Raw genomic sequence first — 249,322 nt, forward strand, 5'->3', positions numbered from 1 at the left:
AGTGGCAAAGCCTGGACGCGGGGGGTCTGAACCGCCCCTCCTCTCATCTCGGATTTCCACAGTTCTTCAGGCACCTTCCTCTGGGTCCCTGATTGCCCCATTCTGGCGCTCCTGACCTCGTTGCTGTGTTCACTGCGGGCAGCCCTAACGCTGGCCCGGTGGCCCTCCTGGTCCGAGTCCTCCTTCCCACCCATCCGACCCTCAGCGTGCTCAAGCCACGGTGCTTTCTGTTTCCCTTCCTTGAATATCCCCAGCTCCTTCCTGCCTCCCACTCTCTGCATCTGCCCAGGCTGGCTGGCTCCGTGTCACATGACCTCCTTGACACCCTAGTAACTGCAGTCTCTGTCACATAATGCCCCTTTATTTCCTTCGAAGCACCATCTAACATGATTATATTCATTTACTTGCTTCCTAGTTCATCAGCCACCCTCCACTAGAATTGTCAGTGTAGTGAGAACAAAACCATGTTTGTCACATTCCCTGCAACATCCTGAGGCTGACTCCCTGCCTGGTGCAAATGGCAGACACCCACTTATCACAGGAACCCCAAGTCGCACCCCCCGTGATGACACAGCTGCTTCACAGTTGGACTGAAATAAGATTGGCCCCGTTCTTCTAAAACTGGAGAAGGTTAGGACGTCACCACCTGGTGACCATCCAGGATTTGGTTTGTCTGGGACTTTCCCAGCCTGGACGGTGGTCGGGGTGCACAGTTTCTGTATCAGCCGGGAGGGACTGTGCTCCACACAGATGCCTGCCTTCCTGAATGGGCTATGGGGGGAGTCGGGGTCAATTTCTAGAGTTGCCAGGAAACTAAAAGCATTACTACCACTCACATTTAATTGGCAAAAACAAGTCCTGGGCCACTCCTAACCTCAAAGGAGCAGGAAACTTCCTTCTTACCATGTTCCAGGAAGAAGAAATGGACAATCTGTGACCAGGCCAAAAGACTGCCCTCCATCTTTCTTTTTTTGTAAATTTTTTTTTCAGACAGTACAAACTTTCTGGGGGGTGGGAGGAATTTGATTATTATTGCAAGGGACAATTCTGCATTCTATGTTCTGAGTTTTGGGCCTCATGTGTAGGTTTCTGCAGGATTTCAACTTGTGGAATAACTTAGGGTATCTATATCATCCCCTCCCCTTCAGGGCAGAGTCAGGGTCTTATTCACTGCAGTATCCCCTACACACAGGACAGAGTGTGGTATCAGTGAAGGTCAAGAAATGGTAGTTAAGGATCTAATTCTCAAGTTCTCTTCCTTGCCCTGCACCAGGCTCAGACGTGATCATCCTCTCTGAACCATGGCTGTTACAGAACAGGGCTCCCTGAGAGAAATGGAAATCTTCAAATGACAGAAACAGCATGACAGTGCTCAGCTATCAGAAGAAAAGTAAGGTGCAATGGTCATACAACCATCGAAGCCAAAGGAGCAGCCAGCAAGGCTGAATAAACCTCTGGGTTTGGCTGGCAGTGTGCCCACATGGTTCCTTGGTCTGTATGAGGGGAGTTTTCCCAGAAGTGAAGGTCAAGTGCAAGTCCCTGAAACTTGCCCCACCCACCCACCTCAGGCAACACAGTAAGTAAAAAAACAATATCACATAGCAGGAGAAATGCAGAGATTAGTGCTCCCATGAAGATCTAAAACATATGGAATTGGAGATAGGCCCCATCATATCCCTAATTAATGCATCAGTCTGACCTTAAAACAATACAGAAAATGGTAGTGGATTGCTGCAAACTCAAGCCAGGAGTAGCCCCAATGACAGCTTCCGTGCTAGTGTCCTTGCATGGAGCAGCATGACCTCAGGTACCCAGGGGCTGGCGTGCAATCTGACCATCTGTATCAGGAACCACTGACATTCACAGGGAAAGACAGCCACTCACATTTATGGCCTTGCCCTAGGCCAGTGGTCATAACATAGTCCAAAGAGTCCTGGCCATCTGAACCCTTGACAGAACGTTTGCGTTAGTTCACTGTATCAATGACATCCTACTAATCTGGCTGGCTGAACAAGAAGTAACAAGTAAATGAAGACCTAGATGAGACATAGGTGCTCCAGAAGATGGAAGATAACTCCTGTGAAGATGTGGGGGCTTGCCACCTCAGTGAAGTCTAGTGGTCTGGGGCACACCAGGACATCCCTTCCAAAGGAAAAATGATTGCATCTTGCATACCCCACTCCAGGGAAGGAAGCACAATGCCAGAACCCACTCTTTGGGTGCTGGAGACAGTATATTCCACATCTAAGAACTCTGCTGTGACCCATATATCTCTGGGCGACGTAAAAGATTCCAGCTTTGAGTATGGCTCACAGAAAAAGGCTGTCTCATAGGTTGCAGGACCCAAGGATCCTATAATATTAGAGGCATAGGTGGTGGGTAAAGATGCTGTGTAAAGTTTATGGCAAGCCCTCTCAGGAAATCCATAATGTACACCCCTAGGGTTCTAGAGTAAGGCCAGGCCACCTATAGTGGAGAATTATATACAAATTCAAAAAGCAATTCCACTAGGTTACTGGCCCTTCATAGAGATGACTAGGGGATGGCGAGTGACCGTAAGGCCAGAGCTGTTCCCAATGAACTGGGTTCTATCAGGCTTGCTAGGTTGTAAATTCAGGTGGGCCCAACAGATCATATGTGATCCATTGTAGCTCTTCCATCATCTACCACAGTCCCACCGGCATCTCTCCCTCATTCACACCTATGACCTGCTAGGAGGCCCCTCATGACCAGTTGACAAAGAGAGAAAGCTAGGCTTAGTCCAAGATGAGCTGACCTCTTCTCTGATGCATTGCCTAGACAAGGAGCAGCCAGACAGAGATTTTGAGGATGAAAACCCCAAGCTGAAGGTGGGAGGAGGCTTGTCCTTGATGATGTCCAGTGCTGGATGCCTACTGAGGTAAGAAAAATAAAGCCCCAGGGTAATGTGCATCCAGAGTGAGTCCAACATGACTGTTGCCTGGGATCCCCAGTTCTCCACTGGGGTCCCAAGTTCTCAACTCTGTGGGCCTGTTCGCAGGGCTGGCTGCCTGTGTGTCCTCAGAATATGGCAGCTGGCTTCCCTCCAAGTGAGTCATCTGACGGAGAGAGGGAGACAGAGGAGAGAAAAGGCACAATCTTTTTATAACTTAATCTCTGAAATGACATCCAGTCACTTCTGTCATATGCTCTTGGTCACACAGACCAACTCTGGTCCATGTGGGAGGAGATAACCCACAGGTGTGAGTAGCAGAAGGCAGGGATCACGGTGGGGGGGGGGGGGCATAACAGAAGCTTCCCCCTACCCTCTTCCGCATTTCCATTTCTCCTACCCTCCTCCTATTAGCATGTAAACATGCCCAAATATCTCTCATCTCAAAGAAAGGCCCTTCCTAATCCCCACATCCCACTTGTTACTTCCCCCTCCCACTGCCCAACTTCCCCAAAGAGCTGTCCACCTTCACCCTTATTACCTCCCTGCACCCTCCTCAACACACACCAATGTGACACCTGATGCTGATCTGGCACAGATGTGCTATAGCTGGGGCCACCCATGGTTCCTGGTCCCTACCAAACTTAACCTCTTGGCCGCTTGTCACCTGCTGATCCTATCTACCATCTTGACCCCCTGCTGGAAAGCAGCCTCTGAGATGGTCCTGATTGATCCCCTCCCCTCAAGAGTGCGCTGAACGCAGCCACTTGCATCTAACAAACAGAAAATGGCAAAAGTGATGAGCCATCACTTCTGGGACGTGACTTCTGTCTCATATGGCCTCTCTCCCCCTATCATTCACTTGCTCTGAGCTAAGCCAGCTGCCATGTTGTGAGATGTCCTAAAGAGAGGCCCACCTGGCAGGGAAACAAGGAGGCCTCCACCCAAGGGCCAGTGTGAAATTGGGTCCTCATTCAACAGCCTGGGAGGAACTGAATCCTGCCTCATGAGGGAGGTGGATCCTTCCCAAGCCAAGCCTTCAGGTAAGATTGCAGCCATGCCAGCACCTTGATGGCAGCACTGTGAGAAACCTCAAGGCAGAGGCACCCAGCTGTCACAGCCAGATCCTGAACCCGTAGTCACGTCAATAATACATAATCATTGTTTTAAGCTGCTGGATTCCAGGATAATTCATTATGCAGCAATAGATAACTAATTCAATCCCACCCACCATCCCTTCTCTAGCTTCTCCTTAGCAGCTCCCAGTATCCCATTCCCCTGCCCAGCATCCTTTATTGGTACCTCCTATCTACTAGGGTTTCCCAGGTATGAGACCCAGGGCTTCTCTTCTCATGGCACTCACTGTCCAACCACTCTCAAGACAATCTACAACTGCAGCCCATACTCTCTCAAGCCCCAGACCTAAACACTGAATGACCTCCTAAATATCTCCACTCAGGGCCCAGGTTCAACCCAGCCAGAAACAAACTTCTCTTCTTTCCCCCCAAACTTGTCTTCCTCCTACACTCCCCATCTTAGAGGGGGTGCCATCTGGTCCTGGACGCCTCCGTCTTGCTCAATACCCAACACCCATGGACTCTATCTCCTAAATGTCTCTTGGATATTCCCAGTCCTCATCATCCCTCCTGCACCTACACTGGGTTCCATCCAGAGATACTTGTTTGTGGCGGAGAGGGCTGCCATCCAACCCTGCCCTGCCCACCAGGGGACCTACCCTAGCCCAAGGGAAGAACAGCAGCAACAGCCTTCAACTCAACCGGCCACCAGCCAAGAGCAGCCTGAGGGATTCCCCCGTCCTGGGCATCACAAACTGTTGAACCAAAACTACGGGATTTCTTAGAGATCCCCGCTGTGCCACGCTCTCTGCATCTTTAGAAATGGCGTTCTTTCTGTTTGGAACGCCTCTGCATCTTTGCTTTCCTCGGTGAAAATAGCTCTACTAGAACATCAATCGTGGCCTTCGACAACTATGGAGCCGTTTGGGTTCTTGGAGGATTCAGCCTGAGAGCTCTCGGAGACCTCAGAAGGCAGGGCTCTGAACTCAAGTGGCCTCATCTGGAGGACGGCCACGGGGCGACCCAAGTCCTCGCAGCCCCAGCCCCCCCCCCGTTCGCGGGTCCCGACCGCCCGGAGCAGGGCGGCGCGCCAGGCGGAGTGGGCGGGGCGCCCCGGGGCGGGGGCGGGGCCTCCTCCTCTGCCCCGCCCCCGCGCTCGCAGACCAGGCCGACGTCACGACGCCGGGTTCCTCCGGACGCTTCCCGGGCTCGGGCGGGTCACGTGAGCCGCTTTTCGCGCGAAAACTGGTTGTTGCTGGAGCGGCGGCGGGAAGCGTGGCGTTGGGATGGCGGTGAGCGCTCGGGTGGGCCCCGGGGGGCCTGGGGGCGGCGGGTGGCCCCCGCGAGGGCTGGGGGCGCGGGCGGTGCGGGCGCGCGGGGAGCTGGGGCGGGGGGCTGCGCGCTCTCGGCCCCGGGCCCCTCCCCGCCCCGCCCCGGTGGGGCCTCCGGATGAGCTGGGGCCCCTGGGTTCTGCCTCGGAGCCGAGCCGTCTCCCCCCTGCACCTCTCTGGCGGGGTCTGCAGAGCCGGCGGGCTCCACGCCGCTCGAATCCGCCCGGGGACGCGCCTGTCCCGCCCCGGGCCGGGAGCTCCGAATCCCCGACCCCGAGCTTTGGGGCCGGTCCGCTCTGCTTGGGGGGCGCGCTCCCTGCCGGGCGCGGCGTGTGCACAGGACAGACAAGGTCCCCGTCTTCGTGCACGTGTTGTAGTATATTCTGTCCTTTCGTCGTCTTTATTGTCTGTCCCTTAGCCCAGTAAATTCCAGATCTCTTATGTTTGGGTCATTCTTGTATTGACTTCTGCCGCAGTGTCTGGCGTATTAAGGGGTAGGAAGGCAGGCTGACAGGAGAGGAATGCAGGGGCAACAGAGAAACAGGTACGTAAACAAATGAGGTGTCCTTAGTGACTGGGCATGGAGGAGGCATGGGGAAACGTCAGTGCCTGGAGAACCTGAGGAAGTGATGTTTGAGAAGCTATTGGCTCAGGGACCTCACAGTTAAGCCTTCCAGGCAGAGAGAACATCAAATGCAAAGTCTTGAGGCTGGAGGGGGTTTGGAGTGTCAGGGGACAGGGTTACAGGTGGAAAGGACAGCCTTATAGGATACTAAGTCAACCTTCACCTTCTCTGTCCTGCAGGAATCATCTGAATCCTTCATTGTGGCATCCAGCCCAGCCCAGCGGCGGAGAAGTGATCCTCTTACTTCCAGCCCAGGGCGAAGCTCCCGTCGCATGGATGCCCTGACCTCTAGCCCTGGCCGTGATCTTCCCCCCTTTGAGGATGAGTCTGAGGGGCTTCTGGGTACAGAGGGACCCCTGGATGAAGAGGAAGAAGATGGAGAGGAGCTTATTGGAGATGGCATGGAGAGGTATTTTCATTCAAGGCTAGACACTCAGCAGATAGTTCTCTGGAGAGCCCATTGTGTGGCTGGCGGCCTTGCTTTGGGTACAGGGAAGTAGGTGAATCAGAGTACCCTTGCCTATGAGTGCACCTTGATGCGGGGTCTGCGGGAGACAGGTTCATGGAATCACAACACAGGTGTGTGTAACTTGCTGTGTCACAGACTGGGTAAGCCTCAGCTCCAAGCTGAGCACCTTAGGGAATGCAAGGAGTTCTTCACGTGGTGGACCGCATCAGGGATGCCATGGGTGACTTGGAAGAACAGGAAGCAGGCGGCTGAGTGATTTTCTGTAACATCAGAGAAACTGTGCGGGTGCCTGATGAATCAAAGTTTTAATGCAGTTCAGCAATAAATCATGCCTGATCTGTATCAGGCCTGGAGTTAGATATTGTCACACTTCCTAATAAAAATATAAACGAGTATTGAAGGTTACAAGGCTTAATGGTAAGGTAGTGGAATATGCCTGCAAGGGAGCAGGGTTGGGTATCTCCTGGCGCTACCATGTATTCACAACCAGGATTGGTAGATATACTAATAGTAGGATTGTTTGAATACCCAGGAGCTTATGAAGACTCTCCATTGGGCCACCTTTTACTCTGACCAGGGGTTCTAGTACTGTACAGGCCACCCCATGATCCATGGGGAGTGCCCTCTGGGAGCCAGCAGAAGGACTTGCCGGGGCTCTCTGGACTTTTTGGATCTTTGCTTTAAGAACCAGTACCCCAGATGATGAGAGTGGATGTGCCATATGTGCCACACCATGGGAAGAATCGGCTCTGAAGTTGTTACGTACGTTTTGGATTTACTTCGGCATGTATCTGGCTTGTATGTTAACTCTGTGGTTAATCTTCTGAGGAACTGCTAGACTGTTTCCCGAAAGCTCTCCACCATTTTACATTCCAACAAGTTGGGGTATGAGGGTTCTAGTCTCTAGTTCTTGCCAACACCTGTTATTTTCTGGTTTTCAGTTTTAGCCAGTGGGTGTGTGGCGATGTCTTACTGGGGTTTTGATTTGCGTTTCTTTTGTGGTTAATGATGTGGAACGTCTTTTTTTTTTTTTTTTTTTTTAAGGCTTTATTTATTTATTTATTTATTCATTCATGAGAGACACACTGATAGAGGGAGAGAGGCGGAGACACAGGCAGAGGGAGAAGCAGACTCCATGCAGGGAGCCCGACATGGGACTCAATCCCAGGTCCCCAGGATCACGCCCTGGGCCGAAGGCAGCGCTAAACCACTGAACCACCTGGGCTGCCCTGGAACATCTTTTTTATGTGCTTATTGGCCATTTATATATCTTTGGAGACATATCTGTTCAGATCCTTTGCTCATTTTATGATTGGATTGCTTGATTTTTTTTATTCCTGAATTACAATAGGTTTTAAAATTTATTCTGTTTGGGTCCTTTATCAGAACATGATTTGCAAATATTTTCTTTCCAGTCTGCCTTTCTTTTTTTTTTTTTAATAGCGTATTTTGAGGCACAAAAGTTTTTTATTTTGATAAAGCCCAATTTATTGGTTTTTTTTTTACAGACCAACTAGAATTTCACTGAGGACAGAGGACATTTTGTGTGACTTAGAATTCTCAAAAAGTGTGACAAATATCTTTTAACTGAGAACTTTTAAGAATTCAGAAATGAATCAGCTCATACATTTACCTGGTTCTGGGATCTGTTTCTGGTATCAGCAATATGGGATTACTTATTCTGAGTTCATTCCAAAAAAGAAGCATCAGTCGTCCCCCCCCCCCTCCCCTTAACCATTTACTCTGAAAAAAAAAAGAGAATTTTCCAGACAATTGTCTCAGGGAGGTAGGATGGTATCAGGGAACAGCCTGCAGCTTGTGGTTGGACTGTATTTTGACACCCAGCTTTGCTGAGTGGCTCTTGGCAAAAGCCCTATCATCTCCATAATCCTGTTCCCTCATCTTACAGATGGAGTAATGATGTCTACTTCCCAGAATTGCAGGGAGGAAAGCTGTCCTTGCTCTCAGTGGGTTTCTTGTGCAGACAGCATTCCCCTTGAAATACCTGACAGGTCACATCGTGGACAACAAGTCCTCTTAGGTCTCAGAGTAGCTGAGAGGGTTGAGGCAGTGGGCGGGTGTTTCAGAGAGGCTGGTTTGGCTGATGTCAGTAGACCTTCCCAGTACTTCAAGGGGTTTGAGGCGACCTTGTCTGGGAGGGGAAAGTACATGGAGAATTTCTGCCCCGTTGGGAAACTGGGGTTGGCTGCCTGAAGGTTTTGTGGTTCTTCAAATTCCTATTTCGTATTGGATGATCAAAGCTGTCTGGACATACCTTCCCCTTGCTTTTTATCATGGCAAAACACACATAATACAAAAAATACAGAATTTACCATCTTACCCATCTGTAAGTGTCCAGTTCAGGGGCACTAAGTATACTCACATTGTTGTGCAAACATCTCCAGGACTTTTTCATCTCCCCAAACTGAATCCTAAGAGTATTTGTCCTTTTGTAATTGGCTTATTTCACTGAGCCCATTGTCGTCAAGATTCCCCTGCCTTGTAGCACGGTCAGCCTTCTTTCCTTTTGAAGACTGAGTGATATTCCATTGCAAGCACTGACCACAATTTGTCTCTGTTGGAGATCCTCTTGGAGCCTTTTGTATTTCTGGCCTGGGGACTCCCAGCCTGCCTAATCTGGGACTCTTCTGGAGTAGCACCAGCTCCTGGGCAGGCTTTTGGGTTTGTTTGTTTGTTTTTTATACCAACAGGGTATGTTTTGGTGTTCCCTCAGGGACTATCGTGCCATCCCAGAACTGGATGTCTACGAGGCCGAGGGACTGGCCCTGGATGATGAGGACGTGGAGGAACTGACAGCCAGTCAGAGAGAGGCAGCAGAACGGGCAATGCGGCAGCGTGACCGAGAGGCTGGCCGGGGCCTGGGCCGCATGCGCCGTGGGCTTCTGTATGGTAGGCTCAAATGTCTGCACCTCCAAGGGTTCAAGCTGGTCCTAGCTTCCAGAGTCTCGGGAGGCCAGGAAAGGGAGTTCTGGGGAAGGCAGGAAAATTTCACATGAGGGTATCCCTTTGGCCCCCAGACAGTGATGAGGAGGACGAGGAGCGCCCTTCCCGGAAACGCCGCCAGGTAGAGCGGGCCACAGAGGATGGCGAGGAGGATGAAGACATGATTGAGAGTATCGAGAACTTAGAGGACCTCAAGGGCCACTCAGTGCGTGAGTGGGTGAGCATGGCAGGCCCACGCCTGGAGATCCACCACCGCTTTAAGAACTTTCTGCGCACCCATGTGGATGGCCACGGCCACAACGTCTTCAAGGAGCGCATCAGCGACATGTGTAAAGGTACGGCTTTCACGTGTCCTGTCTACCTCTCCACTTACCTCAGTTCACCTTGCAGAATTCTTCTCCAGGGGTCATTCCCTTGGGCCTTTAACAGCACGTTTCATAGGGATGTGAACTGCAGGGAATACCGAGCCACCTGCCCGTCGCTAGACAGGAGCCAGCACCTGACACCCGAGGTGTCCATCATCAGGCAAATACAAAAAGCATTGTATGCTCTCAGATGCTCTGCTGGCTGTCCAGGAACGTCTGGACCACAGAAGTGGTGTTTGACATGCTTAAGATAAGACATGTTTGATGTAAAAGTCTGGATTACTACTTGAGTCAGAAAGTAGTACATTTCTGTGGAATGGGAATTACATTTAAGAGGAGGCATGTAGATCTTGGTCCCCTGCTGTCCACTCCACTCCCTTTTTGTCTTGTATTTGACATAGTTTATTCACAGGTTTCCTTCCTGGCCCTTTTAGGCATTTTGAGTTTGCAGTCCTCCTGTAAAAGGCATCCCGCATGTATTATTTCCCTTAATGTGATTTCATATGCTGTGTGATGTCCGCATTTTACAGATTGGGAAGTTGAGGCTCAGGATGTATCACTCATCTGAGTCGTGTAGCTAAAGCAGGGCACGCTCAAATTAGGGCTGGGGTTTCTGGCGCCAAGCCTAGGATTTGGGTGGGCAGGCCCTCCCCCTTGTGCAATAATAAGGGAAAGAAATTGCCTGCCGTGTCCCTGGCTGAGCTCTGCTTGGTCTCTCTTCCTACCACCAGAGAACCGCGAGAGCCTTGTAGTGAACTATGAAGACCTGGCAGCCCGGGAGCATGTCCTGGCCTACTTCCTGCCAGAGGCACCAGCAGAGCTGCTGCAGATCTTTGATGAGGCTGCCCTGGAGGTTGTGCTGGCCATGTACCCAAAATACGACCGCATCGCCAGCCACATCCATGTGCGCATCTCCCACCTGCCTCTGGTAGAGGAGCTGCGCTCCCTGAGGTAAGCCAAGGGCAGGGTGAGCCTGAGGGTCTGGGTTCCCACCACCCTGTGGCTCAGCTTCGTTAGAGGGAGCGGCAACAGGGCCACAGGCCTGGGTGGGCTGGCTATGGCCAAGGAGAGTTCTCACTCCTGGCACTCTGGCTTGTACTGGTTGTAATGATGTGGATCTGATGGCTCCAGACCCCAAATTTTCCGGATCCACTTCACTTATAGCCCCAATCTCTGAATGGCATGGATCAATCATATGGCCCTCCAGGCCACTGATATGCCCTCTCGTGTCTGCAGGCAGCTGCACCTGAACCAGCTAATCCGCACCAGCGGGGTGGTGACCAGCTGCACAGGCGTCCTGCCCCAGCTCAGCATGGTCAAGTACAACTGCAACAAGTGTAGCTTCGTGCTGGGGCCCTTCTGTCAGTCCCAGAACCAGGAGGTGAAGCCAGGCTCCTGTCCTGAGTGTCAGTCAGCTGGCCCCTTTGAAGTCAACATGGAGGAGGTGAGAGGCTGCACCCGTTGTTGGCTGCCCTTCCTGTCTACACAGGGCCTGCCCCACCTCTAAGCAGTTAGATTAGCAGGGCAGCTGTGGGAAAACAGCATAGACTTGTGTATTCGCCACACCCTGAGGCAAATCAGATCTATTTGGCTGGCCTGTTTAGTTTGGCCTGTGGGGCATTTTTCAAGAACTTATGCCAATATTTTAAAACTAGATCATTTTGTTTAAAATGTCAAAATTGATGTGTTGTTTTTTTTTTTTTTTTAAGTTGGGGGTGCAGATCTGACAAAACTGGGCTCACTTGTCAGGCTGCCCCCATAGTAAGGCACCTGTTTCCCCATCCCTTACTCAGGGGCTTTCCCTTGACATTTCTGGTACCAACCTCTCTGGGCCTCTCACTGGGGGCCTCTAGCTTATAACTAGCTTAGACATCGCGGTGCCATATTCAGGAGGCCCTGCTGAAAGCTGCTGGGACATTTGTCTTTGTATTCGAATGACTGCATCTCTACAGTTGGGGTCATCCCTGTACTGGTGGGGGACGCCCAGACTCCCTTTATGGCCTTGCTGCGATTATCTGCTGCTGACCTCTCAGCACTCTGCGCCTGAGAAGTGCTCTGGCTGAGACCACTTTATCAGAAAACCCCTGAGGGTTTATGATTGTGGCAGCCCAGAGCCAATAGCAGACCTGATGTAAAGTCGAGGTGCACCTTGCTTGGGTCGGGTGAACTGCAAGGCCACATGTCAGCCGAGCCCACACCTTTGCCCAGAGTCCCCTGCCTGCTTAGCTCATCCTCCTTAAGAGTCTACTTTCCTAGAAGCTTCTTGAGAAGTCTAAACAGGAACAGGGTTTCAGGCCCTGCTTCTACATGAGTAATAATTACTTCTGAGGTTTCTGGAGTATTTTGCAAGGTGCCAGTAGGGGATGATGTATAATTCAGTTTTCATTATACATTTTGAGGCATGTGGTATTACCGACCTCAAGGTCACACAGCTAGGAGGAGGCCCAAAGGTTAGAACTCTGGCATTTTAACCCAGAGTGTCTGCTTTTAATGGCTGTGTTATGTGGCCTCTTTTCTAGACATGAAATGAAATAATGGACATTAAATTGCACAGCAAAATGTTGACATGTGACATTTGGCAGCAGAGCCCACACTTAGTGGAGCTCACTGTTTGTTGGGCATTGATTTCAGTGCTTTTGACATAGGACATGGTTTAATCCTTACCCTGAGGGTTTACTTTGAGCGTTACCATCCCCATTCCGCAGAGAAGGCCTAGAGAGGGAACATGGTTGCCTAAGATCACACAGCTCAAGACACGGAGCTAGGATTTGAACCTAGGCAGCCTGGCTGTGGTGTCTGTATGCAGCAGGGCTTGGCTCCACAGCATATAGCAGGTGCTTGACTGGCAGGAGGCATCCACGGGGTAGTGGCAGCAGTGGAGACTGTCCACTGATGCATTGGTCCCAATAGGCTTGTTCCCTATCTTCTCTAGAATGGCTCTCCATTTTCTAGTCAGTTGATGGAAATAAGAATCCTGTCTGTTCTCCTTCCTCATGGGGCCATGGCCAGGATCAGGTGACATAAGTCAGTGCTTGAAGGAGTCCAAAGTTGACCGTCTGCTTTTCCCACATAGACCATCTACCAGAACTACCAGCGCATCCGAATTCAGGAAAGTCCTGGCAAAGTGGCGGCTGGCCGTTTGCCTCGCTCCAAGGATGCTATCCTCCTCGCTGATCTGGTGGACAGCTGCAAGCCAGGAGATGAGATAGTAAGTGGCCCAGAAGCAGGCCCAGAGGGAGCCGAGTTGCTAAGGAAATCAGCATCGGCATCTATGGTGCAGAGAGGGTTGCTGGCAGTGGGAAGAAGAGTCTTTCCCTCCTTGTAAAGGACTGGCCGGTGGAATGTTTTGGATTAATCTTCTGGTTTACTCTTTTTGCTGTCTGGTATAGAGGAGTTGAAGAGGAGAATCAGACAATGGAGGCAGTGGGGAGGAGGACCTCACCCCTGAGTCTAACCCCGGGCTGGGCCTCTGGATTGTTTCTCCTCTCCCAGGAGCTGACTGGCATCTACCACAACAACTATGATGGCTCCCTCAACACGGCCAACGGCTTCCCTGTCTTTGCCACTGTCATCTTAGCCAACCACGTAGCCAAGAAGGACAATAAGGTCGCTGTGGGGGAACTGACAGACGAAGACGTGAAGATGATAACCAGTCTCTCCAAGGACCAGCAAATTGGGGAGAAGGCAGGTGGAAGTCTGGGTGGGATTGTTGTGCTCCCAGAGGAGCACCCAGAACCATGGTTCTGATTCCCAGGTCCTGGGGTCTACCCTTCTTCATTCTTTCCCTTCCCAGTGTTGGCTTGGTAAACTTGCCTTGATGGAGAGGGGGCGGTGCACTCTGAGGAGGAGCTTGAGTGCTGGTGTCCAGACTGGCTTCTCGGTGGGACAGGGCTGTGGTGAGGAGTCAGTGGATCGAGTCAAGCCCAGGCTCAAAGCTGAAACAGGTGGACAGTAGGAATAACTCCTCTTACAAAGAAATCAGACTCCTACCAACTCTTGTTTCTCTAGGAAGAACACCATCCCCAAGTTGGTTTTAGGTTTATGAGGTCTTTTTGTTTTAATTGTAGACATTTTTGCTGAAGGTGGGGGAGCTAGGGATTTATGAGCCAGACCCTCAATTCAGGTGAATCAGTGAATCAGCGCAGGTTCCATTTGGCTGGTTTAGCAAACGGGATCCTTCCCTAGAGGGCAGGACCATATGTGACGCACTCACCTCCATCATGTCCACCTCGGCCACCAAGATTTGGGGCTCCACCAGGATAGGTAGGGGTTTTCCCAACCTTGGAGAATGAGAGCTTCATTCTGCCAGCAAGCTCAGACCTTGAATGCTTGTAGGGCCGTGTTCTAGGATCTTGGGAAGTCAGACACAATTCTTCCCTTCCTGGAGCTCATAGTTAATCAGGGTCCCCGATGATAAGAAAGAAACAGGACCTTTTCACAGAATCAGAAACCGAGGAAGACAGCCACAACCCACGATTCTTTGTTTCCTGCTTTTTGCAGAGGAAAATTAGTACTAATACAATGGTCCTGTTTTCAGATTCTTCGCAAGTATTTGAGGCAGTTTCCGCACCTGGCTTGCATCAGCTGTGAGCACGCACTGAAGGAGCAGTGTGCTTCTAGAACACTTTGCCACTGCCCTCTTCCCTCTGCTTCAGTTCTCAGCCACTGCTCTCCCACTCTCTTGGGGAGACAGGAACAGCAGCAGATAGAGCATAGAAGACAGGACGTGCTGGACTTGAACAAGGCTTGGGACAGGGCAGTCCCTGTGTATGCCTTGTGCCCCAGACTTCCAGAACTGCTCCTCGGTGCCCTAACATAGAAGGCTCTGGCCACACTGCTGGACCTCGATAGCTGTTACCCTGTCTGCCTTTTTGTCTGCATAGCTGATCTTGCCAGGCAGACACGTCCTAGCATGGTACTGGCTGCTCAAGTTCAGTTAAACCTATACACTTACACAGTGACCTCCACAGGGTTGCAGAGGGTGACTTCTAAACAGGTCCTTGAGAAGGATCTAGAGGGGCCCCTCCTATAGATGATGACATCTCTGCGGGACACCTTTCTGAACACTGTCAGGGAGGGAGGGCTGCATGATCACCAGGGAGGGTTGGTCTGTACTGACCCCTTTGTCCACTGTTAGCATGGATATTTTTACCAAGAACTTGGACAAAGAAACCATACTTGGCAGTTTTGGGGACAAACTGAAAGGATGACAGGCAAGATCCAAAAATGATGGGGTTCATTTGAATTATTTAAGCCAGAGGTTTGCAAATCAGTGGCCTATGGGCCACTTGCATCCTGCTGACGGGTTTGGTTGGTAGGTGGTTCTCTATTTCCCTTTCTTTTTTTATTGCATTTAGTTTTGAATTAGTTATCATCCTTTAGGAATTAAGAGATTGCACCTAAAAATCTGGAAGCCTCAGTTTGTGACCATCCAAGCACCCGTCAGTGCTAGGTCTTTGTTTTTCTCCAGCAACTACTCTTGGGAGAGCCAAGGGGCAGCTGTCCTTTCAGATGGGGACAGCTCCCTGCTATCTGTCCCAGCCACCCACTGCTCCACCCTCTAACCTGATGAACTCAGCTTACTTGCCTATGGGGCATTTGATTTTGTGGTGCCTGATCACAGAAATAGTCAAGGGGTAGATGCCATGCCTGAAACTTAGATTTTTAAAAATTTTTATTTATTTGTTTTTTTAAAGATCTTATTTATTCATGAGAGAGGCAGAGATATAGGCAGAGGGAGAAGCAGGCTCCCTGTGGGGATCCTGACACAGGACTCGAACCCAGGACCCCAGGATCATGACCTGAGCCAAAGGCAGACACTCAACCACTGAGCTGCCCAGTGGTTGTCAGGCACCCCTGACAGATTTTAAACAACTAATGGGAGAATGAGTCTGGAGCCAGACTCCTTAGGTTTGGACTTTGGCGTAATCCTTGGTGTGATCAGATGAGCATCTGGCCTCTATACGGTGAGATGGGTAAGATGGGTGAGATGTGGTGGGTAGCACCCAGTAGAGTTGTTTGAAGGTTACATAGAGGTGCACATGTGAATGCTGTGCTATTGCATGCTCAGTACAAAAGTGAAATTGTTCCTACAAAAACTGGATGGGTGTGCCCCCCCCAGACAGTGTATGTGGACTGGAGGAGGATAAAAATAGCCCTTGGGCACTTTCTTGTGCTCACAGTAGCTGTGTAGGTGGGAACTTGGCCTCACTCTATGCTGGGCTGTTCTGAGCAGGGGGATGGGGCGGTGTGTATTGAGAATTAAGAGCATGAGCTTCAGATTCAGAGGAATCTGGGGTCAGGTCCCGCCTCTCTTATTTAGGAACAGTTTGACCAGAGCCTTGGTTTGTTTCCTCCTTAGTGATATGGAGGAACTAGGATCATTATGAGGGTTAAGTGGACTACTTCATGGGAAGCAGGTCATTCCTTGGCAGGTCTGGGTTTGATTTTACCTTTTTTGTTTTTATTATTTTTTTAAGATTTTATTTGTGACAGAGAGTTATACCTGAGTTGGGCGGGGAAGGAGAGGGAGAAACAGCCTCTCCACTGAGCAGGGAGCCCAACTTGGGGCCGTTCCCAGGACCCCAGGGACACGACCTGAGACCTGAGCCAAAGGCAGACACTTAACCAACTGAGCCACCCAGGCGCCCCTCATTTTACCTTTATTACCAGCAGTACGTTTGCCAGTTACTTTCTCAGACCAGCTGGGTCAGTAACAGGGCAGCATAGGCTTTAGCATGGTTGCTCCCTTGTCCTCCAGTCTACAGGGAGGCCCATCTGGATACAGCGGGTGCTTTGCAGAAGGGGAGCGGAGTCTGGGCAGCTGGTGTGTAACAGTCAGGGAAGAAGCCTGCTACTCTCAGTCCTGGAGGAAGACATTACCTCATCTTTGCAGGGGTGCCTGCTACAGGAACGGCCCTGAGAAAAGTTGGGTAAAGAGAGGTCAGGGACGGCAGCCTTGCCACACCCACAAGATGTACAGGAGGATGAGACATCCATGGCAGATTGGCTCTCCTGACATTCCCAGCACAGGTGAGGGTGCAGTTGCAGTGGAAGAGCCATACATACTGAACACTAAGCATCGTCTTGACACCATGTAGGTAATTTCTAGAGAGTAACAACAGTAATGATCCTATAACGGAGGTGTCACGGGTGCCGGTTTTATTGATGAATAAACTGAGGCACAGGGTCAAGTAAGCTGCCACCCGCCATAGCCACTAATGGCAGAGGCAGGATCCCCATCCAGGCAGTGTGGTATAGAGGGTATACACTATACTAGAGTGTATATGAGTATACACCCGCTGTATCCAGACAGGCCTATCCCTCAGTTACTATGCAGCTACTTCAAGACACAGTAGCTGACCATGGATGTCTTGTTGGTTCTGTCTACCAAATCTAACCACAGCGCCACGACAACACTTTAAACACAGGTTCCACAATGCCAAGTATTTGATTGGTGTCTACATCTCTGAGATAATCCTGCTTTTTAATTATTTTTTAGAAGTCTCTTGGTGTCGATATCCAAGGAAGGCTCGCATGTTGGGACTGGTGGATCTGTCTCTTAAGTCTCAGTCGTAGGTCCCCTCTCCATTTCCTCAGTTTTGTGGAAGAATCTGAGTCGTCTGTCCTGTTGAGATTTCTACAGTCTAGGTGTTGCTGATTTTGTCTTTGTCGAACATATTCCTGGGCTGTGTATATTCTGTGAATTGTGCCTTCAATGCACATGCTTACTCAGTCTCCCAAGTTTTCTTTTTGGGTGAGGTCTGTGGCAAGACTGCCCCAGAGGTCTACGTTCCCACCAGGGCGTCTTGTCTTTCTGATGTTAGCAGCCACTAAGGATCCTTGGTTTGCAAAATGAGAGTCTTCTAACTCCACATCTTTCTTCATTTATGTTCTGGAATACTTCTACATAGAGAAATTTGTCTTTACTAACTATTGGACTGTGCCTAGGTAGAGGTCCTCTGGGAAAAAGCAGGGTAGTGCTTTCCCTCCATTTACCGGTTTTCAAAATAATGAATGGTTCCCCTCCTGAGGTGACCATTGAGCATCATTACAGATGAACGGACTTGAATGTCATTGAGGCTTTGGTGTTGCAGTGGCCATCTGGGTGATGTCCAGCGTGTCCCTCTAGTTGCCAAGTGTGAAGCCCGTTGTCCCTGAGTTCTATTGGCATGACTCCAGGTCTCTCTGATAGCTTCCTTCTTTCTTTTATAAGAACACAGGTATCTCTTACATATTTCCTGCCCTAGACCTGGGTTTGGCCATTTCTCCAAATAGGCCTGTGGGAAGTATAATATTCCTTCAGTGGAAAATGATGTTTAGAGAGGTCAGCCTCTACATGTACCAGGCCTGAAACCCTGTTCACCAGCTAATGTTGTCCTATGTCTCCTTGGGCTCGGTTTTGTAGGGCATATTAGGACCACGGAAAGAACGAGCAAAAGTGTCCATGTGGAAACTGACCTCCACCCCTAACTTACTACCTAAAATAACAGCCGGAGGCATTTCTGCCCCAACACCAGTGGTATCGGCAGATCCTCTTTCCAGAAGGACCTGCTGGTTACACTGCCCTCTGGCAGCAGTGGAGAGTAGCTGTCCGCAGGATAAACCGCTGAACCCTAACTCCAGCTCTAAGAATGGAGTTTCTCCCACCTTCACACTTCCAATAGCCCCGAGGGATTGATTCTTCCACCTGGCAGGAAGAAAGGATGTGTATGCACTGCTTCTGCAGAGCCCCTCCGTGCAGATGACAGAAAGGTGGAGAACAGTAAAAGCGTGTAGGTAGAGATGGAAGCTGCTTCCTACCAGCAAGACATTTCTTTGATGTCTCTGGTTTTATCTTTAAAAATCATGCAGATTTTGAGATTGTCTTTTCCTCTTCTCTGTCTCACACCCAAATAGGTGTTTTTGTGACTTAGCAGTTGAAATGGTGACTTCCTGGCGGGCCCATCTTCTGAATGCTCCATATTTATCATATTTGGCTACCAGAGCATACCCAGGAGCCAGGCACTTGTATAAACCTCTCACTTAGAACCTACCCCGCCCTCTGAATTTGAGCTGTGATACCTGTCTTCCATCAGCCCACCCTCTTCCCACACACTGCACTGTTTCGTGGACCTGGGTCTTGTCTCCCTTCTGCAACCTTTGGGTAGTCCTTTCTGAATAGGACCAGAAAAAGGGTGGGACCAAAGTTCTTTTAAGCTCTATAAAGTTCTGTGATTCTCAGGACAAGCCAGCTAATTGCATGACCCAAGGTCAGAAAGTAGGGCTCAGTGCTGGGGCCTGGCAGAATTGTGACAGCTGTGGTGTGGGCTCTGGGGCTGGAGACACCCTTGTTCCCTGAGATTGGAGTGGGTAGGGGATCTATTGCGTGTGTGGGGTAGGCCCAGACTCAGAGCAGAGGCTCCTATTCTCATTGGCTCTTCTTCCCGTTCAGATCTTTGCCAGCATTGCTCCTTCCATCTATGGGCATGAAGACATCAAGAGAGGCCTGGCACTGGCACTGTTTGGAGGGGAGCCCAAAAACCCAGGTGAGCGGCATTGGGTACTACCCACCCCCACCCTTACCTCTGCATTGCAGGTACCAGACAAGGCAGGACTTGGCATTTAAAGGCTGGGTGCCTGGGGAGAAAGTAAGTGTTAGCAGATGGCCAGACCATGTGTGGCTCAGTCATTGTAGGGAGAGCGTAGCCTGTGGCTGTGGCATCTTGGGCGTTTTGTTTGTTTGTTTGTTTGTTTGTTTGTTTGTTTTAAGATTTTTTTCTTTACTTATTCATGAGAGAGAGAGAGAGAGGCAGAGACACAGGCAGAGGGAGAAGCAGGCTCCATGCAGGGAGCCTGACAGGGGACTCGGTCCTGGGTCCCCAGGATCAGGCCCCGGGCTGAAGGTGGCGCTAAACCGCCGAGCCACCCGGACTGCCCTATCTTGGGCGGTTTTAACTATAAAAGTAATACATAAATATGGAGAGGTGATTATGATTGCATCCTCTTCTTAAATTGTTAGAAGTCACAGAAAGATGAAAGTCCACGCTGAGCACTGTTTCTAATCCAGTCCCTTCTTGGTGGGTCACTCTGATCAGTGTAATGTGTGTGTGCACTGTTGGGCCTTTGCATGGCCACTTGTAGACTTACACGTGTACTTACACAGTAGCACACTTCCCATGTCATGTGTATGTTTCTGTTAATAAATGCAGTGTTTCCTGTATCTGTGTAAGTGACTAGATAAAATACCTAGCTTTCAATTTACTGTTCATTACCATGTTTTGAGCATCTTTTTGTATTGGTGTGTACTGAGCAGGTTTATTCCCATAAGCGACTGTATCAAGGTTTCTGTAGCATAGCATATGTGGCTCTCGGTGGAGAATATTATTTGCACTGCTCCCGGATTCTTAACCTTTGCTAAGAGTGTCTTTTTTTTTTTTTTTTTTTTTAAAGATCTTATTTATTTATTCATGAGAGACACAGAGAGAGAGGCAGAAACACAGGCAGAGGGAGAAGCAGGCTCCCGGAAAGGAGCCTGATGTGGGACTCGATGCAGGGGCTCCGGGATCACGCCCTGGGCAGAAGGCAGGCATTAAACCACTGAGCCACGCAGGGATCCCTGCTAAGAGTGTCTTTATACAAGTGGCCTTATGCCCCCATCTCTCTGGGTTCAGTTCTCCAGAAATAGGATCACTAGTCCTAGAGTCTTGCATCCCTTTCTAGAGGATATGGTTTGCCATCAGCATATGTAGGCTGAGAAACTAGGGATAACCCAGCTCTATGTTCTGCACTCTTCCCTTCCCTTCCATCCTCCCCTCCATCCTGTCTCCTCCAGGGGGTAAGCACAAGGTACGAGGCGACATCAACGTGCTCTTATGTGGAGATCCTGGCACAGCCAAGTCTCAGTTCCTCAAATACATCGAGAAAGTGTCTAGCCGTGCCATCTTCACCACTGGGCAGGGGGCTTCGGCTGTGGGCCTCACGGCATATGTCCAGCGGCACCCCGTCAGCAGGGAATGGACCTTAGAGGCAGGCGCCCTGGTTCTGGCTGACCGAGGAGTGTGTCTTATCGATGAATTTGACAAGGTAGGTCCTTGGACCATGTGGTGATAGGATTTGGGGTGTAGTTAACAGGATAGCAGTTGGAGCAAATGTCATGCATTGAACCTCATGCAGATGAATGACCAGGACAGAACCAGCATCCACGAGGCCATGGAGCAGCAGAGCATCTCCATCTCCAAGGCTGGCATCGTCACCTCCCTGCAGGCTCGCTGCACCATCATCGCTGCAGCTAACCCTATAGGTATGCCAGGCATGGGGTGGGGGTCTGCCATGGAGTCAAGGGAGTCTGCCAGAGGGAGGCAAGACCCAGAGAGGCCTTGCCTTGGGCAGTTGGAGCCTGCAGCACTTCTCGGCTAGTCCCACGGTCTGAGGAAGGAGCTGAGCACCCGAAAACCCTCCTTTGTCCCCTGGGTCTTGTTGCGGGTTCGTGGAAGCAGGACTTTCAGTCTTTTTTGAGCTGTGTTCTCAGAACCAGTTTTGGGCATTTTCCTCAGAAGACGAGGCAAGAATCTAGCGCGTTGTCTAAGTTGGGTGGAGTTGATTATTGATCCCAGCCAACATGTGGCAGGGAGCCCAGGCACCTTGCCCATCTTATTCTAGGTTTTTCCTGCTAGGAGTTGGTTAGACTCTCGGTGTAAAGGCTATTTCAGGCAAGTGCACGGGGGAAAGTCCTTTTCTGAGTCGTCGAGAATGCCTGGTAGATGCAGCGTCTTGTTTTCTTCCAAAGTTGTTTTTTTCTTTTATTACTGAAGCATCTTGGGGTTGGCAAGAACTTTCTGCTCAGAAGAGCAGATCTGAGGGAGCTTGACCCTGATGGAGGGGTGCCTTTATGTTTCAGGTGGCCGCTATGACCCCTCGCTCACCTTCTCAGATAACGTGGACCTCACGGAACCTATCATTTCCCGCTTCGATGTCCTGTGTGTGGTGAGGGACACGGTGGACCCAGTCCAGGTACACAACCCCATGTCCCAGTCCCATGCAGTAGGTTCTGGGGACCTTGAGTGAGACTCAAGGCCTGTGTTCTGTAAGGTGAGGAGACGGGCACCATTCAGACTGTGGTGTTTGTCCGAGAGTCAGCCGTGGTTTCCTTTTCCTCCCCTGGGCTGTGCCAGCCACCCAGCCAGCATAGTCCACTGTCTCACAGCAGAGCCCAGGGGCCCTCCCACTGGCACCCTCCTGCCCCTCACTGCTTCCCTGCTGCAACCCAAGTCCCGGCTTCTCTCGCCCTGACCCAAAGTACTGCCATTTCTTATGGTCGGCCTCTTGGCTGCCACTCCCACCCCATATAAGGTCTTCTTCAGTTGGAGGCCGGCCCATCTTCTGAAAACATAAGGTGGACTATGCCTCTTCTTAACCCACTGGCAGCTTTCGCTGTAACTAGCAGAGCATCCACTGGCCCCGTGAGGCCCCGGGGCCTGTCTCCACTCCTTGCTCCCTTCACTTCATCCACCCCTGCCACACACACCCTTTCCCTCCCTTGCAGCTGCCAGGCCTTGGCTTGTCAGTGTGCTCTTCTCTCTTCCTGGAAGGCTCTTCTAGATTGCTGAATGGCTGAGGCGTTCTGGCAGCCTCAGCTGGAGGAGTTTCTTCATCCCCTCGATCCTGTGCATGTTTCTCTCTGTGGTTATTTTGAAAGCTGTCTCTGTCCCCTCTCCCCTCACCAAGAGGCAAACTCCATGAGGGTTTTGTCACGTGTACCAGTTACCCCCGGCACCCACAGCTACCTGGCACATAATAGGCATTGGATGATGCTATTGTGAGAATGTCATTCTCCGGCACATGCAGCTTTCTCTTCTTCCAACGAGCTGACTTACTCCAAGCCAGGTCATGAGACTCTACTCACCCTGCAACTTGCCCTCTCTGGTCTTAGGATGAGATGCTCGCCCGTTTTGTGGTTGGAAGCCACATCAGACACCACCCCAGCAACAAGGAGGAGGGGCTGGGTAGCAGTGGCACCCAGGAACCTGCCATGCCCAACACATATGGTGTGGAACCCCTGCCGCAGGAAGTCCTGAAGAAGTACATCATCTATGCCAAGGAGAAGGTCCACCCAAAGCTCAACCAGATGGACCAGGACAAGGTGGCCAAGATGTATAGTGACTTGAGGAAAGAGTCCATGGTAAGGGCCTAGGGTGCAGCCTCGGAGGGGGTGGAGTAGGGTGCAGAGAGGGAGGCACCGTGGAAGTTTCTTTAGCTGTGCAGTCAGTTAATCTAAGAAGACCTAGAGCTAGAATGCCTTTAAAAAATGAGATGTAGAGGGACACCTGGGTGGCTCAGAATTTGAGCGTCTGTCTTTGGCTCAGGTCATGATCCCGGGGTCTGGAATGGAGTCCCACATCAGGCTTCCCATAGGGACCCTGCTTCTCCCTCTGCCTGTGTCTCTGCCCTGTCTCTCTCTCTCTCTCTCTCTCTCTCTCTCTAAAAAATAAATAAAATCTTAAAAAAAAAAATTAGATGTAGCTGTCTCCTAACCATTTTGTTCCAGATGGAACATAAACGTGCATGCATTGGTCTATTGGGTTTGAAGCCAAGGTGTCTTAAGTGTTGGCCACTAGTTAAGTTCTGTGCTGATTTTGTGAATTTCACCAAAACGTGTTGTCTGAACACATATCAGTTCTTTCATGGGGGAGCAAAATATAAAGGCACGTTGCATGCAGCTAGAATGCAGGATTGTGTGGGGTTTTTTTGTTTTAAGATTTGCTTATTTGAGAGTGAGAGAGAGCTTGAGTGAGCCAGGAGGAGAGGGAGAGAGAAAATCTCAAAGCAGACTCTACCCAGCATGGAGCCTAACATGAGGCTTAATCTCACAACCCTGAGATTATGACCTGAGTTGAAACCAAGAGTTGTTGACTCAACTGACTGTGCCACCCAGGTATCCCTGGGTTGCAGAATTCTTGTAGATTGGTAGGTCTCACCCACCTAACCAAGACAGCAGCTTCATTGAGTCCTTGGAGAGAATTTGACCTAGTTTTTATACAAACAGCTTCTTTGTTTCCCACTTCTGTTGCAGGGGTATGTGCAGTACTTACCATGTGACAAAACTTAGTACAGCTGGCTACAAACCTTACAGACTCTGGGGTGCACACAGTGAGCTGGGGGAGAGAAGGTGCAGGCGGGGTAGTGGCAGGCCCCGAGCGTGTGGCCTTTGTCAGAGCCACTAGCCGTGCCACTTCGCCATTTTTCTCACCTCTGTCTCCTGCCTGAGCAGACCTGACGCTGTCCTTCTTCCAGGCGACAGGCAGCATCCCCATCACAGTGCGGCACATTGAGTCCATGATCCGCATGGCAGAGGCCCACGCGCGCATTCACCTGCGCGACTATGTGATAGAGGATGACGTCAGCATGGCCATCCGCGTGATGCTGGAGAGCTTCATCGACACGCAGAAGTTCAGCGTCATGCGCAGCATGAGGAAGGTGGGTGGGAGTGTGGCGGCCGTGGCGGGCCTCCCAAGGCTCTGGATCCGGGCCTTGCCGTCCTCCTGGCTGCAGCCACAGCTCACTGACCTGGCTGCTCTGGCCAGTCATGATGGGAGTGTGGTGGAGGCAGGGACTGGTCATCCCGTAGTAGCCTGGAGGGTCCTGGTGAGGAAGGTATCTATCATGTGACTTCCGCTGTTCCCTGCAGACCTTTGCCCGCTACCTTTCGTTCCGGCGTGATAACAATGAGCTGCTGCTCTTCATCCTGAAGCAGTTAGTGGCAGAACAGGTGACATACCAGCGCAACCGCTTTGGGGCCCAGCAGGACACTATTGAAGTGCCTGAGAAGGACTTGGTGGACAAGGTATGGACACAGGTGCTTCCTGGAGAGCTGTCTGTCCTCTTTGGGGGCAAGAAGTCCTTGCTGCATCATTAAGTGGGCAGACCTCGGATGGGAGCCCTTTATTAAGTGTCCTGGTGTGCTGAGCCCTGTTCTGTGCTGTTAACACCCTTGATAGTGGTCGGTCCTATTACTACCATCCGTGTTACAGAGGAGACAGGCACAGGGCAGCTGAGTAAGTAGCTTGTCCATGTTCACAGGCAGTTGGCAGAGCTGAGGTTTCATGCCCTGTGTCTGTCTCCATACCCCGACTCCGTCACCTCTGTGCTGGTTGACACCCCCCCACTCCCACCCCCCCACCCCCCGCTGCCCTGAGTGGACCTCAGACATTGGACAAGAATCAAGGGCCCTGCTGCAGACAGGCTGAAACCCATTCTCATGGTTCACTTGACGTTTTCTCTCTTCAGGCTCGTCAGATCAACATCCACAACCTGTCTGCTTTTTACGACAGTGAGCTCTTCAGGATGAACAGGTTCAGCCATGACCTGAAACGGAAAATGATCCTTCAGCAGTTCTGAGGCTCAGGACCGTCCACTGTAGCTTGTGGACATCATAGGCAGGAGGGCGGACCCGGGGCTGACTCCACACTCTACAGGCACACGGAACCCAACCAGTGAGGGACACTGAGGGCGGGTGCAGGTCTCCACAGCTGAACCACCCAGCTGCACCCCTGGTCTCCTGGGCTCAGGCTGGGCTGGGAACGAGGGTGCTTGTTTCTTTGGCTCCAGCTTCTGCTCCTCACGCCGTCTGGGGTGGGCAGTTTGCCTCTTTAACCCGCTGGGCAGCCCTCCGCCTGCGGGAGGTTTGTCTCCACCTTGGATCAGAGTCCATTTGAGGTGACCGAGCACAGGAGGGTGTTATGAGAACTTGTTTTCCTCTTGGTGTGAGTCCCCAGTGCTGGATGCTTCTGCCACTTTGGCCAAAGAGCAAGTTCAAGGTATTTGTAATGTTTTTCTGAACTCTATCCTGCGGGTTTCTCTGGGCTTCTGTGAGAAGAGAAACTGTGGACAGAAGAGCGCACAACATGTGGCATAGCACCTCCCCGCCCCTGCTGCTTCCCTCGGGGTCAGTGTGGTAGCGAGCTGGGAATGAGAATTATCCCTGGTAACAATGGTGCCCAGCCAGGGACTGGCCATCACCATTGCTGTGTTCCTTGGTTTACTCCTGCGAGGTATTCCCCATCCTCTCGTTGTATATTCAGTTTTTGTTTCTGTAGTTTTTATTTTTAATAGAATGAAATAAAATCTAAATAGTGCTGGCTGTTGGTCTGAATTGTGTCTTAATGTCATCAGGCAGGCTTTCCTGCACTTCCCTTGAAGGCTTTCCCATCTTCCAACTTCGGTGTCTGTAGGAGGGAGATGTGGCTGTAAGTGCTGTCTTTTGTGGGGCTGTGCAAAAACCAAAACCATGTGCTCTCCCTAGGGAATTTAGTTGGTGATTGCTGCCTCTGTGACTTCTGTGGAATCCCTGAGAACCAGAGAACAGACTTGTACACTGCAGGGACTGGAGGTAATTTGGCTCTGCCACCAAATGGAGCAGTCTTGTTCGTCTCAACAGCATTGCCATCTGGTCTCTACCTGGAAATGCCCGGCTCTGATCAACTGCCTTCAGAATGGGTGGATACCTACCATTCCTAGTGTTTCTTATCTGAGATTTAGCAGAAATGTCTTGGAGCTTCTCATGCAAATTTTCCTTTCTGGAAATGTCCAAGATGAGTCCTTCCTGTGAAAGCCCTGAAGATGTTTGATGAACCTAGTATGTTTGATTTCCTCGTTTGGTTCCTTCCACAAATCCTTGAGAGTCGGTAAGAGGAAGGCCCCCAGGAATGTGGGAAGACCTTCGGGGAAGCAGTGAAGTACTGAGGAACTGATGGAGAAGAGAGATGAGGGGATGGCCTTTGTAAAGGTGAGATCTTTAGGAAGAATGGGAAGGAGCCAGCCCCAAGGAAAGAGCAGTTGGTGTGGCTGAAGCTTGAGGAGTATGCAGGGGAAGAGCTGGGGTAGGAGCCAGGCCTTGCAGGGCCTGCAGGTTGAAAGGAAAGCGTTTTCTTTACACACAGAGCTCTTCTAACGCCATAGGTGTGGATTCTCCACACGAGTCAATTCACTTAACAGTCACACCCTGGATTTTTTTTTTTTAAGACTATTTATTTGAAAGAGAGAGAGCATGAGCAGGGAGACGGACAGAGGGAGAGGGAGAAGCAGATTTCCTGCCAAGCAGAGAGCCCAAAGCAGGGCTGGATCCCAGGACCTTGAGATCATGACCTCCGCTGAAGGCAGACGCTTCGCCGACTGAGCCACCCAGGTGTCCCTGGGTGTTCTACAATTTGGGCAGCTCTAATAATACCTGGAGTCAGTGTGCAGACCCCACAGAGTAGGGGCACAGTCCCACAGACTACACCCACTTCAGGTGCTGCTTGCAAGTCGTAAGTCCCTGGGTCTCCCATACTTATATCCAACTTGCCTACAAGTCAGAGATACCTATGATCCGCCCCCTCCCCAGGTTTGATAATTATCTGTAACAGCTCACAGAACACAGGGCAGCAGTTGACTTATGACAAGCTTATTACAAAGGGCTTACTGAAGGATACAAATGATTGGTCAGATAGATACAGAGAGTGAGGTCCCATAGAGTACCGAGGGCAGGAGCATCTGTCCCTGTTCCACCCTCCTGGCACAGGCATGTGTTCTCGTTCACCAACCCAGCTTCAGTTAAGGGGTTTTGTGGAGGCTTCATTACATGGCCATTAGTGATTAGCTCAACCTCTAGCCCCTCTCCCCTCTGCAGAGGTCAGGGGCTGGGGCTGAAAATTCCAGCCCTCTAATGATGGGGTTGATTCCTGTGGCAACCAGGCTCCATCCTTAGGAGCTTTCCAAAAGTCACCTCCTTAAACTCTGGTGTGGTTGAAAGGGCTTGTCAGGAATAAGTAAAGACATTTTTATCTTTATTACTTGGACCTTAGGGAGCCAAGACAAAACCCAGATATTCGAACAAAAGATGCTCCTATCCTCTTATCATTTAGAAAATTACAAAGATGTCAGGAGCTCTGACCCAGAGCTGGGGATGAAGACAAAATATATACACTATACATTATATTACATTACAGTTTGTTTGGTTCTTTACAAACCAAGATTAGAGATCTAATTTTTTTTTATTGAGATAAAATTGACATATAACGTTCTGTTAGTTTCAGATGGATGACAGAATGATTTGCTATTTGTACATCTTGCAAAGTGATCACAGTAAGTGTAAACATCCATCGTTGCACATAGCTACAAATTTTTGTTTCTTGTGATGAGAATTAAAAAAATTTTTTTTAAATTTATCTATTCATGAGAGAGAGAGAGAGGCGGAGACACAGGCAGAGGGAGAAGCAGGCTCCATGCAGGGAGCCTGACGTGGGACTCGATCCCGGGTCTCCAGGATCACACCCTGGGCTGAAGGTGGCGCTAAACCGCTGAGCCACCCGGGCTGCCTGTGATGAGAAATTTTAAGGTCTTTTTTACTCTCTTAGCAACATTTAAATCTACAATACAGCACTCTTAACTATAGTCAGCATGCTGTGTACTGTATATTTTTATGCTAACAAAACAATATCGCACAGGCTTAACAAGGCTTGAACCTGACTGAGGTAGCCAGCCCGTGAGGGGTGGGAGGCAAGAGAGGAACACAGTTCGGAGTATTTTACAGGGAGCTCCTGCTGGTCACTCAACTCCTGCAGGGAGAAAGGAGGAAGAGATGAGTGAAAGGCTCTGGTCTTTCACGTCTGCAAATGGCAGTGGTCTGAACTAGAGGGTCGGGGAAGGTGGACACAGTTTAGATGGACTTTGCAGTTTCAACAAGATTCAGTGATGGATAAGAAGTGGGAGAAAAGAAGAAACTAGATGATGATGACCAGATTTCTAGCTTGAGAAACAGGTCGAGGTGTAGTAGGGAGAACCAGGAGCTTCACTGGGCACATGTTGGCTAGAAATGCCTTGTAGACATGAAATAGTGTGAAATTTGCAGGCCAGGATCCCTGGGTGGTGCAGCAGTTTGGCGCCTGCCTTTGGCCCAGGGCGCGATCCTGGAGACCCGGGATCGAATCCCACGTCGGGCTCCCGGTGCATGGAGCCTGCTTCTCCCTCTGCCTGTGTCTCTGCCTCATTCTCTCTCTCTCTCTGTGACTATCACAAATAAATAAAAATTTAAGAAAAAAATTTGCAGGCCGATTTGAGCCTGGACTGCTGATAGAGTTTTGGGCATGAGCTATAATCATCTGACAGCTGTCATGGTGGGGCTGAGTGTAATCACCCAGCAGAACACAGTGAGAAATGAGCATTGAAGGAGACTTGAAGGCCCATTATCTAAACCAGCAAAGGACATTTAGGAGTGGGCAGATGGCAGGAGGAAAATGAGGGGAGGGATGCTTATGGAAGCCAGAAGAAAGCAATTCAGGTAGGTTGAGGTCAGTTGGGGCCAACATAGCTCTAAGGTAAAATGACAAGCCTGTCCACTGTACCAAGTTTCATTGCATCTAAGATGCCATCTATTATAAAAATCACCATTATTTTATGTGCTGCTAAGACAAAAATGCTAACATTTAGAATGATTAGATGCCATCAACCATAACATGCCCCAGCTTAGAGGTGCTGGGGAATTATTTCAAATATGCATCTTAAGTGGAAATGGGGTGTTGGTGGAAACATGGTGGCTGGTGGTGACCTTGACAAGCGGTTTCAATGCACTGTTCATAGAATAAGGAGGAGGGAAGCAGTAAGGAAATAGAGGTTGCATATCTAGAGAAATCTTGACAATTTTGGCTCTGAAGGGAGAGCAGGGAAATCGGCAGCTGGCAAGGTGTGTAGGATCAAAGGAAGTCTTTTCCTTTTATGTTTATGAATTTTAGAATTGAGCAAAGTTTGTATTCATGCCATAAGAGTTTACTAATGGATTAATCTGAAAGATAACCGAGTGAAAAAAGATATCAGGGACCCCTGGGTGGCTCAGCGGTTGAGCATCTGCCTTTGACTCAGGGCAGATCCCAAGGTCTGGGGATCGAGTCCCACATTGGGCTCCCTGTGAGGAGCCTGCTTCTCCCTCTGCCTATGTCTGCCTCTCTCTCTGTGTCGCTCATGAGTAAATAAATAAAATCTTAAAAAAAAAGAAAAAAGATACCAAAGGATGTGATCCAAAATACATAAAACTTAAAAGTATACTGATACTATGTACTATTTTGTGTGTGCATATGTCAAAGATAATAAAAAGCAGGGTTCCTCGGTGTCAAGTCAGGTAAACGTCCAACTCCTGTTTTTAGCTCAGGTCATGTTCTCAGGATCGTGAGATCAAGACCCACATCAGGCTCTGCACTCAGCACGGAATCTGTTTGACATTCTGTCCCTCTGCCTCTCCTCCCTTCCCTGCTCGCTCACTCTCTCTTGAAAAAAAAAAAACAAAAACAAAGTGTCTCCTTATGTTCTTGTGGGGTTTTTTACATAACAGGATTATTGAGATAGAAGCCATATACTGTATGATTTAAAATGTACAATCCAATGGTGTTAACATAGAGTTGTTCAACTATTATCACAGTGAATTTTAGAATATTTTCATCACCTTCCAAAAACCCATACCCGTTAACAGTCAACTCCCCCCATCGTTCAACCTCCTCTCCCAGCCCTAGGCAAACACAAATCCATTTTCTATCTCAACGATATGACTATTCTGGACGTCTCCCATCAGTGGGGACTTAACAATATGTGGTATTGATGGGCTGCTTCCACTGACATAATATTTTTAAGTTCCATTCCTGCGTAGCATGTCTGAGCATATCATTCCTTTTTGTGGCTGAATAATATTCCATCAGATGGATATGCCACATTTTATTTACCTACTCATTGGTTGATGAACATTTGGGTTGTCTCCACCTTTTCACTATTATGAGTAATGCAACCATGAACAACAAGTCATGCAACAAGTTTTTGTATAGGCATATGTTTTCTGTTCTCTGGGATCCGTGCCTCAGACTGGACTTGCTGGGTGGTTGGCAACTTTAGGTTTTGATCTTGTGAGGAGCCACCAGTCCATTTCCCAAACAGCTACATTTCTACATTTTGCATTCCTGTCACTAGGATGTGAGGGTTCTGATTTCTCCACATCCTGCCTAATACAAGCCTTCCTTCTTTGATTTGAGTCATCTCAGTGCAGGTAAAGTGCTTTCTCATGATTCAGATTTGCATTTTGCTGAGGCTAATGAGGTTAAGTATCTTTATGTGCTTATTGGCCATTGGTATATCTTCTTAGAGAAATTCCTATTCAGATTTTTGCCCATTTTTAATTGGGCAAAAAAAAGATCTCTAATAAAGAGATAATAATAAATTTAATTATCCTCAGATTTATGACTTCCAATTTTTTTCCCATTCTGGGGTTTTCTCTTCCTTGATGCTGTCCTTTGAAGCACAGTTTTTAATTTTCTTGATTTCCAATTTTTATATTTTTTGTTACTTGTGCTTTTGGTGTCATCTCAGAAACCATTGCCTAATCCAAGGTCATAAAAATATACCTCTCTGTTTTCTTCTAATAGTTTTATAGTTTTTGCTCCTACATTTAGGTCTTTGATCCATTTGGAGTTAATTTTTGTATGTAGTGTGAGGTAGGGGTCCAATTTCATTCTTTTGCATGTGGATACCTCTATGTCCCAGCATGATTTTCTGGAGACTGTGTCTCCTCCATTGAATTGCTTTGGCACTCTTGCCAAAAATCAATTGACCATAATGTGAGGGTTTATTTCTGAACTCTCAATTTTATCCAAGGATATGATTATCCTTGTGCTAGTGCCAACTTTGTTTTCCTTTCTCAAGGTTGTTTCAGTTATTCTGGACCCACTGAATTTCCACAAAAACTTTAGAATCATCTCATCAGTTTCTACAAGGAAGCCAGCTGGGATTTTGATGGGGATTGGGTTGAATATGTAGATTAGTTTGGGGATTGTCATTTTAACAGTTGTAGTCTTCTTAACCATGAAAATGGAATGTCTTTCTATTTATTTAGGTCTTCTTTAATGTCTTTCAATAATGTTTGTATTTTCAGAGTAAGACTTGTGCTTATTTTATTTATTCCTAAGTATTTTATTCTCCTTGATGCTATTATAAATGGAATTATTTTTCTTTATTTCATTGCAATTTGTACTAGCTTTCTATTGCTGTCATAACAAATTACTACAAACTCAGTGGCTTAAAATAACACAAATTTATTATCTCAGTTTGGGAGGTCAGAAGTCTGACATGGATCCCACTGAACTAAAATCATGGTGTCCATAGGGCTATACTCCTCCTAGAGGCTCTGGAGAAAAATCCATTCCCTTGTCTTTCCTTGCTTCTAGAGGCTGCCTGCATTCCTTGTCTCATGGCCCCTTCCTTTACTTTCAAAGACAGTAATTACATCACTCTGAGCTAGGCTTCCATCATCACATCTCCTTCTCTGACTTTGACTTCCTTCCTTCCTTCCTTCCTTCCTTCCTTCCTTCCTTCCTTCCTTCCTTCCTTCCTTCCTTCCTCCCTCCCTCCCTCCCTCCCTCCCTCCCTTCCTCCCTCCCTTCCTCCCTCTCTTCCTCCCTTCCTTCCTTCCTTTTTATCTATTTAAGCAGTGTCTGCACCCAACATGGTACTCAAACTCATGACCCCAAGATCAAGAGCTGCATATTCTACTGAGCCAGCCAGGTACACCTCTTTATTCCCTCTTTCAATTATAAGGAACCTGTGATTACATTGGGCCCACCTATATAATCCAGGATACTTTCCCATCTCAAGATTCTTGACTTAGTCACATCTGAGAGTTGCTTTTTCCATGTGAGGTAATGTATTCACAGGTTCTGGTGATTGGGACAGGGGACATCTTTGGGGGGCCATTATTCTGCACAAGTATATAGAAATATATTTGATTTTTGTATATTGATCCTATATCCTGCAAACTTGCTGAATGCATTTATTAGTTCTAATAGTTTTTTAGTGGATGAATAGGAGTTTTCCATACACAAGACTGTGTCATTTACAAATGGAGATGGTTTACTTCTTCCTTTCTAATCTGGGTGGCTTCTGTTTGATTTTCTTGCCTGTCTGGCCAGAACTTCTAGTAAAATACTGAATAGAAATAGCAAGAGTTGGACATCTTTATCTTGTACCTTAGCAGAAAAGCTTTCAGTCTTTCACCACTGAGTGTGATGTTGGCTGGAGGTTTTCATAGGTGTCCTTTATCGGGTTGGGAAATGTCCCTTCTATTCCTAGTTTCTTAAATATTTTTATCAGGTAGGGATATAGAATTATGTCAAATACTTTTTCTGAATCTATTCAGATGATCGTGTGGGTTTGGGTCCTTATTCTATTGATATGGTATATTGTATTAGTTGGTTTTCAGATGATTTTCAGATTTCAAATTACCCTACATTCCTGTGATACATCTCAATTGGTCACAGTGTAAACTTCTTAAAAGTTGCTAGATTTGGGGCAGCCCTGGTGGCTCAGTGGTTTAGCGCCGCCTTCAGCCTAGGACGTGATCCTGGAGACCTGGGATCGAGTCCCATGTCAGGCTCCCTGCATGAAGCCTGTTTCTCCCTCTGCCTGTGTCTCTGCCTCTCTCTCTCTCTCTCTCTCTCTCTGTCTCTCATGAATGAATAAATAAATAAAATTTATTTAAAAAATAAATAAATAAAAATAAAAGTTGCTAGATTTGGTGTCCTAGTACTTTTTTTTTTCAAGATTTTATTTATTTATTCGTGAGAGACACAGAGAGAGAGAGGCCGAGACACAGGCAAAGGGAGAAGCAGGCTCCATGCAGGGAGCCCAATGTGGGACTCAATCCTGGGTCTCCAGGATCATGCCCTGGACTGAAGGCAGCACTAAACCACTGAGCCACTCTGGCTACTCTGGTGTCCTAGTACTTTGTTGGATATTTTTGCATCTGTAATCACAAGGGATATTGGTCTGCAGTTGTTTTTTGTTTTTTTGTTTTTTTCCTTATCATATCTGTGTCTGGTTTGGGTATCAGAGTAATACTGGCCTCATGTAATGATTGGAGAAGTGTTTCCTGCTCTTCTATTTTTTGGAAGAGTTTGTGAAAAATTGGTATTGATTCTCCTTTAAAGGTTTTGTATTCATTTTTATGTAGTTGTAAACTTCAATCACTTCATTTGTGCATTTTGTGATTGGTTAATATATTTCCTATTTTGCCATTACTTAGCTTTTTAAAATGTATTACATTTAGTTCTTCAATCTAACTGATATGATGATATGAAGTAGGGATCTAACTTCATCTTTTCAGATATAATTGACACAACACCATTTACTGAGTAAGTAGCTATTCCCCACTACTTTGAAAAACTTGATCATAAATTTCCATGTGTACTGAGGCCTGTTTTTGATCTCTTTTATTTCATTGATTTATGCATCTATTCTAGTTTAAATAACACACTACTTTAATTTCTGTATTTTATACTATGTTTCAATAAAAATTTCCTTGGCTCTTCTTGGATGTTTTCTGTTCTAGATGAATTTTAAAATCAGCTTGTCGGGATCCCTGGGTGGCGCAGCAGTTTGGCGCCTGCCTTTGGCCCAGGGCGCGATCCTGGAGACCCGGGATCGAATCCCACATCGGGCTCCTGGTGCATGGAGCCTGCTTCTCCCTCTGACTGTGTCTCTGCCTCTCTCTCTCTGTGTGTGTGACTATCATAAATAAATAAAAATTTTAAAAAAATAAAATAAAATCAGCTTGTCAAATTCTATAAAATAGTCTCTTAGGATTTTTTTGTTGGTATTGCATCAAATTTGATTAATCTGACAAATCTTTATAATATTGAATTTTTCTAAGGACTAGATACCCTTTTGCCTTTGTGTTAATATTATAAGAAGCTCCAGCATTTTCTCCATTTAGTTCTCATACATCTAGTTTGGTTTATTCTTGGCTTGTTGTGAATGGGATCTTTTTTACTACTGTTTTTTCTAACTGGTTATTGATGATACATAGAAAAGTTATTGATTTCTATATGTATCTTGTGTCTAGAAATCTTACTGAACTCTTTTTAAAAGTTACTTATTTACTTATTTGAGAGAGAAAGAGAGAGAGAGAGGGGTGGTGTGCAGGGGGAGGGGCAGAGGGAGAGAATCGCTATGCAGACTCCCTGCCAAGTGCAGAGCCTGACATAGAGTTTATCCCATGATCTATGAGATCATGACCTGAGCTAAAATTAAGAATTGGATGCTCAAATGACTGAGTCACCTAGGCACCCCTTGCTGAACTCTTATTAAATGTTTTCAATTAGCGTATATGTTTATTGTCTTGCATTTTCTAGGAACACTTGCAAATAATTATTTTTACCGGATTTTCCCAATATTTTTGATCCATTTCCTTTATCATGCCTTATTGCATTGTCTCTTACAGAATACTCTATATTTGTGTTGGTAATGATTATCCTTCCCTTATTCCTCACTTAAATGAGAAAGCCTCTCATGTTTCTTCATTAAGTTTGCTGTAGATTTTCGGGAGATAATCTGTTTTGAATTGAAGAAGTTTCCTTCTTTTAAAAGGAACAACAACAACAAAAACCTTAAAAAGTTCTTATTTGTTCCTTTTAAAAGGAGTAGGTTTTAAGTCTTATCACATGCCCCTTTTCAGGGCATCTCTTGAGATTTTTTTTTTTTTTTCTTGACACTCTTAATGCAGAGAAATACATTAGTGACTTTTGCTGATACTCAACCAATCTTATGACCCTGGGTTAAGCCTATTTAATCACAGTGTATTTTTAGTACGTTGCTGGAATCGACTTGCTCATATATTCCTCATGAAAGTTGTATCTGTGTTTAGGAAGATTGGCTTAAGGTTTTTTATTTGTATTATTCATAGTTGGTTTTGGCATCGGGGTCACACAAGCCTCATAAAGTGAATTGGGATACTTTCTAACTTTGCTTTCGAAAGGTTTATATATTGAAGGCTTGACAGAATGAATACACTCATTCCAAAAGAGGCTTATGTCTTTTTAAAGAGTAGATTTTTACTCTCTTTTAGTTTTCTCCACTGTTGTTTGTTTAGCTTTTCTACTATTTGAATCAATTTCAGTAATTTGTGTATTCCTTAAAGTATTCAATTACATTTTTATTTTTATGGATATATGTGAAGTTTTGCTTAAAAGTTTTAAATCTTATTTCTAGTTTTGCTCCCTTTTTCATTCCTAATGGCATTTACTTATGCCTTCTCTTTTTTATCTGACACTAAATTTTGACTGTTTTATCTTTTCAAATAATAGGCTTTTAGCAATCAGTTCTACTAGGTTTTTGTTGTTTTAACAATAGAAATTTATTGATTTGTGTGTATATGTATATTTGTGTAGTTTAAAGCTTCTTAAATTGAATGCTTAGTTGATTTACATTTAATGTTTTTTTCCCCTAATAAATGCATTTACAGCTATAAAAGCTCTGTGAATTGTTGACTATAACCTATGGATTTTGATATTCAATGTTCTCACATTGTCATTAATTTCTAAATAGATTAAAATTTATATTGTGATTTACTTTTTTTTTTTTTTTAAGAATTTTATTTATTTATTTATGATAGTCACACAGAGAGAGAGAGAGGCAGAGGCACAGGCAGAAGGAGAAGCAGGCTCCATGCACCGGGAGCCCGACGTGGGATTCGATCCCAGGTCTCCAGGATTGCGCCCTGGGCCAAAGGCAGGCGCCAAACCGCTGCGCCACCCAGGGATCCCATGTGATTTACTCTTTAAGATTATTTAGACAGGTATGCATTTTGGGCTGTAGTTTCCTCCATCAATTAAATCTCTTTTGCTTTTTATCTTCCCAGCAATTCCTCCTCATTGTAGACAACCAATTGATCCCATCTTGTTTTCTGGTGCTGTTTTGTATTTACATATATATATCCTGTTATTTCTAGGAATCAAGAGCAGGAGGGGAAAGCAGGGACATGTGTGCAGTGTACCAGCAGCATGATTTCATATCCCTCAATTTCTTTTCTCTTTTTAAAGTGAGAGGTACCAGATCATATTTGTATCTAATGAAAATGATCCAGAGAAAGAAAGCCTGACACTGTCAGAAAAGGGAGACCCTAAAATGAAGTCCTTGAAAAGGAGATAAATAATGCAATGGTGAGCCCAAGTGGAGGAGACTGGCTTGTGATAAAGAGGGGATGTTTCCTTCTTTTTAACAGAAGAAAGAAGGAGATAGATGACAGATCTAGATACATCCTAGTTTTCTCTTTTTTCCAAGTCAGATACTCTCAGTTTTAACTGTTGTTTTTAATGACATCTTTCTGGATTTCTCCTCTGTTACTTGGTCCTTCCTAAAAAGAAAAAGGTTGTCATAAAAATATAATGTTAATGAAATTCACACAGTTCAGAATAATAGGACCGTTAACTTCCTTGTTCTGGATACTGTACTCATTTTAGGTCCGAAATTGCTTTACACTTTGTAGCTGTTACCTATTTGTGGGCATTTTGTATGAACTGTTTTAAATTAGGTCTCCTTTAATTTGTACGTGCATAGAGACTAGCACCCAAAAACACAGTCAATGTGATTCAATTCAGTCATTCTCCAAGTCCTGTTGGTTGTCTGTGGAGGGTTTTCTTGAATCTTCTTCTCTGCCAGTCCTGGGTCAGACTTCTGCCATCTGCCACTGAGACTACTGCAGCATTCTCTCCAGTGGCCATTTTGCTCTTCCTCCCTGCTGCCCTCAGAATTCTCCAAAATACATGCATGTCATGATTTCTACAGAAGAAATGAAAGTCCAAACTTCTCATCATGATGTTTAAGATCTTTTACTGTCAGGTCCTCACCTACTTTTGTAGGACCCGTGATGTCCATTGACTCAGCCTATGGAGGTAGCTTAAACGGACTACAGGCTAAATAAAATGATGTAGTTCTGTTAATTAAATAAGATGATCTTTACCTAAAGTTTCTAATATGGTACTGCTTTTTATTATGTTCTTAGGACTAGTCACTTTCTCCTTGTGTTTCACTTCCTCATTTATAATGTAAGGGCTTACTACTTTGTACAGATTAACCAAGAATTCATTAAGATATTTAGTTCATAAGTCAACTATCTTTCTAACTTTGTCTCCTGCCCCATGCTAAACATGAAAGTCATTATATTCCTAAATATGAAATGCCATGTATTACCATACTATGCTACATTTTGCTCATGTTCTTTCTTTTGCCTGGGACCCATCTCCACCCTAACTCCTATTTCTCCTATGTATTTAGTCCTGGAGGAGTCCTCTGGGATCATCTACAATACCTAGTGATATACCCTGGATAGAGGGGTGAGAATATATTTTGAAAAAGCAAGTTCAATATAATAATTTATCTTAAAGCAATGTTTTCTGAATATACTACGTATAAAGTAAAACACGGAATTATTGCTGTTGCAGATGTTTACATTTCAGCAATTTCAAGAGGGTCTGAGCTTTTCTCTGTTCCTTAAAGGGGCTGAGCTCCACTCTCACTCAGGAATTACCAATGCACTTTTCTCTCCCTGGAAGAGTCTCTTCCTAAGCCAGCTTCCTACGGGATACCCATTTATCCATTCAGGTGCCAGCTTAAATGTTTCTGCAGGAAGGTACATGTAAAAAAGTTTCCCTTCTATACTCTGTCATATTTCCTTATACCTCTTAACAGACTTTACAACGGTTTGACCATGCAGTCACATGGCTGTCGTGTTGGTGTCTTCTCAGCTAGGCTAAGCTCTGAGGATAGGAGTTGTACTGTTCCGTTCACCCCCATGGTGCCTGGCACAGGAAGGACCTTTCGTTGCCAAAGGGGATCAAACACTTAACAAAAGTCAACGAACACTGCTCTATGATCCTGGAAATGCCATGTGAAACGGATGAGGCAAGGGAGGTGCAAAGGAGAGCTTGCCCAGGTCCCGTGCCCTTGAGAAGCCTTTCAGGATCCCGGAGTCCCCGTTCAGCCTCTTGACGTAGGGTTAGGGACAGTCTTCGCGTCAACGGCATCGGGGCCAGTCCTGTCCGCTCTGATCGGTGTCATTCCATGCAAGCGCACACCCGCTGCCCTATGGGCGCGCAGGAAATGTTTCCGGTGCAGGGGACGAGCAGGCGGCGCGGGTGTGCCCTCCGCCGTCGCCGCACATCGGGCAGGTGGCCGCGGCTCCCGAAGGCGCGAGGAGGGCGCGAGGAGGGCGCGAGGAGGGCGCGAGGAGGGCGCGAGGAGGGCGCGAGGAAGGCGCGAGGAAGGCGCGAGGCTGCGGCCTCCAGGCGCTGGCGGCGGCGGCTCCGCCCCTCTAGGCCTCCGCGGCGCTGATTGGCCGGCCGGGCGCCGGGGGCGGGGTGGAGGGGCGGCCGCCCGCGCGCCCGCCTCGTCTCCGCGGGGGCGCGCCCGCGGCACGCGGCCGGGCGGGGCCGGGGGTGAGTGACGGCCGCGCGGGCCAATGGGGCGGGCGCGCGCCGCCGCCGCCGCCCGCGCGGCCCCTGACGCCGGCCGAGGCGCCGCGCCGCTGCGGCTGCGGGCGGCGACGGCTGCACCATGGGCCGGTTGCTGCGGGCCGCCGGGCTGCCGCCGCCGCTGCTGCCGCTGCTGCTGCTGGCCGGGGGTGAGTGCGCGCCGCGCGGGCGGGCGGGCGGGCGTGCGGGCGGCGGCGGGCCCGGGGCAGGCGGGGGCGGGGGCGGCGGCGGCGGTGCTGGACAGCTCCCGGGCCGCCAACAAAGGGGCCGGCGCGCGGGGCGCGGGCGGGGGCGCGGGGCGCGGGGCGCGGTGGGCTGCTGCCCGGCCGTCCGCGGCGCCGCGCTCCCAGGGCGGGGGCGGGGGCGGGGGCCGGGGGCGGGGGCCGGGGGCCGGGGGCCGGCGCGGGGCCCGCGGGGCCGCACACACACGTACGCACGCAGGGGAGTGTGGCGGCGGGCGCGCCTGCACGCGCTCCCGGGCGCCGTCTCCAGGGGCCTCCGGGGAGGGCGGACCGCGCCGCCCGCTCCGCCACAGCCGCACCGGGGTGGGGCCGCCGCCCAGGTCTCCGGGGCCCCCGCGGCGAGGGCGGGCGTCCTGCGGCTCCGCGGGGGCAAGCGCCGGGGAGCCGCACTCGCCACCGCCGCGGCTGCGACAATGAGGGGCGTGTGTGCGCGCCCGAGCTGCCGCCGGACAGGAGCGGGGGTGTGGCATGGGAGTGCGGTCTGCGCTGTGCCGGCAACTTTACTAGGAGGTGTGACGGCGCCGGGTGTCTGCTGTGGCAGTGACGGTGCCGGATGGCTCCTGCGCAGCTGCCACGCACGCATGGGTGTGAGGACACCCGGAGACGTGCACAAGGGCAGGCGTGCTGAAGGCAGGCTGGGTGTGAGCGGCAGGTGTGCAACGCTGTGTCAGTGACAGAGGCGCGGGACCCAGGTGTGTGCATGGCGGGGGAGCGTGAGGCATGTGACAGCCTGAGACAGCCACCAGCAGCGAGTCGGGGTGGGGAGAAGCGCTGTGCGGAGGGTGGGTCAGATAAGGTCATGACCGAACAGCCTCGGGCCGGCACAGTGGAGGGGGCAGTCCCCAGGAGTGCCGTATGGGGGTGACAGCCGGTTGGTGTTGGTGGGCAGACACGCTGGGATGCGAGTGTGTGCGTGGTCACTTACCAGGTCGCCCTGAGTGACTCCGCTTCTGATGGACACACAGGAGATCACGTCGGTGCGCGCGTATGTGGGAGTGGACCAGGGACCCTGGCTACTTAGTCACTTCCGTGCAGTGAACCCACAAAGACGCAGGCACATGTGTGCATCCGTGTGAGTGAAGGAGAGACCTGTGAAGGTCTCTGCGTGAGGGGGGAGAGCAGTTTTTCCTCGGTGGTGGCAATGAGATGGGCCATTGCTGTGGGCCCGTAGTGACGGAATCCTAGGGAAAATGTCTGGGAGGGGAAGAGGCCCTTGCTCCTGAGGTGCCCCGGGAAGGGTCAGCTCCGCGAGGGTACTTTTTCTCCATCATCAGTCCAGGGAGGGGTAAGGACCTAAGTGCTGTGCACAGAAATGTGTCCATTGGTGTTTGTCTCAGGCACGCACACACACCTATGTCTATGTTTGCATACCTTAAATCCTCTCTGGAAGAGGTGAGAGTCAACAAATAAATTAAATATTGATTAGTCTGCTATTTATTTGTGCAACAGCCACACCAGAACTGGCAAGAAAACTGTGTCATGACCCATGCCCAGCTGTGGCTAGCCACGGATGACTGTCGGCAGCTTTACGCCTTCTGTGCTCCCTCCCACCTCCTCCCTCTTGTACACACTTCATGGTGTGCATTATTACCTCCCCCTTGGCGACTTGTCTGTGTCCAGCAGTATGTCTCTTTCCTATACACCTTTCTGTAGAAACCCTTCAAGAACCCCATCGGCATTGCTTCGCAGACACAGCAGACATGCACTCATGAGTGTGTGTGTATGTGTGTGTGTGTGTGTGGGGTAGGATGATCGTGCTAGACAATTTCTGTTGTAGCTGACACTTAAGGGTGTGGGGGCTGTGTGGCAGATGCTGCTGGGCAGCTCCCGTATTGGTGTCTGGCAAGGGCTTAGGGAGATCTGTACTTCAGAGCTGCTGATGAGGGGAAGGGTGGGGGTGTAACTGATGGTGGAATCAGAAAAGGATGTTTGGATCAGGAGCAGATTGCAGGGGAGATAAAACATGCAGAGGATTACTAAGGCCTTGTTTTTTGTTTTGTTTTGTTTTTTCACCCCCTAAGATATAAGCCTACTTCCCTTGCCTCTTTTTCTGATTTTAGGTCAGATTTTCAATTCTTTGAGACTGGTCCCCGAATCCTTTTCATGTGCCTTCTTTCTCTCTCCCTTTCCCTGTTGGGAGTGACAAAGTATCAGAAAATTATAAGTGCTAGAGAAAAATAAAAGAATATCGGGGAGCCTGGGTGACGCCCAGTCGGTTAAGCTTCCACCTCTTGGTTTCAGCTCAGGTTGTGATTCTGGGTAATGAGATCGAGCCCCACATCGGGCTCCGTGCTCAGCATGGAGTCTGCTTGAGATTCTCCCTTTCCTGCTGCCCCCAGATTCCTGCCCCTTGTGTGCATGCACGCTCTCTGTCTTTTTTTTTTTTTAATTTTTTAAAAATTTTTATTTATTTATGATAGTCAGAGAGAGAGAGGCAGAGACATAGGCAGAGGGAAAGGGAGAAGCAGGCTCCATGCACCGGGAGCCCGACATGGGACTCGATCCCGGGTCTCCAGGATCGGGTCCTGGGCCAAAGGCAGGCGCCAAACCACTGCGCCACCCAGCTGTCTGTCTTAAAAAAAAATCTTTAGGCAGCCCCGCTGGCTCAGCGGTTTAGCGCCACCTTCAGCCCAGGGCGTGATCCTGGAGACCCGGGATCAAGTCCCACGTCAGGCTCCCTACATGGAGCCTGCTTCTCCCTCTGCCTGTGTCTCTGCCTCTCTCTCTCTCTCTCTCTCTCTCTCTAATAAAATAAAATCTTTAAAAAGAAAAAAGAAAATCAGTCACAAAGAATGTAATTCTGAAATTTTAAATCAGATGGAGTCTCAATTAAGGCAGATTAATTATCAAGTGCAAAAGCAATTAGACACAGAATGCTTAGGGCTTAGCTACTATTTTGGTGGGCAAGTTTGAAAATAAGCAACCTCTTGCAATTACCTAAATAATTACCCATTGCCAAGACTTTTGAAAATATCAAGGTCTATATAAAGAAAAAATAATCATCACAGGGAAAAAGAACTTCAAGAAAATGGAACTATTTACTGGAGAAGGAATGAAAATCCTGATTCCTTTTTTCACACAAGCTTTTCGGCAGGATTATCACAATCTCTGTTCATTCCTTTTGGACTGTTGGGAAAGGAAGAGGTGGGGAGGGGGTGGAAGGAGACTGTAGCTTCTGTCTGACAGGCAGAGGAGAGAGGTTCAGAGAATAGAGGAACTCACCTTATCATGGAAGTGGTAGGAAGGAGTCCTGGCTAATTGAACAAACCACAGTCCTCTGCACAGAAAGCTTCACGACTAAACAGTATTTGACTTCCAGAGGTGGGAAATGAACAGGATTGCTGGTCAGACTTTCCTTGAGAGGGGCCGATGCAGTATTCTCAGGGTCCAAGCTGCTGTGGAGAGCTGGCCCATGGCCTAGAAGGGAGTGATTTCGCTCCCCCCATGTCCCAGTTCAGCTCTGAGAGAGGCAACTCTCAGGTTTTGAAGAGGCAATGCAAGTTGGAGCCTCCTGAGACTAAAATCCCAAGAATTTCTAAAGTAAACCAGTTTGCACCTTTCTAAAGACGCTGACATAATGTCCTCCCCAACATACCTGCTGGAGACTGGTGTATGTAAATAAAGATTTTCACCCAGTGGCCCTTTCAAAGATTGGCTTCTCAGGTGCCGTGGAGATCTGTAAAATTTTTATTTAATTATTACAAACATTTCTCATCAGTTGGCTTTTTTTCTTCGTGGACTGCATGAGTTTTTTTTCAGGTAAGTTGATTGCATTTGGCTCCCCCAATCTTGGGGGTACCACTCTACAAAACAGGGCTGTTATATCCAGGGGTATCATATATAAAACTTAGACTACACCTGTCCAAACAATGGTCGTTTTTGAGGGGAGAAATCTACCCACTAATTACAGGGCTTCTGTTCACTAGCTATTTGACCTTACCGTCCCAAACCCTCTCTTATTTCACCTGCAGGAAAGAAGAGGGTTATTTATTCATTTATTCAAACACCTACTGAGTTCCTGTCATATTTCAGAGACTGTTGAGGCACTGGACTGACCAGGTTGACTCAGACACGGGACACGGTGAGAGGGAAGGAGACTGTAAGATGGCCTGTTACAGTTTGAAAGAAAAGTGTGGTAATTTGTTTGGGAGGCTGTAGCACTGGGAGTGGTGCCTGGCCGAGACTAGGAGTGGCTGGGTAGTGCTTCTCAGAGGTAGAGGTTGGGAGCAGGAGCAGGAGCTGTGCAGATGGGCACAGGTGGCCCTAGGCATTACCTCTTTCTGGTTAAAGGCTTTTTTTTTTTTTTTTTGAAGATTTTTTTATTTATTTATGACAGACAGAGAGAGAGGGGCAGAGACAGAGGCAGAGGGAGAAGCAGGCTCCATGCAGGGAGCCTGACATGGGACTCGATCCCAGGTCTCCAGGATCACACCCTGGGCTGAAGGCAGCGCTAAACCTCTGAGCCACTGGGGCTGCCCTGGTTAAAGGCTTTTTGAGGCTTGGGTACCGTCCTGTGTTTTCACCCATCAGTTCTGCTTTTGTTTGTTTGTTTTTTGAAGTCACATAAAATAACTCTGGTCTTTGTTACTCACAGTGACCTTTTATCTTAATATATTTGAGGATACCATTCTTTTATCCTGGCCAAGAACTTTCCAGTTCTCTGTTCTTTTTGTCGGGTAATAATACTTACATGTATGAAATACAGTCTGCTCATTGTAGCACTGTTCTCATGGAGCTTACCTCATTTGAGGCTCCTGTCTCCCTGAATGCTGTGGAATTTTTGCTTTACAGATGAGGAAACCAGGGCCCCTGGTGGAAAAGTAGCTTACCCAGAGTGGCTCACCTAGGGAAGCCAGAACACAAACCTGCTTCCCTGGCCCAGGCTCTCTCTACGAGGACATCCTTCCATGTTGACTTCAAGACCTGTTTATCCTCTTCTACACACCTTTTAACTGTGTTAGGCCCCTTCACTCGGAAGGCTTTCCTTACAATTACGTGTTATATTCATGGATCTGTGTTGTCCAACCATGCATAGCATACGCTGTCTCCACTGCACCCTGGGTGCCAGGCTTAGGGCTTACTGCTACTTCAGAAGGTGGTTATGAAGATTCAGATTCAGACAACACTTGCAAAGCATTTAGCACACAGCACCAATAGTGTTACCTCTCATTTTTTATTATAAACATCACGAAAAATTTCCATGAACTATTCAGGCCAGGGCATGGTGCATGACAGGGGCAGTGCAGGACATAACTCTTTACTGCATCATTGAACTTTAGTCTTGGAAAAGAAAAATTTAGAGGTCATTTCAACCACCTTCCTTATTTTTTTGATGAGAAGATAGACACAGAGATTTTAAGTGACTTTCCAGAAGACATATATAGCAAGTTAGTAATATCTGTGTGATTAAACTAATAATTAAGTTGTGAAATTGGCAAATAAGGCTGTCTTCCTATTCTTAGTGAATGGGATTGAGAGAAGGGGGGAAAATATTCCCTTTAATTTATTGGGTTTTGTTCATTTGTTATATAAATTAGGAAAGAGGGATCCATGATTCTAAATAAATATGTTCTAACCAATGTTGGATGAGCCTGACCTGCAGTCTCACATAGTCTTTAAAGACTATTCAGGAGATCATATTGCTGAAATACAAATCACATTCTTAATGCAGATCTGGAAGATGTTCGGCTTAGGGCAGAAGCCTGGGGAACAGTGTGTACACAAGGTCCTTCAAAGCAGGGGCTTGGTCTTCACTGCATTTGTGCCCTGTGCACTCAGTACAGTTGTAGCAAAGATGGGTGCTGATAGCCGTTTCTAAATAAAAAGATGCCTAGTGGGTGCTGAGTCAGATGAACCTCACTCTCTCCTGCCTGCCTCCCTTGGTCTCCCCTTTGACCCTGCTGCAGGGAGGGCTAAACAGTTTGGCCTTTGTGGAGTGAGAACAGCGTCTCAGAATCCCCTGGCAGCCACTGGATGTCAGGACTGTTCCCCCTCTACCCCTACCCTGCCAAGTCTCCACTGGTACCTCTGGGCTCTTTGCTCTGGGGTCATGTCTTAACCTTGTGCCAGTCTAGCCTTTTCCAGCCTCTCCTAACCATCTGGCTTTCGTGTCTGTACAGGATCATTCCTGGGCACATGGGCAGCTGGATCTGATGAGCCTGGCCCAGAGGGCCTCACCTCCACCTCCTTGCTGGACCTCCTGCCACCCACAGGCCTGGAACCGCTGGACTCAGAGGAACCCAGTGAGGCCATGGGACTGGGAGCTGGCCTGGGAGCCCCTGGCTCAGGTTTTCCCAGTGAAGAGAGCGAAGAGTCCCGCATTCTGCAACCACCACAGTATTTCTGGGAAGAGGAGGAGGAGCTGAATGACTCCAGTCTGGACCTGGGACCCACTGCAGGTAGTTGTTCTACATAAGAGTATGTGCTCATTGCAGCTGGGAGTGAGGCCATGTAGGCAGAATGCCAGAGGACCATTTCCTTACTCAAATCACATCTCTTGTCTCTCCCCACCAGCTTTAACCATGCTGCTTCCCGCTTGTGCACCAGAGCTGAATGTAGGACCCTGAATGTCTTACTTGTCCAGGAGGCTCTTTTCTCTTTAACATTCGCTGCTATTTAGGGAGCCTATGTTCTGTGGTCATATAACTCCATATAATGAGAGAGCCTGGGAGTGAAACATTCTTCCAGCGTAAGCTGCAAAAACTACTGCTCATAGGGGTTAAAAGCATGCCTCAGTTCATACACCTGCTTATATGCTCAGCCATGATCCACGCCGAAGCTTCCCAGGGTCTGGGGTTGTTTGTTTTTCCTGCTATGCTATATCTTCTCTGTTGAAGGTTCCTGGTTCCCGTGCCCCTGCTGAGGTCTCTCTGACCCCCAATCAAGGCACTGCTCTTCTCTGGGTCATGTCCCAGGGTTGGTTTCTGGGTTTACAAAGCATCACTGATAGACCTGTGGGGGCCACAGTGAGCCTGAGACCTGAATAGGACCAAACCAGAATGTGTGCAGTTAGGGGCTGGATGCAGATGTGGCACAGGACATTGGCCATGCTCTGGCTTCAGCAGCTATGCATGTGCCCAGTTATAAACGTTAGACTGCCACTTTATGAATGTGCTAGCCCATGCACAGGGCAGCAGGGTGTTATAGAATGTAGTTCTAATTTTTCCTCTTAGGGTGTATTATTTTTATAATTAGAGAACATAAATCCAAAATAAATATTACATGGAAGTTGTGGAAAATATGAAAAATGCAAAGAAGGAAAATTCACCCATAATCTCACAACTAAGAGAAACTATTAATAGTTTGGGATACATCCTTATAGTCGCTTTTATATATTTATTTATTTATTTATTTATTTATTTATTTATTTATTTTAAAGATTTTATTTATTTATTCATGAGAGACACAGAGAGGGAGAGAGGCAGAGACACAGGCAGAGGGAGAAGCAGACTCCATGCAGGGAGCCTGATGTGGGACATGATCCCGGGACTCCGGGATCACTCCCTGGGCCAAAGGCAGACACTCAACTGCTGAGCGACCCAGGCTGCCCTTGTTTCCAGTTTTAATGCTGCTAAAACTAATTATTATCTATTTTTGCACTTCTCTGATTTTTTCCCTGTGATAAATTTCTAGAATAAAATTGCTAGGTGTAAAGATGTATCAGTCGGCATCCTACCCGGAGAAAGAGGACACGGCTGAACTAAGATAAGCCAGGCAAGTTTATTTATAGAATAAGGAACTTACAAAGGTATAGGTAGGGGGTAGGCCAACCAGAGAGGAATCCAGGGCCTGTGGCAGCAGAGCACTCAATGCTCCTACACCCAAAGGGTCAGAGGGGAGGGGTGGATGAAAGGAACTAGGAGGGACAGAGAATGGTGGAGAGCAAGTGGTTCTGACAAGGGCAGTGACCCAGCAGGGGAGAAACCAGGGGAGGAAATACCTGACCCTTTCTCCTCCCATCTTCTGCCAGGGTCCCTGCATTCTCTCTTTCCCTGCCTCTGTTGAGTCTGGTCAGGAAGCAGGGACATGACCTGTTGCTGCAACTCTTGGAGTCCATCCCCCAGGGCACAGAAAGGGGTAGGGAAAGGTAGAAAAGGGATCTGGAGGGGTTGGAGCATGTCTGGTGCAAAGAATGAGAATCTTCCCACAGGCTTTTGTTAAATATTTCCAGATCAGCCTCCAGAAAGCTCTTTGTGGTTTGCATACCCACCAGAGGTGGAATGAATGCCACTTTTTTGGATCCTTCCCACCAGCATTTTGTCATTTAGAAATCTTAGTCAACTTGATAAGCAAATTATTATTATTATTTTTTAAAGATTTTATTTATTTATTCATAGACACAGAGAGGCAGAGACACAGACAGGGAGAAGCAGGCTCCTTGCAGGGAGCCCGATGTGGGACTCGATCCCGGGTCTCCAGGATCACACCCCAGGCTGCAGGCTGCGCCAAACCGCTATGCCACCAGGGCTGCCCTGATAAGCAAATTATAGTGGCCTTTGATTGCTAGTGAACATTAACGTGTGTGTGTGTGTGTGTGTGTGTGTGTGTGTGTGTATTTTCTGACCATTTATCGTCCTTTCCAATTTGAGGCATAGTATAATGAAGAACAGACTTTGGAGTCAGGCCGATTCCAAAGTTTTAGCACTAACACTTAACATCTATGTGATTTTTGGCAAGGAGCAACCTTTGCCTCGGTTTTCCCGAAGTAGTATCTTAGGATTTTGCAGTTAAATGCAGTAATTCATTTAATGCACTCAGCACAGCACTTGGTACACTGTAAGTGTTCTGTATTACCTGTTACTGCTTTTGCATGTTTTTCTGTTGAGGCTTTTATTTTTTCTTACCATATAAAAAAGATACTAACCTTTTCTCTGATGTATATAGAAAACATTTTTCTAGGTTAGTAATTACTTTTTTTTAAAAAGATTTTATTTATTCATGAGAGACAGAGAGAGAGAGGCAGAGACACAGGCAGAGGGAGAGGCTCCATGCAGGAAGCCCGATGTGGGACTCAATCCTGGGATTCCAGGATCACGCCCTGGGCCAAAGGCAGGCCCTAAACCGCTGAGCCACCCAGGTGTCCCAATTACTTTTTTTATTATAGTGATTTTTGACATACCATAAATTTCTTAGAAACTTGGGACAGTCTTTCTTTTGAAATGTTTGAAATGTTTTTATGTGTTTTTCTTTGCTTTATGTTTAGAAAATCCTTTCCTGAGATATATGCACCTTTTTTTTCCACCTTAAATTTGTACATTTAACTCTATTTTAGCAGTAATTTATTTTGGTATGTGGTATAAGATAGTGATTTAGTTCATTTCCCCCATAAAGCTAGCCTTGTTACTGCAGCAGCATACATGCTGGTGAATCTATTCCCTTGTTATGGAAAAGAAGCACTAGACAATTAGATGTACTTGGGTCTTTCTTTGGGCTCTTCTTCTTGTTTTGACCCTGGACATTCTAGTCTGAGACAAGCAATCATTCTGAGGGCCTCGGCCAAGAAAGCCACTAAGATGAGCCTAGGACCTTCCTCAGGATCACAGTGGGATGACCCTGAGGCTTTGAGGAACTCACATTTGCTCTGCCTCTCCCTTCCCTTCCGCTTCTTTCCCTCTCACTTCATCTCTTTTCTTCTTCCATTAGCCTCTCTTGGTCTCTTAGTAGTGAAGACAGCTGCCATTCATTGAATACGTGTTCTGTCCCAGGCATTTTGTATCCATTCTTCTCATGCCAGCTGTCCAGTATGGTCTGTCTGCTCATCTCTTCTATACACCCTGAATGACTGTGAGATGGGGACTCAGGTGCCCTGCACAGAGAATGGGCAAGTGCCCCAGAAGAAGTGGAGAAAGGGGAGCTGCTTTTGCCAGGCTCCCTAAGTGCTCACCTTCCCACTGGGCCCATACCTTTCTTTCCTCAGGACAGTCTCTTCTCCATACCCCCCAAGGCAGTTTGTGAGAACACAGTACCCATAGAATAAAAGTGAAGTATCTTAGCACTACAGAAGATGCTCTTGATGCTTTGGCCAGGCCTTTCCCTTGGCCTCATCTCCTTCCCTTCTCCCACATGCATCATTTCATTAGCCTATTATCATCCCACTTGGCAGATGTGGAACTGATTCACAGGGAAGTTAAGTGCTTTAACAAGGTCACACTTAGTCTGTGATAGAGGTGGCTGGAGAATCTGTGTCTTCTTCCTGACAGTGGCTCAGGCCTGTTCCCTAGCCTCTGGTGCCACTCCTCCTGTCCTGTCTGCTTGGAGCACTCTTCTCCAACCCAACTGCCTGGTGGACTTGACGTCATCCTGCAACACCTAGCTCGGAAGACACAGCCTCCAAGAGGCCTTTTATCTCTACCAAGCGAGCAGGACTGCACGTGGTTGTGCTTGGGGTGCCCTGTCCAAGGGTGCCTTGCCAAGCAGGGGAGCTGATACTGATGTCCAGCCTGCACGCTACTCATCAGGTCAGGGGCTGGATGGGAGGAGTGACTTTTTGCAAGTCATCTGCTCAGAGGGGCATCTCTGTGAGCTAGCAGTGGCCCTGAAATGAAGCTAGCCATTCCTGCTTCTGCATCCTCACAGTACCTTGATAATATGGTGGTAGGCCATAACAGAGCCAGAAAGTATCCCAGGTGTGAGGCTGATTTGTATGGGGAGGCAGCCCAGAGAGGACAGTGTGTGCTAATCCCCTCTGCCCTCTTCTATTCCTGACCATAGAAGTCAGAGGCTCCCATCTAGGAGTTCTTTGGAAGGAAGGAAGGCATTGCCTCTTGGAGTTTGCTCCTTAGATTAGAGGAGACCCAAGGAAACTTCAAAGGGCCTGCCTGGATGAGGAGACTATCTACAGGTCAGAGTGACCATGCTAAGTGCTGTCTTAACCCAGCCCTTGGGGACCTGGATATATCCATGCAGCAGGAGCAATGACTACAGTAAGCCATGCTGTGAACAAGCCCAATCTCAGATCTATTACTCTACTAGTAATTATGATATCAACCTATGTTAGGTGTTACGGCATATTATCTCATTTAACCTCAACACTAACAAGTATATATTGTTACTCCCATTTGACCAGTGAACAAACTGAGGTTCCAGGAGATTGCATAACAGGCCAGCTGCTAAGTATAACCAAGAATCAAACCCAAGTTTTCAGACTCCATAGCTTTGACTCTTTTTATTAGGTTGCCTCTCAGCTCAACGATTTTAGTAGAGACTAACAGTTATGTCTTATATTTTACATAGTAATTATCACCATTTTTCCCATAGAATTTTCTCTTTGATTAGCTCATTTGGGGTCCACAGGCAGGAATTGTCACTGCCTCACAAATGGTGAAACCCAGGCCCAGAGAAGGTAATTGCATTGCCCAAGGCTGCAGAGCTTGTGTGTGGTGGAGCTGAATGTGGAATCAGTAGCTCGTGAGCACCTGGGCATGGCAGCCTGCTGTGGGAGCATATGGATGGTGTGTGTTAAAGAGGAAACCTGTGTGTTTCGTTGTCACTAATACCTTGCTATACATCTCATTGCTAGTTTGTTGAACCTAGAAGAGCCCAAACTAGAGCCTTCCTTCTCTCATAGCAACGATCCTGTGGTCCTATGGCTAACACAGCCACTGGCATTTCTGCTTGGCCAGTGACTAGCAGTGTGACCTTGAGTGGGTTCCTTGTCTAATCTTGGCTTTAGTTTCTCATCTGTAAGTGAGGAATGATAAATTGAAGCCTTCTCCAGCTTTAAAATATTATGGTTTCCTAACATTTCAGGTGAAAAGAGTGGTCTCAGCAAAGTAGGGAGAAAGAAATGTGATGTAGATCGCCCCTCCACCAGCTAGCATCAAGCCAACTCTAGACCTGATCAACTAATTCAGGCAGGATTGTTAAGGATTAAGAACAGTTTTCCGGGTTACCCACTTATCCCAAGGCTGTCTCTCCTGTCAACCTCCACCCTTTTCATTCTCCAGTATCCTTAATAAAATTCTCTGCATGCAATTTTAATTTTCCTAGTGAACAAGCTAATTAGTGTTCTACAAGAAAAGCGATAACTCTTCGGGGTTGACAAGTTCTAGAAACCGAACTCAAACAGACTCACAGGCCTGTGTGAAAAAGGGGTGTTTATTGGCTCAATAACTGCAGAACCCAGGCAGGTGTTATCTAGGTGTTGAAACGAAATGTCAGAACCTGCCTTGCTCCATTGTGGCTTGCCTTCACTGGCTAGTTTCATTTTCAGACATGTTGTCCCTGTGTGGTGGCTCAGTGGGCCCCCAGTCATTCCAGTGTTCTCTCCTTTCACTTAGCAGCCCCAGCAGAGGGAGAACTCTGCTTCCTCACACTTCTGGAAAAGTCTCAGAGTGGAGGCTCATTAGTCTGCCCTGGGTCATGAACCCATCTCTGACCCAATCCTGAGGCCAGAGGGATGGGGTTCTCTGGCCCAGACTGGCTTTTGAGTACTCCTGGAAACCAGGGGTAGGGCCCAACACTCCTGGACCAAGGGGAGGGGAGTGAGTACATACCAAGTGATGGTTGGACATAAAGGAACATTCATGAGTGCTATAAGTCATTTTCACATATTTTTCTTTAACCTTACAGCAACCTAATGAAATCCATAAAAGCAGGTATCCTCGGTATCACTGTTTTATACCTAAGGAAATTTGCCCAGAGAGGTTTAAAAGTGACACTAAACTACACAGGTCAAATAAATAAATAAATAAACTACACAGGTCATAAGTAGCAGAGCTAAATCTCAAATTTGAGATTTCCACTTTAAGACCTGCTACCACTCCATATGAAATAATTCATTAGACCATTTTATTTTTATTTATTTATTTATTTATTTATTTGTTTGTTTGTGATAGTCAGAGAGAGAGAGAGAGGCAGAGACACAGGCAGAGGGAGAAGCAGGCTCCATATACCGGGAGCCCGATGTGGGACTCGATCCCGGGTCTCCAGGATCGCGCCCTGGGCCAAAGGCAGGCGCCAAACCGCTGCGCCACCCAGGGATCCCCTTCATTAGACCATTTTAATTACTATTGGCTGTGATGAATTTTGCAGAAACAAGATCATCAAAGTTGCTATCTGCTGGGACTTGGAAATGGTTTCTATACATTGGGATTGTATCTGCTGTTGAATGACTTGACCTTCTGGTTCTCTGTACACATATCAGGCATGTTAGCTAAGAAGGTGGCTAGCTGACAGGAACACTTGCACCTAGATGCCAACAAGAAAAAAATCCCTGTATTTTTGTTTTACTCTAGTAGTAAATATCATTCTGTGAAAATTAGATAATACAGAAAAGAAGCAAATAAAAACCACTCCTAATGCCATCACCCAGAATTGGCGAATGTTAACATTTTGGCATATATCTTTCTGGAAATTTTTCCCATATGGGAATACATAAAATATGCTTTTATAAAAAATGGCAGGTCTTGTTGTTTCACTTACCAGCATCTTTTCAAGCCAGTCAACAGAGCTCTCTGCCCTCGGTTTTAAGTGGGAACAGCATCCTAAGATGGCCAGGCCACCACTGCTGAAGCACTGGATGCCTTCCAGTCTTTTGTTATGTGAACTGTGCCATGATGGGAATCCTTGAAACTGAATCATTATGAGCATCCTAATTGTTTCTTTAGGGTACATTTCTAGGAGTGGAATGACAGGTTCAGAATGTTTGTTTTTAAACCTTTTCATTCTTATTATCTTCCCACCCGCAATGCGGCCTGATTTCCATTGCCATCAGTAGCAGATTGAGTGCCTGTTTCCTGCACTCACCCAATAGTTGGTATTATTTTAAATATATACATATATTGGCAAGTTGGCAGCCCCAAAACTTTATCATCTTGTTTAATTTACATTGCTTTGATGACTACTGAGGTTGATCATTAAAAAGTCATTTTAATTATACTAAAAGCTTCTTCCCTTGAACCTCCATTTTATGAGTCTATTGTATATTTTGTGAGTGTTTTTATATTAACACTTGGTTGAATAACTGGCTTGAGTATTGCACTCAGGGGGCAAATTTTCAGTGATTTGACAGTAACCAAAAGGGACATTTAAAATGATCTTTCAAGGCCACAGGCTTGGTGCCCGTCTTAATTTCATGTCTTAAGCAGGTGAGTCAGTTCATTAATATTTCAGCTGATGCCAAGAATCATCCATGAGATTATGGCTATCCTGGAAGGTAGCAATGAAGTTCTAGTGTGACCTTGATGAGCTGAGGAAAGAGACTGACAAAACCAATGAAACATAGGAGAGAAAAAATGCAACACGATCTATTTAGGGAACAAAAGACAACCCCCAAAGTGTGCTTAAAAGAAAAAGGAAAAGCCTAAAGAATCCAAGTTGTCCAGGAGTCTGGACCTTCATCGAAGTGGCCTCCTGCTGCCTCCGCGCTGCCAGATTAGGTCCAACGGGCAGAGTGCAGTGTGAGCGCTGTGTTAAATTCAGACTGAGCTGCATGAGTCAGGAAGCCTTACCTGACAGCTCACATCAGCTAGCTTCTAGCTCGTGAATCTTGTTCACTTTTCAGCAGTTCACTCAGCAGTATTTGTTGTGTACCTACTCTGCTATTTCTGTAACCATTCTTAAAACTGTGGCAGGTCCAGAGTTTGCACAAGAGAAGAATGATGAGGGGAAGTGTTGAGAATGAGGGATAATCCCAGTTGTTGAGCCCCAGGCAAAGGAGGCTAAATTGGAGCAACTGAGAAAATACGTAGGTTTTTATCCAGAGGGAGCTGTTTCCCAGAAGTTCCTCACTTTGCAGATAAAACAGAAATGGGCTTAAGTTGTAAAGGAACCACGGCAAAGGGGGTTTAAGGAATTTGGGGAGGGAAAAAAAGCCTTGAACATAGAAATGCCTAAGGAGGCATATTCTTGAAGACGGTGGCAGCCCATCTCACATGACTTAGCCATCACCTGCTCCAGATGACCCACCAGGTCCCTTTTCGTGCTAGAACCCCTGGGTCCTCGGAGGCCCATTGCAGGAGCACCTGCCTGCAGATACACCCACAGTGAACTGGGTTGTGTGGAGTATAAGACAGCAGTGTGACTTGAAGATATGGGCTCAGGGATAAGAGAGCATGCCTTCCGGGCGAGGGGATTTGAATGCATTATGTCATTTCACCCAAGCCTCGGCATCCCAGAGGGGTGGTGGGCACGTCTAGAGGCGAGTCAGCCAGCATTCTGGCCCCTGGCTGCAGAACTCTGAAGCTGAACCGTGAGCCCTTACCTGTCGACTGTCTGGTGGTTCAGCCCTAGCTTTCAAGAGATGGGCTCTGCCTGCAGGTCAGATGGAGCAGGAGAGATGATGCCACTGCTATCAGTTTGCTCCTCCTTGGCGTCTGAAGCCAAGTCTGGGCGTTGGTCTAACTGAGCAGGTGTGTCTTGAGAGACTGGCTTTAACTTCCCACAAGCCTGGGTTTTACAACTTTACAGCTGTGATAAGTGTAGTTCCACAATTTAGAGCAAGTGTCCTCCCCTCTGTGAGCTTTTTATTCCTCATCTGTAAAAAGGAAGGCTTTGTCTTTGGAGTCCTGATTTCCCTCGGGCTAGAGGGATGATGTAGTTACCAGTTAAAGCCACCAGGGGGTACTGAGACTTCACAGAGCTGGCACCCTGTGTTCAGGGAGGGAGGCTAAGGAGGCAGGGGGCCAGTGGTTGGCCAAGGTCCCAGGCACGCCTCTGCTGTCTCACCAACAGCCAGTGGACTGAGCTGTCTCCTGTGTGCACTTGCAGCATAGCCACTCCCTGAACTTCCAGGCTTTGAGGCCAAGCTGGAGCCCACTCTGGAGGGTCTGAGCTGTTGGGGACCTTTCATGTCTCCTCAGTGCCCCAGGTGTCGCTACCCTTCTGGGGACAGGGGGCAGGCTTTAACTGCCTTTCCTGCTATCTTGAATGTGTCTCCTGGGTATCTCTGCTTGTTCACAGTTGTGTCCAGGTGTGGGGTGTGTGGGGAGTGCTCTGCAGGTATGCCTTCATCCCAGACAGGTTCTGGGGTTGGTGGGACCCTCCTGTTCTGACTCCAAATGCTGAAGCAGATGGGATAGGAAGCAAAGCCTAGGGCACTAAGCAGCACAGGCTCTGCCTATGTGGAGTCACAGCTCTCAGTGACAGCAGTGGGCAGGGCTCAGGACATCCTGCTGTCACTGCACTGGGGCAGCCACCTGCCTTGCATGGCCCATTGTGCCTCACCCGCTGTGGCGCCATCCTCTCCTGCGTCTCTGTTGTTTTCCTGCTCCATCCCCCTGCTTCTCTTTTCCTCCTCCATTATAGTTCACTCTCTTATCCCCTCTCCAAAATGACTTCTCCCACTTCTCCCAGGCCAGTGTTGCAAATCTCCAGAAGCTTGGTCTTCTTTCCTTGGACACCTGAGTGGGAAAAGTACGTTCTTACCTGTCCACCAAGTTATTCACTTCTATGTTTCTTCCTCCTGGAGCCTTCAGAAGTTCCTAGTCCAGGGTGGCCTGCCCTGTCCCTTGCCACGTTTCACTTCTCTTCCGGTGGCTCTAGCATGTTCATTAGCCAGTAGATAAGTGGTTCTCTCTCTCTCTCTTTCTGTAATTCCTTCTTTCAAAAATAATTTCAAATTTACAGAAGATTTGCAAGAATAATTCCCATACACCCTTCACTCAGATTACCCCTGTGTTAACATTTTACCAAATATGTGTATGGACTTATAGATGTACAATTCTTTCTAAACCGTTTGATGGGTTAGACTGCAGATGCAGTGCCCCTTTATTACCTCTACATACTTCAGTGTATACTGAAGAACAGAGACAGTCTCTTACGGAATCATGTACAGTGACCATCAGGAAATTAACATGCAGGCAGCCCGGGTGGCTCAGTGGTTTAGTGCCGTCTTCAGCCCAGGGCCTGATCCTGGAGACCTGGGATTGGGTCCCATGTCAGGCTCCCTGCATGGAGCCTGCTTCTCCTTCTGCCTGTGTCTCTGCCTCTCTCTCTCTCTCTTTGTGTCTCTCATAAATAAATTTTTAAAATATATTTTAGGAAATCAACATGGTTACGATTATGGCAAACTACTCAAACTTGCCACTCTTTTCTGCACTGGGCCAGGCAGATACTGTCTTAGCTGCCGGGAACATAGGAATGAAGAAGATCACCTTGGTTGGCAATCAGAGTCAGTAGTCCTGGAAATCCTGTATTATTCTCATTTAGGACAGTAGAGGAGTTGTTGTTTTTAACGCCACTCATGTGTAAGGCACGTTTGTTGAAACTATCTCCAAAGCACAGGGTATGAGTGCTTAGACCCTTAGAACTCATACATACAGGCATCCATTTGTCATTTGGAAAACTGAAGCCCAGAGAAATCCAGGGACTGACCATCACTTAGACTAGTAAATTGGTGGCTAAGTCTTCTGGCTACAGAGCCCATCACCCACAGCATGACCCCTTTATTGTCCAGCTTAGTTGAGAGTATTCTGTGGGAAGCCAGGCTGTCTCTGGAGGGATAGAGGGATCAACTTTTGGAAAGTCAGCATCTAATTGAGTAGAGGGATTATTATTATTATTTTTTTTTTTTTTTTTTTTGAGTAGAGGGATTATTTATTTAGCTTGCCCTCTTAGGAACTCCCCTACCTCAGTGGGATTCTGCTGAAGTGCACCACCACCCACCACATTTCTGTCACATTCCACATTCTGTACTGAATGTATTGGCTAATTCAAGTACTTCTTTTTTTTTTTTTTTTTTTTATTTCAAGTACTTCTTGAGGGTTTCCAGTGCGCTTTGCCTCTAGACTTGACCATTTCTGCTAAAGGTATAGCTACCGCACAGCCAGCCAGAGTGCCCTCTTCTGCCTGTCAGTCAGCACACAGGTTATCAAGTCTACCTTGGGGTCATTTCTTGAACCTGTTCTCTCGTCATTCCCAATGTCATCACCTGTGTTCATCTCTCCTGGAACATTGCAGCAAGCCCCTAGCTCTTTTCTCTGCTTTCATTCATCCCCTCTCTCATCAAATTCTTGCACATTGCCATTAGGGCAATCTTCTAACCATAAAATCTCATGATTCTGAGGGATTGTATATGTTCATTGCCCTGGCATCCATGTGGCATGCTATTTTTTTTTAAAGATTTTATTTACTTATTCATGAGGGATACACACACACACAGAGAGAGAGAGAGAGAGAGGCAGAAACACAGGGAGAGGGAAAAGCAGGCTCCATGCAGGGAGCCTGATGTGGTACTCAATCCTGGGTCACACCCTGGGCTGAAGGCAGCACTAAACTGCTGAGTCACCTGGGCTGCCCGTGTGACATGCTGTTATACCATCTTTCTGCCAAGTGGCCATTTCAATTATGTTTTTATGCATTGCATTTATTTATATATATATATTGAAGTAAAATATTTTTATTATTTTATATACTTGTTTTATGGGTGTAATTTCCTCAAGTCTCTCTGGAGGTGTTCAGAACAGATTTTTCTAAGTTCTCCTTGTTTACTAAATTAACTTCTCTCAGAGGTGAGTTGCTTTGCTTTCTCCCTTTCATGTTTCTCTATGAGCCTGACTTTCATCTAATGTCCTGTGAGTCCTGATCATTCTTTCATTTTTATAAAGATGATACTAGATTGCTCAGTATTAGAGGCTGGTGTAGGTCTCCTCAGTATTCTGTGGTCTCTGCTCCATGAGCACACCTCTCTCCTAAACACCATGACTGTCTGCTTTGTGTGGTGAATAGGTAAGCTTCCCTGTGGAGTATGTACAGGGGATGAGGAGTGGAAGATGTTAAGTTACCAGTTTCTTCTACTCAAAAAGACTATGCTTAACAAAAGTATTCTAATTATTTGTCTAAATAGTATAGTGTGCTTTCAATTATCACTAAGATCAATCAGCTTCTAAAAATTACACTTTTTCTCATAATAAGTCAATTTTTCCTTTGGTAATAATTCTCAGAGTTGTATGGATCCATTTGAATGCTTATTTCATAGACCCACTGCACAGCTTCCCTCAAGGGATTTATTTTCATGACTTCCTCTCAGGTTTCTTAATTCCCGTGTCTTCTTTGGATTTCTTGGGGGAACTTCCTTAATTACCTTTCTCAGAATCAGTGGATTGAAAGACCTTTCTTTGCATATATGAAAACGTCTGTTTTATAATCATACTTGAATGATAGTTTAGTTGGGTATAAAATACCAGGTTCAAAATACACTTCCCTTAAAATTTTGAATGCATTTTCAGTTTCCTTTCTACAGTCTAGTGTTATGAATTAGAAACTTGGTGATAGGGATCCCTGGTGGCGCAGCGGTTTGGCGCCTGCCTTTGGCCCAGGGCGTGATCCTGGAGACCCGGGATCGAATCCCACATCGGGCTCCCGGTGCATGGAGCCTGCTTCTCCCTCTGCCTGTGTCTCTGCCTCTCTCTCTCTCTCTCTGTAACTATCATAAATAAATAAAAATTTAAAAAAAAATTAAAAAAAAAAAAAAGAAACTTGGTGATAATTTGATAATCTCTTTATTGTAACTTTATAGGTTAACCTGTTCTTTTTCTGAGAGCTTTTAGGATCTCCTCTTGCTCCTTAGAATTCTGAAATGTGGGGATTCCTGGGTGGCTCAGCGGTTTAGCACCTGCCTTTGGCCCAGGGTGTGATTCTGGGGTCCCGGGATTGAGTCCTGCATCAGGTTTCCTACATGGAGCCTGCTTCTCCCTCTGCCTGTGTCTCTGCCTCTCTCTCTCTCTCTCTGTCTCTCATGAATAAATAAATCTAAAATAATAATAATAAAAACAAATTCTGAAATGTCATGAGAATGAAGCTAGATGTAAGCCTTTTATCATTCATCTCAAGTATATGCCCTTTCAATGTGAAGATTCCTGCTGCCAGGTGTGGGAAATTTTCTTCTTTGGCTCTTTATCCTTTCCATTTTAAGGGTTCTTATCTTTTTATAAATCATATTAGATATTAGACCTCTTGCACTGGTCATCTGTTTCTTTTAACTTTTCTCTCTTGTCCTTTTACTTTTGCTCTAAAGATTTTTCCTTGACTTTTTTCTTCCAGATGTTCTATTGAATTTTTATATTTTGACAATTTCATTTCAGTTTCTACAGACTTTTTCTTTTTTAGAGATTATTTGATTCTCTTATTAGCCTGTTTTTATTTTAGGGATGCAGTATCTTTGGGTCTCTCTGAGATACTAACTGGAATTTAAAGATTATCTTCCATTTTCTTTTCTTTTTTTATTTTTAAATTTTATTTATTTATTCATGAGAGACACAGAGAGAGGGGCAGAGATACAGGCAGAGAGAGAACCAGGCTCCCCATAGGGAGCCTGATGTGAGACTTGATCCCAAGAACCATGATCATGATCTGAGCCAAAGCCAGATGTTCAACCACTGAGCCACCCAGGTGCCCCTGTCTTCCATTTTCTGAATTTTCTATGTTTTGTGTCCTTTTGCTCCCGTAGTTATTCTCTCTCCTTGATTCTGTTAGAAAGGAAGCCCCTTTTCCACTGCCTTTCCTGGTGTTTGTCTTGGCTGAGGGATTATTTGTTCCTGTGATGTCATCTACTTTCTACATTCCCAAAATATATCTAAACCTTTAAAACTTTGACAGTTGAAAAGCCATTCTACCATTTGATGGAAATTTTGGAGGAGGAGGCCCAGTTCACTACCTTGAACCACCTCTCTCATGTCTGAAGAGTGCTTTAAAACAGTCTTTGATACTTGTTTTGCAACAAGAGGGCAACCAATAAAATTTCTTGCTAGAAATAGCTTCTGGTGTTTTGAATCAATCTCTAAGAGAACTGGCCCATGACTTTGCTATGTCATTACTCTGAAGAGGCCTAGGCTTCAGTGAAAAGCCAGAACAAGTCCTGCTGTCCAGGAGGTCTCCTAAGTTCCACGCTTCAAGATATGGTTCCTAGGAATGGCAGGGAGGGTAAAATTCCTCCTGTCACTACCAACAGTGACCGTGTCAGTTCTGGGCTCAGCCAGTAGTCTCTCTTGAGCTCTCCTGACATCTTTTTTATTTCCCATCCAGGGGCTAAAGGTCATGATCTCTGTGTCTCTTCTGTTCCTGTGATCAGAGTGTTCTCAGATCTCATTTGATGGTTTTACCAAGAGGCCTCCCATTACAACCCATTGGAAAAGAGATAAAAGGAACCTTTTTTAATGGGTTGTCTGGGATCTTCTTGGAGAAATCCCCAGAGGAGGAAACATAAATGCATTATAAGAACTATAGAGATGTTAACTTCTTGTCATGGACTGTCAACAAGGGCTGTCTCTGAGGGGTGCGATCATACAAACTTTCTTTCTACTTTTATACATTCTTGTGTTCATAGAATTTTAGTGGCAGATTTGTGTCATAATCATCATGAAGGAAATAAGGACTAGCCTGGCCCTCATCTCCCCCACAGTCTGCCTCCCAGACTCCCACCACCCAGCCTTATTTCTCATTCCTTTCGAGTAGGCTTGGTAGTCTGACTCCCCACCATCTCCCTGTGGGTCTCACAGTTCCTTTATATCATCTGCTCAGAGAATACTGAACAAATCAATGATGGACGATGAAACTAGTGAATGAGGTTTCTGTCTCTGTTCTTAGACTATGTCTTTCCAGACTTGACTGAGAAGGCGGGTCCAATAGAAGATACCAGCCAGGGTCAAGAGGTGCCAAGTCTGCCCTCCCCTTTGCCCAAGATGAACCTGGTGGAGCCACCCTGGCATTTGGCTCCTGGAGAGGAGGAAGAGGAGGAGGAGGAAGAGGAGGAGGAGGAGGAGGAGGAGGAAAGGGAGAAGGGGGAGGTAGAGAAGGAAGAAGAAGAGGACGAAGAGGAGCTGCTGCCTGTGAGCAGATCCCAAGAAGCAGCCCAAATTCAGGTCCACAGCTTTTCTCCCACCAGAAGCAGTGAGATGTCAGGGGCTGCCAAATACAGGCATGAAGAATCTGGGGACCAGGCCTCTTTGGATGTGGAGGTGGGGAGCAGCATGGAGCCCAGCCTGTCACCACCCGCAGTCACCCCAAGTACAGTGACCCCAGGGGGTCAGGACTTTGTCAGCCAGGAGGCAGGGGGCACAGTGCTGCCAGTGGCAGGGCATGGGGTAGACTTTGAGGCTCCTCAGGAGGCAAGTGAGGAGGCCACTGTGGGAGCAGTGGGGTTGGCTGGCAAGCAAGGGGAAGTGCCGTCCTTGGCATCATTCCCTCAGACAGAAGCTCCCAGCGGGGCTGAGACACCAGATGAAGACCCCCTTTACCCTGGAGCCTCAGCCTCTTTCCCCCTGGCCCCCCGAGACGTGGAACTGACACCTTCCTCTGCTACCTTGGGACAAGAAGACCATAGCCATCAGCCCCAGGAAGGACAGGCTGCGGAAGCCCAGTCCAGAATACCCTGGGATTCTACTCAGGTAAAGTGAGGGCACATGAAGACCATGTGACTGTCTCTCTCTAAGGACCCTGGTGGTCCCCTGGCTGCACAGTGGGGATGGGAGGGGCTGCCAGGCTGAGATGGGTGTCCCCAGTATAGCATGTAGAGCCCCAGCAAAACTTTTGCGGCGCACACCTCATAGCCCTGCATGGGCTCTTGTTAGAGCTCCGTTCCCCTGGCCTGCATGGCCTCATTCAGTGCTGCTGCTGCCACCTGTGGCCTTCCAACTGCCTGACCTGTGCCCCTGCCCCCATCTCCATACCTGCTCCCCTAGTGCAGTCGCCACCTACTCTCCTGCTCACCCCTGCCCAGCATATGCCCAGGCCAGTGTGCTCACACGTGAGAAAGGACAGAGGGAAGGGAGTCCCAAATTGCCAGCCTGTGTATCTGGCCTGCAGTTCTGTTTTCGTTCAGCCTACAGAACAAGAAACCCCTGCAGGGTTGCCACTGAAGGCCAATAGCTGGGGCAAGCCCTGTCAGGCCTCTCCTGCCTGTCCTTGAAGACATCCTCTGTGCAGTCCCTGGAGACATCTGGGGCTGGAGCCTGGGCATGCCACCTTGCAGAGGCTGTCAACTCTCACCTAGCTGTCACTAACCTGCACCTGGCCTTCACCATCCAGCTGCTCAAAGGGTTTCCGTCCGTACTTTCTCTGGATGCCTTTCCTTATGCCTTTGTAATTGTCACACTTCTTTTTGTTTTACTGCGCAGGTGATCTGCAAAGACTGGAGCAACCTGGCTGGGAAGAACTACATCATTCTGAACATGACGGAGAATATAGACTGTGTGAGTGCAGAGCTAGGCGGGGACCATAGGGCAGGGTGGGGACGGGCCCGCCGGCAGAGTGCAGGCAGAGGGAGCACCTGGGGATGGGGAGGGCTTAGTCTAACCCAGGGGCTGAACCGGCACCCACCCCTGTCTAAAAGAGGAGTGTCTTCATATGCTTAAATTCCTAAGGGCCCTTTTGTTCTTGCCGTGCTCTGTGTTTAATTTGAAGGATTGGTTTCATTCACACGTGCAATGTCTTATCTCCTGGGGGTTATTGAAACAGTCTTTTAAAAGTCACTTTCCTTATTTGTTAGTTTAGGTCTTGCTTTTCTTACACGCATTTGCTCCTCAGATGTCTGGTGGGTTCATTGTGAGCTATTTAAGGAGGGCCATCAAAAAGCTGGTTGAAGCTTTCAGCTTGTAGTGGAGTTTATTACCTGTGGCTTCTCAGGAGGGTGGACTGGCTGGGCCATTTGACAATTTTTAATGTCAACACTTTTAGATCCTTCCTCTTGGGTGACTAGATTCTTTGAAAAAGGAACGTCTGTCCTCCTGAGAGCATAAAGGGCTGGTTGCCAGTGTTGTGGGAGCCAGGGTGGGGAGATGGCTGGGCGCCCTGGTGTTAGAACACGTGTGCATGGATACATTCACTTATTCTCTCTCTGAGCACGAGCCTCTGCCACAGGTGCACCCAGTGTCCTCCAGGTCAGAGGGCCTTTCTTTTACCCTCTTTGCAGAATCAAGTTCCAATCTTCTGCCAGGGGGCAGGGACATTCGTCAGCTCTGCAGTGCTGGGGAGAGGAATTAGGGATCCAGCTGCTTCTTAAACAGAGTTTCAAACAGTTTTCCTATTTTTAGATCCATTTTCATCCTCCCTTCCAAAGGTAACCAGTGCTGCTTATTCAAGAGCATTTTAGTTGGGAGTTTGACAGCATAAGTGTGATTGCTTCTCAGCTTGTCCCATTTTGGCTTAGGATTCGGCTCTTCAGGACTTGCTAGATTAGGAAATCCTAACTCATCCATATGCCTCCAGTGCCCAGACTTCATTGCTCTTGTCTCCTCTTTCTGTTTTTGTCTTTGTGGTTTTAGACCTCAAAAAAATGCTTTAATCTCGTTTAGTGGGTTTGGGGAAAAGTAAAAATATATGCACGTATTTAATTCAAAAGTGACCCATAAGGTTGTCTTCTTTTATCCCATTATAAATAATAAACAAGTGGGTTTTTAAAAACATGATTGGTATGTTTTAATCTGTTGCAGTGATTATTTATTTTTACTGGTGCTTATATGCCAGTGAGAGCCTCTTTGCATTGGCTTCTAGGTCTTTTTGACCAGCCTGTTAGTGTTTGATAGTTTCCTTGCTTTCTGGTATAATAAGATGTTCTGGGCTCATCTTGTACTTTCCCTCCCCTAGACATGAAATCAACATTTCTCCAAGCCCTCATTGCTTTTATTGGGAAATGGTACTTAGAGACCACAGTGTGGGTCCTTGAGACCCTTAAATTTTGTGTGTGTATTTGAACATTAAAGTCCTATGTGTCTCCTCTTTCCAAATAAGACATACATTTATAAAAATGCTTTCATTCTGCCTCCCCTTTTTTTGTCGTTAGTTTTCTTCATTTATTATTTGATCTCTGCCTAATTAGTCATTTTTTTATGCTGGATTTTTTTTTATCATGGTAAAAAAATCTAATGTAAAATTAATCATCTTAAGGTACTATAGTGGTGTTAAGTATGTTAACGTGTTGTTAACTTTTCATCTTGTAAAACTAAACTCTGTCCACATTAACCACTCTCCCAGACCCCAACAACCACCATTCTACTTTGTGTCTCTAGGAATTTGGCTCTAAGTATGCCTTACAAGTGGAATCAAGCATTTGTTCTTCTGTGACTGCTTTATTTCACTTAGCAGAATGTTCTCAAGGCCCATCCATGCTGTAGTGTGTGTAAGAATTTCCTCCTTTTTAAAGTCTGAATAATATTCAGATGTATCTGTATCAGCCCTTATTTAAAGAATGCCTTTAATTTTGTCATGTTCTTTTGTAGCTTTTTGTTTTGATAGAATTTCAGAAGACTGGCACAAAGAAATCCTATGTATCTTTCAGCCAAACTCACCAGCTCTTAGCGTTTTTCCAAATCATTCAAGAGCAAGTTGAAGGCATTGTTTCCTTCTGTTCCTCCCTCTCGAAACATTGGTGTATATGTCTTGTCTTCAGAAGAAGAAGAGTCCTTTAGTTCACTAAGGTACAGTGATCAAAATCAGAATGTTCACACTGATGGACACAAAAGTATAATTTATAGACCTTCTTCAGATTTCATCAGGGGTCTAGGATCTAGCCCAGAACCAGGCAGAGCATTCAGTTTTCATATTTCTTTGGTTTTAAATCTGAAACAATTCCTTAGCTTGTCTTTGTGTTTAATGACCTTGACATTGTTGAAAAGTAATAGGAGTAATAATGTGCATCAAAATGATGGAGCTTTACAGAGAACACATCTTCAGAGAATGATAGGGAGAGAAGTGCTGACAGTCTCATAGAGAAAGTCGTGTGAGATAAAGCTTCAATTCTGGGAATCTAATCTGTAAGATTTAGAAAGAGCAGTGCAGATTTACAGCTTCTTCTCTTTTACCTGAGATATCATAGGTAATGCACACAGAGGAAACTAGAAAGCAGCCTGGGAAGAAAATCCAGGAGAGGAAGCAGAAAGATAAAGTAGTAAAGCAGAGGTATTGCCCTTGAGTTCTGTATGGCAAAAGGAAATTCTCAGTAGCGTCTCTCAGCACAGAGGACTGGATCGCAGACCTGAAGGCAGAAACAGCTGGGGTGAAATTGAACCTTTGTCTGAGGCCCCTGAGTTGCTGAGTGCACATTATGTCTTGTACTTCCCAGCCCTACCCTGGAATTGGCCCTTTCTTCATGGAGCCCTGGTTCCTTCTAATGAGGAAAAGGTATTTAGAAACAAGATCTGGGCTCCTGGTGTACTCATGGCTACTGGGGTGTCATTGTTCCTTGGCCCTTTTGGAAGAGAGCTAAGAGAGATAGGTCTGTATTTTTTCTCTGCAGAATATAATTTATTATATTATATTATATTATATTATATTATATTATATTATATTAGTGCACATACACATACATATATGTGCTCGTATATGTTTATATACGCACCCACACATATTTATAACGATGACTTTAGTAGTTAGCATTCCAGTTTTCCAGTTCCAATCTAGGACCACTGGCTCTTCCCAGCCTTCTCCTGTTGCACAGTTTTCACCAACAGAAACCCAACTCCCAACAGGTTTAGTGTATTTACTCATTTGTTCAGTTCTAGAATACTTGACAAGTGGTTGCAGTTTTTAACCACACCACTGCAACCATAAACCTACTAATAAGCAAAACTCAAGATCTTCTTTCAGCTTCTTTTATCTTTAGATGACTCTGAGGTTACCTGAGTTAATTCCTTTCTCTTTTGGTGTAGTTACACATTTGAGATAGGTTTCTGTTTGTCTTCAGTTTTAGATTCCCACCCCCATCCTTGTTGATATATTTGTATTTGTGAGCATGTAAAACATTAATATGGTTCTAAACATCTAAATGACACAAAAATGTTTGCTTACATACAGAAACACCCCCTCCCCGATCACCTCTCGCCTTTCATTCCCACCCACTCCCTCCAAGTAACCAATCTCATTAGTTTCTGGTTATCTTCCCTGTGTTTCTCTTCATAGAAACAAGCAGATAGATGTATAATTTCTTCCATTCTTTCTTGCAGGAAAATGTAGCATACTATTTATATTTTTATTAGTTTTCTAGGGTTGTCATAACAAAGTACCACACTGGATGGCTTAAAAACATACATTTATTCCCTCACTTTTTTAAAGGCTGAAAGTCCAAGATCAAGGTGTCAGCAGGATTGATTTCTCCCGAAGCCTGTCTCCTTGGTTTGCAGATGGCCATCTTACCCCTGTGTCTTCACATGGTTGTCCCTCTGTGTGTGTCTGTGTCCTTAATCTCCTCCTCTTATAAGGACACCATCAGATTGTATTGGATGGGGCCACCCTAACAACCTCATTTTAAATTAATCACCTCGTGAAAGACCTATCTCCAAATATAGTCAACATTCTGAGGTGCTGGGGGTTAGGGCTTCAACATAAACTATTGGGCCGGGGGCAGGCGGGGGGGGGGGGGCGCACATTTAGTCCATAACATTATTCCTCTGTATTTAGCTTTTCTTGCTTGACGATATCTGCTGGAAATCACTTTATGTTAATTTATGGAGATTATTCTCAATCATTTTATTTTTACAACTGAAGAATACCCCATTATGTATATGTATTGTAGGTTATTCATTAAATTTCCTTTGTGTGGGCATTTGGGTGGTTTCCGATATTCTGTGGTTACTTACAAGGCTGCATCAAATAACCTTGTTTGTATGTATTTTTGTGCTGTTGCGATGTATCTTCAGAGTAAGTTTCTAGAAGTGGGATTGCATATACAGTTTGTTAGATATTACCAACTTTCCATTTCTAGCTGATTCTCATTTGAAGCTTATTGGGCCTTATTTTTCTGCCTACAAAGTGTCTTGGCAATTTTATGCTTTTTCTCCTCCCCATGGACACAGGCACATGATAGAGCCCCTTTATAGCTCCTCCAGGTGAGCAGGAATGTTTTCAAGTACCTGTTTCACTGAAAGGGCTGCTCTTTGGAGGCTTCAGTTCCATTCTGGTACTCTGCTCTAGTTCTTCATCTCACGTGGGCCAAGAACACATAAGCATTTAAAGCCAAGTCTCCAGCTCCCAGGTTCCATCTGTGGACCCTGGGCCCTTAGGAATTGCTGCAGCTTTGGCACCTGCTCACTCTTCTGGCTTCGAGTTCCCTCTGCTTCTGCCTATGTTTTTTCCCAGTATTTCTCTGTACCAAGGTGGCAGAGCAGGACTTTCATCAGCTCTGTCTGCTGTATTGGCACAAGTCAAAATGATAGGCAGGGTGTTCCTTCCTGTTTGCCATAAGGACCACACCAGACACTTGGAGAAGTTGCATGTAACTTCAGGGCATTGGAAATGGGTGCTTGGATTTCCCCCTACTGTGGGGGAAACAGTGTGATGTATGGGAAGGACCAGCAGGGAAGATAACTTAAACTCATGAGTGCATTGCACTTAAGAAAAGCTCTAATGGGGCAGACTAGGTGGGTCAGTGGTTTAGCTCCTGCCTTCAGCCCAGGACGTGATCCTGGAGTTCGGGTCAAGTCCCACATTGGGCTCCCTGCATGGAGCCTGCTTCTCCCTCTGCCTGTGTCTCTGCCTTTCTCTCTCTCTCTCTAATGAATAAATAATCTTAAAAAAAAAGAAAGTTTAAAAAAAAAAGAAGAGCTTTAATGACTTACAATATACATGCAGAAAAGCACACAGATCATAAGTGCGTAGCTTGATGGATCATCCCAAAGGGACCACAGCCATGTAATCAGCCCCCACATGAAGACATGGAACATGATCAACACCACCAGAAGCCCTTCTCATTCTCCCTTCTAGACACTGCTCCCTCCAGGGAAACCATTTTCTTGATTTGTAACCACATACGTTGATTTTTGCATGCTTTTGAACTTTTTATGAAGATTCATTAGGTAGTATTTTGTGTCTGGCTGTTTGCACTAAACATTCTGTTTTTGAGATTTATCTAGATGGCTTCATGTAGTGAAGTTTGTTCATCTGTATAGTATTCCATTACTGTATCCATTCTGATGCTGCTGGGCCTTTGGGTAGTTCCCAGCTTCAGGCTGTAGGGCATATGCTGCTGTGGATGTTCTTGCACCCATATTTTGGTGAGCATATGAATACAGTTCTCCTGGGTGGCATTGCAGGGACATGGTCTCTGCATATATTCACCTTGAATGGATGCTGTCTGACAACTTTCCAACGTGTTTGTACCAAGTTATACTGCCTCCAGCAGTGTGTGTCAGGTCTGGTTCCTCCATGTCTCTGTCAACCACTGAGCCACCCAGGTGCCCCTGGTTAGTTTTTTCAAGTCCATTTAGGAAATCTTCGCCTACTCTGAGTTCATGAAGATAGCTTTCTTATTTTTTAAGAAAATTATCTATTTTAGAGAGAGAGGGAGAGCACATGCATGGGGGCGGGGCCGTGGGAGAGACAGAGGGAAAGGAAGAGAAACTCAAGCAGACTCTGTGGTGAGCATGGAGCCCAACGCAGGGCTCAGTCTCATGACCCTGAGATCACAGTCTGCACCGAAACCAAGAGTTGGACGCTCAACCAAGTGTGTCACCTAGGCACCCCTGAAGATAGCATTTTGTGCTTACTTCTCAAAGCTGTAATCTGGAATCCATCTAGAATTAATTGTAATATGAAGTATGAGTCAAGGTACATTTTTTTTCTTTTACACTGGGATAGCCAGTTGTCCTGGCACCTGTGACTGAGTAAGTACTTTTAATCCTCACATTAAAATGGCGTTAGGACCAAAGCCCATGTTTTCAGATGAGGAAACTGAAGCTCAGAGAGGTGCAGTGTTTTGTTAAAGGTCGCAGAGCTGATGAGTGGCAGAACCAGGATTTGAGGAGTACCTGGGTGGCTCAGTGGTTAAGCTTCTGCCTTTGGCTCAGGGCATGATCCTAGGATCCTAAGATCCAGTCCTGCATCAAGCTCCCTGCAGGGAGTCTACTTCTCCCTCTGTGTATGTCTCTGCCTCTCTCTTTCTCTGGGTCTCTCATGAATTAAAACAAAACAAAACAAAACAAAAAAACTTAAAAAAGAACCAGGATTTTTTTTGTATATTTTTTAAATTGGAGTTCGATTTGCCAACATATAGCATAACACCCAGTGCTCATCCCATCAAGTGCCCTCCTCAGTGCCCGTCACCCAGTCACCCCATCCCCCCGCCCACCTCCCTTTCCACCACCCCTTGTTCGTTTCCCAGAGTTAGGAGTCTCTCATGTTCTATCTCCCTCTCTGATATATCCCACTCATTTCTCTCCTTTCACCTTGATTCCCTTTCACTATTCTCCAAATGAATGAGACCATATAATGTTTGTCCTTCTCCTTCCGACTAACTTCACTCAGCATAATACCCTCCAGTTCCATCCATATTGAAGCAAACGGTATGTATTCGTTGCTTCTAATGGCTGAGGAATATTCCATTGTATACATAAACCACAGCTTCTTTATCCATTCATCTTTCGATGGACACCGAGGCTCCTTCCACAGTTTGGCTATTGTGGCCATTGCTGCTATGAACACTGGGGTGCAGGTGTCCCGGCGTTTCACTGCATCTGTATCTTTGGTAAATCCCCAACAGTGCAATTGCTGGGTCATAGGGCAGGTCTATTTTTAACTCTCTGAGGAACCTCCACACAGTTTTCCAGAGTGGCTGCACCAGTTCACATTCCCACCAATGGTGCAAGAGGGTTCCCCTTTCTCCACGTCCTCTCAACATTTGCTGTTTCCTGCCTTGTTAATTTTCCCCATTCTCACTGGTGTGAGGTGGTATCTCATTGTGGTTTTGATTTGTATTTCCCTGATGGCCAGTGATGCAGAGCATTTTCTCATGTGCTTGTTGGCCACATGTATGTCTTCTTTGATGAAATTTCTGAAGAATCAGGATTTGAACCCAGATTTATTTGATTCCAAATTCAGAGTTTTCTCCCCAGGCCACTGACACTCAGTTCCCATCTGCAAAATAAATAGCATGAAATATATAGTCATCAGGCACTGCCAGAATAGACATTGTGCATCTGTGGGCTTATGCCAGGCAGACATCTTGACCCAGGAAATGTGGGGTATGCACATGTAGGGGATCCCAGGCCCGTGGCATGGGGGAGGATTTGCCTGTGGGTAGGATTGTGTTTCTTTTGTAAGCAGGGAGGCTGCTGGGTGCAGTGCGTGCTGCTCAGGCAGATGCAGGTGTGTCCCCTTTCCCTGCATACACATACACACACATGCACATGAAGACAGTAAGAACTATTTTGGAAAAAGGGCTTTCCTAGCTTTCTAGGTACCAATTTTCTCCCAAATTCGGAACCAAGTAGGCTTTCTGTTCGGCGAGTGAGTGCCAAGGCTTGAGCTTGCACCTGGCACTTGCCAAGGTAACAAGGAACTTCGGTCCCTGTGGTAGCCTTTAGATTGGCATGATGATCAGGAAGGCTCACTAGCTTGGGCTCTAATGGAAAGGAATTAGGAATGTTAGAACCCCACGTGGTCTGATGAGGTGCCTGGGCCTTACAGGCAGCCCTGGCTCAAAGCTCAAAGCTCTAAGGCAGTGTACTCAGAAGAGTGCTAAACAGCTGGGGCAGGTATCTTGCTCAAAGCTTTGGAGGCCAGGAGCAGAGGTCAGTGATTCCCTGAGGACAAGAGAGAGAAGGCTGCTGAAGCAGAGCCTGGGGGTGGGGAGCAGCAACAGGGCCAGTGAGGGTCTTTTCCCTGACGGGGCGAGATTGGTGGCCTGCCTGGGTTTCTGCCACTCACTGAGTTCTGGGCCGGTACCTGCCTCTTGTTTCATTTTTAAAAATTACATGATTATATATACACAAGGTGAGGAAAATCTAAAGAGTATGAGAGTGTCTGATGAGAACAAAATCTGCTTATATCCCTCCTTCTGCTCCTGGCCCTGCTTCCAGGGATTACCATTTTAACCATATCTGTTTTCATTCTTCTACTCTCTACTGCCACCATAAAAGTACTCAGACATCTTTCTTGACTCCCCAACTTTGGGCTGTATCTCTGCAATGACAAGAGATGAGCATGTCACTGTTTCCCACCTCCCCTCCTGGGTTTGGTGGCTGTATGGCAGTGTGCATATTGTACCCCTGACACCCTAGTCTATTCATCCCTTGCACTACACACTTGAATACTCCAGCCTGGCCAGCATACTTCCATTCACATGAGACACCCACTTCCCAGACTTGTTGCATATGAGCATCTCTGTCTCCAGGCTCAGCTGTGAGTACCCCTGGGCACACACCATGCTTTCCACATGTGAGCAGCCCAGGCAGTAAGGAGCAACTGGATGCCTGTGGGGAACCAGTAGGTGTGTGCCTTGCTGTTCCACAGTTCTGCCCAAAGGCCAAGCTCACAGTGTCTCAATGGTCCCCAGGGCTACAAGAACACCCCCTCTAGAAGAGCCAGCTGGCCTTTCCCGGTGTTTGGCCACTGGGAGGTTGGAGGTTGGAGTGGGTGGTGTTGGGACAACCTGGAGGCAGGGGGTTAGTAGAGCCCTCTCCCTTACCAGGCATGGGGGCTCTCTTTTTGTCCTTGTAGGAGGTGTTCCGGCAGCACCGAGGGCTGCAGCTTCTGGCCCTGGTGGAGGAGGTGCTGCCCCGCCACGGCAGTGGCCGCCACGGGGACTGGCACATCTCCCTGAGCAAGCCCAGTGAGAAGGAGCAGCACCTTCTAATGACCTTGGTGGGCGAGCAGGGTGAGCGGGGGCAGCATGCAGAAGGAAGGGCCCAGGGAGGCAGCATGAAGCTGGCACTGTTTCCTGAGGGCCACGGGAGGTCTGCAGAACCACAGGAAAGCATGCAGATGGGGCTCTGAACTTGGACCTCTAGGACAGCAGGATGAGGTAGTGGCTGGACCTCTAGTATAGGGCTCAACTGCAGTTGAACTGGAGTTCTGGAGAAGGGGTGGAGGGTGTGAGCGTCAGGATTAGGAGGAGAAGAGGTGTGGTTTCAGCACTGAGGGAGACGATGGGCACCGCATGCTGAGTTGTGGGCTGCAGAGGGGGCATGTTCAAAATGCAGCAGTATGGGGCTGTGGGAGTGACTGCCTGCTGTCCCACCTGCCACGTGGTGGGCATCCACTCAGTCCTTTTGAACGAGTTAGCCAGCAGAAAGCAAGCATAGGAGAGAGTGGAAACGCACACACCTTGAGGCCTTCCTGTGGTTGGGAGTGGGGAAGCAAGCTCCCAGAAGCTCAGGCCAGAGGCTGTCCCAGGGAGCTGGGGTCGCCCCAGGGCCAAGGGTGCACTGAAGATGATGTCTCCCCCCAGGGGTGATGCCCACTCAAGATGTCCTTTCCATGCTGGGTGACATCCGAAGGAATCTGGTGGAGGTAAGAGGGCAGGGACCTGCTCCCCTCTCATTCCTTAGAGCTCTGGGAGCAGAGGGTAGGAGATAGCCTGTGTGGTAGTGCCAGGAGCAGAAGACGGACTCTTGTTCTGGGCAGCTCCTCCTTTCAGTTCTCCTAAGACAGTTCCCATGGGAGAGACAGAGTGTGTAGGAACATGTACACACAACCGCAGTGTTTGCAAGATGGCTGGAGTGAGAGGGCGCAGAGGGGGTGGTGATCAGGACAGGACTCAGAGGGGAGGGGACCCCGAGGAGGATCTGGACTGGTGAGTGGGAGTCTTGTGGGTTGGTAGTGGGAGCAACCCCGTGTCTGGCCCAGGAACTGATCAGAGACCTGGTGGGGTGGGACAGCGTGATGCAGTTCCAGAAACCACAGGAGAAAGCATGACAGGCTTGGGCGTGCTTCAGAAGCCATCAGCTAGGCACTGTCTGAAGGGACAGGGCTCAGGCTCAGGAGACGGTCATGCCATCCTGAGAGGCAGCCCTGACCCAGGGCAGTTGGCCAGCTGCATGGCTGGGCCCTGAGATACGCACTGAGGAGCAGGCTGGCCACCCCTGTGGAGGGCTAAGTAGAGTCGGGGCCTGTGGGAGGGGCAGGCCCCCCTTGGTCCTCCTCCTTGGTCCTCTTGCTCCTTGTTCTACTGTATCTGAAAGGGAGGACTCGGGTTCCTCACCATCTTTCTTCAGGACAGCCACCGTGCCAGCTCCTCACTGTGAAACCCACCACCTGGCATCAGTCCTCCCCCTTCTCCAAGGCTCTGCAGTATTTCACAGCTGGGAGACATGAGCTGTGCATGACTGTGCGCCCCACCTCCTTATCTATCATGCGTAAGGCGGAAAGGTGGTTGGGCTGGCGGTTTGGGGTTTCTTGATAAGCACACTGAATGCTTACAGAGTGCCAGACTATGCTGGGTTCTCTCACCCAGCTCTCAGCGTCAGCCCAGGCCTCGTGAGGATTAAACAAGGTACCCCAAAGCGTACCATTGGTGCCCTATTTGAGAGGAGAGCTGAAGCCCAGAGAAGGGGGGTGGACTTGTCCGAGAATACACAGCCAGGAAGCGACAGAGCCAGGCTTTGGACCATGCCTGAATGATTGAAGAGCCCAGGCCTTTAAACACGATGCTGTCCTTGCTACCTGGTTACCAAGGGCCTTTCCAGTTGTAAAATTCTGGGGTCATGAACATGGCAGGGGGAGACAGGGTGGACAGGTAGAAACTTGGGCTGGCCTTGATCTTTTGCTCCCCCACAGAAACTCTTGGCTCTCCCCACCCCTGGGTGTTCTAGCTTTACTGGACACTATTCAGACTGACTTGGTCTGGCAAATTTAGCAATTTCATTGGTGGTTGAACCAAGCAAAGATCTTTGATAACTTAAAAAGTCAGCAGACTTTTTTAAAATACTGGAAATAGGATGTTCAAAGACCCCCTGGAAGAGATGCATACTGGGCCTTAGATAGGGGAGCCCAAGGCAGAAAGGGAGGCTCCCAGGTCTCTGTACTGGGAGCTAGTAGACGCGACCCTCACCCTAGCACCTGTCATCTGACAAGGGTGACCCCTCCCCTTCCCTGCTCTCTGCTCGAGATGCTGATTTGTGGAGAGAATGCCTGCCTCACCTCAGGTGGGCATAGCAGCCTCTAGGCCTGAGAAGGTGGCCTACCCACGACAGCTTGCAGTGTGGCAGGGGTACTGGCAGCCAAATGCTGCTGGTGACCACCTGCTTTTAGTGGGAAAAGGGTCCTCCCTAGCTTCCTAGCTGAGAGTCTGGTGGTGGCCAAGGATGTGGACTGTCCCCAGCATCCCAGTCTACACTATCTATAGCCCATAATGGTCAGAATGATGCCAGAATACCTCCATGTCCAAGGTGGAAGCTTGTTTCAGTAGTGGAGCGAGACTTCTGCCCCAGCAGAGACAGGGTCAGGGCAGAACCATAGCCAGGATGGGAGGGGAGGTCGGGAATGGAGACATGGGATTGAGACTTGGGGCTGCCCTCTGGTGAACAGATAGAAACAGGGATAGTGCCCCAGGCCAGCACAGGTCCAGGCCTCTGAGGCAGTGTAGTCAGGAGTATGCCAGCCTCCTGTCCTGAGCCCAGGACCTCAGCTGAGGAAACTGGCCTGTCCCACCCCCAGATTGGCATCCAGAACTACTCCACTACAAGCAGCTGCCAGGCACGGGCCAGCCAAGTGCGCAGCGACTACGGGACGCTCTTTGTGGTGCTGGTGGTCATCGGTGCCATCTGTGTCATCATCATCGTGCTGGGCCTGCTTTATAACTGCTGGCAGCGCCGGCTGCCCAAGCTCAAACACGTGGTGAGCATAGGGTCACATCCCACCAGAGGGTTTGGGTAGGAGGTGGTGCCCGTGGAGGAGAGGGTACCCAGCAAGTCCAGTCATCTGAGACTCCGTGTCTTCACGTGCAGGTGAGGTGGCGGTAATTGTCCTGGGATGAGGTAGTCCAAGTACAACTGCTTATCCAGAGCCTGGCACCCAATTTGTCCCTCATGTCTGCAGGGCACCAGCCCTGACAGGTGCTAGAGCTACAGTGCAGAGGCTGTTGGAAGGATCAGATGATGTCAGGGGGGCCACCGGTTGTTCAGTGCAGAGGACCATGAGGAGTTTGGTTGTGAGAACAGAACAGAACAGAAGGGAGCTGGCATCTGTCAAGGGACCGCTGGAGGCCGGGGCGGGGGTGTCCCTGTGCAGGGTTTCACAGACCAGGGAAGGAGCCATGCGCGTGGCTCGCTGTTCGGGTGGGCGGGGGCCCGGCCGCGGTGCTCGGCCAGCCGCCCGCTTCCCCACCGCAGTCGCACGGCGAGGAGCTGCGCTTCGTGGAGAACGGCTGCCACGACAACCCCACGCTGGACGTGGCCAGCGACAGCCAGTCGGAGATGCAGGAGAAGCAGCCCAGCCTGAACGGCGGCGGGGCCGTCAACGGTCCGGGAGGCTGGAGCGCGCTCATGGGCGGCAAGCGGGACCCCGAGGACTCGGATGTGTTCGAGGAGGACACGCACCTGTGAGGTCGCCCGCTCGCCCGCAGCTCCGGGCCGCCGTCCCCCGCGGCCGGTGCCCTCGCCCCGCTGGGCTTGCGCCGGGAGGGGCCGGGCGGACCCGGAGCGCACTGCCGCGCCCCCGCTCCCGGCCTCGGCCCTCGGCGCGGGGCCTCCCGCTTCCCACCGGCTCGCGGAACAGTCTCGGCACAGCCCTCCCCATTCCCACCTGACGGCCCCAGGGGCCGCGCCCCGGGACCCCCATTAAAGCCGCCCGGAGACCACGCCGGGCCCAGCCCGTCAGCCTGCCCGCCTCGTTCTTGCTCCGGGGCGCGGGGGGCGCGGGGGGCGCGGGGGGTGCGGGGGGCGGGCGGCCCGGGTTGGTCCTCCCGGCGCCAGGTGCCGCTGCGGAGCGGGGCGGGGCGGGGCGGGGCGGGGCGGGGCCGCGTGTGTTTACATCCGGCCGGGGCGCGCCGCCGCCACCTCCTCCGCCGCCTCCTCCTCCGCCGCCGCCGCCGCCTGAGGTCGTTCGGCCCGGTCCGCGCCGCCGGCACCATGGACACCAGCGACCTCTTCGCCAGCTGCAGGAAGGGGGATGTGGGCCGAGTGCGGTGAGGACCCCGCGGCCCGGGGGTGCGGGGTGGGAGGGGCGCCGCTGGCCCCCCGCGTGCAGCGGACCGGCTCGGACGGGCGCGCGCCTCCGGAGCCCGACCAGTCGCGGACGGCCCCCCAGGAGCGCCTGGGCGCCCGAGCGGGGATTCCGACCGGGGTGCGCCGGGACGCAGCGCCCGCGCGGGTTTGCTCCTGGGGTCCGCGCGGGCTTCTGAGGGAGAGCGCTGCCCCGGAGCCCCGGAGCCCCGGACGAGTGAGCGGAGACGAGGGTCGCCCTCTGAGCTTACAGAACCGGGAGGTCAGACCCCGGGGGGCCAAGGACTCCAGACTCGGCCCGTTCCACGGATGCGCTCAGGGCCCGGCACGCTGGGAACACGTAGGACCCAGAATCAACCTCTGATCCCCGGGGATTCGGAAACTCCTAAATGCGGTTAAGGCAAATCTGGCGCTGAAGTCGCCGTAAAACAGGGAGTGAGGGAGGGCCCATTTGGGTGTGGGGCACCTCACTTCGTGGGCCCTTCCCTCCCTGCTCCCTGGCTCTGACCCACCACTTGCTCCCTTGGGCTGGCCCCAGGCTTCCCAACTCCCACAGCATCCCTGGCCCCTCCCCAGCATCAGATGTCACCAGGGACTTAGCTGATAACCCCCAAAGCTGAGTGCAACTGAAGAGCACTCCCAGTCCAACTTGGACATCTCACCCAGGCTTCCTGCCCTCAGTGATGGCTTCATCACCATCCGTGATGATCCCCCTCACCTGCCACATCCCATCAGCTACCATGTCTCCTGACTTCTGCCTTTTGAATCTTCTCACTGCTCTTCATGCATCCACACCAGCAGGACACCTGCAGAAGCCTTCTCCTTGGTCTCCCTATGTCCAGTCTCCCCTATCCAGTCTGCTGGCACAAGCAGCCAGGGGGCTGTGGGAGAAGCCCTAAACCCCCTCCTCTCTCACGGATGCCTTCAGGCCAGCTCTGGGCTCCTGCTTCTGAGGTTCTCCATTTCCCTTAGGAGTTCTCCCCTCAGCACCGTGTCTACCTGTGTTGGTCCCTTTGGTTGAATGCCTTTCCTGCTCTGGCCTGCCTGCCACCTGCCCTCACATAGGGGAGAGACCTCTCTCAGCCAAGATCGATGTTTTCTCTCTTTCTCCGTTCTGTGGGTCTCCTCTCACAGACCGCGAACCTGTCCTGACTCAGACACTGCTCTCCTCCCTGCCTAGGTACCTGCTGGAGCAACGGGACGTGGAGGTGAATGTGCGGGACAAGTGGGACAGCACCCCCTTGTGAGTGCCGGGTGGGTGGGTGGTCATGGCAGGTGTGTGTGGGGGGGTGGGGCCTTCAGGCCTCATAACAGCCTCCCATACTCCTCCTTTCCCCCCCCTCAGGTACTACGCCTGCCTCTGTGGGCATGAAGAGCTAGTACTTTATCTTCTGGCCAATGGTGAGAGAAGGAGCCGGGGCTCTGTATGCGTGTGTGCATGCATGCGTGCGTGTGTGTGTGTGTGGGGGGTTGCATTTGCAGACACTCTCAAGTCCTGTCCTTTCTTCACCGCTATACACACCCAGTCAGCAAGTACTGTGGGTTCTACTTTTGGAACCTGTTTTCTTATGTCCACTTCCCCATCTCCACAGCCACCACCCAGCCCAACTATAGCTCTCTGCCCAGCCCCAAAGCCAGCCTCCTCTGGTCTCCTGTCTGCCCCTTTTGCCCTACCTACAGTCCATGCTCCATATTGCAGCCTGATGGGTCTCACGAGTCTGATAGGCTTAAAGTTCCCCAAGACCTGCCATTTGCATTTAGCATAAAACTACACTGCCTTGCCAGTCTTTGTGCTTCTAAGTGAACTGCTCTTTCCCCTCTGGCCTCACCTCTGTTGGCTCCCCCATGTGCTCACGCTTCCAGCCACACTGGCCTCTCTGGTGCTCTCGCATTCCAAGTTTGCTTCTACCACAGGGTCTTTGCACTCACTGTTCTTCCTATTTACATTGCTGTTTCTCAGATCTTTGCATGGCTGACTTCCTCATTCCATTCAGGTCTCTGTGTGTTGTCACTGACACAGTGACCTTCTTTGGCCTCCCTGTGTGGCAGCCACAACCACTTTGCCTTGCTTTCTTTTTCTTCATAGCACCTGACATCATTTGTTAACATGTTCATTGTCCACCGCCACACTGGAGGATCGGTTAGTCAGGACTGGGATGTGTGTTTATGGCTGTGTCCGGGGCCTAGAGCAGAGTGGTCTCTGAGCCTGCTCTGTTTGTAGTCTGTGGTACCAAGACATGCCCATGTGCCCAGGCCCTGGCAGAGAAGATGCTGGTGTCAGAGTGGGCCCAGGATAATTTGGCAGGGGCTCCGAAGTCCAGGGCTGGGCCCTACACGTGGGAAGGTTGCAGGGGGAGAGATTAGGATTTCCCCCCAGACCCTGTCCCTGCCGCAGTGTACATGTTCCCGAGCCTGCTGACTGGCGAGCCCTGCTGCCCCCAGGAGCCCGCTGTGAAGCCAACACCTTTGATGGGGAGCGCTGCCTCTACGGGGCACTGAGCGACCCCATCCGCCGGGCCCTGCGCGATTACAAGCAGGTGACAGCCTCCTGCAGGAGGCGGGACTACTACGATGACTTCCTGCAGCGGTGAGATGGGGTGCAGGGCTGGGTGTGCATGGGGTAGGGCTGAGGACCCTCCTGCAGGGTTGGGGGAAGGGCCTGCTGAACACCTGCTCCGCTTGCTCCTCCCCAGGCTCCTGGAGCAGGGCATCCATAGTGACGTGGTCTTTGTGGTGCACGGGAAGCCCTTCCGGGCACATCGCTGTGTGCTGGGTGCACGCAGTGCCTACTTTGCCAACATGCTGGACACCAAATGGAAGGGCAAGAATGTCGTGGTCCTTAGGCATCCACTGGTGTGTCCCTCCCAGGGGCAGGTGGAGGGACAGCAGGGAGCTTATGCTGGGTGGCCGCCTCTGACCTTCCCTCCTGGTCTCCCTGCCTGCAGATCAACCCCGTGGCCTTTGGGGCCCTGCTGCAGTACCTGTACACAGGTGAATCTCTGAGCCTGCGGGACACTGGCAGGGAGGGGGTTTCTGTCCAGCAGAAACGGGGGCCTTGGGCCTCCCTTGTACCTCCTGGAACTTGTGCCCTGCAGCGTGGGGCTGTTCTAGCTGCCTCCTGGGTGGGCTGGGAAACAGCAAGCTGGAGGGTCTACTCAGGAGGAGCTTGTCCCACCTACACACCAAGTCCCCTTCCATCTGTCCTGGGGCCTGTGGAAGTCAGGCAGTGGCTCTTGAGGGGGCAAACCAAGGCAGGAAGGAGATCTGGGAGCCTTGGTGCTGGGGACCACAGAGAGCTCCTCTCGGGCCCTGAGCTTCCTGTGTCTCCCCTAGGCCGCCTGGACGTCGGCGTGGAGCATGTTAGTGACTGTGAGCGCCTGGCCAAGCAGTGCCAACTGTGGGACCTGCTCAGCGACCTGGAGACCAAGTGTGAGAAAGTGTCTGAGTTCGGTGAGTCCAGGCTTGGGGTCAGGGTGTCGGGCAGGAACCAGCAGCCCCCGGGCCCTGCAGCTGTATTGTCCCCTCCACAGTGGCTTCCAAGCCAGGCACGTGTGTGAAGGTGCTGACCATCGAGCCCCCGCCGGCAGATCCCCGGCTTCGGGAGGACATGGCCCTGCTGGCCGACTGCGCCCTGCCCCCGGAGCTCCGTGTAAGCACAAGGAGGGTGGGGCCCCATGTGGACGTGGCCATGGTAGACAAGCCCCGCGCCTGGCTCCATCCTTGGGCTGGAGCCAGTCCCTTTCTCTGAGCCCACTTTACTTGGGTCGTTGTCACACTTCAATTTGCAAATGGGGCTGCAGGCCATCCCTCCAGATCGAGCTAGACTAGACCTGTGGCTAGGACTGGCTGCTCTCCTGTGTCCCACCTGCTCCAATGGTGTCTCTTCCTTCATCTCCCAGGGTGATCTCGGGGAGCTGCCCTTCCCTTGCCCCGACGGCTTCAACAGCTGTCCTGATGTCTGCTTCCGGGTGGAAGGTTGCAGCTTTCTCTGCCACAAGGTGCCGTCCCTTACCGCCCCCCCATCCCCGCCCCCTTGCCTTATGTCCCCGGCCAGCTCTGGGGACAGGCACTGGCCCCCACCCTTCCTTAGCCCAGCCTCCCCCAGGCCTTCTTCTGCGGCCGCAGCGACTACTTCCGGGCTCTGCTGGACGACCACTTCCGAGAGAACGAGGAGCTGGAGGCCTCAGGCGGCCTCCTGGCCATCACTCTCCATGGCATCTCACCTGACATCTTCACCCACGTGCTCTACTACATCTATAGTGACCACACAGAGGTGCGGAGCTCGAGCAGGCTGTGTGCGCTGGGCTAGGGGGTGTGACCATCGGGACAGGTGTGCAGCCGGGTCGCTCCGGGGCTTCAAGGGAGTGCCTGTGTCCTGCTCTGCTCTGTGGGGCTGGTCTGCTCTGTTCTGAGGTTGGAGAGGAAGCATGGGACGCGTTTGGGTTTTTCTTTCAGGCAGAGGGGACCTTGGTTGGTTCCAGAACAGGAATGAGTGGCAAGAGCCACATCATGAGCACATGACACTTGGGATTTAATATGAGCTACCTGGGGTCCCCAGGTCCTCGGTTGGAGGGTGGGTAGGGAGAGTAACCCTGAATTACCACAACAGTGGGGAGCGCCGCGCCTCCTGCCTCTGGATTGCTGTCCATTTCCAGGGTTCTGGATTTCTGTCTCCTGTGCTTTTGCTTCCCTGGGTCTTCAACTGGCCCAGAGCATCCTCAGAGCATGGGTGACATGGGCAGCAGTAACTGCTGCCGAAGGTGTGCTGTGTGTGTGTGTGTGTGTGTGTGTGTGTAAAAGGCCCCATGATAAAGAGACCCCCCCCAAATACGATCACATAAAGGAGAGAGATGTTTGCTCTCCTTCACGTCTGAAGTGAGTGCGCCAGGACAGGTGACCTGCGGGGACCCAGGTTATCCCCTCCATCTTGTCACCCTGACATGGCCTGGGGGCAGTCAGCAAGCCTTCTCTGAGGACTAGGTGTCAACATCGTGCAGAAATGAGTGGGTATGGCTGTGTCCCACTCTGTATTCATTACGAAACACAGAGTGGGCTGGACCTGGTCCACAGCACCTGAGGAGGTGTCCTGTGCATCTGGATATTGGATATTGGGGTGCAGGCTGACTCACAGCTTAGGAGGAAGAATAAAATGAAACACACTGTTTCCTTTGTCATAGGCCAGGTGGAGGCCACACCCACCGTTCTCCTGTGGCCCAGGAGAGAACTCACTTAGTGGCCGTACTTGCCAAGCAGGCAGGTGGGGCTGTGTGGCCTCTGTCAGGAGTGGGGCCTGGGGGACAAGCTGGGCTGTGATGTCAGCCTGTGTTCACCTCACATGGTCCCCATTTGTAAGCCTAGCAGCCTCTCTACGTGGGCACCCTTCCCGGCCTCCATTCCTCCTGCAGCATAGCTCAGCTCTGGCCCCTGCCACCCGGGGTCCATGTCCCCCTGCTCCCTGCCACACTCCTGCGGGAGCTTTGCCACTGAGGACAGTATGTAATGGCTGTAAGTGTGGACTTGGGCTCCTAACCTGGTTTGATGCTGGGTTAGCTGCTCACAAGCTGTGTGACCCTAGGCTGGTTCCTCAGTGGCTCTGTGCCTTAGTCTTCCCCTTCTAGAAAGTGGGGATGGTGATAGTTGTGGTCTTTTAAGGTCTTGTGCAGATGGATGTGTGTCACAGGTGGAGCCCAGCCTGAGTAAGCAGTGCGTGTGGCTTGGATGTGCTCGAAGAGGTCCTGCCTGCCCTGTCTCCAGCCTCTCCCTCTGCCCGTCCAAAGTCTGGATGGGAGCCGAGCCTGAACCTGTGGTCTCTCCGAGCACAGGGTCCAGGTGTAGGTGGAAGGGAGCCGGTAAAGAGTTACTCTGCTGCCTTGGGGCGGGGGGGGGGGGGGGGGGGGGTTCCTGCCTCAGTTTGGAAAAGCATCTTCTGTTTTCTGACAACAGAGGCAGGCATGGTTGTACTGCCCAGAGAGGAAACTGAGGCACACAGAAGTGAAGTGACTTGCCTGGGTCCCACAGCTAGGATTTCAGAGTGTGGGTCTGTGTGCTTCACAGCTCAGCTTCTCTCTCCTGGTTAAGGGCCTAAGGTGTGGGAACCCGTCTCTGCCAAGCTCTCTGGTCCCACGGATGCCTGCAGCAATCTGGCTGGGCTAGGGGGTGTGACCATCGGGACAGGTGAGGCCTGTCACCCTGAGGCCTGAGAGGGAGCTCCTGCCCTACCTGCAGCCTCCACCATCTCCCTAATAGCTCCCAGCCTTGCTGCTAGGGCCCCGAGTGGTCCCCGGTGACCTTGCAGCTCATCCTCCCCTAACCCCTTCGTTCACTGCAGCTGCCCCCCGAGGCGGCCTACGATGTGCTGAGCGTGGCCGACATGTACCTGTTGCCTGGCCTGAAGCGGCTCTGTGGCCGCAGCCTGGCCCAGCTGCTGGATGAGGACAACGTGGTGGGGGTGTGGCGCGTGGCCAAGCTGTTCCGTTTGGCGCGCCTCGAGGACCAGTGCACTGAGTACATGGCCAAGGTCATCGAGAAGGTGGGCCTGGGGCAGCCGTGGTGGGTGGGGCAGGCTGAGGGCAGCCGGCCGGCGTGCTCTGAGCTGGCCTGTCCACAGCTGGTGGAGCGGGAGGACTTCGTGGAGGCCGTGCGGGAGGAGGCGGCGGCCGTGGCTGCCCGGCAGGAGACGGACTCCATCCCGCTGGTGGACGACATCCGCTTCCATGTGGCCAGCACGGTGCAGACCTACAGTGCCATCGAGGAGGCGCAGCAGCGGCTACGAGCACTTGAGGACCTGCTGGTGTCTATTGGCCTGGACTGCTGACTGTCGGCGTGTGGCACGGGCGGGCAGCTGTGTGTGTGCTTGCACGCATGTTCCTTGCTCCCTGGAGGAGGGTGTCCTGGTGGGCTGAGGGGGCTCTGTGGGGTGCCCCTCCCCCAGCGTGCCTGGGGCCCCAGGAGAGGGTCAGGATGAGCCCCCTCCCAACACAAACCAGCCCCCCGAGGCCCTGGGGCTGAGCACCACTCAGGGACACCTGGGGTGGGGGTCTCTTAGGACCTCCCTTCCCCGAGCCCCTCCACACCCCCGTTCTCCTGGCCCTGGCTTGTTTGCTTCCAAGCCAAGCCCAGCAAGCAGGCTTCTCCCAGGCACAGAGCTGGCCCATGGGGAGCAGAAGAGTCTTTGTGTGGCAATAAAGCTTGAATTCACTGTGAGAGCCTGAGCCTGTGTCTGGGGCGGGGTGCAGGTGCAGGGGGCCAGGGAAGAGCTCTAGATTCAGAGCCCCTTATCCATCGGTGCCCAGCAGGGGCTCCTCGGGGGCTGGGTGTGGTGGGGGGTTCTGAGTAGGGGCCTTGAGACTCCCCAGCTGGGCCCAGCCTCTCCAGCCGTGGGACTCTCCCCCTTCCCCTCCAGCACGGCTTTCGCCATGTGAAGTCCGACACACCCACCTGCCCTCAGTGGTCCTGGGGGAGGTTCAGTGGGAGGCTGACCCAACCACCATAGAGGCCGTTCCTCCTCAGACTGGGCAAGGACTGGCTTCTGAGCCAGACATATTTCTAGCACTCATTTATGAGCACCCCCTGCACACCAGAGGCCGTTCATCTAGCGGTGGAGCCTCCCCACCAGCACCTGCGTTTTATGGCTGCGAAGACCCAGGCTGGGCTGTTGGCAGGGCCAGGGGGAGAGGCCCTGGTCAGCCCTGTGGCAGCAGCTTGCTCTGCAGCTCCAGGGGGAGGGCCAGGGAGGAGTGAGTGGGAGTGGAGGGTAGGAGGGGGCCCAGTGAGCCCAGCTGGCCCTAGCCTGGCTCCCTCCACTCCTCAGCCCACTGGCGGCTGGCCATGGAGAGTCTCGTGCCAGGAGCAGCTGAGGACTGACCTCTTGTCTTCTCTCAGCCCCCGGCCAGCCTCCTTCCTGGGGAGGCCTCCTGGCCTCTGCCACGGGGGCTATGACATTATCAGGAATGTTAGGTGGCCATCTCCGGATGCCCTATAGGCTGTCCCCCGACCTGAGGCCCAGGCAGCAAGCGTCTGAGGCCTGTCCCATTCTGCCCTAGGAACAGCACTGGGTGTCCTGCCGTCTGTGCCTTACATGTTCATCAGTTCTAGAGTTTCTGGGATCTCCTTTTCCCCTCTGCATGTCCTCCATGTTGGTCTGGCAAGTGGCTCCCATGGGGGAAGCAGTAAGGTGGGATGGGTGAACAAAGTAGCAGCAGGCAGGGAGGTGATTGGCATGGGGGTGGGGGAAGGGGACGTGGACGGCAGGGCCTGCTGGGTGGAGGGCAGGGTCTGGGCATGGGCCTGGGAGCCTGAAGAGCCTCGGAACGAGACCCAGGGAGGTCATCATGGCCAGAGCCCAAGCCACCCCGGGACCAGAGTTCCTACCCCAGCTCTGCCTTTTCCTCCCTGGTCACAGCTCCATGCCTTGGTTTACCCAGCTATAAATTGGGGTGACTCTGATAGTGCCTCCCTTTTGGCTTGGGGCATTAAAAGTGAGCTCCTGCTACTTGTGAAGGGCCCTGCACTGGCCTGGGTGGGGGCAGGGGGCGCAGTAAGCTGGTATTTGTGAAATGCTGGGCTCCACCCAAGGTGTGGAGGGAGGGGCAAGGAAGGTGAGGAAGGTGAGGAGGGCGAGGCAGGGGCTGACTTGCAACTTTGCAAGGTCACTGCTTGCCCTGGGCACCCAGACTTCCTGGGTGGGGCCAGGCTGGTGGCCTAAGAGCCACACACACTAACTCCACGGGAGGCAAGGTATATATAGTAAGAGGTTTAAACATTAAAAAAGGGTTTTTAAAAAAATTATGATGCTTTTTCTTTTTTTAAGATAGATACTGGGACAACAGTGAACTCTATAGAAACCCATCTCTCTCTCTCTCTTTTTTTTTTTACAGCTGTTATTTGAAATCGTGCTTGTTTTAGAATAGATTGTAAGTAAAAACCTAAGTGAGGCGGTTTAAGAGCGAGTCCTCTGGAAGTGGTACCTTAGCAGGTCACCGAGAGAGTGGCAGTGAGGTGCACCTGCTAGGGAGGCAGTGGATCTGGAGAGTCACCACCCCCAGGACCATGGTCCCCTCAGCCCCACGGCTGCAGGGGCATTCGCCAACTACACCACACCTTCCTCATTTTCTCAGCTACTTGTGGCCTAAGGTGGGGAAAGGCCTTCTGTCTGAAGGTGTTCAGGGCAGTGTTGCAAACAGGAAACAACAGGAAGGGCACCCGTGAGCCCAGTGGGGAAGGAAATGATGGTAAGCTTCCTGTGGTCGGGGGGCTGCTCGGGCAGCCTCAGTACATGCAGGGGGAAGCTGGGGGCTGTTCAGCCTGCCTTGAGGTGCCCCCCGCAAGCCCGGGCTTAGAAACACGGCATGCTTCCAGAGCAAGAGTTGAGGGTTTCATCTGATTTCTGTGTCGTTTTCATAGTGTGGCTGTATTGCATTTAGAATCAAAAAGGACATCTGTCCTCAAGTAACAACTTTAATTCATTCCTGCTGAATGGAAAAATAGGTCCATGAATTCTATTGAGAAACACATGCATTCTATCCCAGCTCAAGTTATTTGCACATTTTTCACAGACAAAATAAGCACCACATGGCTTTGTACTAAGAGGTAAGGAAGGGACGGCTTGTCAAGGCCCCAGGGAGAGAGGGAGCCATGGCGGTAGGGGCAGGGGCCGGGTCAGTTAGGTGCTGTGTACAGAGTTGTGCTGGAGCTGGGAGAAACATCAGGATCCCTGAGCCTGTCTTTATTTAAAAGGCTGCTATTTGGTTCATCATGCTTTTTTTTTTTTTTCCATTACTTTTAATTTAAATCACATAAAAGTATGGTCTTGTTCGTTAAGATTCCTGGTGCCCCATTTACATTGTGTCCAAGACAAGTGCCTTACTTGCTTCCCCCTGGTCCTGGTCCTGACCCAAACAGTCATTACACAAGGCAGGTCTGTAATAAAAATAGAAAATACTTTTTCACCCATCCTATAAAATCTTCCCCACTTGCAAAAAATAAAAATTAAAAGAGAGTGAAAGCTTTGCATATGTTCTTTCGTTCACCTAGAGAACCGCATACGCCTTAATGTCCCATTCATGGCAGTGGACCGAGGAGCCCCGCTGGGGACCAGGCTGCCATTGGGCACTGGCATCATACGGGCAGGTGTGCTCTTGCCAGGCCTAGGGGCAGCCTTAATCCCTGAGTGAACATTTTGAAGGCATAACGATTTCTGACTTGGGCAAAGTCTGAAGGGCAGGCCTCAGAAGAAAGGACTTCTGGGGCCCTCAGGCTTCTGGGAGCTTCTACCTTGGAGCCGGGAAGCCACCCTCAGGCAACAGCAGGCCCTACTGGTGGTTTAAGATCTGAGCATTGCATTGGCGCTCTGTCCCCGGGGCTGTGTCGCCCACCTTCCTTCTCTGGGAGGGAGTGGGGTCTCCTGCAGCACAGTCTCAGACACTGGGCTGGAGCTCACACTCTGCACTGGCTTTGAGCCAATCACTCCATCCCTCAGAGCCTGTTTCCTGAGCAGTCTGAACGAGCAATACTACCAACCACCCAAAAGCTCAAGTAGAAATTCCATGGGGGCGCCCACGAGGAAGCCTCCACTAGGAGAGGCAGCTCAACCAGGGTCAGTTTCAGAGTGAATTTTCATTCTTCCCTGGAGGATCTAAGAGGAACAGTGTGGGGCATACTCTGTAAGCTTTTCTGATCTGCAGCATTTTGGAGATATGCATGTGTTCCTCATGTTCCCTCTGGATCCCTTGGGCCTCGAGGGTCACCAGACCTTGTTGATGTTACCTCTTCAGTAGCCACCAATCAGGGCTCTGGCTCACCTCCAGCTCATTCTCACCCCCTGTTGGCATCTCCCAGGCAGATACTGACCCTGGCACTCCCATCCTTGAAAGGCTCCAGCACATGCACTTGGTCCTCAGATACCCTCCTACCCTGAGCCTGTCCTGTTTTGTGGGCACCTGGCCCGCCTCCCAGCCTCCCATGCATTTAGCTGTGGCCATGCCATCCGGTTCTAGATGTGATCTGACACACTAAGGGCAGTCTCTGGTTTATTCCTTGAAAGATAGGTGCCTGCCCCTTTCCTTTCTTCCCCTCCTGTAGGCTGGAAGGAGGGCACAGTGGCAGGAGCTGGAGCAGCCTTTTTTGGGCCATGTCCTTGAGACTTCCCCTACAGTGAGAGGAGAGGGAAGGAGGGAGGAGAAAGAGGCCAGGCTACCCCTTCCTGCTAGCTTCCATTTTGGTCATGGCTGTGTCCTCTACCTGAGGTCACAACCTGACAAGTGGGCCCCCTCCTGCAGGGGCAGCACTCTGTGTTGTACCGACAGCCCCTCCAGTCAAGGCTGTGGGCTCTTTGTGGCTGGTCCTGACACTACACCCACCCAGTGGACCCCTGCACTACACTACCTTCAGTTGAGTGCTGCTATTGATGCCAACCTGAGGTCCTTCCACCCTCAAGTCCTGCCCTGAGCCCTCTTGCCTTGCAGGATCTGTGCACCCCACTCCTGCTCATCTTTCCGCTCTCCCAGAGGGGTGCTTCTGGGCTGGTCACTATGCTTTCATCGCTCCTCCCTCTGCCCCACAACTGTTAGGCACTGGAGTGGCAGGTTTGTGTCCCTCTGCCCTCATTTTGGAGGGCAGTCCCAGGGACTGCATCCTGCCCAGTGTAGCAAGCCTTCCGTCCCTCAGCCCCTCCCTCCCTCATTGGACAAGTTTGGAGACCACGGGCCTAATGTAAGCACACACCCTCCTGCAGCTCAGTTCTGGTGGAGGGACAGAGCTACTGAACAGTCAAGCAGAAGTCAGATCATGTCAGATGGTAATAATGTGCCAGGGATATGGAAGGTGGGGAAGGAGCCAGGGTGCCTGTGCTGGTTCTTGACTGGGCGGTTAGGAAAGGCCTCTGAGGTGTCCAGCAGGGAGGCTGGCGAGTGGGGGCCAGTGGACACAGCAGGAGGAGGATGAAGGCAGGGAGGCCACTGGCTAGGCGGGTTGTGAGTGAGAAGGGCTACCTCTGACTCACTTAACACCCCCTCCAGGGGCTGTGTGGGCAGGGCTGCCAGGGCACCCCCTGAGGAGGGTGCTGTCGCCATCTGGTGGGAGGGAAGGCAACAGCAGTGGGGCCAGAGGGAAGCGTCATGTAGCCCTACCCTGGAGGCGGGGCTGACTGTGGGACACAGGAGGGGAAGAGGATGTGCAGAGCCCTGGCTCAGCAGCAGGAGAGCTGAGATGGGCAGAGGATGGAGCCGCCTGGGCTGGGCATTAGCCCGGGAGTCTAGGGCTGGGGGACTAGGGTGGCCAAGTCCGTGGGAACGGAGGAGGGAAAATAAGGTCCCCGGGGAACCATGGCTTGGATCAGATGACTGGCTCAGCACAGACAACAGTAAGGTCCCACAAGAGGGTCTGCTGTTCTCTGTACAGGGAGCGTTGTAGTCTCAGGCAGACAGACGACACCACCATGCAGAAAACATCTGTTTTATTCGGATTAGCTGTGGCATACATGGTTCCTTTGATAGTTCTGAACCCATCACGAGTCCCCGTAATGGTACATATGTAGGGATGCGGCTGAGCTGCAGAGACAATAACTGGCAAACTGCTTAGAAAATCATGGTGACCCCAAAGGGTTTATGTTAGTGATTGGTGAAAGAAAAGGTAGTGTGGGACCTTGCCCCGGGTGCAGAGCAGAGCTGGTGGGTTTTCCTGGCATCCTTTGGGGCTCTCACTGGGTGCCCGTGGCCATCCGCCCCCCTCCCTGAGAGGAGCTGTACTCCCCTTCCCACCGCAGGTGGCATCAAGGCCTAGGAAGACCATCGGGCGTGAACCTCATTTCCCTACGGACCAGCACGGCCTCCGAGTTCCAGGGGAAGGGGCTGCGTCTGCCTCCCCACAGGTCCGTTCCCCGGGCAGGGCTCGGGTCAGCCGCATCTCCTGGTGCCTGAAGGCCGGGCCACGACCTTGTCGTGGTGAAGCATAGCTTGGAAGCTCTGAGCGTCAGCATGGAGCATGAACTCAGCTGGAGGCTTGTACGGCTCCCCGGGACGGGCGGGCCCGCGGCCGCGCTGTGGCCCCTCGTGGGACTCCGGACACAGCTGGTGTCTGGCCCCCACACCTTCCTGCTCCCACTCAGCAGGTGGCACAGCAACGTCCCGCCCCTCCTGCATTAGGAGACAGTCCTGCCTCCAAATAGTTCTTTTTAACACAGCAATTTTTTGACCCTTAACCAGACCTGTAGATGGGACTGAATTCGTCTCTGTCAGAGCTTTCATAGAAATAAATTCATGCATCCGAATGATTCCTGGTCAAACCACGTGCCTGCTATTTAATTTGGGAAGTGGCCGAGCCGGCAGGTGCTTCTGGAGCGGTGGCAGGGGCAGGAGGCACGGCGATTGCAGGGTCCGGGCCAGCACAGCCCTGGGCGAGAATTCCAGATCTGGCTTCAGGGGCGTCTTGAGGTCTGGGGCCTTTCTGGGTGGCATTTCTGCTTTCCCTCGGCTGAGGAGCAGAAACATTCACACGGAGGCCCGTTTGAACAGGCAGGGGCTGACCTCCTCTCTCAGGGTGTTTTTTACATTTTTCTCCTCCAAGGAGGAGCCAGAGAAGTCAGATGGGGCCATGAGGGCCTCTCCCTGTGGGGCCGTGGGCCCCGACCCCCACTAGAGGGCCAGGAGAGCACAAATCTCGGCCCCCAGGCCGGCATGACTTTCCACTGGGGGCCAGGGTCCGACCACCGGAGAAGGACCAGCTCTGGGCTATACTGTGCTGTGGCGAGGGCCCCTGGAAGGAGAGCCAGAGGGCCTCCCGTCTCTGGGGACCCAGAGCAAGCCCCAGAACAACAGGGTGCGGTGAAGCCCCCACTCCCAGCCTCCAAGGTCACAGAGGGCCTGGCAAGGGAGCGGCCGCCTCACCGGAGCCTGGAGGCCCCCGACTGCACCCTGTGGGCTGAGCAGGTGCCCCCTAGCAGTTCCACCCCCACCCGGGGTCCTGTCTGCCCCCAAGGAGCCTCGTGAGGTAACAACAGTCCCGTGTGGAAGTGGAAGTCCTCCCACAGTGGGCTGTGAGCCCCATTTATTGCTGGTGCCAAGGGCGGGCAGGCTGGGGTTGGCACCTGACAATGGCAGGTCAGGCGCTGCCGGGCCCTCTGCTGGCAAAGGTTGGCCCCTGCCAGCCTCGCGGCCCATTCTGCTGTGGTCTCTGGGGCCTGCAGCCCTGGGCTGGGCCACTGGGCCGGGACTCTCCTCTTTTGCCACCAGAGGTAGCTGTGCCCCCAGCACAGAGGCTTCCAGGGTGGCCATGGGCCCAGGCAGGCCAGGACAAGGACGGGCCTGTCACCGCCCACTGTGGGGGCCCCGGGGCCCTGCTTACAGGGGCTGCACCCTAGCGCCTTGACACAGGGCCCTGCGGCTGGCCCGTCCCCGTCCTGGGCGGGGGCATCGGGCTGCAGTGCCTTCAAGCCTCCGTTGGTCCCACCCACCCACCCAAATAATCTCTGCTTTAGAATATACATTATATATTAGACACTTCACCTTCAACACAACTGCCCTCTCATAGTGTTGGGTAAAAGTAATCTCGCCAGGAAAGGCAGCCTCTGAACACGTAAAGCACTCGGTGGGCAGCGGCAGGCGGCCCGGCAGGTTGGAGGGGTTGCCTGCCTGTACTCCTTCTGGGCCAAGCCTCATCCTGTCCCGCAGTCCAGCTCCAGGCCAACGAGGAGCTGATGTGGGTCATGGGTGGCTCCTCGGGCCGAGGGGGTCCCAGGCAGTTCCTGGGCATCGGAGGGCACATGGGTGTGCCCAGGGGGGCTGCCACCTGCCACCTAGTCCCACGGCAAAAGGCCACGGAGCGGGGCCAGGCGGGGAGGTCCTGGAGTGGGGGCCGGAGCGGAGGGCATCAGGGAGGCTCCTCCAGTTATTGCAGTCGGGTGTCTGAGGCACACCAGGAATTGCTGGGAGCCTCGTGGGGGCCAGGAAAGGCAGGGCAGAGGCTTGCTCGGCTTGAAGGACGTCTGAGCACATTCCCTCCCTGGGACACTGCCTGGGACCCTGCTGTTTTTGCATAAAGTGTCCACCCCTTAACGTAGATCCAGGAGCAGACAGGATGTCTTCTTTTTTTTTTTTTTTTAAGTACATTGTGCTAGGGATTCCTCCAATTTGTGATGTCCTCCCCCCTCCCCCTGGCGAGCCACAGGTGAGAAGCCCACCTCTGCCTCCTCTGCCCACTTCCCCGACCGTGGGCCGGCCACGCAGCCGCTGTGCTCAGGGTGGGGACCCCGTTCCCGCCGCCGCCCCTATCCTTTGGGAGACCCACATGTTTATTTCGCGGAAAACGGAGTTGGTCACTTCAGGAAGCTCTTTGTGGAGGACGTGGTAGGCACCTTCATAAATCTGCAATCAGGAGAGACAGGGAGTCAGGGCCACGGGAGGTGACAGGTGCAGGTGGGGAGGCCCAGGCAGCACAGCCAGTGCTCCGGGCCTGCCACCTCCCCATCAGGCCTGAAGGCTCCCTTCTTTACGTTGTCGTTGCCTTTGGATCAGATGATGATTCAGATAAATTTAAATGTCCCAACATGTTCTAGCACTCCCTTTCTTAAATCAACTCACACCCTCCCTTGACTGTCTTTCTCTCTCCAGCGATGGCCACGTCTGTGCCGTTCTCTGTCTACACATCCCCGCCTTCCATCTGGTGCTAGCTTATTCCAACCTGACTTTCACTCCCCCAACCCTCAGCGAGTGTCCTTGGCACAGACTCCAATGACCCTCATGGCACAATAACTGGGAAACACCTTGCTTTCATATGATTTGACTTCTCAGCTTCATTCAAAAGTTGACCAGAGTTCACCTTCTAGAAACACTCTCCTCTTGTGGTTTGCACGGCTCTTTACCCTCCTCCTCTTCTCCGTGCCTCTCTAGCAGCCCCTTCTCAGTCTATGGGGGCGCCAATGACCTTTGTAGGCTGGTGTGGCCCACAGGCCTGGCTGTGGCCCTCCTCCCTCCCTGGAGTAACCTCGTTCGGTCTCGTGGTTTTAAAACCACCCACGTGCTGGTGACTCAGGAATTTATATCTCCAGCCAGACCTCTCTCTGAACTCTAGATGTGTATATCTGCCGGCCTATTTGCCATTTCCAGTGGGACTACTAATAGGCACCACCAAATTTCCTTATTTTTAATACTGTGGTAAAAAATATTAGCCTAAAAGTGGCCATCTTAATCATTTTTAAGTGCACAGTTCAGTAGTGTTAAGTATGTTCACATGGTTGTGCAATAGATCTCTAAAACTTTTTCATCTTGCAAAACTGAAACTCTGGCCCGGTTAAATCCCCTCTCGTCATTCCCTGCAGCCCTGGGCAACCACCATTCTACTTTCTATTTCTATGGTTTGGATATTTCATACAAGATAGAATCATACAGTACTTTTTCTTTTGCAATTGGCTTATATCATGGAGCATAATGTCCCCAGGGATGCATGTTGTGCATGAGTCAAAATTCCATTCACTTTTAAAGCTGAATACTCTTCGCATCGTTGGTCCAGACCACACTTGATTTATCCACTCATCCATTGATGGATACCTGGGCTGCTTCAACCTGTTGGCTGCTCTGAATAATTCCTCTATGAATGTTGACTGTGCGAGGATCTTTTAGAGATTCTTCTTTTCTTTTTTCTTTTCTTTTTTTTCTTTTCTTTTCTTCTTTTCTTTTCTTCTTTCTTTCTTTCTTTCTTTCTTTCTTTCTTTCTTTCTTCCTCTCTCCTTCCTTCCTTCCTTCCTTCCTCCCTTCTACCCCCCTTTTTTTGAGAGAGAGAGAGCGAGAGAACATGGGGGAGAGGCAGAAGGAAAAGGAAAGAGAATCTCAAGCAGGCTTCATGCTCAATGCAGAGCCTGATTCAGGGCTTAATCTCACGTCCCTGGGATCACGATCTGATCTGAAATCAAGAGTCAGATTCTTAACCGACTGAGCCACCCAGGCGCCCCGGTCTTTTTCCGAATTCTAAAGGGACTCAAAATGGAATTCTCAACGTTCCCCAGATCTCTCTCCCAGTATCACCCATCTCAGAGTAGCGGGTCTCGTCTCGTCACTGGTGAGGCCCAGCCCCGGGGCTCACCCTGGTCACTCTGTCACCGTCCCTCCCAGCCGCCTCTGCCCTCCACTTTTGTCTCCACATGGCAGCTGCCAGGGCGCCTGGAGAGCTGAAATCAGCACATGCCACTCTCCAGCTGCAGACGCTTCAGTGGCTCCTCAGGGAACCGAAACAAGTCCTGACTCTCCAGGGACACAGGCCACCAGTCCCTCGCTTGGCTCACACCTCCCCCTGTTGGCTACTTGCACACACTGCGATCTCACCAATCTGGGGTCTTTGTGCTCTTTCGCCCTCAGTCTGGAATGTTCTTCTGCGGTCTCCCCTGGGCACCCCATCTAAAGTAAGGGCTTCGCCCTCCCTCTGGTGACCCAGCCCACCCCTTCATCGGTGGTGAAGGAATAACCAGGGGGGTCTCCTGGTGCTGCCAGGGTTTTCATGCCCTCTGGCACGAACACGAGCCAGCTCTCCTTTCCCTTTTCTCCTTCTTTCTCTTCAGCCCCGAGTCCACACCTGGTGGCTGGTGTGAGTTAGGGTCTGTACTTTGTAACGGTGTGAGGGGAGCCTGTGACGGCTGGCCAGGGTGTGAGCATCTTTGTCAGCAAGGTGCAGGGTGGAGAGGACCAGGGGCTTGCTCGGGGGGGCCTGAGCTGGGATCCTGACAGCACAGCTCAGGAGGCGTGGGACTTGTGTGACTTGCCTGCTCTCATACCTGAGCAGGATCCGGCCGGGGTGCAGGGCCCCCACAGGTGGCTGCCTGGGCTGTGGTGGCCCAGTCAAAGACAGATCTGTTCGGGAATGCACCTTGGGGTTGCGTCCACCCAGCTGGCCACAGAGAGCCACCTTTGGGATGAGCTGTCGCTTGACGGGCGCACAGGAGATGCTCCTCCGGCCAGGGCTCTTCCCAGCTCCATCAAGCAAAGGAAATGGGCACGAAATGCAGGTCAACCCCACAACTCCACCTGCCACCTCGGAAGGCGCTCTGAGTCAGTACGTTGCAGTCTGTTGTATCCGACATGCCATACGGCTAGGCCACGGGCATTGTACCCTTTATGGGACATGCTCTGGAAGATTCCTGCGCAGATCCAATCCCACCAAGGCCTGTGCACCTGTGCGCTCAGTGTCCCGGGGTGGCTGCTGGGCTGGAGCTATTGCTGCTGGTGCAGAAGGCTGACAGGTAGGGAGGCGGGCAGAAAACGTGCCCTTGGCCCTCATGCCCAAGCTGACCTCTGCTGCTCAGTGCTCGGGGTGGGTACTCTCCCGGACCTGACAGCTTCTCAGCCTTCTCTCCTCCTTCCTCTCAAGCTCGTTCGTGAGATCAGTCAGCTAGTGGCTCGGGGGCTCCCTTAGAATGAGCAGATGCCTGAGATTCCTGCTGCTTAGTCCCCTGGCGGGGGTGGGGTGGGGTGCGGGAGGCCCAGGGGTGCCACTGCCCCGCCCACCTCGGCCTTGGGAAGCCCCAGTGGGGGTGGGCGGCTGCTTACCTTGAGTGTCTTGTCCTGGCTCTTGGCGGACTCCATGAGCAAGTAGGCCCCTTTGCTGTCACAAAGGCGGTCGGCGGAGCCCTGGAGCAGCAGGAAGGGCAAGGTCAGCTTGGGGAGGGCCCGCTCCACTCTAGTGACAGCGTTGAGCAGCTGGATGCCAAAGCACACCTTCAGGCCTGCCCGGCAGATGAGGGGGTCCGAATTATAGAGGTCCACCTGCAGGAGAAGAGAGAGAGATCCATCAATTCATGGCCGGGGGTAGGGGTTGGAGGCTCCAGGTCCAGAGGCTCAGACCTATTCCCTGGGAGTCTTTGGGGCCTGAACAGTTGACTCCATTCAGGTCAGCTGGGTCTGGGGTGTGGGTGCTGAGGGCTGGCAGTGTGGCCGGCCCTTCCAGAACCTGGACCTGCACTACTTCCGGTGTCTCTTCTTCCAGGCTCTGTGGCAGTCCATATCCATACGTGTGTCCATGGGCAGCTCCAAAGCATGAATTTGTAATTTAAAAGATGTAAGCAGCGTGTTGCTTGCTTTGATGATTTCACTCAGGAATAGCTCTGAAGATGTTCTGGTGTAATTTGTGTGGATTTTGTTTTCTCTAAGTCTGCCTTCCTTGACTTAGAGTCTGCCTGGCTGGAGTGGCTGAGGAGCCCACCTGAGTTCCTGGGGTAATGGCCCTGCTGGAAGGCCTGGGGCTGGTGTGAGGGGTCCTGAGGGCACATGGCAGGGCACTGCCCCATGAACCTCAGAAGTGGCAGGGCTCAGGCAGGTCTGGGCTGCAGTTTGCCTGCCGTCCTGGCAAGGGGCCTGTTGCCATCTCTGCACCCTCAGCTACGTCTGTCCCTTTGTCAGATGTGCCCAAGGGTGGGTCTTCCCTCCTAACCATCTGCCCACTGCACCAGAGCCCGACACTGTCCTTGTTCATTGCTCGTAAGTCCACCCAGATTAGTTTCTGGCTTGACTCTTCCTGCTGCTGGGGCTCACTGTGGCCTGAGATGGGGCATCTGCCCCACAGAATCTGGGTAACAAGCTTCTATAACTCTCGGAGCCCCATATGGGCAGGGGTGAGACCACAACGCCCCTTCACTCACTTTCCTCATCCTTGCCAATGAGTCTTTAGCTACTTGGAGAAGAAGTGCCCTGTGGTGTTAGGACTGGGTGAGGGAGCGTAAAAGCCATGGGGACAGGGCGTACAGGAACAGCTGCCTTGTGAGGCCACCAGAGCATCTGCTATGTTCTCACTCTGATTCTCCAAGTGCGGAGGCTACATCTCCCCTCCTGCTGGACTACCCCCTATAGGGCCTCAGCCAGAATCCTGGACCCATGCCAAGAGGGGATAGGCTGTCCTGGGTCACCCCTGCTGTCCCCGGATTCCTCCCATGCTGGGGATGGAGCACAGCAAACCAGACCATTTGCGAAAAGCCACACGAGAGAGATTAGCCACTTCCTGCAGCTGAGCTGGCACGACTCCTACAGGGCCAGGCCATCTGCTTGGGGGCTGAGATGAGACTGGCGAGGATAGTCCATGGGTAGCACGCGGCCACTGCAGGGGATGATCGGGGTCTGTAACCTGTCTGGGGAGGGGCCGACAGGGCTCACGAGAAAGCCCCGGGCTGAAAGTCTGTCGTAAACTGATGCTACCGGGAATGATGGCAAGTGCAGCCGAGCAGGGGCCTGGGTGTCACATGCAGGATCTCATTCGGCAAAATGAAATAAGGACAGCTAACATTTATTTCTGAGCTCTCCTGTATGTTTGCACTAAGTGCTCGGCCCATTTAACCTTCACAGCCGTCACAAGCACGCCGCATGAGGAGGAATGGCTCTCGCGGTCCCTACTGTGCAGACGAGGAACCTGTCATCCGTTCCCCACTTCTCGTTCTCCCCTAGAAAACCCTGGATATATTTAGTCTGGAACACTACCACCAGGACAAAGGACTACATTTCCCAGCCTCCTTTGCGGCCGAGCGGTCATGTGACCCAATCCTGGCCAATAGGAGGCGAGCAGCCGCGCCCCGCGCGCTCTCTGGCCAGGGCTTGGCCTCCGCGGTGGCCCGTTTCCCTCCTCCCGCCGGCAGGGGTGGGGAGAGAGGTGAGGCCGCACACACCAGGGGCGCCCCCGGAGACGGTGAGCAAGGAGGTGGGTGCGTGGGCCCTGAGAAGTCCGCTGCGCGCAGGCCCAGCCTGTCTCCTGCAAGCGTGTGGCCGCGACCTCGATGCCTGCTGGGCCGCCCGGCCCTCGCCCCGCTGGCCCGGGCCATGCCGGCCTGTGAGGGCCTGGCGGAGGCCGCTCCTGGGTTCAGTTGCTCGGACGGCCCCCGGGGCTTCCTGCCGCCCCTTCCTGCTCGCTTTTTCCACGTCTTGGTCACGTAGGCCCTGTTTACACAATGGCCTATTATGGGCCTGGAGAAGGGCCTAGCAGATGGGTCGGGGAAAGGGCAGGCCCTGGCGCGAGCCCTGGCCAGGGTGGAGGGTGGGGGCCAGGAGGGAAGAGAGGAGGGCCGCGCCATGCGGGAGCACTGGGGCTCGGAGGGCCCAACCCTCCCTCCCTGCAAGGAAGTGCTGGCCCAGTCGTGGCAGATTTTGTTTTTGAGAGATTGAGATCTAAATCTGCCCCAGGTCCCCCTTTCAGGGTAGCAGGGTGTCCAGGCCCCCCAGGAAGAGATAGGGCTCTCCCTGCGCGGCCAGGTCCAAGCCCAGAGCACTGGTCAGCGGAGCCAGCGCATTCAAAACTAGCACCGAAGAGTCAGTCCTGCGGAGGACTTCTTGTATGAGTCCATCTCCATGACATTCTTGAAATGACAAAACGAGGCAACAGATTAGTGGTCGTCAGGGCTCGGGAGGGTGAGGTGGGGGGACGTGGATGTGGCTACAAAGGGCTACAGGAGGGATATTGTGGTCACGGGATGTTCTGTTCTGGGGCTGACTGCCTCAATGTCAGTATCCTGGTTGTGCCCCATCCTGTGGCCTTGCAGGATGTCACCACCGGCGGGTGCCCAGGGCCAGAACATGGGCCCTGGGGATCCCTCTGTATTATTTTTCACCAGCACATATGAACCATGACTATCTCCAAATAAAAAGCTTCATTAAAAACACATACCAAAGAGCCAGTCTTTGGTACTACCTCTCACAGCCAGCTCCCCTCCATTTTCTGGACCACAGCTGGTCCTGCCAGCTGAGGACATTGCGGGGACCTATCAACCAGAGGCTGTGGATCTGAGTCCAAGTGACTGAATTCTTGCTCCAGATGACTGACTCCTGGGGGCACCTCCACTTACTGAGACGTGAAGTCTTTCATCTTGGGGTAGTCGAGCAAACAGTATAAAGAAGGTCAGAGGAGTGAGACCACCCAGCCCTGACACCTCTTAGCCAAGTGATCTGGACAAGGCTCCTTGCTCTTAGACTCAGTCTGCCAATCTGTGAATGGGGGGATAGTGGAGGTGCCTGGGGAGATTCAGTGAAATGATAAAGCCACAGTGCCTAGCCCAGGGTCTGGTCCACAGTGGTGATAATGACTGTGAAGTCTGACACTGGGAAGCAAGGGGAGGAAAGCCACTCTTTCTTGGAAGCAGAGTGAGGCCTGCCCAAGAGACCCCAACCTACATGACCATGGGTGAGGCCCTCCTCCTTCCTGGGCCTCAGTTCCCGTAGAAGGGACCTCCAAGATTCTACTTGGGTTATAGGTCTCCTAAGCGGTGAGTATTTTCCTGGTCTCCTGAGTGTGTTTAGTGATCCTCTCATACCTCCCTGTTTTTCGGGGCTCTGAGGGCTGTTGTCAATTGAAGTTGACAGCCAGGGATGTGCCAACTGGGACTTCTGACTTCTGCACGTGGTCTCTCTGTAGGAAGAAACTTTGCCCTAAAGCACAGTAAATATAGCTGCAATCCACAGCTGGGAGCTTTCTTAAGCTTTCGGTTGAGCAAAATCTAGGCCCTACCCCTACAGTCAAATCTCTTGACCTATTTTTAGAAAATCTGTTCTGTGATGGAAAGCAAAATTACATTTTTAATTAGAGTAATATGCTAAGCCCTTAACTCTGTAGGGCTATATTAAGTGCTTTGCTTGTAGTTGTTCACTGAACCTTCTCAGGAACCCTACATAGGGACTAGGATTATTATCTCTGTTCTATACGTGAGGAGCCTGAAGCTCAGAGGGGTAGTAACTCACCCAAAGTTACACAGCAAGTGTGGGACAGAGCCAGGGGAAGCACATGGGCAGTCGGGCTGCACATTAGCATTCCTAACTGCTCACCAGGCTATGCTACCTGTCTAGAGGGAGAGAAAGGAAAGGCAGGTCCTGTGGACTCAGATGGCCAGAAGCTGTGGAGCCGGCCCTCCCAGAAAAGAAAGGGGTGAGTCCCTGGTGAAGACCAGAAACACCTGGGCCTGACAGATAATGAGGTGACCTGGGGGGATCCCAGGGGTTGCCTTCCTTCACAGACTGCCAAAGGGGTTGGGGGCCACCCTCTGGGTACAGACACACATGCCCTCCCACCTGACCCTGTCCCCTACTTCTCAGAGAAATGTGGTCCAACAGGCCTCATGTTCTGCGATTTCCCCTCAGGTTCCTATAGATGTGTCTACAGCTGGGATTTTTTGATGCTCCTCCCATCAAATCCCTCCCTTTTCCTCTATGCTTTAGAGCCCAGCCATCCTGGGCTTCCCACCTCCCTCCTCCATTGTTTAGGTCTCTGTTAGTCCATCCATTTTCTTCCCAGGAAAAAGCAGATCACCTTGTCTAGTGTGCTGGAGAGAGAGCAGCAACTCTATCCAAGGGATGTCTGTGAAACCCTTGGGAAGCCTAAAGTGAACTGGCAGGTCTTTGCAGAGACAATCTGTTCATTTTCCACCCCTGCCCTGAAGGGCAAGGGGGGGACAATTTATAGTGCAGAGTTGGATCACGGAAGATCCTGTCCTACGTGCATTGGTTTCCATCTCCTGTCCCAAATGCTTTTCCAGCCTGATGCTCTTCGTCTGGTTGATGTCTACTCAGCTTCCAGGCCTCAGGTCAGACTTCACCCCTTCAGGGAGGGCTCCCAGGCTCCCAGACTCTCAGGCTAGCAGCTCTCCGCCAGCTGCACACATGCTGCCGTGTGTGGCCAGGTGTTTGCACGCCTTGCGCAGCACTCAGGTGGCGGCCTCCACCGGGAGGCCCGGAGGGAAAGGTCCCTCCCTCGCCTCATCTCACAAAGAACGGGCTGTTCACGAGAGAGGGGCCCCATCCCTCCACAGAAGGTCAGCTCTCTGGAGCTGCTTGCTCTTGCTTTCCCTGTGGCTCGTAGGGCTGTGTTCTCATGAATGCCAGGCTTATGGAATATCCTAAACACAAGTAAGAATCGACCACAGAAACTGGCGGGAATGCAGAACACACTGAACGCTGAAGACGGCCTTCTTGCCTGGGGCTCCCAGCGCAAGCTCCCCTGTCCATGTGTCCTCTCCTGTTGGGACTCAGCTGGCTTGCAGCACCCTCAGAACCCACCCCAGAGTGCCCCACTTCCTGCGGCAGTAGGGCCAAGTCCAACAAACTCCCGCAGGGGCCTGTGAGGCCACAAGCCATGGGCTCCAGCCACTGCCCCGTGGCCCTCCTCAACACGTCGTCATCCCCACCCCGCCGCCTCACTCCCTCTAGGCCTAGTGTATACCTGTCTCCTCGGCCTGGCCGCCTGCAGAGCTTCTCCTCTCTTTCCACGCTCAGCTCAGCTGCCCCTTCTTCCGGGAAGCCTTCCTCCCCTGGGACACCAGGAGCCACTGCAGCTCCTGTCTTTCCTTCACGTGCCCATCTTCTGTACCTATAGGCCAGGGCTGTCCCGGACATTCCCGGTTTCCAGAATCCCGCTTCCTATGTCCTTCCTCCCGTCTGCTGGAGAAGCCCTGTTCCCTCTTCAGGGCCAGTTCAAGTGTTTCCTCCCATTGACAGGTGCCTAGACACTGTTGGGGAAACGGGTGCTTCTGTCCCCAAGGCTCCTGTATCTTTAATGGAAGATGTAATAATGACAGCTCCCATCCCCGTGGTGTCTACACTGTACCAGGCTGCAGCCTGGCCCCGCAAGGGGTCTGGGGACCAGTGACACTGAGTGTGGTTCTCAAGGTCATGCTGTGGCACAAAGAAAGAGACAGTTGGAAAGACGGGCCGTGCTCTCCCCACTGGGCCCACTGCCTGCTTTTTTGTCCTCTACCAGAACCACCTTTCTGTCCCTGTGACTGGGACCCCGGAGGACAGGGTGGCTAGGCAGGTATTCCCAGCCTCTGGCTCAGGGCTTGGCCCGAAGCAGGGGCTCCATGCAAGTCTATTGATGTGCCACTTGCAGGATGGCACAAGGGAGACGGGTCTTGCCTAACTCGGCACAAAGTCTCCCCAACGTAGTTGGCTAGAGGCAAGCCCTGTGTACCAGGAGGCCCAAGGCTATGACTACCGGAACAGGAGCCCGACCTTGGTGGTTGAAATTCTGGAGCTAGACAAGAACCACCAGAAACAAGGACGCTGCGGTTCCATTCTGGATATAAAAAGGATGAATCAGGATTAGCCTATATATATGAGTTACCACTTAATCAAGAACATGTGAATTACTGAACATTACTTCCCAAGAATGACTTTTTCTATTAAAGCTCAAACTCCTGGATGTTCTGGTCTCTGCACACACCCCCACCCTTTTTAAAGATTTTATTTATTCATTTGACAAAGAGACAGAGCACAAGTAGGAACAGAGCAAGTGGGAGAAGCAGGCCCCCTGTTGAGCAAGGAACCCGACATGGGTCTTGATCCCAGGACCCTGAGATCATGAGCTGAGCCAAAGGCAGCCACTTAACCCACTGAGCCACCCAGGCGCCCCTGGTCTCTGCCTTTCTAAGCCATGAGCTCTGGCGGGTCATGACCCTAGGCGTGTGGGTGCAGGCGGTTTACACAAATCTCTGGGGCTTCATTCTGGAGGGCAGGGGGATCTTCACAACCAAAAGTGATGCAGACAGGCAGCCCTGCCCGCTCTTCTGGGGTGGAGCTCCCGGAATTGTGACGCCAAACCCAACTCCTGAGTGGTCACCTAAAGAAGGGGAAAAGCAGCCCCCACATTCTTTGCCCAGTCCCACTGGCCATAGCCACCTTCTCATAGGCCCCGGGGACTGAATAAATAGTAAGAGGAACAAGAAAGAATTACAGGAATCTTCCAAGGCCACCTCCATCATTGCTGCTCATGTTATCACAAGTCTTAACATCAAAAGTTGGCGGCAACTAAGGAAATCAGAATATGGACCAGACAGAGAACGAGGTAGGGAATTACTGTCACTTTTCCAGAGTGTGATAATGGCATGGGATTATGTGTGAACATGTTCCTTCCTCTTGGGCAACACACACTGAACTATGCAGGAGTTGAGGATTCTGGTGTTTGAAATTTCACTTTCAAAAGGTTTAGCCAAAAAAATGCATCTACTTCATGACATTGAATTGGGCAATGATTCCTTGAATATGACACCAGAAGTACAGGCTATATAAGCAGAAAGTGGGTAAATTGGATTACATCAGAACGAAAACCTCTTGTGCATCAAAGAACATGATCAACATAGTACAAAGCAAGCCACAGAGTGGGAGAAAATACTTTTAAATCATATACTGATCTAGAACATATAAAGAGCTCCTACAACCCAACAACAATAAGAAAATGCAGAAAGTCTGATTAAAACATTTTTTAAAAAGGGATAAAGAGACACTTCTCCAGGAAGATACATAAATAGCTGAAAAATACATGAAAAGATGCTCAGCATCATTTGTCATTAGGGAAATATAAATCCCTTTTGGGCATAAACCCAGAAGTATCAAAAGCAGGGTCTTGAAGAGATACTTGCACATGCATGTTCACAGCAGCATTATTCACAAGAGCCAAGAGGGGGAAGCCACCTAGGTGCCCATCAATGGATGAATGGGTTAACAAAGTGTGGTCTGCCCATACGATGGAATATCCTCCAGGCTTATAAAGGAAGTTCTGACACATGCCACCACATGGATGAGCCTTGAGGACATGGTGCTGAGTGAAATGAGCCAGTCACAAAAGGACAACTACTATATGATCACACTCATATGACGTCCCTAGAATCATCCAATTCACAGAGACAGAAAGTATGATGGTGGGTGCCAGTGGCTGCAGAGGGCCGGGAGCAGAGAGTTATTATTTACTCAGGACAGAGTTTCAGTTTGGGAAGATGAGAAAGTTCTGGAGATGGTGGTGGATATGGCTGAACCACATTGTGAGTGTACTTCATGCCCCTGAACTAAACGTTTAAAGATGGTTAAGACGCTAAATTTTATGTTCTGTGTATACAACCACAATCGATTTTAAAAGGTTTAAAATATAGTGAAAGGGAATATAATAAGGGAAGGGAGAAGAAATGTGTGGGAAATATCAGAAAGGGAGACAGAACATGAAGACTCCTGACTCTGGGAAACGAACTAGGGGTGGTGGAAGGGGAGGAGGGCGGGGGGTGGGGGTGAGTGGGTGACGGGCACTGAGGGGGACACTTGACGGGATGAGCACTGGGTGTTATTCTGTATGTTGGTAAATTGAACACCAATAAAAAATTAATTTATTAAAAAAAATAAACATCCCTTACCAACAAAAAAAAATAAAAGGTTTAAAATATATATCCATATTGATATTTTCATACTTCAGCACAGATTTTAAATGCCTGCAGAATATTTTCAATTGGTGAATCCCAGGGAAGAGTATATGGGAGTGCATTGCACCACCACGTTGACTTTTCTGTAGGTTTGAAATTTTCCATAAATAAAATTGGAGGAGAACGCTCCTTTCCCCACAATACCAGTTTCCAGGTTCTTTATTTGGTTTCCCTTTGCCAGTAGGAGCCAAACATCCCTTGGGGATGCTTGGGGCAGGAAGACCCCCGTGGGCAGAGTCCCCCGCTCGGGGCTGGTGTCTCGCTGGGCCACTTATGCCAAGCCTTGGCAAGTCAGCCGCATCCACTCCTCATATAAATGGAGGTCCAAATCTTAGCTCCCGCCCAGGTCTTTGAGAGACAGGTGGCACCCCCACGCGGACCCAGCCGAGCGTGTGGCTTCTCTCCTCCTGGACTATGTGTGGGTACTTGGGAGGGAAGCTGCAGGGTAGGGAGGGCACCCTGTGGTCTTGGGTCTGGCTGGCTCTACAGTCTCTCTGTAGAGTCACTGACTTTTCCGCTGCCATGAGAGCCACTGCCTTCAGGAACCTGCCTCTGGTGTGCTCAGAGCTGCCTCTCCCATCGGTGGCAGTGGCAGGAGTAGAGCAGGGAGCAGGAAACATGCGGTGGGGGGAGGGGCGCAGCAAGGGGCAGGTGGCGGACCCCTGGCGTGCAGGGCACAGGCCCCAAGCAAACCCATTCGCGTGCTGCCCGCTGGCCACTCCCATATGGAGACAGACATACCAAAAGACGTTCTAATGGCCCGTGGTTTTTTTTTTAAGGCGTCAGTAAATTATCAGCTGCTTCAAATAGGCATGTCATCTGCAGGGAATGTAAGCTAGAAATGATGGAGAGTCGCAAAATAAAATCAGCTAACCAAATCGGGCACACTGGAAAGCTAATAACCGGTTCTCAGAGGGGATTTCTGTGGGAGGCTGTGTCCTGAGGACAGAGTGGGAGGCTGGGGCCTATCTTTAGCTGTGGTTACAATTAGTCAAAAGCCTCAGTGATGGCCGAGCTTTCCAAGGCCTGGCAGGAGCCTTCCCAGGGCCTCGGGCAGATGTAGCCTCCCTGCAGCAGAGAGAGGGGGCAGGGTGGGAGACATGCAGGCAAGAGGGGCAAGGGAGTCCCACCCTCAACACTGGGCACCTCTGAAATGTTAGGCAAGGGTCTGGAGCGGCGCCCCCGCCTAGAGGAACAGAAGGAAGCGAGCTGGCCACTGCTCACAGCTCTCCGGGTGCCTGGATCTCACCATATGGCCGGCCGGCAGGAGCGCGAGCTAGCCGGGATGCGCCCAGGGGCCGGCCAGCGTATTTATAGAAAACAGAGACTTGGTTCAATAAGACCAATCGCCTCAGTTGTATATACAGCGGATGCCCCTCGTAGACGGTCTGACCGGAATCAGCCACATCTTCCTCGCCGTCTCCACCCTGTTCAGAGGCTGGATGGGGCTCAGAGAAAGCAGTGCATTCTGTTTTTGGAATCAGGCGGTTGTCAGTGGTTTGAGATCCTCAGCCATCTCCTCTCTTTACCTCTTGCCCCAGTGTCCTTGGCCGGAGAACTATTTAGAACATTCAAGGCTTCTCAGAGTGGGAGGGATTCATCACATTGTGAAAACCCCACTGTTGAGGGAGGAATGGTGAATATGTCAGCACTCCGATGTTCTGGCCAAGGATGCTAAATGTGTAGACACACATAAAAAATGCCCGAATGGCAACTTCTTTGTTCTCAGGATTTTAGTGCCAAGGGCACTTGACTCAGAGCAGAGAGATCTGGGCACAAATCCTTACTTGGTAGCTGTGTGTCCTTGGGTAAGTGACTCGCCCTCTCTGGGCCTGCGCTTCCAGAGATGCAAATACTGGTGGTAAGACCGACTGCGGGAGCTGGCGGAGCAGAAGCCTAGGGCGTGGGGCTCGGAAGAAGGGTCTGACCACCATGCACTGGCCGGTGTCGGCCAACGTAAGGCATTAGGGCCTGTATTCCTGGGTGCTCCGCACAGGCCGGGAGGACGTGCCTCTGTGGGCCGGCGGCGGTGAGGCGGTGCCGCTCAGCGGAGGGTCCTGCTAACAGGCCGGTGGGCGGTGAGAACACTTGCCACAGCAAGGCCCAAACACACATTGCACATGGGGCTTTTGACATTCCAACGACAGAGCCAGCCTGCTTCCCCAGAGACACACTTCAGATCTTCCAAGAGCCTGCAGCCCCTTCCACCTGGTCCTGCGTTCGGGAGCTTGTTAGGGAGGGGAACGTTTCTTTTCGTTTTGGGGCTTTCATAGCTGCAGGGTTCTGTGGGAAATATATTAGCTAAAGATGTGCCTTAGGACACCCTGATGTTAGATCCGGCGAGGTGCCTTTTCTGAACACATGTCCCCCCTGGGCGTCGCTATTTTTAAGGCTCAGCAGAGTGTTCAAAGGGAGTCTCCGAGCAGGGACAAGCACGGGGCTGGCTCTCTCCACGTGGCCGAATGGAAACAGGCTTCTTGGTTATTCCAACTGGAGTCCAGCCTTCAGGCAGCCCGCTGCCTCCTTCCTCCGAGTCTTCCCAGCGGGGAGATACAGTAGCATTTCTAAAGCATCACCCCATTTGTCTGACGCTCAGAAACCCGAGGAATGAGGGTGTGCAACCTCCAGGGGCGCGGGCTGGAGGGAACAGGCAGGGAAAGAGCCTGCTTGCCCCGCGCTCACACCACACTCCCAGGCTTCCCTAAGGCCTTCAGTGGAAGTTTCCATTATCTCAAAAATGAGATAAAAGCTCTGAAATTTGCTACTTTTGAACAAAGATGGTTTGGAATCACTGCATTATCTTCTTCCCTTCCTTTCTGCCTCAGTACCTTCAGGTGGTAAGATAAACAATTTGGATTTGCACCTGGATGTTTCATTGCAAAGATGTCAAAGGGAGCATCGTTCTCCCTCTCTCCCCCCCCCCTTTCTCCCTTATTGTTGTACTAGCGCAGCTGAGGCAAAGATAATTGGTTTTACTAGAGATTGCACATGCAAGCCAGACCCATTATTCGGGATGCCAGCAGGTGGAAGAGCCCCTGCCCCCGGGGTGGGGGTGGGGGTGGGTGGGGGGTGTCTCCCTCTCAAATCCTGTCTGCACACAGGCAATGGCCCCCAACCATGGCCATGGGTACCAGTCAGTGTAAAGCAGGAAAAAGAGCTTAGTGACTGTAGATGGTGCCGGAAGCAGGCAACCAGGCACGGGCTTCTCAATGAGACGGGTTCAGCTCTGGCCCCGATGAGTCGTGCACCTCAGAGAGCTTAAACCCCCTACTTAACCCTTGAGCCTCAGTCTTCTCATCTGTGAAACCGGGCTGTTGTGGCTCTCATCCACACACATTAGAGGGAACAGCACTGAGTTTGACTTTGGTGTTTCTGGGACCTAAAGGATGCCTTTTTACTGCATAGATGGGCCTTTTGAAATGACATTTGTCTTCTTTACCCAAATATTCTTTGATCCTGGTGGTCAAATGTGGCCCCAAGATGTGGCTTTGGGAAGCATCATGGGTTTTAAAAATGGATTAAAAATTTCAATTGAAATGTGGATGACTTGGGTTATGGGATATCCCTGGGGTCCCCCACAGGCCCCAGCACCCCCTGGGGTCTCTTGCCAGCATCATTCACAAAGAGGTGTCCCTCAGAGGCCTGGGAGTCAGACCTCTGATCAAGACCTCTCTTTCCCACACATTAAGGCCTATTCCCATTTAGTTGTTCACTCTCTGACTCAGAGGGCCAGGAGATCACATTTTATAATGAAGCTACAACCTGAGTGCTCAGGTCCCAAGGAAATCCAGGAAGGCCACTGGAATACCAGAGCACCCCACTCCATTTTCCAGGGTCCTTGGGGAGCCAATGATTCCACAGTTTCAAACTCCTAAGCAAGAGGGGAAACTGAGGCAGAAGAGTAGCAAAATGATTTGCTTAACCCTGAAGATAATTCCAGTATCTTCCAGATGCGCAGGGATGCCTCCTGTCCACTGGCCATAAGCCCACAGGGGTCCTTGCCCCCCCCCCCCCAGACAGAGCAGGCTGAGGAGCACACCCCCTAAGCTCTCAGGCTAGCCCCTGCAGCGCCTGGGCCAAGGCAAGTCCTCTCGACATGTGCAGTCTCAGACTGCTCATCTGCAACATGAGCAGCCGGTGGCTCACGTGGCACCTGCCTGGCACCCAGTCAAAGGCAGAATGCAAGGTGCTGGACTTGAGCTAGATGGAAAGTGGGCTGGCTCGCTGAGCAGTATCTTAACAGACCGACCCACATCTCTGGCATATTGGACTGTACTCAGGCCCAGCATCTCAGGCACGTGAGTTGACCTTGACCACTTGTCCCTGCTGACTTTGATGCCTGGTCCCTGGATTATGACATTAAACCAGGAGCCACCTTGCCTTTTCTGAGCTTCTTTCAGCTGGTTTTGCTTTTACAGAAGATAGCACAGCTCTGTCTGGTGAGCTGTGATGTATTTCCTGGCTCATAGGAGAAGGGGTTCACGAGGTGCCTTATGATCTGACCTGTTTACCCCTTGCCAGTCACCTGCTGCCCTCTATGCTGTGGCTGAACCTAACAACTGACTGTTCTACACGTGGGCTGTCCTTCCTTCGTGCCAAGTCTTTATCAGCACAGTTACCTTTGTTGGGAACCCTCTTCCTCAGCTCCGGCACCAGCTCCCACCTCCCGAGCCATGGACCTATGAACTTTGGCCTGGCCCGGATCCTATCTGCTACCACCATCCCAATTTGCCCCCCAGGAACTTCCCTTCTGTAAAGCTGAGCCCATGAGTTTGGGTGGGGTTGATACCAGTACTTTCCCTGGATAATAATTTAGGCCTGGACAGTCTGCCAATAAGCATCAGCCCTGAGACGTTTTTTGGCTTTTCCACCAACTGTCTTTCTGCTGGGGTTGCTGAGGTCAAGCTGCTGGTGACCCTCTTTGCTTGCACTTGGGGAAAGTTTGCCTGGGAATGAAGCCAAACCAGAGGATGTGAGAGCTGGGAAGAGACAGATGTTGAACAAGACTTTCAAGCCCCTGGATCCAGCCATGCCTGAAGCCTTTGGTTCCATTCACCGATAAATACCTCCTTTTGCTTGAATCACTCTGAGTTAGGTTTCTGTCCCTGGCAGCCACAAGAGACCTGGCTGATTCACACAACTTCATTTGGTTTGCTCCTTTGCATGTTCAAGGCACAGCTCAGGCATCATAACCATTTGTGCCTTCCCACCCAATCCTGAGGCCGCACAGCACCTCATGCATCTTTATGTCCCCATCACTTCATGCAGGGCCTCAGTGAAAGGCGTGGCCAGGTCCCCAGGTTTTCAGCAAGACTCACCTCCGTCTTATTCCGAGAGAGCACGCTGGAGTCGATTGGGCCCAGGGACATGTTTGGAAGGACAAGGTTGAGAACCTTCGCAGCCAAGACCTAGGGGGGAGGGGAACACAAGGGGCGTGAGTTCGGTGGCATCCATGCTCAGTTCCTTCCACGGGACAGTTTACAGTAAATTAAGGCAGGTGATGGCCCAGCTGAGCATCAGCCAGGTTTGCTTCCCAGGGCTGAACACCCCGACTCCCTCTGCTCTGACTCAGACGGCCTCCAGTTAGTCTGGCTCGGGCCTGCGCCGACGGTGAGCCGGCGGGAGGTGGGCCGCCATGGCAGGCCGCAGGAGGGCCACGTCTATTTTCGGCCTGCTCCAGATCCTGTGTGGTCACCTCCCCTGCAGGCACGCATAGGCTGTGGTTCTGAATTCTCTGTAGAGTGGCCTAGCTGAGTTCTTAGGCTCGAGTCTCTGCCCTGGGGTTCCTAAAAATACACAGCCGGAGCTGAATTGCCCAGATCACCTGTGAGGCAGGATAGTGCGGAGGCCCCCAGAGAAGGCTGCTCAGAAAAAATCACTTGATTGCCTGGTTTTCTCTTGGAGGGAAACAGAAAGAGTCACCGGTCAGATCAGGAGATGCGTGGCAGAGAGAAAGAGACCTCACTTGACCCCTGGCTGTGCTGTCTGGCGCACTTGGGCACAAGACCTGAGCATCACAGAGCCTCCGCTTCCTTAGCTGCCAGTGGGGACCTTGGCACTCTCCCCAGAGGACCACTGTGTGCAAAAGCACCAGGCGCGCAGTAGGTGCTTAACCCGTGCTCCTTGAACTTGAGCCCGATGCAGGAACAAGCCTCCTCGCCCCACCCCATCACTCCTGCAGGATCTGGTGTTTACGGAGGGATGGAGTGAGCCTGGATCTCCCACTCCTGCCTGCAGAGTGGGGCTCTTCTCATTTCTGCACTGTGCACAGTCACTTGGGGGTGAAGGATGCTGTTTCACAAGCGAGCTGTGACATACTGAAATTAGAGTCGCATGGAAGGTGGTGAGCAGTGAATTCTCGGTCTGTGTGGAAGGGGGGCCCATCACGGAGCTAAGAAGTGACGTCCCCTCGGTACCCTCGGTGGGGGCGAGGGCACCAACGTCTACCGAGTGACAGTCTCCAGTGTGTCGTACAAGCAGGATGTCACCTCACACGACAACCATCTCACAGGCGGCCAGGGATCAGACACAGAAGAGAAAAGGGCCTCGCTCCTGAAGGAACTCCAGTGCGTGAAGCCACTCTGACACCCACAAGGTCAGCTGCCCATGCTTCGGGCCAGGATGGGAGCCCTCTGCGTGTAAGACTAGCCTCTCTCCCTACACCCCTTGCCCGAGGTCTAGGCCAGCAAACCCCACCCCTGTCCACTCACTGCCGTCGAGGTACCAGGCACCACGCCAGCCCTGAGTGTGCTTGTGACAGTCTAGCACGGAAATATAAGGGGATCCAGCTTGCGGCACTGTGTGGGGGCCTGGACTTGGCCACACGGTCTGGAGCCTCATGGGGTGGACATGACCTGTTGGACAGTGTCAAGAGTCAAGGTGGGGTCATGGGCCAGCCCCACGGACAACACAGGACTGGGAGGCCTCAGGGTCCTGGGAGCTCAGGGTCCTGGGAACAGGTTTGGGTGTTTCCAAACACAGATCAAATGTCTGTGAACTCCAGGACAGACAGTTCTCCAGTTCACAGACACAGTTCACTCCTCTGGTAACCTAAATTCAGGAGTTGGGATCTGGGCTTTTAAAGGTTTAAAAAAGGTATTGGGCAGCCTGAGTGGCTCAGGCTTCAGCCCAGGGCCTAATCCTGGAGACCCGGGATCAAGTCTCATGTCAGGCTCCCTGCATGGAGCCTGCTTCTCCCTCTGCCTGTGTCTCTGCCTCTGTGTGTGTGTGTGTGTGTGTGTGTCTGTGTGTCTGTCATGAATAAATAAATAAAATCTTAAAAAAAATAATAAAGGTTAAAAAAAAGTATAAATAAAAGGAAAATACGGCAGATAAGGAGCATATTGCCATAAGCAGGGAAGCAATGTGCCGTACCCCGTGGCCAACTGCATCGGGAGGGTGGACTCCGTGGGACTTACCTCCCCAAGGAGCCATTGGCAGGAAGAATTTAATGTGCATCCCAAAGTTTGCACAACTGGTGTCTAGACATTTTGCCATCCTCAGTGACTCTTGCCGCAGCTCCCTGAGTGGTGTGAGGGCTTACGGTTGACGGTGTGTGGCCCATGTGCCCATCTGGTCCGACCCTCAAGGACACCGCTAGTTTTCTGTGCTTCAGTTTCCTACCCATTCCCAGATTAGAATGGCAGATAGCCAGGAAAAGGTGCAGGGGCATACAACCTCAGTAGCCATCCTACAATAAGGTGAGGGGGAGAGACCACCCCGCATCCATCCCAGAGCTCCGAAGCCCACCACCAGATTGCTCAGTGGCCAACAATTTACATTCTGTTGCCCGTCACCTGATTCTGCATGGACCTGAATCAGATGCCAGCCATTGGTGACAAGACACACTTACCTTCATCCTTGAATCTATATTTCTGCCCTTCATGCTTCTTAAACCAAAACATTTATACCCCAAAGTGCCAAGACCCCTATTTCTAGAAAAGATGCTGACAGTTTAGGTTTGACAAGGATCAGAAAAGGCAGAGCAGTGGCTCGAACCATCCTTGCTCCGCTTCCACAGAGGGCCAGGAAAGACTGTAGTTGCTGGAGAGGATGACAGTCGTCTCTCTGAGCCACAACTTTTCTTTCTCTTAACAGAAAAACTTTCTGCAGCTACAGGGAGCTTTTAGGAAAAGAGTCTTGGAGAAGAAATAAAAGAGGAGGGCTATTTCTGGACAAGAATTTGCTTTGTACAAAATGAACAATGCCAGGGGCACCTGGGTGGCTCAGCCAGTTAAGTGGCTGCCTTCAGCTCAGGTCATGATCTCGGGGTCCTGGGATGGAGCCCCACATGGGCCTCTGTGCTCAGCGGGGAGTCTGCTTCTGTCTCCTGCCCCCTCACCATGCTCTCGCTCTCTCTCAAATAAATAAACAAAATGTTTTTAAAAAGCAAAAAAATCCCAAAATGCATAATGGCCAGGTTTGGTCTCTGGAGGAAACTAAACAGGGCAGATGAGTCGGCCGCCGTGCCTCCCCCTCCTCAGTACAGTGAGCCAAGTGCTGGGGAGACTGGTCCCTCCCACAGCTGCCAAAGGCCTTCTCCCCCAAAGAACAAGCAGAAAGAGACATGGCAAGGGTGCGTCATGCTCAGGACTGGAGGTGGTGGGTGGCTGGGCCACTGATGTGACCAGCTGTGCACCTCCCTCCACAAGGATTCACAGGGCAGCAGCCACTCTTGCTCCTCTGAGGGAGCGGAACCGGGGGTCCAGGTTGGGCGAATGCACCTAAAGGAGCAGCTCAGGACAGTATGAGTCCCGTGACAGGGCGCAGAGGCAGACACTGGGGTGGGAGCAAGGAGAGCCGGTGATTCAGGCCCACACACAGAGGAGGCTGCAGACCCTCCAGGAAGGCAGGGGGCACAGACTAGCCTTCTCTCTCGTCAGCCTGGTGGTGTCTTGGCTCTCAACCCCACAGACCTCCACAGGGCCTCGGCACCGGGAGACTGCTAAGCCCTGGGTGTGAGTCAACACCAGAGAGAGCCCGCAGAGATGCCTGGCACCCCATTCACGGGACAGGCCCAGGGAGGGAAAACTGAGGGAGGCTTCTTGACTTCAGGGAGTCCCTTGGAGTGACATGGGCACCTTGCCTTCCCAGGAAGACAGCACTGTTGTTGGAACCTTCTGTTCCTTCCATCCCATTAGTGTAGTAAGGGTAGTGGGAGCAGCGCCCCCAGCCAGCCCTCTCCCTGCCTCCTGTAAGTGTGGTCCTCACACCAGCAGCATGAGCAGCACCAGCAGCTCCTAGGGACTCTGGCCTAATTGGACCAAGGTCAACATTTCCACAGACCCCAGGGCATTCTTGTGCACTGTGAAGGCTGACAGGGTGGGGATGCAGGTATGTCTCGGGGAAGCATCACAAATGCCTCTTCCCAGGTCCCACCCTGAGAGATTCTGATGGAATTAGTCTGAGGTGGGGCCCTGGAGTCAATCATTTTTTTTTTTTCTTTTAAGCTCCCTGGGTGATTCCAGCGTTCAACCAGAGTAGAAAAAATGCTCTCATCCACTCCCGGATGGGTCCGGGTATGGACAGAGTTGAGGCTGGCACACGGATGTCTCTAAAAGGCATGCTGCCCTTTTGAAGGAGCCAGGATAAAAGATGTTTGGACAGGCCTGACCCTTAGCTCTTTTTCTAAAGCTGCAAAGTCCCAAACCACATTTCTAACAAGATGTAATTGGGTTGAGGCAAATCTTTGGCTGACAATAATGCAGATTAAAAAATTTTAAAAAGAATTAGGTGCTTAGCATCTTCCCCACAAAAAAAATCCAAGAAGGTTGCAGGGGCAGGATGCCTTAAACAGTTGCAAAAGATATTCCCTTTCCCTGCCCTTCTTTTATGGGTTGTTTATTCCATCAGCCAATAGGGCAGAAAGAACTAAGCGGGTTGATTATGGTGATGCAGAGAGTCAGACAAGCTGAGAAGAGGGTATGAGGGTAGGAAGGGCACGTAGTAAGGAAAGAGCGGCAGTGGCAAGGGCCTGACAGACAGAGCCCACACCCTGAGGATCAAGTCTGTTCAGGCTGCCCAGGTGGCTGCCTTGCCACACCATCATCTCCCTCAGCCTCCACCATCATCTTCCTCAGTCTCCACCATCATCTCCCTCAGCCTCCACCATCATCTTCCTCAGCCTCCACCATCATCTCCCTCAGCCTCCACCATCATCTTCCTCAGCCTCCACCATCATCTCCCTCAGCCTCCACCATCAGCAGCAAGAGCCCCCCAGCTCCTTCCAAGAGAAGGCAAAGGAAGCTGGGAGAGGTGCCAAGGAGGGGTGCGGCTCACCCATAAAGAAGTTGGAATAGAAGAGAATAACCTTCTTGTTGCCAGTTCGCTCAGGCTCTTCGGATAATCCTGCAGGAGTGTGGAGATCGCCTCAGATCCAGCTCAGGGGAGGGATGACCACAGACCACCCCCACCATCCATGACCCCCCTCCCCAAAGGTTTGTGCCCCCACAGGAGCTCCCAGAGGTGCTGACTCAGCAGGAACCGCAGGTCTCATCATTGGAGGATAATTTGGGGACCGAGACCTACAGCTAATGGGCACCAAGTTGCCAGCCCCAGAAAAAGGAGGCTGAGAGCCAGGCAAATCTGGATTCGAACTCTGGTTCCGCATCACCAAGAAAGTCTCCGGTCCGCAGTGTCTTCATCCCTCAAATGGGGATAATGAAGTGACCCTCAAAGCCTGGCTGGGGAGGTTACCCGGGACCCAGGTCCCACGGAGCTCATCCTTAACCACCCTCCTGCCTTCTGGCCCCAGGAGAAGCTCAACAAATACTCCATGGCTGTTTGAAGACAGAGCACCTGCTGATGTTTTTCAGAGCAAAGACTTCAGGAAAAGCATGTGGCCTGCGGCTGTGCAATGAACGTCACGGTCACAGCTAAAAACCCAACCTACTGCACCCACAAAAAAGGACAACTCTCTCAGAAGTGAGGTGCACCTCCTGATGAGCAAGAGGCCAGAGTGTGTCACTGGCTTGTGACACACCCTCGGGGGCATTCCTGAATGAAGTGCAGCGCCCATCACTTTAAATACTAGTGACTTGCACAAATGCCTCTATTGATCCAAAAGGTTTTAATGGCTCCCTAAGATCATTTTTAAGCTTCTGCCACTGAAAGACTTGACACGAGGGAGGGAATGACAATCGCTATCTTCTAAAGTGGCTCCAGCAGGAGCCCTGTGCAAAAGGGGCCAGAACCCCAGGCCTCCTGTGAAGGAGGCGTCTGTGCAAGGGTCAGCTTAGAATTTCTTGGTGGGGGAGGGATGTACCCTCAGGCCAGCCGAGACTGGAAAGTGCCTTGTGCCTTTTCTATAAGCCGAGCTGGGAAGGAGGGCGCAGCTGCTCACCGCTGCATGTCCCATGCCTGACATACAGCAGGGGCTCCCCAAAGATGTGCTGGGGAGATGACTCATTCCTTGAATGTCAAGTGTCTAGGGGTCTGAACCTCTAGCTAGGGCAGCCCAGGTGCTTGCAGGACAGAGGTACACCCCACCTCCACCAAGGTACATCACAGCTGCCAGATTCACGGGCCAGTTCATGACCGTAGTTTAGGTCCTGGTTTCTGTTTATTAGGCAGGTGCTTTAACCAACTAAGCCACAGAACCTTATTAGGTCCTGGTTTCTGGCTCTAACTTTACAGCAAGTGAGAAAGAGTAGCAATTTCCCCTGCTGCCACCCACCTGCCCTCCATCCCCGGCCCCCAGATCATCCCCAGGGCCTTCTGGAGCCCAGTGACTACAAACAGATGAGAATGTGCTCAAGTCAAGAGAAGCTGATGGCAGGATATTCTGGGATGAAAGAGAGCATCCTGTCTTGCTCACTGGCCTGGGCTGGGGCCCAAGCTGACCTTGAGCAAGACAATTGGCCTCGTGTCCTTGTCTGTGAATTGGGAATTATTTTTCCCTCTTTACTGGGCGGTGACGGAAAGGAATTGAAACAGTGTTTCACTGAGGGCTAGGTTCATGGCAGCCCTCCTCTCTCTACTTGGCCAGCTGCCTTGGTTGATGGGGAATGGAAGCATCTGGAAGTGCTGGGCTGGCTCCTGCATCCCTGACCCTGGATCCCAGGGGACAACCTTCAGGAAAGAGGCAGAGAAGACCATTTAGAGGACTACCCTTCCTGCAGGCTGTGAGCCCCCATCCTGACCCCAAGCACGGCCCAGGGGGATTTCTGGTGTTCTTCACCCTACCTCACCACCCCCTCCTAGAAAAGCTAATGGCTCTGCAACCTGCCCTGAGTTCCTGCACGCTGTTCCAGGGAAAGGCTAAGTAAGGAGACCAGAGTCTAACACATACACCCTCTAGCAGGGCAGCCAAGGGTGTCATCTCTGTACCCCGGAATGACTCTAGCCCTGCTGCTCTCAGGGGGTGAGACATGGAGATAATCCCCCATGAAATGGCCTCATAAGCAGCTGAGACTCATTCTGATACACTGGATATTGTTTCCAAATTTTTCCTGCTGTCACTTCCCTTGTGCAACCACATTCTAAACACAGACAGGGTTTGGGGGCCAGAAGTCTCCTTTGTCTGTTCTCTGGGCTCGATATACCCCAATTTGTTGGAAAAAAGGAAAAGGAAAAAAAAAAGGAAAAGGGAGCATGGAGGTTAAGACCAGATGTATGCAGGTCTGGCGGGGTGTGGGGGACCGGGGTGGGGGTGGCAAAGGCTGTAGTCTGGTGGGGGGATCAGCGTTCCCCATTCCAGGGGGTGGGGGCTGTCATCTTCCACATGCCTGTCTACTCAAAGACTCAGATGCCTCATGCTGCCCGCTTTGATGATTTGGGGAGTGTCTCCAGCAGGAGTTTGGTCCCATAAAACAAATGGTCGCAACAGTACATGGGCTGAGCTCCGGGAGAGGAGGCCCAGGGCCAGGACTCCGGCTTTGTGCTCCGCGGCCCCGGGAAGGCCCCCTCCTCCACCTCATGTCTGAGGTCTGTAGTGGGGCTCACAGATCTTACCTGATCCAGGCCCCATCCTGAACTATTTTTGCTAATCCTGCTGGGGAGGGAGCTGCAAGAGGTATCTCAAAGTAAAATAACTGAATTAAAGCCAAACCCTCAAAAAGGAACAAGCCGACAGAAAGCACAAAGGGGGTATTTTCATTTGTGCAAAAACACAGGACCGGATGGAGGGTGCCTGCGTGTCTCAGCTGGACGGACACTCCGGCTGCCCACCTCCGGGCAGAGAGACCCTGTGCTGTCTATCCTCTCTCGTCGTCCAGAGTTTGAACGATATGAATGAATTATTCTAAAGATGTTTAAATTTTAAACATTCTATGAGACTCTGTCAGGAAGGTTGTTAGACAAGACCTGATGCGTGCAGGGGTAATCAAGTCACCCCGGGGGCGGGTAGGCAAACGAATCAGAGACTCTGTCAGTCAAAATTGCCCAAGACCCAGAGGCAGCAACAGATTTCATGGTGGGGAAGATGTGTCCTCAGGTCTGGGGGCAACAGGAAATCCAATTTGTCTTGGTTAATAAGAGGAGACCAGCACCCCCCAGGGATGGCTGGTTCCTGATTTGACAAGGTGATCTATTAGCACAGAGCCCCGAGAGGTCACGCTGGCAGCCTTGCCCGAGAGTTCCACCTCTGCCAGTGACCCTGAGGGGAAGCCTTGTGGCCCACCTCCGGGCCCTGCTACCATGACCCCCATGTGCATTGTATCTGGTGAGCCTCATGGTCTCCACTTATCTCTAAGGGAAAGCATCCTAGACGGAGAGTGGTCAGCCCCAGATCCAAATCAATCACACAAGTTGTGTGATCCTGGAGAGTCACTCACCCTGCCCAAGCCTCAGTGTTCCCATTCACAAAGCAAGGTCACAACCTCTCCCTAGGGCGATAGTGCACAAGAAAGTGCCCATGCTTGGCAATCGGTGAACTGAGTAAATCTTCCTGAGTCAGAGAATATGGATGCAGTGAGAACTCCCCTCTCCACTGTGGTGATCCTGGTCTTGCTTATTCTACTTAGAAAATAACCTTGATTTGAGTGATTTGGCTTCATATAATCACACTCATGATGGGAGCTGTCCCCACAGTCCTACCTCCTCTTGCACGTTTCATTGACCATGAAGTAGCTCATCCGTGCATTTTCCCTGTGGTTCTATGAATTACCTTTATTTCTTTCCATGGCAGAGCCAGGGTGGCCTCCACACAGCCCTGAAATTTACTAATGATAGTTGATTTCAATAAGTCAGTGGCAGTTTCCTTAAAATGGGGTAAAATTCGAAGAAGCTTGTGCATCTCTGTTCTTCAGCCAATTAAGTAAATCGTTGTTCTCTGGTTAAACCATCAGACAGTTCCAGGTTTCTCTTTTACTCAGCCTGCCTCCATTTCAATTTGGTGACATTCCTGTATCTAAGCGAAAGCCTGGACACAGGACCTGCCCACCCATCTCTGGCTGTGGGCTGGAGGAAACACTTCAAAAACATTTTCATAAGGTTTCATTCCCTGCACTGCGCTCCCCTGTTTGGATTCTCAGGAGAATACTGGAGGAATCAAGCTAAGGCAATTATTTAAATGTCCTGCCATCATTTGATGGTGAGGCAGGGAAAGTAGGCTAAGCCATGGGCTGATGGCCGCCCAGTTCCTCAGGGCCCCCTGACTCCCCATCTCACCCCCACATCCTTTGAGAGTTCTGATAACTGGCTCAGGCAGCAGCCCCATAAGATTGACCCTACCCTGGGGATCCACGGGGTTGGGATCTCCGCTCTCGTGTGTGGCTATGTGCTCTCTTAAACCCCACGCCGCTAAAGGGTCTGTAACATTCACAACTCATGTTCACAGCAAGCAGTCCTGCGAGGCCATGGTTTCATCTCCTTTCTCAGAGAAAGCACCTGTTCTACTCCTAGATCTTACAGTTGACCCTTGAATAATTCCAGGGCTAGGGGTGCCAAACCACCGGGTAGTGGAAAATCATGTATAACTCTGACAACCTCCTCCCCCCAAACCTAGCTCCTAATAGCCTACTGTTGACTGGAAACCTTACTGATAACACATAGTTGATCAGCACATATTTTGTATGTATCATACACTATATTCTTACAATAAAGTACACTAAAGAAATAATGTTATTAAGAAAATCATAAGGAAGAAAAAATCATAAGGAAGAGAAAATCTAGTACGACATTTATTGAAAAAAATCCGTGTTTAAGTGGGCTCATGGAGTTCATATCTGTGTTGTTCAAGGGTCAACTGTATTTGTTATTAGCTTATTTGCCTTGTCAGAGTCACTGGAAGCCCCAGAACCAAGAGCATGTACACACATGCTACTCCATAACAGTGTAACCAAAAACCAAAATGATGGATAAAACAGAGTGATGGATCAATAGAGTCAGAGGGAAAAGTGCTCTGGGCTGGAGCAGAGCTACAGTGAGTATGCTTCTACGGCACCGTTACAAATGGCCTGCAGTTCCACTCACTGGGCACTTTTGGCTGAAGTTGGCAAATATTCAATGAAAATCAGCTCAAGCCTTGAACATAAATTGTTAACAAAGGTTATTTTGCTGGATTCCTGTCACCTTTCCCCTTTTTACCTCTCACCAATAAAACATGCATAAACAGGAAATCATTTTTCTTTCATCTCTAGGGGAAAAAAAAAACAACCACACCTGGCTTTGGAAATTATAGAACCCCAGTGGCAACAATGTTTGTTATTTGTCCAAACCTTCACGTAGCAGATCATGAAGTCCAAAAACAGACTTCGGCCCTCTTCCCCAGACTCTAGCCATAAATCGACACCCTGGGTCTTGGGAACTGCAAGACTTGCACAGAACTGGAAGTCCGTTTACCTTGAAAGTTGTTGCAGACTCAGGATTGGCAAGAACCAAAGGTGAAATCAGGACCATGCCAGAGAAGTGGCTCGGCCTCTCCGCGGCTGTGAGGATGGCGATGGCACCTCCCTGCAAAGCAAAACGGGCAGGGTTGCCACGTGCCAGCTTCCAGCAGCGCACAGCTTCCTACTAAGCACCATCTACACGCTCCTCCTAAGCTGCAGTCCTGGCCTGGAGCCCTGGGGAGGTCTACCTTGGAATAGGCACCATGGAATGTTGGATAAACTGGATCTGAAATTATTTTATTACACATGTTTTTTCTCTGGGTTTTCCAAGAGCAAACATTTCAGAGAGATATAAATAAGGCTCCTGCTTGTAGGCTGCAAGTTAAACAACACATTCCTACTTCGTTTCAAGCCAAAAGCTGGCAGGCCCCCAATTCCTCCATCCCGTCAGCCTTAATAGGAGATTTTTGTTTTTGTAATCGGATTATATGGACAGATCGCTATACTTTTTTTTCTTTTTCCCGGTTCGGTCAGGCTCCCAGAAATTTAGGTTCCAAGAAAAATACTGAGTGAACGTGGATGGTGCTGAAAGCCTGGGGCCTTGGTGGTTTGTCTGAAGCTGCGGGTAACTGGAACCAAGAGTTGAAACCACGTGTGCTTACAGAGGCCAGGCGGGTAAGAGAGACCCAGGAAGCCGGACAGGTGGTGACAAGAGGGGCAGAAGTCCTGCCCCAGAGTGAAGAGTACCCTCCCCCTGCACCCCACATTCAAATTTCATCAGTTCAAGATTCTCTGCCAGCCAACTTGTCAGCTTGTTGGGAGCTAGATATGCCCTGGGGCCCGCCCATTTGAGGACCACGGGTCTGAAGAGGACACTTGGTTGATTCTTAGGGGATTTCATACATTCGCAAGGTGAAAAGGATTTCGAATGACCTTTACGGAATGGTTGCCCTGGGGAGGCTGTGTCTCTAGTTCCCGTTTGTACACATAGGGTTTGGGCACCTTCCTGCCCCGAGAAACAGCTCTACAGGGAGAAGTGCCCTTGGGAAGCTCATGAGAAATGGCACTAAGGGGTCAGCAGAGCTTGAAAAAGAGACTGATTTCCCAAGAGGCCCCATAGCTGAGGTCCCAGTAGGGATGGACAGGCAGCCTCCTGGGACTTGGGCCCCGAAGGGAAGCTAGCTCCCTCTGGGGCTGTCTCCTGAATTCCAAACCTGGCTCGTCCCCAGCTAAATTGCCTGGGAGCTCCAAGTATAGGGCATGCGGGGGGGGGGGGGGGCACATGCTACAAAGGTAGAGAGCAGATGGGGTGGGGAGCACCTCTTCTTCATCACGGCCTTCTCACACCTGCCACCCACTGCGAGGCTGGGGATCAGGTCTTCTGGGGTCTACTTACCATGGAGTGGCCCAGAAGGAAGACAGGAAGCCCTGGGTAGTCTTTCTGCATGAAATCCACGTGCTGTAACACGTCCCTGATGAAAACGTGGAAGTCAGACACCACCATCCTTTCCCCTTCGCTCTGTCCATGGCCAACTGGAAGTGAACAGGAGATGAGAATCGCAGTCACCAGGAGTCTGTCTGCTGCTCAAGCTCAGTGATTTCCCCACCAGAATGACAGGTGGCTCTTTACTGAGGACCTGAGTGTAGCATCTCATCGAATCCTTTCTTTCCCACCACTCTCCCATGGGGGACTTCTCTCCCCATTTTCCAGCTTAGGAACTTGAAACACAGACTGGTCAAGGAACTTGGCCTAGGTCACACAGCTGGAAGTGGTAAGCCAGGATGTAAACATTGCAAAGGCTGTCCACACAGCCAGGAGGCTCTCCGTGTGCCGTTTCCAAGGAAGGAAGAAGGCACAGGTGCACAGAGTCTCACCAGGCCTGATTATCTACCAAGTGGGCAGGAGTAAAAGTGATGGGGCTCAGAATTTTCTGGGTTTTTCTCAGCTCTTTGATCCTCACAGTTGTGTTTCAAGGTTAGCCTTTTGCCAGGCAAAGGGTTGCAGGCTGTCACCCCATTTTACAGCTTTCAGTGACGATAATATGACAAACACACAATGAGAAATAGTGTGTTTGCCAGAGATCTCAACAAAGCCGCAATAAAACTAGGTCACAGTGTATTCCTCCTGGATTTTATGATCTGTCACATTTCTGTACTGCACATTTCCCCTTGTTCTTCTTTTCTTAGGGTCTCTCCACGTTTTCCCCTCTCTGAAGGACATCAGTCGCTATAGAAACAGCGCGCTGGCTTTCTTATTCAGGCTGTAAGCAGCTCATGCAACTGTTTGAAAATCACAAAAAAGAAAGAGCTCCCAGAGAACAGGGGCCACACAGCCAGGGCATCTGTCCAAACCCCTCCCGCCACCTCTGTGAGGCACCTGTCACGGGAATAATGATGGCAACACTCCTTTCATGGATGGCAAGGACTTACTGCCTAGAACTGACAGGCGGCCCACACCTCCAACCCAGAACCCACATTGTTGGGCCATCGGCAAGCCCCCATTTCCCACTGTCCTGTCTGCCATGCTGCCCTGCTCTGGCCCTGCCGTCATATGCAGCCCAGTGCCACCAGCTCTGTCACCTTCCCGATGGCACCCTCTGCTCCCTTGCCCCCTGAGGATTTTTGTCTCCTCTTTAAATTTATTTTATTTTATTTTTTAAGATTTTATTTATTTATTTATGAGAGACATAGAGAGAGAGGCAGAGACATCGGGGAGCCTGATGCAAGGACCCCAGGATCACACCCTGAGCTGAAGGTGGATGCTTAACCATTGAGCCACTCAAGCTCCCCATTTTTATTATTTTTATTTTGGTAAAACATACATAACACAAGTTTTACCCTCTTAACTACCTTTCAGCATAGAGTTCAGTGGACTTGAGTACATTCACGTAGTTGTGCTGCTACCACCACCATCCACCTACAGAAGTTCCCCAAACTGAAACTCCATACCTATTGTTATGGTCTGAACTGTGTCCCTTCCTCCTCCCATCCCCAAATTCCTATGTCGAAGTCCTAAATCCTTATGGCTCAGAATGTGACTTTATTTGGAGACAGGGCCTTTGGGGAGGCCTAAAACGAGGCCCATATGGTGGGTCTTAACCTTAATCTACTGGTGTCTTGATAAGCAAAGGAGGTTAGGACACAGAGACTTAAAGGGCATGCCCACAGGGGAAAGACCATGTGAGGACACAGGGAAATGGGGACGATCTGCAGGCCAAGGAGAGGCACCTCAGACAGCCCTGCCAACACCTCAATCCTGGGCTTCCAGCCTCCAAAGCGCCAGAAAATCAGTGGGTGCTATTTAAGCCACCCCATCTACAGTGTTTTGCCACAGCAGCCAGAGGTCTGATACACCCATCCCATAACAATTCCCCACTCACCTCTCCCCCCATGTCTGCAGACTGTAGTTCAGTAATGGTATGGGCCAGTCTTATGTTTAAAGTTTAAGTTATTACAAATATGTCATAATCATTTCCCCTGTGTGTTTATGTCACTAATTTGATATACTATTAGACTTGTTAATTTCACATTTCAAGAAATTTGTTTCCAGCTATAAGTTATGCTTTTCAATTTAATTTTCTCTTCTGAATACATACACATTGACCTCATACAATGATTGGAAATTTATAGGAAGCTTCATCCAAGGAAGTCTCACTTCTATGCCTATCTATTCTACCTCTCCTCTCTTGCTCCCTATGGTTAACCATCTTCGTTATTTTCTGTTTTCTTCTTGAAGCACTTCTTTTTGCAAAAAATATGAAAATTGTCTACTCGCATTTTCCCTCCTTTCTTGCATTAAAGGTCACATGCCATACAATGCTTCTATTCTACAATAGGCTTTTCTTTCACTTTTAGCATATTCTGGAGATTATTTCATTACAACCAGGCTACAGAACTCTTCTTCATCTTGTTGAACTGCTGTGTGATACGACATTGCCTGAGTGAATGGAAGTTCCTTCAAGCAGTCTCTCACTGAAAGCTATTTTTTTATAGATTTTATTTATTTATTCATGAGAAACACAGAGAGAGAGGCAGAGACATAGGCAGAGGGAGAAGGAGGCTCCCTGTGGGGAACCCGATGCGGAACTCGATCCCAGGACCCTGGGATCATGCCCTGAGCTGAAGGCAGATGCTCAACCACTGAGCCACCAGGTGCCCCACATTGAAAGCTATTTGTGTGCTAGTCAATCTCTTGTTTATCAAACAGTTGGCTGTAACAAATAACCAGGGGATGCCTAATTTCACCTCGGTGAAGGTGTGCCTTCGGGGTCTATGTCTAGATGGGGGTCACTTGGTTGAAAGGAACATGCCTATGTCACTTTGGTATTTTTTGCCAAATTCCCCTCCACGTGAGATATCCTGTATTGACTTGATGAGCCAGGTAGGGGAGAAGGCCGTTTCTCTCAGCCTTACCAACAAAGCATGCCAACTGCATTTGAGTTTCTACCCATAAGATAGGGGAGAAAGTGTAGTTTTTCTACACTTCCTTCTTATTCTCCAAGAGCCAGCTATATTTTCTTCTTCTTCTTCTTCTTCTTCTTCTTCTTCTTCTTCTTCTTCTTTTCTTTCTTCTTCTTCTTCTTCTCCTTCTCCTTCTCCTTCTCCTTCTCCTTCTTCTTCTTTTTCCTATCAGGGTCTTGCATTTTGTCTTGATATTTAAGAGCTGCTTCTCCTCCTCCTCCTTCTCCTCCTTCTTCTCCTTCTCCTCCTCCTTCTTCTTCTCTGTCTTATTTTTAAAGATTTTTATGCATTTATTCATAAGAGATACACAGAGAGAGGCAGAGACATAGGCTGAGGGAGAAGCAGGCTCCCAGTGGGGAGCCTGATGCAGAACTTAATCCCAGGACCCCAGGATCACAACCTGAGCCAAAGGCAGACGCTCAACTACTGAGCCACCCAGGCGTCCCTTAAGAACTTTTTCTATATTAGTTGCTCTTTTGCCCTTTGACTTCATTTATGTTGTGTTTAGCTGTGCGGGTGCGTCTTACTTTTAAAGAGCCAAATAATAATTCCTTTCTTTCTATGGCTTCTGAATTTTGATTCTTGGTCATATAGGATTTCCCTACTTCAGGGTTCTAAAGGATGCTGTCAGTCATACGTTATGAGTTATTTTATTGTTTCATTTCTTTTTTTGTGGTAACACGTATATAACGTGAAGTTCACACGAATCACTTCTAAGTGTCGAGCTCCGTGGCATCAAGGACACTCATGGTGTTGTGTGCCTGCCATGTCTGTTGAGCTGCAAAATGCAGATGGGTCTTCACTGTCTTAACAAAAGTCATAAAAAAGTCCATCATTACTTCATCAAATGGTGAGGTCATCATTGCAATACATGGAAGTTCCCATTTTCACTTGAATCTAGTCTATTTCTGAATTTCTGCTCAAGTCCTCCCATCTGCTTCTTCTTCGGGAGCTATCTCCCTGTTATTAAGCATTACAGTATCTTCCTATCCTTCCTGTGGATTAAGAGCAGGCAGGAGGGAGGCCCCAGCACTCCCTTGCTCCTGTCTGTGGCTCCTCTGACTCTCCTCCTGGTGTAGAGGTCTCCGGGCCACACAGTCTCTGGCTCCTGGCTCTTTCCAGAGCTGCAGATCCATCTTGCCGGTCCCTGGTCTGAAAAATTCCCATCTGTCCCATGGCTCCTTAAACTGGTTCCAAACCGGCTCTCCTCCTGGCTTCTACATTTTGGTTCATGGCCCCATCGTCTCTCCAAATCATTCAGGCCAAAACAGGGCTGTTGTCTTGGACTTTCATTCTATCCCTACATCCAGCTGATGCCCAATTCCTTCTGGATTTCCTGAGGCATACATAGCCTCCTGAATCTGTCATTTGAAGGGGGTGAGGCCCTCATTGGGTGTCACAGGCCACAGTCTCTTGTCCGGACTTCCTGCCCCCCACAAGCTCTCCGCGCTCTAACCTGCTCGGCACTGCCCTGCTCTGCTTCTGGGAGCTGCTCAATCCTCACGTAGCCAGACCTCCCCCACTTTCCAGAACTCGGTCTGCACATTCCAGCCCAGGATTTGGGACCTTCCCTAAAGGCTCTTACTCGTCCCTCTGCCTTGGTAGAAACTTTTTTTTTTTAAGATTTATTTATTTATTTACTTACTTACTTATTTATGAGAGACACAGAGAGGCAGAGACACAGACAGAGGGAGAAGCAAGTTCTCCGTGGGGAGCCCAATATGGGACTTGATCCCAGATCATGCCCTGAGCCAAAGGCAGATGCTCAACCACTGAGCCACCCAGACATCCCAATAGAAACATTCTAAGGCACACTGACACCCACCTGCCCACTGTTTGTCAAAGCATATCTATATTGTCCCTGTCATGGAACAGCTGGCCCCTCTGGGGCAGTGTCCTCACTCCTTCACCAGGCCAGAAGCAAAGTCCTTTAAGACCAGGTACAAATCTGACCACTTCCATGAAGTCAGCTGTAGCCCTCCAGATGCAAGTGTGATTTTTTTCCCTTCCATACCCCAAAGCACTTCTTGTCTCTATCACACCTGAGCTGATGAGACTTGCCCTCTTTCTCTCCCCTAGCACCATCTGCCCCCCATGGCCTGAGGGTCCTTGGAGCCAGGGTGACAAAAGCTTTGGTTAGTGGCTCTTGAGCCCCACTGTACTGTGTCGTGGAGGATTCTGAGGCTAGTCTGGCTGGACTGGGCAGAAAGGAGCATAGCGAATGATTAGTGATGTGTGCTATGGACAGGAAGGAGGAGGTTCAGCATGTGTGCACCCCATATTTGCCAGGCTATCCTGGCAAGCCTATTTTATTCATCTGCACATGCCTTGGGGCTCTGTACACAGGCCTGGCGGCGGGTAGGTGCTTGATTAATGCCTGTTGAAATGGATTGTAGGCAGTATTTTCATAATGGCCACTCATCAAAGAGATTTAACCCCATGACTCCAGTCACAGTGGATGTGATACATTTCCTTTCCCACCCTGTAGACGGAGCCTATGGAGCAACAGTCTGCACGTACAACTCAGATTCTTCTTTCCCTCATATCTTTTTATTATTATTATTATTTAAATTCAATTTGCCAACATAAAGTACAGACTTAATTTCAGATACAGTGTGCAATAATTCATTAGTAGTGTATAACACCCAGTGCTCATCCCATCACGTGCCCTTCTTAATGCTCATCACCCAGTTACCCCATCCCCTACCCCCTCCCTCATGCTTGCTCTCTCTCTCAAATAAATAAATAATTTTTTTAAAAAAAAGCTGGTAAAATTCAGTCTTAAGGGAAGAGGGAGTGTACAAAGCAGGAATAACACCACCTGATATTTGAGTGGCAGTGTATAATTTACAAAGCCCTTTCCCAGGGTTTAATCCATCTGATCCTTCCAATTCTGTGAGTTAGGGTTCCATTCCCTAATTTTTAGCAGAGAACAGTGACCCTCAGGTAGACGGATGGGGCTCGGCCCTGCAGACTCCAGGTCCAGTGTTTTACTGTCACAGCTCTGTGGGAAGCATGAGCAGGAGGCAGGAGGCTGGGAAGCTGGTGGAATGAAAAGCAAAACCCCTCCAAACAGGATGAAGAAGCCGCTGTGAGAACACACAGCTGGCCTCTGGCCTCCGAGCCTGTGCCCTTGTGCCAGGAGCTGCTCACCCATGAGGCAAGCGCGGGCAAGGGTCGATTGGCAGTGACTCATGTGGAGCAGGTCACACTCGCCACGTGGCTGAGCTCTTTAATGCCTGCACATGTACAAACACGGGCCCTGGGAAGCACCCTTTGAGAGCCTTCTCAAATATTTGAGCGCGGGGTACAGTATAAACATACAGGCCAGGCAGAGACCAACATCCAAAATGAACCACAGCACACAGCAACAGACACTCACTGAAGACCTCATGACTGTGAGTGCACAGTGTTCAAAGGTGTCAGCACGGACACGATGACCCATCTGGGAGGTTCAGCAGCCTCCCTGGGCCAGGGTCCCCTTGAGGACGTGCTCTCTGAGCTAAGCTGGGAAGAACGGCCGGGTCCACGATGGGCAGGGTGCGCGGGCCTCTGCCCCAGGCACAGAGTGGATGGACCAGGATCCCAGGTGGGAGGGAGTGTGCTGCCTTGGGTTTGGGGCCATAGTCTGGCTGTTGGCATCTATCTAGAGAGAAGGGGCACCCGAGACAGTCTAACAAAGAGTGACATGTGCATTTGTTTAAAAACTGGCTTCACTTGATCACTTTTGCCATGAGACCATCACAGAAAGTCTTGCCCAAGGCTTTGTCCACTGCCTACATCTATGCCCTGCCCCCTAGGTATAGGGAACCCTGACACAGCTTTTGCTCTGGCTGCCAGGAGTTAGGAGGGAACTTCATCTCTGGGAGGAGGGATGGAGCCATCAGGGTGTGCAGTGGCCCTTGGGGTGGAGTGGACTGAAGACATGGTGAGTCAGAGACCTTCCTCAATGAAGAAGGACATGTAGCCCTGGCCGAGGTCCTGGTCTTGATCTCTGGTCCTGCCTCTACCCACTAGGCCCCCCTATGGAGGAGAGCAGCCCCCAGCTCAGAGGCTGGCCTGCAGCAACACTGACCTTCTCTGTAGACCTAGAGACCCACAGAAGCTTTGAAGTCCACAAAAAGCCTTAGGGTGGCAGAGCTAGTAAGCCACATCTTACCTCTACCATCAGGGAAGAGATGTGGCATGTGGTATTTAAAATGCAGGCCTGGGATCCCTGGGTGGCTCAGTGGCTCAGTGTCTGCCTTTGGCTCAGGGCATGATCCTGGAGTCCCTGGATTGAGTCCCACATCCTGCTTCTCCCTCTGCCTGTGTCTCTCTCTGCCTCTCTCTCTGTGTGTCTCTCATGAATAAATAAATAAAACCTTTAAAAAAATAAAATAAAATGCAGGCCTGTGAGTACAGGTGTTAACATCAGACCAGTGCTTACCTGCACCGGTTCCTCTGTCTTCTGAAAGGCACAGGTCAGCGAGGCAAGTCTAGAATGATGACACCATTTCCATGAGACCTCAGGGTGCCCACGTCCCAACTTTGCCATCTGCCCTGTGAAAGCAGTGCCCTGGCGTCTCTGGTGAGGGGTGTGTGGTGGGGGCCCGGGACTTCAGTTTTCCTAGCTCCTACCCTGTGTGAGGGTTTCTGTGAAAGCAGAAATCTCTCCTGCTTTCTCACCTCTGCTCCTCTGGAAGTGCCTCCCTGCCCTCCAAGCTGGCTGCCTTCCCACAGACCACACAGGTGTCCTGCCAAAGAAACCAACTCTGAAAAGATGAAAGAACAAGGAAAAAGGCTCTGGTCTTGGCTTTGGCTCAACTTCACAACACACCCATGGAGATCCAAGGTGCAATTAGCTCTGTTGTATTTCTTCGCAGCAGCCCAGTGAGAACCGGTGAGGTCCTCTGTTCTTGATTTTCTAGAGGACCTTTCTTCCCATGGGCAAGGCAGCCATGGGAGGGGATGTGGAGCTAACTTGGCCTAGGCTCTGGGAAGCTGGCTATGATTTCCTTGGGGACATCCACTGGTAAGAGGACAGGCACTTCCTCCCACAATTAGGGTGTTGCCTCTGCATTTCTGGCTTACCCCAGGAGATTGAGAAGCACCAGGTTGGGGGGGACCCCTACATGATGTGTGGTCAGGCCAACCAGACAGACGATCATCAGTCATCGTGGAACTTCTGGCCGTGAGAATCATGTGACTGGACCAGCAGCAGCCAGTTGTGGGAGTCACAGCTTCTCAAATCCAGAGGGAGAATTAGCTGTGGATGAGCGCCAGAGTGAAATAGGCATTGGCAGGAGCAAGGTGAAGGCCATAATGGAGCCCCCACTTCTAGGTCTAACATAATCAGCAACTCATACATGATAACTGAAGGAGAGAAACTGGTACAGCCACTGTGGAAAACATTCTGGTGCCTCATAGGGTTGAGATTCCATACTTTACAACCCAACAATTCCACCCCAGGTATAAATATGCCCAAGAGAAATTCTTGTGCACACACCAGGGCACAGGCATATGACCGGAGCAGCCTGTTTCTCAGCCAGAGATGGACAACTTGTAGCAAAGGGGATTACTCTACAGGTGTTATAAGCTAAAGCTACATCCTGCAACACGGATGAATCTTAGTAACAGACATAAAGTGAACAAAAGCAAGTCACAGAAGACTGTGTAAGTGTGCAGTTTAGCCATTTTATATAAAGCTAAAAAAAAAACCCAAGCAAAAGCAAACAATACATATATTTTTAAAAGATTTTATTTATTTATCTGACAGAGAAAGAGAGAGAGAGAGAGAGCACAAGCAGAAAGAGAAGCAGACTTCCCCGCTGAGCAGGGAGCCTGATGTGGGGCTCGATCCCAGGACCTCGGGATCCTGACCAAAGGCAGACATTTAACTAACTGAGCCACCTACGTGCCCTACAAACAATGTATTTTTTGAGAGTGCCATACCCATGTGATAAAAGCAAAAAATAACAAAGCGAGGGAATTTTAAGATGGTGGCTACCTCGATTACTCGCCCAAGTGTAAAACTGGAAGGCATGTCTCCTAAATTTGGGGGGATAAATGAAATCGAATAACCTACCGGGCATACAGGAGGTCACTGGCATATGCTAGCTGTCACCCACCCCCCCTTGCCCTACATACAGTTTCAGATGAGAAAACTCGTAAACTGTCTCGGGGGTCAGCACTCGTCCATGCCAGAGCTCTTCCGCGTGTCTAACCTGTAATTCTCACACTTATAAGAGTTTTGTCTTGTCCAGCTCCCAAAGAGATGGAGGACAGCTGGTCTACATCCTCAGGACAACCATGGCCTTCTTAGAGACAAGGCATTAAATAACCTTTCAGCTCAGTTTCCTGAGAATTAAAACTCCCCAGGTTTAACATGTAACAGACCTTTCTCCCCCTTCCAAAACATTAAGTTGGATCTGTCATGTCCTCCACCCAATTCCAGAAGTTCCCATGTGATGCTCTTCAGCTGCTTGGAGCTTAGGGTCAGGTAAACATGACAAAAACAGAAATGCTGCACCCAAGTTCAGCTTCTGTCGAACCTCTTTCACGCGCTAACAGAAAAAACAGTGGTACACACATGGTAAAGGAGGATTGCTTTAAAACAAGCGCAGATTCATTTTGCCAAGATGTGAGATACTATCTTTTCAATATACATAAAGTGAAGCTTACTTAAAGCCTTGGAGAGGTGCAAGCGCCCAAGACCAGCTGAGATCAGGGTCCCAGAGCTTTCAGAGAAGGCGAGAAGTGGCCAACATGTTCCCAGCAGCACAATGTAAATGAGGTGCAAATTCAAGATACACACATAAGATGTTATGAAGGCAAAAATTAAAGAGACCCATTTGTTAAGTTTTTATTATATGCCTGTGCCTATGCCAGCCTCCCAGGCCTGTGATTCCTCTTGTATGGTGATAACAACTCTCACTGGAGGATCACCATCTAATGCAAAGACAGGAGGCAAAAGCCAGAGAAGACCAGGCACCAGAGGACTGGGGTTAAGGGTGGAGTTGGCTCTGTCTCCATGTGACCTGGGGCAGGTGGCCTCACCCCCAAAAGCTCAGCTTCCTCCCCTGCAGCAATGGGCACTCACTCACAAAGCCCACTCCATGGGGCACTGTGAGGATTAAGTGAGAGCCTGAGGGTGAGGTGGTTAGCGCTGTGCATGGCACGCAGTAAGTGCTCCATAAATGCCTACTGTTGTTATTAGGTTATTATGAACCCAGGGTCTGGACCCAAAGCAGCCCTGCATTCATTGCACTGGAACATCTGCTGTGTCATTTTCAGTTCCAGCACATCACTGACCACTGCCAGGATACAGGGAAGTCATCTGCTCCTCAAAACTGGCATTAATTATGTAATAACATGACACAAGAGGGTAGCAAGTGAGAATTATGTCAAGAGTGCCCATGAGTCCTAGAAATTTGTGAACGATGACTTAGATCTTTCCTGTAGATTCCTCAAGCAGATGTGGGGGCAAGCCACACCCCAGGAAGCTTTGTTTCCCTAAGGAGTAAGCTGGGTAGGAGTCCCACATGATAAGGGTGGAGGGGTGGAGGCTGGGGGCCTGGAGGCCAACCTCAGGCATTCCCCACCAACTCAGTCGTGTCAGAACAGGGGATGAAGCAAAGGGAGGCCTTTAGCAGAAGCCATCTGCCAGGGTTCTAGGGGCTCTGCTAGCTTGAGCCCCAGATCCCTGATGGCCCTGTCTGTGAAGAGGTTAGAGACTGGCCACCTGGCTCTCTGCCCACCCTCACCACCGGGACACAGTGATCTCCTGGCACAGAGGGATGGAGCACGGTCCTGCGGCTGTGGCCCAGCCCCTCTGTGGAGTGAGCATTCCCCAGCCACCCAGCTGCAGGGCGCCAAGGCACTTTGTGCCATCAGGTGGTAGGACTGTAGCAGGGTGCTAATCTGTACGCTAGCCACTGGCCACATGTATCAGTTGAAGGTAAAGTAATACATGTTCAAGGCAGCTCTCTGGGGAAAACCAGACAAGCATCGAGGTAGCCACAGAGTGTGGGGTTAGGTGGGGGCAACTCTGCAGTTAGACATCCTCAGGTCCAATCTGGCTTCATTATACTAAAGCATCATATAGGGTTTGCAACTTCTTTGAGCTGCAAAGTGTGGGTAAAAATAGCCCTTCTCGACTTGGATTGTTGGTAAGATTAATGGAGATAATGTGCACAAAGTGCCAGGTAGGTCAATGCTGGGCACAAAGAGATCAGTAAGTTCTAGCTGCAGAAATAAGAAACTAAACAAACAAACGAAAAACAACAAACCACCTCTGCCCTCACCAAGCAGAAATGAGCATTACTCAAGTTTGGTCTCACTCCAATGGCTTGTCAACATGAACTGTGTGAACTGACCTAGGATGGCCTCTAAGACACATCGCTGGGAGAAAAAAACCTCAAATTGTGGCATGCTGCCTAAAGAGCTCACCACTTATGTTTTTAATAACCCACAAAATCATACCATTCCCTATGGCCCCTGGGAATGGCCATCTGCCCTCGTGTGGCTCTGGACACTACCTTGGCTGGGCCAGAGCAGGCTGGCCTGGGCCCCTCAGGCTCTTCCCAGCCTGAGATTCAGGGGCTCTGCCCTTCATCAGGCAAGGGCCTCCTGCTAGGACACCCAGGATGCACATGCCTTACAAAGGCACAGAAGGTTTAGGTGGAGGTGGCCATGGACACACCTTCCAGCAAGAACAGCCAAGGAGCATAAGTTGACTCCTTGTTCAGTCAACACCACCATCCCATGTCCAGTCCCTAGGGACACGTACTAGAACATGGGGTGGGGAGGAGGTCAATCCTGCTAACCGACGAGGCCTACCTTCTCTAACAGAGCTGCTGCAGGAAGATGGAAAAGCAGCTCACGTCAACCAAATAAATGTTTCTTACATACCTGCTGTGTGCCTGGTCATGGCTTCGTACTGGGAGCCTCGAGTTGATTTGTAATTTAATATATGATATATGAATATCCCGCCCCCCCACCCCTGCATTGTTACGTAATCTGTACTCGCGATTTCCACTGACTGCACGGTATTCCATCAGGAGAATCAAATCAAGACTCACTTAACTATTCTCAATGATCACCTTCAATCTTTGCTGCTGTAAATAACACTGGGATGAGCACCGTGTTACAGATGTTTATAGGATTGTTAGGACTAACTTGCCAAGATGGGGTTTCCGGATCCAAAGATATGACTATCTGGGGGAGTCCCCATTAGTAGAACCGAAAATGCTTTCCCAATGGACAGTTTTCGTTGTCCCCAGCAAAGTATGGAAATGTGAGTCTCATTACATCTTTCTCTCCACAAGGAGCTGTGCCTTTGTTTATTTTATGGGAGGTGGAAAACCTACTTTGTTTCCAGGCAAATGCGTAGGGAAAGCTATTGTTTTGGTCTAAAGATGACGTAGCTCAAGTCATGGTTTTTCTTCTCCACCTTTGGTGGGGAGTGAGCATAGAATACAAATGTGACCCAAACAATGGTTCATAAAATAATCCAGGCTCAGGGATGACTCATTTAAAAGCCCTGGTGTAGGCAGCTCTGTGTGACTGCATGAGCCACAGGGAATGCACCCAAAGGTGAGGCAACAGGAAACCAGCCCAAAGGTCGCCTACACCAGCAAGCCACAGCTGTCCGGTTCCCCACGGCCATGCTGTGCCATCTACTTCCAGTGTTTAACCTCAGTGCAGGATGCCCGCACCCCCATATTTCCTTCCTACTTTAGAGATCATGGTTTCAAAGCCTGTTTTCCAATGAAGGTCTGGCTTGTGTGCTGTGCTCTGTGACCTCCCATAGCAGAAACCCCCTCGGCAACGGCATATTACCAAAGTGGAAGGACGTAAGACCAACGACCAGTTAAAAGTAAAAGAATTGCATCCTTAAGCTGAAGGCCATATGTCTGTTTGCTGCCACCAAACACAAAACAAAATAGAAAAAGCAAACCCTGTTCAGTCACAGCCTACACACCCCACTTGTGCTCCCAACGCCCTCGTTAGCTTCTAGGAGCAGAGTGTGGGAACAGAGGGGGACAGAGTCCGAGGGCCCAGGACCCTCCAGGGAGTGGGCATCCAGGCGGGACGGGGGCTGTGTGCCACCTCGCCCTGCGTCTGTCCCCAGCCGGGGCTGCAATGAGCGTGTGACCAGGCAGGTTCTGCGTGCTCCTGTCTCCTGCTCTTTCTCTCTTTCACAAAACGTGTGTATGGCAAGAAGTCCAAGATCACAGCTTGTTGGCCTGAAAAATAGTTTGTTTCCCTCAACAAAAGCCATTTCCTCCTCATGTGTTTGCTGACGGTCCAGGCCTCCTTGCACGGACCCTTCGAGCAGCATGTGTCTGTCCTCCCAGCTGCCCCCACACCGAGCTACCTGCCACCAAAGGAGACCACCTCCCACCGCCACTCTCTGCAGCATCCACGTACACACTCGGCTTTACAAAGGACATAAAGACAGAAATTAATTTCTTTACTAATTGACAACAGCTTGAAAAAGGTATAAAGATGCCAGGATTCAGCATATGGCCTATGGAAACACATTTTGGCTCAGAATTTTTTTTTTTTTTTTTTTTTTTTTTTGTAGCTGTTACAACATCCTTTATAATGTAACCAGCTAAAAGGCAGTTAACGGTGTGGCATTTTAGAAAGAATGCGCTTTCAGGATTTCATGTTTAGAGGATTTATTTGAAAATATCCTCCTCTCTACTGTATAAATAAGAGAAAACAGCATGACAAAAAGTGTCATAACTAAGGTTCTTGGCATCGAGCAAGAGGATCTTCCTTTTGCATCATGCTATAGGATGACGGCTCTGGTTTGGACAGCTGAGGGAGGCTGATTCCCACTCTGGGAGTAGCGATCACCTCCCACGTGTCATGCCTGTGGGGGCCATTCTCCTGTTCGTTTTCTGCCTTGCGAACAGATTCTGGATTAGTCGAAATCATCCAGAAATACTAGACCTTTCACCCAGATCTGTCTGATAAAAATTCTGAATATACAGAAAGTTTATAAACCGGCAACAGCTGTGGGGCGGGGCAAGGCGTTGACTCCCAGAAACTTCCAGGATGCGATGAGATCAAGGAATAAAAAGTCTGTGAGAACATAACAGGACGCTCTGCACCTTCCCAATCATGCTTGCAGCAATCACAGCACAGCCCGAGATTACTCCATGAGATCAGCAATCCCAAGGGTTTGAAAGCTCAGAAAAATGTTAAATATATTTTTAAAAACCTTCCTATATTTAGAGACAAATACAGGGGAAAGGGTCAAAGGCATAGGCAACAACGTGCCCAACCAGACAAATTCCTGACCTGACCCAGCTTTCACAGAAGACTTCATGCTAAAACTATTTCCTTCATGTCCTTCAGACCATCTTTATATTTTAGGGAGCAGATTAAACAGACTATGTTTTTGACTCATGGATGTGACTGTACATCAATCCTGGAAGCTCATAGGAAGGACCGGGGTTCAAATCCCCACTGCTAGGGATCCCTGGGTGGCTCAGTGGTTTAGTGCTGCCTTCGGCCCAGGGCGTGATCCTGGAGTCCCGGGACCAAGTCCCACGTCGTGCTCCCTGCATGGAGCCTGCTTTTCCCTCTGCCTGTCTCTCTGTCTCTCTGTCTCTCTGTCTCTCTCTCTCTGAGTCTCTCATGGATAAATAAAATCTTTTTTTTTTTTTTTTAATTTATGATAGTCACAGAGAGAGAGAGAGAGAGGCAGAGACATAGATAGGCAGAGGGAGAAGCAGGCTCCATGCACCGGGAGCCCGATGTGGGACTCGATCCCGGGTCTCCAGGATCGCGCCCTGGGCCAAAGGCAGGCGCTAAACCGCTGCGCCACCCAGGGATCCCGATAAATAAAATCTTAAAAAAAAAATTCAAATCCCCACTGCTGCCTAGTGGCTGTGTGAGTGTGGGCCAGCCACCTCGCTGCTGTGACCTCAGCTTCCCATGGGTTAAAACTGCCCTCGGGGACAGGTGTGTGTGGCTGGCGGGTGGCTGAGGGTTAAACGAGAGGGAGCAGGTGAAGGTGGCTGGCTGTTGGCAGCCTGGCATCTGTCCAGCCTCTGCGGCGCAGCCTGGCGCCCTCGGGCCAAGCAGGGGACGCTGCACCCAGAGCAAGCTCCCCTCACAGACGGCTGCCACAAGCTGTCCCTGCGAGCGGGCCAGCGGAGCCTCGAGGACAAGCCGAGAAGGCTACCGGGGCACTGCCTTCCTACAGGAGCAGCTGTGAGGCCGCCTGGCCCTGCCCACTATGTTAACAGAGGAGCCGGTGGCTGTCCGGGCTCAGACGGAAGGGACAGCAGCAGCCAGGAGCCCGGGAGAGGGCGGCCCGGGCGGGACAGGCCGAAATGGCAGATGTGCCAGCAGGGCCGCGGCAGGCCGAAGAGACGGGCTCCCAGGGCTGCTGACACGAACCCACGTCCCTCTAAAGGGGAAAGCCTTCTCGTCTCTGGTTCAGGGAAAAAACCCGAACAAAAATACAGGCAACCACATGCACTGAGTTTTCTTTTACGGGGGCCCCACACGTCACGGTTGCTACGTTTCTCCAAATCTCTCCAAGCTGTGCGTCAGCCCGGTGCAGGGTGCAGACGGCGGCCCCCTCCTTCTGAGAGTCAAACTCCCTCCTCCCCGGGCTCGCAGACCTGCTGGGTCCTCCCGCTTCCCGGCCCAGAGGGTCCTTTGTCACCCCCTCCCATTCCCTCACACTGTGTGGAACCCGGCTCATCCTGTCTGTGCCCTGGAAGGCCCCCAACTACTCCTTGTGTCCCCAGGCTCCCCAGCCCCAGTGTCCTCACTCCACAGTGGAATTATGCTCCACACCGTGGAAACCCCCCCCCCCAGAGATGGTGTGCCCCAGGATGCCTTATCTTTGTGTCTCAGGCATCTAGAAAGTTCCAGACCCACAGTGAATTCTCAAGAGTGATAGAACTAATGAGAACCAGAGATTGTGGTTTATTGGGTCACAACTTAGAGGCTCATTCCAGGAGAACTGACTGCAGGGTCTCGAGTCCAGCCTGGCCCCAAATGGGTACAGTCCCAGTGTCTTCCATCAGATGGCTGTCCAAAGACTTATGAAACCTGATCCCAGGCTCCCTGGGGGCACCAGCCTCCACAATGACACCTGTCCAGCTCTTCAAAGGAAAACACCTAGAAACTGTGATGGGCTGGAGCCTGGCTGCACACCCGAGGTCCCTGGGACTGGCTCATGCGCTGCTGAGCCTGTGACCCAGTCACATCCCAGAAGGGAGAGCATTCCCTGCAGGAGCAGGATTTCATGAGGGGAGGGGCTCCAAAGGTATCACACAGAGTAAAGAATAATTGGTGACAAGAATCAGAGGTATTCTCCGAAGTGCCAAGTGTTAAAAGTAATTGCAAGCAAATGTCAAACAACTTGTGATCATACTTTGTAGATCTCACTGGTATGGTACACAGAGGGCAATTTTAGTTTCTTCCATAAAAGCGGGCCTGCCCTCTGTGGGCTCGGATGTTTTCCCCTCTACACCACGAAGAGGCATCTGGCATTCAAAGGAACATCCAAGTCCAATCTGAGTTCTTCTGAATTCAGGACTGTACACCACAATCTGTTGTCACTATGCATTCCTCGGTAACTCCCGGGATAGAGCCCAAAGTCCTGGCCACAGCCCCTAGGGCGGTCACTTGTGTCATGGTGCTAGGGGCTAGGCTGTGGCCCCCACTAGTTCATATCCTCAGTCCTAAAGCCCAGCACCTGAATGTGACTGTGTTTGGAGACAGGGCCTTACAAGAGGTGATTAAGTTAAACTGAGGGCACAGGGGCACACCCTCTCCTATCTGACTGGTGTCCTTGCAGGGGGGGGAGACTAGGACACAGACACGCACAGATGGGTGACCACGTGAGGACACAGGGAGAAGACGGCCACCTGCACGCCAAGGAGAGGGGTCTCAGAGGAAACCAACCCTACAGATCTAGGACTTCCAGGGCCATGAGGAAGCCAATGTCTGTTGTCGGAGACCCCCCATCCCCCTACCCCTGTTTACCCTTAACATCCACACTCCCTGTAGACACCATGACCTGTTGCTCCTCGGCACCCTTGCCCCCACCCCCAGAGCTGCTCCCTCCTCGCCTGCAGAAGGCTCCAGCAGCCTGCAGATGGCCCTGCGCTGAGATGCCTGTGATCTGGTGCCAAGTCCGATCACCAGACACCATGGGGTTCCCACCCTTCTCCAGCTGCACAGGACCAAAGCGAAGGTTTCAGAGGGCTTTCCTGTGATAATGCCTTTAGAATATATAAATTCAGATAATGTCTGTTTTAAAAGTAAATTCCATTCATCTCTTATTCACGTAGATGTTCCCTGAGCACTTGCTGCATGCTGGGGGTGGGGGTGGGCAGTGGAGGAGGTGAGTGAGGAGCCCCCTCCACACCCCAAGCAGACCTGTTGCCATTCCAGGGGAGTCAGGCAAGAGACAGAAGATGTAGAGCAGGTTCTGCTGGGGGGGTGGGGAGCAAGGGGTGGTGGGCAGTGCGCATGTGCGTGTGGGAATGGGGGAGGGTGACAATTTCAGAGCCGTGGAGAAGGTGATGCTTCAGTAAAGGGAAGGAGGTGACACAGGAAGCCACACAGACGTCTAGGGACACATGCTCCTATTTCCCACGGCAGAGGGGCCGGCCTGGCGGCTCTAGATGGGGACCCTGTGGACGGGGAGCACAGGGAGGCCAGTGATCTGGAGCAGGGCCGGGAGGGGAGGGCCCCTGAAAGAGATTCCTACAGAGGCAAGAGTGGAGTAGGAGCAGAGGCTCTCTGTTGAGAAGCCACCTCTGTGTCCAGCTTGCTTCCCAGTGAAATTCAGGGCCCTTTTTCCTTTGGGTTTGGTGTGGACACAGAATCAAGAGTCCCCATTCTGCCCACAGCCTGTCAGGTGGCTCTGAGCAAGACTCTGACCCTCCCCGGGCCTTCCCTTCCTCATCTGTGCAGGGAAGGAGAGAGCCTCCATATCTGCTCCCCTCAAGCTTCAATCTGCTGCACTCCCTTTTTCCAGTGTCAGAAACAACTAACAAAAAAGTAGAGGGATATACACAACCAGGGAGTGAGCCCCAGGGCCCTTGGCAGAGGGGAACAGAGAATGACCCAAGCGGCAAGTGGGAGGCAAGGACTCTGGGGGACACCAGCCTGTTCTGCTGGAAAAACCACCGGCCTCAGGCATTCACACACACACACACACACACACACACACGCGCGCACGCGGGTGCGCACAAACATGCACACATGCACGCACATGTACACACCTGCGCAAGTGCGAGAGTGTGCACCCCCCTCCCCAAACACGTGCACACAGCTAAAAGGATATACCACAAAACAGTGTACTGGTTACTTCTGGGTAGTCTGATTAAGGTTATTTTAACTGTTTTTCCTTTTTTTTTTTTTTTTTAACATTTTCCAAAATCTGTATAATGAACCGGTATTTTGCCATTGGAGGACAACAATAAAGGCTGCTTTTCTTTTTTGAAATCAGCTCATACCTATGCACAGACACATAAAGCATGAAAACAAAATCACCCAGCTCTGCAATCAGCCTACAATCATATCTGCTCTTGAGAAGTGACTGTAATTGGAGTCAGTGCATCCGTGCATTAAGCCAACGCGCGGGGACCTGGCTAGGTGGTGAGGATGTGAAAATTAATGAGCGGGGGTCAGGGGGAGGATACAGTGACAATCCATCTGAAGAGCCCTTTCATGCAGCAATGAGGCTGCTGCTGGCTTGCACCAGTGCCATCAAGACAAGACCTTAAAAAAAAAAAAAAAAAAAAGACAGGACCTTAACCTCCATGGGGCACCGTGGGATAGAAAAAGGCACTTACCAGAAACAGCTCCAAGATAGGCTTCCCTTTCTCTCCTGCTTACTCCGGCCTCTCAGAAACACACCTGGAAGCTGATCTTGGTCACGTGGTGGGCTGACCAGATAGGTGGCTGCAAATCTGCCCCCACCGCCTCCTGTCCTCCCAGGGGCCCTGCAGCCCCCCCTGGTCAGGCCTGCATCCCAGCTCAGGCCTTGCTTTGACCAACACCATGCAGTGAAGGTGATGTGTGGCCAGATCTGAGCCTAGGCTCAAAAGGTCTTGCAGCTTCTGGAAACCTTTTTCACCTGCCGGCTGACAGGGGAGACCAGCCCAGTCACCTCTACCACCTCAGCTACGCCAGCCTGTAGCCGGTGACCTTTAGGCTACAGGTGTCCCACCAAGGACCTGTGGCCAAGCCCGGCCTGACACCTTGACTCTAGAGATCGTGAGCTAGAGAAATGGCTGTAGTCTCAAGCTCCTCCGCTGAGGGGTGGTTTGTTACAGAGCAGTAGCTAATGGGCTGCTCTCACAGACATCCCCGGGCAAGAAAACCTTGGCTCAATCTTTAAATTTTTTTAAGACTTTTTCATTTGAGGGGCTGGGGGACGGCGAGTGCGGAGACAGGGAGAGGGAGAGGGAGAGAGAATCTCAAGCAGACTCTCAGCTGAGCATGGAGCCTGATGCAGGGCTCCATCTCAGGAACCTGAGATCAAGACCTGAGCCAAAATCAAGAGTGGGATGCTTAAGTGACTGAGCCACTCAGGTGCCCCAACCTTGGCTCAATTGAAACAGGCCCTCAGAGAATTTTGCGTTAGACCACGAGGCTCTGGCTGAGAGAACTGTTCTTCTGTGCTGGACGTCTGGGGTCTCCCAGGCCACAGTGGGGCCTTTCAGAGGTCAGGCGTGATGGCAGGTGAAGACCACAAATAATAACTCGGTCAACAAGCATTGCATCTATGGATTATTGTTAAAACGGTTATTTATTCTAGGGGCACCTGGGTGGCTCAGTGGTTGAGCATCTGTCTTTGGCTCAGGTTGTGATCCAGGGGTCCCGGGATTAAGCCCCGTGTCGGGCTCCCCGCAGGGAGCCTGCTTCTCCCTCTGCCTGTGTCTCTGCCTCTCTCTGTGTGTCTCATGAATAAATAAAATCTTAAGAAGATTATTTATTCTAAATTACAAGAGATGTGAATGCAATCTCAGATCTGCTAACCCGATCACTTTGGGTGTTTCTACATACTCACATTCTTAGGTCTGTACCTCCATATAATTTGGTGTTACAATCTTCTTTTCCTTTCCATAGACAGCTATCTTTACCCTTAATAACATATCTTGGAGACCTTTCCAAAGCCAAAATTATAGATCTCTCTCCTCCCTTTTCACTGGCAACATGTGAATGTGCCCCAGTCTCTCTACCTATTTCTCTGTGGATAGGCATGTGGGTTGTTCTGGACTGTTCTCAATAACAAGGTTTGTCTCTCTGTGCAGACCTGATGGGTCCCTCCAGGGTGGAAGCAGAAATGTGGAATCTCTGGCCAAGTGAGCATTTTACAGGGAAGATAATGGCAGAAAGAGACCCCCAAACCCACAGACCAATGAACCACCCTTCTTGCAAAACCCAGCTAAGCCCCACCCCCCCTTCTCCTGTGTTTTCTCCTTTCTGTCACCTCCCTCCTCTCCTGGGCTCCTTCCCTTTCCTCTTTTCCCACAGCCTCAAGTGTACTTAGCATGAGACTTGTCAAATAGTGTTATCTTTCCTGCCTTAATCTAAAAAGCATGTGCCCTGAAGTTGCTATATTTTTCTCAAGGGGGAAAAAAATCACTACCCATTTACTTATTCTCGTGCCCTTAATTTTTTTTTTCTGAGTTAGCTATTTTGCATTAAGAAAAATTCTACTGTTGCATTATAAAATAAACTCCAGATTCTTATGGGAAGAAGACTATAAAAGGAATTACTGCAAAAATGAGAAACACAGTATGTACAGAAGTAAGTACATAAACCCAGAAAGAAGAAGAATAGACAAGGAGTAACAGAACAGTGGAGAAGCACAGAGCACCCCCGCCCTGGACGCCAGAAGGCTGCCCCACTGCTGCTCCCGTTGTCCAGATGGGCCAGGGCTCTGGACCAGTGAGGGTTGCAGGTATAGGCTGCTGATGATGTGGAAGCCAAGGTACTCTTTTTCTGGCAGGCCTGAGAACCCAGCAATGTCCTCAGGGGTTCCGGGGTCAGGCATGAGGCCATGTGCCCCCACACAGAATGGCCCAAGGGGACAGAGCTCTGTTTCCATAGTCATGTTCCCCTGACCCCTGCAGTGGTGGTGAACAGGACACAGGTGTCTATGACATCAGACATTCCTGGGCCTATGTTTTGCCTCTGTCCTTGGGGAGCAGTGCACAAATGCCCTCTGACCTTTACTGTCCTCGTTGAAAATGGTGACACTAATAAGGATAGCATGTAGTCCTCGAGGAGGACAGTTCCTTCTGCCAACGTGAGGCCCAGAAGCCACCCGATGACTTAATCAAGGTCACATGCTTCAAGGTGGCAAAGAACCTGGTCCAGGGGGACACGCAGGGCATGTGGGTATGACCCCACCCAGCAGGGCTCCACACCCTCTGCTGGGTGATGGCTCTCCATCTCCACCCCCACCCTTGACTTGGCATGCCAGTGTGGATGGGCGGGGACTAGTCTCCCACATGCGGCCTGCTGTTTTGGTCATCTCTGGTAGGTGGCCAGGTCAGCACTTCAGGGTGGACTTTGTGCCCTGGAGAAGAGACCACACTCTCCCTCCTCCCCAAGCCCTGGTTTCACTCTGCTTCTCTGAGCTTCCTTCTCCTGCTGGTGCTTCCTTTTGCGGACTCAGCCCCCAGCCTGCATGAGGTACCCACTGCTGACCCCCAAATCCTGGCACCTGCCAGGTCCCACGTTCCCACAAAGGTCCAGGCAAAGCTCCTCAGATCCCCTTGCAAGGAGGAGGTGCCTAGACGGAAAGAGAGAGTCTCTCCCTTTTAGGGAATCAGTCCTGCCGTTCCCCTCACAACCATAAAAGGCAAAAAAAAGGAGGAAAAAAATATATAAAAAGCTCAGCGCCAGTATGTTCCAAGACTATAAGAAATGCTTTACTTCTGTTCCAGTTTCCTCGCCTGTAAGATGAGAAATCTGCAGCCTCTTGCTGAGAGCTATTGGGAGACTCAGAAACATCCCGTATCCACTCAGAGCCTCATATGTTTCATGAACACCTGCTGGATTAATCCTCACAGAGGCGGCACTTCTGATCTGTTTTACCAGGCTGGAAACTGAGGCACGGATGGCTGACATGGCCAGCAGAATCCACAGCTGCTGGCTTTGTGCAGAGCACCTGAGGCTGCCAGCCCTGCAGGCCTGGGAGGTGGGAGGCATGCCTGGACTGCCTCCCCAGCCGGCCCCAGCACACTCCCCCATCGGCAGCTGACAACCAGGGGGAGGGGGAACAGGGGAGAACTGTCAGAATGAAAGGCGTTTTGGGAAGGCATCTTGTAAGATGTATTTTTAACTATGTGTCCTCTGGTTCTCATACCTTAGCCCCTTAGACGGTAACATTCCCTGGACTCCCTCTGTTATAAATCCACCTTGAACCCATGGGAGAAGACCATCTAGGAGGCACGTGGAATTTGACAATATGGTGGGGTGCTCTCTTTGTTTTTATCAGTGTTTTTTGGCTTCCCCAGGCTTCTGAGCAATGTCACATAGTTTGGGGGGGGTCACCTAGCAGTGGCGTCCAGGAGGGACTGTGCTGGGAGGGGCCCCTCAGACATGGAGGCTGTTCTTTGGGCCTACATGGCCCCATCTGCACAAGGAAGTCCTATAAGTTGCTCAACACTTAAAAGAAAAGCAGAAGATAAAACTTTAATTCAAACAATTTCACTTCTCATGAGCCACTGTGACCTGGAAACACGGGAAAAACCAAAGTTAAAAACTCTGTCCTTTGCAAAAGCAGTTGGTTAAAAAAAAAAAGAAAGAAAAGAAAAAGAAAAAGAATGGTTTAAATATTTGCTCACAGGTTCCCAAAGGATAAGACTGCTCTCCAGCCCAGCCCACCTTCCCATGTCTCATCTCCTCCCCACCAACCACCACCGTGGTGCCCCAGGCATGAGAGTAAACGTGTGGGTCGGGAGGCACGTCCAGGCCGTGGACAGGCACGAGGGCAGCCCCAAGCTCTGAACCCAGGGTGATGGGAACCCCTGTGGGCCCCAGTGAGCACAGCGGCCTCTCCTGCAGGCAGAGTGGCTCAATCTGCACCACAAGCTACCACCTGCGCGATTCTGTCCTGGTCACCCATACCATTATTTATCAAATATATTTAATGAATGTATAATATATGGACTCACTTCTTTTCCTTATTATCAATGTATTTATCAAAGGTACTTTCAAGGGTGCCTGGGTGGCTCAGTTGGTTAAGCGTCCAACTCTGATTTTGGCTCAGGTCATGATCTCAGGGTTGTGAGATTGAGCCCTGTGTCCAGCTCCACGCTCAGCAGGGAATCTGTTTGAGATTCTCTCCCTCTCGGTCCTTCTGCCCCCTTCCCTGCTCACATGCTTTCTCTCTAAAATAAATAAATCTTAAAAAAAAAAGATACTTTTTCTCACTGTTAATGGAAAACCAGAGTCACCTCCCCTAAACAGAGTAACTGGCAGAGACTCCTATTTAGGGACCCCATATCTAGTCTCTCCGCCTTAGTGACTTAAACCCAATTTTATTCAATTTGGCAATGTACTCGGCTAAAGCACTCTATCTCCCAGCCTCCCTAGCAATCAGGTGTGGCCATGGACCAAGTTCTAGCCATTAATATATAAGAGGATGTTGACAGTGGAACTTCCAGAAAACCCTCTTAATAAGAAGGTGGACATTATTTCTGATGTCTGAAATATACATGAGATGTGATGGCTGGAACTCCAACAGCTATTCTGGACCAAGAGGGAAACTTGAGGCTGGATGCTCTAAGGGGAGCAGAGCAGATAGAAGAAAGCTGGTTTCTTTATAACACAATGAAGCCATCATCTCAGGGTATGTTAAGCACATCTTTTCTGCGGCTATTTTGACATCTGGAGCCTTACTAACCCAGGGGAAACTGCCCTTCCTCTCGCTAGCCAATTCCTGGAGAAAAGGTGGTTTTGAAGGCGCCTTTCATATGCAAACTAACCGATCCAGAGCCCACTCCCTGCTACTACCCCCAATCTCCTCTATCAGGCTCTCCTACTCCAGGCCAATATGCCCCTGCCCTAATCACTCCAGGGTCAGGTATCAGACAACTAGGGACCACCCCTATGCCCCAGGGTCATGAAATCGTTCAAATTGTCCAATCCTAAACCCACTTTACCCTGCCTCACCCATTCCTTCCCAAGAAAACCACGATAAAGGCTCCTGCCCACCGCTCCCTAGCTCCCTCTGCCTCCTGACCCACATGCTGCTTCCGCACTGCCGCCCTACCTGGTGCAGAGCATCCCGTCCTCTGGGAACTGTGAGGGAAAAACTATCTTTTCAACGGTGGTGATCTCCTGATCTGTTGACCCCACCACACCTGAGGAATAATAAAACCCACACTTACAACATAGGCTCAGAATATCTTGACTTCTTTGCAGCGAGAGGGACATTAACTTTTTTCTTGCTTAATCCGCTGCCATGACTAATCTCTGTTTAGCACCTGGACTGAATTCCTAACTGATACAGAAATCATAACATAAACATATATAATTTAAATCAAAAAGAGAGGGCACCTCTCAGTCAGTTAAGTGTCTGCCTTTGGCTCAGGTTCTAATCTCAGGATCCTGGGATCGAGTCCTGCATCAGGCTTCCCCCTCTGCCTCTGCCTCTGCCTGCCACTCCCCCTGCTTATGTGCTCTATCAAATAAATAAATAAAGTCGTTTTTAAAAAAAAATAAAAAAAGAGATTGCCTATGTGCGATTTAAAATCACGTTGGGTTCCACCCCTAATGGTTCAGGCCTAGGTCAATATGCAGAATAGGTCCTAGGTCTTTTCCAGGGAGACTTTCCCTCATCCCTGTTCTTTACCACATTATTATGAATCTTCCCACGGGGGGAGGAATATAACGTCCCCAACCTGTGAATGTCAGGCTTGGCCACATGACTGGTTCTGGGCAGAACTGATAATGGGACAGTCTGAGCCTAGACATTTTTTTTTTTAAGATTTTGTTTATTCATGAAAGACACAGAGAGAGAGGCAGAGACACAGGCAGAGGGAGAAGCAGGCTCCACGCAGGGAGCCTGACGCAGGACTTGATCCCAGGACCTTGGAATCACGACCTGAGCCAAAGGCAGATGCTCAGCGGCTGAGCCACCCGGGCGCCCTGAGCCTGGACTTCAAGAAGCATCGCGTGGTTCTCCCACTCTCTGTGCCTCTGACAGCACCTTGGGAGGAACAGCCCTCAGCCGGCACAGTGGCCTGCAGAGGAGAGGAGGCGGGGGAGAGAACTGGAAGTGGGCTGACCTGCAACTACGTGAGAAAGACAAAGTGTCTTAGCCTCTCAGCCTTGGGAGACCTCGTTACACAGTATCCTCGCGGCGGCTGGGACCGGTTCAGTCGGGGAAGCCGAGAAGCGGCCTGGGGCAGATCCCAGGGCCTGGATGCAGCATACATAAAATACACTAACACATAACACACAACACACGCACTCGCAATCAGCCACACGGTTCCTGGCTTCAAGGACTTTATCTCAGTTTTGGAACTCTCCACTTTTAAAGACGAGATTAAAGATGAGATTAGCCCGATGCCCACGGCAAGCTCCAGCAGGGCTGTGTCATCATTGATTCTCTCAGAGAGAGCGGCTTTGTATGGAGCTCTCCGAAAGAGAAAGCCCCGAGGAGCTTTGGGGACAACTGAAGAAGCTGCAAGGGTGCTGCAAAGCTGGGGTGGGGTGGGGTTCTGCTAATAAGAGAGCACCCCTTGATGCCAGTCAGGGTAGGTCTGAACCCGAGCTCACCTGCACTGGGCTGCATTGGCCACTCGGTGCTGACACCTGTGAATGGACAGAGAGCTGGCTTCCTGCATCTCTGAGGTAGGAGACGAGTGCACACTTGCCCACACTTGGTCAATGCCTACAATAGGTGCAGGTGCTTGGTGTGTGCCATCCCATCAAATCTGTAAGACGGCCACGTGGGTCTTTTATGGATGAGGACTCTGGGGTTCCCTGGGCCCCGCTTGTGCTGCTCCTATCTCCCCTGCCACATCCGCCGCTCCTTTCTTTCCCGTGTCCCCTGTCACTGACTGCTCCTCCCTGAGCCAGGCACTCTCCCACCTCAGGACCTTTGTACTGGCTATTCCCTCTTCCCCTCCAATATCCATTGTTCCTCCTCCTTTTCCTCAGGTCTTTGCTTGTTGCCACTTTCTCAGCGTGACCAGCCTATTTAAAACGCTACCCAGCCCCCACTGTACTGCCCTGCTCCACCCCTCTTTTTATATTTCTCCGTGACGCTCATCTCCAGGTTATATACCCTCAAGTCATTCTTTCCTGCTTATGGTCTAACCAGGGCAGGGATTTTGGTCAGTCTCATTCACAGCAGTACTTGCTGTGCTTCAAGACCAAGCCGGGCCATGGCAGGTGCTCCACAAATTATAGAATTGGTGAGGCTCAGGGATGTGAAGGAAATTGCAAACTGTCAACAGCAAGAAGTTTTCTGAGCACCCTGAACCCCCCCACCCCCACCCCATCTGCCTGGCGGCCTCACACAGTGCGTGCGGCCTTGCACAATTAAACCTACAGCCACACTTCTCGCTTTGGGCGCATTTCATTGTTAGCTCTGAAAGACAAAGTGTCAGTCTCTTTTCCTAACAATCCTGCTATGTGGAGGGAAGAGAATGGGGGAAGTTATAATTTTCTTTTCTCTCTTGCTTTTTAAAAAAGGCCTTAAAAATCAGATAAAATTTTTTGGGGAAAACCAGTCGATCTATCATGTCAATGACAAGCTATTACTAAAGAGGAAATACCATCCTTGAAAATGTGAACGTAATGTGTGCAGGTGAGGATGATTTGGGAGGTCCGGGCAGCTATTTTGAAGGGTTCCCCTCACTACAAACCAGTGCCCTATTCTGTGACTGCAGCAGCCATAATGCACAGGCCAGGCAGGTCTTCAGGTCCCCGGCTGATGGGCCAACGTCTCAAACCTCTCCAGGCCTATCCTCACCCCTCTCTTGGCCCTGTGCCACACAAGTACTTGTGACAAAGCCGAGCACTGTGCCTGGCACATAGCAGATGTTCAGTGAAGGTTCACCTCCCTCTGAGTCACGTGCCCAAAGGGATGTCATTGGGAAATCTTGACCATGGGTATGTTCTTACATCTCATCTCTCTCTCTCTCTCTCTCTAAAAGATTTTATTTATTTATTCATGAGAGACACACAGAGAGAGAAGCAGAGACATAGGCAGAGAGAGATGCCGGCTCCCAGCAGGGAGCTCAATGTGGGACTCGATCCCAGGAACCCGGGATCACGCCCTGACCCGAAGGCAGATGCTCAACCACTGAGCCACCCAGGCATCCCTCATCTCACCTTTTGCTCAGAGAGGCTTTTTTAGTTCATAGAAATGGTGCCGTTTTATCGTTTTAACAAGATGCTCGAGCCTTAGGGTGCCTGATGACCTCAGGGGCTGTTGGCTGACAGGTCAGCTGGTAAGAAGGGGAGCCTGCCCTAGAGCCCCACCTGCTGCTGAGCAGCCCAGCCCTCCCTCCCTGCACCCAGGGCCTTGGAATCTGTCCTTCTGGCCTTCAAATGAAGAGCTGTGGATGATTCCTCTCCTTTTTTAGTAAAAGAGAAAGTTTCCACCACATAAACCCTCTAAGCAATTTTTCTGATCTGGTGACATCTGTACAATAACCGGGGAAATAATTAATTATTATTATGGTGCCTAAATGATCCAGCATTTCTCCCCAAGTCCACGAAAAGAGACAGCTGGCCCCTGCCTCTCACACTCACAGTCTTTGCTGGCAGCCCTGCCCCGTATGCCTGGTTTTTGACATTGAAGAAAGGAAGCCAGTGGCGTGGAAGAGAGAGCTGCCTTTTGGGAGTGCCACCTTTCAGATGGGAGCAGAGCAGAGGGAAAGACAGAAGCACCTGGGCACAGAAGCCTATGTTTATTGCATGCAGAGTTTGCTCTGGGTTCTTTGTTCAAGGTAGAAGCCTGTGGAACCCTCAGGCTCATTACACAGATGGGAAAACCGAGGCTCGGATAGGTCAACTGACCCATCTCAGCCACACAACCAGAAACAGAGGGCCAGGCCCTCTGCCTCCCTCCAGGGGAGTCACATAACAGAAGCCCTGTGGCTGAGCTCAAGCTGAAGCCGGGGAGCCAACTCCCGTGACAGGCTCACAGGATGTACTCAGCACGGCTGCCAGGGTGTGAGCCAAGGCACTGGAGTGAAAGCTCTGTGCTTCTACTCTTGGATTCAGCCCTTGACACTGTGTTGGCCCATTGGCTGGGCTCAGGTGCCACCTCTGGGAGCCTGAGCATCTCTGAGCAGAACTTTGGCAGAAGGTGCACACTGGGGAGCTGGCACTGCACCCCGATAGACTGCACGTCTCAAGCTATTCCTAGAGCTGCTCTGGTGCTTCTGTCAGATGGTGCAGAGACCTAGGGCCATTTGTGGGGAGGCTGCACTACCAGCCAGGCTGCTCAGAGGCACAGCACCAAGAGGCGCCTCACTGGTCAGACAGAGCGTGCACAGGCACCCCATCCCAAAACAGTCTTCCAAAAGTGAAGATGTTAGCAAGGTGAAAGAGCACAGGGACCTGAATCGGCTTTGGCGCTCAGGGCTATGTAGCCTTGGGCAAGTTACTCTGCAGGTCTGCTCTTGCTTCCTAGATGGGCACAGTGCCTGCCCTGCCACATTGTTGCAAGGATTAAATGGGGCACTGATCCATGGAAAAATTACTCACATAGAGATGACAGATTTTCCCAAATGGTAAGGTGTTATTTTTTTAAGATTTTATTTATTTATTAAAAAAAAAAGATTTTATTTATTTATTTGAGAGACAGAAAGAGAGAGAACATGAACTGGGGGAGAAGCAGAGGGAGAGGGAGAAGCAAACTCCCCTGCTGAGCAAAGAACCCAACTTGGGACTCGATCCCAGGACCCTGAGATCATGACCTGAGCTGAAGGCAGTGCTGAGCCACCCAGGCGCCCTATTTGATTTTCTTTAAATAGGACCCATCCTCTGATCCAAATTCATACACGTGCATATACAATTATCGGGTCTGAACTTGGGTGAACCCAGAGAAATCACTGTTTCTAGCAAACGCCTTGAAATTCAGCAGGCATTCATGGAGTGGCCATTATAGCCTGGGCACCCAGAAGGATGCAGAGATCTGCAAGCCTTAGTTTGTTCTCTGAGTCCTGACTGTGCGAAGAGAGGGACCCATGGTGAGGGAGGGAACCGTGGGGAACCAGTGGCCAGACTGCCCTGTTTTCTGGAGCTCCCCAGGCAGACTGGCTCCCTCCTTGTGGCTGATGACTTCTTGGAGCCTCTGTGCCGGGGTTGCTGGCTTGGTTCAGGGCTGGGGTGAGATGCTCCAGGCAGTGTCAACTGCTTAACCTCTGCCTCCAGGTTTGGGGTAGAAACCCGTGGAGCTGCAGGGGAAGCAACATCCTGCACCCGTGGTTCTGTAGAATGGCCTGGAACACTGACTGCACAGACTGTCCAGCCGCATTCCAGCACTTTCCACATGCATCCATCCATGTGTTGTCACAGTCACTCAGCTACAACAGCCCGGGACAGAGGTGTGGTTGGTCTCTCTGTTTGCAGATGAGGATATGGAGGCCTGTAGAGGCAGAGCCAGGCTCAGCTCCAGAGATGGAGGCACGGCCACCAGGCCACCTTGGTCTCTAATGCCCTGCCCGCTCACTTCCCCAGGCTGCCCTCTGGGGGCCCAGCTCTCCAGGCCCCATCTTCACACATGGGGCTCCTTACTCTCCAACATCCAGACCAGCACCGACCATGCACGGCACCCCAGGGTGCTTGCCGAGGAGATCCAAATGCGCCTCAGCATCCCAGGCAAGGTGGGGGTCCCAGGCTTTACATTTTTTTCCTTTACCACTAGTAGGAGAGAAATCAAGGCACCGAGAGCAAAGCTGCGCGGCGCTGGAGCTAGACCCCTGCCCTGGGCCCTCCGCTCCCAGCTTGGGCCAGGGTCCCTGAGCAAAGCCAGAGACCGCTCTAGGAGCCTTGGAAGCAACTTGGGAAAATGAAGTTAAGCAAAGGCCATGAGAACCCTCAAGAAGGGTGTGGTAACTGTGCAGCTAGTTGCTTGTTTTTTCCAAGCTGCCAGCATGTACGGCTCTGAAGCCCCTCGCCTGCTGTCACGGGGTCCCTTTCCACGCCTCGCTCCCTCGCCGTGGTGCTCCCGGCCTGGCCTGCCAGTTGGCAGCACGGCAGTGTCTATTTTTAGTTCTCGGTGGGCCTGCCATTTCCTGCTCAAGTGCCGACTGAGCTCCCACTTCAGGAAGCTCACAAACCAGAGACGCGCCCCCCCAGGCGCACCCCCCCCCCCAAAGGCTTGTGGGCCTATGGAGCCACCAGGCCTCTCCCAGGGACGGGTTCAAATGCGGTCAGCCCTGGCTCTACCTGTTTTCAAGTCTCTCGGAGGAGCTCCTTTTCCTGGTCCATCTGCAGCCAGAGTTATTTTGAATGTTAATTCACCAAACGGCGGGGGGTGGCCACTTCCAAGGCTGGGAGCTACAGGAGGACCCGCTCCTGGGACACCAGAGGCCCGGCCCAGCCTGCCATTTGGTGGCAGGCGCCTGAAGCCTGTACCTACCCCGTCCCCCTAGAAGAGAAGAGGCACCTTCTCTGGGCCGCCTGCGGCTTTGCCAGTGACCGCTAAGTGGCTGCAATTAGGGTCATTATTTCAGCTCCTGTTAGGAGCATGCTCTAAGAGGCACTGCCTGCCCACGCGCTCCCCAGGCCGTCCCGCCCTGTGTGCTTCTCAGATGATAACTCACAGGAGCTCAGCCAGGACCCATATCACTAGTTCCACCTCACAGGTAAGGAAATGGGGGTTCCTGGGGGTCAGGTCCTTGGCCATCCCTGCAGTTGGTGAGTGCCAGAGCAGCTGGGATGTGCACCCCGGCGGTCACTCTGGGGTCCCTCTCACCCTGGGCAGCCACGTTAGGTCACTCCCCTGGGCATGCCCTTGGTCTCCATGTGTGCCTCAAGGACTCCATGTCCCCGCTACTGATTGGGGACCTGTGTGTGTTTCACCTGACTTGAATATCTTTAGGCCAATCCTCAGTATTTGCAGATGGGATTATTTTTATAATCCAAGGTAATTGTTACTTGAGTCCGGGGGCAGACTGTTTAAATTTAGAAGGTGTCTGGCGCCTGGCAGAAGGGAGCTGGCCTCGTGGTGCATGCTGCAGGGCACGTGCAATGCACCCTCGGTGCTCTGCTGGGCCTGCCTGCACGGGGACACAGCCGGGGAACAGGTGCACCAGGGACGAATAGGCTCTAGAAGGCATGCCATCTCCAAAGCTGGCTTTTGAGGCACCAGTGGAGGCATCCGGCCTGACTAAGGGCATCAGGTCTCCTGACAGTGTGGAGCTACCCTGGACACTAGAAATGCCTGGCCAGCATCCCGTTGTCGTGGGCTCTCCAAGCTCAAGGCCAGCTCTGACTCAGCTGGAATGGGAACCTCTGGGATGCACCCAAGGCCTCCAGGCACACTCAGGAGTGTGCCCTCTGCTGTGGCCAAAACTGCCTGGGGTGTGGCTCCTGCCTCGATCCAGGTGGGGACCCCTGCTGTCCAAGCATGGGGCACACCTCGACATGTCCTGCTGCTGACCAGGTGCAGACCCTGGGGAGTGTCCATCTCTTCCTCTGCTCTGAGCTCTGCCAGCATGACCTTGCCTTCCACGGAGTCTCTTTGAATTTCATTCCTTCCCCCCTTCCACACCCATGTCCATCCCCTTGTCCCCCATCCAGTAATCTCCCAGAGATGGAACCCTCCTGGACGGGGGGAGAACAGGGGAGAACGTGGTCTTCTGGGAACTGCTAAAGCTCCTTTATTTCACAAAACCATTACACCTCCCCCCAGCAAGTGGCCAGAATCTCAGCTGTGCTAGGGAAACAGGAAGAAAACAAAGACAAAGTTCCACTGCTGGAGGAACTAGGAGTCTAGCAGGGGAGGCAAATGTATCAACAAATCACTAAAAATACCCAGTGGGAGAAGAGCTATCCTCAAGCAAGTGAAAGATGGCACAGGAGCATGGAGGGCACAGAGGGGAAGGAAGGCTGCAGGGAGACCTGAGCTGGGGACACAAGCCAGACTGGCTGGGGACGGGCAGGTGGGTGGTGGCCATGGAAGGCAGCCAGGTCCCTGGGGAGGCTGCAGCACGGCGGAGCACAGCCGTTGGCCAGTGTCTGCACAGAGTTGGTTTTTTTTTTTTTTTTAAGATTTTATTTATTTATTCATAGAGATGCAGAGAGAGACAGAGAGAGAGAGGCAGAGACACAGGTAGAGGGAGAAGCAGGCACCATGCAGGGAGCCTGACGTGGGACTCGATCCCAGGTCTCTAGGATTATGCCCTGGGCTGCAGGCGGCGCTAAACCGCTGCACCACCAGGGCACAAAGTTGTACGTTAGGAGGCAGCTGATGCTTCCGGGCCCTTGAAATACTCGTGGCCACTGTGGGCAACACTGAGCTGCTTGACGATGGTGATAAAAGCCCAGGAGCTGATCTACTGCACAGCTGCCAACCCCTGCCCCGGTCCTGGCCCTTAGTGAGGCTCTCAGCGGCAGCCCACTGCCCCTCCTCCTATGTGGCTGGACTGTCATCCCCCAAATGCTGCCCACACCCAGTCAGCTGGCTCCCTGGCTTTGGCCACCTGACTCAACCGTGACTTCTCTCACCTATGAACACCCTGGACAATGGAAGGAATCCAGTGTGTCCTTCCTACCACGTGCCTGGTGCTCTGCTTCCCCAAAGCTCAATATTACCATCTTTAAGGAGGGACAACAGGGCCATGCCTCATGGTGCCAGCCCATGATGGGGAGGCTTGCTCCGGGGTCCTGCCCCTGCCTCTGTCCCTGTCCCTGGGGTGCCTGTTCTCCCACCCCCATCCTGCCAGGGGCCTCCCAAGGCAGTACAAGCCTCAGCCCTCATGGGGCCTCCTTCGCAAGGACTGTGCTCCCTCCTGCAGTCTTCCTCCCTCCTGGCTATCTGGAATGCCACCTGCCTCTCTTGGAGTCGGCAGTGTCCGTGGCCCCACCCTGATGAGCTGTGCCCCAGCAAGGGTAGGGTCTGAGCGTCGGGTGTCCCATCCCCCACCAGGGCCTTCTGGGTAGTGCCCATGCCTGTGTGCTGAGGTGACCAAGCACCATCCATCCTGGGTGTACCTGGGCTAGCTGTCCTCCCTTCCCTATCCTCATGTGGGAACCCCGCTCTGACCTGATGAGGGAGGAACTCGGGGGGAACGTGTGCACACAGCAGACAATTGGGCGCTGTGAAGCCTGAGGACGAAGAGCAGGTCTGGCACATTTGTGGGAGAGGGGCTCCGGGACTGTGGGCCTCTGTTACCTGTGGACCTTTCCTCTGCTTCCTGGGCTGGAGAAGGGGCCTCCGGATGCTATCAGTCTGCCATGCACAGTAAGTGAGACGAAATGCCCAGGACGGTCTCTGCCCACAGTTAGTGTCCAAATGGTAACTCCTGGTCCTGCGTTGGGCGGCGGGTGGTGCTTGGGTGCTCACACGCTGTCCTCACCTGTGATAATGGCACCTACTTCCAGGCTGTCACGAGGGTCCAACAGGCAGTGTTTCAAAAGCCTTTTGTGTGGACAGTCAGGGGTACAGTAACTATTAATAGATATTAATTGAATGCAAATATCATCGCATCCTGGAATGACTCTCCTAAATACCCCCTGAGACAAGTAAAGTGACATCCATTTTTCAGATCTGGAAGCCACACTCAGTCATGTGACACTGCAACCAGTGTCAAACTCAGGTTTTTCTATGACTAGTAAGTAGTCCCTCCCCCATAGCCAGTGTCTACGGAGTACTGAAAGTGAGCCCACCACTCTGCATGGACCATCTAGCTCACTCAATCCCCCCACTCCCGATGCTGGGGTAAGCAGAGACTTTGATTCATTTCTGCTGGAGATGAGAAAATGGAGATTCAGAGAGATTAACTAACTTGCCCAGGGCCACACAGCAAGCAAGTGGTTGAACTAACCGGGGTCTTGCAGACACCAAGGTCTACATTTTTGTTCTATTTCCAAATATAACCTATGTATACACCCTAATTACGTACATCTTTCCTCAGTTCCTGAACCACAACAAAGAGCTTCGATGGTGCTGAGAATTTCCTTCCCTAGAATTATTCAGTCTTTTTTTTTAAACCCAGCATCACATATAAGTAATTTGACTTTTTTTTTCCTCCTCCAAGTGACTCATTTGAACACTTCAGACACTGTGTCTTCCAGAAGACACAGAATGATGTCTGTTTTCTCCTTACCAGAAAACCTTAAATATTTCCATCTTTGTGGGCATGTGAATAATTTTGAATGAATGAATACGCCCTTGGGTAAATTCCTTTTGAAATATAATCAGGTGGCAAAGTATCAGGCAAACTCCAGCACCGAAAGGAGAAAGGTGGCACCGACTTTCTGGATGCATCTATTTGGCTTTCCAAGGCCCTAACACAAACTCCTGATTCAGGATTTCAGACTACCAACCGGCTTGTAGGCCTCAAAAGGGCAACGCCTTTTGTTGCTTCCACAAAGTGGAGTAAACAACATGCCTGATTCAGACGCAAATAAGTCAGTGCTCCTGGCGAATCCCCCCCACCCCGCCCCCCCCAGCAATCACTTCCTGCTTTCTTAGGGAATGAATTCAAGGGTAGGTAAAAGACCAGAGGCGAGGACACCTGATGCCATCAAAAGGAAGCCACTGATGCTGATGCCAATGAAGGGATGGGGAGCTGGAGGTTAGACCTGTCAGCATGGGCTGAATCGCGTTTGGATTAACACACCTGGCAAGTGTGAGCAACTTGCTTCGGAAAAGATAGAAACTGTCCATTTAACCGTGAGGAACTGCAAAAGGAAGACAGTACGCAGTGCCAACGAGAAAAGGGGTCTGTGGGTGGGGAGGGTGGCGCGGCACCTGCTCTGTGCCCAGCAGGTACGACATTCATGTAATCCTCGCCAGCTAGACACTGTGGCTCCGTCACGGGTCGGGCAGGGGGAAGCTGGTGCTCACTGAGGTTTAGTGACTTGTCCGAGGTCACTGTGTCTCGGACAATGAAGATTCCCCCGATGATCACTCCCCAAGGCAGGCTCAACCCCTCCCTTCCTCTATCCGTAGGCACGTTTCCACCACGGCCCCAGAACAAGCTCCTCTGCCCACTGTTCTTTTAAGACATGCCTGTCTCCTTCACTGTCCTGGGGTTCTTGGAGGCAGTCGCTAGCTCTCTGCCCTCCATATTCCCGAACCCCCTGCAGACCCAGCAATAGGTTCTCATACCACATCTGGTTTTTGAGATACTGAATCTGTTTATTGAAAATATTACATTTCCAGGGCACCTGGGTGGCTCAGTTGGCTAACGTCTGCCTTCAGCTCAGGTCATGATCCTGGGGTCCTGGGATCGAGTCCCACATTGGGCTCCCTTGCTCAGTGGGGAGTCTGCTTCTCTCTCTCCCTCTGCCCCTCACCTTGCTTGTGCACTCTCTCTCTCTTATAAATAAATAAAATCTTTTTTTAAAAAAAAGAAAATATTACATTTCCAATTTTAACTACATCTACACTGTAGCTTAAAGGAGATTCTACATAAGAAATACCTGTGGTGAACCTGGCTCCTTTCTCCTTGCAATCTGCTCCCTTGAATCAAGATCTGGGGGGTGGGGTTCAGCCATCTGGATTTCCACAAGCCTTCTGGGGACCCTGCTGTCCACTGGAGTTGAGAACCCTCTCACTCTATCCCACAACCACAATATAACTATATTAGTACTATTACATCATTTTATAGATGAGCAAACAGAGGCCATGGAAGTTTGTTCTGTTCAAGAAAGAGGCAAGTGACCAAATAAACTCAGATATTTCTATCCGAGATGGAAGGTTTGGGTGTGCTTACCTGTGAACTAAGGAGGAAGGGACCCAAAAAGCTCTCGGGACACAGCAGGTGCATAGCCCACCCTCCTATACCTGCTACCCCTGTCCCTGGAGCTGGCTCCCCAAACTCCTGAAGCATCAAAGGGCAGCTCACTCCATTATTCTCACTTTCACATTTACTAAAGGCATTAAAAGCTGACACATTTTTCAAACATTTCAGACAAAAATACATTACTGTAACGGATGGTGACAATCTTTTCGATAGGTCCAGCAAGGGACTTGAGTCAAAACTATCCTTGTATGGAAAACACGCATATCATCTTCCCCCCACCCCTGAATTTCCTAAATACCCTTCATGGGCCTGGATGGAACCCCCTCACGAGCAGAACAGAGCACAACTGCCACCCACAAACATTCCCTCAGAACTTCCTCTTCTCTCACGCCCCAGCTGAGTTAGAAAAAATAAAACAAACAAACTCCTTTTAACACTTTCCCTTAAATATTTGCAGATAATTAATTCACTGTTAATCAGTTGAGAATGGTTCTTTTATACTTTGTAAATAGAAAGAGAGCAGCTCTGGCCTCAGCAAATGTATTTCTCGGTGTGCCAGGTCCAGAGTCAGGAGGCTGCTCCCTGGGGAGGGTCCCCTTGTAGCAGCCCTGTCACCTGGAGCCCACCAAGATGCCCACATGCCAGGCAGGATCCTGTGTCCATCTCCGAGTCCTTCCACCTGCAGGGTGCTTCCCACCCCAGGGCCTTGACCCTCTCTTCTGGTCACACCAGCCGCTCAGCTTGCGTGGAAGGCTGAGGGGTTTCCAGTGAGTCACCGTGAGCAGCTGGTGACCGAGGGACGACGTAAGCATCAGCCCTGGTTTTCTCTGCACTATATTTAGAATGGCACAGAAAATTCCATCCTCTGGTGTTTCCACCTGTTCAGACATCCCAGAAGCTCCTCTGCTCCTGCCTCTCTCTCGCTGAACCCTGCCGTGGGTCCCATCTCCTGACAGCTCCTGAAGTCCCCTGGTGGCCTTCCCTGCTTCCATTCCCTCGTGAGCTCCAAGTACCCAAAGGGACTCACAACAGAACCCCGAGCTCTCCCGCCCCCTGGTAGCTGCCACTACGCTTCAGAGTCCGTGAATCCTTGGGCCTGGATGTCCACCTGCACATGACACAAGCACACCATATCGTGCATCCACTTTTTGTCCCTATGGTCTCCTTGCCCGGAACTGTGGTTCTAACACCTGGGGTGATTTTCAAAAGTCTCGATGCCCCAGATATACCGAAGACCTAAGAAATCCAAGTCCCTCTGGAGAGGGGGCCCAGGCATCAGTATTTTTCAGGATTCTCCAGGGATTTCTTTTTTTTTTTTTTTTTTAAGGTTTTATTTATTTATTTATTTATTTATTTATTTATTTATTTATTTATTTATGAGAGAGAGAGAGAGAGAGAGAGAGAGAGGCAGGAGGCAGAGACACAGGCAGAGGGAGAAGCAGGCTCCATGCAGGGAGCTCAATGTGGGACTCGATCCTGGGACTCCAGGATCACGCCTTGGACCGAAGGCGGCGCTAAACTGCTGAGCCACCCGGGCCACCCCTCTCCAGCGATTTCAATGGGCAGCAGAGGTCAGAGCCACTGCTTTCAATGATGGGTGCCTCTCTCCACACCCTTTCTTCTCCTGGGATGCTCTGACTCATCCAGCAAGATCCAGCCACCCTGCCAGTGCTCCAGGCGTGGGGATGCCTGTGTACCTCTGAGGGACCATGCTCTCCTCGCACACCCGAGATACAGGCCACCTCTATTCCAGCCTCCAACCATGTTTCAGGCTTCACTGGACAAGTTGCCCCAATCTTGGCCACCAGACTCAGAGTTCTCATGGCCACTCTGTTGGGCCCCCTCCATGAGGATGAGACCCACCAGTGCCCTGATGCTATGGATACTTCTATGTGTATGTTCTATTGCAGATGTTTAAGACATTTCTGGTCTTGTGGATTTTGAATCATATACTCCTTCCTCCTTGGGATGCCTGGGTGGCTCGGTGGTTGAGCATCTGCCCTTCAGCTCAGAGCATGATCCCGGGGTCCTGGGATCACGTCTCACATCGGGCCCCCTGCAGGGAGCCTGCTTCTCCCTCTGCCTGGGTCTCTAACTCTCTCTCTGGGGCTCTCATGAACAAATAAATAAAAATCTTTAAAATAAATAAATAAACTCCTTCCTCTATTCGGCCAACACTGGTGATACCTCCCCTCTGCTTGGTGCTGGGCTCCACACAGCAGATGAGAAGGTTGTGGAGGACAGGAGGGCTGACACAGGATGACAGGTAAGACAGTCTCCTCCAAAGGAAGGAGTTACTGCTTAGGATACTAACTACTATAATGACGTTCAGCACTTAATAGGGGTCCTTTAATTTTTCTGGGGCAGACAGGTCATTGCACCATTAGCATGTCAGTTCTCATGTCCAGGAATCTGTCCTTAAATGGCACTTAATGCAGGGCTAACCCACAATTAGGAATGTTAACCACTACTTATTGATGATGCTAATAATGACCTTTGCATCAAAACCTTATGAAAGAATAGAAGGATGGATAAGACAGACAGGAGATGCTGTTAAATCCAGAAAACACATGAAGTAGAAATGGTTGGGAAATGCCCCTTGCAGTGACAAACCTGGGAGCGTGGCATGGCAGGGGATAGGTGGCTACTGGCAGCATCCTTTCTCCACTTCCTTCTTACTAACAGAACCCTGTTTTGTTTGTAGCAGCGAATGCACATGGAACAAACGTGATTTCCCCGCCTCCCTTGCAGCTAGGTGTAACCATGTGACGCTGTGCCGGCCAATGAGATGTAGCTGGAATATGCCGGTGAGCTTCCCTGGTATAAGCCCAGCCCCCTCCTCCATGTGGTGTCTCACATCTCCTTCCTGCTGAGAACAGGAGGCTGGAGCTGGCACCCATGGGCAGGAAAGCCACAGACTAAGAACAGCTGAGCTAAAGTGCACATGGAGCTTGGGGCTCTGGTGGTGGCGGCAGCACTGTTCTCATACCTGCCTCAGACTTTGTATGGTATGGGAGAAAAAGAAACCTTTTTTGTGTGTGTGAAGTTACTGTGGTCAGGCCTCTGTTGCATGCAAACTGTGTCTGACTCATATGAGGGCTTTGGTGCGATGAGAATGGGCTCCCTTGGCTATAGAGCCTCAGAATCCTCGCCCCTAAATCGGGGTAATAACATTAATCATATAGAATGTACAAAAAGTGCCTAGAGCAGAGCTTGATGTGCAGCTGGCACTCAACCAATGGCAGGAATCATAATTCTCATTTCTGGCGAGCTGTTAATGCCTGTGTGGTCATCTCGTAAAACCCTAAAGAAGCAAAGTTAAACGAGATCCTAATTGAGCACGGCTCTGTGCTTGCCAGTCCACCGGGCATGCTGGGAAACACAGCCAGACTGCTGCAAGCACTGTGTGTCAAGATTTCTGCCTAAACGATGAGATATTATAATGTAGTTGGGCAACGAGATTCAACCTGAAGTCAAGTTAGCAGCAGATTTATAGAAACCTTTATTTCTATAAATTATGTTGCAAAACCCAGCAGCGGCAGTTCTGTTTACTTTGTAAAGCATTTGCACATCTACTGCTTCATTCTATCCTCACGCCAGCCTCTCTGGGCCACACGGAGGACCAGGCTCGGGGCAGCAACAGTGGCCTCAGAACCCAGCAGCCCCGGCCCCCGGCCTTGGCTTCGCTGGTTCAGCTCAGAGCCTTGGAGTCTGCTGTGTGGGTGCGCGGCCCACGAGGCAGTCTGAACAGTGGCTGAGGGGTGGTCTGGGAGATGGCAGAGGGAGACGTTACCATACTCTGCTGGGCCCTCTCCTTGCATTATGCCATCACAATCCTGGCTGTCCTCCCCATCTGGCAGATGAGAAAACAGAGGCTGGGAATGGTTCAATATGGTCTCGGAGATCTCAGGCTTCAGTTGCAGCCTCGTGGGCACTTGGACCAGGTGTGTTTGCACCTGCGCGCTCTTGCTGTCTGGGGTGAAGGTTCTAGCAGCACACCTCTGCTGATGCATGGGAGCGCAGGATGACAATGTGTCTGAATACACAGGGGGTTGGGGCCCCACTGGCCCTGGAGTGGCCACAGGCCCTAGAATAGTCTTCCTCAGCTCTGCATTTTTAATCCTTTGTGTACCTCCAACAGGCCCAGTAAATGCCCGACATTCTCCCCATTTCTGCTCTATTTAAATTGAAAATCTATGTAGGAAAGAATAAAGTCTGCCTGTCTCTGCATGTATTTGTGCCTGGTATGAATACCAAATCATCCATATCTTGTCATCAGGGAGGCCAGGTTTCAGAATCTGCAGTTCTTGGTTCGAATCCCTCCTTTTCCACATGTCTCAGCAAGAAGTCTCAGCAAGAATAGATCACTGACCACCAGGATCCACCTCTCCAGCCTGCACGAGACCCCACTATGACGGCCCACTCATGGGGCTTTCTCCCACTAAGTAAGCCACAGTCGCTTTCATCTATACATGACCAACAAAGTCACACACACATTCAACTGGATTCATTTCTTGAATAATGCCTCCCTCTAGCACTTGCCAGAGAGATTTCCAATGAGTCACAGGAAAAAACCAATAAATCAAGATACTTGGAACAGGTGAACATAAACAACCGGTTTTGAATGATCTTTAGAACATCACAGAAAGCTATGCCTCAATCCTACATGTTATTTTGGAAACATCAAAAGGTGGGCTGTTTCTTTTCTCCTTTTACTCAAAAAAAGGAAGCCTTTAAAAATTGTTTTTCAAAGTTCCACAGTCAGACAAAATAAATAGTGCACAATAGGTACTCATCCCCACAGGTGTGGCCAAGAGGGGCTGGTAGGAAGGTAACTGACGCCAAGATTCACAACAAACACTTGAGTTTCTGGATAAAGGTGTTTAGTGTTTGCAAAGTATGATAATTTTTTTCCTCCAGAATGTCCCTATGTTGTTCAGTTTGAAGATGGAGGGGATGACTGCAACAAATGTTAATGGAAACAAAGACAACAGGAAGAGAGGCATTCCCATCCTCGGCCTTTACACGCAGCACACATTGCCAAGGTTCATAATGACACAGCCCCCATAGTGAAAATCAGGATAGTCCTCAAATATCATGTCTCAAACAGCCTCACAAATATTACTGGGACCATTTGCAAAGCACTAAAGAACATTACAACCATAACAAGAAAGGATTTAATCAATATTCCCAGTTACAAAGACGTTTGCACATATCTGGCTTAAAAGGGGCTCTTGGTAATCCACATTTATACTTCTTTTTACACAAAATGCCCCAGCAAGCTTCTCATCCCCTGCTCATCGTCTGTCTGCACAGATATGCTTTCCCTCTCTCAAGGACTCCTTGGCCCCATCTCTGCTCCCCACCTCCCTCTTTTCAGCAATGCCACTTAATTATCTGTTTTTCAAATCCCATAAAATAGAAACCACCTTGCTGGATCTGAGCCAGGACGATAGATTTCTACACTGAAGCAGTGGAGAAATCACCATGTTCAGTCATGGGGGAACACCTTGTTTTTAAAGACTGTTAGGCAAGGAAGGATCTAAATTGGGAGCTTTCCAAACCATGAAGAATATCACAAAAATGAAGGGATGACATACTGACTTAGGCAATAAACACTGCATTTTGACGGTGATTGTGGATTTTGTTACAGGACAAAGAATCAAAGCATCGGCCTGGGGATGTGTGTGTGTGTGTGTGTGTGTGTATGTGTGCAAGAATGTGTATGCATGCATATGTGTGTGTGTGCGTGCACATGCATGTGTGTGTTTGGGGCTTTCTTGTGACCAACACGGCCTTTGAGATTAATGCTTTGTAAATGTCTTGCAGTGAAAGTGGGGTTGAATTGTATTTGCACTGCCTATACCACATCTATCTGAAGTCCCTTGGGAGAAAACCAGGGCCTGTTTTGTACAGAAAGCACTTTATAAATGCAAGAGAGGATTCCTTGGCCTGGGGCAAGTTCTTACATAAACAGATTCTGGCTTTGGTTTTTTTTTTCAGTTGAGATTTCTAATCAGTCTTCATTCAATCCCAGACTCAACAGAAACTGCTGGTCAGACACATTTTTTTGTTTACATGACTACAGTTTTGTTTTGTTTTTTTTAAACTCAGAGACATCCCATGGAGAATGTCTTTTCTCAGTGTCACCGCAGGAATCACAGGAGAATAACAGAGGCAGAGGGATGAGGGAGGTGAGGTGATGGGGGGGTGGGGTCCCCAGCAGCGGGCCCTGTCCCCTGGGGGGTACTCACCATGGTCGTGGGCAAACACCAGCAGCTCCAGCCCCACCAGCATCTGAGCCAGCTCATCATAGCGGCCGCAGTGCTCCCCAGCTCCATGGGACACAAAGATGAGGGCCCTGCAGGGGTGAGAGGGAACCAGGTTAGGAAGGCAACAGACCACTGAGCATGGCTTGAGCAATACAGAACTTTCAAGACACCAGCATCAAGTGGAAGACAGATTTACAGGCTAGATGCATTAGTGAGAGGCACTGCTGTTAAAATGCTAGCTCCAGGCCACACAGAACGGAGCCCAAATCCAGGCTGTCCTAGGAACTCCCCTGGGAACTCCCCATCCCACTTCACTCTTTCCCCTGTAGGATACTAACGAGAATAGTACCTCCCTCCGTGGAGATGAGGGGGCTCGTGAGGGTCCAGGAGCTACTTTCTGCCAACGCCGCTGGCCCAGTGCATGTGCCAGGTCCTCCCTAGCCAGCCACCCAGGTGAGCCAGCCCTCAGCCACCCAGGACACACCTTGGCCGTGGCCACAGTGATTGCCCCAGGGACAGGCAGGGGCCTCAAGTCGATCTGAGCAGACCCCAGGGCTCTGTCGGGCTGACTCATCCTTGAGGCCCACAGCCTGTGTGGCTCACACCTGGCAGGAGGCTGAAGATGCCTTCTCCTGGCTACCTGGGCCAATGCTCTGGGAAGGGATGGCAAGCCCTAAAGGTGGTGTGGGGGCCCTGGAGCCAGCCCGACCTGAAGCCAGAACTGTCCCCCCAACCTGCTGTGCTGGTGTCTGTCACTTGTGATCAGAAGAATCCTAAGTGACATCCAGCTCTTCCCATTGTGGATGGTTTTACCTCTATTCCCATCCTTCTATGGGCTGCTGGAATGCCCATCACGAGGGCGCCTTGTATTCTCTTCCCCCTTTCTCCAGCTGGCAAATCCCTCCCCTTCCTGAAGGTTCCCTCCTCTGAGGAAGATTTCACAGCCTCTAGCAGGCTCTTCTAAGCCTCCTCTCTCCTCAGGGCTTCTGTAATCCCTCTGTTGATGCAGGGGCGACAGCTGCCTTCTGCTTACCTCCACCACCACTTACAACCTTCTCCAGGACATGCAAACACTGCTTTTTCTTTAGTAGCTAGCACGGTTATGAGCTCACAGTGGACATTCTGAAGGAAGGAGGGTTGTAGGTTTTACAAGAAACAGCTATATTTTGCACCTTAAGTCTGTGTAGGAGAAGCCCTAGCGTCCAGAAGCAGAGCTCGGCTGGGCACTCAGTCACCCCGGAAGACCTCCAATGTGGCAGGGCTACTCTGTGGCCTGAACACTAGTGCCACCGTGCTATGGCTCGGCCCACCTGCACCAGCCAGAGCCAGCCTGCCCACAGGGGGGGCTAGTGAAAGGGCATTTAGATTCTCAAACAGATAGTTTTCAAGACTCATCTTCTTGGCATAAGACCCATGGGAGTACCTGATTCCCCTTTGGGCAGAGTGAATGCTGTGAGCAACACCCATCCAATTTCTGCCAATAATGAGGGGATGGGGGGGGCGGGAGGAGGAGAAGGAAGAAAGGGAGAGCCACCACTGCCAGTTCCTGAGCATTTACTATGCCTCAGTTCCTCTGTTAATCCACATATAAGATTTCTAACCTTTATCGTCATCTTATGCTTTGTTTTCTTTACAGCTGAAAATGAAAATCAGAGAAGTTCAGTTTACGGCCCAAGTCATCCAGCAAGGTGGTAAAATGTAGATCTGAGTGTGTTGCTGGTGGCTCTCGGGTCACCCACCGGTCACCAGTGGGGCTAGAATACAAGTCACCCTGTCCCTTGCCTGCCTGGACACTCCCTCTGGCCAGTTTACCTCCCTGTCCCCACCAGGCCTTCCAGCGTCACTCCAGCAGCACCTGCTTCTTCCTGCCCCAGGGCCTTTGACCCAGCCAACCCCCTCTCTCTGAATGCTCTGCTATAGCTGCTCCTCATGCCCCTGTCTTGGGACCCACATCACCACAAAGAGGCCTCTCCACCGATCACCTGGGGTGGCCCCCCTACTTGGGCCTTTTTGAGCCACACTGGCCCCGTCACTTACACAGGTCTGTAACTGCTCATCACCGGATGCCGTTGCTTTGCCATTCACTTGCCTGCTCGGGCCCTGGCTCTCTCCCCTCACTTCCAGGTTCAGCTCAAGAGGCCAGCAGCCTTGTCCGCTTGCTGCCAGCAGAGGCCCAGTGCTGTATCCCAGCCTGTGGCACTCAACAGGGACAAGCAGATGCATGTGAAGGGAACAAGCGCCTCATCCCAAAGCCTGCAACAACTCCTCTCTGCCAGGGTGTGTCGGGACAGGACGGCACAGGTTCGTCTCGCCACACTACCCATTTCTTCTCTGAGCAGTGCACAAAAAATCTGCATGAACTTCGCTGGCCTTTGGTATCTGTCCTCCCTACCCTCTTCCTAGAAACGTAGGACAAACGTTGCGCACCCTCTCCGCTGCTCCATGGAACACGCAGCCACCTGCTCCTGACCAATGCTCATCCGGGCAGACCCCACCTGCCCACCTGCCACTTCTGGGGTCAGCTGAGGATGATGCCGGAACCTCTAAATAGTCAGCTCCCATCTGCAAAAGGGGCAGGGCTTCGAGAACGGACGGCACAAGCACTTTAGCATCCTCTGGGGATGCGGCAGCTGCTGTATTAATTCAGCCCACAGTTAATGCAGGTGAACAAGTGCTCGAGCCGGTCACACTACAGGCAGCCTCTTGCTGCGGTCGGGCTCCTGCTTGGCAGAGGAGCCCTTCAGGGTTTCACTTAGCACCTGGAGGAGCGACGCAAGGCACTGCCATTATGCCTGAAATTGCTTGTTAATAGAATCTACCCCTGAGAGATCATGTGGAAAAATACTTGGCCTCTGACTCCATAGAAATTTCTTCCAATCCAGTGGTTCTCAACTTGGTCTGCAACTTGAAATCGCCTGGAGAGCTTTCACAGATGCTGAGGCTGGGTCCCACCCCCAGAAGAACCCCCGGGTTTAATTGGTGCAGGGTGGGGAAAGCTCTCCAGGGTTCTGGTGTGCAGCTGAGGTGGAGAAGCACCTGCTCCCATCACAGCGTGCGGCTCGGACGGCAGTCCTGCTCAGAGGTCGCGTGGAACTCGCCAGTGGCAAGAATGCCACCATTTAGGCCTGGAGACCTACAGCCACTTATCTCCCCAGGGACCATGCTGGGTAAACCACAGTTTCTATCTGTAGAGATGCAGACACTTCCAGAAATGAAGCAGGCTGGCAGGGACCCCTTCCCTGTCCCCTGGCAGGTTGCAGAAGCTTCTGGGCCCTTCTCTGTATGGGCTCAGCCCCCTCCCCAACCCCAGCCTCCCCCAAACCAACAGATGCATGCCCTGAAGCTGCCCCTGTGGTAAGTGGGGTTCTCTTAGTCTGTGCATTCAGCTCTGGCCTGGGCCCCGGTTCTGATACATCAGTGCCTCCCCCTCCCTGCATGTATCTGTTCCCTGGACTCGAGTCTTTGTTTTGTAGAATCTGTCTGGCAAAGTGAACATCAAATCACATTACTCCTCCGCCTTAATCCCTTCAGAGACTTCTCACCGCAAGAGAACAGAGCTATTGCCTCTGTGATGACATCCTCACCTCCCTCCTCTCCTCTGCCTGCGGCCTCCTTTCCGACATGTTGCACAACTGGGGCGAGGGAGAAGGGAGTCCCGATATGCAGTGTTGGCTAGTTTCCACAGTGTACGTGCTCTCTCCCGGCTGACGGCAGGTTAGTGTGCTGTCACTGGGCATGGGGTGGGAGGGTGCGGATGCCCAGCAAGCCCAGCAAGCCGATTCCCACCTGGGAGCCTCTGCCCCTGCCAAGGCGTCCAATGGGGATGCCCCCTCAGTCTGCACACAGTGACTTTGGCTTCATGTCATCGATCTCAGGCCTTCTGCAACCACTGCAGTAGAAAGAGGCCCGGGTCACCGTCCAAAACCACTTGTCCACTACCACACCTCTTTCTGCCTCTAACTAGGCTGCGTTCTATGAAGGCAACAAAGGTGTCATCTACAGTGCTCCCTACTATATCCTCAGCAGGTGAAAATGTTGGGGCATCACAGGAGCTTAGGAAGGACTAGTTGGCTGACTGGAGGAGCCCCAGGGCCTGGATCCCTCTGCCCCCCACCTCACAGCCCCCAGGTTTGGAGTTCACAGCCAGGGGCAGGCACGTCAGGAAGTCAGGCTGGCATGGGGTTTTCCATCGCTTCACTCCGCTCACCTGCCAGGACCCGCCTGCCCTGTCCCCGCACACCTGCTGTAGGTGCGGCACCATCTGTTGATCTGCTCCCCTGTCACCCCCATGTCCTACCCCTTCTGGTGTCAGGGGGGGGCATGCCAGCTGTGTGTATTTAGGCTCCGTCTCCCTAGGAGAAGGGGAACCCCCAGCCTGAGGCTGTCTGAGCTCCCTCCTCCACCGCTGGAGGCTGACCTCCACTTGGAACTTCCCCTTTGCGGTTGCACAAGATGTTGTGATTCTTGCTGTTTCTGCTCTGAAAACATTCGGCACCAAGGAATCGAGAGGTGCTTAAATAAACACCACAGTTGCTGGGTGGCTGGGACTAGAGCAAACTGAAGTCAGGATGACTGGGTTTGGTTCCTGACATCACCATGTGGGGCCCTGGGCAAGTCACCTGGTTGGTAGCTCTGAGCCTGCACTTACAGGAAGGCAGCAACCAGCAACCTTGACTGAGGTCGTCCAGAAATACTGACGCCAGGTTTATTGCGTGCTAGGCGCCAGGGCCCCAGACAGGGACAAACAGCATGGTCCCTGCCCTCGCACAGGTCACACTCCAGCGGGACGGACAGACACAGAGAATACACCTGTGGGCATGTATTGTGAGAGGCCCCGGGGACACAAAGAGAAGGGAGCACAGGGAGCCTTCTTTGGACAGGAGGGAGTGGCTAGTAAGAGTTCTAAGAAGTGAGGCAGCCAGAGCCTGTAGGGGAACTAAGGGGTTTCTCCTTACAGAGGATGGCTCTGCATAGGACAGTGATTGGATCTGACCTTCGGAAGCTTCCAGGGCTGCCATGGAGAATGGAAGGAGAGACAGAGGATGCTGTTTGTCAGGGCACCTGCAAGCTGGGCTCTCAGCGGGTGCCAGGCACAGAGGTTCTCTCCCTCCCCTCCTGCCCTGGCATCCCGCAGCCTCCGCAGAGAACAGCGGCAGAAAATTAGCAGGGACATTTACGCAGACAAGGCAATATCCACAGCAGCAGAAATCAGGTTGCAGAAGAGGCTGGCGAAGATCTTTTTCCTGGAACTTCTTTAATGGCTGCAGCCAGTTGGGAGACAGTCATTCTGGGAGGAGGCAATGACTGTCAGAGGGGGAGGCCCAGCCCCAGGAGCAGATGGCCTGCCTGGCATCCGGCCCTGGGAGGCGGGGCAGCTCCCAGCATAGCATATGCAGCCCTTGACATGAATATGCTGCAGAACTTCTCAGAATTTATAAACTGGGCCTGGTGTGGCCATGCCCCAGGTTTGACAAAGTGGAATTTCCCCCCACATTGAAAAACGATTTCTCCCTTTAATCCTTTGCTTAGTCATTATTTCAGTGATCAAACTTTCTAGGTCTTAGTTTGCTCATCTGTAAAATGGGGATAATCCTACCACCGCCAACCTCAGAGGGCATTGTGACATAAATGACCAAAGGTATATGGGATGCTCTGGGCCTTCCCAGCATATAGACAGCTCTCTGTAACTGCCTGCCTTGAAGATGTTTCCTCTGATGGCACAGTCTGCCTGTGGTCTAGAGCCCTGGCTTTACACTCCAGCCCTCCCATAAACTGGCTTCCAGATCTCTGTGGGCCTCAGTTTCTCTACCTGTGAAATGGGGTCATGGTACCTCCTCGCTGGGATTTTGAGATGAAATGAGAGGATGTATGTGAAGGCATGCAGCCCAAGGCTGAAAGCTCTGACTCTGCTGCCACACACTCTGCCTGCCTGTGCCCAGAAGGTGAGGCCCGATCATGGACCAACACCAGGCAGAGACCCAGGAAGGCTGGGCGGAAAACAAGCCTGCAGCCACCAACACCTTGAAAGGCAGGGGCGGGTGCTAGAATGAAAAGCACTCCCCTCTATCAAGGATGTCCCCCATTTGTCACGTACAGGACTGTGGACTTGGCTGGGACCTCTCCATGTGCACACATGTGGCAGGTATCACAACACCTCCCCCGAGACGCTGTTGGAAGGTTTAGATGAACCTACCTCAAGGACTTAGCATGGTCTGGCATCCAGTAGAAAACATTAGCCTCGTGCTTGCCCTGCCCTTTCCAAAGCCACAGAAAGCTTCATCAAAGGAGTTGCTGGATGCCCAACTGAAGCAATGCTCTGTTCATTTTATTAGGAAAAATTCAGGAAACCCAGGATTTGTGGGAGGAAACCCATATGTCGGATGATCACAGTGGATGTTCCTACCAGCAGGCAGCAGCTCAGGTGGCAAGGTGGGGGCATCTGACCCAGGGAGGGGAAGGACACTAGCCCCACGAGCCCTTAGAACGTCCTCAAACGAAGGGGGCAGGAGGGCATCCGCCTGCCCGTTCTGGGGGCAGTATGTGCTAGGAGTTCTCACTTACCCCCGAGCCATCCCACTCAGGCAGCTCACTCCATCATCCACATCCACCAAACTCCTTCCTGCCAAATTTTATAACTTTAAAAAAAAATCCGCCCGGCACGTTTTGTCATGGGGCCCATGAGTGGGACTGCCAGGCTCCGCTGGACCCGTTTCCCATCACTAAAGCAGAGGCATGATGGGCTCTGCTGGGAGCCAAATTTAACCATTTCCCCTCCTCTTCCAGAGCGCCAGGCAGACTTCGCTCCTCTCCGTCTCTGGCAGGGCTCCCACAGCCAAATAGTGTGTGGCGGGGACCGATATAGAGCAAAACCCACAGAGGGTTATACAACTGCATAGGGGGAGCTAGAAATAGACTCATTTGTGAAACAGATCGATAATGCTTATCTCCCGGGGTCTTTGTGAGGGTTGATTGAGAGAATTTATGGAAAATAACCCTGCGGCACGTTGGTGCCGAGTCAGGCATTACATAATAGCCAATGCTGACAGCTGAGATTTACTGGCTCCATGTCGGTCTAAGCATGTTACGTGCTAACTCGTTTCACCCTCACAACCCCCGTGAGGTGGTTCCGGCTCTTCAGACCCATTTTTCCAAGGAGAAGAGTGAGGCCCGGAGAGGCTGCACAGCTTGCCTGAGGCTTAGAACTCAGTAGAACCTGAACGCAGCCGGGCTGGCTCTCAGGGGTGCGTTGTGGCCCACGGCGTGATGGCGCGGCAGCAGGGAGCGGCCGAGTGATCATGTCACCGGGTGTGGTCACATGGTCCCCGAGCCCCTCGCCCTGACCAGCTTCTCGCTCTGGCCTCCTGCCCCAGCCCACCCCTTCTCCCACCCTGTACACCAACCAAAGAAGGGCATCTCGTTCTCCAGCTCACCACCTCTGCCCATGCCTGCGATTGGGCTCAGGTCTGTCTCCTGCCTTCTCCGAACTCTGAAGCCTTTCCTGGCATCTCCCAGCCCGTTAGCTGCTCCCTCCTGAAGCCCTAAGAACACTCTGTTCACATCTCTTTTATCCAGGACTCATCAACAGCTAGCGTGAGTAGATAGCCACGAGTTCTTTGAAGACAAGGGCCATGTTTTATTGATTTGTCCTGGTGTCTGGTCCCTAGCAGCTAGGATGGCCTCCATTCTAGAAATCACAAATGATGAAGGAAAGAATGAATGAATGAGGAAATGAAGTGGCTCAGAGGAGGCGGACACCAACCCACGTTGGGGGGGAGCATGCCTGGAGGCCCATGGGCCACTCCTGTATGCCCTACAACTATTTTGCAAGCCCCTGGTTCCTTCCAGGCATGACTTAAACATTCCTTACTGCTACACACCATTTCACACATTAGGGAGCAGGCACAGAGATGTTAACTCAGATGCCCATCTTTGAGGGAGGAAAATTCGATTGGAGGATCCTCTTTCATAACCAGTATGTTCGATGCCGATGTCTTGCAGGAGAGGGAAACTGGGTGCTCTTTGTGTTTCGGAGAGGCGATGGGCTATAGGCGGCTTCTCCTGGGAGAGGCCACCACAAAGGACACGAGTAACCCCAAACTGGCTAGAGAGTACCTATCAAGGATCTGCTTCTATTCCAGAACCCTGAAATAAATGTACTGAGTCATCTGTTCATTTATCAATGATTTGCGGGACCAGCTATGGGTCAACTCATCTAAGGATCCTATGAATAAGAGTTCCATTGCTCCAGGGGGGTCAGAGTGGAAACAACTCCTGGCACCTCCCCGTGTCCACAGCACAGCCTCCCTACTCCACCCCAGACAGAATGCCTGGCTCTCTACTTCGCTGCCCTTTCTCTGTCCTGGTCCCAGCTGCCTGCCCGTTTCCTGTGTGACTCCAACCTATAATCCTTCTCGCATGTGTGCTCCCCCATGCCCCACTGCCTCCCCAGGGCCCACTGTGGTTACGTATGTATATGTTTTACTGCTGATTATCCCACCCCCAGCCTCCTCCCAGGACCCGGACCAGGACCAGGGCATTTCAATAGCAGCATAGGCCAAACCCATCCTCTGTATTTTTTTGTTTTGTTTTGTTTTTTAAGATTTTATTTATTCATGAGAGACACAGAGAGAGGCAGAGACACAGGCAGAGGGAGAAGCAGGCTCCATGCAGGGAGCCCGACGTGGGACTCGATCCTGGGACTCCAGGATCATGCCCTGGGCCGAAGGCGGCGCTAAACCGCTGAGCCACCCGGGCTGCCCCATCCTCTGGTTTTTGAGAAAGTCACTCACTGCCTCAAGTGCCTTACTAGTGAAAGAATAACGAGAATCTCTTCCGTGCACAGGTGTTTTGAAGTTTAAATGACAATGTTCTCAAAATGTCTAGTGTTGCACCTGCCTGAATGCCAGCTCCCTTCTTTTGGCTTCCTCTTCTCCTTACGTGCATGCCAGGATTGTGTGAGTCAAGTCATTTGAGAACATGCAAAGGAGGCTGGCACTTTGCAAGAATGCTCCAGACAACTGCTGAGTTACGTGCCAGGTCACCCACTGGTTTTCTGATCAGTGTATTTGGGTTTTTATACCTCTGACTCACATCAGGCAGGCACACCTGTGTCAGAAATGAACTGGGCTTCATCTGCCCGGGGGCGGGGAGGTCGTACTTGAAACATTTTTATTTGGAACAAGGATGATGACTGTCAGCCTACCTAAGGCTGAAGGAATTCTCCATCCTTCCGGCCGTGAGCCAGATGGAACTCTTCCCAGCTCTGACATGCTAACTACAATGGCTCCCCCAGGGAAATAAAGCAGTCAGGGTAGCACCAGGCACGTGGCAGGACAGCAGCCACCTTGGACCCTGGCTGGCTCAACAGCTCCCACGGCCACTGTCAGGGCTCGGTCTGCACTCCGCCCATGTCTACGGAGAAGGAAGGCAGACGCTGGCTTGGGAGGCGCACGAACTGGGTGGTTTCAAAAGCCCCACTTAGCATAATTCCTAATAAGCCAAAGTTACTAAATCATTAGAAAAATAGGTAACGAGTATGTAGGCTATCATGTAACTATAATTTTACTTTCTAAAAATTTTAACAACATGGGTGGGGGATGAGTAAAATAAGTGATGAGTGATAGGGATTCAGGAGTATACTTGTGATGCACACCGGGTGTTGTGTGGAAGTGTTGAATCACTAAACTGTACACCTGAAACTAATATTACCCTGTATGTTAACGACCTGGAATTTCAATAAAAAAGTAAAAAAATTATAACCACATATTTTCCGTGTCTTGGGCCAGGTGCTGGGCTTCGTGCTCTATATGCAGAATCTCATCCCCCCCGACTGGAAAAGCTCAGAGCTCTAGCTACCATGGAGTCTTTTCAGATGTCCGCTTCTTCCCTCTTCATAAGTGTTCATTCTTCGCTTATAAAAGCCAAGTCTTTAAAAAAAAAAAAAAAAAAAGCCAAGTCTTCCTGGATCTTGCCAGGAGTTATTGGCAAGTTTCTAAATTTCTTGTAGCAATACCACCTCATAAGATACTCGTTCCTGTGATTCCTGAGAAGGATGGCCTTCTTTGGGGCTGCTAAGTCTTTTGGATCTCTGGCGATTTTTTATCTTTTGCTCAGCCTTTCCAAAGAAGGCCAAGACTTGTTCAGTGTTGGAGACTGGGAGATGATTGTGGGGGTTCTTGCCCAAAGGTTTCAGTCCAGATGAAGCAAAAGGCTTAGCATTACTCTAAGCAGCTACCTTAGTACATTGGTAAGGAGTAATTAGTGTTCCTGGTGTATCTGTGAAGTGAAAAATCATGCCACCAAATCTTTCTTTATATATAATATTTTAAAATGCACACACCCACGCCCACACACATAATTTATGTATTTTGAAAAGGGAATGTGGGTCATTCTGAAAAATGGAAAAATACAGACAAGCCTAAAGGAAAATGAAATCCATCCATAACCTCACTATCCAGTGATAACCAGTGTGAACATTTTATTTCCTCCCAGGTTCTTCCTTTCCACATATATTAATATCTGTTTGTCATTGCTTACAGTTTACTTATCAATGTATAGTTATGACTTTTAATTGTAATTATAACTTATAACTATCATCACACCTCATGTTTCATTTAGGATCCTCCTTTGGATTCCTTAACATCTTTCCATGAACAGCTGCCCACAGGAAGAGCACTGCCACCTCCTTCGAGAGTCACTCTGAGAGTGAATGAGGGGAATGTCTGAGGAAGCCCCCAGCACAGGGCCCAGTACCTGGGAGATATCTAGGAAGTGATTAGATGACAAACCCATGGCACCCGGACCCCCAGTCCCCTCCTGAACCCAGAGCAGACATTACTAATCAGTCGTGGCTCCCTGCTCTGCTGAACCCCAGGCAGCCTGTGAGCCTTTTTCAGCACCACATTCTGGACAGCCACATATTATCTTCCTATCCATGTTATATTTCCTGGTTTTGAGAAGGCTGGTTTTGCATAGCTTCAATCCCCAATTTCCCCCTAGGACGATGTCACGGCTACTTGGAGCTGCCAGCCTCTTGCATTCCATGAATCAGTAGTTGACTCTTTTACATTTAGCTGGGACCTCCCCTACGAAGCACCATGGAGCTAATGCATTCGGGTTGCCAAAATCAGGGTCTGGCTTCAAAAGTTCTAGTTAGGTGTCCAGCAGATGAGAGCCTCACTCTGCTACACAATAGTGGTCGGGCTGAATTTAGTTTAAGACTGGTCCATCTCGCTTCCTGGGCCATCAAAGGAATGTCATCACACAACCCTCAACACTGCGACATACTAAAGCCACAGGGGCTCCTTGATAAGTATCACAGGATGCCTGGGGCCATCCAGTCTCCTGAGCACGGAATCTCAGCAAAGCTTCCCAGTGTAAGGATAATTAAATTCCAAAGTGGGCCTGCCCCAAAGTCATTCAACTAGAAAATTATAAGCCACAGCAACGATGTATTTTCATATAAATGTGCAAAAGCAAATCCAGCATCAACCAGCTTGAAGCAGAGAGGGGATAAACAATTTGATGCATTTTAACACCTAATTTATCATACTGCTAACATCTCTCTTTGGGCACTTAGCACATTCCTCTCCCTGGGCCACCCAGACGCCTGCCTTATCTAGCCTGCTAAGTCAAGAGGTTCTGGAAGGCAATGCCTTATTCACTCTGCAGAGTCTCATGGGAGACGGTGAGCAACTGTTGTGCCTGCAGTCAGAGCTGGCAGACGAGAAGCATGCGATGCCACTCTGTCGCTGGCATGTCACGGGCTGCGGGCTGCATGACTACGTCTATATCATCCCCCATCCCCACTGTCCTTGTTTCTCTGCAGAGGACATGTCCCAGGATGGTTCACCGCTCAGCCTCTGGGACAGTCACTCCCTGCTGGCTCCTCTTACTCCTGCATCGCATATGGCTGTCCCAAGCAGACCCGGGTGGAGCGGAGCAAGGCGGAGTCTCCTCCTAGACCTACAGTCACACACTCACTCTTTGTAGTCAAAGGATAATGTCCCCCTGATGTATGAGAGTAACATCTCTCCTAGATAACACTTCCTCTTGACCTTTCAATACTCGGTCTAGCCTTCCTCTGCACACGGCCTATTTTCTGAGCTAGAAGGCCTCTGAAAGCAGAAATCCAGGGAAAGGATTGAGACCTACGACATTCTTTTATTAGGGTTATCTACAACTCCTTATTATTTATCTGAGATGTTGTATATTCTGAGTATCACTCATATCCTAAAATATTCCAGATGGGGAAAACATAAAATCAAAAACAACACAAAATCAAACTCTTTATGTTGCACAGAGGAGCCTTCCCAACATGTCTCCAAACTTCGTCTCCAGGCGCATCCCAATCCCTTTAACAATTACACTGAGATCAGTATTTCCAGGTCAGTAGGCTGGCATGATTTCTCATTGTGAATTTAAATAGTCGTACCAAAGTGGACATGCATGTACAGAACATCACTGGCACTGAGGAAGTGCATGTGCGCCTCTTCCTCCCTCCAGAAGTCACCACTTCTCCTGATTCCTGGGATAATTTATTCCTTTGCTTTTCTTCACAGCTTAACCACCTATGTGTGTAGGTAAACACTGATGTGTTTAGTTTTGCCTGTGTTCGAACTTTCATGTGAATAGACTCATCCTAACATTTTTTTTCTGGGTGTTGATTGTTTCTTTTATTCAGTACACTTTGGGATCTCATCCACCTGGATGAGCAGCCACAGGGTCCTTTCTGACTACTGTATGATATTCCACCATAAGATATTTTATAATGTGTTAATCTAGCCTCCTACAGATGGGCATTCAGGTTGTTTCCGGTTTGGGTGTAAGTCATGTTGCTCTGGCCATTCTCATGTGTCTCCTGGTACTCATGGGCAAGAGAGTTTCCAGCATGTATATCTGATAATAGAGTCACTGAATAGAGTTTGAAGATGTTCAGCTTCTACCAGGTGATGACAAATTGTTTTCCAAAGAGGTGGGGCCATTTCACACTCTTCCTTATAGCTGTGAGCATTCCTTTGTCCACAGCCTCACCACCCCCTGGTAACAATGTCAGACTTCAGATTTGCCAATCAAATGGGTGTGAAATGGTATCTTGTTGTGGTTTTAATTCCCATTTTCCTAATTATTGATGAGCTTGAACACCACTGGCACATATAAGGCTTCTGAGCTATGCTGCCTCACACCACCATGACCACATACATTCTGGAGTCCTCTCTCCCTCCTCTCTGCCGATGAACTCCTGTTCAGTCTGCAACACCCAATTCAAATGGGACCTTCTGGGTGACAGTTCCCTTCGGTTCCCTGAGCCAGGATTAGTCAGGCTTCCCACTGGGTTCCCACAGCCCTGGGCTCAGCTGTGTCACAGTCTCTGATCATGCTGGGCTGCAATAACCTGTTCCCTTGTTGTTCCTGCCAGAAAACGACAGCCTCCCTATTTCCCCTCATTTCCATCATGCAGAACAACATCTGGCACAGAATGGCTGCTCATTATGTTCGCCGATGGATTTCATCAGGTTTAGAGAAGAATGGATTCCTTCTAGTATAGGTTAGTTTAAACTTAGGGGGAAAGGAAGTTTGGATTCAGATAAAAAGACAGATCTGGATTCCTTACCAGATCTGTGTGCGTCAGACTAGCGCCCAAGGTGAATTCCTGGAATGCTGGACACTCATCTCTGTGGGCTCCCCGCTCTGGCTTCAGGCTCCACATCCCAGGTCCCCTCTGGCTCTGAGGGCCTGGTTTGGACTCCTGCCTCATTCTCACTCCTGTGACCATGCCTGTGGCTCCAGCAGCTGGCCCCAGACACGGAGTCCCAGGACCAACTCCTCAGACAGGCCCCTCCTCCAGGGCCCACCCCTCTCCTGTTTGTTCTCACCATTCCCTCTGCTGCCACCCCCGCTCGTGCTACCCCAGACCCGGATGCTTGTAACAGCCTCTAGCTCAACACCCTGCCCCCAGTCTCTCCCACTCAAATCTGTGCTGACACAAACCCCAGCTTTCTATTGTTCACAGCCAAAAGTCGTCCACTGCTCTGCTCCCACCACTGACTCATCCCCCCTCGGCCCTCACCTTGCTGGCCCCTCTCCTGTCCCTCCTAGCCTCTTTACTCTACAGGCTCTGCTCTGGGGTCCTCTCAGAATGCTCCGGCCACCGGAGCCCTGGCGAGTGTGAAGGCGGTCAGCATTCCCACAGTGAGCTGAGGGTCATGGATGAGGGACCCAAGCCAGGGAGCACCGAGAGAAATCTGGGACAGAGAACCAGGAGGTGGGAACAGTTCCAAAGAAGGGCCGCAGATAACAAGGGTCAGGATGGGAGAGCAACACAGCTCCCACGGAGAAGCGAGGACTGGGAGGGACAGGCAGGGCCACCTGCCCAGCTTCTCGGGGTCTGTGGCCTCAGCATTCTCCCAGTGCATTCCCAGGACCTCATCCAGCATGCAGGACAAACTGTCAGAGATCAAATGCCCCAAAGAAGCCAGAAGAGAAGGACAAACATACCTAGGAAGCATCTATTTAACCAAAGACTAATCCATTCTGCCAGGAGATTCTTAGGGGTAGCTCTCTGACATAAGAAAGCATAGCACCACTTCTAAAGATGAGGACACTAAGGCTCAAGGAAGTGAGCTGTTTGCTAGCAGAGGGGACAGAACTAGACTTTGGATATACCTGACCTTGAATTTGTGCTGTGCCTACTTCGCCATGCTCCCCTACAGGCCTGGCTCCTAACCCTGGCTCCATTCCCCACCAGTCATGTGATTTCTCTGAACCTGCCCCTGCGTCTCCCAGGGTGGGGGAGAAGACGAAAGAGATGGTGGGTGTCAACAGCATTTGCCAACTGTCCATTGCTATAGTTACACTACCTCAGTCCCTTCTTAGAAAGACACACATGTGAATAAATGGGAGTGAATGAATGCAGTCATGAATCCACTCTCTCCGCTCCCCAGTGCTTCACGGCTGGTGTCTCATCTCCTCACTATGCCACAAGGAGAAACAGTGAATCCTGCTTCCTGGTGGCCCCCAAACCGCTCACCCCAGAGCTGCCCACCGAAGAGGGTCTTAAGAACATTTATTAAATGAATAAAGGACCACATGCCTGCGTGACAATAAGGAACATACATAGCACCCTCCTTACAACAGACCAGCATTAACGGTCACGAAAGAGGAGACGACGGTCTTCACGGCAGACTGCAAATGGGCTGCCCCCAACTCCATCAGGGGGCAGAGTGATGGAACCTAACCTGGGCACAAGGCTGCCCAGGCAGAGACCATCTTCTCCAGGCTTCCCTGCAGCTAGGTATGGCCACATCACTGATTTGCACCAATGGAATATGAGTGGAAGTGATGCATGTAATTTCCACGACACCCACTTTAAAACAATTTGCTTGTTTTACACTCACTCTCTTCCTCCTTCCCCAGGTCTAGAAGACAGAAACGGCAATGACCCAGCTTTGGTCATGTGACCACACACAGAGGTGGTGGAGCAATGAGATGGAAGGAAACCTGGGCCCCTGAATGACCGTGTGAAGCAGACTGACCCGCCCAATTGGCCCACTCACCCCTAGACTGGTAAGGAAGGGGGAGTCTATATCTTCACCTTAGATAAGCCACTAAGCTTGGAGGTCTCTTTTAAACATTGCTCAGTCTGTACCGTAACAAATGCAGACTCATTACCAACATCCCTCAGGTGTGCAGCAGCAAGCAGATCTGGGTTCAGATCCAGACTCTCTTCCTTCCTAACTCTGTGACTTTGGGCAAGTCTTCCCTGTTTCCTCCTCTGGGAAATGGGGAAACAACAAGACTTGCAGGGAGAATTAAATGACATCAAATATGCACAACAAAGCTGGCTATTGTCATTATCACATCAAAATATTCTCCTACTCAGAAAGCCTCAGCCAGGCCACCCTGGGCCTGTCATCCTGCGCCAGAGGAAGTAGCTTTTATGTTGGTCCCCTGTGTGGTTAACTATTATCTTCCTGCCACAACTGATTTTCCTGTCCTCACATCCATTTTAATGCAAGAACCCTAAAAAGCATGGGGGTAAGAACTGCAGAGGAAAGTTCAGAAGCATGCAAAGTTCGGGAATATTCCCCAAAGCATCTATTTTTATTTTTTAATTATTTAAAAAAGATCTTATTTATTTATTCATGAGAGACACAGAGAGAGGTGGAGACATAGGCAGAGGGAGAAGCAGGCTCCCTGTGGGAACCCTGATGCAGGATTTGATCCCAGGATTCCGGGATCATGACCTGAGCTGAAGGCAGATGCTCAACCACTGAGCCACCCAGGCATCCCAAACGTCTATTAAGGAGAGAGAGAGAGAGAAAAAAAAAAAATATATATATATATATAGAAAGAGAGAGAGAGAGAGAGAAAAGATGAAGCCCCACAAGCCTGGAAGGCTGCTATGATCACACCCATAATGCAACACAAGGGAACAGAAGGACTGCCTGCCATCAGCCTGATGCCCACGCAACTCTCAGCCCTTCATTTCTTCACTAACAGAGCTCTCGAGCACTTTGTCTGGGCCATGCACTCATTGAGGATCAGGGACACATGTGAATTAAATGAAGTCTCTACCCTTATGGGGATTTCATTCTAGTGCCAGAGCCAGAACACTTAGTAAATAAACATATTCTGAGCTGTGTCAAGCACTTTGGAGAAAAACAGTCAAGGTGGAGGGTCAGAAGGACATTCTGCTTTATCCCTAATGACACAGAATTGCTTCCTACAGTACTCATCACACTAGATACTAGGTTCAAGACTCCGGTGAAACATACTCCTGAAGATTATGAATGGCTGAGAGATGCATGAAAAGATGTCCAATGTCACAGTCATCAGGGAAATGAAAATGAAAATACAAAGAGCTATTACCTCACACCACCCAGAATGGCTAATCTCAAAAAGACAAGTGACAACAGGTGGAGTGGATGTCAAGAAAACAGAACCTCGTGTGCTGTTGGTGGGAATGGAAATTGGTGCAGCCACTAAGGAAAACAGTAAGGCTAAAAATAGAGCTCCCATAGGATCCAGAAATTCCAGTTCTGGAAATATATCCAAAGGAAATGAAGACGTATGTTGAAGAGACATCTGCACCCCCCCCCCCCACGTTCACTGCAGCATTATTCACAATAGCCAAGACACGGAAGCAACCTAAGAGTCCGCCGATGGATGAATGGATAAAGACGACATGGTGTGTATATATCTACAAACACAATGGAACATCATTTAATCCTGCCATTTGTGATAACATGGATAGACTTGGTGGGCACTGAGCTAAATACGGCAACATCTCACTCATATGTGGAAGCTAAGAAAGAAAAAGAATAAAACCCAAACTTCTAGAAAAAAGAGATCAGACTTGTGGTTACCAGAGAAAAGGGGGAACCGAGGAAGGAGGTCAAAATGTACACATTTCCAGTTATAAGAAAGCTAAGTCCCAGGGACGTCACACCACAGGGTGGTGGCTACAGCTAATGCTGCTGTGTGCATACAGGAAAGGCATTAAGATCCTAAGGGTGCTTAGGACAAGGAAAAGACCTTTCCTATTGTACTTTTGTTGTTGTTGTTGTATGAGGGGCTGGATGCCAGCTGAACTGCGGTCATGGTTTCACAATACAGGGAAGTCAAACACCACGCTCCATCTCCAACTTGGACAGTGCTGCGTGTCAATGGCATGGACGAGATCCAGAGAGCGACAGCCAGAGTTTGGTCGGAGAGGACTCCAGAACTTAAGTGCCTGATTGCTGCCAATAAAATGCAAAAGCGACCACACAGAGGGGCCCACCGAGGCACTCAGCAGCTGGCAGCTCTAGCGCTCAGAATCTAATAAGGAGCTGAAGTGACATTCTGGCTTCCCTAATTAAGCTCGATCAGCCTCTCCCCCCTTCCGCTGATTTCCTGGAGGTTCAGGAAACCTGTCGATTCCGAGCCAGTGAGACAGGTAACTAACTGCCTTATACGAATGAAGTCAGAAGCTTCTATAGAATGATTATTCCTTAAAAAAAAAAAAAAAAAAGAATGATTATTCCTCTCCCACCAGGTCTGTCCTGCCTTAAAATAATTTCCTCCACATAGAGGGATGCAACCTCCAGGAATGATTTATTTTTCATCACAAAGCAGTTCTGTAAAAGGCTAAGAGATTAAGACCCTTCATTAACATGCGCAGTCTCTTCAGAGGCCTCTTCTGGCCGCCACAGGGGTGGCCAGCCCCGAATAGGTCCTTGTGCCAAAGGGCTCCTCGGAGGCCATCGTCCAGATCAATATTTGGAACAGGCCTTCTGGGAAATCACTAATGGTCTTTGGAAGGCACAGGGCATGATTTTTAGGACAGTCCATTAATGAAGAGCTTCACAGCTGTCCCATGATTCCAGAAAAGGCAGGCCAAGGGGCCAGATGTTGGTGCGACTGACTGGGCTCATCTGTGCAAAGGAGTTCCAGGCTCTGTCTTCCAAGCCTGGGTCTCTTTCTTACAGCAAAGTAAAGGGCCTGGATTTGCCCTAGTTCCCAAGACGGGGGTGCAGGCCCCAGAAGGTGCCAGGGGAGGACCCTCGGCTCCCCAGCATCCTCCCAGGTGCCAACCAGACTCCCCATGGTGGCTGCTGCATGCGAGCTCCTGCCATCTGGGACAGTTTTGCTGTGCTGGCCTGTGCCATTCAGGAAGGGGGGAGGCATGCTCATTTATTCAGAGCCTGACTCCTGACTGCAGGTGTGTGTATACACCTGTGCAGAAAAAAAAAATTGCTGAGAACTAGACCATCAGTCTCCTGGAGGGAGAGTACAAACCATCAACAGTTAGTAACTGGGGCAATGAACCTTGGAGGTGCCAAGGTACCACGTTACAAGCTTTCAACCTGTGAGATGCCCACGCTGGTGGCACGTGGGATGACACCACCTTAAATAGCATGGAAGCGCATGGGGAGAATGTTATTTATTCTGGTCTGTGAGTACAGAAGGGAGGGGCTCTGAGGCCCTGATCTGTCTTAAATAAGGTCTCGAATAGGAGCCCATCTCCAGGACAGAGAGAGAAGCCACGGGCTCAGGGTTCCGGGGGGCAAGCCCAGTTTTAGCACTATGGCTTGGTTTTCTCCTGTGGTCTCTCCGGCTATTGATGGCATCTGATACCGGTTTTCTATTTCCTGAGTTAGAATAACGTTACCTCTTAAAATAGATTTGAAGTGAAAACGAAAGTGAGTCAAAGACTATGAAGAAGTCATATTCAACTCAAAGGGCTGCCATGAAAATCCCACAGGTGGCCTGTGAACAAGCAAGGTGTGGGGAACACGGGTCTGAGGAGGACGTGCAGCTCCTTCTCGGTGCTGGGCCAGCAAAACTGCCCGGACTGTACGGGGTCTCTGGGCCCCCGGGACCTGCCCAGCGCCTGGGAAGCATCTGAGGACTCACTGGAGACTAGAAAGGAGAGGCAAACATCCAAAGTAGTCTTGGAAGGAAGAAGAAGCAGCAAAAAGCCGTGTGCCCAGTGAGGCAAGCCCCAGAGGGAGCTCCAGGCCCACCCTGTCCTTGGCCAGCAGGTTCCAGTCCCCACCCAGCTCAAAGCCCATTCCTCTGCTGACTTGTCACCTGACCCACATTCCCCCCACTGGTCACCTCTCCCTCCACTGTTTTCTTGCTTGCCAGCCGACTTCTGGCTTCCCCGGGAACCAGGACCTTGGCTCACTCAGCTCAGACTCCCCAATACCTGTCACTGCCGCCTACCTCTCTGAGAGGGAATGCATGACCCTAACTCCCTGTGCCTCAGTTCCCCCATCTGTAGAGCCACGGGGGTAGAACTAGATCATCCTTAGAATGCTTCCCAACTTCTCAGAGTCTGTGACTGTTAACATGATTGTCCTGTGGTGGTCACGTGTCCTAGCTTTCTGCTTTCCCTTAATTACTCAATGTCTTCATTTTATGTACAACCACAAAATGAAATGACTAAGGTGAATGAGTGGAGGAAGAGCCTGTTCTATGAGGGAGAAATGGCAAGAGTTGGGCCAGCCAGCCAATAACCCTGGAGAGGGTCCACAGGGATCCTCAGCCCCCAGAGATGTCCCCTATCACCACCCAAAGGACAAAGGACAAAGTGGCCAGCGCTGACTGCCAGGAGGAAGGCCCGAGATTTCTCTGGAAGAAGCTTCTCCTCACAGAACCCAAAGGAGACCTTGGAGAGAAAGGATTTCTATGTGGGCATGGGGATAACATTTCGATTTTTCTTAAAGGCTTTGCAAGGGAAAATATTTAAAGAGACCACTGTGATGTGGTTTTGGACCTGGATGAAGCAGAAAACAGCGAGTGGAGGTAGTAGATTCTTTAATCAGAAACAGGCTCCCCGACCTTCCTATACCAGTGTGCTGGGCTCCATCTTATGTAACACTTTTTTTTTTTTTTTTCCTGGAAGGAGAACAGCATGAACTTTCCAAGTATGCAGATGGCTCTAAGTTCTTTTGGGTGGTGAAATGCCAAACGGATGGCAATAAACGATCAGGAGATCGTTTATTGAGAATGCAGGAGAGGTGAGACAGGCACACAGTGATGGATTTAAGGGAAACAGTCACAATTTTGCAGGCACCATGAGGCTTCTGAGCTATGATCCTAACAGGCAGCTGCAGCCAGGCTGGCCTGATCAGAGCACACGCTGGAGTTGGACATCGGTGGGGTGTGGCGGGAGGGGGTAGATGGACCATGGACCATGGGCTCACACAACAGACCAGTCATCCCACCGTGGGACTTCATCAGAGCCACTGTGGCCTTCTGAGCCTCAATCTTTTTGTCTGTAAAATGGGATCATCATCCCTACCTCCATGGGTCATGGTGAACACTGAATAGGACCTATGCACATGGTGGGATTATAGGAATGGCTCTGGAAGGGTTTCATGAGGCAGAGCTGCATGTTAGGCAGCTGTTAAAGGAAACATATTGGTTCAGATGCTGGTTCTGCCATTTATGAGCATGCAGCTCTCTGAGACTCAGTTTCTCAATCAATAACGCAGCAGGGATGATTCTAAACGTCTACAGTGATACGAGATTCAGGGAGATAAAGCCTAAAAAAGTATCTAGCAAGGCATCAGACTCAGGCTTGGACCTTTCTGTAGATCTGTTTCCTTCCTCTTTCCAAAGATGATATGGGCTCAAAGAGTGTTCAAGTAAGTTCACTGCTGCACTTTTAGGTTTAGCCACAGAGATGAGTCAGGCTCTCTCCCCAACTCTTGGCGGGTGCCAGTCGAGATGGAAGCTGACAATGCCCATCTTTGATGTGGTGTGTGGAGTTCTGAATGCACACAACAGCCAGGCAGGATATGAGCTGGGGCTGTGAGGGGAGAACACTCGGTGAAGCTCTTAAGCTTCTCCAAGCAAAGCACCTGGCCTGGAGCCCAGATCCCACTGGGCCTTGGCACATGTACAAGTGGTTTGCCTTCCTGCCTTTCTCTCTGTCCTGTGGGTCCTCCAAAGGCGGGGACCATGGGGTCTCAATGGTTTCTCTCTCTCTCAAGGCCCAGCAAAAGGCCTGGCACAAAGTTGGTGCTCAGTGAATGTTTGCTGAGTGAATCTGATGGGTAGATAGATGACGGATGGATGATGGAGGCATACAGATGGATGGACGCACGAGGGGATGGATGGGAGGATGGAAGGGTGGGTGGCTGGCTGCATGGATGGACAGTTATAGCTACATGTTTGTCTCTTCCCTCACAGATGCTGCAGGACATGCAGGCTTTCTCTCTGAGGCATGAAAGCCAGGGGCCTACTGACATCCAACACCCCTCTCTCTGGGAGTCTCCAAATCATTTTCAGAAGAGCTATAAGGAGTGCCATGGGACGCCTGGGTGGCTCAGTCCGTTAAGCATCTGCCTTTGGCTCAGGTCATGATCCCAGGGTCCTGGGATTGAGCCCCACATTGGGCTCCCTGCTCAACAAGGAGTCTACTTCTCCTTCCTCTGTGCCTCCCCCATTCATACTCTCTCTCTTTCTAATAAATAAATAAAATCTTTAAAAAAAGGAAGAGGAAGGAATGTCATGGTGGAGTTATGTCTCCTCAATCTCCACACTTTGTGGCTGATTCCACCCAAGCTGGGGAGAGGGGACTCTCAGGCCAGCTGCTTGTCCACAGGGGCCAAAGCCAGGGGCCTGCTGTTCCCCCTGTGACGACAGTGCTCTCTGACTACCTACTATTTTTGGTCTCTACATACTTCCTGCTGCTGGATCTGCTATGGATGTCTCAGCAGCAGTCTCCACTCTTCTCCCTGTATTAACTCCCACCGTTTCCCAACAAGGGAGTCTCAGAGCCTCCTCGCTGCCTGCAAGTTAGAGTCCAAACAAGGCACATGAGCCCTTCCCAATGGGACAGCCACCTGCCTTTAGAGCCTTGTCCTTCAGGGCTCCAGCCATTTTCTCTGTCCACACTATGCCTTGTGAGGCTACCCAGTCCTGCCAGGGTCATATTTTCCTCTTTGTTCAGATCTATCACCCTTCAAGACCTGGTTCAGTTTTGAAGTCCTCCACAGCCTTCTCACAAACTGCTTCTTTTAGAAAATGTGGAGAAAACAAGAAAAGTCTGAAGAATAGAATGAAAATTGCCCATCACAATTCCACAACCTAGCAATGACTGCAATTCATATTCCTAGTCGTTTTTCCATGATGATATTTTTAATATGGCTGAGTTCACAGTTTTGTATTGTTATTCCCATGTATCGTTATCTCCTAAACAACTTTCCCTACTATTGGATTTTTATGGTAAACATCACTTAAAATATTTGCATAATGTTCCTTAACTCATTTCCCTAGGTATTTGCATTTTTTGGTAACAGGTTTATTAAGATGTAATTCACAGACCATACAATTCACTCATAAAGTGTAAAATTCAACACTTTTTAATATATTCACACAATAATGCAAGCATCACCATAATCGATCTTAGAACATTTTCATTGACCCAAAAAAGAAACCCTACACTCATTAACTATCACCCCTTACTTCCCCGACCTCCACTCCAGCTCTTGAGAATCACTAATCTACTTCACTAATCTACTTTCTCAGTAGATTTGCCTATGCTGGATACTTTGTATAAGTGAAATCATATAATATAATCATATAATCATATAATCTGTGGTCTTTGGTGACTAGGCTGCTGTTGTCCTATGTATCAGTATTTTATTCCTTTCTATGCCCAAATAATATTCCACTGTCTAGATATGCTACATTTTGTTCATCCATTCATTAGCTGACAGACATTTGGATTGTTCCTACATTTTGACTATTAGGAATAATGCTGCTATGAGTATTCATGTACAAGTGTTTAGGTGAACCTACATTTTCAGTCGCCTTTGTATATAACTGGGAATGGAACAGGTGGGTCATACGGTAACTGCATTTTACCTCTGAATAACTGTCAGACTGTTTTTCCAACCTGGCTGCACCATTTAAATTCCCTCCAGCAGTGTGTGAGGATCCCGATTTTTCCACTCGCCAATAGTTGTTACTGTCTTTTAAATTCTAGCCACCCTCGTGGGTGTGAAGTGATAGCCCATGTGGTTTTGACTCACATGTCCCTGATGACAACTGATGGTCAGCATCTTTTCATGTGCCCATTGGCCATTTAGTCACATGTTTTCAGGTCTTTGCCCATTTTTTAATTGGGTCATTTGCCTTTTTTCAAGAGTTGTAAGTGTTCTTTTTATATTTTAGATACAATTCCCTTATAAGATAGATGATTTGTAAATATTTTCTCCTAATTCTATTCACTTTCTTAAGAGTGTACTTTGAAGCACAAAGCTTTGAAATTCTGATGAAGTCCAACTTATCAATTTTTTCTTTTGTTACTTGTGCTTTTTCTAGAAAGAAGCCACCTGGGATTCTGATAGAGATTGCCCTAAATCTGTTGATCAATTTGGGGAGTATTGCCATCTTAACAATATTTTCTTCTAGTCCATTGATATTTTCTACTAGTTTGGATTTTCTTTAATTTCCCTGAGAATGTTTTGCAGTTTCCAGAATATAAATTTCACATTTTTAAAAAAAGATTTTATTTATTTATTCATGAGAGACACACAGCGAGAGACACAGGCAGAGGGAGAAGCAGGCTCCATGCAGGGAGCCTGACATGGGACTCAATCCCAGGTCTCCAGGATCACGCCCTGGGCCGAAGGCGGATCCTGCTAAGCTAAGCCACCCAGGCTGCCCTAAATTTTACATTTCTTTTGTTCAATTTAGGCCTAAGTGTTTCTACTCTCTTGGATACTCTTGTAGATGGAGTTGTTTTCTTAATTTCATTTTCCGATTGTTCACTCCAAGTGTGTAGAAATTCAGCTGATTTGTGTCTATTCAGCCTGTATCTTGCAACCTTGTCGCATGCATTTATGGTTTTTTAGTGGATTCCTTAGGATTTTCCATATACAAGATCATGTCATCTGCAAATATAGTTTGATTTCTTCCTTTCCAACCTGGATGCCTTTTATTTCCTTTTCTTGCCTGTCCGCCCTGACTAGATCCTCCAATACACTGCTGAAGAGCAGTGAGGAGATGGCCATTCTCATCTTGTTCCTGACCTTAGGGAAAAGCATATCATCTTTCATCATTGAGTCTGATGCTAGTTTGTCCTTCACCAACTAGAAGGAAAGTCCCTTCTAGTTGGTTACAGATTTTCATCATGAGAGTGTGCTGGATTTTATCAACTACTTTTCCTACATATTTTTAAAATATATTTATTTATTTATGCAGAGAGAGAGAGAGAGAGAGGCAGAGACACAGGCAGAGGGAGAAGCAGGCTCCATGCAGGGAGCCTGATGTGGGACTCAATCCCCGGTCTCCGGGATCACACCCCGGGCTGCAGGCAGCGCTAAACTGCTGCGCCACTGGGGCTGCCCTTCCTACATATTTTTGATTATCTTTTTTCTTTATTCTATCAATATGGTGTGTTACAGTAATTACTTTTCAGATATTAAACCACCCTTGCATTCTGGGGATAAACCTCCCTTGGTAATGGTGCATAATTCTGTGTAATGGTGCTGGGTTCCATTTGCAAGTATTTTACTGAAGATTTTTGCATCTATATGCATATGAAATATTGGCTTATAGTTTTTTTTTTGTTTTCTTTTTTTTTAAAGTTATTTATTTATTTATTTATTTATTTATTTATTTATTTGAGACAGAGAGAGAACCAGGCATGGAGAGGGGCCCACGGGGGAGGGAGAAGCAGGCTCTCCACTGAGCAGGGAGCCCAATGTGGGGCTCAATCCCAGGACCCTGGGATCATGACCTGAGCTGAAGGCAGGTGCTTAACCAATTGAGCCACCCAGGCACCCCTGTTTATTTTATGTTATTGTATGTCTTTGTTTGCTTTTGGTATCCCGGTGATACTAGCCACTTAGAACAAGAAATATTTCATCTTCTCTTAGAAAGTTATGTGAAGAATTGATATTCATTCTTTACATGCTTGGTAGATTTCAACAGTGAACCCACCTGGGCCTGGGCTTCTCTTTGTGGGTAGTTTTCCACTTACTAATTCAGTCTCTTGTAAGTTGATTCAGATTTTCTATTTCTCTCAGGTCAGTTTCAGGAGTCTGCATCTTTCTAGAAATTAGTCCACTTCACCTAAGTTATCTGATTGATCAGCAGACAATTGTTCATAGTATTCGTCTACAATCTTTTGTAATCATGAAAGATTGGTAATGGTCCCTCTTTCATATCTGATCCTCGCCATTCAAGTCTTCTCTTTCTTGATCAGTCTAGCTAAAGATCAGTCACTTTTGCTGATCTTTTTAAACACCCCAAATTTGAACTCGTTTATTTTATCTATTTGTTTTTCTACTCTCTAATTTATTTGTTTCTGCTGTGATCTTTATTATTTCCTTCCTTCTGCTTGCTTTAGGTTTAATTTGCCCTGCTTTTTCTTGTGTCATAGATGGAAGACCGGGCCTATAGCCAGCCCTGGCTGCAAATGACCCTGGGTAAGGAGAATGGAATAGTTGCTGCTGATAGAAAGCAATCATGAATTGTACCCCTGGGGACAGCAATCAGTAAAGAAGAAGCAGGAATGGCTACAGAGAGGGTAAAATACTGGCTCTGTACAGTGCCCTGACTCTGTAAAGACAGAGTTTATCCCTGGCCTGCTCCCACTCCTATGTCTGAGCCAGCTGGCCAATGGGGTCAGCTGAGACTAGAAGGTCTTAGGTAGTACATATCAAGGAGAAGGATAAATCCACAGCAACTTCAGACAGGCTGAGGCCTCCACCATGAAACCACAGAGAAGCAAAAATGTGAAAAGCTAGGATCCACATCCAAATTCAGCCATGGAAGATTTTCCAGTTGCTCTGAATGTACTAGATGGTAAACAATAACCACGTTCACTGAATCTCTGTCTCTATAATGGTTCCCACACGGCCCACACAATAAGACCCAAATCCCTTAGCATGGCAAATACAGCTGTTACAATTGCATCCCCCCAGAATTTATATGTTGAAGCCCTAACTTCCAGTATAAGTGTATTTAGAGATAAGGTTCTTAGGAAGGTAATTCAGGTTCCATGAGATCATAAGGATGGGGCCCTAATCCAGTAGGACTGGTGCCCTTATAAGAAGAGAGACACCAGGAATGCGCACACATAGAAGGAAGACCACGTGAAGATAAAGCATGAAAGTGGCCGCCTACAAGCCAAGAAGAGAGCTCTCAACAGGAACCAGGATACCAGCACTTGGTCTTAGACTTCCAATCTCCAGGACTGTGAGAATATAAATTTCTGTTGTTTCTACCACTGGGTCTGTGGTATTCTGCTGTGGTATCCTTAGCCAGTAGGCACAGTAGCCATTCATATCCAGACTCCCAAACAAACCATTCCATCTTCATCTTCTGCTTTAGGCTACAGTTTCTGAAGAACACCTGCCATTTTCAGAGCATACCTCCATGCCTGTACAAAAGCGCTCCCTCCCACCTGGAATGTCTCTTTCCACCTTCAAAAGACAGCTTAAAGTCACCACCTACACTTTCCTCTGAAATCCCCAAACAGGGTGCATGGCCCCCACAAACTCCCACAGTGCCTAGAACTGCCTCAGTACATGTGCACAGGTGTCTTTGAAGGCAGAGACAGAGCCACTTCATTTCTGTACCGCCAAACTAGAATGGGGTACACTCATGCAAGGTGTTCAGAAGGAACTTGTGGCATCGGAGGTGCGCACTCAAACAGGCCCGAGTCTCTGGGCCGTACCGTGGACTCTCCAATGCTGTCTAGCAAGCCACTGAGCTTACATCTGGAGCTCAGTTAATACTGCTGAATCATCTCCCACATCAAACAAGGAGGCCGTCCTCATGTCCAGATCCTGGTGTCCCCTCTGACTTTGATGCTAAAAATGGAAAACTCTTTCTGCCGTCCTGCAGGCCCCACTCATATATGCGTTTTCACATACAGAATCTCACCTCCAAGTTAAATTGGCTACAACACTGTGATCAAGTATCTCAGGAGATTACCTAGAAGGAATATTCTTAATCTAGGTTTTACCAGCTCCTTCGGGGACACATCTGGACTTTGGTGCTCCATTGCCTGAACAAAAAGTTAGCCCTTCTGATCTATACTCAGTGGAAATATTCTGTTCTTTTCCTAGAAAACCATGCCAGAAAGAATTTTGGAGAATCATCTAACCTAATCATCTGACTCTAAATATAAGAAGTTCATTTATTTATTCAAAAAACATGTTTAAATCCCTTATTTTGTACTAAGAATGAAATTCTACAAGGCAGGAGCACTGGAGAAGAGAGAATAACACTGAACATGACTGGGGGGGTGACGCCTGGGGGGCGCAGTCGGCTGAGCAACCGACTCTTGGTTTCGGCTCAGGTCATAAAATCAGGGTCATGAGATCAAGCCCCTGGCCAGGCTTCCTACTCAGTATGGAGTCTGCTTGAGATTTTCTCTCTTCTCTCTTCTCTCTCTCCCTCTGCCCCTCCCCTTATTCATGTGCGTGCACGCGCGCACTCTCAAATAAATAAATAAATAAATAAATAAATAAATAAATAAATAAATTCTGTAACAAAAAAAAATTACTGTGACTTCTACCCTGGAGAAGCTCAGGAGTTGTTCCATCATCATAAGATGCAAGGTGTCCTAGAGTTGTATAAAATGCAAAACCCTCCGAGAACTTGCCTAAAGGACAAAGGGATGATACCTTGTCTAAAGTTACTCACAAGCAGAGGCAGAAATAAAACTTTAAGGCTGGTTTCCTGACTCTAAGGACAAAGATCTTTTCCCCATGTGATAGAATCTCAAAAGTGACCTCAAAACATGTCCTTCCTTCGTCCTTGCTCCTTGGATGTGCCCTTGCACACCGCCTCCCGACTGACTTGCTCTGACAGCGGGACACTTGCACACTTCACCCAAGCAGAGACTTGAAAAGCACTTGCACACTGGGGTTTGCTCTCCTGTTGCTCTTGAAACATTGCCACCCCCAGAACAGATCTGAGCTAGCCTGACAAAGGGTGTCAAACCACATGCAGCAGAACCGAGGTGCTCCTGCCAGCAGTGCACGGATACCTGACATGTGAGGAAAACCATCCAAGACCAGTAAGTCCCTCGCTGGCGCGTCAGTGCTGAAGGGGCAGCAGCTGACCACAGATGCATAAGGAAGCCCAGCCAAGGTCAGCAGAAGAACTGTCTGGCTGAGCCCAGAGCAAATTGCCAGTCACAGACTCATGAGCTAAGGAAATGCTGTTACACAGCATACAGTAGTAACATAGGTTACTACTGCACCCCAGACTGCCCTGCTCACTCCAGATGCAATAAATGGCAGGACAGCACTTGTACCAGTTAGTCACATTTGTTGCAATAGAAAATTTCCACACAACCTGATACACTATTAGGACCAAAGGAGACATACACGCCCAAGATGACATATCTTGAGACACAGCCTACTGGAAATGGAGTGGATGCTTGTACTCAGGTTTGCTGGCACTGACTCCCAGCCCTACTTGCTAAGACTTGTTTGGTTTCCTGGCCAATTGAGAGTGCACCTCACACACTGTCACAGAGGTTTTGCATGAGATAAAAGTGTCTCATTGTCCTGTTATCTCAAAAAGAATTTCACCACCAACGGCTCCTTACAGCTTTCTTGTTTCCTTTACCTTGTAAATGAAGCAGCCAGTATCTATTTCTACTAACGTTCTGTTATTTAGGGGGTTTGAAATCTCACTGAAATGGAACTAAAGCATTTTTGTTTTAAGTCGTCTCTACACCCAACTTGGGCTCCAACTCAAGACCCCTTGATCAAGAATTGCATGCTCCACTGACTGAGCCAGCCAGGTGCTCCAAAACAGAACTTTATTTTATCTGTTAAGAAAAAGAAAATAATAAATAGGCTGAACACTGGGGGAAAGCATGCAGCCTAAGGTCATGAGGGAGAGCAGTAAAAGTGGAATCTGTAAAGATCATTATCACGTGGCACATGGGCAGCTCAGTCAGTTAGGCATCTGCCTTTGGCTCAGGTCATGATCTCAGGGTCCTGGGGTGGAGCCCCATTTCGGGCTCTGTGCTCAGCAGGGAGTCTGCTTCTCCTCTCTGTCTGCCCCTGACACCCTGTCCCCCTCCTGCTTGCTCTCTCTCGCTCTTAAAGAAATAAGTAAAAAATCTTTAAAAAAAAAAAAAAATAAGGATCATTATTGCTTTCCCTGTAAGGCTTATGTGGCTGATGCTTACCAGGATGGTGGGACGTAGGGGCTAATGGTGGGTAACAGACAAGCCCAGGACATAGTCCTTCCTCACAGCCCGCCAGACTGATGATAGAGGCAGCCAAAGAGATCAAATTAAGTAATAAGAGCCCACCCTCACACCTCATTTACTATGTGCCAGGCATGAACTCTGACACTTAAACCTGACCTGTGCAACCACCGTAGGGCAAAGGTACTAGTGCTCCCCATTTTAAACGTGCAGAAATTGGTCAAGAAATATACACAGCCCCACGCCTCATCCACATGGATGCTCTCCGCGGTCTGGCTCCATGGTCTATACTGTTCTCCACTGCGCTATCCTGCTTTGCATCCCAGAAAGACCAGCTTTCCCTGAAACATGTCTTTTCAAGATCAACTGAACAGGATAAACAGAGCAAAACTTCCAAAATATCTAAGGGCAGCAATTTCCTAGCCAAGATCTTTCCTCTCTAACCCAGATGCATGCAAGTGGCCTGGGGAAACTGACCTGCCTTGACAAGATGGGATTAACCAGAGGCTATGCAAGATCAAAGACTCAGTTTTCTCCTTGCCTTCAAGCTTTTCTCCTTCTGTTCCTCCTCCTCCCACCTCCCCTGTACTGAGGGGCCCCACACCTCCTCCACCACATCCTTCTCTTATTCTCCTAGAGGCTTCCTGGGCTTCTCTTCCTCCTCGAATTTATTCCCCTTCCCGTAGGGCCTCTCAGTGAGTCTCCTGCCATCTTTTGGAAGTCCATCAACCCCCATTACTAAGCATCCTGGGGCATCACCTAGGTGCCCACACGCTTCTAACCACTGAAAACAGAATGCAGATGTCGTCAAATGGCTTCCAGCAGTGAGCCAGGAGGGGGCCAATCAAGACCTCTCCCTCCAAGCCTTGCCCCAAACTGGACATCTGTTGAAATCTCTACTGCGAAGGGCTACCTTGTGACTTAAATCCATAAGAAGAAGGTGTGGGAGCAACTGCTGGGAGACAGTATGGTACAGAGGAGAGAGCATGGTCAGAACTTGCCCCTGGGCCCATGCAGCCCCCTAGGTGACCTCATGTTTGCCCTCTGAACTCCAGTCTGCTGGGGAAGAGTCTGCTGGAGCCTGTGATCCATCTTCCTTTCCAGAAAACCTACCCATGATGTCAAAAGAAAACCTACCCATGATGTCAGACTCTAACCCCCTGAAAGTCTCCACCACCTACCTGGGTAAAGTCCCAGGGCTGTGGCGAGCTGGGGAACTCTAAGAAAACCTTAGCGCTCAAGTCTGACTTCCTCCACCAGAAGAGAGAGAGCTCTGGTAGTCACATGCTCACACGCTCTCTCCTCTCTCAGAGTAGATTGTTCACTCATGAACACACATTCATGAAGCTCCTGCGGAGGGCTGGCCATTATTCTAGGCACCAGGGACATGACACGCGTGTGCCGAGAAACAAGATACTGGCTAGCATGCAATTTGGTGGGGGAAGCGTGCACCATCTCAGTAATCTAAGCCTTGCGCTGGGCCATTCCATGGATGTCTGCTCTCTAAAGGTGGCAGCATGAGGGGACAGATGCACCAGGGCCCTCAAAGTAGCACAGGTGCGATTTCACAAAATGATCCGTTTCCATCCTCATCTCTATTAATCCTGCTCTGTGAAACATAAACACTTCTGTTTTAGGAAACTTTGTCAAGGACACAGAAGGTCCAGGTCCCCTGAACCCTAACACCAGCTGAAAATACAGTTTCCCAAACCTTTTCTTTCCTTTTGTCCATCCCCCTCTTCCTCTTCCCTCCTTGCTCCCACCTTCCCTCCTTCCTTTCCTTCCCTCCAGAATATTGATAGAGCTGTGATCCTGGTGAGAAACAGCTCCTTTACACCTTTTTGAGGAAGGGGAGGCACAGGTTTTCATCACTGCTCACAGTATTTTCTGGATGCCAAGAGTAAAACTGAACGGTCAGCCCATGGGAGAGAGGCATGATGCCTGTGAAATCGGGCAACTGCAAATGGACTGACCCGGCTCACAGCTCTTGTCACCACCCTCCTGGCTCCACACAGCCCCCTGCTGAGTGTGTCTCCAACACAGAGAGAACAGTGTCACCCCCCAGTGCCTCAGTTACCACCATCAGCATCCCCACCCCCACCTCCAAGGAATAAGGCTGTGGGAAATGAAAAGAACCTCCTACCAACAAGAACCTTGAATGACCCTAAAATAAGGGACAAGGGTCGTCTTGTAATCTCAGCTGTAAAAATTCGCACCACTCAAGACCATTTCTTCCATTTACACAATAAGTGATGGTTTGGCTTGCATTCACGGACAAAGTGCCTCTGGCATTAAGATCTAAACTTCGAAGGTGCCGATAAATAGACAGTGGTGGACAACGAGTGCTATTCAGAAGGCAGCTTATTTTGCTATTTCTTTCTTAGATTCCACTGCAAAACAAAGCCAGATTTGTATCTGCAGAACATTCTTATAGCAACTGGAAGAAATTATCCCTTAACGAAGCTGTTAGAAAAATCAACTGTAAGAGTAGCAGCCTGCCCTTCCTCTGGTCAAAAGATCTTTGCTATTTGAAGAGTCTTAAACAACAACAACAACAACAACACACCCACCCAGGAGAAATGCCCTATTTAAAAATAAGGCAGTTTGCTACACTAAAACTAGGCACAAGCATTGGAAGGAGAAACAAAAGCTCATACAAGAGAAAGAGACTTTTGGAAATTCTTAAAATAGGCAATAGACAATCAAATTGCTACTGAGAAACAGATTAATCTGATTGAAAATAGTGTCGTTGCTATAAATGCAGAGTGAGGTCTACTTTCTCAGGGCTCAGGTGTAGATTTCGTAAAACAACACGTTAAGTCAAAGGTGCTTCCTCTTAGAGCCCTCCTTGGGGAGAGCCAATGTGAGACACGATTCCTTTCTCACTTTCCTGAAAATGAACTTGTCCCTGCCATTAATCTTTTACTGGGAATTCAGTTGGCTTGGCCATGCCCTCTGTCCTCCATTTCTCCTGCTGGTTTATTCCAGGGATGTTCCAAGGAGATGTCCCACGGGGTGGGTACCCCCCTGCACCCCGTCCTCACCATCAGAGAGCAGAGAGGACATCTTCGGAACAGAGATAATAAAGGGGAGTGTGGGGAAGGAGAACCCTCCATTCCCCGTGCACCTGTCGTTTGGAGGGGTCCCAAGGACCTGGGACGGGTCCTTGCCCGCCTTTACTGCCAGCATCATCAGGAGCAGGCAACTTCAGTCCTACTGCTATCACAGGAGCCACTATCACATCAGCCCTCTTCAACTGTCCCCTGGATGATGGCAAATCCCTCCAACCAGATGGCTGTCCAAGTTACAAGTCTGACTACAGCCCTTCTTAAAACCTATCCACGGGGCTCCCACACCCTGAATGAAAGTTCAAGGCCAAGCCTCTGGCTCAGCCTGCAGCCTCCCTGTCCACCCTGCCCCCAGGGCCCGGCCCCCTCTGGCTTCATTAGGCTCCTGCCACTTTCTTCCTGGAGCTTTCCGCCCCAGCAATACCACTGCTGAGGCTCCCAAACAGAACACCTTGTGCAGTCCACCTGTTCCTGCCTCAGTTCCTGCCCCTGACATGCTCTTCCTGCAGGTCAAGGGCACTGGCTGAGATGAAGAGTAGGAGCTGAAACCCAGCCCACGTTCTGCTTCTCAAGCCACATACCTGAGGGGCTGGGTCTGCCTGGGAGGACTCCTTTTCCTCATTTGCACAAAGGCTCTCCAGGGCTTAGCAGTCGTCTTATCCCTAGGGGCTGACCACATAACATCATGACTATCCAGGTATTCATCTACCCCGATCCTTTCATCAAACGGAGAGGTCTTTGCCACCCTCTCCCCATCCTGGTACCCAACACAATGCCTGGAACATGTAGATGCCAATAACTAGGTGTTGGCTGAACTGGCTGGTGAACAGGAGCATGACTATGGCTGAGCATGGGGAGCAGGCAGGTAAGCCCTAAGAGCCTGTCTTGCTACAGAGGCTTCCGAAGAGCCCAAGAGCTATGCCAACACAACTAGAGAGCAGGTCTAAGGGGCTGGGCCTGGTGGAGGGAGCTTGACTGTTGTCACACCCATGGAGACCAACAGAATGGAGTTCAAAATGGCTCCTTTTAAGAACAAAGAAGGGATGTGATTGGGCCCACCCTGAGGATGCAGCCACCAAAGCTAAGTGATGCAGTAACACCTAGTCACACAGGTGGCAGGAGTTCAGAGTGGGGAGAGGTCATCAGGGCTGCAGGAGTCAGCACAAGATATAGGAGTGGAAACACTCAAAGATGTAAGCAAAACTCATGGAACGTTGCCCAGAACACTGGACCAATGCTGTAGGCTGTGGGGGGGGGGGGGGGGGGTGGAGAGGGTCAGGAGGGGAGGACTAAATAACTGACTTACAACCTGATTAGAAAACCGAAGGGGGACCGGAACACAGAGAAAGCCCATCTGATCTATAAGAACAAAATCCCAGAGGCGGTAGGGATCAAAATGATGTCCAGCCAGATGGTGGAGACTGCATCGCTGTGGCCTGGATCCAGCTGACTGGGAGGAGCCCTTATCTTCTGGAGCCACTGGTGCCACATGAAAAGGGGCTGGTGGCTGATGTGAGGAGGATAGTATGAAGACGGCGGGAAGGGAGTGTGTTTTGCAGCATTTAAATATATCCCAGCTTCAAGGACTCCCTTCATCTCCAGGTACATGTGCATAGGTGGGAGGAAGTGTCCTAAGGTGGCATTGCTCAACAGTACAGCTATAGGTTCTGAAGGCTTCATGGGGAAAGGGATCAGTGTGACCCAGGCCAGAGGTAGGGGATGTCAGCTGAGCCCCGCTTTGGGGAATAAGAGATAGTTTATTGATTCTAGATCCACCAACAATGACCAAGGCTGAGAACTTGGGGAGGTTCTAGAAACAATGCCCCATGATGCTTGAGAGTCCCTTTCCTGCCATGTGCTCCACTCTGTGTCACCAAGAGGAAAGTCCTGAAAACCACACTGCAGGTAGTGTTACCTGCACATGGCCTGGGACACAGCTCAGACTGGTAGAACTGGGAGGGGAGAGGCAGCAGTGCCCCGGGCAGGTGGGGCTGTGGGGTCACTGGAGGGAGAAGCCAGGTTACCAAAACTGCAGTCAAATGCAAGACAGGGCAAGGGCACAGAGCCAGCAAGGTCTGGAGAAGGAACTCCAGCAGCTTATGTTCTGGAAGGTCTCTGAACATGTAGGTGAGTTTGGAACAAAATGCCAAAGGAAATGCAAAATCAAGTCCCTTGTGAATCCCAGAGATTGTCCAGGCAGGGCTGCGTGGGGCAGGACCCCGGGCAGCAGAGGGACAAGAGACAACTGCACCGTGAAACAGCTCCCCCAGCAACCAGCTGTCATCAGCACGGACGCTGCGGACAGGAAAGCTCATCAGCCCTTCAGGGTTGAGGGGCTGCCCAGGGACCAAGTGCATGGGAGGGAAGTGGCGGCTCTAAAGGCAGGTGAAGGGCAGGGACCTGTGGATCAGCCCACGCCCACGCCCCCCCTCCCCGCCCCCCCCCCCCCCGCCGCCGCCGCCCCCCCGCCAGGCGGCTCTGCCAATGAGCAGTCAGGCACCAACCATGTGCTGGGTCACAGCTGCAGTCATGCAGCTGCAGGGGGGTGCCCTGGCCCTCATCGGGCCCCCAGAACCGGGGAAGCCTGGGAATCCTCCTGCTGAGTCCGGTTTCCCACCATGTGGAGCAGCCACACCTGCACTTGGGGCTGGCCACCATCGCAGAGCTTTACACAGACAGTTGTCCTCTCATGGCCTAAGGGCCCCGTGGTGTCCTGACAGGGGCATTGGAGCTCCCGAGGCAACCCACCTCCCTGCCGCGGCAGGTCATCTGTCTCCCTGCTGGCATCTGGGCTGGAAATCTGCTGAAGAACCAGCCCTGGAAAGGTCCCAGACACCCAATCAGGATGCAGCAGCCACGCCCAGGGCCTCCCAAGACTTTGGTTTCGGAATGGATCCGGACCCACTTCCCACTTCTAGTAACGCTGAGCAAACAGGTTGAACCCATCATTCCATTACTCTTCCCACAGGGTGAAGTGATCTTCAGCCCTAATAAGAGATGGAAGCATATTGAGAAGTCGCTGCTCATAAAGACAGAAGTCTGAGTTTCACTGGGATGTGTTAAGAAGAGCAGCTGCCTTGGAGCAGAGGAATCAGATCTGAATCCAGCTACGGTCATCTTGGGCCTGTTCTCTCATGTAAAGGGGAAATAGAGGCAAATGTGAAGTCTGAATGAGATGGTGTGTGCAGAGTCTAATCCAAACCCGGGAACACATTTGATACTCAACTAAGAGGAGATACTCGATTGACACGAGATAATTCCACCCTACCTCAAGTCTAACACTTGTTATCCCGGTAAATACTACCAGAGGGACATGCATTTGCCTTGACACTACCAAACGGAGGCTTAAAAGTCTCCAGCGCGAAATGATTCAAAGCTGAGCCTTTGGCTCGTGTATTAAAAACAGTGTCGTGTTTGGACACACACACACACGTTAGAACAACAATCCCAAGGAGTGTCTTCTTCTTTCTCAGGGTCCAGTGTGAGAGGCTGGACAGAATTTATAAACACACAATCTGTTTCCACAAGCAGGTTAGGCCGGTTTCCCAGCTAAGGCTGACACCTGTGACCCAGTGTTGCTCTGAGCCACCTGCAGCGCTAGCGCTGGTGTTGGAGCCCAGCAGGCCTGACTGGAGCGAAAAGAGCAGGACAGCAGAACGTTCCAGGTGCTCGGAGGCAGGCCCCAGGAGCTGGAGGCAACTCACTGACCGAAAAACCAGCCCAAAGCAGTGCAACTTAGAGTGGCACACGCAGACTCTCTGCGTCAGATGACACCCGGGGTGGCTCCTGAGGTCTCAAGGTCCTCTGTGAGAACAAAATTTTTTTTTTTTTTTTTTTAATGGAGCAGAGTGGAAGGACAGAGAGGAGGTGCCATGTGTCTGGGTTTTCCCTGCAGATGGTAGGGCATAGAGAGCTCTGAGCTTAACCGGGGAAAGGGCCTTAAGGACACTCCCTGGAGAGAATACACTGAGGCCAGTGGTGACCTAAGGTCCCTCCCCCTTCTGACAGCAATAGGCTACAGCCTTGAAACTCAACAACGGAGATGTCCCAGGCCACGAAGGAAGGCAGGCCTGCACAGTAGCTGCTCGCTGCCCGAGCAGCTGTTCCCAGTTATGAAGACACGGACATACTCTCACACCAGTTGGCACAGACCTCTGCCCTGAGGCCCTCACATCTCCCCACACTCCGCTTCCTCCTCCGGGAAGCTCTAACCTCCTCAAAATCCAGGGCTGCTTGCCATGGGGTCAACAGCTACCACATGGGGCCTCCAAGACTTTCTGATTGGTCAGGACTGCTGGTAAGATGGTTTGAAGATCACTCCTGACATTGGCCCCAGCTCCCTATGATCTGTATGACCTTCAGAAGGTAAATGTAGTGGGGGGGGGGTGTTGGGGGGGTGGCGTACACAGGGAGTGGCCTCCCGGTCACATTCCTTCCACAGCTCCCAGGGCCCAACTGCCTTGTTCTTACTGCCATTGGCCACCCATGTTCTTACTGCCATTGGCCACCACAACATAAACCCTGACTTCCCAGATAGCTCAGTTCAAACTACCCCCTGGGGAGGGGGGGAGGGGTTTGTGCGGCTAACTGGAGCAAAAGCAAAGAAGTAGAGAGAACTGCCCACAGTACCACATCAGCGTGGAGATTGTGAAAACCACTCACAGCCAAGAAAGGGCAGCCAGTTCGGCCGTTCGCACCCAACCACTCGCCCACTGCCCTGCATGGCCCCCGTGGGAGACCCAAGGCCCTCCTTACCCTTATTTCATTGGCCTCGAACTAAGACATCCTCCCCACTCAACCAAGGAACCCCAAAGTCCAGGACCTGGATGTTTAAAAATGTGTACTTTCAATTCTATGTCCTGTTTTTGTATATTGATCAAATATATAACAGAGTTCTTAGGAATTGAACCAAGACCATGCAATTCTACAGCTAGTTAAGTCAGAGTGGAGAAGTCAGAATGGAGAATTAATGACAATGCTTGATAACCCTTCCCCTCCTTCCCACTTCCTCCCTCCCTCCTTCCCTCCCTACCCCACTCTCTCCATCTGACACATACACAGACATACACACTCTCTTCTCGAGGAAACCTTCAAGAAAGATATTGCCAGAAGTGGTAGGAACCCTCACCAGCCCATTATGATAGCTAGTTTGTACAGCTGCCCTGAAGCTATGATTTTAAACCAGGGCTTTAAAAGTGTCTATCTCTGTATCTTTAATGTGCAGCTAGCTACCTGGATTACCTACACCTTGCTGAAAATGTAAGAAAGACTCTACAGCTGTGCTAGGGTTGGGTGATTACTGAAACACAAAGAGAGAGACATAATTCACATCAGACCGTGTCCCCTGGGAGACCAGAGGCCTGCGAGGCAGGTAAAATATCCATGGGACAGGAGACGCTCACTCATCACTGGGCAAATTGGTCCCCACAAATAATTTCTTTCCCTGAATAACACAAACAAGGAGGGTTTTCCCTGTTTTGTACAAGAGGAGGGAAGCAGCAGGAGACCAGCTGTCTTATGGTGTATAGTCCCAACGCCTGTTTCTAATAGCAAGACAAATCCTTGATGGAAAATGTACAAAGTAATGGAGCTGGCCAGAAAGCAGAAGGAGATACCCAGACCCCTTTCTTCCTCCTTGTACACATATGACACCTCTGAAACCCACAGTCACAGGAAAAGAAAACAAAGGTTACTCTAGAGATACAGTTTTGATTTTCCTATCTGCTGAGGTGGTTTGAGTTGTTGGGTTTGATTTTAAAGGAATGCCTGTACCACAGGAAATTCACTCCAGCACAAAAAATAAAGTCATGTGGAATTCTTGAAAACTGCCGGAAGGTAGATATCCGTATCCTGGTGGTTATCATGAAAACATAACTCTTGCTTCTTAATTTAAAAAAAAAAAAAAGATCAAGTATAAATCTCAGCTTTGTTAGCAGTGCTGTGCCTGATGTGAAAATGCATGTGAAGTAGGTCATGAAGAAAGTGGCCCCGGAGGAGATGCTACATGATGTGGGAGGAGAGGCAGGCGAGAACAATCCCCCGTGCGTCTCGGGCAGCACTCTGGGGCAGACTTACTTGGGTGTGCCTGGAGGTTTCCAGTACCTGCAGAAGAGGTACTGCCCGTCGGCATTGACCAGGTGAGGCAAGTTCTGGTACGGAACGCTCTGTGGGGTCCGTCTGGGGGAACTTTCCTCCGGCATCCTGAAAGGATCTTCAGGTCCTTGAAAGGAAAAAGAGGACATGTTCCAAACTCAAAAATATGGCAAAACACACAGGGATGGGGAGAAAAGCCTCATTCAGTGTCAGTCATATTTTTTAAGCAGTTAAAAAAGAAAAAAAACCCTCCATTTCAAAGATTTTTTAAAAACCCATATATTTCTTGCAATCTCTCCAAGACTGAAAAATCCCATTTGTTCTTCAGAAAATGCTCACTTTATTTTTTAAGTGCCTCATTACAGCTTTTCCCCCCTTCCCATCTGTGTTTATTTTAAATCATTTCAGGAAACTTCATCTTAAAGACTATTTTAGCTGTAATCAAGTGGAAATTACAGTCAGCTCTGTGGGTATAAAGACCCAGCTGCAAGAAGACCCATCTATCTTAAAATCCCCAAGGAAGTTTCAAAGGGGCACAATAATGAGGTGGATGATACTCCAATTAATTCCTCCTGCCTGAAATTCCAAAGATTCCATGACAAACCTGTTTCCATCATGTCCTGGCTTTTGCATTCCACAACCGCGGCAGCATGGAGGATCAGAGCCAGGCGGTCGCAGGGCGGCATCCGAGCAGCGCCCGAGCCCCTGTCCCCGCGCCCCGCGCCCCGCGCCCCCGAGCCGGGAGCCGGGAGCCGGGAGCCGGGAGCCCGGAGCCTGCCTGCAGCGGGCACGGGCGCGCTCTCCGGGGCTCGGCTCCTTGCCCGGGGGCGGGACGCGGCGCCTGCGACGCCCCACACTAGCCCAGGTCACCGCTTTCCCTACGCAGACCCGCGGAGGGCTCGCCGGCGCGCACCCCCGCCCGGGGCAGCCGGGCAACCGGCCCCGCGCGCCCCGAGAAGCCCCGCACACGCACACAGGCGGGTCCCCGAGCAAAGTCGCCCCCGGGGCTCCGGACAAACTTTGCTTCCTGCCCGTCTCCGGCGGCGCCGGGGACGGAGCCCCGCAGCTGTCACTGGAGAAGCCACGGGAAACCGACCGGGAGGCTCGCCGGGCGGTGCCGGGGACGGCGGGGACCGGGAAGGCGGAGTGGACGGGGACAAGTTGGTTTGGGGGCTGCTGCGAGGAGCGGGGGGGCGCCCGCACACGCGCCTGCACACGCGCCCGCACACGCGCGCGCACACACGCGCGCGCCCCGGGGGCCGCGGGAGCCCACGCGGAGCGTGCGGGGTCGCGGGGCTGCTCCCCACCCCCGGGGACGGCGCCGGTGGCTGGGGCGGGGGCCGGAGGCAGTTACCGGGGCCACGAGCACGAGCGCCGCTGTCGCGTTCCCCGAGCGCCGCGGGTCCTCGTCTGCGGCGGGCCGGTGCCGGGCCGAGTGCGCGCCGCCGGCTCCGCGGCGACAGGGCGCGGCGTCCGCGCTGCCACTTTATCCCGGGCCGGCTCGGCGGCGGGGGCGGCCCGGGGGGTGGGGACGCGGGACCGGCGGGCGGCGCGGGGAGGCGGCGCCCGGGGCCCACGTGTGCCCGGCCCGCGGGGAGGAGCGGGGGCACAGCCCGCGGACCCGGCCACGCGCTCCTCCCCGCCCGGCCTGGCGGGAGGCCGCGCCCCGGGGTGGCCGCCCCGACCGTCACGAGGCCTGGAACCCAGCCGGGCTCTCCCGAGGATCAGCGGGGGGAGGACTCGCCACACCCACGCGCAGCACACCTCGTGCACCATTAGGGACACACGCGCACACCGCAGCTACAGCCTGCACACGCACGCAGACCACATGTGCGCGCAGACCCACACCCAGATGATACAGGAGCATATGCAGATACATGTAGACGCTGCGTGTTCACACATGCAGGCATGTGCATAGACCTCCCCTCAGACACACAAACACATAGGTGCTCAGTACACGAAGACACACATGACACCCACAGAGATACACAAACCCACATAGACACACAGAGAAAGGAACACAGACACAGAGCGACAAGCATACAAACATGACATGCACATATGGGCAGACACACTCATATCGCGTACACACACATTCACACCCCCAGGGAGACACACACATAAAAAGCTGGGGTGGGAGTGCACACCTCCCAGGAGGTGGGCTAGAAGCAGACTGTAGGCCTGTCCCTCTACCGCCGTCCCCAGCAATGTGCCCAGGTCCCAAGAGGTGGGCCCTGAAAGGAAATCTCTGGTGCATCCACACAGGCCAAGGAAGATCTGAACACTATCTGGAATGACTCGCAATGCAGCTTGTGGAGGTCCAGGAACCAGCACTGGACTTAGAGTCCAGACCACCTGCTCCAGCTTCTCCGTTTGTCCTGTGAGCCTTAATCTCCTCACCTGCAGCCGGAATGCAACAATACCTATGTCCCCAAGGAGTGTGACAAACGTCCCCGGCTCACATTGACCTCAGCTGGCCTTTGTGCCTCTCCTTCTTTCTCACATAACTGTATGCCATACCAATGGTGAAAAGAACTGCTGTCCTCCAGAAACTGGTATCTCAATGTCACATTGTCTGCGTGCAGGGGGCCAAGGCTGCTTAGAGCCTGTGATCTAACTTAAGAAATAAAACAATAGCCTTTGAGAAGCTATGGGTCCTAAGTGCCGCCCAGTGGCTTGGCCAGCTCTCTGGCCTCCAGCAGTTCACCAGGCCTGCTATACAGAAGCCGTAGCTAAATGACTTCTCTGAGGGGCTGTTTTGCAACATCCGTGCAGGCAGGGTCTAGAGGCAGCGGCCCTGGGGCAGGGGCCCTGCTAAGTACATTGTATTTACTGGGATGGTAATTTCTTCAAAGCCGGGCAGTTGGGGATCTGAAAGATGTTATGGGGGGCCCGGAGCCCACCAGTCCATCTTGTGTATGCAGCTGTTGTTTCAGTTTTTTCCAGCTCCAACATTCCAAAACTTTAAATAGACAGTGTGAAAGTTTGGAGGACAGATTTTGCTGAAGTTGTCAGCAGAGCCTCTGTGGAAATGGGGGTAGTGAGCTTGAAGTTTTGCTTGCTCGGTTACCAACATAAATGAGAGTGTGGTATGTGGTCAGCAGATTGGGAAACCAGCAGGTTAGAGATTGAGACTGTGCTGTTGTATATCTGGTTTTTCTTTTTCTTTTTTTTCCCAGTAAACTTTTTATTTTGAGATACTGGTAGATTCACATGCACTTGTTAACACCTAACACAGAGAAATGCTATGCGTCCTCTACCCAGGTTCCCATTGGTAACGTCTTGGGAAACTGTAGGAAAATATCACAACCAGGATATTGACGTTGATAAAGTCAAGATGCAGAACATTCCAGCACATCCTGTTGTCTTTTCTAGGCAGAGATACTTCCCTCCCACCCCCATCTTTTCCATAACCCCTGCCAGGCTCTAATTTGTTCTCCTGTTTCTAAAATTTTCTCATTTCGAGAATGTTCTATAACTTGAATCACAGTTCATTGAGGGACTTTGGGTCATTACCTGTTTGGGGCTATCACAAATAAAGCTGCTTTCAGTGCTCACCTAGAGATTTTTGTGTGAACCTGAGTCTATGCCATTTCACATGAACACCCAGAATGGGTGAGACATCCAGCTACTCAGCACCCTTGTCAACCTTCAGTGTTGTGGCTCTTTCTTGACTTTTAGCCTTGTCCTCCCCAGCATCTTTGCTCCTCCCCTCCCTCTGGGACTCGATGGTATGATGTTAGATCTCTTGTTAAAGTCCCATTGGTCTCTGAGGCCCACTCCATTTGTTTTCCTGTCTATTTTCTTTCCATTGTCCAGATGGGGTAATTTCTAGTGCCCTGTCTTCCAGTTCACTGCTTCTTTCCTCTCTCCCCTGCATTCTGCCTCTGAACCCATCCTCTGAGCTTTTTAAATTCAGCTGTCTAATTTTTCAGTTCTCCAATTCCCCTTTGGTTCTTTAGTAGATCTTCTCCTCCTTGGCTGAGACCTTCTATTTTCCATTAGTTTCAGCCATGTTTGTAATCACCCCTTGAAGTATTTTTATCATGGCTGCCTTAAAATCACTGCTCTTTCTGTTGGCATCTATATACTGTCTTACAAAATTATTTATTTATTCATGAGAGGTACAGAGAGAGAGAGAGAGAGGCAGAGACATAGGCAGAGGGAGCCTCCTCACAGGGAGCCTGATGTGGGACTGGATCCCGGATCCCAGGATCATGACCTAAGCTGAAGGCAGGCGCCCAACCACTGAGCTACCCAGGCGTTCCTATACAGTGTTTTCCCATCCAACTTCAGGTATTTCTGGTTCTTGCTGAGATGTGTGTTTTTCTATGGAAACCCAGATAGTCTGGTCTTGTATTGTATGGTGAGACTCTGGATCTTATTTAAAGCTTCTGTCTTTGCTGGTCCTCTCTAATACTGCTGTAGGCCAGGGGATGGGCAGGTGGCAGTGTGGCTTCATTACTCCCAGGTAGAGCGAGAAACCCAGCTTGCCTACTCAGCCTTGGTGGGTGTGGGAGTGAGCAATGTTTTACTTCTGTGTTGTTTGATTAGTGTGGAAGGTCAATGTCTGAAGCTTTTCTGTCTTGTCCAGCTTTCTCTCTCCTGGTTCTTTAGGTGGAAAAACAGGCTTTGGTTGGGTATCGCTTGGTCTGTGCCCATGACATTTCTGGATTGTTGGCTTCTCTAGCTCAAAGACTACAATATCTAAGGCAACACAAAAAACCCAGGAGCTTGCCACCATGTTGTTCCTTGGCTCCTGAAGTCCCTAGCTGGTCTGCCTTTTGTCTCCTCTTTTAGAGTTTCCTTCAGTTTGTCTTATATATGATGTTCAGGGTTTTTAGTTGAACTTAGTGGGAGTAATAGGGAAAAGCATATCTCCTGTGCCATTGCAGATGCAGATATCCTATATCTGGTAATATAATCCAGCAATCCCTGCCTACTCATGTGCCCACAGAGATATAGGGACTCAGTCTCTCTAGACTGGACCACTCTAGAGACAGTCATCTTTCAGAAGAGTGCCAGTTGGCAGGATCTGTCCCTACAGCCTGTGATAAAAAGGCAGGGCAGAAATTTAAGTAAAAGGAGTATCTTTCTATTCCCACTGAGGTCTTGTGTGGCCTTCTAGAGATACTCTAAGGTTTGTGCTGGGCAGAACATGCTGGAAATACTGTGGGGAGAAAGGCAGTAGGAGCAAACTAGGAGACAATAAGAAAGCCAGGAGTTTCCCTCATTAGAAATCTTGGTATGTGCAAGTTAACTTCTACAGCCATTTGCAATCATAGGAATTTGGGTTGTTGTACATTTCAACTCTGAATCACTCCTGGACAGAGAGAAGTGGAGGTTGGGAATGGAGATGGTAATTAGAGTGAATAATAGAGAAGAGGTAAGACTTTGTACAAACTTAGAGGGAAAACTAAGTTGAGCAAAAATACCTAAACTCTGAGATATGCTCCACTGACCAGCTGTGTAGCTTTCAGCAACTTCCTTGGCCTTGCTAAGACTGTCTCCTCACCTGAATCAGGGGGATATGAATACTCACTCCTGGCTTGGCCATAGTCAGTGTAGATCATATCTACGCAGTACTAAACACAGTGCCTGTGGGCAGCCAGCTTGCACTAAATCAGGGGTGGCAGCTTGGCAGCCCAAGAAAAGGTACATTTTTGTCTGAAAAAAACTTTTAATGTGAATTTTTTAAATTGGTAATTTTACATGCAAATCCAGATTCCCAGCTTCTCTCAAAGAGCAGAGAGATATGGTCATAAGGGCCTGCAGTGTTGGATGTGTTGAGCATGAGGTGCCTGTAGGGAGGCTGGATCTGTGGATCTAGAAGTGAAGAGAAAGGTCAGGTCAGAGACATGGGAGTTGGCCCAGAAATAATCCCTGTATCCATGGAATAGAGCACATGCACCTCAGGAGAGTGGGCAGGTAGAGGTATATCTTGGCAGGCTATGCACTGCATCTGGTTAGCAGGAGGTTGAGTTTGGTTGATGCCAACATTCAAAATACCTGAATAAGTAGCCAACATTTGAAAATTAGGACATTTCACATGATAGTGCTGATTTCTGGACTTCGGGTCAAAGGCAAAAATCCTGGCAACATGGGCCACATCTGTACCTGACAATGATCAACACTATGGCTGGATGGAAGCAGCCCTCTTGGGGTGGTGTGTGCCCCTGCCCATCTGCCAGCCTTCTACTGCACCCACCTAAAGAAAACCTAACTCTCCAAATTCATTCTCTGAGGCCAGCATTACCCTGATACTAAAACCAGATAGAGACAAAATACAAAAAGGAGAACTGTAGGTCAATATCTTTGATGAACATAAATTTAAAAATCCTCAACAAAATATTAGCAAACAAAATTCAGTAACATATTTGAAAGAATCATTCACCACAACCAAGTGGACTTTATTCCTGGGAGCGAGGGTAGTTCAATATTTGCAAATCAGTCAGCGTGACACATCATATCGATTAGAGAAAGGATAAAAACCATCTAGTCACTTTAATAGATACAGAAAAGCATTTGACAAAATACAACATCTGTTCATGATAAAAACCCTCAATGTAATAGGCTTTGAGGGAATATACCCCAATATAATAAAGGCCATACATATATGAAAAATCCACAGCTAACATCATACTCAATGGAGACAAACTGAGAGCTTTTCCCTTAGGTCAGAAAGAAGACCAGGACATCCAGTCTTACCACTTCTATTCAACATAGGACTGGAAATCCAAGCCACAGCAATCAGACAAGAAAAAGGAATAAAAGGCATTCCGATTAGTAAGGAAGAAGTAAAACTTTCACTATTTGAGGATGACATGATGCTATATATAGAAAACCCTAAAGACTCCACCAAAAAGCCCACTAGAATTTAGTAAGGTCACAGGATACAAAATCAATGCACAGAAATCCATTGTATTTCCATACACTGATAATGAAGCAAAGAGAGAGAAGGCAAGAAAGCAAGCCCATTTACAACTGCACCAAAAAAAAAAAAAAAAAAAAAAAAGATAAAATATCTAGGAATAAACTTAACCAAAGAGGTAAAAGACATGCTCTGAACACTATAAGACATTAATTCATTAATGAAAGAAATTGAAGACAACATAAACAAATGGAAAGATATTCCATGCACATAGATTAGAAGAACAAATATTGTTAAAATGTCTATACTACCCAAAGCAATCTACAGATTTAATGCAATTCGTGTCAAAATAGCAACAGCATTTTTCACAGAACTAGAACAAATAATCCAAAAACTTGTATAAAATCACAAAAGACCCTGAACAGCCAAAACAATCCTGAAAAAGAGAAACAAACCTGGAGGTATCAACAATTCTACATTTCAAGTTATACTATAAAGCTGTAGTAATCAAGATAGTATGTTACTGGCACAAAAATAGACACATAGATCAATAGAACAGGATAGAAAGCTCAGAAACAAACCCATGATTATATAGTCAATTAATCTTCAACAAAGGAAGCAAGAATATGCAGTGGGAAAAAGTCTCTTCAACAACTGGTGTTGGGAATACTGGACAACTACATGCCAAAGAATGAAACTGGACCACTTTTTTACACCATATACAAAAATAAAGTCAAAGAGATTAGGTCCTAAATGGAGATCTGAAGCCATAAAAATCCTTGAAGAGAGCACAAGCAGTTATTTCTTTGACATCAGCCATGCCAACATTTTTCTGGATAGGTCTCCCGAGGCCAGGGAAATGAAAGCAAAAATAAAAACTTCTGCACAGTGGAGGAAACAGTTAACAATATTAAAAGACAACTTACAGAATGGGAGAAGATATTTGCAGATCTACATATCCAATAAAGGATTAGTATCCAAATATATAAAGAACTTAGGCAACTCAACACCCCCAAAACAAATAATCTGATTAAAATGGATAGAAGACATAAACAGATATTTCCCCAAAGAAGATATCCAGATGGCCAACAGACACATGGGAAGATGCTCAACATCACTCATCATCATGTAAATCAAAGCTACAATGAAGTATCACCTTACATCTGTCAGAATGGTTAAAATCAAAAGCACAAAGACACAAGTGTTGGTGAGGATGTGGAGGAAAAGGAACATTTGTGCACTGTTGGTGGGAATTCAAACTGGGCAGGCACTGTGGAAAACAGCATGGAGTTCCCTCAAGAAGGTAAAAATAGGGATCCCTGGGTGGCGCAGTGGTTTAGCACCTGCCTTTGGCCCAGGGCGCGATCCTGGAGACCCGGGATCGAATCCCACATCGGGCTCCCGGGCATGGAGCCTGCTTCTCCCTCTGCCTGTGTCTCTGCCTCTCTCTCTCTCTCTCTCTCTCTCTGTGTCACTATCATAAATAAATAAAAATTAAAAAAAAAGAAGGTAAAAATAGAACTACCCTATGATCCAGTAATCACACTACTATGTATTTACCTAAAGAATTCAAAAACACTAATTCAGAGGTATACATACACCCCTATGTTTATAGCAGCATTATTTTAAAAAAAAGATTTTACTTATTTATTCATGAGAGACACACAGAGAGAAGCAGAGACATAGGCAGAGGGAGAAACAGGCTCCCCGCGGGGACCTGATATAGGACTCAGTCCCAGGACCCCAGGATCATGCCCTGAGCCAAAGGTAGACGCTTAACCACTGAGCCACCCAGGGGTCCCTATAGCAGCATCATTGACAACAGCTAAGATATGGAAGCAGCCCAAGTGTCCATCATTTGGGCATGAAAGGATAAAGAATATATGGTATGTATATATATGTATTTGTATATATACATATATATGTGGAATATTATGGAGCCATAAAAAAGAGTGAGATCTTGCCATTTGCAATGGAGCTAGAGAGTATAATGTTAAGCGAAATCAGTCAGAGAAAGACAAATGCCATATGCTTTCACTCATGTGTGGAATTTAAGAAACAAAACAAGCAAAGAGGATAAAAAAGAGGGGGGCAAACCAAAAAAATAGTCTCCTTACCTATAGAGAACAAACTGATGGTTAGCAGAGGGGAGGTGGGTGGGGGGATGGGTGAAATAGGTGATGCAGATTAAGAAAAGCACCTGTTGTGATGAGCACTGGGTGTTGTGTGTTGAATGACTATATTGTACACCTGAAGCCAATATAACACTGTATGGTACCCATACTGGAATCAAAATTTAAAAAATATTTTAGAGACACCTGGGTGGTTCAGTCAGTTAAGCATCATGCTCATGTCATGATTCCAGGATCCTGGGCTCCCTGCTTAGGGCAGAGTCTGCTTTTCCCTCTCCCTATCCCTGCTTGTGCTCTCTCTCTAGCTCTCTTCGGCTCTCTCTCTCCCTCTGTCTCGTAAATCAATCAATCAATCAATCATTAAAAAATAAACATTTTTAGAAGCTAACCCTTGAGTGTCTGGTTTGTTTCACTGGGTCAGAACATGAGGGAGCAGGTAGGTTTTTGTGGTGGCAAGTGAGGTGTGATGTGTAGTTCTAGACTTTTTGCCTCTCTGGGACATCCAAGCCAAAGCCTGATGGGTTGTAGCTGATGCAATAGGAGAGTCAGGACAAGCCCCAAATAAGGGCTTGGACATAAGTGGTCTACTCGATGTCATAAGGATGGATTAGATTGCCCAGGAACCATGAACTGGAGGGAGAAGTGAACCCAGGAGAGATCTTTGTGAGGGGAAGGAGGAGGTGATGGAGGAGGATGGGGACAAGAGACTTTACCAAGGTGAAAGAGACAGAAGAAGACCACTTGGAAGGTGTATTTCACAGACTCTAAAAGTATGGCATGTTGTAAGAAGGACCAAGAGTGGAATGCTGTCCAGAAGTCAAACAAGAGGACTGGAACGTGTTCAATAGATTTAATGACAAGGAGGCCATTTATTACCTTGGAGAGAACCCAGTTCACGGATTAACCAGAACAGAAAACAGACTGCATTGAGCTATGAAGTGGGTGGGAAATAAGTGGCAACAACTCTTTCAAGATGTTTTGTGTTAACAAGAGGCAGTGGTGTGCAGTGGCGAAATCTCTACGTTTTGGAGCCAGACGACCTGGATTCGATCCCTGGCTCTGGTGACTTGAACTACACAATCTTGGGCAGTTGGTTTACCTTCTTTATGTCTCTGCAAAAGAAGGGTAATTAAGAATCCTATCTAGCTCACGGGGCTGGCTGGGATAGAGCAGGTTGGATGCGTAGCACAGAGTCTGGCACGGGGTAGGCAGGGTGCAAGACAATGTCACTATGATTAAGCTAAGTGAATCGATGCATGTGTGAGAAGTTCCAATGCAGACCAGAGTTAACAGTGAATTGTGAGTCTTCTTGCCACTCCTCCACCCTTGTTCCTGTCCCTGGAGACAATCACCCCCGCAGGCTTTCTGTACATGTTCTGAGGTCTGAGGAGAGTGGAACATGCCAGAAATACCTTGAGGTGGAAGGGAGAAAGTAAGATCCAAGGGCAACTACAGGGAAATAACTTCATCTCTGCTGGCTCCACCCTGCTGGGCTTCAAGAGGCAGGACCAAACTACTGAGTGTGAGTGTTCAGGGCAGGGCTTGGGAAACATCTCCTCAGCATGGCGAGGACGTCTGTTACCTCAGCAGAACTCAATGGATGGCCATCTGCATTGTGACTTTGCAGGTTTCCACTGCTTCCAAGTAGACAGCATCAGCACTGACTTTGATCACAGAACACCCAGCTGTTGTCACAGAATTGTTTGGGGGTGGGAAAAATCCCACGTTTGGGGACCTGGAGCATCAGAAGGGAAGTGTTCTGTGTAAGAGTAAAGGAGACATTACTGGGGAGAAAAACTGGGGTTTCCCCTACTCAAGAAGACTCCTGGGCTTTTCCAAAACAAAGAGAAAGGCAAAAAGAAACACTTTGTTCTGTCCTACAGAAAAGAATTTCCTGGAGAACAGAACCAACAAAGTCATGTACCCAGTGCTGTTACAGAGAGGTCACAAATACTCTTAATGTTGCTGTGACAAGTATGTTGATTCTGCTGTTCTGCCTTATTGAAACAGTTATAAAAATTGTCCTCAAATCATTTCTGCCTTGGCCCCTTTCACTATTTTTTTCCATTAAATTCTTCTCGCAGGGGCACCTGGATGGCTCAGTTTGTTAAGTACCTGCCTTCGGCTCAGGTCATGATCCTGGGGTCCTGGGATAGAGCCCTACCTAGGGCTCCCTGCTCAGTGGGGGGTCTGCTTCTCTCTTTCGCTCTGCTCCTCTTCCCACTCATGATTTCTCTCTCTCAAATAAATAAACACAATCTTTAAAAAAAATAAAAATAGGGACGACTGGGTGGTTCAGCGGCTGAGTGTCTGCCTTCGGCTCAGGGCGTGACCCCAGGGTCCCGGGATCGAGTCCCGCATCGGGCTCCCCGCATGGAGCCTGCTTCTCCCTCTGCCTATGTCTCTGCCTCTCTCTCTCTCTGTGTCTGTCATGGATAAATAAATAAAATCTAAAAAATAAACATTAAAATAAAAATAAATTCTTCCTGTAGAGATTTGGGGCCACTGATCTCCATGGTTAAGAGAGGGCTGCTGGGTATTAAGTGTGAAACAAGTTCTAACACATGTGCAGGTGCAGGAAAGCTCAGGAAACCTGGCTCCACCCTCAGTCTTCCATTGACACGGAAGGGTCAAATATTATTACAAGCAGTTATTCCAGAATGGCAGGTGTGACTGTCAGAAGCACTTTCCTGCCTTTCCTCAACCACTAGGAATCATGAAACAGGGAATTTCTAATCCTTTTAGTGTGGTTCCCACAGAAGTTGCATTTGCTTGAATCAAAATAGGGAGGTCAGGGGATCCCTGGGTGGCGCAGCGGTTTAGCGCCTGCCTTTGGCCCAGGGCGCGAACCTGGAGACCTAGGATCGAATCCCACGTCGGGCTCCCGGTGCATGGAGCCTGCTTCTCCCTCTGCCTATGTCTCTGCCTCTCTCTCTCTCTGTGTGTGTGACTATCATAAATAAATAAAAAATTTAAAAAAAAAAAAATAGGGAGGTCAATGAATAGGTCTCTTTACCAACACTGCCCTGTGTGTGGGCCCCCACGGGGGATCCTGCAACTGAAGAAACTGTGGGTCCCTTGACTTGCCCAAGGCCGTCTGGGCGGGAGTGGCAGGGCCAGCCTCTGGACCTGATCCATGCACCTCCGGTGTCCCATCCTCTGCTGCGGGCTGGTGGGCGCACCCAGGCTGCTGGGGAAATGGATGCAGGTGCTCAATATTTGGGTATTAAACGACACTCAGCTCCATGGTGAGAAAGTCCCTCTTCTCTTTCATCTTTCTGATGAGTAAAAAGCAAAGTCTTTGTTAGGTTGTTATGTGCCCGTAACATTCCAATGTCTGTGTGTCTCCCCTTTTAGCCACTTGGCTTTGTTATTATCATTCGTTTTATTTGTAGGATCACCTTAAATGTGTGGCAAGTGTTCATGTTCTATTGAAAGAAACCTTTCAAAAAGACACGGAGTTAAAACATGGGTTGATTTAAAGAAAGACATAGGTAAAGTACAGAGCACATGGAACATAGATAATGCAAAGTCCTGTCAGTGGTGGGGACACAGGGGCGGAGTCCTGGTGGGGGGGGCTGGTGTAGGCCTGCCCCCCACCCCCACCAGCTCTGCCTCTAATGTGCATTTCCTAGAGACTGATCCTTCCATACCAGCCTGCTACTGCACTTCTGGGCTCCAGCTTCCCGTGGGTCAGCATAGGATTGGCCCAGATGGTCTCTAAGGCTCTCTTCCAGCTCTCAGAAACATTCTGTGGATGACTATTTTTGCTAGTCTTTAAGCACCAGGGCCAGCCCTATTAGGAAAGGCCGTTAAACACAATCAGATCTACTAAGATGAAAATACTGGTCCCCACCCACACACCACCTTCTTTAAATGCATTGGCAAGTCCAGAAAGCCCGCAATTAGTAAGTGGGCCCAATCACTATAAGGAGATCTGCTCTCAGCCTAAAGGAGAAATTCCTGCACTGACTAATCTGGTTAATGGAGCAGTTAAAAGTTATTCATGCTGAAAAATATTCCTTTGGGGTCAATATAAGCGCAAATAAAATGGACCCCTGCTAGCGAGTAACAGTGGCAGATCACAGATGTGTATCTTTCGACTTTGTTTTTTGCAAAAAAGAAAATTTTTTTGGCTTCTTTTGAAATAGATGCGACTGACCTAATGCTAAATTTTGGTCTTTGAAGGCAAATGAGGTAGTGGTTATGATTATGCAGGGAAAGTCCAATGGTGGGTTGAGTAACTGCAGAAACTGCTACATATGTATAGATATTTCCAGATAATCTAGGCAAGGTTGGGGAGGAGGAGGAACACACTGCATAGTTTTTCTCAACAGTAGCTCTTTTTTTTTCTTTCTCTGGTCTGTTTTTAATTGGTGGCTTTTGTCAAAGAGGCCATGTGGTGTGCTTGTTAAAGGCACAGACCCTGGGTCTGACTCAGCTCTTGGACTTAGAAGCTGCGTGACCTTGGGCAAATTACTTAGTCTCTCTGCTTCCATTTCCTTATCAGTAAAATGGAGGTAATAATAGAACCTGCTTCACAGAATTGTGAAGATTCAATGAATTAACACATTAATGTGCTTAGAATAATGCTTGGCATATAATAAATGCTTTTTATATGATCTACATTATTATTAATATTGTTATTATTATTTGTAACACAGCATCAACTCTCCCCTGTAAGTTGCCTTTGTAAATACCACACACCTAAGAACTCTGTGTCTTCTGAAATCACAATACCTTATACAATTTTAAATTGTACTTCAGTGTACATCAAGCAAAATTGGCAAGCCTTGGGGAGGATTTTGTAGCTGGAAGAGATCCTAGATATCATGGAATCTAAAGCCATCATTTTATAGGCAAAGCAACTGAGACCAGAGAGTGAGGTGACTTGCCCAAGGTTGCACAGGAAGTTGGTGGTCAAATCTGAATTAGAAAAAGAGTCCAGGCCCCACCTTTTATGTCTCAGGGAACTACATTTCTAATGGGTTCTTCGTGTTTCTAATGTGAAAAGCAACTGGAAACCAGTAATGTAGATACTTGGGGGTCTCTCACCCATACCCTACCACAGACCTGTGTCAGATTTCCCCTCATTTCCTTCAAATCTGGAAGAGGTCTATGCGGACATTGGTTTTCTTTGATTTGTTTGTTTGCTGACCACCAGGCAATCGTTGCTCCTTTCTAACAACAGCTCTGTTTCCTTTGAAGGAACCTTCTACCACCATGCTAATTCTTGGGGCAACTGTCAAGTTAGGCTTTACTCTGGTTCCCCAAGTCTTGATGGTTTAACACCCAGGCGCCCTAGGGATGTGCACAGGAATCCCTTGGTTCCTTACTTCCAGAGTGTGGTCCACCGACCAGCAGCATCAACCTGTCCTAGGAGCTTGTTAGAAATAGGGAATGCCGTGCCTCACCCCAGACCCACCAAACCAGTCTATAGTTTAACAAAGTTCCCAGGTAATTCATAGGCATATTAACATTTGAGAAGTATTAGTTAAACCCTTAGGTGAAATACTGAGATATCCATTTAAGGATACTTTATTTGGAAGGAATCAGGTCAGGACCTGAGCCATGCCAGCCAGGAATAGTGTGTAACTAATGTCCTTCTGACTAGTGGGGACAATGGCAGAGGGATGAGGGAGGGCAGGAAGACTCAGTCAAGACACGTTTCTATGGGCTGAATGTGTCATAGAGTTGTCCGATAAGATGTAGGAAGCCAGTTCCATCTATTTATTTGGATCTTTTGTTTTCTTTTTGACAAGTCTGGCTAAAGGTTTATCAATTTTACTAATTCTTTCAAAGAACCAGCTCTTTAGTTTCGTTGATCTGTTCTACCACTTTTTGTTTGTTTGTTGGTATCTATCTCGTTTATTTCTGCTCTAACCTTATTTCCCTTCTACTGGCTTTAGGCTTTATTTGCTGTTCCTTTTCTAATCATTCCATCTAAATTTCAGATAAACAGTGACTTAATTTTCAGTATTAGCATGTCCCATGCAATATTTAGGACATAGTTATACTAAAAATTACTTGTTATTTATTTGAAATTCAAACATAACGTAAAAGCAACCTGTACTTTTAGTTGCCAAATCTGGCAACCCTAGTCTACAAGGACCCGGTGTTACCTCGCAACATCTAAAAGGGCTTCAACCTATTAAAATAAAGGGATTAAGAAGATCCAAAAGGATAGAATGAGTGACTTAAATTTAGGGATGTGTGTATAATTAATTATAATATTTTCAACCCAGATAGGAATGCAGATGAATCACCATCTTCTCACCACAAATGAGTAAGAACCAGAGGTGGCAAAGGGCTTAGTAAATGGTATTCAAAAAATAACGCTGAATCTCTACCTACTATCACATGGACTGGAGGCCTAAAAGTGAAAGATGGACTTAAAAAATTAATTACCCAGGTGAGGGAAGGAATGTCTTCAATTAAATTTTTAAAAATACAAACTGAAAGAAAGGAAGGAAGGAAAAAAGGAAGAAAAAAGAAAGAAAGAAAGAAAAGAAAGAAAGAAAGAAAGAAAGAAGAGAGAAAGAAAGAAAGAAAGAAAGAAAGAAAGAAAGAAAGAAAGAAAAAGAAAGAAAGAAAGAAAAGGATTTGATTACATCAAAATTAAGGATTTTCTTCCAACAAGGGATACCAAGGACAAATAGGAGGAAACAAAGAAAAGGTGAGAATATTTGCCAAAGACAAATTAGGGATTAATTTCCAAAAGTTACCTGGAACTCTTGCAAATCAACAAGAAAAATACAACTGTCCTCATTTTTAAAAAATGGGCAAAAGATGGGAAACGTAGGTGGCTCAGAGGTTGAGTGTCTGCCTTTGGCTTGGGTCGTGATCCTGGGGTCCCGGGATTGAGTCCCACATGGGGCTCCCTGCTGGGAGCCTGCTTCTTCCTCTGCCTGGGTCTCTGCCCCTCTCTGTGTGTCTTTTATGCATAAATAAAATCTTTAAAAAATGAAAAAATAAGCAAAAGATACGAACAGGGAATTTCTGAAAACAGAATCTCAAAAAGCTAACAGGCATATTGAAGAGATGCTCCAAATCATTAGCCATCAGAGAATTACACAATTAGATAGCGTTAGCACATCATTAGCTTGGCACCAAGTGAAAGCCAACCCATGGGAAGTGGACAGGGACAGGGTGGGGCTGTAGTAAAGCTTCTGCCTGGCTGGTAGGAATGAATAGCCACTCTCAGGGAGGTGCATGCATCCCATAGCCAGCCTCTCATGTTCCAGTTCTCACAGATCCAGTGGGGGCCACACAATCTTTTGTGGAGGGCTGTCCACACATCCAGAGTGGCCATCACTGGGGCAGTGGCCATACCACAGAAAGTCACATGGAATTTCAAGCCATGGTCAGACCCACCCAAAGTCATAGGTTGGATCTTACAGAGTACGTGGTGAACAAAGTGAAGAACAATGAAATTTAGAACACACATCCATTTATGTGTTTAAAACCATAGACACTCCATAAAACACATATTTTTAAAACATGAACTATAAACAGAATAGGAGGGCTGTATTTGCTCGGCAGGAGACTGGGGAGAGGGGTGGGAGATACAGAAAATGATGAATACTAAAAAGTAACAAATAAACAGTGAATAATAAAATAATATGAAGAAAGGAGAAAATGTAAGTAAAAGAAGAAAGAACCAGCCATGATTAAGTAGCATGAAGTGAGGGGATGACTGACTCAGTTCTGTACACCTGAAGTTCAAGAATAAACACGTAAATCTATAAACAAGTAATGACAGGTGTCTACAGTCAGCGTCCTGGTCCTGGTCCCCTTTGGGGCTCAATCTGAGGTCCTCCCTTCTCCCCAGGACTTGGAGTGCCAGCCCCCTGGGCCCTGGTGCTTCGTTCTGTTCAGCCTCCAGGACTGCTGCCCAAGGGTGCTGTACCTTTTTCAGATGTGTGTCTCTGCAGTTTGAATGTTCATGCTTGGATGTTTAGCTTATGATCTGAGCTACTCACATTCAGGGTCTTAATCAATGGATTTTGACCAGAGAAGCAGAGCACCACTAAAACTCTTCTTCATTGACATCCTTTTGCAACCATGGGTCAGGGAGGGATTCTCAGCATCTCTATTGGAAAGTATTCTTCAGGTGGCTCTCAGGAGTTTTGCAGGTTGAAAACTACTGATGTTTAAAAAAAAAAAATTGTAAGACAGCAGGAAACAAAATTAGTGCGTAGAAATCAATAGCCCTGAAATACATATGTATATGTATTTGTATTTGTATACATAAAACAGAGGATATTAAGGAAGAGAAAAATCCCCTTTATAAAAACAACAAAGAAAGCAAAATATTTAGGAATAAATTCAAGAAGAAATATATAAGACCCATATTAAATACCTTTGAAAGACAGGAAAACATATGAAGAAATGGAAAGACATTCCTTGCTCTTGGATGGAATGACAGCATCATAAAGATGCCAGTTTTCCTTAAATTAATTTATAAAGTTTAAACAATCCCCATAAAAATAGCAACAAGCTTCTTCGTAGAGTTAGACAATTGATACTAAAGCTCTTAATTTGAAAAATGCAAGAATAGCACTGAATGTCTGAGAGGCAAGAATATCTTACCAGATGTTAAAGCATACCTTTTTAGACAGTGTGGTACTGGCACATAAAAAGACCAGCAGACCAGTGGAAAAGAACAGAAAGTCCAAAAATAGACCCAGCCACATAAAGGGATTCTGTGTTTGATAAAGATGGCATCTCAAATCACTGGGGCTTTTTAACAAACAGCCCTGGACAACTGGTTAGTTGTTTGCGAAAAGGTAACACAGCTCACACTTTACCCAAGAACTAATTCCAAAGGGATCAGGATCCAGACTTTAAACCACAAAGCTAGTAGAAAACCACTGGTTCTAAAGGGGTTCTCAGGCCCCTGATGGTCAGCTGCTGGGATTTCGACTCTCCAGCAAATTGGCCTAAGCAGAGTGTTCCCCTGAGAACAAACTATATTCTTTACAATGTTCAAGCTCCCTCTGGCTCATCTACCAGTGCAGCATGGGACAAGTCTGTGAGGTACACAAGGTATTTAAGTCATATTTGTGGTAAAGACTGCCAGCATTTCGTGGGCACACACCTACACTTCACTTCCCAGACAGCCTTGCAGCTTCCGGAGCTCCTGGCCAATGGAATGTGGGGGGAAGTGATCTGCACCATGGCCAGACCTACCCTATTGAATCTATCTCCCTTTCCCTGTCAGCCAGGTGAAGAGTGAAGGATATCTATAAGATGGCATGGAGCCACATGATTGAAAGAGCCTAGGCTCCTGAGCGGCCACATGGGGCAGAGAAACCCCCACCACCAGCAACTTGCATTGGGTCATGAAGCAAAGGAGAAATAATAACCTCCTGCTGCATGAGGCCACTGAGACTTGGGTTTTTGTCTGTTACAGCAGCTGGCACTACTTGCTCTGACTAATATGGGATCTGAATTGTCACTATCCCAGCAGGAGACCCTTCCAGTCCTTTAAAACCTTTCCGGTCTTTCCTGCCTCTGTATATATGTGTGACATGTCAACACAAGAACACACATATTTGAAGCTGAATAGGTAGCTATGAACCAACTGCTCCTCTATGCTCAGGAAACAAGAAGAAAGGGAGGACACGGGCATGTGACAAAGGGGAACAAAATGCTGGAAGAGACAAAACCCTTTAAACTCTGATACTTGAAGCACAGCACAAAGACCAAGTTCAAAAATATTGGAAATAACGTGTGGTTCTATCCCTAAGTTAAAATTCTCCTATGTTTGTTTAGCAATTCAGCCAAAATAATAGGGAGCATTATAGTTCTCCAAACAGAACCATGATGAAGTATCACAGCCATGTCAGATCAGGAAGAGATAGATGGTCTGGCTCAGGAAGGGGGCCACCAGTCACACAAAGCTACTATAGGTGGTAGTAACAGCATTTCTTTGTGAGAGGTTAAAAAAACATTGTTTTTCATGTACACCTGCTATAATATGAGCCCTAGGTCTCCCCATCAGATGGGGAGAGGGCATGGCCCCAACATCTTAAATAATTTTCTAAAAGCGATGAACATAACTTGGCCAACTCCCTCAGGATGGATCAGAACTTGCCTGAAAGCAGGAAGAGAAGGTGGCCATACCACACTGACCTCCCAGAGAGCTAGAGAGATGAAGGGAGTGGAGAAGGGGGAAGGGAAGAGAGAAAGGGTGACCACAATGCACCTGGAGAAGTCTGCAGAAAGCAACAGAAGGGGCTCCTCAGACCATCTTAGGGACGCATGCTCCCCCACCTGCTGACCTCACCTGATGCACAGCCTTGGAGGCTCTGCCAAGGGGTCTCTGCCCTTGGGGAGCACTACAAATGCCAGCGGTGTCCAGAGTGTGGGGACTTGAGTTGATTAGTGGCACGAAGGTGAGCTGGCTAAGTCAGGCTTCCTCTGGTTAGGAGGGATAAAACTCCTCCAAAAGTCTGGCCCTGGAAAAAAGCTGATAATGCGTTTGTAACCTTCTTTCTAAGCATGACTGTGATACGTGCGAAATAAAGCCGTTCAAAGGGTGTGCTAGTGACTTGTGACACCTTGCAAGTAAAAGTGCCTTTAAACAGGTGTGTGTTGGCATGTGCTTCCCTCCAAACCCCAGACACGCTGTGCACGGGTCCAGGGCACAGGTGGGAGTAGTACAGAAACCGTTAGGCACCCTGAAAGAGAAAACATGCCAGCTACTATATTTAAAGTGGTCCTAAGACAGCATCAGAGAGAGGCTTTTTGACTTTTACCCTTCAACATGGGAGAAAGAAAACCGGAACATCTAGGAACCATGAGCATGGATTCATGTACCCAAAGAGAAGACAGGAGCATGGTAAGGAGCAAGGCCAAACTCCTTGCCTGGTCTGCAGGGCTCCTGGGACCAGGAGCCTCGATGGCTTCAAACTGGTTTGCCCAGTTATCAATCACCCTTCCTTTGCTCCAGCACACCTGCCATCTTGCCAAGGCTTGACCACTCTACATAGGATCCTGACTTAGGGCCTTTGCTCTTGCTGAGCCCTCAACCTAGAAGCTCTTCCCCCAGTCTTAGCATGGCTCACTCCCTCACTCCTATCTCTGCATAAGCATCAGCTCCTCGGAGAGCAGCCTGGCCAGATGGCCTCCTTTTCCTCTATTGCTCTTGGTTTTCTTCCTAATACCGTTACTGTTAAGAATGATAATATATCACAATACTCGATACTAAAATTACATGATTTATACATATACTTATTATATATTACATCTTTATTATCTAGAATGGCACCGTTCAATCTGGTAGCCACTGGCCACATGTGGCTGTGGAGCCCTTGAAACATGGCTCATCTGAACTGAAAAGGGTGGTAAATGTAAAATACACACTGGATTTCAAAGATGTGGCCTAAAAAAAGAAACAACATAGATCATTAATAATTATATATGGATTGCATGATTGATTACGTGAACCCAATATTGAAATTAATTTCATTTACTTGTTTTTACTTTATCAGTGAGTCTACTAGAAAATTTAGAATTCCACATGTGGCTTGCATTTGTGATTTTCATTCTGTTTCCATTGGGTAGAGACCATCTAGGATGAACAGTCCATGAGAGTAGGGACCTTGTCTGTCGTCTTCTGGCCTCCAGAAGAGCACCTGGCACATAGGACAAGCTTAGTACACGTTTGTTGAATGGAACTCTGACTGTGGAAAACTTAGTGATACACACTCTCTCCCTCTGCCCTCAATCTCTGTCTTTCTCTCTCTGCTCCTTGCCCTCTGACATCATCGTTACGTATGAAACTGGCAGCCTTCCTTGTCTGCTTACTTAAGCCCCTGCCCTGATTTAGCTCCTTCTTGGTTAGGTCCAAAACATGTTTTGAAAACCCTATCTTCTGAAAATAAGCTCAGTTCTTTTCCAAAACAGTTATTGCATTTTGAATGGCTCGTCTTCTGGGCAAATTAGTCAATGTAATTAAACTGAGAGAGCACCTGGAAGAAAGCAAAAGAAAACACAAACAAGCCCTCCTCCCATGGGAGACAGCGTGGCAAAGCAGCAGGCCTGCGGGTCAGAAAGGTGGCGCGTGCCGATGAAGCTGCAAGAGCAGCTGCTAATGCAGCGAATGTGTCTATGAAAGAAGAGACGCAATCCATTCAGCCATTGCACAGATGTACCGAGCACCTCCCGAGTATGTGCCAGGTGCTGAGGATACAGCCAGAATAAAACCGACAGGATGCCTCTCTTATTGGAGCTTATGTCCTGTCTGGGGGAGACAGAAAACAAGCAAATTAAGACCACAAATTAATATATGCTTTCTATATACTTTATTATTGCATGTTCAGAGAAGAGAATCCATGCTGTCGATTAATTTTTAAAATCCACAGCTTGGAAGATAAAACTGGGCAGTGGAATTTTTTCAAATACTAATTTTAGGACTTTTACAAAGGAAGGATATTTAAGATAAATCTCTGCAAAAATAAAACCCAGGCCAGATAGAAGAACACACAGGCCACCACCTAATACCTAAGAGGCATTCAGATGGGTGGAGATTCGGTCCCAGCATACAGCCATCAGCCAGGGATAGCTGCAAGACTCGTCACACAATATTGCCTGTTGCAACCTGGAAAACACTAACATTGTCTTTCCAGAGAGGAGAAAATTAATTTTAATACCAGTATTAGCATTAGCACAAAAGTAGTGCCAGAAGCACCTGCAGTGTTGCTAGAGATGGTAGGATATTTGGCACAGAATAAAAGAAAGGCAATACATGACACCCACTGGAACAGAACATGCTAGCCTGAAAAGCCCTTGAACTCCATAGTGTTCCAGGGCAGGAAAACACGCCAGTCTCTTTGTTAGCTCTGAGCACGCCTGAGCATTTTCTGGAAACTGCTAGTACTGCAAACCCGATCGCCGACTCTGAGCTGAAAAGAGACAGAAACAAACAGAGCAAAGGCATTGATTTAACTAGTATTCTGCAGTCACTGCAATGCTGCGGCGGGGGAGCCCATTCCCGGGATTGTAGCTAAGGACACCTGACAAATCTATCGTGCAAGCTTTCAGGCAATGTATAATCAGTGCCCTGGTTTGTAAATTACATAATAGTGAATGTATGCTCATTGAATTTCTGTGGGAGGAATGGGTGTGCTATTCGCAAGAGGTGTCATGTAAAGAAGGAAACACTTTTGTAAAGAATGAGGGTTTGTATGGGTATACGTGTAATTATATCATCTGTGTTCATTCATCCATTCACAAAAGATCTATTAGTACCTTTTACAAATCCAGCGTTGGAGATACAAAAATGAATAAAATATGGCTCCTGGCTTTAAGAAAATGACAGTCTAGTTCGAGAGATCAACATGTGAGCAAATCATTATGGTAGCACAGGGTAGGTACCAATAGCAATTTAGTCACTTTCTTACGGGCTCAAAGAAGAGAAAATAATGAAACCTGCCAGGTAAGGGATGGGCGTCAGGGAAGGTTCCCAGGGGAGAAGATCCTCCACTCTGAGTGGGGTATTGGAGGGTGGGTAGGAGCATGCATGTGTAAGTGCAGGGTGTCCTCAGGGAGCTCTGGTGTGAAAGAAGACAGGGAGGCCAGGTAGCATGAAGTTGAGTGTGGCCTTAGCTGTTACTTTGGGAATAGATTCAGCTTCCTAAAAAAAGAAGTCACCAAATAAAAGTGACTTTAAAAATGAAGTTGTGGGACACCTGGGTGGCTCAGTCGGTTAAGCATCTGCCTTTGGCTCAGGTCGTGATCTCAGGGTACTGGGATCAAGCCCCACATCAGGCTCCCTGCTCAGCAGGGAGTCTGCTTCTCCCTCTCCCTGTGTCCCTCCCCCACCCATGCCTTCTATCTCTCTCTCTCTCTCCCATTCTCAAATAAATAAAATATTTTAAAAATTAAAAGAAATAAAAATGAAAAAAATGAGAAAAAAAGAAATAAAAATGAAGTTGTTTAGTTTTTTTCCTCATATGATCATATGACCATGCACAGAGTAGGGCTGGCAGGAAGGCTTCTCGGTGTGAGAGACCCCAGCTCCTTTTATCTCGGTGTCATCAAGCCAAGGGCTGGCCCCTTGTCCACAGGTACAGCACACTTGCCTCTGAGCCTCAGTGTTCTACTCTGGCCACCTCTGCCCTCGCCCCTTGCCATGGCTATAGTCCCTGGGCACTCTCCATTCATCCCTATGTGGTGCCAGCATGTTCTCTGTTCACTTGCCACATCCATAGTCTACCCCTACCACAGCTATATCAGAATGCACTGTCTGTTCATGCTGACCACTTTTATATTTTCACATTCCATAGTCTATCTGGAAAGGGCATGCAGAGCAGAAGCCTCTTCCTTCTAAGGGTGCAATTTGGAAATTGCACCCATGGCTCGCTCATGTGTCTTACTGACATGGTAAGAACCTAGCTGCAGGGAAGCCTGGGAAATGTAGTCCTTGTTCTGAGCAACCATATGGCAGCCATCTGCCAAGTTAAAAGTGGGAGGTCCTACTTCAATGAAGGGGAGACTGGAGACTATAGGGGCTTTTAGCAGCCTCTGCGTTTGCATGCTGTACCAGTGATCTCTGGAATGTTTTCAGGAAAGACTGATGTAACAGGCTTGCATCTTATGCTTGATTTATTCTGACATGCTGGCTTGAGAGTGATTTTTTTTTCTTGAAAGTAGAATTGTCAGGATGTGAGAGATTATTCAATGCCAGGAAGTAATAAATGAGTGCTGCCCCAATCACATGTGCTTTGCAAGCACTGATTCTGGCATTGTTTTGAAGGATATTTTCTAACATCTCTGGCCTGCAGAAGTTTTAAAAGCTCTGCTGCACCTACTGCCCATGTGTCATGAGCATTTCCACCCCTCAGAGTAAGAAGACAGGAACAGACTTCTAGGCAATTAGGGCAGAGAAAGAAGGCAGATGTCAACTTTATACCACTTTGAGTCTGAATCCCAGTGTGTCACCTAGGTGCCACTTGGAATACATAACTTATCTCTCTAGTTCTCAACTGCCTTGTCTATAAATGGGAATAATGATGACATTCCCAAGCAAAATTAAATGAGATACTACATGTGACCCATAGAGGGAGCTCAACAAATGTTTGCTTTCCAACAAATGTGCTGTCCTCCTCAGGACATCGACTAACTGTGGGTACTATGTGTACAGCACATGGGTAGAGAGTACATACACCCCAAGAAAGGATTGAAAAACCCAGTTTCCCACATAACACAGTATGTTAATTATATTTGAATAAAATAAATTTAATTAATTAAAAATAAATCCAGTTTCTTCTAAAGAGATAAGGACACCTGTAGAGTGATACCTTAGCCAAATGATCAGTCCTAACATGAGCAGTAAAAGTAAAAAGTGACATCATGTGCCACCCAATGTGTTGCCCTGGAGATAGAGCATCACTTCTATGGTATTCCTTCAAAATACGTGACCCAAATTTAAGTATAAAGAAACAAACTGAAATCAAGGGACATTCTGAACAAAAATGGACTGGACTCAGTAATATCGATGTCAAGGGCATCTGGGTGGCTCCGTAGGTTAAGTATCTGCTTTCAGCTCCAGTCATGATATCAGGGTCCTGGGATCGAGACCTGCTCAGTGGGGAGTCTGCTTCTCCTTCTTTCTCTGCTCCTCCTGTTGCTCATGCTCTCTGTCCCTCTCTCAAATAAATAAAATCTTTAATAATATCGATGTCATTAAATGCACATACACGTATGCACAGAAGCACACACATGAACACGCAAAGGAAAGGAAACTTCCAGCTTAAAGGAGATGAAGAAACAGAACCAATTAATGCAAATATTTGATTAAATCTTCAATCAAAAAAAACCTGTAAAGGACATTGTTGGGACAATTGGAGAAATGTGACTGCAAGCCCTATGCTAAATAATAGTGTATATCAATGTTAAATTCATTGGCTAAGATGACTGTGTGGTGATTACGTAGGAGAATGCCCTCTCTTCTAGTAAATACATGCTGATGTATTTAGAAGTGAAATGTCACAATGACGAAATTTACTTTTCAATGATTTTTTTAAATGTGTATTTGTGTATGTAAGTGTATAAAGAAAGAGAAAGTACAAGAGGGAGGGAGGGAGAATGCTTAAACAAAAAGTTGCAAAACATTAATAGGCAAATTGATTCAGAGCACCTACTTTTTCATTGTGTTATTCTTTTAACTTTTGGGATGAATTTGAAATTTGTCAAAATAAAAGTTGGAGAAGAAAAATAAGATGTTATGAAGGGAAAGAATCTGAGTTACATATGAGGGGGTCACCTTGAGACAACGTATTCAAGAGAGAAACTGGATCTTACTGACCTTCTTTCAATGACAGTGTAGAAAATAAATAAAAATATTTACATTAAAAAAAGAAAAAAACAAGACATTTTAGTTCATTTTGGCTGCATAAAAAGGTACTGTATAGATAGGGTGACTTATAAACAACAAAAATTTGTTTCTCACAGTTCTGGAGGCTGGAAGTCTGAGTTCAGGGACCCAGCCTGGTCAGGTTCTGGTGAGAACCCTCTTTGTGGCTGCAGGTGGCTTACTTCTCATTGTGTCCTCACATGGCAGAAAGGGGGCTAGAAAATTCTCTCAGGTCTCTTTCATTAAGGGCACTAATTCCATTCATGAGGGCTCCCTCGTCATCACCTGGTCCTGCCTCCTAATGCCATCCCATGGAGGGGAGGTTTCAACATAAGATATTTGGGGACATGAACATTCAGTCTGTAGCACAAGGGTCCCTTGTTCACAATGGGTTTGTCACTGTCAGTGGGCAGTGAATGACATAGAACGGAAGAGACCCATCAGCTCACCCCCACTCTGGGACATCGTCAGGTTTGTCACTGATAACACACACAATGAGGTTCACAAGCTGAAGCAGAAAAGTAAGGGGACAACTGCCTTGCAAAATATATTCACACAAACATGAACTTCTGCAAGTGACACCAAAAGCCGTCAAGTGGCCGATGACAAGCCTAAGCCAGTGACAGACTCCTTATGAATGAGTCAGGAATGCTGCATGGGAAGAGAACCAAGCTTCTCAAGGGCATTGGAAATCCTTCCCTTAATTTCTCCGCACGTTTGTAGAAATCATTTACTAATGCAGCTGGATGGCACAGTAACCCACAACCCAACTTCATTAGAGGAGGATTTTCCATCTTAGTGCTGAACTGCAGGCACGGCTGATGTGGAACTGCCTGACCTAGCAGGCAGTGAGCATTGCTGAAATCATCGGAAGAGGACTCAATTAAATACATCTGTATAAAAAGAACACAGACGAAAGTTCCTATCAGTATGTGGAGTACAGTAGGTGGTCAACAAATTTTACGTTAAAAATAATTTAAGAAACTTCTCGAATGTGATGTATATCTCAAGGGTAGCAGGAGCAGGTCACCCAGTTCCTTCAGAGAACTCCCAGGTCCCAGTGGCAGGCAGGTCCAGCTGCATGCAGTCACTGCAAGTCTGGAATCATTTGTGTTCCCTCTCGCCTCCTACCTCCAGTGTATCCACAGTATGGAAAGTTCTGTTTTTAAGCAGTAGATTCAAAATGAACAGTGATGGCACAGTGATTTTACAGAGAAAAGGGAACTTAAGCTACCTCAGTTCTGCTATTCTTTTACATGATGATTTGGAGTTTTTATTTTTTTTAAGATTTATATTTATTTATTTGAGAGAGAGAGAAAGCGAGAGAGGCGGGGGGAAGGGAGAGGGAGAAAGAGTCCTAAGCAGACTCCACACTGAGCATAGAGCCACATGCGGGGCTTGATCTCAGAACCCTGAGATGATGACCTAAGCCAAAACCAAGAGTCAGCACTCAACAGACTGTACCACCCAGGCACCCTTTGGAATTTTTATTTCTGCTTAAAATGTAAGACTCTGAAAGAGAGTATGAGTGCAGTGTAAATTCTCCCCTTTAAAATTAATGTAATTGGGCAGCCTGGGTGGCTCAGCGGTTTAGTGCCGCCGTCAGCCCAGGGCGTGACCCTGGAGACCCGGGATTGAGTCCCACGTTGGGTTCCCTGCATGGAGCCTGCTTCTCCCTCTGCCTGTGTCTCTGCCTCTCTCTCTGTGTATCTCTCATGAATGAATAAATAAATAAAATCTTTAAAATAAAATTAAATTAAATTAATGTAATTTAAAATATTAATCCATTATTTTTTCTTTGTTCGTGTTTATGTGTGCTGACATGACTTTACCATGAAGTTCAATAAAAGAAAAATTTCACTGCAGCATTTCTCTTCTAGATATTCTTCTTCATCATTATTATTACTACTTCATGATTGTTATTGAAAAGAATTTTATTGTGTAAGGAGAGAGCTGTTAAATATTTTCCTAGGGTGCCCAATAAGTCACACAACATAGAGAGAGCAGATGGAACATAGGCATCTCTTTTGCTCCCTTCCAAAACCTCTTTCAGATGCCAAGAAGAGAGTTGCTTTAAAGCCAGAACCTCAGGGAGAGGAGGAAGAAAAGGGACAATTGCGACCCAGCTTTGGCAGCTGAAGTGCAAAAGGGAAAGGGGTGAATGACACACGTAGCTGCCCTGGAAAAACCAAGTGCTAAGCTGGCAGTGGAGAAACCAGGATTTACCCTGCAGAATCCCCAGACGCCAATGAAACGAGGCACTGAACTCCTCTAGGGGTGACCACAACGGTGATAACGAGTGGTTTCAGGGGTAGTCAGCCCCTGAGACTCCTCCACTCCACATCATGTTATTGCCTTCCTCCCAACCTAACAAAGCATGAGAAATGTTCTGGGAGGGGAGAATAATAAAAGCAAGTCTTCTGGACTCAGAAACACAAGGCAAAGTGGAGGCCAGCGTTGTCGTGCCGAAAAGACAAAAAGATTATGTGTATATTGGATGGTGAAATCCCCAACCCGCCTCCAGACTCAGTTTCCAGAAACCTTCCCCTTGAGGCAGGAGACCAGAAGATCTTTCTGGATGGAAGCTGTGGAGTGACATTGGGACATCCCTGACTAAGTGACCTAGCCACACCACCCTGCAGTGAAGCTGAAAGTTGGCAGGCCTTGCTTAAGACCTCAGTTCCCGATAATCGTTTCAGTGTCCCATTCCTGAATATGAAGAGACATCAGGGCACATCAGAGGGAAAAGCTCTAACACAAAAGATGGACACCAAGGTGCAAGTGGAGATGGACCAAGATGGAGACAGAGAATGGGAATTTGGAGAAAACAGAGATTTTTGCAAGAAGAATGTTTAGAACAAAAAGATTATTAATAGCCTCAGAAAGATAAAAGAAGATAGTGCAACCGTGAAACAGACAAGATGTCATAAAAAGTAATATTCAGAGAACAAAAAGAATCCTAGAAATTAACGTCATAATAGCTGAAATGAAAAGCTCAATAGAAAGTTACGAAGATAAAAGGACACATGAGTAGACAAAAAGACAAAAAGCAGGAAGGTAAGGAGAAAAGTTAAGAAAATTAAAGGACTGGTCCGTGAGGTCCAGCATTCAAATAATAGGCATTTTGGAAAAAAAGATAATCAAATAGAGGATAGGTGGGAACACAGGCAGAAGGAGTCTAAAACACCCCAGAAGATAAATTGCCCCATCGCAAAGACCCACCAAGTGCCCACTGAGGCACGGTATCCCAAAACTTCAGTATGCAGGAGGCAGAAAAGGTCCTATAAGTTTCCAGAGACAGAGAAAGGCTGAGGGGAAAAGATCAAGAATCAGACTGTTATTCACCTACAAGCAGCTATCACACTATCACTGAATGGCATTTGTATTCATTTCCCCGCTGCTGTTACAAAAAATAACCATAACTTAAGTGCCTTATGACAATGTAAACTTAGTATGTTATAGTTCTAGAGGTCAAGGATCCCAAACAGGTCTTGCTAGGCTGAAGTCAACCAGCAGGCTGAGCTGCATTCCTTCTGGGGAGTCTGAGGGAGAATCTGCTACTTTGCCTTTTCCAACTTTTAGAGGTCACATGTATTCTCTGGCTCATGGCCCCTCTGTCTGGAAAGGCATCGGAGTAGCATCTTCAAGTCTCTGCCTCTCTGTCCCCCGCCCCACCTCTGCCTCCACTCTCACATCTTCTCTGACTACAACCCTCTGGCCTCTCTCTTATGAAGACCCTTTATGGCTATATTCAGCCCACCAGGATAATCTCCCTGTTTCAAAATTCTTAATTTAATCACACCTGCAAACTCCCTTTTGTCACTTGAAATAACAGATTCACAGGTTCCAGGACTTATGGCCAGGGTATCTTTGGGATAGGGGCATTATTCTACCCACCACAGCATTGAATTTCTAAAGAGCAAAACGAGAAACTGGCTGGCAATGAAGCAACCCTCTTTTCCTGCCTGGAAGACCTCTCTCCTCAGCCAAACTATCAGTCAAGTGTGAGAGAAAAAAAAAATTTTTTTCAGATGTAAGATCCTCAAGAAATTTGCCTCCCACACATCCTATCCGAGGAAGCTCCTGGAGGATGTTCTCAAACAAATGACTCAACCAAGAAAGAGAAGGCACTAGGGATCCAGGAAATAGTAGATCCCACATAGGGACAAAAGAAAGGGTACAGGCAAGATGATGTTGAAGTGGCATTCCAGCAGGACAGCTGTGCAGCAGTCCGAGTTGGAATGGTTCGAAAATTCCAGAAGAGACTTCCTTGAGAAGATGAACTGTTAGCATTATGATCTGATGCATACAATCTGATTGTGAGAAAAATATAGACAACAGGTAAGGGCTTTGGGATTGAATTAACAATAAATTCATGAAAACAAAAGACAAATATTAACTCCAGGGAAAACAAAAGTTGTGTGGGGAAAAAGAAAAAGTAATCATAGTTTACTACATTTGACAGTTTCTTAGCTGCAAATAGTTATTTCCATAGCTATGATAGTGTGAACATTGGCCACTTGCTTAATCAAGCTAAAACTATGGGAGGGTGAGGGATGGGCCAGAGTGGGAAGCAGAGCTCACCTTGAGTTCCAGAGTGAGGATCTAAAAACTGAAAAGGAAGGAGTAATATAAAAATGTTTTTTAGTGACCTGGAGGCATATTCCAGAATAATCATCCGGAAGAGGTGAAGGCTAAGGAAAATTTGATCAAGAAAGAGAAAAGGGGGCTGTCTAGTACAAGGTCAGCAAACTTTTACTGCAAATAACCAGATAGTAAATATCTACAATACAACACAAATTTGTATCCATTCTCTGGCCTGCATAACAGATGATTTTAAACATAGTGACTTAAAACACCTGTTTATTAGCTCTCAGTTCTGTAGTTCAGGAGTCACAGCACGCCTAGATTTTCTGTTCAGGGCTCACAAACCAGAAATGAAGGTGTTGGCTGCCAGCCTCTTATCTAGAGTCTCTGGGGAAGAACCTGCTTCCAGAATCCAGCTCCTTTTGGTTGTAGAACGGAGGGTCCTATTTCCAGCCACATGGCCTCCTCTACCTCCAAGCACCCTTGTGCTTGGATTTCTCTACTTTCCTTGTCCACTTTCTCCCCCACCCCTGCCCCAGTTGAGGTATAATTGAGATGCAACATTATATTCGTTTCAGGTGTACAACATAATGATTCATATGTGCATACATTGTGAAATGGCCACCACGGTAAGTCTGGTTAACATCCATCACCTTACATAGTTACTAAAAATATTTTTTTCTTGTGATGAGAACTTTCATGATCCACTTAAAAGTGGATCTACTTCCTCTTCTGCTTTTAAGGACCCATGTGCTTCCATTGGACCTACCCAGGTAATCCAGGATAACTGATAGGTAACCTTAAAAAACCTTTGCCAAGCAAGGTAACATGTCGATGGGAGTAATGCCAGGAGGTGAAGGTCAAATTCTCAATGCTTGTTTCACCTACTCAATTCCACTGCTTTGGTGCAAAAGCAGCCCCCAGCAAAATGTAAATGAACATGTTCATAGGAACACAAATGCTTAGGGAAAGAACTGGAAAAACACATTTCAAATTTCTGGGGAAGTAGGGGCAGAGGCTGGGCATGCCCATCCACATTTTATTCTGCATACTCACTGGTCTGATTACTTCTTAATGTACTGATTGAGTAATAAAAAAATTTAAATTGTACATGTATATAAATATATGAATGTTAATATATGTATAGAGATGCTCAGCCCATGATGGTGATTATTCCTAAGGAGAGGAAGTGTAAGGAACTTTCTATTTCCAAATTACATTTTCCTGTCATCTTTGATATTTTTTGCTACAATGAGCTTCTATTGCTGTGGTGAGCAGAAAAGATATATACTTTTTTTCTGTGTTTTTTGTTTGTTTGTTTTTAGAGAGAGTGAGTGAGTAGGGGAGGGGCAGAGGGAGAGCTAAGCCCAGAGCCTGATGTGGGACTCAATCCCATGACCCTGAGATCATGACCTAAGCCAAAAGCAAGAGTTGGATGCTTAACTGACAGAGCCACCCAGTCACCCCAAAAGGTATATATACTTTTAGTTTTACTGATGTTTCTGGAGAGTTTAAGCAAATAGCTAAAAGAAAAAAAAAGTAAGAAGCTAGAGAGTAAATATCTACAATAGTCATCCATCATGGACAAATGTTCATGTTATAACTTCAAGTTAAAAGTGCAAGAAAAAGAGTGTCCCAGAAAATAAATCCAACTATATAAATATTCATAGAAAATGACTGGAAGGAAATCCACTAAAATGCTAACAGTGGGTGTTCTAGTCAGTGAAATCATGAATAATTATTTCTTCTTTTCTAGTTTTTAATACTTCCCAATTTTCTATTATAAGCTTGTATTATTTTTATAATTGAAAAAATAAGCACCATTAAAAAAAAAAACTAAAAGTAATTGCCAAGTATACTGCGGTATTCATGTCGGCGGGCTGCCAGGTTTTCTTCCCAGTGCAAAAGCTTGCTTGAAAACCAGTAGAAATCAGAGGGGATCTTGGTGAATATGGGTTCTAAGAAAAGGACCCCCAGGCTTCAGGGGTGTGCAATCACGTCATTTTGCAGTGCGGGGGAGGGTGCAGTTCTGCCCAGTGACCTGAACATCCAGGGATGTTGAGAAAGCCTCCAGTGGCCCTGGTCCACACTTGACACATGCTAATGAGCTGCTGTTTTCCATATAGATCAGATTTCTGACTCTCACATTCCTAACAACACCTACTCTTTCAACACCCCCATTTGGTGTGACATTCTCAGCAGGTGGCTTTCTGCGTGTTCCTGAGGTGGCTTCCTGGGCAGGTTGATGATAGGCTTTATTTGTGGCTATTTTTACAGCTCAGGAGAGCAGGTGCACGCCAGAGCTGCGGCTCTCACCAGCTCCTACTGAACAGGTCCCTTCCCAGACACGCATCTCCTGCACAGTCCCCGCCGCACAGATTTGCAGTCCTTGCTTCCTGCCAGGTGCCCGGGAGAGCCCAGGACACAAAGGGGAGGGTGCCTGCCCTCGCAGGAGCTCACAGCCCACAAAACATAAAACGTGTCCAGAAAAGGAGCCTACACGTGGAGAATGGTAAGTGCCCGAAGTAAGGTCAAGGGGAGTGTCTTGTAGGGGAGGGAGAGATTCAATCAGTTTTAATGGAGGGGGTGCCTGTTGAGGGGTGCCTTAAAATTCATGGAGGGTTTGTTCATAGTGAGGTAGAAAGAAAAGGCAAAGGTACTCTAGTCCCACTCCCAAAAAGGCAGCACAAACAAAACTGTGATTTCCTGACTCTCCAGGATCCAAAATGTTAAAATATATCTCACTGCAGCCTGGGCGGCTGTAGCCCCGCCTAGTTGCCATTGCACTGGGCAGAGGTGCCCCCAGGTTGGAGTATATTAAACTGCCCATCTGCCTCTAAAGTACTCTCAAGGGGCGCCTGGGTGGCTCAGCGGTTAAAGTGTCTGCCTTCAGCTCAGGGTGTGACCCCGGGGTCCTGGGATCAAGTCCCACATCAGTGTTCCTGCAGGGAGCCTGCTTCTCCCTCCACCTGTGTCTCTACCTCTGTGTGTGTGTGTGTGTGTGTGTGTGTGTGTGATGAATAAGTAAATAAAATCTTTAAAAATAAAAATAAAAGTGTCTCAAAAGCTGCCAATAAACAGGTTCTGCAAAGCCTACCTTGCTCTAACATGAGAGGTGCAGCTAAAAACCACACTGGGAAACCAATGTATTCTATCAGTGTGTATATATTACATTTAAAAACCAGATAGGAACCTTGGAAACCATCTCTTTCAATCCCCTCACATGTCAGAAGTGACAATGGGGATTCAATGACAGAAAATCTCAAGGTCGCACCCCAAGTTGGTGGCAGAGCAAGGGTAAAATATGTAGTTCTTCAACTCCAGATGGAGCTAATCTTTAGCTGGGATGGGATCCCCTTCTGCCCTAGTAAATAGCTCTTTCCCTGAGCCCTCCAAGGGCCCACAGCCCATCCCAGCTTCCCTATCTCCTCCCCTATAGCCTTCCAGACATGTCTAGGGTCCAAAACCTATAAACCTATCTATCAGAACAGCTAAACTTTAAAAGACAGATGGCACCTAATGCTAGCCAGGGTATAGGATGACTGGAAATCTCACACTTTGTTGGCCAGAGTGTCGAATGATATGACCACTTTAGAAAAACGTCCAAAGGCTTCTTACAAAACAAAACATGAAAACAAAACAAAACAAAACAAAACACGTACCTCACCCATGACCCGGCAACATCTGGGTGTTTTCCAAAAGAAATGAAAACATGTCCACACAAAGATTAGTGCAAGAATATTCACAGCAGCACTATTCCTAATGGCCCCAAACTGGAAGCGACCCACATGTGGTCAACTGGGAACTGGGTACATAGCTTGTGGTGCCTTTTTGAGTGAGTGAACAGCCTTGGACAAAAAAAGTACACATGCAGTGATTCCATTGTTCTAGAACAGGCAAAACTCATCTATGGTGAAGTCAGACAGTGCTTGCCTCTGGAGGGAGAGGGTAGGGCCAGACTTGACTTAGAGCCAGCAAGAGGGGATTCCTGGGGTGACGGTATCCCTCTTTTTTGAAAATTGAAGCATAATTGACATGTTACATTTGTTTCAGATGTACAACATAATGATTCATAATTTGTATGTATTGCAAAATGACCACAACAGGTTGAGTTGCCATCCATCACCACACATAGTTACAGAAGTTTTTCTCTAGTGATGAGAAATTTTAAGAACTACTCTCTTAGCAATTTCAAATATACAATACTGTATTATTAACTATGGTCACTATGTTGTTGTGCATGACGTCCCCATGACATATTCATTTTAGAACTAGAAGTTTGTACCTTTGGACCCCCTGGGTGGTGGTATCTTCATGATGGTCTGGGTTACAGAGGTATGCACATTTGTCAGAACTCAGTTTGAAATTGGGGCATTTCACTGGATGTAAATTTTACCTCCAAGGGAAAAAAGGAAACAAACATGGAAACCTGCTGAATGATATTCACACCCATGTGTTTAGGGGTAAAGTCCTGATGCCCACAACCTACTTTGAAACGCATCAGTATAAGCTGGATATGTTTAGAGGTACAGATAGATGGACAGATTGGTGATGAAACAAGTGTACAGTATATATTTAAAGATCTAGGTGATAGGTACATAAAAATTCACTGTACAGTTCTTTCCACTTTTCTGCATGTTGAAATAGTTTCATAATAAAGCGCTGGAGGGAAATTTGTAGGTTAACAAACCAAGGAGGTGTGGATAGGAGCTTCCAGGAGCCTACTCAGGTGTCCTACTCAAATGTCCCTGCTGTAACACTTACTGACCAGATGTTAAATACTTGTGCAATCAGAGCTGTCCCAGTTCAAATTGCTGCCCTCTGCCCACTGGGTCATGCTGCCTCCCTCCTCAGTCTATCCTGAGGCATCTGTAGGATAACAGACACATTGTTCACTGAGATAATCTCATTAAAGTTACCTGGCAGCCCTTGGAAGTAACGCTAGTCTTTCTGAGCCCTCTAGTTTGTGAATTCACCTCCCTCTTTGGAACGTCTATTTATCTTTTGTTTTTTGTTTTTTGTTTTACTTTTTTTTTTTTTAATTTATTTACTATAGTCACACACAGAGAGAGAGAGAGAGAGAGAGAGAGAGAGAGAGAGAGAGAGGCAGAAACATAGGCAGAGGGAGAAGCAGGCTCCATGCACCGGGAGCCCGATGTGGGATTCGATCCCGGGTCTCCAGGATCACGCCCTGGGCAAAGGCAGGAACCAAACCGCTGCGCCACCCAGGGATCCCCCTCTATTTATCTTTTGGATGTAAATCAGAGCAAAATTGAGATGTCCATTTAACAAGAATTTGTTGAGCGTCTACCAAATGCTAGACAGTGGTGATGTAGAAGACATTAAGAAATGGTGAGGAGTTGCCTTAATGGCCAGAATAGGAAGTTTTGGAGGTGGGGAAGGAGTGGATGAAGAGAAGGGATGGAGAACCTACGCCAGACCATTATCTCATCTTTTATTGTGATGCCGAGAGGTTCAAAATCTATTCACAAAGTAGCAGAGCTCTCCAAGCCCTCCTGAAAAGCTGTGTGGAAATCGTTTCATGTTTTGAACATTTTACAGAAATGTGCAGGAGATTCTGAAATTTAAAAAAACAGGGGATCCCTGGGTGGCTCAGCGGTTTAGCGCCTGCCTTTGGCCCAGGGCACGATCCTGGAGTCCCGGGATCGAGTCCCACGTCGGACTCCCGGTGCATGGAGCCTGCTTCTCCCTCCTCCTGTGTCTCTGCCTCTCTCTCTATGTCTATCATAAATAAATAAATAAACAAATCTTTTTAAAAAAAACAATAGGAGAGATATTTTTGGAAATGAAAAATTATTTGATATTGAAAATGTTCAATTTTACTTTTTTTTTTTTTTCATTTCAAATTTGAAAATATATCCTATACCTTGCCTTAAAGTGAAGTGTAGGGCAGCCCTGGTGGCTCAGCGGTTTAGCGCCACCTTCAGCCCGGGGTGTGATCCTGGAGACCCAGGATCGAGTCCCACGTCGGGCTCCCTGCATGGAGCCTGCTTCTCCCTCTGCTTGTGTCTCTGCCTCTCTCTCTCTGTCTCTCTCTCTCTGTGTGTGTCTCTCATGAATAAATAAATAAAATCTTTTAAAAAAAAAGTGAAGTGTACTAATTATAAGACCCCTACCCTCACATGGTCTTTATTACATCTGTGGGTAATCTGATTAGATATGCATGGGACCCAATCTCTTGGTTGAATTGATTTGATCTCAACACTTAATAGTTTAACACAGGACCACAACCTATTGAGGTTAGGAGGGCTGTAGTAAGCACCTGGTCCAATGCCTCTTCACTTTTTGGAGAAAGAAGATGACTCAGAGCTACAATGGCTGTTGAGAGGCAAGACTGAGACTCAGGTCCAAGTTTTCTAATTCCAAATTCAATGATCACATAGTCAATCAGCTATCATAAAACCTTCACCATTGTCTGTTCCTTATTTTTACTTAACCCATACTTTTCACATTTCTTGAGGAACGGGTATAAATTAAAACTTATTTTTAAATTTTCTACTATTTTAAAAGTTCTTGTAAGAAAAAATATTTGAGGAGAAATAATTATTCAAAATGGTTAAAGCTTATAAATTGCATATATGAGTGAAATCATAAGGGCACTTGATATAATGAGCACTGGGTGTTCTATGCAATGATGAATCACTAAATTCTATCTCTGAAGCTAATAATATACTATATGTTAATGAAATTGAATTTAAATTTAAAAAAATTTAAATACAAAAAGATGGTTAAAGCTCACAATTGATTATACAATTCAGTCATGCACATTTCACATCACATGGGTCTCTGTTCAGAGAGAAATTTCCCAGCAATTTATGGATTTTGAAAACATGAACCACCTCACTAAAGTGTAAAATATCCTTCTATAAAGTCAGGTTCCACCAAATGAGAAAAAAATTTAAGACAGGGTGACTTCTCTGAGTGCCCTATCGTTCACAAGGCAACCAAAGGGACAAATGTTCTAGGCCATGTTCTGAGGGCTATGCATGCATTAACTCATGTATCCTTATGACAACCCCATGAGGTGCTGCTTTTATCACGGCTCTAGAGGAAAAGCTGAGGCACAGTGATTCCTGCCCTGCTAAGAGGCAGAGATTGAATCAGGCAGTCTGGTTCCTGAGCTATTTGTGGAACCTCCAATGCAAGCCACTCAGTAAGGTCTTATTATCAATCCCACTGCAACTTAGTTGCTTGGGGGGAAGCTGGTCCTTTTTGGTAATGTTGATAATTTCAACATTATCCTTTCCTTTTCCCCCTTATGCTGCAGGCAATGGAGGCAAGAAACACTCCGTCCAGATGCCCCTAAGAGCAGGGATCCAGCTGGGCTTTTCCAGTGGGAGGCACTCACACCACCCAGATGCCGAGGGCAGGTTCCTGCCCTCCGCAGCAGCCAAGAGAGCCTCAGCATCTCCAGAGGCAAGCAACAGGCAGACTCCGCAGTGACAACACGGTGGACAGCGGTGGGGTCATCAGCGCATTCATTTACACCCTGGTCTGTGGGCACCAGCGACTTCCCCTCTTAACACACCTCCAGCCAATTTCCTCCGTATAATCCCTCTCTGCTTGAAATATGTAGGTCAATTTTTTTTTTCTGGAATACTGATTGATTCTGACACCTTCCTTAAATGTATTACATTTCCCCATCTTCTGAAATGAATATAATGAACTCGTGTACCCTCGACTCGACAAATCAAAATGCAGTAACAGCGAGATCCCTGGGACCTATTTCAGGAACAGGCACATCTGCCGCCCCTGCTTGCCAACATCATTTTGTAATGATGGGAGAAAAAAATTATTTTTCCATTTATGAGCTATAATAACATTGGAAGGCAAGAAAGGGTGCCCCCTGCAGACCGGACTATGGAGGAATTTGGGGAAAGGAGAAAGCAGCTGGAGCTTGATGGGTGGAGACATCAGGGCAGAGGGTAAAGGCCTTCTTCCCAAGGGAGCCCTGGGGAAGCCCTCTGATGGGTGTCATCATTAGGTGCAGAGAGTACAGAGGCTTGGGGATCCGAGCCACACCAGAACTGCTGGGGAAATCCAAGTCCTCCTCTCTCTGTAAATTCAGTTCCTCGCAGTAAAGGTGCTCCAGAGAAAGGGCTGAGGTCCCCGATGAGAGAAGCCGAGCAGAGCAGAGCACAGGCAGACACAGGAAGGATAAGGGAGGGAGAAAGGGAATTGCTCTGCCAAGGACTGGGATACAGCAGAACAAGCCCTTCTTGCCCTGGTGCCCGTGGGCTCCCAGATAGCCAGCCAGCACCCCTCCAGGGGACTTCTGTCCATGAAGGCTTCTACTTCCAGTTCACACACAACCTGCCATCAGAAGATCCAGCACGGGGCTGGGAGTGGGGGGACAGAGGCCCACAGCACAGGAACCAATGCTGGCCAGGATGGTCCCTGCTGAAGAAATACATGCGGCGGCGAGTGGTCACCAGATGTGCCAGGAGAACTACCACCGAGGAAGAGGACGATGAGCAGAAACCTGAAGGACAGCAGATCCTGAAGGAATCGGAGGAGATTCAGAACACTCGAGAAAGATAGAATAAATCCTCACCTTATTTGGCATTTTTAACTTTTAAAATCTGTGCTCCATTGGCATGATTTAAAAATCAAAGAAAAATAGGAAGGGATACATTGAGAAGTTTCGCTCCCACCCTTGTCCTTCAGCCTTACTTTATGTGCAAATGCAAACACATGTGAAAAATAATCTACTTAGTTTCCTTCCTGTCTTACCCAGAACATGGCATACTACCTGCATGGGCTAGGGCTGCCGTAACACACCAGGGTGGCTTCAACAACAGAAATCTACCGTCTCTGTTCTGGAGCCTAGAAGTCCAAAATCAAGGTGGACTGGGAGGGACTTCTTGTTCAGATGGTGCTCTTTCTATATACATGTCTGCCTCCAGATGTCACCTTTTTATAAGGACACCAGTTGGGTTAGGGCTCATTCTAATGACCTCATCTGCACTCGGTTACCTCTTTAAAGACCCCAAATAAGGTGACATTCTGAGGACCAACATATGAATTTCGAAGGGACACAATTCAACCCCTGCCACTACCATGCCATTCTGCTTTTTTTTTTTTTCACTTATTAATATGCCCCTGGAGACCTCCCCACATCAATACATGGAGAGTTTTTCATTTTTTTCATGGCTGTACCTTACTTCATTCAAAGAATGTACTGTGGTGTATCTGGTCAGTTCTCCATACATGAATACTTGGGTTGCTTTTTCAATCAGCCACTATTATAAACTAAGCTTTACTTCATAAGTGTGTTGAGCTTGTCTATATAATATGATCATAACCATAGCTTTGCTTGGCCAAAAGGTAAAGGTGTTTGCAATCCTGAGAGATATTGCCAAAAGGCTCTCCACGGGGGCTATGCCATTTTGCATTTCACCCAACATTGTATGAGAGGGCTCGTTTCCCTCAGAGCCTCACCAACAGACTATATTGGTAATCTTTGGGGGTTTGGCTATCCCATAGTTAAAAGATGCTTTCTTCATACAGTTTCATTCTCATTTCTCTTATGAGTGAGGTTAAGCATATTTCATATATTTTAGGGCCATTTTAGATTTCTTTTTCTGCAAATTGGCAATTTTCTATTGGGTTGTCACCTCATTTTGTTCTAGATTCCTATCCATGCCATACATTAACCAGATTAACCCTGTGTCTGTGATGTATGATGAAAGTATTTCCACAAATTTATCATTTGCATTTCGCTTTGCTTTTTTAACTTTTATTTTTAAGATTTATTTATTTATTTATTTATTTATTTATTTATTTATGAGAGAGAGAGAGAGAGAGAAGCAGAGACACAGGAGGAGGGAGAAGCAGGCTCCATGTTGGGAGCCCGACGCGGGACCCGATCCCGGGACTCCAGGATCGCGCCCTGGGCCAAAGGCAGGCGCTAAACCACTGAGCCACCCAGGGATCCCTTGCTTTTTTAACTTTTTATCTGGAAAATTTCAAATACTGACATAGGTAGAGAAATTATAGAGTGAACCCCACATACCCATCACTCAAATGCACTATTACTAATGCATGGCCAACTTTCTTCTGTCTATAATTCCACTGACTCCCATCCCAGATTATTTTTTTTAAAAGATTTATTTATTTTAGAGAGAGAGAGAGTACAAGTGGGAAGGGGAGAGGGAGAGGAAGAGAGAGAGAGAAACTCAAGCAGACTCCCTACTGAGCACAGAGCCCTGTGTAGGCTCAAACTCATGACCCTGAGATCACAGCCTAAGATGAAATCAAGAGTCAGATGCTTAACTGACTACACCCAGGCACCTCCTGTCCCAGAATATTTTAAAGTACATCCCACTCATCATAGCTTTCATTCATAAGTAGCCCAATCTGTAAAAGATTCTGTTTGTATCTCTTAAACAAACAACAACAGGGATCCCTGGGTGGCGCAGCAGTTTGGCGCCTGCCTTTGGCCCAGGGCACGATCCTGGAGACCCGGGATCGAATCCCACGTCAGGCTCCCAGTGCATGGAGCCTGCTTCTCCCTCTGCCTTTGTCTCTGCCTCTCTCTGTGTGTGTGACTATCATAAATAAATAAAAATTTAAAAAATAAAAATAAAAAAATAAAAAAACAATATAATCACAATACCATTATCACATATGCAAAATTAATGTTTCCTTAACATCATCGGATAACCAATTGGTGTTCAAATTTCCCTGAACATACATCACGATTAATTAATATGTCTCTTAAGTCCCTTTCAATCTATAGGTTCAGCCTCTGTCACTGTTTTTTCCTGTGAAATTAATTTTTGAAGAATCAGTTGGGTTGTAGGTCTCACAGAACCCTCTGCAGTCTGGATTTTGCTAAGTGTGTCTTCATGGTGCCTCTGAACATGTTCCTCTGTTGTCTGCATCTTCTGTAAATTGGTAGCTAGATTTAGATGCATTATCAGATTTTGATTTGATTTTGGCTGCGGGCAGGGAGTGGGAGAGGACATGACAACTTCATAGGAAGTGTTGTGAACTTTCTGCAAGAGGCACTTCGTGTCTGGTTGTCTCTCTGTGATGTTGGCAGCTATTGATGATCATTGCCTAAATCCACTGGTACATTAGATGTTGCAAAATGATGCCTTTCAGATTCTAGCAACCCTTCCTCATTTATTTACTGGAATAACACCTATAGTGAGAAACTTCCCCTTATCATCTATTCACTTAACTAGAGCCATTTATGTGATAGAGGCAAAATAAGTATCTATTTCCTTTCCTCTACTGCCACTTTAAAAAATAATGACTGGTTTCCTAGGATACTACAAAGGAGGATATGGTCTGCTTGCCATTATGAACTCATTTCTTTTAACTTATTTTGCTTCCATCCATTGTAGTCATTATCCTTCTTGATGCTCCATTTGTCCCATTTTTGGCCCATGGGAGCCTCTCGAGGTTGGCTCCTGAGAACTTCAGATGTAATTTCAGTTCTCATCGTGACTTCCCCAGATGTTCAGTCTAATAAGCTGTTGTGGTTCATCTTGCTTATTTCTTGCTCCACACCTGGAATCAGTGTTCAGTACAAGCAGACTGCTTTCCTTTTTGTGGGAATGGTATTTAGAGACCACAATATGGAATACTTATGATATAATCTATTTCATTTACTGCATACAATATTATTTACTGCTGCATAAAAGGAATAATCTGAACCCCAAAGTTCTTGGAAATCAGAACATGCTTCTTGAAATAAGACATTCAGTGGGTACAGAGAATGTCCTGGACATAGAGAAATACCAAGTTTGTGATCTGGAAAATAAAGCCAAATAAATCTAAGAGCAAAGAGGCAGAGATGAAAAAGATGACAAAAGAAAATTTAGAGACATAGAAGATGGATCCAAGGTTCAAAACTCAACTATTAGGAATTCTAGGACAATGACATAGGGAAAATAGTTTTGTTTTTTTTTAAGATTTTATTGTTTATTCATGAGAGACACAGAGGCAGAGATATAGACAGAGGGAGAAGCAGGCCCAATGTGAGACTTGATCCTGGACCCTGGGATCACGCCCTGAGTCAAAGGAAGATGCTCAACCACTGAGCCACCCAGGCGACCCAAGAAAATAATTAAAATAAATTAAATTAAAATAATTTAAAATGATAATTGTGAATGCTGTTAGGCCAACGGGCACCATCTTAGAAATGAGAAAGGTAACTGAATCAGCTTCATCATGAAAATGTAGGAGAAAAAAATGTTGATTCTGTGGAGATGTGTTTCTGGTGAACTAATTTATTATCTGGGATCAGCATACAGTTACATCTTTATCTTCTTTTGTTTATCATAATAATTTATGTAATTCTGTAAAATTAGAGGACCCAGTTCTACCTGAGTTGAATCCTTATTCATATAAGGTCCCTCCCTTGGAGTAACAAAATAACCCCAGCAGCAAGCTGGTTTATCTTTTGAAAGACAATCTATTTTCTGAGAATCAAAGTACCTCCTGTTAGGAAAGGGAATGTTAATGGTAGGAAAAAAAAGAACATACAGAACAAACAAAACAAATACACTGCAGAGAGACTCAAACTAGGAAAAATACTGTCTTGTGTTTTCTCTGTTGGCCCAGAGCAGAGGTGGACAAAATCAGGTCTGCAAACCAAATCCAATTCTGCCTGTTTTTTTGTAGTCTGCAAGCTCCAAATTGCTCTTCAATGGCTGGGGGGAAATCCAAATGAAAGTAATATTTTGTGACATGTGAAAATATATGCAATTCAAATTTTAGCATGCATAAGTCAGGTTTCACTGGGACACAGCCACTGACTTTCCTTTCCATTCTGGCAGCATGGCTCACTTTTTCAGAAAAAATTTGCCAGCCTCTGGCCTAGAGAGTGTGGTAGCACAACCTCCCCTTCGGCTCAGTGCTCTAATGAAGACACTCTTCAAGCTACGAGAGTGCTGAGGGCCAAGCAGGAAATTATGTGAAACTCACAGGCAGACACATTCTGAAAATTCAGAACTAAGGTCAAGAAGCGATTCTAAGGCCCACAGAGATAAAGCAGGCCTTGTAGAAGGTGAGGAAATTAGACTTTTCCACCAGACTTTTCACTGGCAATAGGAGACACAAGACTACCCTGCAGCCATGTTTCAAAACTCTGGGGTAAGACTTCAGAACCTAGAATTCTAGACCCATCTACACCTTATATCAATGTGAAGGTGAGAGAAAGACATGTAGAAAGACAGGAACTCATAATTTATTGGCCACAGTCTTTATATTTTAAAAAAATCTATCCTAGGTATTCTAGCAAAACAAATAAATAAGTCTCGAATAAAAGGACCAGACAGGATATAGCAAATTGTGGCATCTGTATGTGATCCAGAAAGAATAAATGAGCCAGAATGAAAATAAAAAGCATCCAGCAGGATGAGGGGTCTCCATCTTTAATGTGTGGGAAAACCACACTGAGTGCATATGAAAGATGCACATTTCCGTGTGCTCTTCCAGAGATCCCAGTGTGGTAGTCTGGGATAAGACGATGGATTTTAAGCAAGCTCCCCAGTTACTTCCTTAGTTCTCTTGGAGGAGCTGCACAGCACTCAGGGCTCTTGCCAGTCACAGCTCTAATGACAAAAAAATGACATTTTCCTTTCTATGGATCCAATCATACCATTTAACATTTTCACTTATTCAGCAAATACTTATTCAATGCTTACTATATTCCAAGGCACTGTTCTCTTATAGGTTTTTGGGCTATAATCATGTCAAACAGATGAAAATCCCTAGCTACGGTGCTTTTTCTAAATTCCAGAAGGAACACTTCCATAATCATTGTCTGGTAAATGAAGTTTATTGCCTTTCCAATTTTAGAATCAGAGCATGGAAGACTTATTCATAATGATAAAACAGATGTAAATAATACAAACCCTGGCAACCTAAAAATAATAGGACTTACACAAAATTATATGATAAGGGATAAGTGGATGAGGAAAAGTAATCACACATTTCATCATCTCTCATGGTGGCATTCAGAGGGGTGAGGGTGAGAAATTTTTATGAAACAGTTGGGGAGGAGAAGTTCTCAATTGCCATGAACAATGCTGCTAATTTTTTAGCATTCAACTATTGAATGGTATTCAACTATTTCTTTAGAATAAATCCTAAAAGAAAAAATTGTTGAGTGAAAGGTTTTGATACAAAGTTATAAAATAAATAAGCCACGGAGTTAAAAACTACCACATAGGAACTAGAATCAATAATATTCTAATAAGGTTGTGTGGTGACAGTGACTACACCTGATCATGATGAGCATTTCATCATGTATAGGATTGTTGAATCGCTATGGTGTACACCGGAAACCAATATAATATTGTATGTGGACTCTACTTGAAACAAGAAGAAAAGAATAATATGGGCAGCTTCAACCATAAAAAGAAATACTGTACTACTTTATAGTTCCACTAAGAGTACAAGAATGTACACACTACCTGACTTCACCTATTTTGAGTTTTCTCCAATTTTAAAAATTTCTTACTTGCTATATATACAAAAAAACCCATAACATCCCACAGTTTGTAAATTATATTTATTTGTCAACAAGTGAAAAGAAATATTTGCTTCATTTTTTACTTTTTTAAAAAAGTATTTCTTGTCTTTGTGATTGGTCTGTTCATGACATTCATTTCTTATTCATTTGTACAAGTGCTTATATGTTAAAGATATTAATTAGTTGCCTATTAGACAGATACATATATAGATAGCCAAATTTTCCCCAGTTCACATTTGATTTTAATCATTTGTGTGGTGGTTTGTTACATACAAATATGTAAAATTTCAAGTAGTCAATTTTATCACCATTTTCATTTGTTTTTCTTCTTGAGGGATCAAAAAGACAAAGTCTTTCCCTACCCAGAAATCAGCTACAATTTTCTCATCTTACAATTTTCCTCTTATTCTTCCTTTTTAAAACTCTTTAATTCTTCAAGTATTAAAGATCTATTTTGTTACATGTTATGAGATAGTATTTCAACTTATTCTTCAAATACCTAACAGAATTTATTATATAATGCCACCAATTTAAGGCACTACATCTAACAGACACCAATTCTTTTACAGGAGTCAGGATATAGACTCCAATCTGTTCCAGTGAAATAGCTAACTGTTCTTCCCTCTGCACTACATTGCTTTACTTCCTGCAATTACATTATAATGTTTCAGTATTCAATAGGGCAAGTCATTCTTCTATGCTGTGTTTTTGTTTTTATTTTGTTTTGTTTTGTTTTAAGTAGGCTCCATGCCGTGTGGGGCCCAATACAGGCCTTGAAACCAGAACCTTGAGATCAAAAGCCAGATGCTTAACTGACTGAGCCACACAGGTGCCCCAGCTGCTGTCTTTTCTAAATTGTATTGGCCATTCTCATATTTACTTCAAACACTTATTAAAGTTTCCATTAAATGAAAAATAAAAATTAAAATTAAATTTTTAATTAAACAATTTTAAAAATAAGAAAAAATTTTAAAAGAAAGCAAAAAGCAAAAGACAACAAAACAAAAAAATGCCCCAAATTCCACTAACCAGGAAAAGAAAACAGTGTTAAGCATGGCATTAGTACCATTCCAGACCTACATTGGAAGATAGATACAAATAGAAGGATTTGTACTTAATATTTGATTTTACCAAAAGAATAGAAACTAGTGTGAAATCTAAGAAATCTCTGAACTTCAGAAAAATGTTTTTTATAAGATGTCCCTAAAAGATTTCTCAAAGTTTGTAAAACAATTGAAATGTTGAATTTATTGTATGTCTTTTTTACATGTCTCAATTTTGGATATAAATGATTGATTCCCTTGGAGGATCCCTGGGTGGCTCAGCGATTTAGCGCCTGCCTTTGGCCTGGGGCATGATCCTGGAGTCCCAGACTCAAATCCCATATCGGACTCCCTGCGTGGAGCCTACTTCTCCCTCTGCCTTTGTCTCTGCCTCTCTCTGTGTCTCTCATGAAAAAATAAATAAAATCTTTATAAATAAATAAATGATTGATTCCCTTCTATGAAATATGAGATTTTTATTCTTACACTTCTTTCACCCACTAGCATCTTATCTTGTTAGCTATGTTTTCATTTTGTCAAGTGTTGTAACACAGTTAGTTCAATAAACATTTCCCCGGTTGCTCAGTTTTAGTATGTGTTTTTATATGAATTTAATGCATAATGTTGACCTTTTCTTTTTTTATTGAATAAAAGTAAAAAAAAGTAATCTCATCATTGGTTCTATTTATTGTCAAGTCTTTTTTTTTTTTTTTTTTTTTTACAATAAGTGCCATATGCACTTAGACTTAAGACCCTCATGTTTGAGTGTGACTTCCTGCTTCTTTTCTACTAGAAGAACTCTGGCTGGTTGTCATCTTCTTAGGTGACACCTTCTTCCCCTCAGAATGCTGCCAGTATTACTCCACTTCAATGTCTCCTGGAAATGAATGTTGTGGAGAAATCAAGAGTGATGTCTTCCCACATAAATGACTTCTTTATGCATTTGGATGCCTGAAAAATTGTGTCTTTTGTCTCAAAGTCCAATAACTTGACAATGTGTAAGGTATTAATTGTTCTGTATAAATTTTCCCCTAGGTAATATGGGCCTATGAGCCAAAGATGTTATTGTTCTTTCATTACAGGAATGTTTTTCTCTATCATATTTATGAAAATTCTTTCTGGTCAATGTCTTGAGTTCTATATTTTACTAACTCTAGCTATCTTTATGTTGGTTCATTTTACCATTCCTTCAAATCCATCACCTTTTTAAAATTAAGACCTTTTTTAAAAGATTTATTTACTTATTTCAGAGAGGTAGAGGAAGAGAGAACGTGAGAGAGTGAGTAGGGGAGGAGCAAAGGGAGAGAATTCCCAAGCGACTCCCTGCCCAGCACAGTGCCCCACGTGAGGCTCCACCCCACAACCCTGAGATCCATGACCAGAGCCAAACCAAGAGTTGGATGCTTAACAGACAGATCCACTCAGGGGCCTCTCCATCACCTTGTTAATTGCTTTAGTCTTTTTGTATTTTTCCTTTCACGTTACTGTGATTATCTCGAACTTTTTTCTATATTAGGAATTTGATTTCTGGCTCTTTCTAAATTATGTGTCAGATCTGTAATGGTGCTTGGAGTCTCATTGTTCTTCCACAATTTCCTTTGCATCGCTATTATTTTATTACACCAGTATCAAGCTAGTTCTTTTGAGTTGCTACACTTTCAGTTATTGTGAAAAACATCTGGAAGTTTCTTTCTGTTCCTTAGATTATGTTTGCTTCCAGACTAGGTTGTTATTTCTATGCAGTATTTTATGCATTTTTGTTGTTACAAACTTGCATAGCTACATGCCATTTCTTTACATCTTGCATATGCCAATGATGGTATCCATCTGTCCCGATCTTCTATTTGCTCCACTATTGTGTGGATAAATTCCCCTTGATATTTTTCCACCTGACCTGACACTCATTTGTCTTCCCCTCTTGAACCACAATCTATAGCCCAAGAGTTGTTCTGTATTAAATTGTGCGTGACTTGAAGGCATGTGCCGTGTGGGTGAGGGGCAATGTTGAAGTAGCTGGAGGAGCCTAAAGCCCCTACCAGGGCACTGACCATCACTCTCTCTTCTGAGCATTTATTCAGTGCCTTGTATCTGGGACAACCATCCTCACAGAGATGTGTCCTCCTCTCACAGGCATTGAGTCATTTTCTTCATGTTCTGGGCAAAGCATCAAAGAATTCTAGAAAATGGCCCTTTCTGGCCTCCTCTATAATCTGTGCTGATGTGTGAGATGTCCCACTTTCAAAGATTCTCCTTCTTTCTTCCCAGGGCTG

The 249,322-nt window shown here is 48.9% G+C and overlaps 4 protein-coding genes and 1 long non-coding RNA gene across 14 annotated transcripts; 4 read left to right on the forward strand and 1 right to left on the reverse strand.

Annotated features, from left to right (window-relative positions):
* Positions 1-5,142: 5,142 nt before the first annotated feature.
* On the forward strand, positions 5,143-25,858 carry MCM2 (minichromosome maintenance complex component 2). The gene is made up of 16 exons (XM_077857582.1): positions 5,143-5,279; positions 6,123-6,352; positions 9,147-9,322; positions 9,451-9,711; positions 10,473-10,692; positions 10,978-11,185; positions 12,815-12,949; positions 13,234-13,425; positions 19,175-19,268; positions 20,555-20,805; positions 20,896-21,022; positions 21,620-21,732; positions 22,652-22,900; positions 24,013-24,195; positions 24,407-24,562; positions 25,006-25,858. Exons 1-16 carry the CDS (start codon positions 5,274-5,276, stop codon positions 25,114-25,116), a joined length of 2,712 nt encoding a protein of 903 aa, XP_077713708.1. The 5' UTR covers positions 5,143-5,273; the 3' UTR covers positions 25,117-25,858.
* A 13,206-nt stretch (positions 25,859-39,064) lies between these two features.
* PODXL2 (podocalyxin like 2) lies at positions 39,065-75,732 on the forward strand. 2 transcript variants are annotated; one of them, XR_013357331.1, is made up of 8 exons: positions 39,065-39,181; positions 45,394-45,672; positions 60,797-61,596; positions 62,326-62,400; positions 71,636-71,792; positions 72,366-72,427; positions 73,132-73,272; positions 74,573-74,702. XR_013357331.1 is itself a non-coding variant. In XM_077857583.1 (8 exons), the coding sequence occupies exons 1-8, from the start codon at positions 39,115-39,117 to the stop codon at positions 75,457-75,459; spliced, it is 1,833 nt and encodes a 610-aa protein (XP_077713709.1). In that variant the 5' UTR covers positions 39,065-39,114; the 3' UTR covers positions 75,460-75,732. The 2 variants fall into 2 exon arrangements, 1 of the variants encoding a protein (XP_077713709.1); XM_077857583.1 differs by lacking the exon at positions 73,132-73,272 and adding an exon at positions 75,247-75,732 and having other exon boundaries at positions 74,573-74,752.
* A 157-nt stretch (positions 75,733-75,889) lies between these two features.
* ABTB1 (ankyrin repeat and BTB domain containing 1) lies at positions 75,890-83,280 on the forward strand. 5 transcript variants are annotated; one of them, XM_077857584.1, is made up of 12 exons: positions 75,890-76,040; positions 77,258-77,320; positions 77,423-77,478; positions 78,520-78,664; positions 78,771-78,930; positions 79,023-79,068; positions 79,411-79,527; positions 79,608-79,726; positions 79,977-80,075; positions 80,168-80,350; positions 82,406-82,606; positions 82,685-83,280. In XM_077857584.1, exons 1-12 carry the CDS (start codon positions 75,985-75,987, stop codon positions 82,889-82,891), a joined length of 1,452 nt encoding a protein of 483 aa, XP_077713710.1. In that variant the 5' UTR covers positions 75,890-75,984; the 3' UTR covers positions 82,892-83,280. The 5 variants fall into 5 exon arrangements, with proteins under 5 accessions (XP_077713710.1, XP_077713711.1, XP_077713713.1 ...); XM_077857585.1 differs by having other exon boundaries at positions 80,183-80,350; XM_077857587.1 differs by having other exon boundaries at positions 75,891-76,040; positions 77,258-77,285.
* Positions 83,281-88,511: 5,231 nt separating this feature from the next.
* Positions 88,512-203,056, reverse strand: MGLL (monoglyceride lipase). 5 transcript variants are annotated; one of them, XM_077857590.1, is made up of 9 exons: positions 202,899-203,056; positions 201,527-201,671; positions 196,033-196,120; positions 162,680-162,786; positions 120,425-120,561; positions 119,042-119,152; positions 108,580-108,669; positions 94,605-94,820; positions 88,512-91,433 (listed from the first exon to the last, which is right to left on the reverse strand). In XM_077857590.1, the coding sequence occupies exons 2-9, from the start codon at positions 201,579-201,581 to the stop codon at positions 91,305-91,307; spliced, it is 933 nt and encodes a 310-aa protein (XP_077713716.1). In that variant the 5' UTR covers positions 201,582-201,671; positions 202,899-203,056; the 3' UTR covers positions 88,512-91,304. The 5 variants fall into 5 exon arrangements, with proteins under 5 accessions (XP_077713716.1, XP_077713717.1, XP_077713718.1 ...); XM_077857591.1 differs by lacking the exon at positions 202,899-203,056 and adding an exon at positions 202,149-202,302; XM_077857592.1 differs by lacking the exon at positions 196,033-196,120.
* On the forward strand, positions 202,381-205,107 carry LOC144289445 (uncharacterized). The gene is made up of 2 exons (XR_013357333.1): positions 202,381-202,704; positions 203,810-205,107. It is a non-coding gene; the product is annotated as an uncharacterized LOC144289445 (long non-coding RNA).
* Positions 205,108-249,322: the final 44,215 nt, after the last annotated feature.

Source organism: Canis aureus, chromosome 19 (genome assembly GCF_053574225.1).
Source record: "Canis aureus isolate CA01 chromosome 19, VMU_Caureus_v.1.0, whole genome shotgun sequence".
NCBI classification, from domain to species: domain Eukaryota; kingdom Metazoa; phylum Chordata; class Mammalia; order Carnivora; family Canidae; genus Canis; species Canis aureus.

Coding starts and splice junctions, on each gene's coding strand:
- MCM2 (XM_077857582.1), top strand. Junction 9,323..9,450: donor GCGCCGTGGGCTTCTGTATG/GTAGGCTCAAAT, acceptor TTTGGCCCCCAG/ACAGTGATGAGGAGGACGAG. Junction 22,901..24,012: donor ACTTGAGGAAAGAGTCCATG/GTAAGGGCCTAG, acceptor TCCTTCTTCCAG/GCGACAGGCAGCATCCCCAT.
- PODXL2 (XM_077857583.1), top strand. CDS start 39,115: ATGGGCCGGTTGCTGCGGGCCGCCGGGCTGCCGCCGCCGCTGCTGCCG. Junction 62,401..71,635: donor TGACGGAGAATATAGACTGT/GTGAGTGCAGAG, acceptor TTGTCCTTGTAG/GAGGTGTTCCGGCAGCACCG. Junction 71,793..72,365: donor GACCTTGGTGGGCGAGCAGG/GTGAGCGGGGGC, acceptor GTCTCCCCCCAG/GGGTGATGCCCACTCAAGAT.
- ABTB1 (XM_077857584.1), top strand. CDS start 75,985: ATGGACACCAGCGACCTCTTCGCCAGCTGCAGGAAGGGGGATGTGGGC. Junction 79,069..79,410: donor GCTGCAGTACCTGTACACAG/GTGAATCTCTGA, acceptor TGTCTCCCCTAG/GCCGCCTGGACGTCGGCGTG. Junction 80,351..82,405: donor TCTATAGTGACCACACAGAG/GTGCGGAGCTCG, acceptor CGTTCACTGCAG/CTGCCCCCCGAGGCGGCCTA.
- MGLL (XM_077857589.1), bottom strand. CDS start 202,230: ATGCCGCCCTGCGACCGCCTGGCTCTGATCCTCCATGCTGCCGCGGTT. Junction 120,562..162,679: donor GGTGTTTGCCCACGACCATG/GTGAGTACCCCC, acceptor GTTCACTTCCAG/TTGGCCATGGACAGAGCGAA. Junction 91,434..94,604: donor GCCAGGACAAGACACTCAAG/GTAAGCAGCCGC, acceptor TCCTGATTGCAG/ATTTATGAAGGTGCCTACCA.